The sequence below is a fragment of the Anoplopoma fimbria genome, chromosome 1 (assembly GCF_027596085.1).
Source record: "Anoplopoma fimbria isolate UVic2021 breed Golden Eagle Sablefish chromosome 1, Afim_UVic_2022, whole genome shotgun sequence".
In the NCBI taxonomy this organism is placed as follows: domain Eukaryota; kingdom Metazoa; phylum Chordata; class Actinopteri; order Perciformes; family Anoplopomatidae; genus Anoplopoma; species Anoplopoma fimbria.
Window position 1 is genome coordinate 8,138,588 of NC_072449.1, and position 245,887 is coordinate 8,384,474.

At 39.7% G+C, this 245,887-nt stretch overlaps 15 protein-coding genes across 35 annotated transcripts in view; 8 read left to right on the forward strand and 7 right to left on the reverse strand.

Annotated features, from left to right (window-relative positions):
* The window catches only part of cfap45 (cilia and flagella associated protein 45), a 4,450-nt gene extending 591 nt beyond the window's left edge, over window positions 1–3,859 (reverse strand). The window contains exons 1-10 of the mRNA XM_054616473.1: window positions 3,747–3,859; window positions 3,534–3,644; window positions 2,354–2,463; window positions 1,926–2,070; window positions 1,651–1,821; window positions 1,263–1,441; window positions 899–1,028; window positions 588–734; window positions 271–384; window positions 1–102 (exon numbers count right to left, since the gene is read on the reverse strand). The exon at window positions 1–102 is cut by the window's left edge and continues 92 nt beyond it. Of these exons, the coding sequence (XP_054472448.1) occupies window positions 1–102; window positions 271–384; window positions 588–734; window positions 899–1,028; window positions 1,263–1,441; window positions 1,651–1,821; window positions 1,926–2,070; window positions 2,354–2,463; window positions 3,534–3,644; window positions 3,747–3,749 (1,212 nt within the window). The 5' untranslated portion in view covers window positions 3,750–3,859. The remainder of the gene's footprint in view (window positions 103–270; window positions 385–587; window positions 735–898; window positions 1,029–1,262; window positions 1,442–1,650; window positions 1,822–1,925; window positions 2,071–2,353; window positions 2,464–3,533; window positions 3,645–3,746) is intronic.
* Window positions 3,860–4,592: 733 nt separating this feature from the next.
* On the forward strand, window positions 4,593–9,924 carry slc37a4a (solute carrier family 37 member 4a). 2 transcript variants are annotated; one of them, XM_054618472.1, is made up of 9 exons: window positions 4,593–4,609; window positions 5,110–5,781; window positions 6,156–6,388; window positions 7,238–7,481; window positions 7,843–8,001; window positions 8,115–8,200; window positions 8,776–8,889; window positions 8,997–9,135; window positions 9,343–9,924. In XM_054618472.1, the coding sequence occupies exons 2-9, from the start codon at window positions 5,634–5,636 to the stop codon at window positions 9,507–9,509; spliced, it is 1,290 nt and encodes a 429-aa protein (XP_054474447.1). In that variant the 5' UTR covers window positions 4,593–4,609; window positions 5,110–5,633; the 3' UTR covers window positions 9,510–9,924. The 2 variants fall into 2 exon arrangements, with proteins under 2 accessions (XP_054474447.1, XP_054474364.1); XM_054618389.1 differs by lacking the exon at window positions 4,593–4,609 and adding an exon at window positions 4,870–4,946.
* Window position 9,925: 1 nt separating this feature from the next.
* Window positions 9,926–13,189, reverse strand: trappc4 (trafficking protein particle complex subunit 4). Its single transcript, XM_054618593.1, has 6 exons — window positions 13,051–13,189; window positions 12,937–13,010; window positions 11,728–11,902; window positions 10,864–10,967; window positions 10,493–10,619; window positions 9,926–10,324 (listed from the first exon to the last, which is right to left on the reverse strand). Exons 1-6 carry the CDS (start codon window positions 13,164–13,166, stop codon window positions 10,246–10,248), a joined length of 675 nt encoding a protein of 224 aa, XP_054474568.1. The 5' UTR covers window positions 13,167–13,189; the 3' UTR covers window positions 9,926–10,245.
* Window positions 13,190–13,578: 389 nt separating this feature from the next.
* On the forward strand, window positions 13,579–16,637 carry rps25 (ribosomal protein S25). Its single transcript, XM_054600887.1, has 5 exons — window positions 13,579–13,668; window positions 14,429–14,518; window positions 14,638–14,821; window positions 16,358–16,474; window positions 16,569–16,637. The coding sequence occupies exons 1-4, from the start codon at window positions 13,666–13,668 to the stop codon at window positions 16,468–16,470; spliced, it is 390 nt and encodes a 129-aa protein (XP_054456862.1). The 5' UTR covers window positions 13,579–13,665; the 3' UTR covers window positions 16,471–16,474; window positions 16,569–16,637.
* Window positions 16,638–21,217: 4,580 nt separating this feature from the next.
* On the forward strand, window positions 21,218–33,131 carry sgcg (sarcoglycan, gamma). The gene is made up of 8 exons (XM_054602145.1): window positions 21,218–21,301; window positions 25,646–25,847; window positions 26,837–26,941; window positions 28,227–28,314; window positions 29,160–29,279; window positions 30,455–30,527; window positions 30,828–30,951; window positions 31,998–33,131. Exons 2-8 carry the CDS (start codon window positions 25,653–25,655, stop codon window positions 32,163–32,165), a joined length of 873 nt encoding a protein of 290 aa, XP_054458120.1. The 5' UTR covers window positions 21,218–21,301; window positions 25,646–25,652; the 3' UTR covers window positions 32,166–33,131.
* Window positions 33,132–34,759: 1,628 nt separating this feature from the next.
* sacs (sacsin molecular chaperone) lies at window positions 34,760–56,411 on the reverse strand. Its single transcript, XM_054601118.1, is given in 10 exon segments — window positions 34,760–36,116; window positions 36,119–46,792; window positions 48,257–48,348; window positions 48,692–50,177; window positions 51,185–51,331; window positions 51,574–51,685; window positions 52,135–52,220; window positions 52,299–52,389; window positions 55,142–55,292; window positions 56,389–56,411. Coding segments are annotated over 10 exon segments (13,734 nt in total). The 3' UTR covers window positions 34,760–35,244.
* A 6,529-nt stretch (window positions 56,412–62,940) lies between these two features.
* On the forward strand, window positions 62,941–80,529 carry LOC129094217 (tumor necrosis factor receptor superfamily member 19-like). The gene is made up of 10 exons (XM_054602304.1): window positions 62,941–63,038; window positions 64,207–64,298; window positions 64,959–65,072; window positions 70,337–70,515; window positions 70,656–70,741; window positions 75,981–76,145; window positions 77,810–77,938; window positions 78,134–78,236; window positions 78,845–79,131; window positions 79,758–80,529. The coding sequence occupies exons 2-10, from the start codon at window positions 64,233–64,235 to the stop codon at window positions 79,760–79,762; spliced, it is 1,134 nt and encodes a 377-aa protein (XP_054458279.1). The 5' UTR covers window positions 62,941–63,038; window positions 64,207–64,232; the 3' UTR covers window positions 79,763–80,529.
* Window positions 80,530–91,387: 10,858 nt separating this feature from the next.
* Window positions 91,388–119,106, reverse strand: LOC129089707 (mitochondrial intermediate peptidase-like). 2 transcript variants are annotated; one of them, XM_054597051.1, is made up of 20 exons: window positions 118,907–119,106; window positions 118,569–118,773; window positions 118,217–118,390; window positions 117,758–117,846; window positions 117,454–117,540; window positions 117,255–117,318; window positions 116,950–117,132; window positions 116,122–116,278; window positions 115,854–115,902; window positions 114,124–114,184; window positions 113,860–113,912; window positions 111,813–111,966; window positions 111,517–111,594; window positions 110,769–110,976; window positions 109,673–109,782; window positions 109,338–109,412; window positions 108,666–108,782; window positions 104,501–104,622; window positions 103,420–103,493; window positions 91,388–92,045 (listed from the first exon to the last, which is right to left on the reverse strand). In XM_054597051.1, the coding sequence occupies exons 2-20, from the start codon at window positions 118,713–118,715 to the stop codon at window positions 91,945–91,947; spliced, it is 2,103 nt and encodes a 700-aa protein (XP_054453026.1). In that variant the 5' UTR covers window positions 118,716–118,773; window positions 118,907–119,106; the 3' UTR covers window positions 91,388–91,944. The 2 variants fall into 2 exon arrangements, with proteins under 2 accessions (XP_054453026.1, XP_054453019.1); XM_054597044.1 differs by having other exon boundaries at window positions 118,569–119,106.
* Window positions 119,107–119,876: 770 nt separating this feature from the next.
* brwd1 (bromodomain and WD repeat domain containing 1) lies at window positions 119,877–145,660 on the reverse strand. 2 transcript variants are annotated; one of them, XM_054607374.1, is made up of 44 exons: window positions 145,451–145,660; window positions 145,283–145,341; window positions 145,080–145,109; window positions 144,874–144,933; window positions 143,763–143,913; window positions 143,559–143,657; window positions 142,587–142,747; window positions 142,042–142,263; window positions 141,351–141,451; window positions 140,357–140,427; window positions 140,081–140,181; window positions 139,899–139,939; window positions 139,676–139,777; window positions 137,927–138,080; window positions 137,683–137,817; window positions 137,092–137,220; window positions 136,616–136,764; window positions 136,296–136,372; window positions 135,829–136,059; window positions 135,546–135,729; window positions 135,172–135,262; window positions 134,757–134,867; window positions 134,581–134,648; window positions 134,050–134,281; window positions 133,748–133,864; window positions 133,403–133,510; window positions 133,058–133,182; window positions 132,038–132,120; window positions 131,750–131,861; window positions 130,814–130,875; window positions 130,533–130,688; window positions 130,256–130,376; window positions 129,957–130,082; window positions 129,747–129,813; window positions 129,463–129,513; window positions 129,165–129,290; window positions 128,913–129,065; window positions 128,583–128,743; window positions 128,237–128,409; window positions 123,620–123,745; window positions 123,354–123,521; window positions 122,933–123,256; window positions 122,602–122,763; window positions 119,877–122,485 (listed from the first exon to the last, which is right to left on the reverse strand). In XM_054607374.1, exons 1-44 carry the CDS (start codon window positions 145,485–145,487, stop codon window positions 121,038–121,040), a joined length of 6,765 nt encoding a protein of 2,254 aa, XP_054463349.1. In that variant the 5' UTR covers window positions 145,488–145,660; the 3' UTR covers window positions 119,877–121,037. The 2 variants fall into 2 exon arrangements, with proteins under 2 accessions (XP_054463349.1, XP_054463282.1); XM_054607307.1 differs by having other exon boundaries at window positions 129,147–129,290.
* Window positions 145,661–147,556: 1,896 nt separating this feature from the next.
* Window positions 147,557–156,422, forward strand: get1 (guided entry of tail-anchored proteins factor 1). Its single transcript, XM_054605063.1, has 6 exons — window positions 147,557–147,601; window positions 152,596–152,730; window positions 153,664–153,829; window positions 154,968–155,035; window positions 155,282–155,396; window positions 155,672–156,422. Exons 1-6 carry the CDS (start codon window positions 147,575–147,577, stop codon window positions 155,743–155,745), a joined length of 585 nt encoding a protein of 194 aa, XP_054461038.1. The 5' UTR covers window positions 147,557–147,574; the 3' UTR covers window positions 155,746–156,422.
* Window positions 148,425–151,886, reverse strand: hmgn1a (high mobility group nucleosome binding domain 1a). 2 transcript variants are annotated; one of them, XM_054605083.1, is made up of 6 exons: window positions 151,687–151,886; window positions 150,503–150,532; window positions 149,838–149,867; window positions 149,684–149,719; window positions 149,433–149,558; window positions 148,425–149,331 (listed from the first exon to the last, which is right to left on the reverse strand). In XM_054605083.1, the coding sequence occupies exons 1-6, from the start codon at window positions 151,702–151,704 to the stop codon at window positions 149,242–149,244; spliced, it is 330 nt and encodes a 109-aa protein (XP_054461058.1). In that variant the 5' UTR covers window positions 151,705–151,886; the 3' UTR covers window positions 148,425–149,241. The 2 variants fall into 2 exon arrangements, with proteins under 2 accessions (XP_054461058.1, XP_054461050.1); XM_054605075.1 differs by having other exon boundaries at window positions 149,684–149,722; window positions 151,687–151,885.
* LOC129091827 (lebercilin-like protein) lies at window positions 156,366–160,374 on the reverse strand. The gene is given in 9 exon segments (XM_054599527.1): window positions 156,366–156,410; window positions 156,413–156,774; window positions 156,934–157,045; window positions 158,158–158,285; window positions 158,381–158,450; window positions 158,910–159,047; window positions 159,258–159,500; window positions 159,769–160,040; window positions 160,152–160,374. Coding segments are annotated over 9 exon segments (1,593 nt in total).
* Window positions 160,375–161,632: 1,258 nt separating this feature from the next.
* sh3bgr (SH3 domain binding glutamate-rich protein) lies at window positions 161,633–172,867 on the forward strand. 16 transcript variants are annotated; one of them, XM_054604929.1, is made up of 11 exons: window positions 161,633–161,773; window positions 162,864–163,049; window positions 163,189–163,269; window positions 164,237–164,323; window positions 165,964–166,161; window positions 166,775–166,804; window positions 167,650–167,673; window positions 168,067–168,093; window positions 170,616–170,654; window positions 171,204–171,265; window positions 172,191–172,861. In XM_054604929.1, exons 1-10 carry the CDS (start codon window positions 161,729–161,731, stop codon window positions 171,219–171,221), a joined length of 735 nt encoding a protein of 244 aa, XP_054460904.1. In that variant the 5' UTR covers window positions 161,633–161,728; the 3' UTR covers window positions 171,222–171,265; window positions 172,191–172,861. The 16 variants fall into 16 exon arrangements, with proteins under 16 accessions (XP_054460904.1, XP_054460912.1, XP_054460928.1 ...); XM_054604937.1 differs by having other exon boundaries at window positions 166,778–166,804; XM_054604953.1 differs by lacking the exon at window positions 168,067–168,093.
* A 1,168-nt stretch (window positions 172,868–174,035) lies between these two features.
* igsf5b (immunoglobulin superfamily, member 5b) lies at window positions 174,036–189,775 on the forward strand. Of its 2 annotated transcripts, XM_054603202.1 has the most exons (10): window positions 174,036–174,122; window positions 175,752–175,838; window positions 177,589–177,906; window positions 181,041–181,168; window positions 182,046–182,211; window positions 182,744–182,878; window positions 186,167–186,191; window positions 186,855–186,943; window positions 187,965–188,017; window positions 189,086–189,775. In XM_054603202.1, the coding sequence occupies exons 2-10, from the start codon at window positions 175,790–175,792 to the stop codon at window positions 189,194–189,196; spliced, it is 1,074 nt and encodes a 357-aa protein (XP_054459177.1). In that variant the 5' UTR covers window positions 174,036–174,122; window positions 175,752–175,789; the 3' UTR covers window positions 189,197–189,775. The 2 variants fall into 2 exon arrangements, with proteins under 2 accessions (XP_054459177.1, XP_054459184.1); XM_054603209.1 differs by lacking the exon at window positions 187,965–188,017 and having other exon boundaries at window positions 189,086–189,179.
* Window positions 189,776–209,162: 19,387 nt separating this feature from the next.
* On the forward strand, window positions 209,163–243,591 carry pcp4b (Purkinje cell protein 4b). Its single transcript, XM_054597896.1, has 3 exons — window positions 209,163–209,409; window positions 232,143–232,194; window positions 242,864–243,591. The coding sequence occupies exons 1-3, from the start codon at window positions 209,401–209,403 to the stop codon at window positions 242,992–242,994; spliced, it is 192 nt and encodes a 63-aa protein (XP_054453871.1). The 5' UTR covers window positions 209,163–209,400; the 3' UTR covers window positions 242,995–243,591.
* Window positions 243,592–245,887: the final 2,296 nt, after the last annotated feature.

Sequence of the window (245,887 nt, forward strand, 5' to 3'; positions counted from 1 at the left end):
CAGCATGGCTTTCTCCTGCGCTTTCTTTGCAAGGAGCTCCTTCTCTTTCCTCCTCCACTCTCTGTCTGTGGCTTCTTGGTTCCTTTTTGCACGGAGCTCATCCTTCCAAATGCACGGAGACAAAAATGTTGACATACAGAGAGCGCTTTAATCCCAATGAATCTATATGGAAGGTAAGTGCCTTTTTAAAAAAACAAAAACGTGATTAATTATTATGTTCAGCGGGTACCACATTTATAGAAGCGGTCAGCTGGTTGTTTTATTCCTGACCTGCTCTGACTTGTAGTCTTTTGCTTTTTCTTGCCGGGCCCTCAGCCTGGCAATCTCCAACTCCTTCTCCTTCTTGATACGCCTCTGCTCTACCTCGTATTCCGCATCTCGCCCCTGCAGAGGTCATACAAAGTCAATATGTGAAAAAGACAAAAACGCTTTATATTTTCATATTTTAAAGACAGAATAAATCAAAGATTAACTTAATGGGTATAAAATGCCCCTCTATAACTGTTTGTCTTTTTGTATTTTCAGCTTGTCGCTGGAGATTAGCAATAATCTTTGGTCTGTCTGAAAATGATAATTTGTCTTCTAACCATTTTGTTTCGCATGTATTCCATATTTCTCATGTCAGCCAGCTTCTCCTCCTCTCTCCTCTGCTCCTTGGCCTTCATGGTCTCAGTGTTGATGCGCATGATCTCCTCCTGCAGACGCTGCTGCTCCTCCTTCTTCTTCTCAATGACCTGGAAGGAAGACAAACCAGTCAGGGAACAAAAACAGACTCCATTGCAAGTGTACTGTCCAGATGGTTACACATCACCCCCGAGCATGTATTTGACTGTGAACGCTCTCTTTTCTTCTAGTGCTTTGTGTTTAGTGTTGTCTCTGCATGGGCGTGTGGCTGCACCTTGAGGTCTTCCAGGTTCATTTTCTCCAGTTTCTCTCGTGTCTGCTCTTTCTCCTGCTCTTTCATCACTTCTTGCATTTGCTTTTGATTTAGATGTCGCCGGATCTGGTCGCAAATGTTCTGCATTCCCCTGGAATATAACACAGGCACAACAAACACATGATGATTACACTAAAGCCCTTTGAATTTGCTGCTGATTACAAAGAGAATCTTATTAAAAGAATGTGGTTGGATTGCGTTGGTCAAGAGAATTAAAAGCAAACATTTGTGCTTCACTACAGTGTGGTAAACAGGGTCAATTTTTTTATCAATATATTATACAATGTATGATTTTGTCTGTGTTTCAGAGTAGAGTTCTCCCCACCCGATCCTCTTCTGTTTGCGCTCCTCATCAATCTGCTCCCCCGTCTCCAAGGCCTTGCGGCGCTCCACCTCCATCATGGCATCCAGACGCTTCTCCTCCTCTGACAGCTCCGCCTGGATCTGTTTCTTCTCATCGATCTGGGCGTCACGTGTGGCTTGACACTGAGCAGCCAGAATCAGCTGAGGGTATCACACGCACGCACGCACACACACACACACACACACACACACACACACACACACACACACACACACACACACACACACACACACACACACACACACACACACACACACACACAGAAGTATTGTTGACATTAATACGAATAATCAGCAGTTTATTGACAATGATTGACGGTACCACTTTCATGTCTACAGCTGCTTCCTACCTTGTTGAGCTTTTTGATCTCGTCCTCTTCCTCCATCCTTAAGGCGTTGGCCCGCTCCACCAAGCGCTGCGCTCGGTCCCGGGCCTCTAGCTCCAGCTCCGTCAGTGCCGGATTCTCCTTTCGTGAGAGATCTGCCTCATAGATTTGATTCTTCCTTTCCTCTGCAGCTTTCTGGATGAGAGATATATTTAAAAAAATATATATATAGTGAAGGGCTTAATGTGAATCTTGCAAGTTAAAAAACAATATTGATTGGAGTTTTTCATGTTTCCTACAATTTCCTCATCTTTCTTTTTCTGATAAGCCTGCCTCAGGGCCTCCCTACCCTCCTTGGTGAGGGCTTGAGACGTTGAGGTGATCCGCTTAAACTCGGCTGAAGGCAGAATGGTGGAATCCCCTGAAGGATCCTTTAATGGGATCCTGGAATAAGGACAGGCGGTGGTTTGTTATATGTGCTTTTTGGGTTTCATAATCACTGAAATGTAAGCACCTTTACCATATTGTGACATTCATCTTTTATCTGTATGACATAAAATAGCTCTGAATTATAGGGATTTATTAGAAAGTACTTGCTCAGCATAGTGCCCATCTTTTTACATTTTCTTGATATTATTTTTGATATGAGCTTTCATTCAGGTACTGGTTTCATACCGCCACAGGCGAACTGAGAAAGTGATGGGTTTATCAGTGAGTGTGAGCCTACCTGAGATTGCGAATGAGGTCTTTGGTGACTATTTGAACAGTCTCGCCTTGGGTCTTCCTGGACTGATTCTTTGGGTTTGGGTTTCCATGTTTGTCTTTCTCTGGTGATTTCTGGAAAGATTTAGTTTTAGCATCATCTCTCAAACCCAATCTTAACTTCTGATATCTCCACCCTTGCAACCAGGGAATGAAATTAGCACCTGACACCTGCCAATATAGTCAGGGATTGAGGTTACATGATTTCTTCCATATTTCCAATATGACTTTATAATTCCACAGCCTTCTACATAGATTTCAGAAGAGCAGACAAAAACTCGAATGGCCTGTAGAAATGTCCATTGACCTGCCACAGTGGCAGGTGAGGGGGACCCTGCTTGCAACACCTTACACTCATTATCAGGTGTTTAAAACATTACATTACATTACAGTCATTTAGTAGACGCTTTTATCCAAAGCGACTTACAATAAGTGTATTCAACATAGGTATTCAAGAGAACTACTAGTCACCAGAAGTCATAAGTGCATCTCCTTTCTTAAACAAGCATCTAAAAGCATAAACCAGAGCAAAAGTATAGTGCAGAAACAAACTAATACAAACTAATACGAATACAATAAGTGCAACAAACTAATACGAATACAGTAAGTGCTAAGTGGAAGGCTCAGGGTAGTACTTCTTGAAGAGGTGAGTTTTCAGCCTGCGCCGAAAGGCTCCAAATAACAAACTACAACAGGATCAGACTTTCATAGTTAAGTCTGGTTTATTTCATGACTTTTAAACAAATCTGTCCATAGAAGTGAAAGAAACTGACCGTCGTTAATACAAGCATTTAGAGAATGTTTTTTCCCCACTGAATGTACGACTTAGTTTTGTAAAAGTGAAACTGTGTAAGGTACCTCATGCAGGTAGCATCCCACATGATTACATTACTTGGATTTTGTCATTATCTGTCTGATGCTGCCATCGAGTACTAATGCACATACCAATAGTCATACCATATAATCAAACACTGATTGATAATAAACATGTCATGAGTAGTTAAACAGAAAACTGACTCTTTATATTGAATGATTTGGTATGTTAGATACATTGTACTGGTATCACACCATGGCCATGCACTGGTGGTCTCTTGCAGCAATGTCATTGTGCATGGTGGGCTGCAAAATGTACCATTCTCACTCACATGTTTTGGGCTCCCAAACAGGGTTTCATCCACCTGGGAGGTCGGGGCCAGGGTGCGGTATCCGCGGGTATAAGAGCTGCTCCTGGACCTGGTGGAGCTGGATCCCCGTTTCTACCAGAATAAACATTACCACATGTGTGAATGCATACCTGTGCACTATTATTGCACTATTAAATGAACACGCATTGCTTCTTATTTTAACCTTAAACTTACCATGGTGCTCGGTTACTTGTGTCCTCCGTTTGTTCACAAATGTCAAAGACTGGCAATAGGAGCTTAAGCTTATTGTGTTGTTATAAAGCTGCATTCAGTTGACATGCAGTGCGTGTTTGTTGTCTGTTCCCATGGGGACCGGGCGAATATTATCCAAACCACATAAATTAAATAATTTATATTCCATTTAACATGTGTGCTATGCAAGAACATTATTATAAATGAATAAAAATAGCTATATTAAAAATAGTTTAAATGCGCAGTATTAATAATTGCACTTTTAATGCTGGAGTAAACCAGAAATATTTTTCACATTTTAATTATTGCATTACATTATGTAACGTTTAGTCAGTATTTTACAGTTGAAGGTATAAATAAATGTTATTGCTGCTAATAGGGGTCAAAAATAATATGCATTTTAATAAATATACACCACTGTACCGTTTTTCTTGACTAGACAAGGGTATATTTGATCCTAAAACAATGTAATCCAACTATATGTTTACGTCTGTGTGACAATATCAAATGTATATATTGGTTTCAGCAGTCTACGAATTAATTTAACAAAATAATAATAATTTAAAAAAAGGCTACGTGTCGTCGCACGGAACCATTTGTACGGAGCGTGTTCCCTGACGAACAGAGAACGAGGTTGCACCTGGTCAACACTGGTGGGGACCACTGTGTTGACCCGCTGTTGGTGGGTTTTATGACTCACTGCCACTCCCTGTTAAATGGTTTGGGATGGCATTTTATATACAGAGGGCCTTCAGTGAGAAGATGCGACACACAAACGGAGTGGAAGTGCGCAGGGAGCGGTGTTACGGGGCCCAGGAGCACTTTAAAGGGCGCTGAGTGATGACGTATGTGTCTAAGCCATCTCACCTAACACCCGGAAGTGAATTTTTTTTATTTTTAGTATTATTTATTTTTTAGTATTTTTCAGTTTTTTGGATTATTGCAACAAAAAAAAAACTTTTTGGCAACTACAATTTTACAATACTTAATTTTTTTTTCATCTTTATGGATGAACATCACTTTTATTCAAAACCGAGGCAATGTGCATTGATAGTGTACTCAGTGTCCCTACACAGTAAAGAGGAGGGCTCATGCAGAGGGGAGGGTTGTTTGCTTCCACTAAAGACTGTTTTGATAGATTGCACATACCTCACATTTCACACACTTCCTACCTGCAGTAAAGTAAGGACCGTTATGTAGTTTTAGCTTTACTTAAACTTTTTATTCATGTTTACAGTTATATTTCATGTTTTATTCACATTGACTTGCCTGCAAACCACAATGACTTTGTATCTCTGTTATGCAACATTCTAACAATTTTGAACCCACTTTTTCTGTCGGATAGCTATATTGCTGTTGAGGATCACCACAGTTCACACACCTTCTGACTCGCCAAGGAGCCTCCCCTTTTGTCTGCTGTGGCTATTGGACTCCACATTAAATCATTAACCACATCGATATGAGGACTCCATCCATAACATCCTCAGATTGAGAAACAGCACAATAAACACCAGGGTTGTTGTTCAAGTAGAAGGACCCTTTCTTTTTTTATATAAATAGGCGCCTCAAGAAAACAACCGATCACAAACTGATTGATTTCTTTCTCCAATCCCTCTGGCTGGCCTGCTGCAGACTGTTACAACCGAGATTCAATCAGCTCCGGGTCAGAAAAGTTGACCATTAACCTCTCTTACTGATTGCGAGCACAACTCCAATTGTAAGCAGCTGAGTCCATGCAGTGGATCCTGTAGCAAAGTTCACTATCACTGACAAGAAGTTTGTAAAACGACAGGAGCTTGCTTCTTTTTCTCTGGACTGGTCTTCTATTATTTCAGTTTTTGCCATTTTTATAGGACTAAATCTGCAGCCATGGCTACAGCAAGTTATGGATACTACCGAGGGACTATATTTCTGGCCATGTTCATCGGCTATACGCTGTACTACTTTAACAGAAAGACTTTCTCATTTGTGATGCCGTCAATCATGCAAGAAATTAAGCTGGATAAGGATGACCTGGGTATGAGACTCTTTATTTATCATCAACTTTTACTTTTACGCTTGTTTTGCACATTGTCTACATACGAAAGAATATAAATCACAATTAATGTTGTCCATGAAACTTTTTTTAAACATTTGCATTGTAACAAAATATCTAAAGATGGATGAATTGTTTACACCCAAAATGCCAACATAATAAGCAACCCTGACTAACTTACGTACATGCTGTTGCACTGACATTTCTTGACACACAATATTTAATATATGTTTCTTGGTAGACTCTGAGAATACAGAGAAATGTTTGTCCAAAATATTTAGTTCCAGACAATCTGACTTTTTAAGTTTTTAATTGCATTGTGTAAACTTCTCTCCTACTGCCCTTCCATTGTTTAGGCATGATCACCAGTAGTCAGTCTCTGGCCTACGCTATCAGTAAGTTCATCAGTGGCGTGCTTTCGGACCAGATCAGCGCCCGCTGGCTCTTCTCAATTGGCCTGTGCATGGTGGGAGGCATCAACGTTGTCTTCTCCTGGTCCTCCACCGTCGCTGCCTTCTCTGCCCTGTGGTTTCTCAACGGCCTGGGCCAGGGCCTCGGCTGGCCTCCCTGTGGCAGGGTTCTGCGCAAGGTACCTCAGCATCAAGCCAGTATATCAGTGCCGCAATATACTGACGTCAGATTCAAGATGGTTCTTTTCCTCTCCTGTGTTATAAAAAAAAAAATAGGCACCATAATACACCTAAAAATGAACTGTACTGGGCTCAGTTATAGGTAGGTTATTGCCTAAAGCTTACTGTTGGTTTTGTTGCCTAAACCTAACTGTTGGTTTTGTTGCCTAAAGCTTACTGTTGGTTTTGTTGCCTAAAGCTTACTGTTGGTTTTGTTGCCTTAACCTAACTGTTTGTTTTATTGCCTAAACCTAACCATTCTAAATCAGATACAAGTACTACACAAAGATAAGAAGTCTAATCAGGTCTGTTGGGGTGTGGTAAAACAACCCCATCACTGTCAACCCATTTAAATTAAATGTTGATGAATCCTGATTGGATTTGGCATAAAACTGTGTGTTCATGTAGGACCCTGTTGCTCATGGTAAGACACCAACCGAGAAAATGTGTTTTTAGGAGCTTTTCTATCTTCGTTATGAAACAATAATTAGCTTTTCAGTGTACCTCAATATTCACCAGTCGATGTTTGCAATGCATGTAAGCCTAGGAAAAACGTATGTTTTAATGTACACACAGTACAGAATGAGTGAAAAGCTCCTCCTTCCCATGTTTGACCTCCATAATTTGTTTGCCATCATGCAATATGGCACCTGTCAAATGATCGTCATACATTTATAACCTGCTGTCAATTCAGAAGATTTCACTTGTTCAATTATTTCTTCCCTCCTGTATATCAAATGCAAGATAATGACACTTCCTAACACCTCTGTCATGATTTCACATCATTATTTCCTCTCCTCTGCTCTCAGTGGTTTGAGCCTTCTCAGTTCGGCACATGGTGGGCAATTCTCTCCTGCAGCATGAACCTGGCTGGCAGCTTGGGCCCCATCATTGCCACAGTGCTGACCCAGAGTTACAGCTGGAGGTCGATACTGTTCGTATCCGGAATGATTTGTGTGGTGGCCTCCTTTTTCTGCCTGCTGTTCATCAAGAATGAGCCTAAGGAGGTGGGGCTGCCCAACATAGAGGCAGCAGCCAAGAAAAGCAAAGGAGGTGAGATGTTACTGAATTTATAATAACTTTTTTTGCCACTACATCACTCTGACCGGGACTGAATAAAGCAGAGTATATTTATTTTAACAAAGGCAATTCTTATTCTTTATTGTAGCTGTTCTTTGTCCAGATGTGTGCGTGTGTGTTTTCGAACAGCATGTACCTTGTATGTTGTGACTAAAGGTCGGTGACTCTGTGGACTCTGTACCCAGTGTGCCCCTCTCATGCCATGTGTGTGAGCTGTGTCTAGCTCACACACAGGCAGTGTGAGAAAGAGGCAATGTTTCATGCATTAATCTGATAAGAAGCAGAGATATTTCACTGTAATAATACTTGTGTCTTCTGCCTGCTTCCTGTTTAGGATCCTCCAGTGATGAGAGCACCCTGTCCGAGTTCCTGCTGTCACCCTACCTGTGGCTGCTGTCTGTGTCCTACCTGGTGGTGTTCGGGGTGAAGACAGCCTGCACTGACTGGTGCCAGCTATTTCTCATTCAGGATAAGGGCCAGTCTACACTCATGGGTATGGAAGAGAGTGTAAAGTAAACACCTCTAATTTATGTTGGGAAATATTTTGAGAATTCTGTTTTGTCAGATTATATTATTACTCGTGAATCACTATATCCTTCTTCATAGGTAGCTCATACATGAGTGCGCTGGAGGTTGGAGGCCTGTTTGGCAGTCTCGCAGCAGGTTACCTTTCTGACAAGGCGGTGGCCAAGGTGAGTTTGCATATAGTACACATATTAACACTTTTATAAAAACACTTTTTGTTATAGGCGAATAGTATTGATTATAATCCAACAATATGGCGCTGTTTGTTTTACATTTGGGAAATTAAGTGGTTATTCTATTAGTACACTTACTGCCCGAAAGGGTTTATTAAGGTATATTCATCACTACTAAATTTACCCTTTGGCCAATGTATTCCCTGCAAAGAAAGACAATGGTGATAATGGTGAAGGTGGTGGTATTGTTGTCACCAGAACTTCCATGGAGTAAGTGCTCACGTCAGCAACGTTTTTTGAAAGACGCCAGTTAGGCATCCGCTCTTCTGAGTTACACCTGAGCCTACACAATAAACCATAATGTCATATATGTGTGTTACTGATTAGCACAGAGTGGGACTGCGTCCGTGAAAAGGGTTGACTGTCTGTCAGAACGCAGAGGGAAAAAATAGATGCTCTGTAAATTACAATTAATTGTCTCTGCTTTTCGGCCTCCATTTCATGATTGATTGTAATTTAGCAACAAAAGGAACCAGTATAACCATTATTTATTTCCTTATTTTGTACAGCAAGGCATGAGACTCTATGGCAATCCTCGTCATTTCATCCTGATCTGCATGATGGCTGGAATGTCTGTGTCCATGTTCCTGTTCAGAGTCACAGTGACTCCTGACAGCTCAAAGGTATTTATTATTCTAACGCTGACATCCCGTTCAACAAAAGTTAAAAGCTGAGAGAACTCTTAAACGCGTGTTAACATCATGACCGTTCCTCTCATTCCTACGTTCAGGTGTGGATTCTCAGCTTGGGTGCTGCTTTCGGTTTCTCGTCTTATGGACCAATAGCATTATTTGGAGTTATAGCCAATGAGAGCGCCCCATCCAACTACTGTGGGACATCACATGCCATTGTGGCCCTGATGGCTAACAGTAAGTTTTGTGGTTTTCATTTCAGAATCAATACATTGAGCATCAACTGCACATATGGAGCCTTACATACAGCTGTTACTAACTGCCAAATGCCTTAACACCAGTAATACAATACAAATAGTTTCAGTTAACTTGTTTTAGATAATATATTGTAAGATATACTTTTTATTTTCTCTAATCCTTGGAGTAAACTTGTCTTCCCCTCAGTTGGCGGCTTCCTTTCTGGACTACCATTCAGCACCATTGCCAAGCACCACGGCTGGGAAACGGCCTTCTGGGTAGGAGAGGTCACCTGTGGCATCACCACAGTTGGATTCTTCCTACTGCGCAACATCCGCACTAAGATGGGTCACGTGTCCAAGAAGGCCGACTAATAACAACATTACACCTCATCCTTTGCACCCAGATGACAGCTGGATATTTTGAGCCATTTTTCTTACTTGATTTTTTTTTTAAACCGTAGTACTTTCTGTCTTACAGGACATGGACATAAATTAAGCCCTGAGACGTTAAGTGCCTTTTGTTGGAAAAAAAGGTAGTTTAAAGGTGCTTTTCTACAGTATTTACACTCTGTAAACAAGGTATCAATAACATAATTTAAATGACTGCACATTATGTTTGCCATATAATGGAATGTGGCAAAAGTTTCCTCTCTATAAGATACTAATGTATTTCAATCATAGGAACAAAGAACTGCCAAAAGGTTTAAACTGGTATATTATGCAATATATGTGTCTAAAAAAACGACTTTGTAATATTGAATCATGAATAAAACAACAAGACTTAAAACATCTTTTTTTTTATAGAAAGCAAAATGTGTGGTCTTCAGTGGCTTGAGTTGTTGTTAGGTTTCCTAGTTCATGCTTAATGTCCAGGATACTACAGTTAAATCACTCATTTAGTCAATACATATTCAGCCATCTTCAAGTATTTACAAAACAATGTATTTACAATGTGTTAACTTACAGTCTGATACCAAATTGGAAAAAGAAACAAAGAAAATCCACTTGGTTTTTTTCCCCTTAACTGAACATTTAACCACCTTCATAAGAAGTCAGTGAATCTATTGTGGTAAGAAATCATAGCACATTATATTTAGTCTTCACTGGTTCAAGATCCAGCTCCAAAGTTTCCAGCTTTCTCTGCGATCTCCAGTGCACCCTTCAGGTTCTGGTCAAATAGTTCACACCTGAAAATAAAACATTTACAGTGACATCAGAGGACACAAGCAATCGGATGTGTGAGTGTTAGACATTGGACACTTGATATGTAATCTGAAATGTAACAAAGTACCAAATACTAGTTATAAAACCTAACAGAATGGAAAGCAACATCATCCCAATTCTCTCGTATTTACCTGATTGGCATCTCCAGAGAATAAAATGGGTTCTTGAGTGCAAAATCTGAATAGATCTCATAAATCTTCCTCAATAGCGCATCAATGCCAGATTGTCGAGGGTCCGCCAGCACGATGAACTTTATTCCTGAAAGAGCAGTGGTGGAACAAGCAATGAGCAAGACAGCAGTTAAAAAGAACTACTGTCAAACATACAATAAGTAATTGGGTCTTGTTAAGGGGTGGCTTTATAAGGAGGATACTGAGTGGGTCAGTTTTTAAAATCGGACTTAATATCACCGTCTGCTTTTTTTCCCCTGATAGTTGCTCATGACTGACGACAAAATAATTGCCCGGGTCTTTGTTTCACCTACAATGACACACTAACTGACCTGTGAGAGTCTGGAAGCAGTGGAGTTTGAAGACATCCGTTTCTAGCATCTCAATCCCTGAACTTCCAACCTCAGGAGACAGCTGTGAACCGATAGCAAACAACCTGGGGAAAGCACAAAGATATGATATTTAACACTTGAGAGAGGGATCCTCAGATACCGATTGTTGCCAAAAATGATCTTTAGTATGCGACTCCAATATGACCGATCCACGTGATCCAGGCTAATGCATCACAATGAATGGTAGGCATTTACTGTGAATCCAGTAGTTTTAAGCATGGAGCCAACCAGAGGTGTCGTGGTTTGTTGAAGAGATGCAGAAGCATGCAAGTTAAATAAGTGGGGCCTTTTTCCTTAATTTAAATTTGCACAAGACGAGAATGGATGTTGGTGTATGCATGTCTGCACTTATAAATATGAGCTGTAGTTACAGCCTCCTGTTACTGTAGACATAGAGGAATGATCTTAATCTTTTAGGAAAAAATAGCACTAATTTTTGATTGGTACTCTGCATTTGCAGAATAAATTAAGATAAAATAAGATAATCCTTGATTAGTCTCACAGCAGGGGAAATTTGCAGGATAACAGCAGCATAGTGGATAGTGCAAACGAACAAATAAGAAACATAAGTAGAAAGGAAGATAAAAAAACAAGTACAATAAATAAGTAATCACACAGTAAAGTATAATAAATAGTTGATTGTTAATATTGCACAGATTATCTATATTGCACGGTGGATATATTGGATAGTCAGTTTTTTGGTATGTGTGTTGGTATCAGAGTAGAATAAGATGGATTAATAGGTATCCCTAGTTAGAAACACATCAGACCCAGAGCTCTCTGTTAAACATGGGTATGACTTACGAGTGGAACATGGATGCCAGCATCAGCTTCTCGTTGGAGCTCAGTCGTGCTCGACCAAAGCGAATGGACACTGGATAATTTGCAGGATCCTTTAAATATTCAAGGGTGTCCTTTCCATCTGCTGTGTTCTTGCCCAGCACGTCCACTCCATTGATGGACAGCACTGCATGGCCCACTGCAGAACGACAACACAGGCACTTCAGTTTCATTAACTACTGTGAAAGGATGAGCTAAACAAAATGCTGATTGATTCATACAGACAGACAAACTGCAGAGTAGGAACATTTTTTGCTTGTCATATACAGTACCAGTCAAAAGTTTGGACCTTCTCATTCAACTACTTTGAAGAATCTAAAATATAAAACATATTCTGGTTTGTTGAGCATTTGTTTGTTTACCACATAATTCCATATGTGTTCCTTCATAGTTTGGATGTCTTCAATATTAATCTACAATGTAGAAAAAATAAAGAAAAACCATTGAATGAGAAGGTGTGTCCAAACTTTTGACTGGTACTGTATAAATACACGATTAACAATGATCTAATGGTATAACACTGACAATAGCCACTCTGCATTATGATTATTTATTACTTTTGATAGGCTACTTTTACTAAAATTTGTAGCAAATACTTCTGATATTATTTTTTAATCTGGAATGCAGGACTTTTACTTACAATTTTTAATATATATATATATATAAAAATAAAAAATAAAAATATAATATATAAAAATATAAATATATATATATATAAAAAATATATATATATATATATATATATATATATATATATATATATATATATATATATATATATATATATATATATATACATACAGTACCAGTCAAAAGTTTGGACACACCTTCTCATTCAACTACTTTGAAGAATCTAAAATATAAAACATATTCTGGTTTGTTGAGCATTTGTTTGTTTACCACATAATTCCATATGTGTTCCTTCATAGTTTGGATGTCTTCAATATTAATCTACAATGTAGAAAAAAATAAAAATAAAGAAAAACCATTGAATGAGAAGGTGTGTCCAAACTTTTGACTGGTACTGTATGATTCGTCCATTTATTTGTACATTTACTGGGTTTGTTCAGGTGTTGAGTAACATTAAACACTTGCTGCTGGCTAACGTAAAGGAGCTAACGTGACGTAAAGGAGCTAACGTAAAGGAGCTAACGTAACGCTACACTACGTTACCTCTGATTCCGTCCCGCTGTCCAAACGACACGATGACCTTTTCATCGTGGTGTTTAAGCACTAGATCCAGAGGGCTTGCTCAGTTTGGCTGGGCGGCCATCAGTTTAATTAAACACAGCTGGAAATTCTCCAATGAATGTTTTCTCGGCCTCCGCTCTCGGGACGTAGTTGTCGTATTGGTAAATTAAACCTCCAGCCTTGTTCACCACATACACACTGAAGATCACCATCTTTACGACGCCCCGCCTCAGCTGACGCGTGTCACGTGATCCTGAATTGTGAAAGGACAGCAGAAAAATAAATAATTGCCATACTTTTTTATTTTTTTATTATATTATTTTTGTATTAAACTAAAACCTTCCATTATAGTTTATGTTTAAAGCTGAGTTTTTTTTTTGAGCCGATATTAATAAAAAATAATAAAACACGGTAGAACTCAATTTCCCAGAATCCCCTATTCCATTTCCGCATATACGGGTTAAAAAAAATAAATTGCCACACTTTTTATTTTATTTTATTAATTTTATTTTTGTATTAAAGTAATACCTTCCAGTATAGTGTATGTGTAAAGCTGAAAAAATGTTTTGGAGCCAATATCAATAAAAAATAATAAAACACGGTAGAACTCAATTTCCCAGAACCCCCTATTCCATTTCCGCATATACGGGTTGCATTAGGGGCGCTTGCACGGGCGGACTTCCTTTCGCTCCGACATCTTGACGAGGAAACATGGTGAGGACATTTATGACACGTTTTTGTCGAAACAAATACAAAATGTTCCACCTCTCCGTCACTAATGTGGAGTTGTAGTTATTCGGATAATCTGGCGGCTGCAATGTGCGTGAAAGAAAGATTACCGTGTTGTATTTTAACTCATTTAGCGGCGTGCTAGGTGGCTAGCTAGCGTGCTAGCTCCTCCATGCCCTCATGTTACAGTGATTCACAAAAACGAGCCCCACAGAGGTCTCACTGATAATCCCACTGCAATGATTATATGTGAATGTAATGCACCCATTGGTTGCCATTAATTAATGATTGCAATGTGGCTTATTATAGCAATTATATTAATAAATTGAGAGTATCCTGAAATGGTTGACAAGGCCACCCCATGCTGCTGACCCCTTGTCTATCAGATGAGCACTTTTAACCTCATAAGCATACATATTTAACAACAGGGCTGTTAAATCCTATGCTCACAAGGCCCACGTGTAATGGTAGCTGCAGTGTGGAGGGTTATATGCTCCCAGTAGACCACATGACACTAAAAACCTCTGCAATATAATAGTTTCTGTCTGTATTTATAATATTTCAGTTATTGTGGATGTTTTTTTTATTGCTCATTTGCTTATTTATAATACTTATTTATTATACTTGTTTTTTTTACTATGTCTCTTGTTTGCACTATCCTCTATGCTGCTGTAATCCTGTAAATTTCCCCACTGCGGGACTAATAAAGGATTATTATATCTAACTTGTTGTCCTCTTGTTTTAGCCTCCCAAGCAGGATAAGAAGAAGGACGCTGGGAAGTCCAAAAAGGACAAAGACCCAGTCAACAAGTCCGGAGGCAAAGCCAAGAAGAAGGTATGCAACGATTAATCATCCAGAGATGTTGCTTTACATGTGATGTGGTGTCTGAATACATTTCTGATCAGGCATACTGCAGGGCTTACCTAATCAAACAATATTTGTGATTTGAGCAGAAGTGGTCCAAGGGAAAAGTGAGGGACAAGCTCAACAACTTGGTACTCTTCGACAAGGCAACCTACGAAAAGTTGTACAAAGAGGTCCCCAACTACAAGCTCATCACCCCAGCTGTTGTTTCTGAGAGGCTGAAGATCCGTGGCTCCCTGGCCAGGAACGCTCTCCAGGAGCTGCTCGCTAAAGGTGAACTTTTCTGTCCCATAGCCCCCAGTGGTTCACACTGGTTTAGACTCAAGTACCTGGTTCCAAATAATATAAATATTAGGATTTAACACATTTAGAGATAGCCTTGATGTGCTATACAAGTTATGAGTGTTTAAGGTGTTTGAACTGTACTATACACATTTTCTGGATGTGTTTATACTCCAGTTTGGTTAAGGTAAAATTTGAGACGTTTCAATTGTTACACTTTAAGTGTAGTTGTTGGTCAAGCAAGTTTATTTTGGTAAATAACTTATTTTATTCAAAGGAGCAGAACAATTAAACGTCTGCATATGTTTACAATATCATAGACAATGAAAAAGTAAACTAGAAGTTAAACGTTAGAGCTGAGCTTAATGCTTAAACCTCTTGAGTACTTTCATCTGCCAAAGCATACGTCTTATGATTTAAATACAGAGGTGCAGATGATTTGAAAAGAAACGATAAAAAAAATTTCATCTATAATATTGTGATGCAACATTAAGCTCATGTCAAAAAATATGCCTAAATCATCAGCACTGCTCGTTGGCCCGGTCTTAACATTTATAAATGCTCTCAAGCTACATATCTATACTAAAGGGGTTTTGTGGCAATTCCATCATTTGTTTCTAAATGACAGTGATTTGCCTGGGTGATATGCAGCGTGACTACTGCCAACATCACTTATCATGGCCGCAACAATGTTTTTGTCATTTCTTTGAAATCCTTCAATCTTCTCTTTGAAAGATCTAAAATTATAAATTGCAAGGGGCACAAAAGTGAAGGTTGTTTCAAAACATTTTAGTAACGCAGAACGTTCCTGCTTCCCACCAGATATCAAGCAATCCGTTTGGATAACAAATGGTGCACTTGGTTCAGTGTGTTTTCTATTTAAAACCTAAAACCAAAGAAGTTCCCACTGTGTTGGAATTAAAAAAAAAAAAAAAAAAAAAAAGCATTGCAAAATGCATTGAGGAAAAACTTTGAATGCATTGGGTTACCCATTGTGTTTTAGTGATATGGTCTGACAGGCACCTGAATATACGCAGCTTAAAAGCTGTATTACCATACAGAGTTGAACTGCATTCATTCAAGTGAAGGATTAAAAAATTTTCACTGCAGCTTTGTCCTCATAAATGAATGCGTATTAGTTGTCCCACACACGGCAACATCATTTTCAGGTAAGCTACAGTAATATTTGAAACATTCTCTGTAAGGTGTCTTAAACTGCAGGAGTTCTTTTTCAGTCATAGCTAAAGGCTGTGGTCCTACTGGTTTGGGAGATGTAATGGCTACATCACCTGTGTAGCTGAAACGTATATATCACTTGTTACTCTTATAAATGGTCAAATGGCACAAAATACTAGTCTGTCAACTCCATTAGACTAAAGCCTTTTGATACTTATGAACAAATTGACTGGTGGACTGAGTTGCCGTGCAGGGTAACTAAAATAAATGAACATAAGAAATGCTTATGGTTGTGTGGATTAAAAAAAAAAATAATATACTTACATACCATGGTATTGTTTTGTCTTCCAGGCATGATCAAGCTGGTGTCCAAACACAGAGCACAGCTGATTTACACACGTAACACCAAGGGTGGAGATGAGGAGGCAGCAGCAGCAACACCAGCAGTACCAGAGAAGGCATAACCAGGTACAACAGACACAACAGATCTCTATGAGCTTTGTCTTCTATTTATTTCCTTTTTCTTGCATCCACTGACCTCCAGTTTTTTATTGTCTTGCAGGTTGTCCTGTGTTTCCTCTGATGAGCTGTTTGTAATAAAAGATGAATAAAAACTGTAAAGACAAAATCACATCTGTGCAATTGTTTACTGTTTTTGTCACAATTAATTCCAATTGTTGTATGTAGACTGTTGTGTTTCAGCTAGGAAAATGACCCAATCTAGACCAAAATAACACTTGGAAGAGTTATTTAAAAAAAGCTACGATCCATATGGATTTCCTGTTGGTACTCTTATCCTTCCAGCTGGAAAGCTGTATGTTTGATATTAATAAGGTCATATTGCATGTATTTGAACTGGACCAAGATACTGGTCTTAGAACTGGAGCTGGTCCCTGGTCAAATGATGCAATGTCTGCAAGTTGGGGTGAGTTAAAGGCAAACAAATGTCCTGATGGGCGATAATAATCTATCTTCCATGTACAAAACTTATCTTGAAACTCACATTAAACCCAAAGTTTCAAAATATTTCGTAAAAGAACGAAGGCTTGCTATAACACATAGCAGGTGCTCCTGAAATATGTGCAGTTGAACACAGTTCAAGATAGAGAAGGGGTTTCTCTAAAAATAAAGGCACATGGCTTCAATAATGTAAAAAAGTAAAAAGAGCTTACTTATTGTGGATAAATAACATGTTTTAAAAAACGTAGCTATGATAAAACTTAACCTATGTACCTCAACAAAGTGCTGTTATTTCCGTGGCTAGGAATTCATCTCTATTCTTGTGGACACTGAAAATAGTTTTTCTTAACTGTTTGATATATTTTGAAAAATTCAAAGCTGTCAAGTCAACAACCTGCTCAAAACAGCACACTGGGGATTGGTGTACAAGAGTGAATGCATTCACAGCTCATTAAGCGTGTGTTTTGCTTTCAGTTACTATCAGCGTTATTTGTAATGGATGTCTCCAATTCTGCATGTACGCCATGTGCCTAGTGTTTGTCATCCAATAAATTCAAGGGGACATCTTCACTGAGTTGAACTTGATTTCAGTGTAAGAGGGATATTTTCTTTCTTGATGCAGGAGATCTATCATTCATGTCTTCCATTTGTCTGTTAAAAGCCACAGGCGGTGAAAGGTTATGAGATATTGATAAGAAATGGTATGAAATCCCCACTGTCAGATGTTTGCTCGGGGGGCACGAGAGACAAGGGAGTTTTTTGATTGATTCAGTTAGACGTCCCTTTGTCACTGCTCAGCACTACCTCGAGCAGCTACAGCAAAACAAACTGCAGGATGCATGCTACTGACTGATGCACCACCCAACAGCTCCTCCAGCATCCGCCTGTGAGAACACAAACATTACTGTCTGTTTTTCATTGGAGGTGACTTGTCACGTTAAACTTAGCTCGTGTCTTTTTTTTTTTTTTTTTTTTTTTTTTTTTTTTTAAACGGGCCAATTGTCACAAATAACTGCATGGAGGTGTCTGTGGCACATAGAAGGGAAGAACTAATCTGTTAGTGGTGGTTGATTTATTAAGACAATAAATTAGGCTTGCAGAAAAACAGTTTTGCTAAATATATTCTCATTAATGTAATGGAACAGTTGGGAAATACTGCTCTATGTTTAACCCTTTAAACTGTGTTGAAGGGGCCTGTGTGGCTCAGAAAAAAACCATCTGTACATGGAACAGGAAGCAAATGTTAACTTCGCCCCTTCACTTGCATAGAATGGAAGTGAACAGGAGGTGAATATGAGCCAATGTTAATTTCTTGCATGTATGACCGTGCCCTAAAACCTTCAGTTTAATGAAGCTGAAGGTGTATTTTGATCAACCCTAAAAGGTGCACCAAAGCTAACAGCTGTCAACCAAGCTCAGTACAGTCTATCTAAATCCTGAGAAGGTGTCCAATCAGACAAAAGAATTAAAATCACCTGTGCTGGTCACTTTGGGTGTGCAGGGCTTTAGCAACAAATTAGATAAATGGCTGAATTTAATTTAGTTGTTTTATATGCTGCATTGCTGTGACACTCATGGTATACATGGACATTTTAATAGAGCAGAGTCCCTCATGGATGTTATCAGTAACACCTGTGATTTTCTTATACAGTATGAAAAGTCAAAATACATCTTTTTTTTCCACAGCAGACCATTTGACCTGTTATGGAAGGAAAAGCTCCGGTGTGATTGATATTGAAACGACGACTGTGTTTCATTACAGAGCCATCGTTAGCGACATTTGTTCAAGGCACACTGCTTTCCAATACCTTTGCTGCCATACTATTTAGTGTGCCCCAGGTCCCAATACATAGTGTGCCAGATGCGTTCGGTTGCAGCATGGTTTTCTAACTATTCTGACCCACAATGCGGTGTAGAACAGATATAAGCAAGAGGGTCAAAGTTCACGGTACATTGTTATGATAAAGTAGTATTGAAAAACAATTGAATGCACATTGCATGCAACAGTATGTTGTAAAAAAAATCATTAATCATGCATAACTTTAAGCCTTAATAAAATTTAAACAGGTGAGTTGTACAAAAAATCATCCACCCTACAGTTATCATAAACGGGAAAATAAGCTATAGAGACAAAACGTTTTTTTGTACGAGGCTGTAAACACATTTATTTTTACTGTAAAGTGTGTCATTTTAACGGGTTTGTATATGGATTGACTCGCTTTCGGAACCAGCCTCAGGTGGCCATTTGAGGAACTTGCACGTTTGCTTAATTCTTCCAACACCGAAGGTTGACCCCTTGACTAAAAGTAAAAAGACAAGGAATGTGATTTGGAATACAGGGACAATTTCTGCTGCAGAAATGTCTGTCTGATCAGCTAATTACTGAAAACACCCATGTAGATGCACTGCCTTTTAATGGAAAAAGGTAAAAAATAAAAAGTTGTATCTCCAAATATGTAGGAATCATTTTTTTTTTTACAGCTTCTGTTTTCTAGCTTATGGGGTTAAGATGCATTTTCTTTCAGCTATGTCTTTTTTTAGTTTGCAATATAATTATGTAGCTTCAGGACTCTTTAACCTGTCACCAGCAATAAATGTCGACCAAGTCATCATCGACGGGAGGATCATCGTATGAAGCATCTATCCCTGGGGGCGGGTAGGCGTCCTCTTAATCCTTACCTTATAAAAAAAACTCTCATAGAGACACTTTAACATAACACTTAAACATTTGAGAAGTTCGTCAGTTATGTGAGAGTAAATTCAAACTATGTATATGCTTATATTTGATAACAAAACGAGTTTGGGAATTATTTGAAAATACAAAATAATTGTAATTTTACACAAGGTGTTTAACCTCATTTCCCTTTTGACTATACTCCTCATTGTCCTGTATTCTTCACTTGTGTGTTTTTGCAAAACCATCTGCACTTGATGGTTTGTGCTGTTATTATAGCTGTTATTATACTATGGATCTTAATTAGGAAAGCTCCATCCACTAGTTCTGTCATGTGATGATTTACTTGCCAATTCACTTGCCTCTGTTTTTTCAAGCTGATAATCACCCTTAAATTGCTCCTGTGGATCAGCGGTTGCTGGATTGGGGGATCAGATCTGGTAATATGGATATTGGTGGTATTTGGTTACTATCCATATGGGAATTTGTCTGTCATAGCCATCCTTGTGTAATGGGAACTAAATATTTATATTTAGAATGTAAGAAAAGTGTATTTTTACTTTTGTTTTTGCTTCAGATGTCAAGGTGGAGCCTTGTTTTGCTCAACTTCAGCAATCAATTATCTGACATTGGAGGGTTGTCAGCTGATCAGACTCACTTCGGCCCTTGAGCTCTGAAAGCTGGTCCATGTGCTCACTCTCTCCCGTCCTACAGTTGACGTCCACTCTGCATCGTATTAGTTTTGCACCTTCACAGCACACATGCAAAACACTTCCTTTCACTGCTGATCCACTCATTCCATTGATTGTGTTAATATTAATGTAATTAATTGTTCGAAGTTAATGTCTTGCCTCTGTTCCCTCCTCACACATCCCCTGAGCTAGTTTGTGTCTATTAACTTCCTATTCAAACTTTTTTTTTTTTTCACACATTGAAGGATGACCTTGAATCATTGATTTGTTTACCTGAAATACAGATAGAAAGTTCTAAAAAATACGCTTTATTTTGCACCTGAAGTAATTTAAAACCTTGACTCAAACAGTTCCCATTTCAACAACTGCAACCTTCACCCCCTTCCTGTCTATTAATACTCTGTGTTTGCCGCCTGTCTCTTCTGCCATCCGGCTGCCTGTCACCCAGCGGAGCTATCTGAAAGAACAGCTTTACTTTATGTTGAGAGCCACGACTGAAGTCTCAAATTAGACTGGACTGCAAGCGAGGGTTGGGTTGGGCAGCAGAAAAGTGACTCAGTGGTATGCATGAGAAAAAACTGCCACTGTTCATCACGGATGGTTTCAGTGTGAGAGAGAGATTGAACCTTCTCCACTGATGGGTTAATTCTCCTCACCCCCTCCTCTGTTTCTCTCTCTCTCTCTCTCTCTCTCTCTCTCTCTCTCTCTCTCTCTCATATACACTCTGATCATAATGAAATGTCTGCAGGAAGGCTGAACAGGCAGAGGGAGTCGTGGTGGGAGCGCCGTCTCGTGGTCATTAGCCAGGGCGCTTCCAGAGCTGGATTTATGGCACGCAGCTGTTGAGTGGCTGACAGACAGACACAGTGAGTGGCTCAAGCACTGCTGCTTCTACAGCTGCTCTTAACCCGCTCGAGCTCTGCTTACCGTTTCGTAGGAAAGAGGAGTGCTGAGCCTGAACACACAACGGTGAGTTCTCTGCCTATTCTTTCACCAATTATGTCATTTTGTTTCCTCTAGAACTTCCTCTGTAGATAATGTTTATGAAGGCAACCCTTCCACCTACTGTACAATGTCTCCTAATGTTTTTCTTTGTGTCCCACAATGGGCTTTGGCTACTTTGTAGTCCTTACTGAAGTAGTTTGGAAAAAGTGTTTTAGTCTACCAGCTGTCGGCAGTTTTACCATACATGGCCAGAAATATTGTAATACAAAAATAACTTTAACAAAAGAGCAAATCACTAATGTTTTTGGTGTGTTATGAGCAAGATCTAATCAGTTTCCATTAGTTATACCCATGTAAAGTGTGTGTGTGTGTGTGTGTGTGCGTCTTGTGCTGCCTTTTTAAATTTAGTTCACAATGCTGTGTCCTATATATAGAAGTTAAGGCATCAGAGTGGAGACGTGACGCCGGCTACTCACTAGACAGAAACAAACTTCAGCCCTGTGCTCAGCTTTCGATAGTATTCCTCTTGGAACGTTCTCCACAATTTGAGCTTTCCCAAACTCCATGAAACTTTTGGCATTTGGTCTCTGCGCTCTGAGGGAAGCCTGGATTCTAAATTACAACCGGACTCTGTGGAGTTAAGACAAGCAGCTTGCCCGCCTGCCCTTTGCCCTCATCTAGAGGTCAGGGACAGAGACCGAACCAAGCAAGGAGCCTCACTTGTTTAAGGTTAATAGAGAGGGCGTCCCAGGATAAATTGCCTGTGTTTGAGGTCTACAGTGCCTTTTGAATCTTGCACTTTAGTTGTCTCTCATGGTGTAGGATCCATATTTGTTTCAGATTGAGAACCTCATTTGAAATAACCAGTTTATCAACAGGAGGCTTAAAAAGGAATACGGTCTCCGATGAAAACGATTTTTCCTCTAGAAGGTCAGACCGTATTTCCGATCAAAGTCCATAAATTGAGCATTCCTGGCACATCAGCAGTGAGACTGTTCGGGGGAGTGTTTTTATTTGGGTTGCTATGGAAGGAGCAGTTTGTGGCTGAGGGGCTGGTGGTTACACTGAAACTGGAGCTGGAAGACGCCTATAAAGGTCCAGCTTCAAAAACTGCTTTTTCTTCCCACTGTTGCTGAAGCACAGAGTCCACTTAATGACTTCATTTAAAGTCATTAGACTGGGTAAGATCAAATCCATTAACGCCATAATGAACAAACCCAGAGCTCTTCCACCCTCACCACTCATTTGCCCAAAGTGCAGAGTGGGCTGATCAACATGTTAACACACAAATGATCTGTGGTTGGTAATGGGTATAGTGCAGGGATATTGGAATCGGTCAATTTAACAGGCACTAATTAATCTTAGCCCTCTTTTGAGCATCAATGGAGAACTCTGAATGCACTTTACTTTACTGTTTCTCTGCTATTTTACTGAGATTCAATTTGTCATCATGACTCATTCTCAAGTACGCTTGATAAATATAAATGAGGCGTAATGCAGAGGGAAAAAAATGTCCATTTCACATAACTTACTACTCATCAACCTTCGATCTCCTTTCAGCTGTGGAAAAGGCACTAAGTAATTTTTTCCCCCCTCCTTTTTTAGAGAAAATTCAATTGTATGGTTGTGAACTAAGGGCTATTCATCACAGCTGGGCTTTCAGGCCATCCTGTGGAGAGGCGGGTTCGGTCATAGAAAATACACTCAGCCTTTTTATGCAAACACATCTCCTCCCTGTGTTTACTGCAAACAGCGAGAAACATCTGTGGAGACTATAGGCCTTTTTTTATTATCGTCTCTCTAAAATATCTCCTGGACCTCAGTGAGCTCAGACACCAGCAGAGAGCATGTTTGCTTTTTATTCACCACCACTTGCTGAGAGGGAGGAATATTTACCTCATTATTTACAGACAACTCATTTGAGGTTGTTCATACTGTATGCAGAGTGTGTCAGCCCTTGTGGCCCCTCACATGGGAGTCACAGTGCGATGATGTGCCCAGCTGAACATCTGTTTATGTCAATGAGGAAATAGATTTGGTTTGAAAAGTGGCTCCTTAACATGATTGAAACCGCCTTTTATTGTAGCAGTAAGATGCAACATCTGTCCCGTATGTAAATCAGCCTGGCTACTGGATAAACACTGCTGAGACAGCCTAGATACAGCTTTGTTCAAATAACTTTTCCTATTAAGTTTTAAAGTTTTCTGTGGCAGATAGAAAGTATTGAGTATTTGGAGCTGTTTGTTGCTTGCAAAAGCTGCGGTCTGTCTTTGTTTTTGCCGGTCCGGGGGGGGTTTATTAACTCATAATAATCTACAACGGACAGCATTTTTCTCCATGCCTTGCCCTCGGCGAAAGCAGCTTTCTCTGCAACTTGTGTCTGGTTATTAATGCAGATTATTCAAAGGAGTGACACCGCTCCCCTTCTGCAGCCTTGTGTGGTATTTGGCTCCGCTGTGCTCAAACACACACCAACAGTGTTGTTGTGAAATCTGTCCCTGAGGTTCTCTGTTGTCACATTGTCAGATGGTCTAAATGTGCTGACTGGGGGGCTTGCTTGCAGGTCTTGCACTCCTGCAGTTGGAGCTCCGCTTGGCCTCACGTGAGCTGAATACACAAAACTACTGTTAGTTGTACTTCTTGCTGTGGTTTGAAATATGCCGACATTTATCTCCTTGGTTTTTGTCACTGATATTCTGCTGCGTAGCCAGAAAGTACTGCCTCTGTAATAAGTGGTATTTTCCTTTTTGACTTTTTAAAAAAAACTGATGGAAGTTCTGTCAAGTTTTTCATCTGCGTAAAGAGCCAGATATCCTCTGGGTCTGTGCATGAGCTCTGGGCTCATGATTGATATACTGGGGAGTGTATGAACAAAGCATTGTATGGAGGTTCAGTTAGGCAGTGTGCATGTTTACAACTAAAAGTAAAGGCTCTAACTGAACATATATGCATTCGGATTTTACAGAATGTGCAAAAGCTGCCGGTCAGAGATTTAAATCATCCTCATGACTTGAAATCCACCTCACATCATAATCATCGGAAATATCCGTTGCTTACCTTTTTTTAGATTCTAATATTTGTACTGATTTCAGATATTGATACCTCAGTGTCTGAGTACATGCTCAAAACCTTTTTAAAACTTGAGTTCATGGCTATGTAGAAGGCTATAAATCTCTTCTCTCTCATCTCTTCTTGAACTGGCAACATGTGTGTCCAGGAAATAAAAGTGCAACTATAGAAAGGTGCACTAAGTCGAGTGCAGATCTCTAGCAGGTTTGTTTGCAACATTTAGAGCTGTAAAGTGATTGAATAAATACAACCCACACAGCGTCATAAAACACACTTCTTTCAACTCAAAAACAAGCAGCAATGAATGCTGTCAATCGGCTAGAAGTCGTGTTATAAGACATGTCATACGATCTTAAACTCAAAATTAAACTCACCTAACTGTTTGCCCTCTTAGTGGTGAGGATTTATTTGGCAGTGTGTGTGCTGGTAGTTCTGTCACCACGGCCCACCGGCTGGGGGCTGGTTAAGAGTAGTGAGGGAAGAGTCTGCAGACATACGATGGCAGGATTGTCCTTGAGCATGCAGCCATAACTGGCCACGAAAAATATTTTGCAGTTTGGGCCCAATGAGCGATAAGCCATGGACAGACACAGAGGTGCACACATACACCCAACCGATTGCATAATCCTCCTATGAATATAGTATAAATATGTTACTTGTCACTATGACTGCACAATAGAATATCCTTAATAATCAGTGTTTTTATAGCAACAGTGAAATTTCACTTGTAGTGACAAACACACCCACAATTGCAGATCTCCTCTGTTCTAAAGACATGGCTACTTTCAGCTAAAATTCTTATTTTTTTTGCGACCAGTAATGTTACCATTTAAGTTCACTCTCAACAGACACAATTGGCTACTACCTGGTGAACATAGTGCAGCATTTAGAGGCTTTGATATTTCCCTCTAGAGTTGGTGGAGAGCTGAAGGAGAATATTGGAAACGTGATTTCAGATAGATTCTAATGTTCCGTAACTGCTGGATGTGTGAAAATAGCAGCTGTTTACACATAAAGGTGATAATGTTGGTGTTCTGTTTCCCGAGGTGGCCACTAAAAGTGATTGCAGATTAGAATAATATAGATGTAATAATGTAATAATTCTGTCAAGCCAGATGAGCTACATATATTACACATTAATAGTTACTGGGGCTGTTTTCTCTGACCCCTTGACAAACAACACCAACTCTTTGGCACGATGTGTCCAATATGCCTGAACAGCTTGAAGATAAAATGTTTCTTTTCTTTAACATCTGTCTCTATTGCCCGTGTACCTGCCTTCATGTGATGTCTTCCCAGCCAGCAGATGGTGCGGGAGCAGTATGTCACCACCACCCAGGGCAGCAGCTCGCCCAGGTCGGTGCCCGACAGTGTCTACAAGATCGGCATCTACGGCTGGAGGAAGCGCTGCCTCTACCTGTTTGTCCTGCTGCTCATCATCATCTTGGTGGTCAACTTCGCCCTCACCATCTGGATCCTCAGGGTGATGTGGTTCAACACGGTACGCATGACTCACCTTGGCGGTTTGTTTTTTCAGCTGGGATAGTTTTCATTCCTTTCCTTCCTTCTTTTTATTCTGGGGCTGGGCGACATGGACATTTTTTATATCCCAATGTTTTTGACCAAATAGCTTTATCTATATACTTGACATTGTAGGGTTGACTATTGATTTCATAAAATGCACACAGTGAGATTTTTGATAATCAGTAATGTGTGTATATTTAAAGACAAAACAGGTAAAAGCAAATAAGACAAGATAAGATAATATAAAATAAGATAATCCTTTATTAGTCCCGCAGCGGGGACATTTGCAGGATTAGGAAATATTAGAACAGTCTGTGAGGTTCAGTAAATTACATCACTTTTACGTTAATTCAGCTTGTAAAACCAGGAAAAGACAAAAAACACCAGAATTAGGACGATCTGGTTTTATATCACGATATCGATATATATTGCACAGACCTACTTTCTTCCATCCATGCTTCTCTGTATATCTTCAGTGTTTTTATGTCACTTTCTAATATTTTTTTGTGTTTGGATTGTGTATCCAGCACATTGACCCAATTATCCTCCTTATTATAGACAGTATATTATTGGCAGTAAAAGCGTTAGTATTATCTATTATTAACTGATACTTGGCTGTCTAAACAGGATAGTTTGTGTTGTACTATTTCATGCAGTCGTGTTTGCTTCTCAAGTCCAGGTGGCAACTATGGATTCATGCAGAAAATGGGACTCAACAAACTTCTGCACACACTGGGATACATACAGTTTTGAAATAAATCTACTCTCTGGTTTAGTCCATGCTAAGTGTTTAACGTTTGGAAACCTATGAAGTTGTTGGATGACAAAATATCCTAACCTGCCATATTTGTCATTCTTATCTTGCAGATAAAGCTGTTTAGCTGATTTACAGTCATTACTTCTGCTTTGCTTGCTCATTAATGATTTCCCTGTTTTTTTAAACCATCTTTACCGTTTTGGTTGTAGGAAGGGATGGGACACCTACAAGTAAACACAGAAGGGGTCAAGCTGGAGGACGGAGAGTCGGAGTTCCTTTTCCCTCTCTACGCTCAGGAGATCCACTCCAGAGAGGTATGATAACCAGAAACACACACTTCACTTGCTGTTCTTCCAAGATTCTTCTTTACTCTGCTATCCCTCTTTTTCTCACATTCTACCTTCTGCTTTAATCCTCCTATCTTTTTCCAAGCTCATTCTCATACTTTTGTTTGTTCAGTTAAGTGTCCAGACAGCATTTCCATTATTGCATCTCACTGTTTACCAAATTTAAACCTGATTGTGCGCTGGATCTGTGCAGAGCTAAATCTAATCCTTGCAGACAATCGAGGAATCTTTATCCAGCTGTAGTGAGTGAAATGCATATTTCTGACACTTTTTTGGGGGGAGATGTGTCAGAACAAACTGGATTTGGCAGTCCCACACAGAGCACGTGGTGTGCAGAGAGCTTCCCATTAACCTCAGGGATATTTGTGGTGGAAAGTAGTTTATGGCCTGCCTGCCTGCTAGCAGCAGATGGGAACACTTTGCTGCAGTTGTTTACATGTAATGTCTTTACTTGCTCATAGCAGCAATTTTTAAGCATTTTTTCTTCTTTATGGGCCTCATTAAAAAGGTAATGTATTCCTCATTTATGGACTGACACTTTCTCTAATGTTGTCTATGGGTGTCTAATGAGATTGCGGATTTAGCCACCGCCTGGCCTTCCACATGAAAAGTTGGCTTCTTTGCAAACGGAGCTCTCTTACAGCTGCAAATGACAGTGGGGATTTATTGTTAGGCTACCTCATTTTAAACATTTCACAAAAGCTTACCGTTTGTCATGTTTGTTTAAAAGGAAAAAAAAAAACACATACCACTGTTTAGTAAGGCCTCATTTATAAAAGATGTACAAGCTGTAACTATTGGCTTTGTTACTAAAATCACTTTCTAAAGCTTCATATGTCTGTTTATAAGCCTTTAATAAGAACTCAAATGTTTTATAGATATCATAATTAATATCTTTTGGTTTGCCAGGTTAGGTTGAAGTTATGGTCAATGAATGTATAAAGTGTTATCAGAAAAGGAATGTTCATTCATTGCTTGCAGCTCTGTGAGGCTGTACTTGGTCACAGTGGTGCCTTGAGCTAAATGCTAACATGTTAAGCGGGTGTTATGTTTTCAAGCTTAGTTAAGCTTCATCGCATGCTAATATTTTATAATTTGTACTAAAAAAAGTACAGCTACATGATGCGGTTTGTTTTGCTGTGACAGATTTATATCATGTGTGATTATCATATCTTCCTTTAAGATCAAAAAGGGAAAAAAATATCAGTTGGATATAAACAGCATTGTAAAATGGCTTTTTCTTTTTTTTCAGGACCATTCACTTCTTGTGCACTCAATGGAAAATGTTTCGCTTAATGCCCGCAATGAAAATGGTGATGTCACGGGGAGGATATCTGTGGGTAAGAGCCTCAAAGAGGATACATGTACACACAGGGACACATGGAGCACTCATGCATGACAAAGCATCCCATTGACGTATGAGGGCAATAGTAAAGTCATTCATGCACTTGTCCTGCAGCGATTCCTCATCCAACATTAACAGTGACAAGAATCCGTCTTTCCATTTATAATCTCTTCGATTTCCATTTAAAATCCATTAAATGCACCATTCTTCTCTCTCTTCCGTGGCTTCTGGGTCATTCTATATTACACACAGGGTCCCAAGGCCTGTGGAGGATCATATTTGTGTCTTTTATGGCTCACCGGCGGCGTTGGGGTGTTCTGTCATAATTAAAAGGCCAACAAATGACCCAGCTAATTGCGGCGTTCCACAGTGCCGTTATGTGTCCTTGATCATTAAGCCATAAAAAAAGCATAGCCTGCATCATCTCGGCCCTCTGTGAATAAAAGTGAACTGCTTGTTAGGGAAGAGAACATGCTGGCACACAGTTATAGGTGCTGAAGTGGGTAAAATATCTCGCTGACTGATCTACATGCGTAAGATTTGTCTCTCAGAGGGAACGTTAATGTGTGCGAGGTTATTTGACTTAACCCTTCACTTTGTCACATATCGGTTTGAGCAGTATCGTGGTTTCTTGATTGTACACATTTCTTTCAGAACGTGGTTGTTTACTCACTTTTTTTTACGAGGAGTTTGAGATTTTCATGTAGCGCTCCATGAATGTGCTTCATTATATTCTCTAAGCGCTGCAGATTTGATACGTGTATGGAGGAGAGAGATTTGATTTCGACTGTAATACTTCCAAACCCCTTCAGGTATTCTTGCTTGTTTTTGTTGTTGCAGGTCCAACAGAGGCTCAGGGACACACTCGAAATCTGCTCATTAACTCCCACAATGACAACATGCTGTTCATGGCAGATGGCGACCAGGCTGTGATTGGACCAGACAAACTACGAATCACAGGTATACAAATGGCTGCCACCTGCTGCTTCCTCGGAAATATCCCACACCTCTCAGCGGAAATGTTTTTCAGATTTGAAAAAAAAACCAAAACCAATATTGACGACAGATGTGAACACAACAGGAGCAATTTAATTTGATGGGGGGGTATCTGTACGACAATCCAGCAACCAAGGACAAAGACATATGCAGTCATTTTCACAATCATTCATGTCATACTGTTGAGTGCGTGGATATCTCTAGATATACTCTAAAGCACACTTGCATATAAATAAACTGTCAGGAGCTCAGTTATCTACACCTGAGCATGCATCAATGCCATGTAGGTGATATCCATCACATTAAGATTCTAATCAAACATTTTTTTCTTTGTTCTTTGTGAGCCAACAAAAGACATCTCACACCTCAGTACCACACAATATGTTGTCATAGTACACAACAAAGGGTTGAAGGGTAAAGAATGACCGGCTCTAATCAGGCTGAGGCATCCAGATGATATTTTCTGTCCTCCTCCCTCTTTCTGTCTTAATGTCCAGTGTGTGTGTATTGATTATGTTGTGGGTCACTGACCACACTCTGTGTGGCTGATTAATGTTGAAGGGAGTGTCAGCTGATCGCTAAATTATACCCGAGGTCGTTGTGATCAACGGAGAGCAGCCCACTCTTACTTTAAAAAAAACACAGCTTCAAAAATTGAAGTCTACAGCTTTGCTAGCAGCTCTGTTTGACTCTACTTACGCACAGCGGGGCTTTGAGCTAAATGGCAATGCTAACATGCTGATTTGAATCAAGTATACTCTTCACAATGTTTACCCTCTAAGTCAAATACATTAAGCAATTAGCACTAATCACAAAGTACATCAAATATTCAAGTGTTGATATTTCACAAAAAGCCAAAAATGTGACTTGCTGGTAGCAATATAACTAAAACCAGGGGATCACTTAAGTTAGTATCCATCCTCTTGGGACCATGAATTGATAGTAGTTCAGATATTTCAGTATGGACCAAAGCGTTGGACGGACAGACCAACTTCCCCAGGGCCATCTTGCTATCATGACCAAAAAACACGTTAATGTTGTGCTCAAACGCTGCATATTCTAATGGCTCATTAGATGCTCAATTTAAGTAGTAGCTAAATGACAGAAAACGTGCATGTCTATCTCTTTCTCTCAATCAGGGCCTGAAGGAGCCCTGTTCCAGCATTCAGTGGAGGTGCCCCTGCTGAAATCTGAACTTTTGAAAGACCTGAGGTGAGCATTTTGGATAATTAATTTAGACAACAAGTCGGTGAAGTGTAAGGAAGATATTTAGAACAGCATCAAGTCCTTGCAGTAAACAAATTGTACATGACATCCACTGAAGCATTACAAAATCTTGCAAAGGTCACAACACACGCTAGCCTTTAATTTCACCTTTTTCAGCATGTCTTTACTGAGGTGCATACTATGTCAAATGAAACTCCAGAGGATCTGCTTTTTTTTATAAAAAATATAAGGACAGATAAACCTGGATGGAGTCTGTATTTATAATACTGAGCTGTTTTGCTTTAGGTTGGAGTCTCCTACTCGCTCTCTCAGTTTCGAAGCACCAAAAGGAGTCCATTTCAAAGCGCTGGCCGGCAACATTGAAGTTGCTTCTAACATGGACATCATACTGCAGTCTAGTATAGGACTGGTAAGAAAAACAGTTTTCACTTCTGAAAGTATTCAACACATCAACTTCAGGTCTTTTTCTTCTTTTGATTACAAAGGGAATATATACTGTATGCTTTTGCAGCTACATGCTGCTTCACGCTTCTGTAATCTCTCACAGTCACACCTGGGAGCTTTTCATCCAAGTGAGGCTCAAGTGCAATTTGACAGTAGCTCTGTTTTTTTCCATTTGTTGGAGAAAAAAAAAAAAATAGATTAGACCGTTCTACTTTAGTTTGTTGTAAAAAAAACTTGTATCCAACGCGCTGACATTATACTTAACTGTATCTTTGGACATTTAATAAATATTATTTGTGTGCAAGAGGAGCTCTTAATAATGCAAAAAAGAGCACTGAGATCCTTGTCTAAACTGTATTGAGTTCATTACCGTTTGAGTTCTGTAGGTCTGTTGAGGTGTAGTGATTTGCAGTTTCCATGTTTAGAGTGAGTCTTGGTGATTGTGGCTAAATACAGCTTTTGTATCACAGGTGCTGGATTGACCTCTTTGACTGCATTCTCTCAGTAAAGCAGTGCATTTATATGACAACGTAGTTGCAGGGTATAACACATGCTCATCTCTATTTTCTTGCTGGAGGGAAGAAAACTGGGTGCCAATCTGCATTGAACTTGTCCTGGATAATTTATGTGAATGTTCACATTCCCTGGTTGTCAGTGCTCATTTGTTTTCCTGCCACAGCAAAGTGGACTTTAATCACACTCCTAAATTCCTTATGGATCAGTGCACTGGTTACATCTCCCAGCATTCTCTGTCATTATGTGTGTGTGTGTGTGTGTGTGTGTGTGTGTGTGTGTGTGTGTGTGTGTGTGTGTGTGTGTGTGTGTGTGTGTGTGTGTGTGTGTGTGTGTGTGTGTGTGTGTGTGTGTGTGTGTGTGTGTGTGTGTGTGTGCACATATGCACTTGGCCCTAAGTTGAAAGAATGAAGCTGACTGATATTTCTTTGCTAATTCAATATAACTCTTTGGTCTCTCCTTGTATTGTCCTTGCTCTCCACGATGTCTGCTGTGCAGCTGGTGCTGGATGCTGAGACGGTGCGCATGCCGAGCTTGCCCCTGAGCGAGGGAGGGGCTCCTGGAAATGCTCAGGGTCTCTATGAGGTCTGCGTTTGTTCCAGCGGCAAGCTCTTTCTGTCCAAGGCTGGGGTCACATCCACTTGCAGCGAGAATCAGGAGTGCTAGAAAGACTCTGACAAAGGTAATCGATTTTCCATCTCTCAGTAGATGCATCTTCTGGGAGGCAACAAGCACAACTGTTTATATTTGGCCAGGATTATTTTTTTTCTTTTGTTTTTTAAAAATCTTTATACCACAGTGGGTCTCTGATGATCTCAGAGCTAAGATCCCACTGGCACATCGAGGCCTGTAAAAATACAAATGCCTGCTGGCGTACATGTAGGAGATGTCATGAAATGCATCCTTTTAGTTGCATTTATGATCCTCTAACCATTCAGCCGAAACACGTCGTTCCAAATGTATCAGCATCAGAGCTTTGTGAAGATTTTTTACACACACAGTATCGTGGCTGGGCAATGAGGCGCTGGCAACAGCTTACATCCTATGCAATATTATCTTGTGGTGCAATAAATAAATTGACACACATCAAGGGCTTGGAATAATAAATAAAAAAAACTCTCAAATGCAGACAGAATGTTATTTTGGTTTACATATGCCCTTCTGGGTCCAAGCCCTTGGTATGTATTTTTTTGTCTTGGTGTTCAGCATGTTTTTATTTAACTGGGAGGGAAATTTGATGAAATGCTGGTAAATATTTTGTTATTGTAACTTCAGAGATTGATTTTTTTTTTTTTACTCTATTTAGATAAAACACTAGGCATCAAAAAGTTGTTTTGTTTAAACTCCTTTTTAAAGGGTTGACATTACAATACCATGTCCTTATGGTACCATAAAGTGTGATTAGTGTGGTATCATGTAATTGTGGTTTTTTTTTTTTTTTTTTTTTAGTGAATACAATTATGTATGTTTTGCCTGTGTATTTTTAAGCCCCACATAAGCATGCAATAATGCATTAGCTACAAGACAGTTTTTCTTGCAAGTAAGCTGGTCAGTTGGTCTGGAAAACAATGGTATCATTTCAGTTTTGCTTTGAGTCAAATATGCCTTAATTTTTTGCAGTTCTCACACATATTCTGGCACATTTTGATAGTGTGTAATGTGTATTTATTTTTGTATGTTGAATAAACTTTGTGCTATTCTATGATGCGTCTGTCAGAACTATTCATTCTCATACTTGTTTTTCTGCAGACTTGTCTCAGCTTTTGTGTTTAATCTTATGATCAAAGCGGCACCCAGCGACTGGCTGGCTCTAAATGTATTTCATAATTTTCATAATGTCCACTAGTGGGTTCTTCTGTGCACTAAAGCTATAATGTGGTGATGGAAACAGTTTTGATCCTTCCCTAACATATTTATTGGCTCTCTGATGCACTCTAGTGGAAAAGCTCTGCAGTACCACCAGGATGCACTAAACAGACGGAGCAAACTCCACCGACACCAGCAAGCAAAGAGAGCCATGTGTCTGATCTTATTCAGTATGTCCTAGTTTTGCAGCACAGGTTTGTGACATTTGTTTCAGTTTATGATCTGGCTCTGAATACAAATGTTTTCAAATCCAATGTGTTCTCAAATCGTTCAGACTTAAAGCAACACAATTTCACAATTAAACTGTATCTCGAAAATAAAACTCCTGCCAGCTGTGACATTCCCAAGTCAATTACAATAATCTGAGTATATTGAATTCATATTCCTCCACTTCAGGAATAAATGTTTAATGGTGTTTCGCTTGCAAACTTGAGACAACATATGAAATGTTTAAGGGATGCAATACAGAATATCCTAATTTAAAAGTGCCAAAATTGCTTAAATCATAGACATAGTAGTAAAATTATTGTCAATGCACTCTACTATAAACCCTGGAAAAAATGGCTGACGCAATTTATTTAAGGGGAATTTATTTTGCCTTTCTATGGCACAGCGTACATCACCATGTGTGATCCACGTGGTTCTCCACTGTTTATTCAAGGAGACACCCTCAACTGACACATCTCAAGCTTAAAATGTAATTGGACAAGAGATACCAAGAAGCACATTTTAAATTTTGTTTGCAATTGACATTTACAATATGTTGTCTGTGTGTAGTCCTTCAAATACAAAGGTAAAATCAGGCAAATGATGCAGTTAAACACACAAGCGTCACAGTTACTGCTGCTCTGTTCTTTAAACTGGAAAAGTTAAAATTACCCAAAATGTATGAACATGGTTTCATGCTTGCGAGAGTTAACTTAAATATATGGCTCTGTATTTTATCACTGTTCTACTGAGTATTCTCTGTAAAAAGAGCAACTTTCGGATGACTTACTAAAGCTGAGCTGCAGTCATCACTGCCCTATCCAAAATGTTGGTAATAAATGCAGATTGTTAGTACACATTGTTCATATGAACAGGTAATGATGCACAACAGTATAAAGCACAACAGACATTTAACATAGCTATAACAAAATGAGACATATCTCCAAAGAAAAAAACAATTGCATTAAAAGAGTTTTTCATTCACAGTTGGATTCTCCCGAGTCGCTGGGCTGACATCAGGGCTCTACAATTGCAAGTGCGAGTAAATGAGCTTAAAAAAAGTTCTTTGTCCATAAACTGACTGGCTATGTCACAGAAAATGTACAACTTTTCACAGAAATGATATGAAATCAACCATAATAATACAAAATAAAATATTTACAAGTGTGATTTCATTCCCTTGATGACATTTTGCAAATAGGACCCATTGCATGTAGTATACAGTATTTGACATTTCATTTCATTATAAGCACATCCTTTCAGTTCATTCAACTGGTTTTCTGTGGCAAGAAAATATATATTTATATATTTTTTATTTATAAAAGAAAGTTTAAAAAAAAGCAGCCTATGTATTATTCTAACTCAGAGCAAATTTAGTCAATGTTGGGCCTTTGGTTAACAAAATGTATTTGTATGTACAGCAAATGCAGCTTTCTTTTTACACAAATTACAACAAATGTATGTTTAGACAGTCTGAAAGGTTGTGAGAGCTTTACATTTATTTACTGTGAATGGGCCACGGCACCACCATCACAGGTAGAAACTGTATATGTACCATAAGCTGCCAGCTAGATACTTCAATTTTATTCAAATTGCACACAGCCATGGTCGCACCCTATTCAGTAGAGGATCAATGCAAACTGTAGTTTCATTGTCTTCTCTAACAACAGTGTTATATTTTTTGCTGCACAAAGGTTTCAAGCTTTATTATAATCCGTGCGGTACATTCCATCACTCTCATTGCCACTTCAGATGTGAATCTGTCGTTGGGAATCTGAGGAAACGGCAGGAGATCCGGATAGCGGGTTCTCAGGCTGTCCACACCATATCCTTCCAGGATCTGAACATCATTTGAAAGTCCTTTTAACTGGGGGTTGTACTCCTCCACTTTTTGAGCCAGAGCAGTCGGCTTCACATCTTTGTCAGACTTTCCTCTGACTGCATAGTCGGCAGCTATCAGTGCAAGTTTTGTGGCTAGGTAGCATTTGAAACAAACCCACTCATTAGCATTTTTATGTAGGTCATTCCGAGCAGCAGAGTAGTTTGCTCTTGCTTGTCTCAGCCATCTGCGGGCTTCCACCGGGTTTCCAACTGTCTTGAAAGTCGGGGGCACAAAGAAACGGTGGGAATGTGATGAACCTGCATAGCTTGGGTAATGTTCCCTGAAATGTTGCCGTTCTGACTTGTGATTTGTTGCTTCTTGGTTCCATGATGAATAAAACCTTTGATATGAGAACTTCTCTGACTGGAAGCGGGATGAAGTTGTGGAGAAGGATCTCCTGGAAGCTCTCTCTGTATTTTGCTGATCAGCCAGAGCCTGTTTCTCCATCCTGTTGATCTCGTTCTGTAAGTGCTTGAAGACTTCAGTGGCAATGTCCAAATTCTCTGCATTTTTGTCTGGATGCCACTTAAGATACAATCGGCGGATTATCTTCTTTCTCTCTGTCTCGGGAAGCTTCCAAGCTTGTTCAACTACTACGGTCAGTTCTTTCAGAATCTCAGGCAATGCATTAAGCTTGATCTTTTTTGGAGACTGTTTCTGAGAGGGGGTCGGAGGTTTTCCTTACCGGAAAAAGCAGGAGGGACCATTCGTGGGCCAGATGAACGACTGTTTGGGCTTGTAGGAGTTGATGGGGCACTGGTGTCTCGTGCATGGTTGCTTTCATCTTGTCTTGAGAATTTGTACAAGTCAAGGGAACTCACTATTTTGTACTCACTGTAACCAATGTCAATCTGGAAGCATTTTCCAAGGAAACTTGTGTCCACCTCATCTCTTTCTACTTCTTGAACAATGATGGCATATGTGTAGGTAGGCTGGTAGGACCCGTATATGTCTCCACCCTCAGAGTCGACAAGGTAGCCCACATACTCTCCTGGATAAAACACATTCATGGGATCCATGAGGAGTGTGTGATGTATCTCAGCTGGTATGGGCGTTCCAGGGAGCGGTAGCTCAAGTTTCGAAGGCTCTGTTGAGTCATACTTAACCCCAAGGTTGTCCAGCTTTTCTGTGATTCTGTAGATGTCATTGCAACCCAGCATGGCAATCAGATAGGATGTGTCAGATATCAAATTGTCTGTAGCAGACTTCAATGTCATTGCCAGTGCTAAGAGAAAATTGATGTCTTTGCTGTCTGAATGCTGGATGTAGAGGTGAATCACAGCTGTCCCATACCTTTTGAGGAAGGCGAGTGTTTCGCTGCGACTGTGTGGGATGGGGCTCGATCCTTTCACTCTTAATGTTGTTTGGAGTTTCTCAAAACAAGAAACCTTTAATCCTTCGCAAAGTGCTTTGCAGAGGCGTATGGCTTTGTCTTCATTCACAAGGAATGCATTGTCATTCTCATGTTTCATTATTCTGATCAGTCCTGTGATGAACTGCTCTGATGACAGCAACAGCTGAAGGCGGCCTTGAAGTGAGCAAAGAGCTCCAAACTGGCACATTCTTGGAGAATCCTCATCAAGTTGCTCTTCAAGAATGCTACTCAACAGTCTAGGCCTTAATTTTTGTGGAAGTAGCATGATCAGCTTTGTGTGGAAGGCGTGATCTTTGCCCAGATAGCACTGGCTCATGTCCACAAGCATCTGAACTCCAACATTACCCTGAATTCTGCTCTTGTAGTGTGGGGCATCATCAAACACCAAGCTATTGGATTTTGCTAATCGACCGTCATGACTTGGCATATAAAAAATCAAATCTTTGAGACTCTCGAGATCTTTGCGAATTTCCACGGGATCATTTTGGAGGGACTTGAACAATCCTGAAACAACTCTTTTCACTGTTCTCATTTCATTTGGATCAAGCTGTTTGCCCTCTGAACTTCTGTAAATCCGCGAAAGTACTTCAACATACTGTTTGATTGACACCACGTCTTCTGTACCAAGAAGTTTGAACAGTTGATGAAAGGTACCAAGTTCAAGAGGCAATTTGTACAAGTAGGGTTTGAAGTCAGATTCATTGTCCAAATTAATAACAACCTCTTCAGGTTTCAGCAATTTCCAGCCATCTTCAACCATGACAACAGCCACACCATATAGATGGTAACGGAAATCCCTTTTGTCTGCATTGAGAAACTCGTAGGTGGACCTTAAAACTTTGTTCCTTGTTTTCACCATTTCATCATCCGGATTGGATATGTTGCAGATGTTTTTGCAGTTACTTATGACTTTCTCCAATGGTGGATCCAAGTTGACGCCTAACAGGCTCAGCACATGGTCAAGTTGTTCCTGTCCAGTGAGAGTGTTACCTTCCTGGTCCTTTATGCTTGATGGTGTAGCTTTCTCTGGTAGAATTGGGCAAGATGTCCAAAGCAAGTGAATGATATCTGTTTGCTTGAATTTTGGATTTACCTGAGATCCACTGAAACGAATCAGAGGAATTGTACCACTCATCTCTTGGTACTGCGAATGAAGCTTGATGAGTTCTTTGGGGGCTCTCTCAGGACACAGGAATGGTATCATTGAGAGCTCCTTTAGAAAAGTACCCTGGAACAGGTCTGTCCTCTCTTTGAACATGTGGTTCAAGAGTACATCGACAATGGTTTGCACTTTGTCTTTGGACCAGCTCTCTGTTTGCGCTTTGATGCTGACCTCTTTTGCAAACTGAAGAACTTGCTGCTGTGACACTTGGTGCTTGAGACCAATATTTCTCAGAAAGGTTATCCATGAGGTGAGCAACAATGTCCCATTCTTGGGTTTTGACACTTGCTCAACTTTCTTAAAAAAGTCTCTTGGTATGAATGACTTTGCAGGTAACATAACTTCAAACACCTTTTCTGTCTCATCATAGAAAAACTTGGCTGGCCTGAGTCTGTTTGAGTAGTCATAGATGAACATCAGTCCCTCCAATTTCTCATAGAGCTGATTCTTCATCTCACATGATTCTTCCATTGACATAAGTCTCTCCTTCAAGTAGACAATGTGTTGAACTTTGGCATCATAGGAGAGACTCTCAAACTTTGGCAGGAGATGTTGAAGGTAGATTTCTAAGTCATCAATTGGCATGCAGCCAAGGAAGGTGTACAGGTCTTTCAGCTGCTGATTGTCAGCAAGAAAGGCAAAGGAGGCTGTATGAGCCCATTTGTCTATGTCCGCAGTGGGAATGCTTTTTGCAAGAACATAGTTTGTCCCATGGTTTGCAATGCTGATGTATCTCCCACTGACTGATTTAAAACATGGGAGGAGTTTTATGGTCTGTGCATCCTGTTGTGTGAGGTTAGCTAGGTTGCAGTTGAAATACAACAGAAGAGCCTCAAAGTCCTTGTCAGTCAGGTTTGCTGCTTTGAATGCAGATGTCTGGATAATGTACTCCACAGCCTTCAGAACACTTGATGGATTTTCAATGTTTGCTGTGTGTTGTGCCAGAAAAGGCATGATGGGATTCTCTTTGACACAGATTTTGTTCACTGCAAGCTGAATGCACCCTGCTTTCATTAGGGTGTGAAAGACTTTGTCATTTTGGCCATGTGGAAATATGGCTATGTTCATCAAACTCAGAGGTAAAAGCACATCATGTTCAGGAACAACAATCTTTTCTCTTGCCATGAATTTGATCCCAGGTAGCAAAGCCCAGTCTTTAAGAATGTCCAGCACTGTATCAAAACTGGGTTTGATGTCCACCTGATCCTCCTTTACAGCGATATTCTCACTGATGAAGTTCCACACACTCTTCAGCCAAGATTCACTTCCAAAGGTGTCTCTCCATTTAACAGGGATCTTTGTTCGATACTCTCTTGGAAGAACAGACCCCAGTAGGTCACCAAAGCAGCTGATGTCAAAGATCTTTGCAACTCCTGCCTTCAAAAGTATGTTGCTGTACCTGGTGTACAGTGTGTTCATGAACATCTCTTTCCTTGATGAGATTAGTTCATGATGTGTTGTCAGGAACTTTGGTCTCTTGGGGTCAAACACCTGAAGCATAGTGTCCATTGTTATCAACAGAGGCAAACCCTCAATTATGACTTCATCCACTTCTCTATCTTTGAAGCAGTAGTCAACTAGAAGCTTCAAGTTATGAACTAGCTTGTAGTTTGACTGTTGGAGACGACAGGGGAGTTTTCCAACATGGCAAGATGTGTCTGGTGATGAGAAAGTGTGAAGAAAGTTGCGGACATCCTCTGGGGTCACATAACTGACTGGTATCCCTGCATCTTCCAAACAGAAGTAGAGATTTGCTGTCTCATCGCAACTGTGAACCAGGTTGAAACCAATGTCCAGAAGCAAGGTTTTCAGCCTGTAAACATTTTCAGCCACAGATTTCCTTGAGGTGATGTTGTACTCTGTGTTTTTCAAGTGCTGAAGTTCATCTTGAAGCAGATTATCAAAAAAGGCTCTGCCTTTGTTTCCAGTGGATGTATTCACCCATGAAATGTAAATGGCAGAGTGCATGTCCGAGTTGTCCGCGTGTGCAGCTCTGACTACAGGCAGCAGACGCTTCATGTCAGAATGGATACAGCTGTACACTGCTTTAACCAGGCAGTACCAATCTGGCTGTATATCAAGTCTATTGACTGGGAAGAAGAACAGATATTTCCGCAATGTGTCTTTAACAACATGAAGCGGTGTTCCTTGTAGTACCGTCATGGTGGGATCAGGACCTGGGAAGTATCGGCGCTTTAGCTGAATCAGCAGCTCCACACAGGCAGGGGCTATCAGTGATGTCATCAAACTGTTATTCCAGTCACTCCTTACCCCCACTCCATTGTCATCTCTCCACAGGTTTCTTCTAGCAGAGTCCAGGGCAAAATGCCCATTGACATGAAAAGGCAAGCCAGTCTCCAGTGAAAGGGGAAGAAAGCAGAAAGCTCGGTGGGGTTTTTTGTAGTTGTGGCTTACACATGCAGCTACCCCTCCACGTGGAAATAGAGTTATGTCTTCATTTTTGTGAGCTGAGATCACACTTTTTGAGACATTTTCAATGTTAGGGAAGCCAGATCGGTTGCAGATCATCCATGTGGTCAAATTCCCATCATTATCCTCTATGTCCATTGTGTAGGTAATCTGTTGGACTGGGATAGCAGTGAGCTGCTTCTTTTTGGTCACACTATCAATGACTGAAGAATGAAACTGTTTGCGTTTCAGCCGATCACCATCTGTTATTTTGGCTGTCACAGAATAGAGCACTTTTAGTGCTCCAGATGCATGATCAATTTCACAGATGGATATTTTCTCCATGTGGTTGAGAAACATCAGAAGCTCTGCACCGTCAGTTTTTAGCTTATCCAGAAGGTTTTGCACCATTCTGTCTGACGCAGGGATAGAATTGATCTCTGATGTCTTTGCCATCTCCTTAGAGCGGATGGGGAACCTGAACATTGTGCTGCGTTCTAACTTAAAATGGACTCCCAAGTAAAGACTTAGAACATCTGAAAACTGAGATCTGAAGTCAGAGTCCAAGTCCCTGAACATTCTTCCAGGACTAATGGATGTAGCCCCAGGTGCATACTGTGCATGTGGATCAAAGATGCACAGAATGTCATTGTTTGAGATGAAGGATGGGCAGTCAGTGATGTGATAGACAGAGTTGAACCCTATGCCGTATTGACCGGTTTTGCCTGGATTGGCCTCTTTTGTTCCTCGTCCAAGGTTCTGTATACCTCTGACATCATCCTCTGTGAAAGGCTGGTTGTTATATACACAGAGGGCAGGGCCTTGCATTGGGATCCATTTATCATCAAAGATTCTGTCTGTGGGGTGTATCCTTGGATCAAAAACAAAGTAAATTTCCGTGGCTTTGGCATCATCTGCATTTTGGAGCAGCTCTTTAAGCATTTCTTTTTCTGATGGATAAGCATTGAGAATGCTTTTAATTCTGCTTGTGAGTTTTTCTTTCTGTCCAAACTCACTCCCAAGTGGACTGAAGCAGACATTTGAGGCATACCTCTCCAAAGCTTTGTGGCGTTTTGGGACTGCTCCTAATTTCACAGCAACCTCTCTTGGAATATCACCGTGACAGTACTTCACAGAAGAGTCTCTGACTTTGATCCAAGGGCAGTCATTGTAGCATAGGGATTTAGATGGCTGCAATGTCAGATTGGAGTCGGGTAATAGAATCCCACCAAAATTTGCTTGGCAGTATTCTTGGTTCTTGTCTCGTATCAAGCTCCATATTCCCTCACTTATAATTCTGCGACTCAACTGGAAGTTCTCCTCGGTGAGTACCATTCTCCCACATTCTTCCTTCACAGTTTCAAGAACAGTCAAGAAATCGTCAACTGTGAAGCTGGGCTGTACCCCAACATTTTCAAAGAGCTCGCGGCAGCTGTTTCTGTATTTGTTTGGGAGCTGATAAAGATGTGGAGATGCATCAAAGTTCAGGTGGAATGCAACTTTGAAGGGATTGACATATGTGTTCTCCACCAGGATGGAATTGAACCCTTTCAGTTCCTCAGTTATTTGTTCTTTGGCCTTCTCATCCTGAAGCATTTCCTCATGAAGGAACTTGTAACAGGCATTTGTTATGTTCTCCTGATACAATGTGACACCATCAAATGATTGAGACAGTTTCTTGAGTTGACTGATGACCAGTCCAACTGAGGGCTTCCTTATCAGACCAAGGCAGTCTTTCACAGCCAATGACATTGCACCGCAACCTTTGAAAGATGGAGAACTCTCATTCAAGATTGGCTTCATCAGACAAACTGTTTCCTGGTGTTCAGTTGTGAATAGTTCTCTAGCAGAGAACATTGTTGTTGGGGAAAATTTGTTCCCATGCCATGGCAGTGAAAAGCCTGCAGGTCTTGTCAGGAATGGAAGGAACTTGGTGTCGTGTAGCTTTTCCAAGAGCTCAGCTGCTCCAGGATCGCTCATCTTCAGTTTCTCATCGATGAGACTCAACACTATACTGCTACGAAAGCATGCAGCTGTGTGATCAGTTTCATTGAGATCGATAACAGATTGAGCACGTTCAATCAGGTCCTCCCATGACAGATCATCTTTGACCATGCCTAACTGCACTAGCTTCACTAAACACACAGGGTTTAGGTAGTCTTTAGAAGTGCCTTCAGGAAATCTTCCATCATCAGTGTTGTAGAGCTTAGCAACTCTTCCCTCAGGGTGAATAAGTCTGGAAGGTACAACTAGTTCCTTCTTGGGGCCACAGCATGGGATACAAGGAGTTTCCCTCAGGATTAATGCAAAATCTTCAAGTTTTTCATTCAAGACATAATGCACCAGGGGATCTCGAAGCTCTTTATCGATTTCCTGGATGTGAGGGAAAAAAACATCTGAAAAGAATTGCTTCTCTGTCACGGTGTTTTCCATCAACTTTCCTCTACATCCAGCATCATCAAATCCCTCCTTCACCCAGTCAGGTAGCTCAACAGCACAGAGGTTTTGTGAGCCACTCTTCTTCAGGTATTTCAAGAATATCTGGAAAGCAGCAGGACCAATGTCTGGCCTACAGAGTAAGGCATCATCAAGAAATCTGACGTATTTAATTGACACCCAGGTTTTGCCGTCTGAGAAAACCTTTGCATGCTCACCGTCACCTCCTTTGGCTATTTCTTGGTAGACACCCTGGCTGACAAGTGTGAAGTCATCATGCACCTGACTTGGATCTGGCCATGCTGCATAATAGCTGTAGTCGAGCAGTTCTTCATTTTCAGCCATTGAACGTAGCATTGTGAGGGCTGATAAATAAGCCTGGACAATTACATGTCTCATGAACACAGAGTTCCACTGTCCTTTGGTGTCTGTCTTCCAGATCTCTTTGCGGTTGGAAGTCACAGCAAAGCAGCCGTTAATGTGAACTGGTAAGCCTGTTTTGATTTTGAGAGGTAAGTAACAAAATACTTCTCCAATTGATGTGGTATTTGTCTTTACTGTCCATTTGCGATTCTCTTCTTCTGAGAGAAGAACAGCCACTCCGCCACAAGGTACTAGTCCAAGTCTTTTTCCACTATCACTGAGGGCAAACTTGAGTGCCTCAGTTACATCCATGCATGAGCAAATGAGCCAGTTGGTGACCTCGACTGCCTTTGCGGGCATTTCATCTGTGAGTCTTCTTGTCTGGATTCCTTTAGCAGCCATCTCAAAGTACTGGTTAGGATCTTCCTCTGGACCTCTGAACAGTGGCGAATGGAGATCGACAATGCGTTTGAACACGTTGTGAAACTCCTCCACCAAAACACGTATGATACAGCCAGACTTGGGAACATCAGAAGGTACCCTGTTGGTACTTGCAACTTTCTTCATAACCTTTGCTGCAGATTTTAAGATGCTCAGAGGGCCGTATGAGGATTTGGAAGACCACACACTTTTGTTGATGGTGACGACATCTTGTGCTCCTGCTGGATTTGGTTCCTCATATTTCAAATATTTCAAGACCATACTTCCGACATGCTGAGTAAACAGAATGAACCGATGGCCACATATGCTGAACTCATCAACCAGGGAATAGATGTCTGTGATGTTGTAGTATAGACTACTGATTTCACTTACTGAGGCTTCCTGCTCTGTTCTGAATGGGAGTCTGAACAGTGTACCGTTGTACTTGTATGGGGAGTCCTGAGCTAGAGGAAGCTGGCAATTGAAGACATTGATGAAAGGTTTGAACTGGTTGGGAAATTTTCTCAGCCTTTTCTGTTGTTTGCTCCAGTTGATTTTAATCCCCGGATTAGAACTGTCTCTGATGTGCTTGCTGATGTGATTGATGTTTGGATCAAACATGATCATGAACTCTCTGCTCATTATGATGGGGATATCAGTGATGTGATAAACTGAGTTGAAGCCCAGGCCAAACTTGCCAACTTTGTCTGCTTCACATCTCTTCACAGATCCACCTAACCTTGTGATGTTCAGAAAGTCAGCGTCTGAGAACACAGAGTTGTTGAAGGACCACAAGGAGGGCCCGTGGCAAACAATCATGCCAGGATCAAGGAGATTCTCTCGAATGTCAGGGTTTTTTCTCATGTCAATGAGGAAACTGCACTCTGTTGCACTTGCATCATCAGCATTCTGGAGTAGCTCTTTAAAAATGTCAGCTACTGATGGATATTCCTCCAAGATGTTCTTTATTCTCACTGTTAGAGGTTCTCGTTGGCCTGATTGTTCAAAGCCAAGGTTCTCTGGGTTTATCAACCTTGTGCTCAAACATGGCACCTTCAACCACTCTGCAGTTTTCATGGGGATGTCATCATGGACTAATATAATAGGCTCTGATGCATCCTCAAGTAAGTCATTCAAATCATCAACCTTGATGTCACAGTAGGTGCATTCATGAATGGGCTTCAATGCTAATTTGCTTGGGTCTTTGTAACAAAGAATCGGCACATGCATGTTAGTATCCACAGCTATCTGATTGCTGTTCAGCCATCTCAGGATGTTGACTAAAAGTAGAATATCATGTTTGCTTTCCTCCTTGGTAATCTCTCCTTTACATCTTTGTTGGATGGTGCTGATGACTTCAAACACATGGCTTGGCACGACTTCTTCAACTGAACCACAAAACTTGAACAGCTTGTGAAACTTTCTTATTGTCTTTGGCAGGGAGTACAGGTAAGGCTGCAAGTCCAGATCAGGGAGGGGCTTTAGGACTGTCTGGCCAGGTGATGAGAATGTCTTCCCCGTCCACACCCAATCAAAGAGAAGTGATTTCATTGCTTCTCTTGCGTCCTCAAGATGAGCCTGCATGAAACCGTATATCTCAAACAAGATCTGCTGGAATTGATACCAATCCTCTGTGGTGAATGCTTGAGATTTATGCCAATCATTCACTGCTTTTAGGTGCTGTAATACTTGATCCACCTGTGGCTCAAAGTTTAGTTTCAGTGCCTTCTTCATACCTGCCGATGTTTGTTCAACCAGTGCTACTGAAGATCCCACAAGCACTGCATGGGATATGTCACACATCTCTGACAAAGAGCAGATATTGAGATTGTCTCCAACCCAAGCAAGGGATTTTGGATAAGTTAGAGGTCTTTCCTTGCAGACAGGGACCCATTTCAGTTTTAGCAATGATGTCTGAGCATCAGCTGATTTAACCAGCTTGGTTTGTCTGTTAAGTATTTGCAGCAGTGTTTTGGCCTTCTTTATTATGAATTCCCAATCAGGCCCCTTGCTGCTTTGCAACTCCTCTATTTTCTTTGCCACTTTCAGTACATCTTTTTCACTGAGCTGTACTTCATTTCTTAGTCCCAGTTGTCTGAGTGAATGAAGAATATCAGGGGAAGACGTGAATGTACTTGTGGGAAACCTGGTTTTCTCTTCCATGTAGAACAGATTCTGTAGAATCTCCAGCTCAGGATCAAAAAGATCTGATGCTTTGACTGACTTTCCACAAGGCAACTGAATAAATGAAAGAGCAGAAAGCCATCGAATCACAGTTGAGTTTTCATTTTTTAGAAATGCCAGATGTTTAAGTGCCCAAAGCATGATCTGGGTTATCTCATCTGTTGTGTAGAACCCCAGCTCAATATCTTGAATAATCATCTTCAAACATTCAGTTGTTTTCACTTGTTGTACATTCAGCATCTTGATGAGGCGGATTGATTCTTCGTCACTACAATCCACAAGATTGACAGATAATTTCACATCTGGTGGATACTTGGCTCTGTGATGTAAAGCTCTAGCTCCTCTCAGTGATGTAAATGTTGAGGAACCTTCAGAGAAGGTCCCCACTTTCTCGAAGATGGAAAGCTCCAGCAGGGTATGCCTTTCCCTCTCTGTAATGTCAGACAGTCCTGCAAGAAAGTTTCTGAGCGCAATCTTCTCTTTGACTGAGAAAGAAGAGACTAAGCCGGATAATCGTTGTGTTGGTATTCTATCCATAATTTGCAGAAGCAAACCAGGAGAGGAAGAATGGATGAAATTCTTCAGCAGAGGGTGCTGCAAACATGAATCCAGCTTTTTTATCACTACTCCTCCGAGCTTTTCCATGATGTCAAGAAGGTTTTCAGAGAGCGGCGCCTCTTCCTCATCCACAAGAATTATGGGTGATGGAGTTTTGAGACGTAGAAGTTTAACTACGTCCATGCTTTCCTCAAGTGGCACAAGTGGGATTAAAGGCAGGTCTTCAAAGGTACTTAGGTCCTCAGCAAAATGTATATAGAGATGCTTCCAAATCATCTTCAGCCAGGAAACCATAGGATGTTTCAACGCTCTGTTTCCAGGTTCCCATTGGACAATGAAGTCTCTAGATAGCCAGGCTGTAGATAGGATCTCCTTGATGAGTCGAGCTGATCGTTCAGGGTTCAGCATTTGTAGCTGAGTGCAGGGTCTTCCTGTTCAAAGAACAAGGGAAAAAATGATATTAGCCTCAGCTATTATTTTACAAGTAAATGTTAGCTATCAAAACTGACGTCAGGTTTGTGGTTGTGCTTGCACAATGCAGCAGTCTGAAGATGAAAGTTCAAGTGTCAAAATTGTCTTAACAATCCACTAAATCAGTTTCTAGACATATTGGAGAGCACATTGCACAAACAAATTAACTTTTCATTTTAGTTTGTTAAAAACGACAATTAATTATTTATATACTCATACTCAAAATTCAAGACTTATATTGCAGCACACATTGGTGATGCAAACATGCTTGTACAAACCATGTTCTTTATACCCATACACACAGTTCAATGTTGAATGTATACTAAAATCTTGTCAATCTTGAATGCATTTATATCATTTCAGTTAAGGGGAAACCATTTCTCAAAGACATACATACCTAGAAAAAACACAGCAAGTCATAACGTGCTGTAAATCTGGGAGTTTTTCTGATCGCAGTAACCGTCATGCTTATTTACAGTCATGCATTAGTTTAAGGTATTGTTATTATTATTATTATTAGGTTATATTTCACACACTTCAAAAACATACCTGAACAGCCCCAAAGATATTGTTGTACTGTAATTGAAATGGCACAGTTTTTAGAGTTCTAGTTTCTCTGTCTTATGTGAATTTAAAAATATATATAATGATGTCTTTCAGCATCAGCATAGAATGATTAATTGTTTTAGCCTGTCTGAAGCTAATTTACAGTTTGGGGAAAAAGTTGTTGCAGAGAGTGAGACATGAGTGGAGAGGGGGAGGTCAGAGGATCTGAGTCCAAAGTGGTACTTTAACATCATCAACAGGGGTGAGCAGCAGAGTAAGATTTCTGTACACACCATTAATAACTGTACAAAAATGGAGTTGCAATACTACACTTCTTAAGAAATTTAGAGTCCACATTACTATAGTTAAATGTTAAATTACAAAAGGTTCTGTCTTTCATCTTGGGAAAGGACAAAGCTGTTACTCAGCATATTTCCTCTGCCTGGCTCACTGCCTTTTTGAGTGTGAGTGGACTCAGGATCTGATCCTGTTGGTCGTGTGGAATGTCTGTGTAGCACAAAAACAACTCTTCCATGAATCCGCATGCTCACTCCCTAGTTCCCTCTCTGCCTCTCACTCCTAAATGATCTATTAGCAGTGACTATAAAGGCCTGCTGGCACTGCAAGAGAGTAAAGTGACCAAGCGTTGCTACAACATGGCTGAACCCAGATAACCCACAAAGTCATCACAAGTACATTTTATATTTAACCATAAATTATATGTGGTTCAGTGCCCCTAAATGCTGTCAAATTAATCACAGCTTTACTGACAGATAGTCATTTTAAGATTACAAATAAATTGGTCAAAGTATTTTACAATATACAATATCACTGTTTGGGACCAAGGTTATTTATGTTGAAAAGATATGTTAAATTACCTCTGCTTTTGGCTGCTTTCATCAAAGTGTCCATTACTAAAGGTTTAATGCTCTCCAATAGGAACCGACCTTCAAGTCCTGGATACAGAGAACTTAGGACAAAGCAAAAGGAAAAAAAGGTTAGAATATTTTACAAACTCAATTCTAAGTACGTGTTTTAATGTTGAACCCTTTCCATATACAACAGTTGATGCTGTCATCGATCTTGTCAGAATCAGTATATCTGGATCTAGTTGGTTTAAAAGAGCCAAATGTACTGTTTGTGCACAAAAAGGACACTCAGATAGAACTACTATTTTGTATTGATTCCACCTTTTACAATAATTTTGAAGTCAAGGTAAATGCACATTAAGAGGAGACTTAAGTATTGAGGTAATTTAGACACAAATTGCAACAACTTGGTAGTGAAAATACAATATTTTACTTTAAATCTACCTGGGGTATTCTTCAGATGCAATGTAAATGGAATCTTTTTCACCGACAGAAGACGAAAACGTTGTAAATGTCTCATCTTGCAGCGGCAGGAGCTCCAGTCCTATGAGGTCACTGTAATTGCCGTCACTAAGCGCATACTCCAGCAGCAGCAACTTCTGCTGCGAGGGACCTTTGTGTTTGTACTTCCTGATCACCTGCCGCAACAGAGATGGAGTCACTTTCTTTACTTCAGTGGACTCAATCATGCAGGCAGCCAAGACAAAGTCCGCGGCAGCAGGCAACTTTGCCACCTGCGTTCCTGAGCTTTGGAGGTAGTTGATCACAGTCTCGGAAATGTCCTCGTCTGTGTTTAGCTCTGAGAACACAGCCTGGTCCGCCCGGATCCAGCTCTCACTGAGGGAATAGATGACCTGCTGTTTTAGCAAGTCGTGAAACAGCGGCTGGAGGATGGGTTTCCAGCGGGACTTGACCCGCTTAGGATCTGGCCAGGCCCCATAGGTCCCTGTAGGTGATAATGGAAAGTCTTGGTCCTTTTTTGTCTGTACCCTTTTGATAGCCTCAGTGATGAGCATGAAGTAAGCCTTAGGGATGACAGTGATTATAAGCAGCTCATTCCACAAGGCCGCTGGATCCCTCCACTGGTCCACTTCCCGCCACTTGATACTCCTACGGTTGTCTGTGAGGCCAAAGAAGCCACTGACATGCACTGGAAGACCTGTCTCACTCTCCTCGCCAGGGGGAAGAGGAAGGAAGCAAAAAGCTCGTCCTGAGAAGCCTGATGTGGCACCTTGGTCTTCTTTATTGATCACAGTAAGAGGCAGAGCTATTCCAATGGTGGGCATGAACTTCAAATCATCTGCCAGAGAGTCCAACTCAGCACACATTCCTCTGCCCCCAACTCCATTACAAACCAGCCACGTCATTCTCTGAGCCTCTTTTGCTGTTTCATCCTGAGTCTCTATGTTGACCTGGTAAGTGACGCACATGATGGTAGAGCTGGGAACCCCATTGCTGTAGCTGTCTATAGCCTGACCCAGTTCCTTCAGTGCGTTTGGTCTTTCTAACTTATCATCAGTATTCTCTGTTGCTGTGACCTGAAACAACATGCGCTCAGTACCATCAGACTCGCGCACATGCAAGGAGATCTTCTGAACACTCTTGAGGAAGAGGAGGACTGTGTCTGCATCTGCTTTGAAAGACTCAAAGAGCTCCAAAACCTTTTCTTTGTTGTAAATGTTGCCGCTGAGCTGGGAGGGTTTCAGGCGAAGCGGGAAGCGGAATAATGTTCCAGGAAAGCTGCCATCCTTAATGGTTTCCTCAGAGCTCCCAAATATCCCACGGTAGGGAGTAAACTGGTCAGCAAGTTCTGTGATCTCCTTAATGTCGGTCTTCAAGTTCCAACACTGCCCGGACTCATGCACACCAAACAGGGTCTGGTGAGGGTCCAGCATGGCAATCTGGTCTCCACTAAATATACTGGGAGCATCTAAGAAGTAAGAAAAAAAACCAAAAAAACATCAATATAACAAATATCAATCAAGTACTATTTATAACACTCTAGAATTAAGAACACATTTAGTGTTCTTAATTCTAAAGTGTAATAAATAGTACTTTAATTTAGAGCTGCAACAATTGACAGTGTCATTTCAGGTAATTCTTTAAGCAAAATGAAAAGATTTTCCCCGCTCCAGCTTTTCCAATGTCAGGATTCGCTGCTTTTTTGTGTGTTCTATATCATTTTAACACTATTTCTGGGGGGGAAAAACACGACATTTGAAGATGACACCCTGGAATCTTGAAAATTGTGATGGGCCGTTTTTTTTTCAAATGTTGTCATGTTTCCAAATATTAAAGTTGCATCCCTACTTTATTTTACCATTAAAAATAAGAACAGCTTTCTTTTAAAAAGTTGTTTGCTTTTGAATATCTTTAAGTATTTATATACCAGGATTTAAATGTGCTAAACTCAAAATTCAGAGCATTAATACAGCTGCAAGTAAATATTTGCTATGTAAAGATATAGTGGAATAATTGCATCCTGAGCAAAGAAGGAAGAAATACTCCCTCTTTGTGTTGCTGGTTGAACCTCTGTGTGCTTTGTTTACGTAGCTAGTCCGGCTATGTTAGTGCATGTGAGACCCAGTGTGAACGTCAAAATGGCTAGCTAATAACCGCCGCACTGGTCTCATATGGCGGCTAGCTCTGAAAACCCTGTAACATTGTTAACTGTCAGCACCGTTGCCTTTGTTTGCCCTTAATGCTGTCAGCATTGTTAGCTGTGAGCTGCCGGCTCAGCCGTCCACATCTAGAGAGCCGTGTCAATAACAGATATGCTCTGAATTTGGAATATATTTGGAATTGTTGCACAACTTGGAAACTTTGATAATGTTTTAATTAGAACTGTCTTTTCTATCTGAAAAATGTATGGATATTCATATTAGTAATATACAATGCATTTTGGTAGTCATTTTGCCTAACTGGCACAGTACTGGCCTGTAATATGGTACACAGAATTGAAGCCAATCCCAAATCGCCCGACTTTCAAAGGATCCTCTCTCTTCCTGCTCCTCGCAATTTCCTGAATCCCGTTCCAGTCTTCCTCTGTGAACACAGCATCATTGTAGACATACAATGCCGTCCCTGTAATACAATGAGTGAAAACCAGGTCAGCATCAAGTTCATATGACAATCATAAATACATATACAGTAAAGGTACAGTTTATAATGTATTTCAATAATCCCTGTCATGAATATGTTTGTGTTTTCCATTTTCTTTGTTAACAGGGAAGTCGGAGCAGAGGATCCGCTACCGAGCACCTGCTTAAGGATACTCACGGTTAGCAGGACAGATTCATACAAACACAAGAACTTTAACAACCAACCTTGATGCTGAGCAATGTCAGGTGACCAGAGGGACTCCACTCCGTACTCCGTCTCATCGTACATGAACTTGACTTCTGTGGCTCCGGCATCCTCTGCATTTTGAATCAACTCCTACAAAATAGAACACAGCAAATATATGCATTTTATTGAGGTTTTAGGAAATGTAATGTGCACAATGAGGTCAGATTATAAAACCTTAGAGTAAAATTAACACATTATTAGAGAGGACAGCCCCAGCGGGACCTCAGCCCTTCATCCTGGCAGTATTTTTACTATGTACATTAATAGCTAACGCCAGCAAGTAAAGCCAAAGAAAACAACTATGCCTTTTATTTTGAGCAAGCTTGACGTATTTTCTCAACCACATGACATCAGCCTTTGCTTAAGGTAAAACCTCAACCACAGCCTATTAACACAACAACTAAAAGAGAGCAATTGTACGAAGAATAAAAACTCTAATGTTTTTGAGTTTATTGCTTCAGGCTAACATCCACAAAATGATGCTAAATGTAATTGATTTCTGTGTAAAAAGGAATATAATAATGTTGCATGACACTTACTTTTAGAATCTGTCCACCTTCAGGGTACCTCCTCAGAATATCTTTCAAAAATTCGACTAGCGGTGGTGTAGTCTGTCCAAACCTCCCTGTAAAAAACAAGCTGTGTCAGCCTCACTGTTGTAAAAAGATGTCATTTTGCAGAGATGTTGTGGTTTTAATCCTACCTCCCCCTTTAAGGCCTCTTCCCTCGAGTGTGACTGATACTTCTGGGCTTCCAGGAGGCACCAAGGTCCCGATCTGCACGCTGTCATCCAGCTAGGAAGGTAGGATGTGGAGACAACTCATAATTTAACATACCACTAAAAAAATGTATTGAGGAAAACATTTCAACTGTCTGGTCTATTATATTGAGAAAATGTAACAACAAATCAGGTACTGACTCAACAAAAACAAAATGCAAAGCTCTGCAATTTATCAATGTTATTGCTTTCGGAGACTGTGACTAACTGCCCTTCACTTTGTGTCTGAAAGATTTAATGAATGATGAACAAATTACTTCTGCCATAAACTATTTTATTACTCAATGCCCTCAAGAAACAGTCTGAAAACCAACTGGAACTGACTCATATTTATGACAACTATTAACAGACTTGAAGTTGTCCTCTCTTAAAAATGAATGCATCATCATCAGTCTCTCACTCCAGCAAACAGTCATTATTGCACGCGTTAGTGTGATAGACAATCTTTGCCTGGTGCATCATTCAGAATCAATGCAGCAGGGAGCCAGAGCTGGCACGAGGCCTAACACTGCTGCTCCAGCCTTTTCAGGCTTTTCAAGGTGACATTGTGACCTCACTGCACTCAGCAATCTTTGTACATCTGCATGCAGTCTGGCAAACTGAGCTCCGGATAAGCAAATCTCTCGGTCATCATCCTCATCATGGTCACTGCACCGTGCCACGATCATTTGTACAATTCAGGAGAAAGGATTTTAAGTCTTAAATGTCATATTAATATTTAATTTGGGAAACGTAGAGCTAGAAGACGAGCTGTATTCTTGTCTGAACTTGTCAAAGACGTGTGAGAAACACATTGATATTGGTGGAAATGTGTGCACACAGAACTTACTTAGACTTAGAATCAGCATTATAATTGAATATCAAAATGAGCATGTTTTGTGCATTCAACAATCATCTAGAGAGCAGGGTGCTTTGGTTGTACATCTCTCTCTCTATCTTAACAAAGATATATAGTGTATAGTGTCATTTATGGTAGTGTATTACCTCATTTGGCAACTGGACCTAATGTTTTATTTCCTTTGAGAGAAGCGGAAGACAGACATTTAGATTGAAGAATGCTTTCGTAGACAGATAATAAGCTAAACTTGCATTTATGTTTCTCCTAAAAGGCATACCACTCCTCTGCTAAGTACAGTGTCTGGCAAAGGGCCTCCTCGATCAGACCTCTGAACATTTGTGTTGCATTAGGCAAAACAGGAAGGCCACTTGATATTTAAGCAATGGAAATCTTTTTCATATATTTTTTTTTTCTAGGAAACAGTTCACATTATATAATACTTACAGTACTTACAAGATTTAAATTCCTTTTATTTAAAAAGTCTTAGCTCTATTGAAGGACCTACCCCTGTGGTGTATGTGGTATTAGTGTGTAGGTGTGGCTTGCAGCTAATTTCTGCATATGAGATCGGGGGGGCAGTAGAGCACTGACCACCACCTGGTGCTTTCAATCAGCTGCTAAACCCCAAAACAGGGGATCAACTCAAGTTATGTTAGGCCATACTATGACACACAATACATGTATCTGCCACAAAAGTAACAAACTAATCATATTAACACCATCTGTTTGATCCAAAATAAGACTTTTATTGTAACAAAGACCTTCATTTATAAAACAGTATAAATAATTGACATATATATGTTTATTGTATCTTTAAAAGTATACCATTTCAGGGTAGAAGTAATAAAAATAAATTTCAAATGTTGAGAATTATTTTTGAGATGTACATTAGCTTTTGTTTGTACTTGAATTATTTTGTTTCTATGCTAATAAGGCAGTTATTAAACTGTTTTATTTTGTTATATACACTGTGACGATGAGGTGCCTAGTCATGTTGCCTACAGTATGAGTCAGATCATTTGACTGCAGTCATTTGAGCTGATTATGCGTTCAGTACAACTGCATTACTCTGTAGGAATCGAACACAAACCCGCAGTTAAGATAAGATAAGAAAAGATAGATAGATAGATAATTATGACCATCACTGAGCTCAAATCAGTCATACGATGAATAACAACACCAAAAGGATTAAATTAATTTTTCACAACAACAACAAATTAAACCAGTGGGGGAAATTTGGCTCACAGCAACTAAACAATGACGGCACTGTTACTGGTTTAGGTCAATATCCTGCAGTAATGGCAAGGGGCCATTAAAATAGATGTTTTCTGCTGCTCGTGATTATCTACCATCAGAGAAAGAATCCTCAGTTACTCCTTTTCTCTGTGTGTGTTATCGGTAAAATGTGACAGAACCACAGAACAGCAAGTAAACCAAATAGCCAATAAGAATTCAAATTATGTTACATTTACAATCCACAAACTGGATAAAGGCAAAATTATACACTTTTATAAAATTTCTTGCAACAAAGAATGACAACAATGTAAAACATTTACCCAACTCTGACTGGGAGAGGATCCCGACGTATCTACAGACTTAATTATGGTCAATTTCAAAACCTAGATTTCTATGATTTGTCTTTGGTTTGGACTTAAAGGCAACGCTACTTTCCAATGTTTTTCTTTGATCTACCATCATGTACTTTTTGTGACTTAAAACAGTTCAGCAAAGCCTTCCAGTACATACCCAAACAATGACCAAGCAGCCCAAAATAATTATCAACTAATAACCATTCTACTAGATAATTTGGATCTGTTTGTGTTGTGATGAATTGGCTATACCATTCCTACCTGAAGAAAATTATCAGTGGCACATTTTGGCATGTGCAAGTATTATATTTACTCTGTTGTTATAGGTTAAAAAAACATACCAGTTTCCCATTGTGAGTAAGCCGTTGCTCTTTGACAGGCAGGTCAGTCTCCTCGTAGAGCAACTGTTTGACATCTTCAACAGATGTCGAGGGAGAGACCTGGTAGGACCTCTGGCCAATGTACTCATGACGAACTGTCACCCGCGGCAACCTAAAAAATAGAGCCAGAAATTAGTAACAAAAATTGTTCATTTGATCTTGACAGTAGAGACACACATAAGAAACTTAGGGAGAAATAGGGGTATGTAATGCAACAGAGGATGATGCAGTTATATGATATGTGTCTTGACCACTAAGCTACCGGGACCCCATAATGATTGAATGCTTTTGCACTTCTGTAGATGCAGTCATCCGTGCATGAAAATATATTTATAAATCTTTTTGTCAAAATTGAAATGGACCACTTGAATGAAATCCTTGATTTTTTTTCTGTTGTTTAGAGCGCTCCGTTATGCATGGATTGACTACGTAGTCACTGTAGTTTAATAGCAGAGAAAGGGGGGTCAAAGATCAAATTTGATCTAAACTCTTTAGGACCAGAGAGTCTTGCTTACAGTCATTATTGATCAAGGTTCAGGTTATGAAGAAACATGAGAATTTAAACCTCACCAGCTCCATCTGTCAATGGTCCATTAGTGCCATTCAGGCATCTGTATTAGGCTCTAGATTTTGTTTCTAGAACATTAACTAGTATACCTTCACCTACACCCTGCAGCTTTACTGCACTGAAGTACTAGAGGGTGAAGTAAATCCTTTAAGAAAATTGATTGATACCCTTAAGAGAGCTGTACTGTTTCCCATCAGTGACCCATACTTGGGCTACCTCCGCCTCTAGAATGGACCGTGATGCTATTTAAGGTGACAACACGGGTGTTTTACTTATGTAAGGGAAACGCACAAGTTAGCCTGTCCACACATTAACAGCAATAAAGCAAAAAATATTCTTGCTTATTCAGCAGCAGGGCACTGGACCCACGCAGCCAAGTCCACAGTGGTGCATTCACTGGAGCTGAAGTGGGTGTGGCAGCACAGGATGTTCGAAAAGCAGCCCATAATAAACAATACTGGACCAGTAATACAGATTTATGGTGTGATGATGGATACAGACTGACACAATGCAGCAGTGAGCCTGGAAAGATGTTGTTATTGTCTTTTTTGTCAGATCAGCTGTGGATGAACCTGAACAGTGTTTAACATGAATCATGCTTGTAATGTTATCAGCTTTATTTAAAAGGTTAAAAACATACCATGGGTCTGGACAGTTGGTCATCTCGTTGCCTCTGTGTGTCCCAGCACATGCACAAACATCGGACTATCTTCTGCACCGGGCGCAGGAATACTCCACCCGGTAAACGACTGTCGCAAAACAAGAACCCTGTTATTTTCCCCTAAAAACACCTGCTTGGCTCTTTTAAACCTTGTGATAAATACATAGCATCCCTTTTTTTAATGATGCATACGACACAAAAGGACACATTGAATCATTATGTTGCTGTGACTGAGGCTAAGAGGCTTTCTTTTCAGCCTCTTTATGGTGCGTAAACCCAATAAACCCCACTCACTTGAGTCCGTCCAGTGCGCACCGTTATCGGTCCTCTCCAAAAGCTGATTCATTTCCCGACAGGCTGTGTTCCTGGAAACAACAACAACAACAATAGCCAGTGACATGGCCAATTAACCCCCCAACAACATACTGACTCCTTCAAAGGAGATGTTCTAATAATAATGAATTACAGTGCGTGTGAGAGAGCAAAGGACGGAGCGAGAGCGTTCACTCCCGGTTACTTCCGAGTTGTCGTAAATCCCGACAGGCGCACTGGTTCTGCTCTTAAACTTCCTCTTGCCTTCACGTTTGGAGTCCACAAATGTTTATCAATGAAACTACTTAATATGTTTTTCTTTTTAGATGTTTATTTCGTATTTTACAAGCATCTGGTACCTCTGGAATGGAATGGAGACTGGTGAGAGACAACATTTTGTTTCGCGCATGCGTGGTAATTTACTGGTGTATCACTCTTGTTTATTCAAAACCATTCTTGTAAGTATTAACTGCTGCATACTTTATCTTTTAGTTTTAGATACCCTACTAACTATGTCAGTACAGTAGCGTATACATGGTGCGAGTTCATCTTTAGCTCAGTTAATGGCACAAGTCTGCAGAGACTGTGAAGAATCAAAGAGCTCTCCATCTGTCCCATTCAACCAGCCCAGTGGTCCGGAAGTTAAACTATTGATAAGTGAGTTAGTTGGAGTACATCCAAGGTTTGGGTGGGCTGGAACCATCCGTTAAAACAAAGAGCATCTGTGATGAGAGGGTCAGCTTGATTAATTCAATTGAAAGCTGCATGAATTCCAGCCACTTGAGGGCAGAATAATTTGCAGGCTATTGAATATATATAGGATTATAATTTACTAAATGTTGGTCAACATGTTGGCAAGCAGCAGTTGTCCATTTACACATCCAGAGGACATATGTAGCATTTTTTTCTTACTGCCTTCTTCCACCTCTGTTCACCACCAGCTCTTAAGGGAAAAATGAATTTTGTAAATTGTTCTTGGAACAATCAGCACTCCTGTTGCTGGACATTTATAATCAAAGTGATCACAAAATAGAAATTGTAAAGTAAAGCAGAATAGAATTGAATTGTGAAGATGGAACATAACAGGCAGATGCATGTCTACGTAAATAGTTTTTAAAAAGTAAAGTTTAAAGGCTTTTAAGTTATTGTTTAAATTCCTTTTCAAATACTTTATTTAATAATTCCTATTAATGAAAACAATTCCTATTATTTCCTCAATAAAATTGCTGTATTATTGTTTTTTTAAATCTGTGGTTTAATGCTTCAATTAATTGAATTTATTTTATTCATTAATTGATCAGCTTACATTTATTTATTTATTTTGATTGATTACAAGTAAACCTGGTGGCACACTCCAGATTCTGATCCTGTTTCATTAATACGGATCATGGGGCCCCATTGTATTTTACTGTATGCTAATTTCAGGATGATCAGTCTGCACATACTGCTATTCATAGCAACACATGATATGCTGTTGATGTATGTATCATCACTGCAGGTTGGAAAAAACATAAAGCATATCCCCACCAGTGACTGCTTGCAGCTGCATTAACTTTGACACCTAAGTGATCAGACGCCAGCACACTGCAGTCCAAGATGCGCATATCAACTTCTTCCAACAAACAACATCCCATTAAAGCTGATCAGACACATTTTGTAATGCCCAGGTTGTATCAGATTAAAACCATTTACTCTGCATTAGACAATCAATTAAACAATAGCACTATCCATCTCTGGTTGCTTTGGATGCTGACTATTCAGAGGATGTTCTGACATTGCATAGGCTATCTGATGCACAGACCATACAACATATCTCTTATGTTTTGATAACATCGTTCAGTATGGTGTAATGTTTTTGTTTTTTTATGAATCATTACTAGAAAAGTGACATCATCACCTCAAAGTCAAAGACTCCCAGTACCTTAAAATATAAACTGCTCTTAAAAGCAAAATGGGTTCCCTGAATCTACGCACTCCATCAACTGGAGACCGTCCTTTGCAAAAAAAACCAAACATAAATCAGTCCAGTAGGCTTCTGTTCAGAACACAATACAATAAGACCCAATGCATAAATAGGCTACGTCAAACTTACCAGAGTATAGGCTGGTGCGATTTCAGCCATGCAAGTCTCTTAATTTCCAATGAAGAAAAGTATTCATTGTTTTATTACCTTAAAATATAATTATTGCAAAAAAAAAAAAAAAAAAAAAAAAAAAAAAAAAATACATTCCCACTGGTCCATCACCCCAGAATCTCAATCTCAATGCCGCATTGGAGAGAGAGAGAGAGAGAGAGAGAGAGGGATACTTACATGAGGAAAGCAGCAGGCTGGCAGCAGAATCAGCGCAGCATCTCTGTCCTGTCCTCAGCACCGCAGAGGATGTCCTTTAAATGACAGCACATATTGCACTATACCCGACCTTAACAGCGCAGAGATGGTAGTTTGAGTGGATAACGCCTTATGATGCGATAGTTAACAGTCGTGAAACACCTATGGACAGTTTCATACTGCAGGTTTTAACGCACAGATTTCTTAAAGCGACAGCTGCGGTAGAAAGCTCCGATGGGACACACCAGCAAATATGGGATGGGCCAGAAGTATAGAAAATAATTCTAGTTCCCATAAAACATTATAGTTGTTCAAGGGCACACAGATTTTATCATAGGAAACTTTATAATATATTAAAGTACAGTACAGTCCACCACTATAAATAGAATATAGAGTCAAAAAGTGTGATGTTTATTGTTGTGTCCACTATTTACTCATTCCCCTCTGCCTTTGTAATAGATAATCAATATACTGAGTTTTTGGACACTTAATTGTCATTGTCAAGTGTTGAGACGCACGCCGAAAACTTTCACATCTAACATATGTGACGCATTGCATTGTGGGATTGCTTGCAGAAAGCGGTGAAGGCTTTCATGCACATGCTTTCTACTTTTTGTTGTTCCTTTATAGAAAAATTGTTGTATAGGAACAATATGTTGTATAGTAAATATAGTGTAGTCAACCGGGAGTGATTGAGGACACAGAATACTGTAGTCTACAGTGTGTTTATAGAATAGAGTAGAGTAGACCTGAATAATGCTGCAGCATTAATATAGTATATGCTGTGCAGTCTATAAAGTAGAATTATAGACTGTACAGTATGATTGTGAGAAAATATAATATAATGCTTTTTAATAGAATATTATCCCAATGAGTAAGCTGTAAAGTTTAGGAATAGTAAAGAATATAAAACAATAGAATATAAAAAAAATGAATTGAATTCCACTTTTTTTTTTATTATTAGAGAAATTTGATTATAATCTCTATTGAGAGTGCAAGAAATATGAAATAATGCTAAAGAACTCGGATAGAATCAAAGAGAAAGGAATAGTAGAGTTACTTTATTGTCATTGCTGAAAGTACAACAAAATTGGGTAGCAATTTTGACTATGCATACAGGCGTATCAAACAGTAATACAAATAAAGAAGAATTAAAATATATTATATAATTGGGGGAATATGTATTAACTGTGACCTATAAAAACAGTAAGATGTTGCACTTCTGTATATTGCACATTTGCTGAATGATATTGGCTCTATATACAAGTAATAGATAAACAGGGGAATAAGTATGTACAAAGGAAAAATCTAAGGTGCAATCTGAATGTAAAACATCTGTGCAAATAATTTTCAGCAGCAGTGAAGATGAACTAATAAACAATGACACCAACGTCCCAGCAGATGGAGACAACAGCAAAGCTTGAGTCTCCTGCTGAGGGAGAAACTGTGACTGCAGTACAATGCTCTCTTAGCTAGATGACTCATGTCACCGTGCCATGCAGATCACTAGTCTACAGATTTAACCATAAACCAGAAGAAATGAAAACATACAGTATAAACAATAAAAGAAGAAATTACAATATTCTTATGTGACTGCAAGTGTTCAACTATTGTTCTATAAAATGAACAAAACAAACAGAGAAGCTAAAAGAATTATGACACAGACTTTTAACTCAGCCTTGTGAAATAATATCAGATTTCTTTCATCGTGCGTAGGACAAATTAAGCATTTGATAAATTGATATTTCATAATAGGCAAGAAAGTAATACCTAATTACATTTGCAAAGCAGACACTGATTTACTGGAATTGATACACAAAACATGTCCAGACATGTACTGTAATTGGCCACTTTTGCTGCAGTGCTGAACTTTTGTCCTCTGTGTCTTTGCCTTAATGCATGCACACATCCAGTTTGCACACTGCACACTTTCGTTTTGTCAGAGTTGGATATGGTCATGTACATTTTGTGTCAACATGGCCTTTGTCAAATAAGTTATAGTTGCAGCTCATGTTGCCACAATCTTCACAAATGAAAATAACAGCAAAAGGTTTATTGGAAAATTAAGACAATGTTAGAATTGTCAGAAACTTAAATGTTTGTAAAAAAGACTTAAGGTAGTTCAATATTTTAATGTAGGCCAAATATTTGTTGCATTTTCTTGTACATTTAGATTAAAAGTATTTTTGCAAAAACAAGTTAATCTTTACTGAATTCTTCATAATAAATACATTTATAAAAAGTTATTTTTACTCACTGGGATTTAGTTTACTTCCAATGAAGTGTTTTGTTTAAAAAAGAATCTAATTTGCATAAAAAATGTTTACATGTTGATGTACGTGACCCAGCATTAGACAAAATAAGTCCCATTACGCATGAATGATTTGTATCCATGAATCTAGTATCTTCTTTCCAGCGTGCGCCCAACGTGCAGATAAAATCAGTAACTTGACATTGAACCCTGCTCTTCACCAGCAGATGGGTTAACAAGTCAGCCGAGGTTCAGCCAATCCCGGATCAGCCCACTGATGTCATGACATCTGCAGCTCACAGAGATGAAAGCTTCCCAAATAATTTAATGTCGACAACCCTCCAAATAGACAGTCAAATTAGACTACAAACCAGCATCACATGTCAAGAGGAGTCACGTTTCAAAAAGACAAAGTTTGCATCTCTATACAGTACCAGTCAAAAGTTTGGACACACCTTCTCATTCAATGGTTTTTCTTTCTTTCTTTTTTTTTTTAAATTCTACATTTTAGATTAATATTGAAGACATCCAAACTATGAAGGAACACATATGGAATTATGTGGTAAACAAACAAATGCTCAACAAACCAGAATATGTTTTATATTTTAGATTCTTCAAAGTAGTTGAATGAGAAGGTGTGTCCAAACTTTTGACTGGTACTGTATATATATTAAAAATTGCAAGTAAAAGTCCTGCATTCCAGATTTAAAAATAATATCAGAAGTATTTGCTACAAATCTTAGTAAAAGTAGCCTATCAAAAGTAATAAATAATCATAATGCAGAGTGGCTATTGTCAGTGTTATACCATTGGATCATTGTTAATCGTGTATTTATACAGTACCAGTCAAAAGTTTGGACACACCTTCTCATTCAATGGTTTTTCTTTATTTTTTTCTACATTGTAGATTAATATTGAAGACATCCAAACTATGAAGGAACACATATGGAATTATGTGGTAAACAAACAAATGCTCAACAAACCAGAATATGTTTTATATTTTAGATTCTTCAAAGTAGTTGAATGAGAAGGTGTGTCCACACTTTTGACTGGTACTGTACACTTTTACACATTTGTTATGTGAAGTTATTGGTCCAGTCACTTAAAGGAGCCTAAATATGAAGTTGAACCTCATAAGTGGGGACCCGCAGGGACACTGAAGGACCATCAGAGGTCCCCAGACCACAGTTTGAGAGTCGTCTGGCTGCTGCTCAAACTTCAAAAGACTGACTGCACTGAAACACCCATTAAATAAACCACACACACCCTGTGGAGAGAGAGAAAGTCGTCTCCTTCCGATTGGACATTAGTTTAGTCCAACCTACTTCATCATTTCCATCGACTCATAATAATAAGACTATAGCTCCAAAGGAAAAAATAATTAAAAATGCAGTTATCGATCACACTTTAACTGAGTTCAGCCAGCGTTGTGCAGGTTTGGCTCGGCTGGGATCGGGTCTTTGATGTTGGCAGGCTGATCACAGATCAGATACACGCGCTTCAGATCCATAAAGCCACCCCCCTCTCTCTCTCTCTCTCTCTCTCTCTCTCTCTCTCTCTCCCTCTCTCTCCCCCTCCCTCTCTCTCTCCCCCGCCTTTGATCTGCTCGCTGTAGTCCTCGAGCTGCCTCCTCCGCCGCTGCAGCTCCGCGTTGTTCTGGGCTCGAGCTGCAGCAGCGCTGACATGGTGAGCGGACCGGTGCGGGACAGACACCAGCACACCTCTCACCTCTCCCCGGTAAGCTCTGGACCTCCAACAGCCAATACCTTCATCAACAGGGGCAGGGTTTTTTGGGGGGGTGCAGGAAAGAAGAGCTTTTTTTATTATTAGTTTTGGCAGACTTACATAGAACGATATGGAAACAAGCCTTTGGTTCATTTCAGAATAAAGTTACAAGGCATACATACACATATCTATAACTTTATATTACATGGATCGTTTTATTATAGCGACCATAAGAGAAACGCACGATGATGTCGCTTTAAAGTAAACTTCAGATGGTCAACTCTCAGTTGTTTTAAGGGAAATACTATTGTATGGACATTTTTAATGGATTTTGGGCACATGGTGACAAATATTATAGTTTTTTTTTTAGTTTTTTTTTTTTACTTTTAGACATTTTTATGTTATGATCCTATGATAAAGTTTCCCCCATGTAAAGCTATGGGAGATGTGACTTTAATTCAAACAGCATCAGTTTGCTGCAACACTGCTACGATATGCACGTGCGTTGGGTTAATTTTTTTAATTGAGTGGTGTACAGCCCATGCATGCTTTATTGTAGAAACATGTTTTTTTTTTTATGTGTTTAACCTCCCACAACTCCCATTTCCACCCTTTTAATAGCCCTTAACTACAGTAGCCTTGATGTTGGGGATTTCACCTTATTCCACACAGTATGACAGAATACCTATGATGTGTAAATATTGTTTTTATAGTTCTTCCTCCAAGCTGTATTTATGTTTACAGTTAGTGGAATAGCATAACCCATGACTCAATGTTTTGATGACATCGAAATGGAAATATTTTGATTACATTTGAAATGTGTTGTGAATCATTTAAAACACATTTTCCTAAACTTCAGGCTGACATGTTTGACTTCTTTGGAAACTTTGTAGTGCACTCGGATATGAAATACATTTCTGTGGGTTTGAATAAAGATTAGCTGCACAGCAAGATTGTATTGACTGAGCCACCAGTCAGTGAGGTTTAAGAGGTTAAACAAACGTGAACTTGCCTGTATTGGTTTTAATAATCGAAACAAACAAAATTGTTTTACCTCAAACATTTGACCCAACCAAATATATTTTTCTTGTTGATGAGTTATTAAGTGTCTATTATGGAGAGGAGATTATATAATATTATACTTAATCTCAGTCTTCTATTGTTGTGTCCTTTTTTTCAGCTGCAGGCAACAAGTGGCTCATCAAAATGGTCTGGATTCTTCACCATACCTTCTCACTTCTACTCACTGTGCATGTCATATATTCAACTCTGGTAAGCAAGTACATTATCTGCTTTTTACTCTGTTCTACTTTGTTTTAGTGTAAATGTTTATTTTTGACCAATAGGAAATAGTGGGTCTCAAGTTTCACTTACTATTTTTTCCCAAAGCTTTCACCCGCATTTCATGCATTCTCCATGAAAACTGAGCTAACCCCAACTTCTGGGGAAAACTAAAAAAAATCTCCAAAAGTGAGCTGCAGATGCTACAAACACGTTTTTTGCACAAACGTTTTTTGATCCCTGTGGGATCTTTAAAGTCTTTACTGGTGACACTCTGACAATGCTGAGTATCATTTTACTTTTGTCCACGGCTCTGTCCTGATTTTATTCACTATCTATGTTCTCATCTCTGGTTTTATTCACTATCTATGTTCTCATCTCTGGTTTTGGCAATCTCGGTATTGTTGCTTTGGACTTAGATTCTGCTTCTGCAACTGTGGTGTTTTCCCCACAGGGCTCATTAAAATTTCATCTTATCTCATCCCAATAGTATCAGACTTGTTTTCAAGAAGAGTTCAAGGCAGGGGTCTATCCCCTTCAACAATATGAAGAGAGTTTGTGACGCATCGCTGTCTGCTTTTTCTGTGATAGATGAAAGTGGTGATGATATACAAGAATCTCTAACTTTCGCTAAATGACCGCCCTTCTCAGATTCCTGTGGGGGCCGAGGAGGAGACCAGAGAATGCAGAGAACAGGAGTACAAGGACCGCTTTGGGAACTGTAAACCCTGCAAGCAGTGTGATGCGGGGCAGGAGCTATCAAAGGTTGGAACAAAATTGTCTTGGACTTATTATGATTTTATCACAAAAAAACAAAAAAAGAGAAGATCTGTCTGAAGTTCTGTGCTCACTGAGGAGCATTTTCTTTAAAGCCACTCTAAGAAAAAAAGTATTGTTGATTTGTTTATTTATTATATTTTTATTTATACACATTTTTTTAATATTTCTAAAATAACTTGTGTTACTACACTCTCATATTTAGAAAAAGGAAAGTTTAGTAAAACAAGGGATCCATAACAGGTCTGTTGAAGCAACTTCCTAGAACTGAAAAGAAGTGGAATGGATTATTCCTGTGGTAACAAAAAACTCACTGTTTAGAAAAGCATATCTGATCCAGGGAACCAACATTATTTATTACTTCCTCTCTTTCATGCAAAGAACAGCCAAGCCGTTATTAGCTTTTGTAAAACACCGACCCCTCTTCAATCAGCCACACCCATACTTTTGACCTTCTACAGTTGAATGGCTTCCATTGTTTTTCCCCATTGCACCCTGTCCAACTTATTGTCTTCACTGTTTGAAGCAAGCCATGCCTAAGCTTGCTGCTCTTTCGACTGGGAATACAGTTTTTTCCACCACCTTAGCCACAGGTTTTTGTGTGCTTTGTACAAACAGGCCTCTATAGTGTACGCTCAGGCTTTCCTCTCTGGCAGGCAGCAGCTATGCAACTACTTTTGCAAGTGTAGGCAGTGATGTACAGGTGAACAAAGTATAATAACTGATTCAGTTTGTGGCAAGCAAACATATTAAGAAACCCATTCACTTTTTTGATTGATTTGAGCTTTGCAAAATGTTATTACATTAATAATAAGATACTTCTACCTTTGCAGTTTACCTTGTTTCAATATTTGAAAGGTTAGTACAAAAGTTTAAAGTTGAGGACCCAGCAGCCTGATTGCCTCTGCAGTATCAAAAAGACGTGATAGCATAACATTTTTAACACATGTAAAATTATATTGGCGGTAAGTTGAACAGTAACAACCAAATTGGGAGATTTATTCTCTTATTTTAAAGTTTAAAGAAACACACACAAACGCACAAAAAGTAGTTACAGCCACCCATCACCAAAATGTAAAACTTCTGATTGTAACCTGGTGTTACTCCCAAAGGAATTGACAGGTCTTTTGATACTTTTTAAGTAATACACAGAGTAACGACCACTATAACAACCCATTTATTTTGAAAATGGTCGACTAAGTATTTGAGACACATCTCAGTATAATGCAATACAGTTCAACAGCCCACAAAACGACCATGAAGCTGAATAAAAACAGTTTAAAGAATTCTGAACATTGTGAGATTTATGCAGGGCTGTTGTTTCAGACTAGCTAGGTTAGCCTAATAAACTAACAACTGAATGCAAATAAGGATTTAATTGCTTTTTATATAGTCAAAGATATTGATGGGCCTAAGAAAACAAGAAAAGACTGCAAGCTACTTGGCTTTGTAGGAGATTTTGATAACTTAGTTTCAGTAAAGCATATGTTTACGTTAATAAAATGGCAGCTTTAGAGTATTCTGTAAATAAAATGGCTTGTAAACTGACTTTAGTTGGGTTTTCACTCCCCTACATCTTTTAGTACTGGTGAAAAAAACTCTGTTTCACCCTTGACATCTGTTGCACACATGCATTTAAGTCCAGTTGCCTTTAATCTCAGTGCACACAGACATGCACTCTGTGGTTGCTAATACGCTTCAGTAGTCCTCGTGTTCCTCTGCCAGCTCAGAAGGCTTGAATGCTGCTAGCCACCCTGGGGTCCTGGTTAATAATTGGCTGCCTCATTCTTTCTCTGAAGGTAGTGGGATGCCGGCTCACAGTGGCGACCTAGGCCTGCACTCAGAGAAAGTTTCCCAGAGAAACAACTTCTGATCTGAGTTCTGCGTAACCAAGACAATCTGTGCATATTCTGAAAGGTACGGCTGGCTGTTGGGAGGGAAGCAGACTTTTGGAGTCACTCTGTGCAGCTGCCATAGAGATCCCAGAGGAATGTGCCCCAGTTTGCTCTGGAAGTTTGCCTCTGGAAGCCGCTGTTAGGCGAGCTGACAAACATCAATTAGCCCCTTCACACTAACTGTAGCTAAAAGAACCACCCACACAGAGGGAATGTCCATTAAAACCACTTATTCTTTTTCAGACATATTTCATTCTAGGTTTCATTCATAGTAAGTTGCCTAGTCTGTTGTTTTGTCAAGCATGACGGAGAAGGGGTGAATTGCTTTCCAGTACAAGCTGGAAAACTGCCAATGGCAAAAAAAAAAAAAGGCAGGAACACAACTTTGATGTGTCAACAACTTGTAGTATGTAGCAAGGGTGTAACTTTTCCTTCAGCCACACTCCCAAGGCAAAGGGCTTATGGATGGTACGGTCTAAAGAGAGAGACAAAGGAGTGCATAAGCAACAGAGGGGTCAAAATCAGAGTTGCCAGACATCAGCTGTTGTGTCTAAAGAATCCAGGCAGTAAAAAAAGAGTTATAGAGAGAGGAAAACATAAAGAGCAAGAGTGCGTTGGGTCCCAGACAGAACACAGCTTTAACTAACGTGCATTGTTTTCAGCGTTGTTTCATTACCAGATCAGATGACTGGCCGGCCCCCTCTTGTGATTCCCTCCTAATCTCAGAAATATCTCTGCGTCTGAACATGCTTCAGCTCCCAGCCAGCTCTCCCTTTTCTCGCGCCGCTCCTCTCCCCTCCACGCTGCTGTTATGCTTGGCAGTCTCACCCAAACCAGATCAGGAGATAGGGCAGGGAAATGGGATGTTAAGCATCTGCCCTTTTATGGATGGCTTTGACGTGAGTTCAACTTAAAGTACAAGGAGAGATCGGCACTCTTGAATGTTGATTTACTTTACTTACTTTTATTTTTTAGTTATATATATTTTTGGACAACATCCCTTGTGGTTTTCTCCCCCCGAATGTTTAGTCGTTTACCTGTAGAGGAACATAAAAAAAAATGTATGTATAGAGCCAACTTCCCTGTATGTGTTTGGGTGTATTTTTGTAATAATTGTATCCTCTACACACCCTGAAAATATTGTCTTTCAGGGAGGTTTAACGTACTGACTGAATATATTTTCTTTGGTTGATATTGGTTGATGATTTATTGTAGTTATATTTGAAAAGGCTTATACATTGTGCTCTCACCTTTTCATATAGTATTCGCATAAAAATCACAGATTACCAAAGAGTATTGTCTTTCTTTCAGCTGCTAAAGTAGACTCAGTCAGGGCAGGATGTCAGCTCTGTTCAGCTTTGTAAGCAGGGATAAAAGAACAAAGAGATCCCTCCTTGATGATCTGTGCTGCCTGGATCAAAGAGGCAGAAGTTGGCTCCATTTTGCTTTTGTTTCAGTGCTCTGACCTGCTCGTGTCTACGTGGCATCAGCCCCCCCATCTTACCATGTGGTGCCCCACAGGCAGAGCTTGTGCCAGTGTTGGGCTTAGACGATACGAATCATCGCCCGGCCCTTTACTTCATGTGGAAGTGGGTCACAGAACTTCTGTGAGGTAGCCTGCCGTGGCTGGGCCTACAGCCCTTTCTTAAGGACTAGCATTGGGGTTGAGTGCTGTGGTCGTTGTCCAGCCTCCCCTGGCTCAGTCTGAGCTTCATTCCCCTTCAGACAGGCGAGACTATGGCCCGCACCAGTGGGCGGCCGAGTCTTCTTTATTCCGCCTTTCCCCCTTTTTATCACTCATCAGCCACCCCCTCTCTGTTTCTCACTCTTTCTCCGTCCCCCGTCCCCCCCCCCACACCCCACACCTCCACTGTTCCCTGCACTGCAGGAGAGCAAGGCCTTTTATGGAGAGTTCATAACAACAGCTGCAATAGTCCAGCCCTAGCTGGTCCACCTCGGGCCAGGCCTGATCCGAGGGTTCAATGTCAGGCTCACATGTGCTTGGTTGGTGGGACTGAAATCCTCATCTTCTGTCCCACCGACTCCACGGTGCCATCACACGATCGCATCTTCGCCTTTTCCTTTTTATTTCTTGCCAGCCTGCTTCCCCAAACCCAACCCCCATATCAGACTCTTGTGCCCACATTCCAGCAGTACTGCATGCCCGGGCAGTGAAATGGGACACGGGCGATGAGAGAAGAGAAGAGAGAAGCCCTGTTTGGAGCTGGCCTTCACTTTAATGATATATGAGCACCCCCCATCCCCCCTGTCTATCCTTCTGGCTTTGGATTGCAGTGTGGCAACGCTGGACAACAGGAGGGCAGCTGCTATGGAGCTGATAATGAATGATCAATGTATGATGTCATCCCTGCAGGGACTTTTCACTCAGTGCGGTGTACAGTAATATCAGCTGTCTTGTAAATGTCAGTTTGTCATTGAGGTCACCAGTCTTTCAACATGACTTTTTAGGGATGTGACAGAACCGATTAGTAAAGAGACAAAACAAAGACTAACATTGGCAATACATAATTACATTATGAATACATTTGATGTTAATTTAGTGTTGATTTTTGGTTCCTCTCAGCATAAATTATGCTTCTATAACAACAGGCGTCTGCCACATTGCCAGTTGCTGTATATAACAGGAAAACCATGTTAAATCGGAAAAATAGTTAATAGCTAAAATACCTATAACTCATACAAACAAACACAATACATATTTGATCTTCTATCCAGACTATATACTTCAGTCAAAGAAAACAATAAAAAGTGTTGTTTTTTTAAAACTATCATAGATTTTTGCTCGTTTCAGGTGAACAAATGATCAAAAGATGGCTCAGCATTAGATCAGTCACACGGTAGAAGGAAGCTGTGCTTTTTAAGTGCACTTTTCAATTGTTGACAAAAAGAGTATTCATCTTACTTTCTCCATATACCTCTCCATAATCCTTGCCCCCTCACTGAAGCCTTTCCTTTGCTTGCCAGCCTCTCAATCAACGGGACTCTCACAGAGTCTGCTTGAAGAGGGAGACACACAGAAACGCAGCAATAAACTTGCAATAATACAACAGTGGGTGTCCCCCACGGCCTTTATCATTCAAATGCCTGGCCTTTCTGGGTCTTGCAGCGGAAGGCCGCTCATTCAAACTAAGAGAGTCAGGGAGATTATTGCCAGTGTAAGATGGACTCTCAAAAGAGGCAGGCCATTGTTCTCTTTTGATCCCGCGAACCAAGATCATTCTTTAATTCCAGACCCCCGGTAGTCCACATTCAAGCCCTCTTTTCACCAGCTGCACATCTCTCCAAACCACCGACCCCACCTTTTAACCGGTGTATTTCTCCTGTTAATCCCCCCAGGAATGTGGCTTTGGTTATGGAGAGGATGCCCGGTGCGTGCCCTGCCGGAGCAGTCGCTTCAAGGAAGACCGGAGCCTGCAGAAGTGCAAGCCCTGCCTGGACTGTGGACTCATCAACCGCTTCCAGAAGGGCAACTGTTCCACCACCAGCAACGCTGTGTGTGGCGACTGTCTGCCGGGGTGAGAGGACAGATAACAATTATTTACTTTTTACAATAATAGTCGGACAAAGAAGGGAAACATCTGAGTTCGTGCATGTTTGCTGCTCTTTTGTTCATGAGATTTGAACGTTAAAACATGTCATTTTGTGTCCTCAACAGATATTACAGGAAGACAAAATTAAGTGGTTTTCAAGACATGGAGTGTATACCCTGTGGGGACCCTCCGCCTCCTTATGAGCCTCACTGTAAGCACCTTTCCTTTCTTTTACCTCTTCTAACAGTTGGCCTAACATCAATGGGACATTCTTTTAAATGTTCCCATGAATGAAGGCTATTCATCCCAGCCCAGAATAGGTGATGTTTTAAGATGAAACAAGAGGGATACAATAGTCTAAAAGCAAACATCACCAGCTACAGCACACTATTAAACTCCTTGCCACATGCTACCAGAACCAAAAGCCTGGTTGCAGTGCCACAACAAAGCCTTTGCACGCACACACACAAACACACACACACACACACACACACACACACACACACACACACACACACACACACACACACACACACACACATGCACACACACACACACACACACATAAACATGCCAGCACAAGGTCTTTGGTGTAACCAGAACTACAGACTTTAAAGGGTGGAGCAAGCCATAGTTCATTCACTAAGTCTCACGGAGCCAAGCCGAAACGATATATGTGCAAATAAATGCTTGGATTTACAAGCTGAGCAGTTGAAAAGCTGAAATGGATACAACTAACAGAATACTAGATATGCCAACACTGGATTATGATGGCTCAGAATGTCACTCATTTTCAGCACTCAGTTTGGATTACTAAATCCAACTTCCTTTAACAATACCTCTATTGATTTTTCTTGTTAAAAATGGTCTCAATAGTATTAAAAGAAACCTGACGGCACTTTTACATGTTTTTGGGAGTAGTGCTGGTTCAAGCAGGATAATTGATTTCCTTTTAGCATATTATCCATTAAGCAAAAAGGAGAGGGGAGGTGTGTTACAGTATTTTTCACAAAGCAGGACTCACATTCCAGTAGGCTACAGATCCAATTAACGCTCCTCTTCCGGCCATTAGAAGTGGTTAAGTACAACCTTATGATTTCAGGTTTCCATATAAAACCAACAGTCGAGTGAACTTGTACCTTTGGTAATTGAGTGTGACTTCCTGCTGGTAGAGGAGGCTGCAGCTGTTTCTGAGGAGGCTTTTTTGGCAGCATAAGCATCAGAGCAGTCCCAGCCCGGGTTAGCACCCCTGTGTTAAATAAATGGAGACAGCTCCGGGATATCAGACAACTCAAACAATGTGTTCGCTCACAAGCCCCAAATGTAAAGAATCTGATTAGCTGTTAGTTTGTGTCTTTTTCAGTCTAGATTCTTTTTTTGTATATTGTTGCAGTGTTGTGTGATTAACGCCGGCCTTGAGACAACTGGCCTCCCTCAGTCTGCTCATTGGTCCATCTGTGCAGCTTCCAGTTTTGATACTAGAGGAGGCCTGCGAAACAAAATGGCCATTGTGTCTGAGAACATAGCTGGCAGTTAGGTCCTACAGGGACTCTCAGTGGAGCATTTCCAAATGCTTGAAAGTCCTGCTCCCTTCCTCCAGTGTTATCTTGAGGAGGGTGGTGAAAGCTGGAAGGGCAGATCATTCTAATAGGCCACACTGGCCCAGGGCAACGGTGCATCTCAGCAGGGGAGGCAGTCGCCGTCTGGGGGGGGGGCTGTAAATTTCAAACCCCACCCCCCCTTTCCTCTCCTCCCTTTCCCCCAGTGGCTTTTTGGAGCCGAGTGAAAAACGAGATTGTGTTTTATGGATTCCTTCAGCCTCTTTAATGTGTTTCATCTGCTGGAGTTCTTCAGTGTCACGGTAGATCTAGGGGAGCCGACTAGACCACGCTATCACACACAGGCATGCAGACAGATGTCGCTTGTGGTGACGAAACCAGAGAAAAGTATCACCTGACTCTGCAGTTTCACTCAGCTTTAATGTTTTGGTTCACTTTCTCTGTTAAAGAGAGAGACACACACAGGCATGCAGAGAGATATATGCACGTACACATGTAGCTTATCCCTGTATTGTCTTTATTACTATTTTTACAGCTGGATCCACACACACAGTAGATTGGCATTTTATCTTTCTTTGTTCAGTTAAAAGAGAAACAGTGGTGTGGGAAAGGAAATATTTTCAATAAATTCAGTTATTTGCTGCTTATCCTTTTTACACGCAAACTAAAAGAGATCAGGAATCTAATCTCATAAACCTTGGTCCCTCCTGATAACCTCAACTCTCCCGTAACATGAAGAAAACATAATCTGTATTCACGCTTGCAGCTTGTTCACTGACTTCAAAGGTTAATGTAATCAGTTCTCACCACAGATGGCCAAAAACTGGCAAGGTAAAGGAAACATTCCTTACTACATTTGCCTGCCAGCGATTCAAACTATAGCCTTTCAATTTTCTCATACTCAGATGTCAGCAGCTGGAATTATGATCTTATTGCAGATCAGGTTATCTTCACTGCTGTCTTAATGGAAATAACATGCAATATCAAACCACAACCTCACAGCAATAATTATGTTTGGTGTTGTCACATTATAAGAAGTGATGAATAGAAAATGTTTTTCCACAAACACAACACATTGGGAGTCATGCTTTTGGACATTATAAATCGTTCCAGCAGACATATCCGGATTCACTTTAAAATGGTGATTTAATATGTTGTCTGTTATACCGCCTTTAACAACACTGCCAGAAATGCACTTAGCGTTAGTATAGAAATATATTTGCAACTAGAGAAGCCAATCTAAAACAGACTTCCATGTGAACACTTTTTAACTCGTAAAAGAAACTGAATCATTGACCAAACATTTAAGGGAATAACAGATCTTTTTGAAATGGCATCAAATCAATCAAAGCTGTTACATTTCCAAATCTCTGAATTACAATTATAACTTATATTTTTATATTCACTGACTTACATTTTTGAATATTTTCAAGTTACTGTAGAGCTGCCTAGAGACACCGAATCTTAAGAGACACTTTAAGCTACTAAATAGCACTTTAGCCTCTTAATGTATAGTAATGAATACTGTTTCAGATAAATGCCTTCATTGTTGCTCATATAACGATTGAGTCAAATGGACCAATTTAGGGTCTAAATGGGTATAAATTCAGGTTTGAACCATTTTAAATGTCCTAACATTAAATAGCTCTTATAGCTCTCTTAACAGAGGACTTCAGTCAGAAAAATATATATTTTCCTATTTCTGGTATCCGGAGTTCTGCGTAAAGCAGCTATGAGTTCTTCTAAAGAACCTCTTAAAAGAGTTTGTACTGACAAAAGTCAAAGAAGGTGTAAAGAAGTGCTCCTTTTATTTGGAGTATGTGGCATCCCATAAAGTAAACAGGCAGGGAGTGTATGAAAGGCTGTGGTTTATTGGTCGGGTCTGTGTGGAGATAATATCAGCAGGTGAGGTCTCTTCAATGGACCAGTGTTTATCTGTGTTTGCTGCAGCTGCGGGGCCTCTGATAACAGTCTGCCTTTGTGTTTTGGGCCAGATGATGCTCACCTTCGATGAGTTGAATTTGACCTTGACAATGAAGACCAAATGTGAACACAATGGTTTGATGTTATTTAAAGACCAATACAATGCAGTGTCTTTGTATATGACAATTATTATGGTAATCCCTGCTGTGACAATTCATTATGAGTCTTAAACTTGAAGTTAAATATGGAGTAATTACTCTGTGTCATTATGAGAAGTGGAACTGTTTGTAGTAATACATTTATTTTTTATATACAGTATATTATTTTTGATAGTGAGATAGTGCCTCTGCGTCTCTACTGTGGTTAATGTTTAACAGCTGATACTTTGTCGTTCAGTGTGATCAGTAGGATGTACCTAAGAAATGAACAGCAATACAAATGCTTTTATGTTAACTGCAAATTATTGAGAGCAGTTGCAGTGATTTTAGATGCTGTAACAGTTTTTAGGACTTGTTGTACTTATTTTAAAATTCCCCTTTATTTTTCAAACTAAGCTTCGAAGTGCCGTTTTGAGTTTTTGTTTTGTTTTGTTTTTGTTTTCTTAGAAGGAATGTTAAAATACCCTTATCCCCTATCTGGCTGAATGAAAACACTGCCCAAAGCTAAAGTAATGTTTACAGTGCATAACAAAGAGCTATTGGATGTGAAAAGGTGGAAACCAGTTCCCTTTATGATTAATGTACTGAAAAGCAAACATCAGGGCTCACTGAAAAAAAGATTTTCTCAAACAAAAAGTAATTCATTGTATTTGCCATATTCATCAACAATCCCTCACAAGTTCTTTTTTTCCCCCACATGGTGTTAACTGGTTTGTCTGTTTCACAATATGAGACCAGCATACATTTAATGTTTGCTCTGCAATAACCCTCACCCTCCCTATCATACAGACATTGATCAGGAAAATTGTATTTGATCGGTGATAATAATCAGACACAATTATGTTAAACTACATGGTTTTAAAGAGAAATGTCACTCAACTTGAGAATTCAGGTGTGCCGCTGTTCTTCTCCAATTCCCTCTTTAAGCTACAAACCAGAGAGCAGAGTGCGTCATGGGGCATACACGACTCACATGCTGATGTAACAGTCCTCCCTGGTATTTCAGTTGTCACACAGGATGTCTGTATTAAGTAATGCAGCTTTAAACAGTATCAGAAAATGCAAATAATTCAGGATGTGTTCATCCCTTTAAAAGAACATAATATTCAGTTTGTGAATGGTTGAAAGTTTCATTTGTTTTTAATTTTGCTTCTCATTTGGATCTCATATTGTGCTTTAATCTCTGATGAGTGCTTGGAAAGGATAATTACCTCCAGCAGATGTCAGTTCATCTGTCTTTCGTCGAGAAAACTCACCACAACAAACACAATGACACATAGAATCGTGAAAAAACCCACCTACACACTAATATCTGACCTATTTCAGAAGCCTGAACAGCATGTCTGCCTCTTGATTTCAGGGCTGTGTGACTAGCATGTGAGGGAGCCCTGGGGTGGGGGTGGGGAGGGGGTGGGGGTAGAAATGTCTGTAAATCATCTTCTGAGGGGAACAAGACAGAGGCAGATAAAGGGTGAACCCACCACAGGCGTTTTCTCTTTGAAATTCCTCTGCGTATTTTATTAGGCTTAAGCAAAGAGGTACCTGGCTCGAGGCGCAAAGGAATAATTTGTCTCACGTTACCCGTTTCTGATTGGCTGAGGAGCGTTCGGATAGTATGAAGTAGCTGCTCCTCGTCATGGTGTTATCCAATAACTGCTATTTTGAGAGATTGGGTGTTTGTGTGTTTACTCAGGTCTGATATTAAAACCACTCATCACTTTGAAATAAGATGCATACGCTGTCATGTGGTCAATCAAAGAATCATCGCCCTGCTGTATTTCACATTCATCTCCCTCCATCTTCTTCACAGGTAGCGGGCGTGTGAACCTGGTGCCGCTGCCCTCGGTGGTGACCAGCCCGCGGGACATGGCCCTGGCCGCGGTCATCTGCAGCGCCTTGGCCACCGTTCTGCTGGCCCTGCTGGTCCTCTGTGTTATCTACTGCAAGAGACAGCTGCTGGAGAAGAAGCCCAGTGGTGAGTCACAACATCTGCACACACTTTGTTTTCCGAATAAGTGTATTGCTGAAAACGTTTTGTTCAGAATCAGGACCTTGTGTTTTATAGATGCCAGTAAGAGCAGGAGCTTTAGGGGATTCTTTAAAACAATTAACTAATGATTGGTGCTTTGAAAATTGGATGCAGTCTTTAGACCAATGCAGAGGCCTTAAGTAAGATTCACATTTTAATGCTATCAAGACTTTTTATGCACCACTGCAACTGCTCTCTGTGGATGCAGTGCATTTTTCAAAGGCCAGGGTTGCATGTGGTTCTATGCAGCCAGCATTGACCTTTGACCCCAACCCCCCACCTTCCTCTCCAGGTGCTGTTAATTCAATGCACAGCCAATGAATCTCTAGTACAATTTGTTCTCTAGTCAAGATTACCAAGAAATGTATTTTAGAATATATTCAGTTCTAAGAAAGACCAAACAAAAAAGATACACATAGTGATAACAAGTTAAAATGTGTTATTCGTTGTGTGCTTTGAGATGTACTGAGCAGGCAGTTGTGTGGAAGTTGGAGCTGGAAGCAATATCTTTTTTTCTTTTCTTATTATTGCACTGCAGGGATCAGAGTTGTGCAAGAGCTACATATATTCATGTTAAAATACGAGTGACACTTATAGAGCCCTTAATAAGGTAAATAAAGACTAGTATTTTTAGCAGGATGAGCATGATAGCGCTCTTTTGTTAACGACACAAACAGAGTTGCAGTTCATCTGTCAGCTGTGATCATATTGTTAACCCTTAAAAAAAACCTGATGTTGCATATTTGTGGGAACTTGTATAATTGTATAGCATTCCGTAGTCCAAAAGCGTTTGAGTATGTGAAACGTCCCGGGGCAAAGAATTAATGACATCATGTTCACCATCAGCTTGCGCGAAACAAAGAGTGAGGTAGAAGTTACTAAGGCGTTTACCAGTTGTGTGTTTTTTCTCACTCCAACAGTGTAAGGTGAATGCACAAGTTAAATGTTTTTCAATTAGTCTAAAAAAATGTACCCCACCCTTCACCAAAACGCTAACACAGTTGCTTTTTAAATTATAGAAAAGAATTTTAATCGGTCTCATGGACCCGAGGGTAGTCAGGCATTTCCCAACACATGAGAGAGAATGTAAGTTCTCTAGTAGTTAGATAAACATCACAACTGTAGCTAGGAGGACTTCACCTGACAGCAGCAATTGCAAAAACATGAAAATCTAGGCTGGTTTCAGTTGTTATTATTAATAATAGTGAAGCATTTCTTTTATAAAAGTAAAAGACTTTTATCAAGGCATGTTTTATAAAGGGCAAAATTTACGTTTTGGTCGGTTTTGGTCGTGAAAAACTTATTTGACTGTTCTTGTCCCTAACGCTCGGTAATAAAGCAGTTATAAATGCTCTTAAGCCATTATTAAATACTTAAATATTGGTCGAATGTCAGTCCAGACAGTCAGGGGAAATTTTCCACAACCTGGCAACCCAAAATGTATTTTTTTCACTGGCTTGTAACTGTTCTATTAAGCATTAGTAAACAATTTAATAACCATTAATAAAGCAATTAAAAAGCTTTCATAAAGGATACAATATTATTATTTGAGTGGTAATAGTAGAAGATCCCTGCTGTGCTGAGACATGGGTTGTTGTATGTTTCCTCAGCTGCCTCTCTGAGGTCCCAGGACTGTCCCTACGGTGGAGCAGAGCTGTCCTGCCTGGACCCACGCTGGCTCCAAGACTTTCCCCAGAGACCGTGCTGCCAGTGTCACCTTGGCCCCGAACAAACCTGTGGTAGGTTGTGGTTCAGACTGATGACATTTTATACAACAGCTGTAGCCGATCAAACAACTGATGAGTATAAGGAAAGCATTGTATTCTAACTTCAGTGGTAAACTGTATAGTGGCCTCATTGTGCTTTTAGACTAGGAGGTGATGGCAGGTGGGTGATTTATTTTGTAAAGTTGTACATGTGTGTTCGATTTTCAGGTCCAGTCCACCTGATCCCGTCTCTGTGCTGTGATGAGAGCTGCAGTCTGGGCCACAGCCTGGAAAACAGTCCCTTCCAGTCCCAGATGAGCCTCAGCAATGGGTGAGGAAAATGTGTATGGTCATTAAGATTAAAACCAATGACTGAAATTTTGAAGAAGAGTGGGTGGTGAGAAAGAAGGAAGACAAAGAGCATAATCATCATCTCAGACTGAACAGCTGCAGTTGATAAACTCCACATTACATGCACTACATTCCTACTGAACATAACACAGTGTTTGGTGAACACCTATATCTAAACTACCTGGCAACAACATGACTGCCCGGAGGAAAATTACAAAACAAAAAACTGCAATGTTTGCACCACCCTGTACTGACTGTTGGAACCTTTACAGCTGGCTAGTAGGCACAGTCAACATTAACCACCTAAATTGCACATAAAGTAAGAAGCATACTTAAATAAAATAAGGTTCACACAATGTAATTTCCCATCAGCTAGGGTTTGCTACGCCTACAGCAAACCTGGTAACAGCGTTCTCATTACTTTTGCTATTTAAGTTGCTGTAAACATAATTTAATTGGGTTAATTAGATTCTTTGAAGTGTTGAGAACAAACCGAGGGCACGGTGCATAAAAGCGAATCACCACTGGGTGTGGCTGTGAACAGAGATTCATTGTGATAACCACAGCTTTCTTTATTATGCTCCCCAGAAATACACATCATGATGAGGAGAGCATCCCGATGCAGCTGGGAGAACCTCCTGAGTCTCACTGCAAAGAGGCTGATGGGATGAGAGGGAGTTTAGAGCCTACAGAGTGTTTCAGGCGGCCTCAGTGCAACGCTGGACCTGCAGGGAGACTTGAGATGGAAGAAGATGATGGCGATGAAGAGGAGGGGTGCAAGTCAAAGGAGAATTCGCCTGAGACGACCAAAAAGAGCTACAGTGAAGCTGTGACAGATGCACTTCTTCCCAAACAGCAAGCATCAAGTCAGGAAGGTAAGGTGTCAAAAAAATGATTAGATGTTAATGAAGCATGATTTATTTTTACCAAATGGCACATACGTGTACTGAGTTTGCTCATAACTTCACTGGATATGAATCATTTTTCCTGATGAATGTAACGCTAAGTGTGTTAAGTCAATCCCTTGGCACTTCAAATAAGTTGCCTCAAAGCGAACTGATAAATGATCCTCGTATTATTTAGAGTGTCAAACAAGGGTATATGAGAGCAAACTGCAGAGAAGAAAAGATGGCCACTCCAACCCCAGAAAATACAGAAAATGTATGAAATATATTTGATAGAATGACTTAATGACATCCTTGTGATTTTTTATGTCATACTATACTATTACTATACTATTACTTTTTTATGTCATACTCATTTTTGTCATTTTCATGGTATGCTATACTATGATTTTTTATGATATATATAGATATACTTTTTTATGACTTTTTTTACATACTTTATACTATAGCTTTAAGAACAGCTGGTCATTAACAAGAGATACCACAACTTCTTTGATGTAAACGAGACTGTATCCTGCTTTAGGTCTGCCCAGGCTCTAGATATATGTGTTACTAATCACTGTGTGTCTGTGATCCTCTTCCTGCTCTCTTTCCAGGATGACATGGATTTCTTTGGCTCATGTTCCACCCTTGAACCACCCTGGACTCAACAACAGCCGCGGCCCGATCCCGGATGAGATTACTCTCTAGTCCCCCCCAGACAGATGAGCAACAGCCCCTCTCAAGTGTGGTCACACTGCCTCTTTGAAATGCCGCTGACCTCAGCGTCCCTCGTCAAGGGGTCAAAATAGAATATGTACATAGATGCAAACAAAAGCACTGCTGAGGAAAAGCAAAGCATGAGGGCAAAGGGATAGAGATACACACACATGCGCTCACACACAAACACACAGAATGTGAACTCACTGGCCCAGAAGGTGAAATCGAATGAAGTTCAAACATCAAGGAGTATTGACTTCTTACAGTCGAGCAAAGTGAATCAAACTGAGCCTCTGCTCTGCCTTAAGAATGTCTTGCATATTTACATGTAGGAGAACATAAACTGTACCACTGACCGAGCAGGTGGTGTTATGAAGCTTTTGTGTGTAAAGGTTACAAATTTGAGGTGTGAAGAAAAAAGTGTCAAAGGTGATTATGTTGCACATTGAAGACAATCTTGATAATATGGAGCAAGTTATAACAAGGAATGTCAAAGTGATAGATTTGTTGTAGATACTGTAAAATATTAAATAGGTACATATTTTTGTAACATAGACATGACTGACAATATGTTTGATTTACTTCCCACAGTTACCGTGTTGTTGGATGTGATTGGTCACTTCCTTATATTGTTTTTGTAATTAAACCACTTGAACAAGTTTATATACCAAGGCATTTATTTTCTCAGTTCTTTGATGAATTCTTTAAATCAAGCAGTTCAGCACTGCAATTCAATAGAGTTGGGGGATTCATCACACAATTAATGCCCTAAAGGCTGAAATATCCTTGTTTTATTTCTCTAGTTTACGTTTTGTTCCAAAAACACTTACCATGATGCAACTCTAGAGCTGAAACAATAAATGGATAAACAGAACATTTTGAAATGTTTATGAAAATATTAGAAGTGCAGCCCTGCAACTCAACTGTGTCTTTTTGTTAGAACTTTCAAATTGATGTTTAGTCAAAAATCTGTTTCTGTCTCTCATGAAAAAGTCAAACCGTAAAACTTTACAGAAGCTCCTCCAGAGCCAAAGAAGACAACTATCTTGGTATGTTGAAGCATGTCGAAAAAAGTCATAGTATAGCCTGTCGAAAAAAGTCATAGATAAAAAAAGTCATAGTATAGCCTGTCGAAAAAATATTATAGCCTGTTGAAAAAAGTCATAGTATAGCATGTCGAAAAAAGTCATAGTATAGCATGTCGAAAAAAGTCATAGTATAGCCTGTCGAAAAAAGTCATAATAGCCTGTCGAAAAACATCATAGTATAGCATGTCGAAAAAGTCATAGTAAAAAAAAAGTCATAGTATAGCATGTCGAAAAAAGTCAAAAAAGTCATAGTATAGCCTGTCGAAAAAAGTCATAGTATAGCATGTCGAAAAAAGTCATAGTATAGCATGTCGAAAAAAGTCATAGTATAGCATGTCGAAAAAAGTCATAGTATAGCATGTCGACAAAAAAAGTCATAGTATAAAAAAAGTCATAGTATAGCATGTCGAAAAAAGTCATAGTATAGCATGTCGAAAAAAGTCATAGTATAGCATGTCATGAAAAAGTCATAGTATAGCCTGTCAAAAAAAGTCATGAAAAAGTCATAGTATAGCATGTCAAAAAAAGTCATGAAAAAGTCATAGCATAGCATGTCGAAAAAAGTCATGAAAAAGTCATAGTATAGCATGTCAAAAAAAATCATAGTATAGCATGTCAAAAAGTCATAGTATAGCATGTCAAAAAAAGTCATAGTATAGCATGTTGAAAAAAGTCATAGTATAGCCTGTTGAAAAAAGTCACAGTATAGCAAGTTGAAAAAAGTCATGGAAAAGTCACTTTGACGACCCCTCCCTTCCACTAGGGGTCTGTTTCCTGTTTGCTGGCTTCTGCTTGTCTTTCAGGTTTTTGAATGCTGCTGATGAACCACACTTGAGCATCGTGGAGTTCCAGCCATAAAGACTCAAAGCCTGAACAGGGAACCCGGCTCTGTCCCCACCTCTGTCTTCCTTGGCTGATACAGCTGCTGATTTGATTTGTTTGTCCGACATTTCCAAACATTCATACATGCAGACATTATTGATTACTGACTCTCCAAGTTTGCTAAGTTAAGTTTATGTATTCTTTAAATAAATATGCTTTACAACTTTCAACTCGTCTTGCCTCCCATTCATGTTGCAGCCTTTGAGTCAGGTTGTAACACATAGAATAGAATGTCAGAAAGTCCGAAAAAAGTCATAGTATAGCATGTTTAAAAAAGGTCATGAGAAAGTCAGATTTCTGCATGTCGAAAAACGTCATAGTATAGCCTGTCATGAAAAAGTCATAGTATAGCATGCCGAAAAAAGTCATAGTATAGCCGGTCATGAAAAAGGTCATAGTATATCATGTCGAAAAAAGTCATAGTATAGCATGTCGAAAAAAGTCATAGTATAGCCTGTTGTCAAAAAAGTCATAGTAAAAAAAAAGTCATAGTATAGCATGTCGAAAAAAGTCATAGTATAGCATGTCGAAAAAAGTCATGAAAAAGTCATAGTATAGCATGTCGAAAAAAGGCATGAATAAGTCATAGTATAGCCTGTCGAAAAAAGTCATAGTATAGCATGTTGAAAAAAGTCATAGTATAGCATGTCGAAAAAAGTCATAGTATAGCATGTCGAAAAAAGTCATGAAAAAGTCATAGTATAGCATGTCGAAAAAAGTCATAGTATAGCATGTCGAAAAAAGTCATAGTATAGCATGTCGAAAAAAGTCATGAAAAAGTCATAGTATAGCATGTCGAAAAAAGTCATGAAAAAGTCATAGTATAGCATGTCGAAAAAATAAAAGTCATAGTATAGCATGTCGAAATAAGTCATAGTATAGCATGTCGAAAAAAATCATGAAAAAGTCATAGTATAGCATGTCGAAAAAAGTCATAGTATAGCCTGTTGAAAAAAGTCATAGTATAGCATGTCGAAAAAAGTCATGAAAAAGTCATAGTATAGCATGTTTAAAAAAGTCAAAAAAGTCATAGTATAGCATGTCGAAAAAAGTCATAGTATAGCATGTCGAAAAAAGTCATAGTATAGCATGTCGAAAAAAGTCATAGTATAAGTCATAGCATAGCCTGTCGAAAAAAGTCATAGTATAGCCTGTTTAAAAAAGTCATAGTATAGCATGTCGAAAAAAGTCATAGTATAGCATGTCGAAAAAAGTCATAGTATAGCATGTCGAAAAAAGTCATAGTATAGCATGTCATGAAAAAGTCATAGTATAGCATGTCGAAAAAGTCATAGTATAGCATGTCGAAAAAAGTCATGTCATAGTATAGCATGTCGAAAAAAGTCATGAAAAAGTCATAGTATAGCATGTCGAAAAAAGTCATAGTATAGTATGTCGAAAAAAGTCATAGTATAGCATGTCGAAAAAAGTCATAAAAAGTATAGCATGTCGAAAAAGTCATAGTATAGCCTGTCATGAAAAAGTCATAGTATAGCATGTCGAAAAAAGTCATAGTATAGCATGTCGAAAAAAGTCATGAAAAAGTCATAGTATAGCATGTCGAAAAAAGTCATGAAAAAGTCATAGTATAGCATGTCGAAAAAGTCATAGTATAGCATGTCGAAAAAAGTCATAGTATAGTCATGTCGAAAAAAGTCATAGTATAGCATGTCGAAAAAAGTCATAGTATAGCATGTCGAAAAAAGTCATGAAAAAGTCATAGTATAGCATGTTGAAAAAAGTCATGAAAAAGTCATAGTATAGCATGTCGAAAAAAGTCATGAAAAAGTCATAGTATAGCCTGTCAAAAAAGTCATAGTATAGCATGTCGAAAAAAGTCATAGTATAGCATGTCGATAGTATAGCAAAAAAAGTCATGAAAAAGTCATAGTATAGCATGTCGAAAAAGTCATAGTATAGTATAGCATGTCGAAAAAAGTCATGAAAAAGTCATAGTATAGCCTGTCAAAAAAAGTCATAGTATAGCATGTCGAAAAAAGTCATAGTATAGCATGTCGAAAAAAGTCATGAAAAAGTCATAGTATAGCCTGTCGAAAAAAGTCATAGTATATCATGTCGACAAAAGTCATAGTTTTGCCTGTTTAAAAAAGTCATTGTATAATAGCATGTCGGAAAAAGTCATCGTAAAGCCTGTTGAAAAAAATCATGAAAAAGTCATAGTATAGCATGTCGAAAAAAGTCATGAAAAAGTCATAGTATAGCATGTCGAAAAAAAAAAGTCATAGTATAAAAAAAGTCATAGTATAGCATGTCGAAAAAAGTCAAAAAAGTCATAGTATAGCATGTCGAAAAAAGTCATGAAAAAGTCATAGTATAGCATGTCGAAAAAAGTCATGAAAAAGTCATAGTATAGCATGTCGAAAAAGTCATAGTATAGCATGTCAAAAAAAGTCATAGTATATCATGTCGACAAAAGTCATAGTATAGCATGTCGAAAAAAGTCATAGTATAGCCTGTTGAAAAAAATCATGAAAAAGTCATAGTATAGCATGTCGAAAAAAGTCATAGTATAGCATGTAGAAAAATGTCATGAAAAAGTCATAGTATAGCATGTCGAAAAAAGTCATGAAAAAGTCATAGTATAGCATGTCGAAAAAAGTCATGAAAAAGTCATAGTATAGCATGTCGAAAAAAAAAGTCATAGTATAGCATGTCGAAAAAAGTCATGAAAAAGTCATAGTATAGCATGTCGAAAAAAGTCATAGTATAGCCTGTCGAAAAAAGTCATAGTATAGCATGTCGAAAAAAAAAAGTCATAGTATAGCATGTCGAAAAAAGTCATGAAAAAGTCATAGTATAGCCTGTCGAAAAAGTCATAGTATAGCATGTCGACAAAAGTCATAGTATAGCCTGTCGAAAAAAGTCATGAAAAAGTCATAGTATAGCCTGTCAAAAAAAGTCATAGTATATCATGTCGACAAAAGTCATAGTATAGCATGTCGAAAAAAGTCATAGTATAGCATGTCGAAAAAAGTCATGAAAAAGTCATAGTATAGCATGTCGAAAAAAGTCATAGTATAGCATGTCGAAAAAATGAAAAAGTCATAGCATGAAAAAGTCATAGTATAGCATGTCGAAAAAAGTCAAAAAGTCATAGTATAGCATGTCGAAAAAAGTCATGAAAAAGTCATAGTATAGCATGTCGAAAAAAGTCATAGTATAGCCTGTCGAAAAAGTCATAGTATAGCATGTCGAAAAAAGTCATAGTATAGCCTGTCGAAAAAAGTCATAGTATAGCATGTCGAAAAAAGTCATGAAAAAGTCATAGTATAGCATGTCAAAAAAAGTCATAGTATAGCATGTCGAAAAAAGTCATAGTATAGCATGTCGAAAAAAGTCATGAAAAAGTCATAGTATAGCATGTCGAAAAAGTCATGAAAAAGTCATAGTATAGCATGAAAAAAGTCATGAAAAAGTCATAGTAAAGTCATAGTATAGCATGTCGAAAAAAGTCATAGTATAGCATGTCGAAAAAAGTCATAGTATAGCATGTCGAAAAAAGTCATAGTATAGCATGAAAAAGTCATAGTATAGCATGTCGAAAAAAGTCATAGTATAGCATGTCGAAAAAAGTCATGAAAAAGTCATAGTATAGCATGTCGAAAAAAGTCATAGTATAGCATGTCGAAAAAGTCATAGTATAGCATGTTGAAAAAAGTCATAGTATAGCATGTCGAAAAAAGTCATAGTATAGCATGTGTCGAAAAAGTCATAGTATAGCATGTCGAAAAAAGTCATAGTATAGCATGTCGAAAAAAGTCATAGTATAGCATGTCGAAAAAAGTCATGAAAAAGTCATAGTATAGCATGTCGAAAAAAGTCATGAAAAAGTCATAGTATAAAAGCATGAAAAAAAGTCATAGTATAGCATGTCATGAAAAAGTCATAGTATAGCATGTCGAAAAAAGTCATGAAAAAGTCATAGTATAGCATGTCGAAAAAAGTCATGTAAAAGTCATAGTATAGCATGTCGAAAAAAGTCATGAAAAAGTCATAGTATAGCATGTCGAAAAAAGTCATAGTATAGCATGTCGAAAAAAGTCATAGTATAGCATGTCGAAAAAAGTCATGAAAAAGTCATAGTATAGCATGTCGAAAAAAGTCATAGTATAGCATGTCGAAAAAGTCATAAAAAAGTCATAGTATATCATGTCGAAAAAAGTCATAGTCATAGTATAGTGTCGAAAAAATAGTCATGTCGAAAAAGTCATAGTATAGCATGTCGAAAAAATAGTATATGTCGTCAAAAAAAAAGTCATAGTATAGCCTGTTGAAAAATGAAAAAGTCATAGTATAGCATGTCGAAAAAATGAAAAAGTCATAGTATAGCATGTCGAAAAAAGTCATGAAAAAGTCATAGTATAGCATGTCGAAAAAAGTCATAGTATAGCCTGTCGAAAAAAGTCATAGTATAGCATGTCGAAAAAAGTCATAGTATAGCATGTCGAAAAAAGTCATGAAAAAGTCATAGTATAGCATGTCGAAAAAAGTCATAGTATAGCATGTCGAAAAAAGTCCCAGAAAAGTCATAGTATAGCATGTCGAAAAAAGTCATAGTATAGCATGTCGAAAAAAGTCATAGTATAGCCTGTCGAAAAAAGTCATGAAAAAGTCATAGTATAGCATGTCGAAAAAAGTCATAGTATAGCATGTAAAAAGTCAAAAAAGTCATAGTATAGCATGTCGAAAAAATAGTATAGCATGAAAAAGTCATAGTATAGCATGTCGAAAAAAGTCATGAAAAAGTCATAGTATAGCATGTCGAAAAAAGTCATGAAAAAGTCATAGTATAGCATGTCGAAAAAAGTCATAGTATAGCATGTCGAAAAAGTCATAGTATAGCCTGTCGAAAAAAGTCATAGTATAGCCTGTTGAAAAAAGTCATGAAAAAGTCATAGTATAGCATGTCGAAAAAGTTGAAAAAGTCATAGTATAGCATGTCGAAAAAAGTCATAGTATAGCATGTCGAAAAAAGTCATGAAAAAGTCATAGTATAGCATGTCGAAAAAAGTCATAGTATAGCATGTCGAAAAAAGTCATGAAAAAGTCATAGTATAGCATGTCGAAAAAAGTCATAGTATAGCATGTCGAAAAAGTCATGAAAAAGTCATAGTATAGCATGTCGAAAAAAGTCATAGTATAGCATGTCGAAAAAAGTCATGAAAAAGTCATAGTATAGCATGTCGAAAAATGAAAAAGTCATAGTATAGCCTGTCGAAAAAGTCATAGTATAGCATGTTGAAAAAAGTCATGAAAAAGTCATAGTATAGCATGTCGAAAAAAGTCATAGTATAGCATGTCGAAAAAAGTCATGAAAAAGTCATAGTATAGCATGTCGAAAAAGTCATAGTATAGCATGTCGAAAAAAGTCATAGTATAGCATGTCGAAAAAAGTCATAGTATAGCATGTCGAAAAAGTCATAGTATAGCCTGTCGAAAAAATAGTATAGCATGTCGAAAAAGTCATAGTATAGCATGTCGAAAAAAGTCATGAAAAAGTCATAGTATAGCATGTCGAAAAAAGTCATGAAAAAGTCATAGTATAGCATGTCGAAAAAAGTCATAGTATAGCATGTCGAAAAAAAGTCATAGTATAGCATGTCGAAAAAAGTCATGAAAAAGTCATAGTATAGCATGTCGAAAAAAGTCATAGTATAGCATGTCGAAAAAAGTCATGTCATAAAAAAAAGTCATAGTATATCATGTCGAAAAAGTCATAGTATAGCATGTCGAAAAAAAGTCATGAAAAAGTCATAGTATAGCATGTCGAAAAAGTCATAGTATAGCCTGTCGAAAAAAGTCATAGTATAATAGCCTGTTGAAAAAAGTCATAGTATAGCCTGTCGAAAAAAGTCATAGTATAGCATGTCGAAAAAAGTCATGAAAAAGTCATAGTATAGCATGTCGACAAAAGTCATAGTATAGCCTGTTTAAAAAAGTCATAGTATATCATGTCGAAAAAAGTCATAGTATAGCCTGTCGAAAAAAGTCATGAAAAAGTCATAGTATAGCATGTCGAAAAAATGAAAAAGTCATAGTATAGCATGTCGAAAAAAGTCATGAAAAAGTCATAGTATAGCATGTCGAAAAAATGTCATAGTATAGCATGTCGAAAAAGTCATAGTATAGCATGTCGAAAAAAGTCATGAAAAAGTCATAGTATAGCATGTCATAAAAAAGTCATAGTATAGCATGTCATGAAAAAGTCATAGTATAGCATGTCGAAAAAAGTCATGAAAAAGTCATAGTATAGCATGTCGAAAAAAGTCATAGTATAGCATGTCGAAAAAAGTCATGAAAAAGTCATAGTATAGCATGTCGAAAAAAGTCATGAAAAAGTCATAGTATAGCATGTCGAAAAAAGTCATAGTATAGCATGTTGAAAAAAAGTCATGAAAAAGTCATAGTATAGCATGTCGAAAAAAAGTCATAGTATAGCATGTCGAAAAAGTCATAGTATAGCATGTCGAAAAAAAAAAGTCATAGTATAGCATGTCGAAAAAGTCATAGTATAGCCTGTCGAAAAAAGTCATGAAAAAGTCATAGTATAGCATGTCAAAAAAGTCATAGTATAGCATGTCGAAAAAAGTCATTGAAAAATCATAAAGTATAGCATGTCGAAAAATGTCATAAAAAGCATGTATAAAAAGTCATAGTATAGCCTGTCGAAAAAAGTCATAGTATAGCATGTCGAAAAAAGTCATAGTATAGCCTGTTGAAAAAAGTCATGAAAAAGTCATAGTATAGCATGTCGAAAAAAGTCATAGTATAGCATGTCGAAAAAAGTCATGAAAAAGTCATAGTATAGCATGTCGAAAAAAGTCATAGTATAGCATGTCGAAAAAAGTCATAGTATAGCATGTCGAAAAAAGTCATAGTATAGCCTGTCGAAAAAGTCATAGTATAGCATGTCGAAAAAAGTCATAGTATAGCATGTCGAAAAAAGTCATGAAAAAGTCATAGTATAGCATGTCGAAAAAAGTCATAAAAAGTATAGTATAGCATGTCGAAAAAAGTCATAGTATAGTCATGTAAAATGTCGAAAAAGTCATAGAAAAAAAAAGTCATAGTATAGCATGTCGAAAAAAGTCATGAAAAAGTCATAGTATAGCATGTCGAAAAAAGTCATAGTATAGCATGTCGAAAAAAGTCATAGTATAGCCTGTCGAAAAAAGTCATAGTATAGCATGTCGAAAAAAAAAGTCATAGTATAGCCTGTCGAAAAAAAAGTCATGAAAAAAAAAGTCATAGTATAGCATGTCGAAAAAAGTCATAGTTTTGTATGTCGAAAAATGTATTGATAAAATCCAATTAAAGGAGGAATAGTGTGTTGAAAAATGTAATAAAAAAACTCAGTATAGAAAGTCATATTATTTTAATGTAAAATAAGATGTATGATATTGATTGTCATAAAATTTGAAAAGTAGAAAAAAAGTCATAAAAAGTCATTGTATAGCATGTCGAAAAAAGTAATGAAAAACTCACATTATGTCTAAAAAAGTCATAAAGATACACAGTATATCAAAAAAGTCTTAGTATAGCATGGAAAAAAGGCATAGGATGTCACAAAAAATGTCCTAAAAAAATCACAGTATAGTACATTGAAAAAAGTCATAATACAGCATGTCGCAAAAAGTCATGATAAAGCAGGTTATAAAAAAGTCAAAGAATAAAGACTCTTAAAAACTCTTAAAAAATGTCATGGCATATGTCCAAAAAATATCAAAAATAAGTCAGAGTGTCAAATAAAGTCATATGATAGAATGTCAAACATTTTTAATAAATCATGAAAAAGTTAGTGTCATATCATGAATATAGTTTTTAAAACTCATGGTATATAATGTCAAGTTACAATGTATGTAATAAAGTCAAGAACAAAATAATATGACGATAAAAGTAAAAAATTATCATAGCACAGTATGTCAAAAAGTCAGTTCTGTATATCAAAAAAGTCTTAATATAATATGTTGAAAATAGTTATAGGATAGTATGTCAATAAAAGCCATGAGAAAATCCTAGTATGGTATGACATAAAAAGTCATGGTAAAGAATGTCGAAAAAAGAAATGCAAAACAAAAAGCTGCACTATTGTATTTAAAAAAAGAAATCACATTTTGACATCTTTTTAAAAGATTTTAATATATACTATACTTTGAGTTGGTTTTGACTTTTTTATGACTTTGTTTATGACATACTAAGACATTTTTTATTACTTTGTGAGAAATGTTCATGGGATACTATACTATCAGTTTTTATGGAATACTTAACTATGACTTCTATAAAGAATTTTTTTCGTCATACTATACCTTTACATTTTTGTCATACTATATACTCTGGCTTTAGGAGCAGCTGGTCAAAGAACCAAGAGATGCCATAACTTCTTTGATGTAGACGAGACTATCCTGCTTTGAGTCTGCCCCTGGCAGGCTCTAGATATATGTGTTACTAATCACCGTGTGTCTGTGATCCTCTTCCTGCTCTCTTTCCAGGATGACATGGATTTCTTTGGCTCATGTTCCACCCTTGAACCACCCTGGACTCAAAAAAGCCGCGGCCCGATCCCGGATGAGATTACTCTCTAGTCCCCCCCCCACAGATGAGCAGCAGCCCCTCTCAAGTGTGGTCGCAAGGCCTCTTTGAAATGCCGCTGACCTCAGCGTCCCTCGTCAAGGGGTCAAAATAGAATATGTGCATAGATGCAAACAAAAGCACTTCTGAGGAAAAAGCAAAGCATGAGGGATACAGTCCAAATTAAAAATCCTGCAATACAAGTGAGGTGTAGATTCAACTTCACGGCCATTTTAGAGGATTAAGTTAAGGTTAAAAAAAAATCTAAAATGACAATAAAAGTCAAACTGCTGCGTTGCATCATCCGTGTGGTTAGATCTCGCTCAGTCTCTCTATGATGGCGTGTTCACATCTTTAATAATCTTGCCAAGCTGCTCCTCGCCACCAGCCTCGTGTCTCATATCTGAGCAAGGATATTGTTCTCAGTTCAGCTAATATTTACTGGCTCAATCTGTTGAAACACATGCGAAAAGGGTTCATTCTGGAGCATTTTTGTAAATGTGGACCAACACCTTCATAAACCTTGCTACAGGAGGCCCTGCTTTAAAGTGATGTTTGAGCAGCTTTAACACAGTGAGAAATTAAAAATACTTTCTACGCTATGTTGCAAAAGCTGCAAAAATTACAGATGTGAATTGACAACAACTTTCCAATTTCTGACTGGAAATTCAAAAAACAAAAGGGCTGAATTTCTCTCTCTGACTTTAAAAGCACCACGTACTCATTTTCCTCTTCTTCCTCCTCAAAACTCCTGACAGACAAAACAGATGGAGCTGTATTGATGTAAAGTCTAAACAATGACCACATGACAGGAAGAACAGATTCAGTATTCCTCCTCACGCTGATTTAATCAGGAAATAACAATACTCTGCTAGAATGGAAGCTGAAAATGGCTAATTAATGACAGGATGCTTGTCATGGAATTAATAAGATAAAGGCAGATAAATGATGACCACAAAATTAGGGAACTTAGAGAAATTTATGATGGTTTGTTACATTACAGAGCATTTTTTTTCCTGTTCATTTCTAACAACGCTCAGTGCTACTAAAAGATTGAAAAAAAAACATATTTACAAATTCAAGATTGTTTTATGATATTAACCAAACAGTATCTGACCTGGCACAAGTTACTGTTGAATCTGTTGAAAAAACATTAAGGGAGACACAAGGGAGTCCAGAGCATTGGGAAAGTGTCTGTGATTGGGACACAGTTCATAATAATCTACAATAATATTCAAAGATGATCAGAATTTCTTGAGGGTTTAAATTCTTACCACATTATCTCATATTGACAGCAGAATTAACAGAAATATATCAAAACAAGTCAATGTGACTTCAAGCGAGACCAGCAATATATAAAATGTTGATTAATTTACAGACAGAGTAAAGATGATTAGTAAGAATGCACGTGCACCCTGCTGCCACATCTTTCACCTCTTGGCCCGGCGTCTGTGTGCATCATTAGTGTATCATGCCTTTGCCTTGTAAAGGTTCAAGTCCGTTTCCATGGCGCCAGAGGCATCTTTCAGCTTTGAGAGTCCATGATGAAGGTTTCAAAGTTGGGGTTGAGCTCAGACACCAGTGCATCCACAAAGTCCTCCATGGTGGGCTGTCTCTGCAGCATCCCTGTCACACAAACACATAAAGCAGCAGGTTTTAAGGTGTGTGTGTGTGTGTGTGTGTGTGTGTGTGTGTGTGTGTGTGTGTGTGTGTGTGTGTGTGTGTGTGTGTGTGTGTGTGTGTGTGTGTGTGTGTCAAATGCACATCTGTCTCTGGGAAGGAAAGAACTGGCGGGGCACTGGGATGAACTGGTTTTCCTATTTCCAATCATCTCACCTCATTCTGACAGGAAGAGTGCAGCTTTCTGAAGCATTTAAGCTGAAGTCACTGCAGTGGTTTTACTAAATAGAGCACTCTGAGGTAAAAAAAAAGGCTAATGGGAGCATTTTCAAGAAATCCTTTGAAGCAAGGACTATTTTTTCCCCAAATTAAGCTTAAATCTAATTAAGTTCACAGATACAAGCTGCTGCTCCTGAAAAACTTTTGCCCTAATTCCAGTTCTTCAACGTCATCAGCACAAGCATGACGTATTTTCATGATGGCTTTATTCTTATGTGGATCTCGTTATGTGATGTGCAATAAGTGCAGAGTATACTTTTATACCTAATCATTTTTGTTTTTTTCCTCGATACATTCTCCCTATACTGAGAAGAAGTTTTAACAGGCACAGAACCTCAAAAGGTTTCCACAAAGCTTGCTTCTCTAACAGGCCTCAGATGGTGATTTGATCCAACAGACTGCATGTAGTAAAACACAGCTATGACGTTCTCAACATCTTCAATTTCACCCTTGAACAAAACCAAAAAAAGTTATGCTGTACATTTCATGGTGCTTCATAGGGGCGACACACACACACACACACACACACACACACACACACACACACACACACACACACACACACACACACACACACACACACACACACACACACACACACACACACACACACACACACACACACACACACACACACACCAGACTATGACTAGTGCTGCAGAGCAAATATGACTGTGCAGCCTGTGAACGAGCCCTGGGAATGTCTGTCTGTGTTTTGAGAGCCTGTCTGCCAGCTCATGCGTGGAGGACTCCCTCGCTTGCTTTACAATTCAGCTACACGCCGGCTTTGAAGTCAGTTCATTTCCCCTTGTGTAGCTGCCAATGTAAATAGGCCCTCACCCCCCTCCTTCCTGCATGGGTCAACTCCAACGCACACACACTCTCCCTCTCTCTCTCTCTCTCTCTCTCAAACACAAGCATTTCTGCACAGGCATGCATGAATGGATACGCGAAAGAGTTTTACACGGCGATGCCTTATCACATGGTCACACAGCAAGACATGGACAGTCAAACACACACACACATACATACACACACTGAGAGGTCTACGCTGCTGCAATCCTGAAACTGGCTCAGCAGGTAGAAACTGAGTGCAAGTTTGGCCCGGCGTGCAGAGAATCGCCTTGCAAAAGAGCACCAGAGAAGGGATTATCATCTCCTCTTACCCACCGGTCGCTCCCTACCCCTTGGCTACAAGATGATACCAGCACACAGGGGTACCTAATGCACCACAACCTCAAGGACCCTGGATCCCTGGGAGCAAGGCAGCCACATGAAAGCGATGATTTTCAACCATAAATGACTGTCTTAATAAAAGGGCTGCAGGAAGTTTTGCTGTATCCACTGCACCTCTTCAAAGTAAAGTAAGCAACAAAAAAAATGACATGAAAAATGTACGTTATAGAAAAAGGTCTTAGCATATAGTATGTCAGACAAAAAGTCATAGTATAGTATATCATAAAAAAAATAAAAAATGGCATAGTATAGCATGTCATAACAATTACAGCCTTGTGGTGCCTCCGCCAACTGGTTTCAGTTTACATCCATGTCTGTCCAAAATGTCATCAATTCACCATTTTATCCTATAAGACATTTGTGTGAAAATGTCACAATTAGCATCTCAATATTTGAGTTATGGCCCAAAATATGTTTTGTGAGGTCAGAGTGAACTTCGGCCACCAAATTCTAATCAGTTCATCCTTGTGTCCAGGTGGACGTTTGTGCCAAATTAGAAGAAATTCCCTCCAGGCATTCACATGAAAGGGCAGGATGGACTGACAACCCGAAGACATAATGCATCCAGACACAGCCGTTTCATAGTATGCCAAATGTAAAAAATAAAAATATATATATCTAGTATAATGTGCCATAGAAACGTCAAATAAAATGTATTATATAGCATACCATAAAAAGTCATAGTATAGTATGTCATAAATATGTAAAATAAAAGTCAAAGTATGTCATCAAAACTGCATATAAAAAGTCATTATAGTCATTAAATTAATGTCAGTATAAAAAGTCATAATATATTACGGCATAAAAATATTAATTGCCATTCAAAAAAAGAAATGCAATAAAAATGTCATCGTATGGCATGGAATGACAGTCATAAATATTTGTGTAGAATGTAATTCTACCCAATAATTGGGGGATGGTATTGTATTTTTACATAGTATGTCTTAAAATTTTTATTACAAGTTAAAGTATAGCACATCATGAAAATATAAATATAAAGTATAGTATGCCATAAAAAATGCTCAAATAAATAGCCACAATGCGATATCATCAGCATGTCGCTTGAAGTTAACTTGTGTGCAATAAAAATGACAAAATGAAAGATGATTAAATTCACATAACAGTTATTTGACACAAAAAGAAAAAAAATGATAGTGCAGCTTTAATCTAAAAGATTTTGTGATCAGGTTTATGGTTGGTCAAGATTGAGAGAATAATTACATTTTGATGAGTTATTTTACTAATTCTTGCATGAATATCCCCGTTAAAAGTTGCTAAACCTGACACAAAGGTCCGAGTTCAGTCACAGAACACATCTTTGAAGCTCAAAGGGAAGCGTAAGAGTTAAATAGTACTCCTCTCCCATGTCATTACACCAGTGTGCAGCACAAAAACAACAATTAAACAACTACACCCATGTTCTGACATAACACTTGTTTACTTGGTTGATTTTTACAGCGTGTGAACAGACAGAGCTGTGGGCTGAGCTATTAATCTGAACTCTGCCCGTACACGGTCTGCAGCATCACCAACACTTTCTCTAATAGATGTAATTTCCTGACTGAGTGTCCACAGGGGGGATCTAATGTCTGGAACCTCGCCTGCTCCAGGTTACTGTGTTTAACAAGCAGAGTTAACATGACAGGAGTGATGAGAGAGGCAGAGAGAGGTGGAGGGGAAGAAGAAGAAGAGAGAGAGGGAGAGAAAGTTAGAGATGCGAAGGGAGGCGTGATCGTAAAAAGAGGTTAGTCAGGTAAACAATAGCGCCCTCGTCGGCTTCTCATCACCAACAGCTCGGGGTGTCAGCACCCGGGCCTCACACGGTGACCGACAGTAGATGAAGAGAGGCACAACAATGAGCGGTGAGGAGTGAGTCTGTTCTCAGCCCACATCCCTGGGAGAGTTGGAGAGGAATGCACAGATAACCTCAAAGTCATAACAACACTGTGGAGGAGTATCTGACGTGAGGAGCTGCGTTTATAGATACACACAAGGAGGCGGGGCTGAGTCAGACATAACTGATCGGCAGAGAGCCATCAGCACACTGTTAAAAAAAAAAAAAAAAAAAAAAAAAAAAGGTGAGCAATAAAGTAAATGGATGCAGCATAGAGGTCAATGGTGGAGCTGTGCAGTCTGCAGAGGGGAAACTACAGCAGGATTTATCAACCTTTTGTAATTTAAGGCTCACTTTTGTTTGTTAAAACAAAAAATAAATGAGAAAAAAACATAACAAGAAGTGAAAAGTATAAAAAAATATACTGGGCTGTAATTAAGTTGTATTCCTCTGTAATGACCATAATAAATATGATGTTTACCCTAACCATCACTGCCTGCTGTTATGAATCCATTTTTAATGTATTCAGGGTCATATTTCCTCAACACAGGATTTGTAGCTTTTGCTAGCACAGGTTTGTCTCTTTTAATAAAAATAAAAAAAACTGCATCAGAGGGAAAAGTTAGCTAGCTACCAGTAGCAAAACCTGTTTGTCTCAACCTGATGATGCATCGTGATTGGCGTGGGTATTTTCAAAAGCAACTGGTTATTACATTTATGGATTTAAATTTGACTTTTTCCTTCTTTTTTTTTTTTTAATTAATGAGAATTGATGAGCATGTTTAGATATTTAAATAACTAGCTTTGTAAATTACTCAAAAATATTATTTAACCGTTTAGTACCTCCGCGGCGCTCTAAATGGAGCTCTGAGGCCCACCAGTGGTTGAGAAAAGCTGAACTACAGTATGAATGACAGCGACTTGTTATAAAAAACAGTGGACTGTATTACACACTTTTTTCATTTGCATTTTAAAAAGGTCCCAAATGTCATTGATATTCATCCAAAGAAATGGTTTGTTTTATTTTTCCAGGTTTTGTCTTTCAGCCTAAACCCCAACACATACAATGTGAATAGAATTCTCTCGCCGTGCTCATAGCTTTGAAAAATTAAATTAAATAATTCAACAGCAATGTGTTTTTTCCAGAAATATTATCTACAGTCCTCACTGGAACTACTTTGGAGAGAAGTAGTTCCAGTCACTTAAAGTTTACAACGGCCCTACCTACGTACAGATACTGTAAAGTTGACAGCGTTACAGCAGGCTGACCTATACACTCGCTCTTGGCAACGCACCGAGGAAACACAGAGCCAAACCAAACATAGGCTGTGCTTTGTGTCCATTGTTAGGAGAGCCTTAGGACAGAGGCTTTGCCTTGTGAGTCATCTCCTATTTAAGAGTTTCCATTTCCATTCATAATGGCACCTACGCGTCCATTGAGGAGCCAGGCTTCTCCCCATTACAGTCAACTCAGGGCCGAGAGCGTCAGCCAACTTGGGCAGGTGTGAAAAGACAGACAACAAATAAAGTATTTAAAAAAAAAACAGTGGCTCTTTCTTAACAACTCTATCCCTGCTTTGCAGTTTATCCACTGAACGGCTGCCAACTGGAGCTGTTGGCAGTTGAGTACCTTGCTCAAGAGTACTTGTTGGGAAGTTCTCATTCTCTGTTCCTGCCCAATCTTTCCAAGCTGGTGTGGGAACGTTAAAATCACAGACCCCTTTTTCTTTGGCTCGACCTTCACGGCCTCTTCTAGTCTGAAATAGTTATTCTCTCAATACAGATGAGAGGGATTCTTTCCACTGAGAAATGGAAACTCATTTTATACCAGAGGTGTACTTAAACACAGCTCTTGACTTTTACACCAATGCCAACTGCTTTTATAACAAAATGACTTAACATGGAAATCTTCTAATATTTAAACCTGTTACCGTTTCCTCCCTCTGATCCTCATAAGAGGCAACAAGTTGCTCTTATATTTTACTTTTACACTAACATTTAAAAGTTATATAACTATAATCTTGCCAGTAAACAGAGCTTTATCTCTCACAGGAGAACATACACAGCAAGCACAGAATAATAAATATATTAACTCAAAGGGTGGCGGGCGATGGGAATCAGTCAAATGACGACCTATGTGGCTGACTAACAGCTCTGAGCCTCCGTAATGACAGCTCTGGGGAGAAGAATTCAGTAGAAGTGTTTCAAAATTGTTGCCCAGCCTGCAGCTACTGCTGGTTGAAATTATCAAACATCTGAGTTACCGCCCAGTTTTTCTGAAAATAGGGGTAAAGTGTCTGCAGACCTACATTCTTCTGAGAAGAGTTTCCCAAAACATTTACCAATTTTTTGGGGGAAGAATTTTAACATGGGTTGAAGGTTTGGATCATTGGTCAAATATGCATTTTCAGAGTACACAACAACATCTGGAGAAGTGCAGCTTTTCTACAAAAAAAAAAAAAAACATACATTTCTTTCTTGGCTTCCTGAAATACGTGTAGCAAGCCCCTTCACACTTTTAGTGCTCCAAGAGCAGAAGACAGCTGTTCTGCTATAAGAGCACTAATCAGCATTGTTAGAAAGTGTCTTTAACCAATCAGAGGGCTCAGCTGAAACTAGATGTTTTATAAGAGCCATTGATCCCAGTCTCTTGGGTTCGGCTGTGTTCAGTTCTTTCATGATTTAATTGGTTGCTTTTATAGGCTTGCCAGGGAACAGCAGAACACCCCATTTGTGCATTTAAAATGGGAACAAACTGCAGTGTGCAGTAACTTGAGCCTCTGTGGGGTCACATTCCCTGTATGTGTATGAAAAAATACTTATACGCCGACTAGCACACAGAGCTTTAAGTCACTTAAGAGTTGACGATCACATATTTCAGAACATGTTGCTGGCTGCCTCAGAAGCCGTTCAGCTGCTGCTTGTAACCATTTGAAACATGTCGAGGTGTGAAAAGCAGTTACTTGGTTCAAACCTGGAGGCAAACTTTGGCTCACTGGCTCTGTAATTACTCCTTTGAAGTTCAGGAAGCTTTTTCTACAAACAGCACTTAAAGACAGGCCCAGAAAGTAAGCGAGACAAGGGTGATGACAAACAGTGCACAGGGAGGCTCTTTGTTGACTAAGTGCCTTCACAAAAGAAAAACGTGCAACGTTGTTGAAGATAAACCGTACAAAACTGAGAACACAAACCATTTAGTGTGAGAAAATGTTTCCCACCTAAACATGCAGACAATGTATCAGATTATTGCAACTGAGAAACACATTTTTCTTTCTTAGATTCTTTTTTATGTTTATGCAACCATGATTTTTAGCTAAGCAAGAAGTGTGACTAGTGGCCTCTTTATTCCTACCTTAAATATTTCCATTGAATTTTGACATTCATGTTCCCCAGAAGATGAATCCTACGGACTTTAGCGTTGCCTTTAAATTTCCTCTACTCCCACCAAGAGGTTCACATTTGTGGTTTTAAGTTACATATTTAAACAACTTTTGGATTCAAGGATTGCCATGAAGAATCGGTTCAGATATTCATGTTCATATCATCAGTTCAAAACTGAAATCTGTCCAATACTTTAATTTTCGACTAAATACCTGCAGCACTTAGGGCATTATTTAGGCAAATGTTAGCATGCTAACACGCTTAACTAAATAAACATGGTAAATATCATACCTGCTAAACATCAGCTTGTTTGCATTGCAATTGTGAGCATGTTAGCATTTAGCTCAAAGAGCTCTATATTGCTGCTAAAGCTAAAACTATTTCTGCAACTGTCGGATTTATTTTTAAAATAATCCTTTCGGTTTAATCCTTGTGATTTCCATCACACAAGAGCTACAACAAAAAAACTCATTATTTTTCTCATACTTTCTGTCTGAATAAACCTGTATCCACCCTCTGTATGAAAAGCTCAGTTTTAGCGCCAGCCTCTTTAAGACTCCCTCCTGAAAAAGCCCAGCCTGCTCAGATTGGCACGCGAGAAAAATATGGTGCATCACTGCGAAGGTAGTTCTCAAGCCGTGGGCTGTTTATTCTAATGAGCCTGCATGTGACAGAGGGAGGAGAGCCTAATGTGAAGGCCCTGTTGAATGTTTTCTAGTGAAGGCAGCCCACAAAACTGACTGGGTTGTCTTATTTCACAGTTTGTGGGTTGGAAAGCAGCCATTCATGATTTGTCCCCTTTAAAACTTAAGGACTTGCATTAGTATTTCTGGAATCATCAAAATGCAAACTCATGATCAGTAAATCAAAGATGAGACACTTCCCTCTGAACCTGCGCTGTGTGAAGCACTGAGGATAATTATCATCACAAATCATGTCTGCTTTTAAGTAAGGGCCATAAATTAAGTTTTCTGCAGCTTCACATCTGAGCTGTGAAGTTTCTCTCCTCTAGTTTCCGACCGAACTATTCATCATTGTCACAAAAGTGCTGTGGGGACTGTGCAGACCACCATGCTCTTGGGGTTTATTAGCGACTATGCAAGCGGTCATATGAACTATTCAGCCACGCTGCCCTCAGACAAAGGAGCTCAGCTACCGAGCCGTAGTAGATCCATTTTCTGAGCTCGGCGGTCGGGGGCTATGGGAACAGTCTGGGCCATGAAAGCCCTCTCTGTGGCGGGAGCCGAGGTTCAGTTCAGTCAGTCGATCACCTTTCACTCTCTCTTTCCCTTTCTCGCCTTGTTCTTCCCTCTTACTCTCGCTTTTTCTCTGACTCATTTCATTCAGATTCTTATGCTGCTGCTTTGGATCCTACATTTCAACACCGTCTGTCCTGGGAAACATCCAGTAGTGGGGAGGGAACCCAGCAGATAAAGACTGGCCTCTGATTAGCCTTTGCCTGGTCTGCTCCGGTTCCCTGTGTGCCCTCGTGCCCCGTCCACCACCTCGCCAAAGGGGGAATTGCAGCGAAACATTACACACCTCCATTTAAAAAGGGGTCTTTGTTAGAAATAATCATGTGTACTGGGTTTGATCTGGAGGCTGTGTGCTTCCTCTAGTCTTTTGCTCTCTTCTGGCCTAAATGCTGCATTTTGATATAAAAAAGGGCGGTTCTTATTCAAAACCATTTTCCATTCCCCAAAAGGAATTCAAGATGGTTGTTATGAACCCCTCAACCCCACAGTGAAAAGTAGTGAAAAGCTAAATGTTTCAGCACATGCACTGATGTCCTTTTATAACTCTTGACTGCTGCTTTCATGGTCTTAAAAGGTAAATTATGAGGACAAATGTAGCCATCAAAATGGCGATGCGGCTGAATGAGTCTCTTTTTAAAATATGAGGACGTTTTATTTTTGTTTGAATGTTTCTCCAGGCATGGAATAGGTTTTATTATGATAAATGCATGCATGATGATTATCACAAATGCAGGTAAACAAAGTGGACTGAAAGTGTGTATTATGGAAAACTGCCAAAAACTATTAATAGCATCCTACAATTTCAAGGCTATTAATTTGATTTATTATCTGTTGAAAAATGAAATCATTCTTTGGGTAAGTATTATTCCCCCCAAGCAGACATTTCTACAAAAGGCTTGTACAATGAGTTATGGCTTGGAATGACAGCCGGAGGGATCAATATGACCCTGATAACTATTCTGCACACAGGGCCTTGGCCTATAATTAGAGGAGCATTCGCTTCAAAGGGAGCCATAAAAGTGAATATTGTCAGTTCAACAACAGTTAATTGGACAGTAGATCTAATAACACGGATCTGATCTGTTGGTGGTTGTAATTTCAGAAGCTGGGTGCAGCCCTGGTTGGAGCTGTCAAAGGGACAATCTGAAGGAGGAGCGAGGAGGTGACCCTGAGGGAGAGATTTACAGTACACTCCCAAATGTCACCTGATATTACTAATCCCTCTCCTCTCTCCCTTCTCCTCTGTTGTCCTGTCCAGACATGCCAGAGTGACTGCTTAAGTAAGGGAGACGGAAGTTATGGAAGGATGAAGGGAAGAGACATTTTAGGAAGTAGTTTGTTTTGCCCGTCATGTCTATTTGAAGAAACTACAGCTTCTGCTAAAATAACATAATCTGATTAACTTCAGATTGATGGTTACAAACAAGATTCTACAGCCATGCTAGAGGCTCTTTGGGGCTGTACACTAAATGATCACATGAGCATGCTAACATGTTTGGCTACACACAATGACACAATGATAACATGCTGATTTGTAGCAAGTATATTGTTCACCATCTTAGTTTAGCGTGTTAGCATGCTACAGTTGCTACTAAGCGCTAAAAAAGTACTGCCGAGACTGATAAGATGCCATTAGCTCTGCAGGTATTTGATGATCGTAAACCAATTTATTTGACATTTAACAGAAATTTTGAGCTGCTGACGGTGCAAGTTCAGTGATGCTCATCTTGCTGCCAGATAAAAATGGTCTTATTTACAATAAAAATAAATAGTTTCAGAATGGAATTTTTTGTACTTTAAATGTAAAGTGCATAAAAGCAGTAATAAAATCAGAAGTAAGTGGCAGGGCCAGGCTAAGCCCTTAATGTCTGTTATGTGTTTATTAACTGGCCCCCAGAGTAAAGCAGGTATCACTACACTGGTTGAAAAGCTAGAGAACCACCGGAGTTATTAAAATCCATGGAGGGACATTTAAAATCTCACGGCAATCCATCCAATAGTTGAGAAGTTTCAGTCAGCACCACATGGTAGAACAACTGACTGACAACGCCGTCTCTAGAGCAACGCTGCTTGCATGGCTGAAAAATGTTGGTTAAACGCAGAGCTGAATGTCACAGTCTGAGTTTTAAACCTGCAGAGTCAGCAGTTTTTCTGCTTCAAACCCATAAACTTCCATGTCTGTATTTCCTGCCTTCTGGATTTTGTCTGTGCTAAAAAAAAAAAAAGAGCATAATGTCTTTTGAGTTATGATTTTTTTTCTTTTTTTTTTTAAAGCAGATCATATATCTTAACCTCAGGGTTGGAAGAGCATGAATATGGTTGCCAGAGACTTATACCACAGCAGCACTGGCTGTGTCTCTGGGTTGCTCTTGTAAACAAAAGATAAGAAACATTGGGAGTTGAGTCAAATCGGTAAATAGATGCCAGTGTGGTAGCTCAAGCACAGAGCGAGCCAAACCACAACAGCAGCAGCTGAGAACACCTGAAAGAAAAAAACTACAACCTGACTAATGGACTCACAGCTGCTTCTGTCGAATGATGAACTCAAGCTATAATCCCCCTCAGCTGATGTTCAATATGATCTTTACTGGTGAGATTAAAGGACTTTAATGGACACATAATAACCTTGTAAATCTTACTTAATATATTAATATCTTTTACCCCAAGTTCATGCTATAGATTGATAATTCTCCCTGGGAAAAATTGGGTTCAGTGTTTACTTTTTTCATGTATCGTATTTCATTTATTTATCCATTTATCGTGTCATTTCTTTATTTCTTCTTCCTCTGTATTATTTTCCAACACTTTAACATATTTAAAAAAAGTTCTGCTAAACAAAAAAAAATTGCTACTTTTATTATCTAACTTTTAATGCGTTTCCCACTAGCACATATTTTAATTAGTAATCAGTATGTAATCAGAATGTATTTCTGTCTCACATGAGGCAAGACTGCTGAAAAAACCCCAACCATTTTAAGAGCAGTTGACCCTCCAGGCTGTGAAAAAACAATTTAACAGCAAAATGCTACAGTAATTATGCAAAACCCATCTTTAAGTGGTGGTGCTGGAAGCTAGTTGATTGACACTTTAATTGCTAAACTGAAGGAAACCTGGAGATGAACTCTTAAAACGTTTTAAAGATGGTACAAAACAGCTAAATCTGCCTGGAGAAGAGAAGGTGGGACGACTGTTACCTGATAGCTATGGGGTCAAAGGTGAGCTCACAGCCCAAAAGTAGTAGAGGGAGAACTGAGGCCTAAAAGTGCAATTCCTAACCCAAAGATGTTCAGATAAACTGCTACCAAAATAATGAGCTTTGTTGAATTGTATGGGTAAATACAAAAAGATTCTTTAAACATTTTGGGCAAATATTTTGGGGAAAATGATAAGTTACCTTCCACCATCTGCATGGGCTCCTTGGCTCCTCCATGGGCCAGCATCTGCCGACGGTAACGCTCACCCATGTCCCTAATAAAAGAGAGAGAGAGCAAAGGAAATATAAACACAGACGAGAAAGAGATAAGGTTACAGACACCTGACATCTGCCGTCAACAACTCCACCACGGCCACTCTGAGCCCAGGGCCAAGTCTCTTCAGCTGCCTGTTCACAACACACAGGTGACAGGAAACAGAGATCTGACCACGACAGGTGGAACTAAAACACATCTCAGAGGTAAAAGGGACGACAGGAAGACAGAGAGACGGCAAAGGAAAAGACAAGAGAGGCTGTAGGGGGAGAACGCTGCAGGTCTCCCCTCGATGGAGATACGATAGAGGCTTCGTTATTCAAACAAAGCATTTGGGGCAAACACCTGCGATCAGGGAGGATCTGTGAATTACATCAGAAACCTGCCAAGTCGGCGTGAGTTTCATATTCATGTCATGTTCAATATCAGATGCCAGAGACTTTAACAGTATACAGAAGAAGACGGCCTGTCAGGGGCATTTGTCTCAGTGCTCTATATGCAATACTGGATTATGCTGTGCTTTTAAATCATTTGTGTGCCTCTCTTAACTTGAACACAAGGTTACGAGTGACTCAAAAGAGAGTGAAGATTAGGGGTTAATCAAAAACATGCCTGTGTAGAAACTGAAGTAGAGGAGCTGAACTGTAAAAGACACCTCACTGACCTCAGTGATTCTATTGTTGGACATTTGACTTGCAAAGGTATAATTCATTTGTATTTTCCATCGCAGTGATGCATGGCAAATTATTACAATCAATTCCATAATGATAAATCTAAAAAATGTGACAATAGCTTGTTATATTTCCTTGCCTTCCTTCATACTGAACCAGTTTCCACTTGTTGAAATATGTTTGGATAGCAAAACCCCATTTGAGCTCCTCTAATGTAAGAAGTTAAGGATATTAGCACATTTTTCTTAGAGGGAAGTTGAAAATTTTTCCTCTCATTTCTGCATGCTCAATTTTATATTTTGTTATTGAATGTTTTAACCTTGAGCAGCTGTCTCACCTGTTTAAAGGATCCTGAATGAAGCACTGTTTCCACACCATTGAGGCCACTGCGCGGGACATGAGGTAGGAGTAGTACTTGGCCCCGTAGCCAATCAGGTGGCTGAATCTCAGCTGCCACGCCTATTGAGGTAATAAAAAAAAAAATACAATGAAACCACAACTTTATCACTTTTAAAGACAGGGCATCTTAAAATAATCTGGATGTCAATACAGACAACAAACTCACTGAGGAGTGAAGTGATAGCAGACCTTAACGTATGATCAGTGTGTGTGGTGAGGCAGCAGTGTGGCAGAGGACGACATCACAGCCTTAAAAGGCCCGAAATGTTTCTGCTCGTAAAAAACTGTTGAGAGAAGCTGTTCCATGACCGCAGCAAACTATTCCAGTAAAACTACAACTGGGGATAAAAACATCTCCTTACACGGAAATTATAAAACTAAACTAAACTAAACAAAAAAAAGGCCTTACATTTGTGAATGTCAACTTTCTGTCAGTTTTAGTTTTATATAAACTATAATAAATCCTACAACCATTAAATGTCTGCTGACAAATGTGTCAAACACTTTGTACACCTTTTAAGCCGCCTATGTTGTCTTTATGATGCCATTATATTGTTGGAATAAATACACCTTTTCCTCCAATAAGCCTCTATGACAAAACATTAAATCACAACCTGACAGCTCCTTCTTTAAAGGACAAAACACGGAAATTCCTGAATGGTAGAAAGCCCCCTTTCCCTCTCTTCTGATCTCGCTGCAGTAGCCTGAGGCCCCCCCCCCACCCCCCCCCATATCTATAAAGACGAGCCCTTTTATGATCTCTGCAAACGGGGACTCTGGGGGGAATTCAGCTGGCAAACACTCAGACATTCAGCCATTTATAAAAGACAGCAGCTGCCATAGTTAACAAAATCATAACAGACTGCAGACGCCTCCTTCCATCTCCACTTTAAACATGTTTATGATTTATACTCAAACGGCAAGTGAAGTAATTGTCTAATGCGAAGGATGTAGACAACCTAGGTACTGAATTTTTACACAAATTACCTAACCAGAGAAAAAAAATGGTAGATTTTATTGTCTTTGGTAATACAAGTGACTATAGTGACTGCAGCACAAAACTAAACCTTTAATTGATGAGAATGCCTTGAGGCCAATTCATAATTCTGCACAAAACTCTGTAAAGGTGGAATTAAATTATATGATTCTTCAGTCTTTTCACTAAACCTTTAATTGATGAGAATGCCTTGAAGCCAATTCATAATTCTGCACAAAACTCTGTAAAGGTGGAATTAAATTATATGATTCTTCAGTCTTTTCACTAAACCTTTAATTGAAGAGAATGCCTTGAGGCCAATTCATAATTCTGCACAAAACTCTGTAAAGGTGGAATTAAATTATATGATTCTTCAGTCACACAGCTGACCGTGCAGACTGTGTGGACTGTAAGCATAGCGAGCGTGCCAACTGCGCATCATCCCGCACTCTAGAACAGTTGGTTTTGAAAAGAGTGTGAATTTGTCTTTAAGGGAATACAAAGAGAACCAAACGGCGTTGAGCTCATGGCAAAAAACTTTACGGTTACATTACTATTATCAACTGGAATGAAATGTGGATTGGGAAATCCAAGCAAGATGCCAACTCTTAATAGTATTACCAGAACCATGTGTTTCCATCCGCTAAAAGTCTGCGTATGTCTGAGGATTTATTCAGCTGAATTTTGTATTTCCTGTTATCCTGTGTGTAAACTGATTTTTTAGCCACTTGGGGGCAGCAGAAACAAACTGTTAACACAAAATGTACATATTATCAATTAGTTGTTAGGGCGAACTTGGTATTTAATGGTTGCTAATTAACAAATCCAGTAGATTTTAATTATCATTAGCATGTATTTGGAGTCGTGTTTGTCGAATATTTAGTCTGCAATTATAAATAACCTCCATTTAATCTCCAGAGGCAAATATCTGGCACTTTAGCTGCTAAATGCTCCAAAACAGTAATGTTGCTGGCCATAAAACCAAAACACTGAACAAACAAAAGCCAAAATTCAAAAGAGCTGAGGGGTCAGTTATAATTACGAGCAAATCCTTTCAACTTATATTACTTACACTTTCATGTTACATAAATACCTTCAAAGTTACGTTACTGGATTTGAAAGTGTAATAAACTTTAAAAACAGTCGGGCTATCTAACAGCGTTAAAAATGTTAAGCTTGAAAGTGTCGACTTGACGAGCTGCTCCTGGCTGCGGTGACTTTAATAAGAGTTAAAAGCTCTCCTGAGGGCTGTTTTGGCTCAGAAAAACCACGGGCTAGCTAAAGTTGAAGGAGTTTGCTTTGTCAGCTGAACGCAGCAGTGATGCAGTGCCTTCGGTCATTCAGATTAGAAGCCTGTTTTAGCTGCTTGAAGTTAATTCACACACTGACAAAAAGTGTGCATACATAATTCTGATCCATAAAAACAAAATTCAAGTTGGAATTTTTGTTGCTCAAGTTATAAATTTATGGTAGAGGCGGCCTTTTCATTTGAAGACTCTTTGACTTCACTGTTATTCCTCTGGTTTGTGGCCAATCATATTCTGGAAACAAATAAAAAGCTTTTGAAAAAAAGTTTGGTGTGCTTTGACAAGACGCTTTAAACACTTCTTCAAAATGTGCCACATAAATGACTCAGACATCCACGCTCTTTTCTGTTTCCAACCCCTTTGCCTCACATCAAATTATTAATTTAACATTTGTGTGAGAGCGCGAGTGGACGACATGTCATCAAGATGTCCCTTTGATCCCAAAGTCAGCACAGGCTTTTAACTTCATCTTGTAAGTGAGATAAAAGATACGTTTTGTTCTGTTTAAACTCAACTTGTGGTGTTTAGATCATAGTTCATTCACATTTTTTACTGGAAAGTGTGGATTATATGTGCTTGACTGTGCGTTGAAAACACTGCTTATTAAAAGAAAGAGGAGATCATGAAGCATTGAAGCCAAGAATCACAGATTAAAAGAAATGTCAACACAGCGGGCAGAACATCTTGCTTTTCTGCCATTTATTTCCAAATATTATCTTCGGCTCAAGGGTGAGCATGTGGTCCGTGTTACTTACAGCTGATCTTCTCTCTCTCTCTCTCTCTCTGCACACAGTGGGAAATGATAGCCCTGCTCTATAAACTATACACATGTCAGCATCACCCTAATGTTTATAATCTGCGGCTCTCCGTAACCTATTAGCCACTCAAATGTTCACTTTGCTGTGGAAACTTTTTACTGAGCTGTGTTTCCATGAGGACCAGTCAAGAGAAAGAGAAACAAGAGGGGAAAGTAAAAAAAAAAAGGGTCTAAACAAATCTGTTTTCACTCGCTCTGATCCAATGATGATCCAATTCAAGAACTATAAAGCGCTGCAATCATCCTCAGTTTCTGCGGGGTTCAAATGAGGAAAACGATCCTGCTGTGGTTAGCTGTGCACACGGAGGCGGAGGGTCTGTTAGATCTTTCAGTGTGGTTTGAAAAGTTGAAGAGACTATATGACACGAAACCACAATCTCTGGAGAGGGAGCTACAAAGAAGGACACAAGCAGAAGAGTGGGAGGACTCCTGTGAGGAGAAACGCTGGCCTGGACTCTGACGTTTGGGAGAATATACAGCGGTTCTGTAATCTCTATTCCTGATGGCACCCCACATAATTATAGCCCACAGTAAAGGCCTTATGAAAGCCATTCCTGGCTAAATTATGACTTATCCCTGCCTTGCCTCACCCACAGCTGCAAAAGTGGGGGAAATAGAGAGTGTTTTTCATTAAAGGACCGGGTGGAAGAGTTTCAATATTTCCCCCAGGGGGAGCTCATTCAAAGTGTACCTTGGCTTTGTTATTTTAGCAGGGCTTCAAAAAAAACGCTGCTGTGCCTGGGTAAAAGATATAAAACCAGAGAGAAAGGAAAGAGAAGGAGACAGAGTAGAAAGCTAAAAGGACTCCAAGCCCAAGTTTGTGCTGTTTCTGTGCTGAGATCAGTACTGAGCAGTAAGAGGAGAGTCTTTAGGGAACCGAAGCACAGAACTTTCCCCAAATTATCAAACCTCAAAGACTGTTATCAATCTAAAGACACAGTATTGAAGAGACAAGCTACTCATAAGAAGCCAAAGACAGTGAGTTAAACAGCTTTGGATGTACCGTATTGGGCGTATAAGGCAAGCCGTAGAATTTCTGCTGCATCTCCTTCAGGATTTCTGTGGTGGAGCGGTTCTGAGGTTGACTGTGGTAGATCTGGTCCAAGACAGCATAGAAAATCTGACAAGGAAAAGAAAAGACAAATTCAGTTCCTACTAAATCGGTCCTGCATGTACAAACCAAATATATTAATCGAAAATAAATACAGTTTTCCATGGAACTGGGGCAAACAAATAGGTCTTTTTTAAATGCTCTATACCATCAATTACAAAGTTAAAGTAGTTTAAGTGTAATCCCTGTTCTTTAAAACAGCTAAAAGACAGATAAGTCCCAAGTCAACAAGGAAAACTAAGGTAATAAGGTTTAAGAATTAACAATCTCTTAACAAACTCTGTATCGGTTTAATGCTACAAAGTCGAAATAACAAGCCTGTGCAGCCCTTTCATCCACGGGATGCTGTTACATGTTTATGATAAGCCACATTAAAAACGGACCGCAGGCTTTTGTACTTGACGGATTGTCGATCACACAGTGTGCAGCCTTTCTGCAGTTGTGTGTACTTGTAAAAGTGAAACATACTTTAAGGTATAATTAAAAGTGATGTGTGTGTGTGTGTGTGTGTGTGTGTGTGTGTGTGTGTGTGTGTGTGTGTGTGTGTGTGGTGGGTCATTATACCTGCAGCTGGGTGTCTGCGGCTCCGCACACCTTCTTTGACTCACACAGGCGAGCAACCATGCTCTGAGGGAGAGCCTGAGTAGACAACGACACAGACAGAAGAAACCAGACAGTAAGACATCATCTCATCTCATCCAAGTCCATCCTTTTAGTCATGTTTAAGGTCGGCATTATAACTGTCTGATGTGACTTAATCTTTAGAATTAATGTCACAGTTAAAAGAGGAAAAATGATGGTGTACTATAATCCTGATGTATTGGAAGATATCTCTCTACAACTATTGAGTAATATGTCAGTGGTTCAAGATGATCTGTATTCTGAGGGTTTAGGCGTACCTGTCCGGTTTCATAATGGCGTGCAAACTGGCTGATGACTCTATAGTCAGTGGCAAAGTACTCCATGAGGATGGACGGGACTTCAGCGAAGTCAGTCGCACATCTGGTTCCTGGAGGAGAGGAAGTCAGAGGAACAAAAAAATTAAAACAAAGGAAGGTCTGGCCAAATGACTCCAAAATTTGACCTGCCATGCAAATGCAATGTGCTCAGTACTGTACGTCATTTTAACCATCAACAGACGTTTGAATGTAATATCTGATACGAAAAGAGATTTAGCGAGGTAAAAAAGATTTAAGTTACAGTTGTTACACAATTGTAATTAAAGCAGCATGTCTAAACAGCTGTAAACATGGTTTCCAATAAAACAGCCTCAAGTTGGGTTAATGGATACTGTTATTAGTGTAAAATGAATAGTTTTGGGATCTTGAATTACTGGAGAAGATATCCATCAGCTTTATCTGAAGAGTGAAACAGTATTGAATGACAGCTTTGCTAGCCAAGTATAATCTAAAGCTCTCCTCTGGGCTCACGCTATCAGATTTATCCTCTATTTTCAATTCTCCACACTTTTATGAAAAACATATGGCTCCATATCTTACAACACAATTCTTCCTTTTGACAATCGGGAGCTGCATAACCATCATTTTAAGATTCACAGCTCATAAAAATGTCAGACATTGGCCAAATCCTCTGCCAGTTAAACAGTTTGAATAACACCTACTGAATAATACATGTACAATACCAGTCAAAAGTTTGGACACACCTTCTCATTCAATGGTTTTTCTTTATTTTTATTTTTTTCTACATTGATAGATTAATATTGAAGACATCCAAACTATGAAGGAACACATATGGAATTATGTGGTAAACAAACAAATGCTCAACAAACCAGAATATGTTTTATATTTTAGATTCTTCAAAGTAGTTGAATGAAGAGGTGTGTCCAAACTTTTGACTGGTACAGTATACAATCCTTATATATATCTATATCTTTATCTTACTTGATCATTGAAAGTTTTAATGTAGATGTAGATTTGAGAAAATATTTGTAAGTTGCACATGGTTACGGTATCCGATCTGTGGTCTGCAGCTCACCTGTCACGTGCTGGTAGCGAGTGCGTCCCAGCATGGAGTGCATGGCGTGTCCCATCTCGTGGAAGAGGTTCTCCATCATGCCGGGGGTGAGCAGGGTGGGGGCGCTCTTGGTCGGTTGGGGCAGACTCAACATCAGCACCACAACTGGGAGCTGGTACTGATCCGTTTCCTGGCAATGGCGGCCACCACGGATGGTGAAGTGACAGTCCTGTGAGGAAGAGGAGGAGGAGGAGGAGGAGGAAGGGGTGGTGGTGGAGGACAGGGAGGGTGAGATTGGTCCCAAAAAAATATATCATGTAGTTGCTTATTTTATCACTGATTTAATTAAAGAAATAAAACACTGAATTGCAACTGTGCCTTTTCTTTTCTGCCGTCTAATGTTCATTACTTCACGGCATATTGTATTACACCATTTAATGGCTTGTAGTGTACGAAGAAGGGTGAGAAGAGATAAAAAAAAATGTAAATCTTTTTTTTATATCAACTGATTGGAGATTAACACTCCATAACACTAAAACTATCAATATTAGTCAATATTATGTATTAATGTATTCACTTATATTCTTGTCTGATAACCTTTTATTACATTTTGTCAGTTTTAAACTCTTAAACTTTATTCTGTTATGCCGATAAAAAAATATTTGATCTGAAAGCTGAATTGAAAAGTAAAATAAAATGAAAACAAGATCTTAAAATACTGAGAGGCTAACATGAAGCTGTAGAACACTGTAGATATATGTATGCGCACCTGATGAGGTTTATCCTGCCGGTGAAAAAAGTCACAGTAGATGTATCCCATTAATCCCTCCGTCTCATGCACCACAGCCTGGGAACACACACACACACACACAAACAAACAAAGACACATTTAACACATAGTATTGAAACACTTTGATCTTTGAAATATAAACCTTTGCAACCACACGGTCGAAAGCAGTCTTTGTTTTGACATGATGCATATAACAGACTTCAAACAACAACATTTTAGAAAGAGGCACTGATCAAACACAATACCAGACATTTTGCTCCATTAGTAGGATTTACCAGTTTGCGGACATCCTCGCTCCAGACCTCTCCAGCATTAGGGTGCTCAGACATCAGGGACACGCCGTACAGCTGAGAGAAGAGGTTGTTCAAACCCTCCATACAGGCGCCCAGAGACAAATATGGACTGTACAGACTGGGCTCTATGTTGTACCTGAAATGAGCAAAACAAACCAGAACAAACTGATTTTTAGTCAAAAAAGACTCAAGTTTACTCTGTGTATGGAAGTATACCGAGTGTCAAACTATTTAAAAACGCAACAAGACAGAGTATAAATGTCCCAAACGGCCACTCAAATTATTTAAAAGGACAAGATAGATAAAATAATGACTGTGATCATCCTATTCAAATTGAGCACATAATTTATGTAGATGTTTTCTTACAGGCTGAGTAAGTCTGAGCGCGAGGAGAGAGAGGAGGCCCACCCATGTTTAAAATGGATGCATTCATGCTGCTGTGAGGCAGTTTAGGTAGAGACCACCAAACCAAAACGCTTGTTTAGCTTGAACGCCACATTTAGTGTATTATCAGTGATGAATAACAGACTGCGGCTGCTGAGCACGGCTCTGTTTATCTCTCACACACACACACACACACACACACACACACACACACACACTCTCTCTCTCTGAACCTCATTTGAATACGGTTTGAACACTTTCCAGTTTAAATGGTTACAGATGGACAAGCAAAGATAAAGAGAAAATGATTGAGTGAGTGATTGAGAGTAAAAGCATGAGAGACTGAGATGTGTGAGAGCTTAGCAGCTTTTGGGTCTGTGTGTGTGTGTGTGTGTGTGTGTGTGTGTGTGTGTGTGTGTGTGTGTGTGTGTGTGTGTGTGTGTGTGTGTGTGTGTGTGTGTGTGTGTGCTTGTCTAAATGTATGTATAGCAGAAAACAGAAGCAGCTCAGAGGGGAAACCGCCTTTTAATGCAATCCTGAATTTATTTAGGAATGTTCTGCTAACTAGCAGAGCCAAAAAAAGACCAATAGGAGACGATTAGAAATGTATGGCAGCATGACAGAGAGGAGGACAAGCGATCAGATCCACTCCTCCTCAGAAGCCCTGGGAACGGTCACCAACACATGGTTACGCACAAGATTTATGTGGCCGCTTAAATCTAAAGGACACATGAGGGATCCATAATGTCTGCAATAAAGATTCATTTAAAACTTCCCCAGGAACGTTTGGCCTGTCATGTTATTCGTCTCTGGAGACAGTGCTGGGAGGGAAATGTGCAGTTCATCAAGAACAGAGATATCTGGTAAAGTTGGACACACACAATGGTGATATGGCATCTTGGATTTCTAAGAGTGAGTTGCTGAACGCCAAAGATGATCACAGTTTAAATGAGAAACGAGTTTAAGCAACAGGTCGCACTCTGATTATATCTTTTTTAAATTGTTTAGTTTGGCACATTAATATGCCACCATTATCGAGAAAAACAATCACACAACATATACATGTTTTAAGGCCGAAGAAATACGTGCTATTTCTATTTACTAATTACTATTACTGTAACTTCTACATTGAACAAGATTCTGCAAATTCAGAGGGAAAAAGCTCAATTTCACAATAATCATATTTGGTGCATAAATTGTCATCAAAGTCGAATTAGGTAAATCTTAAGAATAACATCATAACAACACACGACAACCAGAAAAATAGATGTGTAGGAAAAATGTGTCGGAGCAACAATTTGCACCACAATAATGTAGCCGTGTGTCTAATGTAATGCTGAGACATAAATTGCCCCAAAATGCTTCAGATACAAACACTAAAAACAGAGGCTAAAGCAGGAGATTATACCAGATCATATTGCCCTGGATTAGAAAGGAGTCTGAGAGAACAAACAACTCCCATACTTCTCTCCTAACACCTTTTGTAACATGTGACACCTGAGGATGAGCTGTGACCCAATAACAGCTCACACCTCGTGGTGATATGGAATTACAAATATCTAAAAAGTATGACAAAGATACTGATCAAGGTGACTTTATCAAATGACAACAGGCTGAAAAATAACATTCATAAGATACTACTCACCTTTCAGCACGCAAGACACCGCTGAGGTACGGATGATCCCATGGCATGAGCTCCTATAAAACAACAACAGGAGTATTTTATTTACATGTGATGTCAAAAAATACACTAAGAATAGACTACACAGAATCATAGTGAAGCGAAAATAGAAGAAAATGTATATTACCATAGCATAGCTTTAAACTATTGGGCAAATAATACTGATTAGGGGAAATGTGTAATATTTGCAAGAAAATATCCTCCTATGTGCAGAAAGAAATCACTCACAGCATTTCGAGGGTTGAGTTTTTTCTTCATGTTCCTCATCATCTTGAAGTCTTTGGCTGTTCTGTGAGATAAAAAAAATGTGAAACAGTTGTGAGTTTATTGCCTTGAGGCATTCATTCCAATCTTTACCCATGTATCTCTACTCAGGGTCAAAGGGTGGGGGGAGGAGGAAACCTATCCCAGCATGCATTTGGCTGAAGGCAGGGAAACACCCTGGACCGGCTGCAGAGCCAACGGGCTCACATTCGTACTTGTTTTTAGAGTCTCAGGTGCACCTGACTTGTATATTTTTGGGCTGTTGAGGAATCCCGATGACGGCTCAGGAGATGTGACATAGAGGGAGTCCACGCAAGATTATTTTTTAAAAAACAATCTATTAAACTAAGAGGGTGTGAGCAGGTAGACGGGCAATGATCCCAAAACTGGTGGTTAATGGTGCTGTGTTTTCGGGGGAAGACACAGTTTCTTAACTGATCTCGATCATAAAACAGTAGAACCTTTATACTGCAGTTGTTTTTTTGCAGGAAAACAGGAAAGTGAGAAACATAAGACAGTGCAGGAAATGCTCATCAGAAAGTTGATCTCAGAATGAGCACCAAAGCTATACCACAAGTGCCCGACATCGCACGGCCTGCAGCGAGACAAAGTATACTCCAAGATGCTCTCATTTGATTTCTAGCTACCAAATGCACAAAGCTGGAATTTACCTTTCAGCTTTGTGCATTTCTCTAAATCAGAAGCTCACTAGCCACTAATCATCCCAAGACGCACATACAAAGAGGAAACCTAGCTACAGCAACAAAGCTCACAGAAACAAAAAATAAACAAAGCGTGAGCTGTAGCCCTTAGTACAAATGTTGCCTGACCAAGCTGCCAACTTGCAGATACAATAACATCAAAGGTAACAACTTCCATACTACCAATATTCTGGTGCCTCGACTTTCAAACCACATTCTACCACAAAACTCTGCATCTTCAGACAGGCTCAAAACAAGTTAACATACAAGACCAGACTGATTTATTTTACAGTCCTAGCTAATGTTCATTATGTTAAAGGTTACAAACCCACAAAAGACACAAATACATGAGCTGGGACATGTGCAGTGAAGATGCAGAGAGCCACAACAGAGCCCAAGCTGCCCAGCTGTATCTCAGAAAATCCAACCAAGTGGGAAGGGGAAATTTAGCATGAGATCAGTGTCTGGATGTGTGGAGATGTTGAAGCTGCAAAACCAAAAGACTTGAGCTGCCCACTCTTACTCAACCAGTCAGTCGTTATGATCTTAGACGACTATGATTTATATAATCGATTAGTCTTTTTTTTTTTTTTTCAATAGATGACAACTTTAGGAGAGTTGAGAGACAGACAGAGAGACGGCCTCCAAGACGGTGGGAGGGGCATCTCATTGAGCACACAGAATAATAATATAACAGGAAGAGGGTGCAAACAGTAATCAAAGCCTGAGGCCTTCTGAAGGTGAGTGCACTGTGGGAACGTGAGGAGAACTAATCAAATCGCTCATCTGTGGTTCACTCATTTCACGTAATATGGACTCTTGGGCGTCACGCACCAACTTATAATTAACTATAAAGGGAAGCTTTGATTAAACAGTTCTTAATGACAATGTAAAAAACAAATATCAGGTCATAATAAAAACCATTTAACAGAATATTGATCTTTACATTTTTTCACATCTTTGACAAAAAAAACTTTTAAGAGTAGACTGTACCTGTCTGACAGCTTGTCTGTCAACAACTGAAGGAAGCTCATCACCGTCTCTACAAACGGAAATCAAAATTAAGTTGCAGGATGTTAAACTGTATGAAACTTGTTGCCAAAAGCACAACAAAAAAGTTTCTCATAAACCTTAATAAACATTATCTGGTTTTATTATGACCAATTACTGTATAACGAATACTGAAATAGGAATTACAACCCTACAGTTACAGCATTGATCAATCATAATCTATGATGATGAAGCAGAGAGACATATTGACCTGGTGTCTTGGCCATCGTTCCCTTTAGGGCTCTGTGTCCGTAGGATTCGTAGCCCACCAGTTTGGCCAGTTTGTATCTGCATTTCAGCAGCTCTTCCAGACAATCCATCAAATCTGCATTTGGATAAAGGTAAATCATGTAGGCAATTTCTCTCACCTACAAGTGGAAGAGAATAAAGAGGAAAAATACATGATACAACATAATATTAAGCAACAGATCAACAAATGTGTAGAAGAAGACGAATACAATCTGCAGATCAAGAGTTACAGTCAAGAGATGCTTGGATGGTCCATGTAGACAATAATTAGGATTTCATCTTTACCTGTAGTGTGAGATTGTTGTGTTTATATAACTTAGACTGTGTTCAGACTTGATATATTTATGTATCATATTGCTCTCTACTTTCATTTGTATCTGGATTCTGCTTTTAGCCTCCTTCATGAGAGACATTAGGATTACTATGATGCCATTAAGATTGAAGAAAAAACTGTTAACATAAATAAAGATTATCCTTTTAACTGGATAACACAAAAATATTAAAGTAATATAAATATCGAAATCTTTAATATTAAAGTTAGTAATTTTAAGAGAAATGTGCACAATTTTATAGCTACCTTCGGCAAATGCTGTGGGAGTCAATATTTCATTAAAAAATGCTTTCAAACTCTTCTTTGTGTTTCGAAAGCTTTCATTTTTATCATTAATCAGGAAAGTATTTGCTACTATAATTTTCAAAATTACCTTAATCTAATTTATGGCAACAGCGCCACCTGCTGAGCAAAAGGGAGACATTTTCTCCAATAACCCAGACCAAATAAAGCACATACCAAGTCATCTGGGGAATCTGCATGTAATCCCCCAACTTGGATGAAGCTTCCTTCATCTGCAAAGTGCAGGTGTAGATGTTCAGGAATTGCCGACCTCGCGATTCTGTTCGGCAGGTGAGAGCCGACCAGAAACTCGTTGTTTAGATCCAACAGCTTTACGTGAAGGGCCACTGCCTCTTTCCTCTGCAGGGAAAAAAGGAGCAAGTTCAGTGAATTACACTGCGTTGGGGAGGGGTATAATAAATTTTTTTGTCTTTAAATATTATTGATAACTTGTTCTTTACCAAATATTATGACCATCTCACCAGTTTGTCATCCAGATGAATTCCACTGATCTCAAAGTCGAACATGAACAGCTCTGCCACTCGTCTAGAAGAGGCAGAAATAAATCAATTACATATCATCATACAACAAGATATTATCATTAGACATTGATGTTATCATGGAAAGAGATAAACAATAAATCCTATATCCATTTACTAAATAAGATGACGGTCAAATTACCTCGAATCAGGGTCCAGCTGAGCCACAATGTCCGGGTTTTCCAGCAATATTTTAAGGCTCTGGCATAGCTCAACATTGGTGTTCAACCTGAAACACACAACCAGCAATTATGAACATCATCGATTGAAGATCTATCGAGTGCTACTGAAGATCTGTCTCAACTGAAGCCTGCATAAAAATATCTTTTCACGACCAGCATTATCTTAATGTACACGTTTTCTTTTAGATCATAAGCTAGATGTGCTAAGGTGTTTATTTGACATGTGACATGCTTTTGAAAGATATTCGTTAAGGTGCCACTTACTTCTCCACAACTGTGCCTATCTCCATGCAGGCCTTCTCTGCAGCCTCGCGAAACGCTGGATCTGGATGTGCTACTTTAACAAAGTCTGCCTGTAATAGGAAGAAAAATGACAGTTGGCTTACAACTCTTCAGATATCACAATAAACTACAAATACACTGTGCAATACAATAGTTATAATAGTTTCTGTCTGTATATATAATATTTCAGTTACTGTGGATTCTTGACTGTTTTTTTTATTGCTCATTTGCTTATTTATAATACTTATTTTTGATCTTGTTTTTTTACTTTGTCTCTTGTTTGCACTATCCTCTATGCTGCTGTAATCCTGTAAATTTCTCCGCTGCGGGACTAATAAAGGATTATCTTATTTTATAAGCAGTTAAGCAGATGAGTCGTAGGTAGCAGTAGTTTAGGAAGTGTTCAGAAATGCACAGTCACATTTGGGGTGTTGAACTCACCAGATCAGCCACTTTACACAAACCATCTGAGAGCTGGTCAAAAGACTCCACTGTCTCAACTCCTGGAGAACAAGAGCAAGCTCTCTCCACCAGACGCTCTGTGTTCTTCAGAGCTGTTGCTGTGGCTGCCTGGAAGCCTGCAGGACAGCTCAGCTCTGGCACCCCAAACAAACCCTGCAACCAGAGGTCAAACACACACACACACACACACACACAGAGACACAGACTGGGAATGTCAGGACATCTTTACCAAGAACTCATGCAGTCTTTCTTTACATTGTACTCATTAAAGCTGTATGCACTCATGCAGCAGTGTTGAAACTTAGCAGACATATTTAAGACAAATACAAACCACGTTTTTCTCGAACAGGTTCACTCTTTTCTGATGTTTGGCGTTGAAGGCGGCTCCGACGGGAGACCATGTTGTGACATTTCTCCGAACATGCGTCCATAAGCTTCGGTGCTTCACAAAGTAAAGCAGCCTTTTGCACGCAGACATTTTGTACTGAATCTGCTGTCCTGATGAAGTCTACTGGAGCTCGTAGTGCTGACAGTGGCTGACAGAGGACATACTAAATTTAACCCTGTTTTCAAAAGCTGTAAATGTAAACAATGAATGTAATTAAAGTGAATATGTTCTAATCGTGTCTCTTTAATTGAAGTTGAACTGAATTGTTATGTGAGGTGTACCTGTCAAGCCTACAGAACAACTGCTCACATGTTAGCTCAATGACCATCTAACTAAGTAAATCTAAGTGACTGAAGCAGGTGGTATTTTCGTTAAAAAAATTATTATAAATAAATATTCATAAAAGCTCTTCATACCAAATTGACTACAACGACACGGTGTGCATTGTCCGTAAAAGTGTTTAATTTTTCTATTGTGGCTGAGTAACAATAATAAAAAACCTAAAAGTCACATATGTCGAAAGTGCGACCTGCTACTGTAAACCATTACGCGATGACGTCACACAGACGCGACGGTGGGTACTTGTTTTTGAAGCCCCTACACAATAAAAGCATCAAAACACTAAAAAGACATTAAATCTCAGCTTAACCTGATTAATTATACGCTGTATGAACGTTATATTTAACTACACAATATATTCGGATGACAAAAATGCAAATAACACTGATACACCATAAAAAAAAGGATAATAAATAAAGAAAAGGATGTGCTAATCATTTTTTATTTCATCTGGAAGCTGATAAATTGTTTGACATTTTAATGGAGGTTTGCCGTGAAGCATTCAGAGATTGAGTGCCAAAACTACTTGAATCATGATTGTCTATATTCAATTAAATTTATTACCATCTATATAAATTTAAGTCGTAGTGGATGTCATAAACATATAGGGAACTAGCTTTTTTCCCCTGTAAGCATATTTCTCAAAATAGTGAACTATTGCTTTAATTTTTTTAGATAAACTCCTCGGAGGCAGAAATACAATATTTTCGTCCTGAACTTAGATTATAATGTGTCGAAATTGAATTACATCTCAACCAGCAGGGGTTTTCACAAATAATACCTGATCTGTTATTGCATTTCTAACTATCTGTTAAATGAATACCTGCAATAAACAAACTGAGCAAGACAGATGCAATTTCATTACTGACTATTCATTATGTCAATGGTTAAGATTAAGTCAAACACAGAATGCACCTTGAAATGATGTCTTTATTTATATGAGGAATAACTCATTCATTGCACTCCACAACCACATTGCATTAACAGTTTTCCTTTGAAACCGATTTATTAAAGGTGTAGTATGAAAAACATTAAGCAAAATGTCATAAAGCGACTGTATTTAGAAACCTCCCCATAAACAAAACTAAACCATGTGACTGGCAAAATGTCTTAAGTCATCTCTGAAAATCAATTTAATACTGAAAGTAGATAACACAGGACAACAATAAAAAGGTCTTCCCAATATGAGAAATCACAGTATTTTGCAGTACTTTTGTTTCCATGTACTTGGCAAAAAGGTACCAATTTGTGACATATGGCAAGACAATGTAAAAAATAAAAAAAAAGACAGAAAGAAAGAAAAATAAAAAAGCTCAAATTTAAATAAATGTTTTGCTACTGACTGATCAACAAACCTTTCAGACGATTCATTCTCAATCAACTATTTACATCTATTCACTAGAAAACAACACAAAACTAATTAATAAAAAATAAAAAAAATGAAATGGTATGGGGGAAAGAATACATATTCGTTCATTTGGCTCATATCAACTCATAATACAGTCGAGCATTAAGTGTGTGGATTTACAAAGGAGTGCTGTAGTCTAAAGTCTGAACATGAATTCGTTTTGTCCCAGTGAGTGTGCTTGGACATCTGCCAACCTGGAATTGTTTCTTGTCCTTACTTTAGCTCAAAAAAACAACTGCATGTCTGAGACTACAGTAAACTTATTTGACCCCTGAGTTTCTAATGCAAAACTAGTGTATGAAATACCTCATTACAGTGTATCTTAGTGCAAGCCATTAAACAGAGGTATATTAGATAGCACCCAAGCTGACAGGATTCCCCAGAATGGTTACTCTGCTGGCCCAATCACAACAAGCAGTATGGGAGGTGGTGTTTTGCTCTGTATCCTTGTGGAAAAACCAGCTTTTCAAATGCTTGAATTTGTATTACATCTATAAACATGTTTTTCATAGAAAATATAAATATCCCTGAATGAAACAGATTCACAGCATTTTCTCTCGAGGACTCCAGTGCTACTACCATAACGTGGCCATCAAGTGTCTTTAAAGGTCTCCAGTTAATGTCCGTCTCCGTCTTTCCTCCACCGTTCGAGCTGCTACGTCGTTTCACTCGCTGTCGTGATAACTTACTGTCCGCTTGCCCCGGTTACGAGTGTTCACGCGCGTCTTTCGCTTCGTTTTGATGGACAACTCGTCGCTGCACTCCTCCTCTGAAGCGGACTGGTGGCGGCGCTGCCTTAGCTGGCGGCTTGCAGTTCTTTCAACGACCCCAGACCGTCTGTGACTTCTCCTCTTTGGACTGCTGCGGGACCCTGAGCTGGCCAACGGGTTTTCAGAGGCTGAAGACGAATGCTTGCTTTCCGAGTCAGAACTGTGATTGCTGCTGCTGTAGCTTTCCTTTCGTTTGTGTTTTGGCCGCCTGGCATTCTTCTTTCTCCTTGAACGATCAACATCTTTTTCCTCAGCCTCCTCGCTGGAATCTGCTTGGGAAGAGGCTTCTTCCTCGTTGCTCTTGGCATCCTTTTGTTTGGATTCCATTTTGGGACGCTTTGAGGAGCCTGACTTGCTGTTTTTATTGTTCTTGGACACTGGCTCCTTCTTTCCATCCGCCTCCTCATCTTCAGAATCTGAGGTGTAAATACGTTTTTTAGTGGAAGACAGCGGATTCCTGGCTTCATTCGGTGAGGTTCTGTTCGACTCTCTCGTATTATACCTGTCTTCCCTCGATGCTGTGGCTGTTTTCTTACCGTTTCCCTGTTTTTGCTGGCTTACAGATGCAGAGTCTTCCTCAGAGAGAGAGTTGTCACTTATGTATTTCTTTTTTGGTAGGGCTCGGAGATTCCGCCTTCGATTTGATGTATTTTCTGAATAATTTGACTCTTCGTCTGATGAGCCAGTGGAGCATTTCCTCCTCGACTTCCTCTTGGGTTTGTATTCCTGCTCAGAACTCTCTGAAGCGGAGCCACGAGGCCTTTTAGATTTTGTCTTGTTTCTTGTTGGCCTCGTTGACTTTGTTTCAACCTCCGATTCCTCACTAGAGGGATTGCTTTCTACTTTGCGTTCTTTATCTTTCAGTTTTTTCTTGCGTGGGCTGGACCTCTTTGGAGAACCACCGAGTTCCTCTGATTCAGCACCATCCAGTTTATTAGTTGAGGCAGACTTTTGTTTATCTTGGCTTTTTGACAGTGAAACTTTACACTTTTTCTTAGAGTCCTTGTGGATTGCTTCTTCCACATTTCTTCCATTTTGGTGTGGGTGTTTCTGAGAACTGTTGAATTTCTCCTCTTCATCTGAGCTGACGGGAAGTTTGTGTCGTGTGGTCCTGCGTTCAGAGTCCTCCTCCTCCTCCTCCTCCTCCTCTTCTTCTTCTTCTTCTTCTTCCTCACTTGTAATCCTTTTTTTCCTGGCTTGAGTGGTTGCTGTGCTTCTGGAGGGTTTCTGAGACACAGAAACTTCAGCTTCTCCAGAACTCTCCTCTGCAGCTTCCTCTTGCTCAGAGTTGCTGTCAGACTTGTGATGTTTTGCACCGTGTCCATTCACATGGGACAAAGTATCTGCAGAGGACAAGAGGGAAAAAAAATCCAACTATTAGAGAAACTTTCATCGTAATTCCAAGCAAGCGGCAACTAAAAATCAAAATCTAATCATGATCGATGAGGACATTTCTTACCATTTCCCTTATTCTTAGCAGCTTGTCTTGATGTCCTCTGTTTTTTGGATCTCGAGTCTCCGTTCTGCAGATTCTTGGAGGACGATGAAGCATCACTGTCATTGTCATCCTCCTCCTCCTCCTCCTTGGATTCACCACCTGATTCCTTTGTTGTCCGAGAAGCTAGAAAAAGAAACAAGGACAGTATTTAGAAAATATATCCTGTAAGCTGCCTAAAACATAAAATGCAAATATTTTCAACACATATTTAGGGGACTGTTTTTGAATTTAAATGTCATGGTTAAAGTTTTGAATTTGTATGATAAAAGTACAAAGAAGAGCATTTGCATACCCCGTCTTGATGGCTCTTCATCAGAATCTGAGCTGCTCTGGATCACTGCGTTGCGCTTGCTGGTCCGGACTGTGTGGCGAAGGCGGCTGCTGCTCCTCCTCGGTTTTTCCTCCTCATCCTGCTCCTCAAAGTCCTCGTCGGATGCTTCAAGAAGTTTCATCTTATTCACAGCCGCCCTCGCCGTCTTTCTCGTGAGTGACCTGCGAACCGTGATCCCCTCTTCCCTGTCAGAGCCCTGGGATGTGGCTCTGACAGAGTCTCGGTGGCGATGTCTCTCCCTGCGAGACGATCTGCTGCTGTGACCGTTCATCTCTGATCTGCTCTCTGAAAACAAGCCATACGGAGGGAAGTTTAACATAATGGCAAGTGATGTTTGTAGTTCGCCTAGAGTTAGGCTTAAGACAGTTTCCCTAGTGTTTACCTGTGCGCTTCTTGTCTGCACCAGCACTGTTTCTGGTCAGCCGTGTGCTCCTGCTGTTCTTACTCCTGCTCGGGTAGCGGCGACGTGAAGACATCTGTCCATCCTCACCTTCGCTTTCCTCCTCCGCTTCTTCTTCTTCCCCCTCTTCTTCACTATCGCTCTCTGCAACTGGCAACAACAACCATCCACATATACGATTTAAGAATGTTCGAGTAAAATGTGGCATGATTGAAAAACGGTATTTTAACAGGAATACGCAAGCTGACCTTTTTTCCTCTGCTTAGCACGGTTACTTCTAGTAACTCTTGCTTTCGGTCTCCGTTGATGGTGCCTTGACGAACCAGGACGTTTCTCCACCTCCGACTCACTCAGCTCGCTCTCACTGTCAGACTCTGAAATACATTTAAAAAAATACATTTGATACAATAATTTGGCAGATGCCTTTGTCCAAGGGGACCTACAATAAATGAAGGAACCAGAGACAGATAATAGGAAGTGCAACCCTCATAAATAAACTGCTAAAAGCTTGTTAGAGAACTAAAGATTTAGTGATAAATGTACTGGGACTTTGCTCTTGACTTCACTTTAGAGTTCATTCCACCGCTGTCGGGCCAAAACAGAGACAAGCATGTGCACTGGAGCTTTCAAGAGTCAAATTGATTCCCTCAATGAAACTACAGGCTCTATTTATCGCAACACATTTCAGTTTAAAGTCATTAAAGTAAAAAAAAACGGAACTGGAAAACATCTAACAAGGGGAAGTTAATGTATTGTGAAAGTTTAAAATGAACATCTTAACAGCAAGTTTTTAACCCCTTCCATAATAGTATAAGAGTTAAATTGTGTGATGTAAACATATTAACGTAAACACAGGTTTAGACATAGTAGTGCATGTGCAAACGTAAGTTTTGTATGTTATTGAATTGCCATCTACCTTCTTGTTTAAACACATTTAGTGTCTACAGTAATGTTTAGTTGATGATCTGGTAGCAGATATCACCACTAGTCTGTCCAGTGTATTTGACTTCTGGAGGGATACTGAACTACTTGATTCTGCTAGAATAGACTAAGTATATTGTTCTTGCTCTTATAATTTGCTCTTAACTGTACCAAGCCTGCTTAAGTTTTAGTGTTTGTTGCTGATTCTGTTGTCTGTGCTGTTGCTGTAATCAGGAACTGCTTTGAGAGGTGTGGTTTAGTTTCAATAGGTCAATTGTCCTCTTAAGTGCTAGGGGGAGTGGCTTCCACTCCTGGCAGACAATGAGCAATCAGTAGGTAGGTCCTTAACCACTGCTGGTGGCTGGAAGCGTCGGGCGAACGAAGGCAACAGGGCGACTTTTTCAAGCATGACTTCTCGAGCGTGTACTTGCGGGTCAGTAATTTGTTTTTATTGACTACCATGTGTTTGCATCCTATTTCTGTCTGTTCCTCTGTCCGGTGGTCACGTAGACAGTGGGTCACTCCCAGGTGCCGTGACTCCACTAATCTCATCTATCCCACTCTCTCAGCCCATGGTGAGCGGGTGGTGTCGGGGGGGCTTTGGAATTGCCAGTCGGCAGTGCCGAAAGCTGAGTTCATCTCAGGCTACGCATCCTTGCTCTCCCTCAACTTTCTTGCTCTAACTGAGACCTGGATCACACCAGAAAACACCACCACACCCGCAGCTCTGTCAGATGTGCACTCCTTCTCTCACACTCCCAGAGCTGCGAGGCGAGGTGGTGGCACTGGCCTGCTAATTTCCTCAAAATGGAAATACTCTCTTGTCTCTGTTCCACAGTTCTCCCCTTCCTCTTTCGAATTTCATGCTGTTACTGTCACTTATCCAGTCAAGCTCACCATTGCTGTTGTGTACCGCCCACCAGGCCCTCTTGGTGAGTTCCTGGAGGAGCTTGACACACTAGTCTCGCACTTCCATGACGATGGCGCCGCACTCATCATGCTCGGCGACTTCAACATCCAGACTGATAAGTTAGAACCTCTGCTTTCCTTCCTCTCCTCCTTTGACCTCTACCACTCCTCTTCTCCTCCTACCCACAAGGCCGGCAACCAGCTGGATCTTATCTTCACTAGACACTGTTCTACTGCTAACCTCTCTGTCACTCCCCTCCAGCTCTCGGACCACTACTCCCTCTCCCTCTCCCCCTTTACTTCCCCCACCTACCCACATGGTTTCTACCCGTAGTCATCTCCGCTCCCTCTCCCCCGCTGATCTTTCCTCTTCCGTTACCTCTGCCCTCCCTGACCCTGAATCCTTCTCTCTCCTATCCCCCGATACTGCTACTGATCTTCTCCTCTCCACCCTTTCCTCCTCTATGGACAACCTCTGTCCCTTCACCTCCAGGCCTGCACGGCCAACTCCTCCTGCCCCATGGCTGTGGGACTCAGTGCGTACTGATAGACGGAGCTCAAGAGCGGCTGAGCGTAAATAGGAGAACAGGCAAACTCCCGGAGGACCTTCTTAACTTCCAATCTCTCCTTTCCACTTTTTCCTCCTCTATCTACTGCTAAAGCGGCTTTTTTTCGCTCTAAAATCCTAACCTCTGCTTCCAATCCTAAAAAAAAAAAAAAAAAAAAAAAAACTCTTTGAAACTTTCTCTTCACTCCTCCAACCCCCACCCCCTCCTCCTACTTCCTCCCTTCTCCCTGATGATTTCGCCAACTTCTTTGACAAGAAGGTAAACGATATCAGATCCTCCTTCTCTCAGCGCCCCTCTCCCTGTCCACCCTCCCCCTCTCTACCCTCTCCAGCTCTTCCCCCTCAGCTCCCCCTTAACGAGGTCCTCGACCTTGTTACATCTAACCGCCCCACCACGTGCTCCCTTGACCCGATCCCCTCCCCTCTTCTTCAGTCTATTGCGACTGAACTCCTTCCTTTCCTCACCCACCTCATCAACACATCTCTTGTATCGGGATGCTTTCCCTCGGCTTTCAAGACTGCCAGAGTCACCCCCCTTCTGAAGAAACCATCACTTGACCCCTCTGATGTCAAGCACTTCAGACCGGATTCTCTTCTACCCTTTCTATCTAAAACACTTGAACGCGCTGTCTCTAAACAACTGTCTTCCTACCTCCACCAGAACAACCTCTTGGACCCCCACCAGTCCGGGTTGAAGGTGGGTCACTCGACAGAGACAGCCCTCCTTGCGGTGACAGAGTCGCTTCACGCCGCGAGAATGAACTCTCTCTCCTCTGTCCTGATTCTCCTGGACCCGTCAGCGGCGTTTGACACGGTGAACCACCAGATCCTCTTCTCCACCCTCGAGGGGATGGGCGTCTCAGGCTCTGCACTCTCCCTGTTTGCATCCTACCTGACAGGTCGATCCTACCAGGTGACATGGAGGGGGCCGTGTCGGAACCACGCATGCTGACTACGGGGGTTCCACAAGGTTCAGTTCTGGGCCCCCTTCTCTTCTCGCTCTACACAACATCTCTGGGTTCTGTTATTCGCTCGCATGACTTCTCTTACCATTGTTATGCCGATGACACCCAGCTGGTCTTGTCATTTCCCCCCGGTGACACCCAAGTGGAGGCACGCATTGCTGCGTGCTTGGATGGCGACACACCACCTGAAGCTCAACCTGGACAAAACCGAGCTACTGTTCCTCCCGGGGAAGGGTTGCCCGCACCGAGACCTGTCCATCACCATTGATGATGCCGTGGTGACGCCAACTCAGACTGTGAGGAATCTGGGTGTGAACCCTGGACGACCAACTGTCGTGCTCAGCAAACATTGCATCGGTCACACGCTCCTGCAGATTCCTGCTCTACAACATCAGGAGGATTCGCCCCTTCCTCACTGACGAGACGGCGCAGGTGCTCATCCAGGCTCTGGTCATCTCCCGCCTGGACTACTGCAACTCACTACTTGCCGGAGCCCCGGCGTCGGCCATCAGACCTCTGGAGCTTGTCCAGAAAGCTGCAGCTCGTCTGGTGTTCAATTCTCCCACACAACTTCCCTTCTCCGTTCACTACACTGGCTCCCTGTAAGAGCTCGCATCCAGTTTAAGACTCTGGTGCTAGCCTACAGGGCAGTGAAAGGAACAGCTCCTTCCTATCTCCAGGCCATGGTCAAGCCCTACACCCCCGCCCGACCACTTCGCTCTGCTGCCTCGGGGCGACTGGTTGCCCCGTCGCTCAGAGGTCCCTGCGGCCGATCGACCCGGTCACAGCTTTTTTCTGTCCTGGCCCCTCAGTGGTGGAATGAACTCCCCACTGACGTCAGGACAGCAGACTCGCTGCCCATCTTTCGGCACAGGCTGAAAACTCACCTCTTCAAGAAGTACTACCCTGAGCCTTCCTCTTAGCACTTATTGTATTCGTATTAGTTTATTGCACTTATTCTATTCGTATTAGTTTGTTGCACTTATTGTATTCGTATTAGTTTGTTGCAATTATTGTTTTCGTAGTAATTTGCTTCTGCACTATACTTTTGCTCTGGTTTATGCTTTTAGATGCTTGTTCAAGAAAGGAGATGCACTTATGACTCCTGGTGACAAGTAGTTCTCTTGAACACCTATGTTGAATACACTTATTGTAAGTCGCTTTGGATAAAAGCGTCTGCTAAATGACTGTAATGTAATGTAATGTCTGCGCTGTTCAGGCAGCTGGATGTTATAGGGTGAAGAAAGGGAAAGGAAAGAAAGAGGGAGAGCGAGGAGAAGTTGGTTTGGGCTCGTCTGGTTCAGTGTTGGGCCTTCTCTAAAGTTAGAAGGACAACCCAGAATGTGTTGGAGTGAATTATTCCTCAACATACACCCATGTTGCTTACTATATTTGAGATAAGTTTACATCTTAACCATTAATATGCCATGGGACTGCTGTAGGCAAAGAAACAATGAGAGTACTGTTGAAGAACCTACTATGAGGCAAAGTTTATTTTGTACCTGGTGTTGATGAAGCAGCTTTGGAGCCGGAGTCATCGTCTGAGGAGCTGTGACGTGATCTGCTTCTTCGACTCCTCCTGGCTCTTTCAGGAACAGACACTTTGGCTGAGGTAGATTTGGTCACTGATGTCGACTCCACTTTTTCCTGAGTTTTTACAGCAGCTTTCTTTTGACTTGAGAAAAAAAAGAAAAGAGAATGCAACTTTTCAGACATGGAACATGAACAGGAAACACTAAATGTCGTGTACTGCTCTCGAACTTTTTCCTATCAGATTATTGTAAGCATTTAAAAAAGAAAAAAAAAAAAAAAAAAAAAAAAAAAAAAAAAAAAAAAACTCAAACAGACCTAGATGTGGCGTTGGACTGATCCTGCTGCTGCATTTTCTTGCGGAACCTCTGACTGCGGCGGAGCCTATCGCTGCTTTTGATGGCAGTTTTGTACTCTGATATGATTGTTCTGATTTGCTCCTCGAAGAAGGCAGAGAGCCTCAAGGTCATGCTGTAAATCTAGAATAGAACAGAAAAGGTGACTAAAATAGGCTCAAACAAAAAAATATATTCATCAAATCAATCAAAAGAATTTCATTAAATTAACTCTAAACATTACATTTATGATTATATATGTCCTGCATTAAAGAGCATTCATCGTGACATTTCTTTGATCACCCCGACTTACCTTGGAGCGTTTATTGGGTGTGTAGGCTTTAGCGTTTGCAAATATAAGCCGTGTGTCTTTGCAAAGCTCTACTGGGTTTTCATAGCGGTCTTCAAACAAGGTCCTTTTCACTGTGTCAAAGTCCATTGGTGTATCAATGATGTCATGGTAGTCCTGTACAAGCAAACAAACACAATTTAGGCTTCATCAAATCACTGAAACACAAAATCTATCATGTTGAACACCTGTCCTTACTTTGTTTTGTTTACTCACTGGATAGTTCTGAGGATCCACAGGCTGTCTGAACGGTTCGGAGTCCTCACAGTCAAATATGTAGGTGAGCAGATACTTGCACTGCTCCTTCCAGGCGTCTCTGTCAGGCACCACCTCTACAGAGCGCTGCAATATCGAGGAGAAAGAGAGGAAATCATCATGACATGTAATGCATGACATCTGCTGCTCATGAATCATTAACCCGGAATCCCATACAAAATAATCATACGTATTTGGGTTGTTTTTATAGAAGGTCAAAGTCCTTTGTTATCAGTTCTATCGCAACCCATCTATTTACCTGACGCAGTCTGTGTCCAGAGGATGTTCCTGGTGCTTCTGTATCCTCTATCTGTAGGTAGTAAAACACATTTGGATTATTTGAGTCTGATTATTAACCAGATTACTTTTTGACCATGGTTGAATTACTAAAAATGGGGGGAAAAAAAGATCTTCCTAACAATCAATTGTAACCATTTATGGGCAATTTAGGTTTACTGAAAATAACATAGTAATTCCACAGCAGTGCATGATAGAGCAAACAAATATAATACGAAGGACTCAAGCTGATTTAATCAGACTTACCTCATCATCATCATCCATTTCCTCAACAGCATTGTAAATCTCCATGATATCTGTGCAGCTGGGATTACTGGGAAAGTAGGAAGAATGTGTCAATTTAGTGTGCAAGACAACTTATTTGAATGGCACTGTGCCTGTTATTTTGGCATCATCACATGAACAAGATTCTCACAAAAAAAGTACGAGTCCAAACAAATAACAAGTAAGACGTACTTGACAAACTTCTGGAGGACATTTGTGATGATCTTTGCAGAGTGGGCAATCTTGCTCCTTGGCTCATTGAAAGTGCGGGCGTTATGTGCAATATACCTGGCATCCCAAATTAATGCTGAGAGGTGCCTGTGGAACACCAGAGAAGAGTAAATACACAGTGTCTTCATAAAACAAAACAAAAACGTCAATTAATTGATTTTCAACAGCCGAAGACATTTCAAGGTCAGAGTGGGGTGCAAACATTCCGTAGCCTTTGCTTTGGTGGTAAAGAGGAAGGAGGAAAGACTGGTGGGACTGACCTGTAGAATCTGTTCCTGAGTCGCAGTCTGATGGTGCCCAGGTCAGTGGGATAGGCGATTACAGTGCAGTAGGTGGGATACTGGACTAAGTCCACAGGACCAGAGAAGGGAGCTGCAATCTCTATAGCAGAAACACATTGGAAGGTGGGTAAGTAAGAATGGGAAGAAATTATTATAAATTAGTATTATTACCTAAATATACGGCAATGTGATTGAGATGTGAAAGTAGGTGTGTTATTGAGCGCAAACATTAGAGAGCTTGTTCATGCATACACACCAACGGTGATGAGCTGGTCGATGCCGGCGACGATGCGCTCACACTCAGCGTCTCTGCTCCTCTCCCCCCACTCCCCAGGCAGAGGCTTGTACATCAACTCAATCATCTCATCTGCAGTCACAGGGATACCACCTCCTTCTGTCTCGGGCTGCTGAGCTGCATGGCAGACACAAACTTATTCAATATGCATTAACCCCATTAACCCCACTTTGTGAACAGACATCAGTTGTGTTTTAATGTGTGGATGTGGCAGAAATTAGCAAGTAAAAAGTCTTAATTACCATTATCAGGAATAGGTTCGACATCCCAAGGACTCAGTTTCTCTTCTTCCCCATTGTCCCATCTGGTGAAAACACAAAAAACAATTGTTGCCAAAGTCAACCATCCCGCTTCCAACAACATTGAGTGTTACCTTTTTTGGGGGGTTTAATTCAGAATAAAGGTCTAACTGCACTCCCCGGTCTGAGTCTTAGTCCACACACTTATCCACACCTTCTTACGCATGACGAAAGGCTCAACGCAGAGTCGACAAATATGAAGGCCAGAGCTGATGGCAGCTAGCAGCAGTGGCTTGGAGATAGCAATAAGGCATGTGGCACTGAATCTAATCGATCCACTGTTAATCAGACCACAAATGATACAAGAGATACAGCTAGGGTACTCATTTGCCAAACCATTAAATTAACTGTGCTGTGATTGATCAAAACGATAGAATTGCCCAGAGAGGCGAGGAGGGGTTAACATTTTATTTCATGGGGTACATTAGTCCTAAACGGTCTACTGTATGCCCAGAATTTGCCTTTTTAAGTTGGGGCTGACTTAAAACAGCAGATGGCGTTTTTAGACATTTTCAACCATGAACTGCAGATTGATTGATGCGTTTTATCAAAGTACAGTCAGGTCATTGAGTTTCTAGTTTAAAAAGCATGTTTGAGTGTGCAATTACTTTTTTTATATAATGCGGTCACGAAAAAGTTGATTTTGGTTTTTTTCAATTTAAAAACTATAATGGATTTGTTTCCGTCATTACAAGAACAGTGGGATGGACATGACACTCATGTCTCTTAATAACCAATAGCGGACAGACAGACGAGTCCTAGACTGACAATATCAAAAGCAGTGTGTCATAGAAACTAGCTAATATTCTGAATTGATGGTGACACCACAACCACCATATCTCCAGCTACCCGGTCATGATAACATGTGTGTTTTCCCACCTGACTTTGAAGCACTGGAAGAGACTGTCGGGGTATTCAGGCTGGTAGGGCTCCTGACAGACGATGCTTCCAAACCACCAGGCATCGTCTATCACTGAGCGAAACCGGTCATCTGCACAGGGGAAGATGGTAACCAATTTAGAAGCAGGAAGAAAAATCCACATTATCTATATCTACAAAGAAATTCAGAATTATCCTCCCAGTGGAATAATGCTCCACACCACAGTAGTTATTAGTTTGAAATGGAGACAAAGTTATAAAATTGACTACTTGGGAGCACAAACTTACTTGGTTGCCAGTTTCTACGAAGCGCCTCGTCATAACTTTGCCTCAACACGAGGAAATCGATCACATCTGGCATGTCATGATACCTGTGGGAGAAATATATATGTCACTTTAATGCGGAAGTACAATAAACCAGAAGTTCTCTATTTTTTCCCCAGGCAAGGATCCCTAACAAGACAGTGAAATAACCGAGGCCCCCAATGTATGTCCTTTAGAATCATTTTACACAGCCTATTTTTTACACTTCTACAGTCTTTACCCCTATTCACACAGGACTACAATAACCTGTGGACCTCTAGTAATTTTTTATAATTTCGAATGTTGTCTTTTATCTTAATCCTGTGCAACTCTGCCATGTCCGTCATTTGTTAAATACCTACCATTATTTTTGGATTAGGTTTGGATTGGCTTTTATGGATGTTACATTGAGCCTTGATATCATATCTGAATGAGAATGTCAGTAATTTCAGGTAAAATACAAACTTTGCTTATCCCGTGCAAAGATGCTGTATGAAACACAGACGTGGTGGATCATTTCTAATCACATGAGGTCTCCCGGTAATACTTTTATACATATTTGCAGATTCTAATAGATAGATTCTAGACGTGATAGATAGATGTAAAAATGCCCTCATAATTTAAATGAATGAATCTGAAAACGTTTCACGTATCCCCAGGCAGAGTGCCCTGACCCCACTTTGAGAACACTGCAATAACCTTTGAAGATTTTGGCTTTGTGAAACTGATACTGAATTATACTGATAGATAATCACAAATTACAGTACCAGAAATGCAGCATACATGTCAAGCTAAAAACAATTTTTTTTCCAACAAAAATGTTGTCCTGATCATAACATTAACCCACAACCAAAAGGTAGGCTTTCACTAGAAAACATTTTAGAATCATACCCTCCATATCATGTACATTCGGTTTAAATGCCACCTTCATGTTGGGTTACTAATGGGAGTAAGAAATGCAACAATATATGATTTGTTTCTCAATAGAAAAACTGAGCAGCTTACTTGACAGAAAAAGACTTGTCTGATATTTTGCCAGTGCCGTGGTCAATAAGAGTCAGCTTGAGACAGCAAAGTGTTGGAGGGCAGACTTCGTATTTGATCCCAGTGATCTTCACAAACTCTTGGTCCTAGAACAAAAAAAAACAAACACAACATAAGGGGTACATATTGGATGGGGTAAATGTGGTTAAAAACAAAAACAAAGAAAAAACAGTATTTCTGTATCTAATAGTTCTTTTTTAATTCCTTCAGGGAACATTTTGTAAATTATGTTCTAGAGAATTCTTTCTGTTCTTCCAAGCTCTTCAAACAACATTTTTATTTTCTTCTCATTTCTCTTAGTCTTACCCGTAGCTCCATTTTCTTCCAGGGCTGTTTGTCTAAGTTGATGGGGTACAGTTCATTTCGGTTCACTGCCTCAACGTAGGCCTCGTGTCCCTGCCGAAAATAGATCACCTGAGAAGAGAAGAGACTCAGAGCTTAGACAGTAACTTTTCTACAAGATGAGAAACAGGCTGGTTATCATGTCGTCGTCTTAAACCACCAAATATCTATACAGTTGCTGTACATTTAAGATCAATCTCATCTTTCAATATTTCTAACATTCTAATAAATTATTCCCCAATATTCCCAAATTTGCAGATTTTTTTTCTCATGCTCTTGTAAAGTGCCTCTCTTCAGTAAAGTACATACCTCATCGCCCATTTGGGGAACAAAAGGAGACTTCCTGGGAATGACATCAGTGATCCATAGTGAGGGTCTGAACTCATTGGACACTTCTCTGTTGATGGATGGTCTGACCTTTGGACGCTGAAGATGTAAAACGTTGAAGGTAAATATGAGCCCGTTTTAAAATATTTCTTTCTAAAGTCATCTTTTATTTCCTCCCCGAGAGAAGCAGAGTCTGGGAAATGATCGACCAGTTAGGAGACAGCATGGCATCAGGATTAGGTTGTCTACTGCGTTTACTGTACGCACTGCGTTCAATAACTCACCCTGGGTGACTTGTACTTTGCTTTCTTGGATTTCTCTTTGCTCTTCTTGCCAGGTTTTTCCTCCTCATCACTCTGCTGCTGCTGCTTCTCCTCCTCTTCCTCATTCTCTTCCTCCTCCTCTTCAGAGCTGCTGAGTCTGCGATGCACTCGTTTACGTGACGACAAGGGGGTGGAGGGCTGCAGGTTGATACCAGCGTCTGCCGTCCAGTCCGAGTACTCGCTGGACGTGTGGCTGTTTAATCAGAAGCAGTTGCGATTACAATTTTGAAGTAACATATATGAAAGCAGGCAGAAAAACGTAGTTAAATTATTTGTTTTAACCTGCTTGGGGTACCAGATGGGTGGGGATTGCCACCTAAGACAACACAAAGGAGTAATTCAACATTTTAACAAGAAAGACAAAACTTTTCTGTCTATATAATATTTTTTTGGTTTCAGGAAATCCCTTTTATCTGGCACTCTAAACAAGTTAAAACAAATTCTAAAGGATCACTCCAAAATAGTACAGTGTTAGTCTATAAAACGTTATACCTTGAGCTGTCACTATTCCACTCTTCCTCATTGGAGGAATCCATTTCACTGCCATCCAATTCATTGTCCTGAACAGATAAAAAATAAAAAACAGGAAGTTGCTTAAAATCCCTAAAAAAAAAAGGCCGAAGGCGCTTGTAAATGGACAGCAGAGAATGTGATACCTCAGTGTTTACCTCTGAACTTGCAGTCTCCTCTCCTTCTTCGCATGACAAGTCCATGAATTCAAGGGCGTCACTGCGGCCGTGTGCTCGCTTCGCAGTGTGAGGCTCATCATCTGAATCATCCTGAGGGGACAGATGGGGCTGACTCAAAACCAGTGCAAAGATTTGTACCAAAGTAGTTGTGAACAGAGAAAAAAAAATGCTGATATTTATTTCAATCTTTGATTATACATAAATAAATGAAACCTACAGAGGCAAACTTAAGATACATTTTATCTACACAGTATACATATTATTTTTATTATCTTTAATGGATATGCTGTTCCCTGCAAATTACAGTCCATACTGTCTGATGATTATTCACAAAGTACGAGTACTCAAGCCAATTTTCAAATTGCCATTGAAGACTTCCTATATTGAAACCTACACGACAAATGCTGTAGATAATGCGTCTCTTCTTTGCATTATACAGAAGCACCTCCTCCTCTCCTCTGGCTGCCCGAACGTCCTCCTGGACCCTAAAAAACAAAATCCATGATGTGTGAAATTTAAGTGGAACAGCCACAAAATGTCGAGTTAAAATCAATGCTGTAAAAATCCCGTTAGGTATTTAAACCGCTCTCTATATTGTATGAATGGTACGTTTAAGAATCATATTTTAATGGGAGAAGAATCCATTTCCACTTAGCAACATGAACATAAACTAATAAAAAAACACCACAACAGTACATACATTGCCAGTCACGCACATGCCACGTCTTCACCTGTGTATGCTAAAGCGAATATTAATATCTCTGGTACCTGTAGCTGCTGGTTGTCACCTCAGGCACCACCACCCTGTGTCTCCAGGCCTGCAGGTCTCTCTCTGTGGCCATCTGGCTGCGAGGAGCATTTTGGTGCATCTGCCGGACACCCTCCACCTGTCCGCTGCGGCGCAGACCCACATTAGGGGGTGACTGCACGTCTGCTCGATCATTCACAGACACTGCAATGAAGGATCACAAACCTAGCATCCAACAGCTCACTGGCTCAATATGCTAAAAAAATCCAATAAAGCATGTATTGGGTTGAGGTGTATTGATACCTCTACGTGGCGTGCTGGGTGCTGGTGCCAAGGCGTGGCCCTGTGCCTCAGCCTGCCCTTCTGGTCCTTCTTCAGGCACCGGCGCTAACTCTGTCCCAACCTGGCTGTGCCGGTCTTGTTGTTGCTGGAGATTTCGGATAGCCTCGTCCAAAAGGCTGCTGCGTCTTATCGCAACTTCATCGTGCTCTGCAGTCTGCTGGCTGATCACCTGCTCCACAACCTCGCCATCACCTGAAGACGCCATCAAACAGGGATACCAAGAGCATGAGTGGGATGGTAGCAGAGGTAAACACTGGTCAAACACTTACTGTGGCTTCTAAAGACATAAAAAAATGGTTCAGATGTTCCTAATTCTAGTTGTAGTTATCCGACAAAGCAGTGAAAATGGATTTGTCATTAATATATCAAAAAGTACACTTTTTTTCTATAGACTAACTGACTATAGTCAATTTAAGCTGGTTGCTTACTGGTGGCTACGTATCCCAGCTGAGGAACCAGGTGTTCAGCAGCAATGTTCTCCCGGCCTGGGACTAGACGCTGGTACCTGGAAAAAAATGTTAGCTGTTAAAAATATTGAATATAGAATATAGAACATAGCTGTCAGATAGTTACTTGTATTAAGACAAACCAACATATTGAACTTCACAACCCTACTTAGTAATTCCTTTCATAATGGCGTAGGACATGGAGAATTTGCATGGAACAAACATTCAAACAGCTAAGCTCGAAGGTAATGACTGAAGACTAAAAGGCTGGTGTATAACTGATAGAAGGTCATCATGTCTACCTTGGTGGATGGGGATTTCCATCCACATCTACCAAGAAGGGTGGGGGCATGAGATGGGGTGCCTGCTGTGTCTGTTCATCCAGCACGAAGCCGTTAGTGTCCCTGATAAGCGGCCGGTAGTCTGTGTGGAAGAACACCTGGTCTGGAAGCTGTGTGGAGACCAGGAGAAAGAGGAAGTTTAAGGTATGGCTTCAACCTGCAGCTTTTGTTACGTTCACGTTTTGTGGAATTATTAAGACACAAACACACATGCACACACACACACTTATTTTGAGATGTCCAATGTTAGATTATTTTTTACTTTACAGTAAGATTTGAAGGTGTTTGAATTCAAGGGCTATAACAATTTCTTAATCTGGAAAATGCTATGCGGTGTATTTATCAAGTGAAAACAAGTATCCCCCAAAACGGCATTACAATAGATTTCATCTGGCTACAATTATTTGTGCAAAGATTCAAACGAGATGGATCCTTGCCTTCTCATATGGCTTGGAACTGCCGAAGCCAAAGATGAGCAGATGGCCATGAGAGTCTGTGCAAGCAAAACGATGGCCATCAGGGGTGAATTTGCAGTCGAAAACGGCTCCATGACCCTGGCCCTCAATCTGGATGAGAAACAAACAACAAAAAAATCAACCCAGGTACAGAAACTTGTAAACTAGGGAAACAAACTTTCTTGTATGCTGTTTTTCTTTTAAGATCCTGCAGGACTTTAATTTTTATTTATTTTTTAAAACACACAAAAATAAGGCAGAAAACTCATTGAACAGCAAAGAAATAGATAGAAGGTTAAAAAAACAGGACTGTTGGTCTGAAGTTGCAGATTCAGGATAAATGAGAGTCGGTTACAGGATGAAAAACACTTGAAGAAAAAAGACAAGGTAAACTGATGACAAATAAATACTGAACTAAGTCTGTTCTGTTACTGTGTTACGTATCGCTGTCTTTGTCATGTTGTGTATTATGGTGGGTCTCAGAAGGAGTATTGTTTGTTCTTCGTGTTGCAGAACTGTTGTGTTTACCACCATGTACATGCCATGTTCTGATAATACTCAGTGTTGGCGTACCATGTTGAAGTAGTGCTGTGTGTTTGTCCCTCGCAGCAGATCCCATATAAAGACATTCCCATCGTGGCCTGCAGACAGGATGATCCTGGGGTCAAAAGGGTGCGGCTCCAGGACGAACACCTCAGCCTCATGGCCCTGAAAACAACGTTCAAGTTAGTCTAGTTTTATAACTAGTACATTTTTGGAGGTTAAATAAGGCGGTATATATTTTTACTACAAGACACACAACAATGTGCACAATTACTTTAAGGATATGTAGCAGCTGTCCTGTGTGGGAGTTCCACACTTTGAGGAGATGGTTGTTAACAGCCGTGATGACTGTGATATCATGGCGATCCCACGCTACCATGGTGACTTTGGGTTTGAAGTAGCTTTCCTCTTCGCTCATTGGTTCCACACTGATAGAGAAAAAACCCCCATCAAATTAGATATTACACACACACACTACGTGATGCATACCATCTTATAGTGACGCAGTATTAATTACTGAATACAAATGACAATATAATTAGTTGCTTGTGACTGATGCTATATTTAAAAAAAAAAATAAGTTCCATTAATTTCCCCTTCGTTTCCTGCTGCAATATGCATGTTGCTACCTGTTCCCCTAACACAACATTCTTCTATGTACTTTCACTTCCACAAAATCTAAATTTCTAACACTGAACAGTCCTTCTCTCCCTCTCCCTGAAGTGTGATCTCTGCTCTGCTATATAAACAAATAAACCTATGTGATGTTAACGTAACACACAGTACCAAATTGAATACATGTTCGGATAATTGTGAGAAAACAGACCTATGAAAAACATTTTATTTTTGGCCATAACATTTGAAAGGGAGTGAAAATGCTTTCAGCAGACGAGCCAATTGTTGAAACTGCCAGCGAGGCTCCTTTATAGTTCCTCTCCTCTCATGGCAGACAGATAAGCTCTGGGTGGTAAACACTATTCTGTCGACTTGCATTCCAGAAAACAGTGAAAGTAGCTGAAAGTATTGTTGGATTGATATCTATATTTCATCGATGTGCTGTATTCGCACAGATACATTACGAATTCTGTATGACCGACATCAGTCATTCCAAGTAAGACACTGAACAAAGTGTCCAGAAAAAAATACTTTGCTAGAAAGATACAATATAGAGGACCCAAAATCAGCCAGCATGTGATTTTGTCCATAAAGCATGACAACAAAATGTCGAACCTTTTTCTTTTGTTACTCCCCCCAGTATTTTCACCCTCCTCAGATTAAATATATTTAGTTAGTTTCATGTTTTAGCAGGCAGATCGCACCGCCTTCATTAACCTACAATTCAGCAACAAGGTCAAAAAAGGTCTACACATCTTGTCAGACCAAACAAATATATAGCCATGGCACTTAATTCCAACCATACATTTAGAAGTAAATTAGGATGTGGGGTAAATGTATTCGTAAAAACCACGGCAAATTGGTCAAAAAATTAAGTATTTTACAAAAAATATTTATATATCAGCAGGCAAATCCAGAAATAATGATGTTGCACGTAAAAATCACAACGTCTTTCAGTCCACAGCGGGAAGAAATCTGTTAACAACTGCTTCACAAACAGGCGATAAGGCTGTGCTAAGACTCATACAATCTGACAACTGAATAAATTAAACATTCAGTAAATTAATTCCTCAGTTTACATTTGCACCTGGTTTACTTGTACAAGCGCCAACAGCTCTTGGAGGCGGCCAACGGAGCAAATGATTGTGCCTAATAAAACAAATCTTCCAAATACTTTTCTACAGAGAATCTTGTTCTTGCATATCCTGATTACATTACATTACATTACAGTCATTTAGCAGACGCTTTTATCCAAAGCGACTTACAGGAAGTGTATTCAACATAGGTATTCAAACCTGATGCTTATAATGTGTACATCCTTGTCTCACTATGTCTTCTAGAGAAACACAAATATCGAGGAAACATCAAAGGAATCCACACTGGTGTACGAAAGCAAAGTGCTCCTTACCCTGGAAGAGTAGCAGACATGTTGAGCAGGATGCATCTCCACTGCTGACGCAGATGGAGCTTCCAGATCCGTGCTGTTCCATCTCGGCTCCCACTCACAAACCTGAAACAGGACAGCACCAAACCTTGAACCATCACTTCATACACTGTTAAGTTAAATTCAGTTTATCTACTATAAAAAAAAGAAAAACAATGGTGAGTAAAGTACAAAGATTATACTGTACCTTTCACCTGAGTGGCAAAATTGGATGCTGTCAACTTTGTCCTGAACAGAGAGCAGAAATATGGAGAGCAATCATTAGTAATAACTTAAACAAGATAATGCAGCTGAAGGTTTAGGTCAATATGTTTTCTGTATATGAAACATGCTGCACAGCAAGAGTTTGGCTTCTGAGAGGGTCCTCACCGTGTGCTCATGGAGCTCCGATACCTTTTCTGGACTTCCGCCTCCCAAGTAATATATTCGGATGACGTCATCGGTACTTCCTGTTGCCAAGAACATACCACCTGGAAAAAAAGTTTACGTTAGTCTGTTATAAATATATGCTAGCTCAATGATAATTCTGTGTACTGTATGCTGTAACACATGAAGTGGCGTAGATTCAGATTAATTAAACATAAACATTCAATATAACACAGCATTTATATTCAACATAACAGTCTACCTAAAATGACTTATTACCTGGACTGAATGACGAGCACACGGTCTGAACTCCTGGTCTCGGCCGCTCTATGAATTTGTGTGGCCGATCACTTGAAAGATATAAAAAAAATGTTACTGATTTTATTCAGAAAAGGACAAGTGACTATATTTTACTGGCAGAAAAAGTGCATTGAACTTAAAAACTAAAGTGCTGTGTAAAGTACACAATATTTGGTTGCAGGGGGACTTTTCAAAAAGGATTTAAAGAATTGTCTTAACTTTTTGCCCATATGATTTGCCTACACATGTCCATTAGCATTTAGCAGTTAAATTCATTTACAGCACTAGCACCAGTCATAATCTTTACATAACTTACATTTTAAGTTTCATCCAATCTAACCGGCATTTCAACTTCAGATTGACTGTTATGTCAGGTAAGGTGCTGGTCTGACATTCCTTTGTCAGGTGAAACTCATCAACACACTTTGAGGGAAGTAAAGATCACTCAAAACCCATTTAGTTTAAGTCAATATATTCTATTTGTTTTTATACTTTTACCTGGTTGCTTGCTATACAACTAGATGCCTTAAAGCCAAAGTAAAGCAGGCTCTTTGAATGTAGGTATTTTCCCAATATAGTAGCCAGTGTTGGGACAGAAAAAGACTGTCAACCCAGTTTGACGGGTCTTCCAGCGTTTGCTGTTGGTCTACTGCTGATTTCCATGGAATAAACTGCCAGATCCAACTAACATTTACATAACAGTTTACAGTTGACCATGTTAAACTGTTTACTCAGCAATGTCAATGATTCTTTAGATCCGTAATACACCATTGTCAATCTTTGCTGCTTTAAAAGAACAAAACATTTTTAAATAAAAAAAAAAAAAAAATTGTTGACCATATGGAAGTCATATTTATTCATGCTAATGTGTATGTTTCTCACATTAGTATTATTACAGGTTGGAATCTCTTAATTACTACAACTGAATATTTGTGACTGTCACCATTACAATCACATTTAAGGCAGCACTCACCTAAAGTTGATATTGTTGACGTCCCACTGCCAGAAGCAGACAGTGGCATCAGTTCCAGTGGAAAGCATGTAACGTTTTGAGCCCTTGGCAAACGGTGAGAACTGAGAACACAAGACATTCACAGATCAGCCATCTGACGTGGATTCTACATGGAGGGTTGAATATTAAGACAACAGCAAGTATGTTTCCATCCACCCAGCAGCATGTGCATATTGCAGTAAACATTTTACACTTGGCTGAGGGAAGTTGTCATAGCGATAAAGAGAAGATGGCATGAAACATATTTCTAGTATAAAACAAGACTTTGCCAGTCCTTCTACCACCTCCTCTTGTTTTATTTTAGGCATGGTCAATGCAGCAAAAACATATACTGCCACCCAATCTTTTAAGTGCTTTATAAAAGTATGGTCTTTGTCATTATTTTTTAAATATAATAAACTAGTTTCATCATAGGTGGAAGCAGAACGAGATGCACAATGTAACAAAGTTATAGACACTATTATCTTATTGGCCCTTTTAAAAATATTCACTCAAATATGAGAGCTGGTGTGGCTAGTATTCAAAACCTAATTCAAATGATGATAAATTACTTTTGTAAAGAAAAAGGAATCTTCCCTAATTTGTCTTTTAAAACATAGGACTGCCTCATTCTTAAAATGCCAGTATATTATCATGACAGAGATCCATTTACCTGTAGGGAGGTAATGGATCCACTGTGCCCCTGCAGCACAGCCACAGGGGCACAGGTACGAAGGCACCACACACGGATGGTCTTGTCACAGCTTCCCGCAGCAATTAGCGTGTTCTCATAATTAACCGCCAAGTCTGTGATCTCTGCAGAGTGTCCTCGCAACGTCGAATGAAGCCTTCCATCAAACGAAGACCAAATCTTCACCAAACAGTCATCTGAGCCCTGACAAAGAAAAATACCAACTTCTACTTTAATATTCTACTTGAGGATATATTAGAAGACATTAGAAGAGAATGGCTAGCACTCGAGGATCCTCCTATGACATAAGCAACTTATATATAATCATAACAACATCAAGTATGTCCAGTGACAGTCAGCCGAGTGTCACATTTATAAATGTGCAGGATTAACAATTCTGCTTTTACCCCTTGTGATAATCAGTCTTTCAGAAGTGCAAAGGCAAAATGAAAGTCATTGTTATCACCACACATTCAGGAAGGGGTTTATTTCTTAATAATGCGATATGTTGACAAGTTCCATCTTACTGTGAAGATCCTGAGACCGGTGCGGTCAAAAGCGATACAGTATACTGCAGACAGATGCCCCAGGATCCGCCTATGCAGCCGCATGCGCTCATAGTTGCTGATAGGATTGATGGAGCTGAAGCGCTGCGCCCCCGTCAGCTCTCTCCCTCGATGGACCTTCACTGTTGATGAAAAGATGCCAATCATCAGAAAATATAGTGATGAAATCACAGAGCTGTAACAAGACTGGGATCAACACAATATGTGGGCATGGGATACAGTTAGTCTAATGTGATCAAGAGTGGAGGTGCATAATCATCACAGGATGAAATTAAATATATGGAAAAATAAAAATGTTTTATTCTTGAGCTTTATCAAGCATGTAAATGCATCGTCTTTCATTAAACCTTTTTAAGATCTGTTAAGTTTTTTGTACTTATTGTGTTGGTTAAATCATTTTTAAAAGACTGTTTATATGGCTTTTATTGCCTCTTAAGAGCAGCTGGAGAACATTAGAAGATAGGGAGAGAGACAGCTGGTATGACACGCAGTAAAAGGGTCATGGATCGGAATCAAACTCGGGTACTGCATGAAACAAAACGGCCATCCACATCTCTAAAAAAAAAAATAACAATAGCACTGCTGAAGTCTGATGCATCTGGTTTCTATAAGTTGCTATGGGAAACGACAAAATATCAAAGAAACACACCATGAGAACAATGTTTTCATCTGTTTTTAGTTCTCATTGCCTCAATATGAAGTTGTTTTAAGCATTTCACAAGGCCTTTTTGTAAAGCATGTCCTCTTAAAGCTGGTTTAATAAATAGTTGAGTAACTTAAACAGCATTTAATGAAAATGAACAAATAATCCAACATGCAGGGCTAGTTGGGAGATCGGAGCAATTACATGTACCAGTTTCCAGCATATCCATTTGTCCATTTAATATATTTTTTTAAACACAACAGAGGAATATTGAGGGAGGCAAGACTCACCTAGGTGTGGAGGTTTCTTGCAGTTGAAAGGCCTCTCTGGTGGTCTGCCCCGGTGAAGGGCTGCATATGATGAAGCATTAAACTTTACACTGTCGCAGTCTGAAAAACAAAACAAGCAGTTTATCAGTGTAAGAGGCATGTAGAATTACCAATACATGGAGGGTATGGGGAAAATAGCTTAGAGGCGCCTTGAAGATTATGTACCTTTTGCAGTCCGAAGCATTGACTGCTTCCCAGACCCCAGGAGTGAGTGTACACCTGGGACACATGATGGCACGTCTTTGTCAAGAATTGGTCCAATCTGCTTACATATCTGTAGCAAATGGTCTGGTGCAATATGTCTGTTTGCTGCAACCTGACAGGTCAAAGAAACAGTAGAGTAATGACATGACACTGAATAAAACTATTGTTCGAATAACACATTTTTTTATAATCAATTAGTTTACTATAATGCCAAACAACTTAAAACTTAAAAAGGATTTGCCGCTCTCTAAGTAATTTTGAAGATGTCCCCTTGGGCTGTCAGAACTAGTGATGCTTTCTGATATTTTTCTTTACAAACTGATTAATCAATAATGAGTTGTTAGTTTCCCCTACTTTTTATTGTAGAATTTTATGTAATGTGGGTCAGTCTGGTTTAGTTTGCTTCACATGAAAACAAGCAACTGAGAAATATTTATCTTGATTTGAGACTTTTGTAGGTAGCTAAATTTTCCTATATGTATGCCATTGTGTGGCCTTTAGCTGCATGTAATATCCCACTGACTGTCTAAACAGATTTGTCAGAATAAATACTGGACAGGCTGGTCGGTGCTTTCATGTGCTTCTAGACTCCCATTCTGAGGGGGCGTGGCTTATTATGCAAATATATCCTTTTTTTGACGGACCAATCACAGCGCAGGTCACGAGCTGAGTAACGCAGCGACAGCGAATCTCGGCCTCTGATTGGTCCGCGGAGCCGTCGCGACGTATTAAAGGAGCCGAACAAACCCACCCTTCCTGCAGTACAACAGAGTCGGGGGGGCTTAAACCACATTAAACACCTCCGTCCGCTCACAAAACACAGCGTACAGAGCGGCCGCACGGTGCTCTCTGACGGGGTCGAGTCAGCGGCGAGACCCGCTCCAATTTAAGATAATCCAACTGTAGTCCATAGCGTGTGTGTGTGTAGGAGAACAAAGAGCGTAAACAAGAACAGCGCATGGACACCAACCCCCCCCCCCCTTAACAACCCCCCTCCTCCTCCCTCCCCTGTCACGAGACAAAAACAACCGACAATGAGCTCAATAACATAACTATGAAGTTTAAAACTCACCACGTCTTCATACGTCCTCGGGTGCTCGTTCCCCAGCCAGTCCAACCTCCCGGGTAAGAGCTGCGGAGAACAAGGGGGTTATTGGGTAAATGTATGTACGTACACACACACACACACACAGAGAGAGAAAGTAGTTGACGAACAACATTCGTGTGAGACGGAAATGCGCGAAGGTTAGCCGTTAACGTTTGGAACGGAACACACACCTGATATTCCTCGAGTTCGCTGGCGAGGACCTGCAGTTGGACACACACACACACACACACACAGAGAAGAGAAAAAATAGTCGATTCAGATTAAACTCTTTTTTTATTAAAAAATCAGTTATAAACTAGTTTGGAAACAACCACACACACTAAGCTTTAAGTATATATTAAAAAAAAAAAAGCCCCCGAAAAACAGCTCTCACCTCCGCCGCTCTCCGACACGGACCCGTTGTTAGGAAACGAGTTATCAAGTAATAGAGCTCTGCAACGGAAACACATCAACGGTCAGAAAACAACAGTTAGGGCATCAATTAGCGAGAGCGATATGGCTGTAAACGAGCCGAGCAGTTGGGTCTACTTTAGCGGCTTACCCGACTCAAGGAGCGAAATGTTCCGATTTTTGGCCATTGAATCGGCCGTGATTTAGAGAGGCGAAACAATATATATATATTTTAAAGAGCTAACTTTGTGGCTTACAGAGAATAGGATATATTTATTTAATTTCGGTTACACAGCTCTGACCCCCCTCCACGGTTGCTCCCGCTTTCTATTCAGCCTGTTTGCAGTCGCCATTGGAAGGATGAGGCCCTGAGCGATACGACTTACTTCCGCCACAGCGGAGTAACACAGGAAAAAGGGGGTGGGGAGGAGCGGCCAACAAAAGACGAGCACGAAAAAAATAAAAGAAATAAAAAAAGTCTACGTTAAAAGCAACGTTAGCGTTATTTTTTTTTATAAAAGTCTAAAAGTATTGATACGAATTACACATCCACGCATACAAATGTATTTTAATTAAATATATATATTTAAATTACACTCAAAACGAACGGCCGCCCCCTTTTTTTTTTTACACCAGGATCGTGAGTTCTGCACATGACGTCATACGCAATGGTTGCCAATTTTCTCTACCAATTTATTATATTATATTATATTATATTATATTATATTATATTATATTACATTATATTATATTATATTATATTATATTATATTATATTATATTATTATATTACATTATATTATATTACATTATATTATATTATATTATATTACATTATATTACATTATATTACATTATATTATATTATATTATATTATATTACATTATATTACATTATATTATATTACATTATATTACATTATAGTACATTATATTACATTATATTATATTATAACATTATATTACATTATATTATATTACATTATATTATATTACATTATTATATTATATGATATTATATTACATTATATTATATTACATTATATTATATTACATTATATTACATTATATTACATTATATTACATTACATTATGACATTATTACATTACATTATATTACATTATATTATATTACATTATATTACATTATATTACATTACATTATATTACATTACATTATATTACATTATATTACATTACATTATATTACATTACATTATATTACATTACATTATATTATATTATATTACATTACATTATATTACATTACATTACATTACATTATATTATATTATATTATATTATATTATATTATATTACATTACATTATATTACATTATATTATATTATATTACAGTCATTTAGCAGATGCTTTTATCCAAAGCGACTTACAATAAGTGTCTTCAACATAGGTATTCAAGAGAACTACTAGTCACCAGAAGTCATAAGTGCATCTCCTTTCTTAAACAAGCATCTAAGAGCAAAAGTTATTGATTGGTTAATTAGCTTTTATTAATTTTGTGAAATCAAACTAGTCCCAAAAGGAGTGACTTCATTTCCTCGTAGTGCTAAGATGTGAGCTTATAGTGCCTAAATCTTACTATTTTGGCAATGGTGTAATGTAACTAAAAACCCAAATAATGTAAAAGTACAACATTTGGGTATAGCACCTTACTTGAGTACCATTTGATGCTACTTTATAGTTCTACTCCACTACATTACATTACATTACATTCCAGTCATTTAGCAGACGCTTTTATCCAGAGCGACTTACAATAAGTGTATTCAACATAGGTGTTCAAGAGAACTACTAGTCACCAGAAGTCATAAGTGCATCTCCTTTCTTAAACAATCATCTAAGAACATAAAGCAGAGCAAAAGTACAGTGCAAAAACAAACTAATACGAATACATCTATTTAATCACTTTTGTAGGTACTTTGTAGATTCAGATTAATAAAATAAAACAAAACAAAATGTAAGACAACACAGAAATTCTGTTTTTGGTTTTTTTACATTGAGCTACCTGGCAGTATATAAACAAATTAAAATCAACCCCAACTTTACCTGATGTAATATTTAAGTGATATACCCTACATATTGATGCATCAATAAACATAATCCAGTAATATAAAATGCGTTATTCTGTAATGGGCTATACTGCATAATGAGTACTTATAATAGAGTATTTTTTTACGTTGCGGTTTTGCTTTTTCTTTTCCAGATATCCTGTAAGTCAGGGCAGCGTTTCCCAAGCTTGGAGGTCAACCAGGTGAAATGGGAATCTGCCCCAGGGCATCAAAGGTCCTAAATTCACCTTATGTTATTTACTTACATGATTCATACTCATAAATTAAGTGATTTTAAATGCATTTTATCAAATTACCATACCAAACAAACCCAGGACCAGATAGCATTTTAATATGGATAGCGGAAGGTTCAGTTGGGACTATGCCGCACATCTTAGTAACAAGGTTTTATGCAACATACTTTCCCCTAAATTCCGTCTTTAATGACGCTAATGGTTTTTCTTTTTTAAACCAACATTCAGAATTGTGTATATTGTTTAATATAACTGCATTATAATATGCATTTAACACCTTATTTAAGTCACATCAGTAAAACCCCATAGTATATGTTAGGGACCATAAACTTTTAACTTTACCTACCAGTGAGATTTTAAATTATGATATAAATATTTTCCAATTGGGCATTTAGTAAATTGGACCACCTATCGAGTTTATGTTTTTGTATCTACATATATTTACCTAATACACAGCCATCTCCAGTAGTTCTTATTAAAAAAATACTGCAAAATGGGTCTGGAAATGAAACATTCCACCATGGCCAAAATAAGATTTAAGGCAATATAAACTCTGCTCCAAATACTACTAGGTGGTTAAGTAAATTACTATATTATTGTGCCTTTTTAGCATATTCGCATTTCCCCCTTTCGAGACTTGAAAGTTGGGGAAAGAAAACTGAATGCTAACGACAATGGTCCCAAAGCTGGAATTGAACCCAAACCGTTGCAGAAATGTGGCATGCGTTGTGACCACCAGGTTTAACATTTTCTGCCAATTATCATTTCTCCCATCAGGTATAAAAAAAAGTAAGAGTAACACACTTCAGAGGAATTCCCACTTTAATTGGCATTTTATATTCATAACAAACAACTTTTTTTCTTGTTTTTTTTCTTTTTTTAAAAACCGAGGAAACTGTACATTGGAAGATAAATCCCAAAACCGCAATGTATGTATCCACAAACATGTGGGATACATTTTGTAGACTGAGGTGAAAATACAGTAATCCAAAAAAATACGAAAGGATAAACCATGACAAGAGCGATAAACTCTGTAATGCATTTTGTTTTTAGCACAGAGAGTATGGAATAGTCTGACCATCCTCAAATGTACCATCACTGACAGCATATAAGTAATAACAAAAAAGTCCAGTACTAGTGAACATGATTAAGGTAAACATTGTGACCAAGACCATTAGCGTGGATCACAATAATCCAACTTTCAATCATACTATTCCCTATCAAACACTTAGTATTACGATGTATTAAATTCCAAAACAGTACAGGTTACAAAATCCCTCAAGACTTCTCGGGAATGTCTCAGGTAAACTCCCCGAAGTTGAACATTTAATTCCTGATATAGGCACAACCTCATGTCATGCAGAAAACTACAACCTAAAGGGCAAAATAGAAAAAAAAGCCAGATACAAGGAAATAAAAGGAAAAAAATAAAAAAAGAATGACCGAGAAGCCATGAAACTGAATGGAATTTGTGGTATATTTTTTTTTTAAAAATGCATTACTGCAACCAGATGCCTAAAAACATTACTGTCTTATGAAAATAGTAGATAAAAATATTCTCTGCATTGTACAAGAAACGAGGTACAGGGAGCCCTGGCAAGGGAGTCTCAGGTTGTCACAGCTACTCGGCGTCTTTATCGTCGTCCTCAGCTTTGCTGTCTGCGTCCTCTGCATCGTCTCCCTCATCGGCCTCCTCTGCTGGTGCAGCCTTCTGAGGGATTGATAAAAACATGCTTTGTCATTATGGTGCCCTTTAAATATTGCTACAGTCCACATGGCAAGAGTCGTGAAGAATCAAAAAGCCTGTAATACCTCCTCGGCTTTCTCATCTCCGTTTTCTGCGGGGACCTCTTCCTTCTCTACCTCGGGCTCCTCTTTTTTCTCCTCAGCCTTGACCTTTGCTGCTGGTTTGGCTGCTTTTTTGGACTTGACAGGTGCCTAACATGCCCCAAAAAGAATCGTGAAAATCACAGTCAAATGCTTGCAATGGAGATTTAGACAATTTTAAATGGACAGTGCTCTTTTCCCCATTGCTGACCAAAAAAATAATAATCTCTACATACCTTTTTCTTTTCCGGCACAGGTTCTGGCTGTGTCTTCTGCTACACACAAACACACCATACAATTACTTGTCTATCACGCCAACAAAACAAAAAAAAAGGCATACCAATAGTAGAATATGCACCGATCTTAATAAAACCTCTTTGCAGAACTTACCCCTAACAACCGTGAAGACTTTCTTTTTGGCTGCAGAAGAAAATACAACCGGTTAGATCAGTCAGTCACATGATACAGAATCACCAAATACATTTTCCCTCTCAAAAAAAAAGTTTGATAAAACTAATGGTGATCTACGTGTACAGGATTGGATGGTAATTTTTTTAATGACAAATAAAAAATAATAAAGTTTATTTATCAGTTGTAAAAGTATAACAATCCCTCCTACTCCTTCAAATACATGTTTCTAAATGCTAAATTACTGTATGGGGCAAAGGATAAACATTGGACTCTCACACAGGAGCATTTAAATGTAACATCTGGGGGCACATAGGAGATCAGATGGAGGCCCCATAATGCCCAGCGCCCCCTAGAGGCTGGGCAGCTCCTTGAACCCAATGGACCGACCAGGGTTTGGAATATAACATGTACATTTAAACCAACTTATTGATGTTGTCGTCCTTAGAGCCTCAGTTTCTTACACGCAAGATTGAAGACGTGCAGCACTAAGTCACATCAAAAGACGCCCTGTGTCAACAAAGATTTTCTCTTTGTCTTGACAGAAATTAGAACAAAATGTTCATTTGGGTGCAAGTTGATGGGAGGAGGAGGAGGAGGAGGAGGGGGGACACACGACCAGTGTGAGTTAATACTCGGATACTAACCTCTGAAGTGGCTGAATCGGAGTTGTCAGTCTGAAAGAAAGAGAGAGGAGAAAGAAAATTAAAAGCCATGAACAACAGCCATTCATGAGCGAGCTGATGTGGGCGTGTAAGGCATGGGGGGGGGGATGGGCACCTCTCCCTCCCCCTACAGTCACAAAGAAATTATGCAACCTTAAAGTGTGGAGAGGGAGGGAGGGGGGGAGCAATAACACGTTTTCTTAAGTTTAACATTTAACCTCGTCTAGTTTCTTCCCGCCAAGCACCGCAACATCCACAAGAAGGACATGTTGTTTTGTTGAGGATGCATGTTGCAGGGGGAGGGGGGGAGACTTTATTATTAGATAAGAGGAGCGGGAACGAGCCCCCTCTTCCACGCATATATTCAATCAATCTGCTTTTGTGTTGCAAACACGACTTAAAACAAAACAAAAACAAAAAAACATACTTTGTTCAATAATATAAAATAAAAACTTCCCCGACACGACGATGCATGCATTCAGTTTAAGACGACCAGATGTGTCGCTGTCTTTTTCTGCAGCCATGACACACACACACACGATATCTACAATCAACAGCGTGGGTTGAAAACACGCAGAAAACGTCTTTGCATGAACTGCACGTGTGCAAAAACAGCCTTAATAGTAGCTCATGCAACCGTTTTTTTTTCTATTTATATAAGTTACATCCAAGAGCAACTACTGGGAGACATTTTTCTTGAAATGGCAACCTGTTCATCGACGGTGGTTACACCCCTTTGTTTGATGTCAGCACGCACACAGTGAAGACACACACACACACACATATAATTAAACCACTGCCAGATTATTGGTGCTTGATTTTTATTTTTTTGGTTTTTTTTGCAAAAATCAAGCACCAAGTAGATGCATTTAGAGGACACGGTGCAAACGTGTGCAATGAATACAATGGGGGGAAAAGCCCATTGCACTGCACTAAGTAAAAAGGCGCCACTTCCCTGTATCAACAGGGTCGACACGACAGACGGACCTCATGCATGCACATGGATACATTGTTGCAAAAACTACCAACGCTACATTGACGCGCATGCAGAGTGAGGGAGAAAAAGATACATTTTTTGCAACACAAATAAAAAAGTGATTAAATAAAACGCATATATATATATATATAAATCACATTTCTCATAATGTACACGTTTTTAAACTTACTTTACTTCTCCTTCCCATTGTTGCTGGTGTTGTAGGACAGATATAAGGGAATGAAGCAGCCTTTCACTGGTTGTGCAACTAAATGAAATGTGGGTCAGCTGTACACCTCAGCCTACACCTTCAGAGTCGTCTGTAACTTAACATCAGTTCGTCGGACCAGTAATAGAACTGGCTCAAACCGGATTGGATCACTGGTCTCTGTATATTTTATCCCTTATCCTACCAACCCAGCAGGGAGAGTGATCCCCCGCCCATTGCTTCCAGTGATTGGCTTCCAGACCGAGGCAGCACATTTTTGAACCACAACATGTTACCTGTGTGGGCAGGATTGTGTGCCAATCAGTCAGATAGAGCCAGATCTTTTTTTATTTTTTTTATTTATATAAATCACACTGTTCCCAGGGTGTGTGCAAGATTTTGGAAAATGTTATGAGATATTAAATAAGAATGTGCAGACACAAGCAAAACACCTACAGACTCGTGTGTGATGCATGTTCTTGTTTTTGTGTTAAATCTCCATGCATTTTGATATATTTAAGCTGCACATAAACCCTGATCCTCACCAAAATCACGTTTTACTACAACTTCCTTTTGAATGATCATCTCTAATGACAAACAAACATAATAAATAAGAATGTGCAGACACAAACAAAACACCTACAGACTCATGTGTGTGTGCATGCTTGTTTTTGTGTTAAATCTCCATGCATTTTGATATATTTAAGCTGCACATAAACCCTAATCCTCACCAAAATCACGTTTTACTACAACTTCTTTTTTTTTTTTAATTAAACAAACATATTAAATAAATGCTTTAATTTGCTGTTGTGAAGACGACGGGCTTTTTAAAAAACCGCCATTACCAGAATAACCAGAGAGGCCTGATTGTTATGCAACTTCACTGTGCAGCCTCGTCCTGCAGCTCCACAGCTGCAACGAGGAGGAGGAACAAACATGGCGGCCGGCTACGCGTGGTTCCTTGTGCTGGGGTCGGTTTTTCTGTGCAATCTCATGAAATCCCTCCTGCCAACCATCTCCTCTTTCGTAAGTAGGATTCTTGCACATATGAAGCGTGTGCTTTGGATGCACATGCTGTAAAGCTGTAAAGCTACAGCCAATATAATGAGTTTGAGTGTGGTGCTAAGTCGAATAGCTTCGCTTTACAGTCAGCATTGACTAGCTGTGTGCTAAAGAGGGTGGGGTTTAATCCGGATCCCTGTTTAGTTGCTTCACACAAGTGGGGGAACATTGTGTGCTGCATAATTGTTCAAATGTCAGAAGCAGTTAAGAAAATGTATTATTATTATTATTATATTCCTTTATTGATCCCCATGGGGGAAATTCAAGTGTTGCAGCAGCTCAACTACACAGACACAGACAATAAATACACATACTATACAACTACACAGACAATAAATACACATACACAACTACTAAATACAACTACAACTACACAAACAATAAATACACATACTATACAACTACACAGACAATAAATACACATACTATACAACTACACAGACAATAAATACACATACTATACAACTACACAGACAATAAATACACATACTATACAACTACACAGACACAGACAATAAATACACATACTATACAACTACACAGACAATAAATACACATACTATACAACTACACAGACAATAAATACACATACTATACAACTACACAGACAATAAATACACATACTATACAACTACACAGACACAGACAATAAATACACATACTATACAACAGAATAAAGATAGATATCATTAACTGCTATAAAAAGATAGCTTACAAAAAATGAAAAAGCTGTGTGCTTGTCTCTAAACATTGGTAATAATAAACAGCTTTTATTGTCCAGCAGGGCAATTGAAGAACTGTGTGACTCAGCCTCTGCACCCATTGATAAAATAAAACCCTACACTGCAGTTAAACTACGTAGCTCTGTTTACTCAGTCTTGTTCCCTCTTTTTCTAGCTCACAAAGATGGTGCAGAAAGATGCTGAGCAGGAGAGCGAGATGAGGACCGAAGTCCACGAGATGAAGAAGGAGCAGGCCTCGATCAGCATGATGGATGAGTTTGCTAGATATGCCAGGCTGGAGCGCAAAATCAACAAGATGACAGACAAGCTGAAAACACATGGTGAGAGATGAAAGTCACAAAACAATCCGTAAGATCTACATACAGCAACACTGCAAATTCTAAGCTCATAATAAATCCACATCTCTGTGACAGTCTCAACAAGAATAGAGCATTAGTGTTAATTGCAGGGCCATTTGTTTTGTATTGGTGTTCCTGTTATTTAGTCCACCCAAATAAAGGCTAACAGATCACCCAAAACTACCAACCGCTGGAGGTGTAGGATGACACCCACTGAGTGTTCAGAAGCAACAGCTGCTGCCTGTTACTGTCCTTTACATATTCCTGTGCACATTATCTTGTGCACAGGAAGTGGCTTTTATCAGAATTTCAATATGATACACATGGTCGGCAGAGCAACGGCTGTTCCAGAAAGTTTTTGATTTTAATGCTTTTATTTTCCCATTGACAGTTTGAAATCTCACATAACCAAGCTATACATTCCATGTTGTACTTTATGTGACTTCACTGAATACCAACAATCACTATTTCCTACTAGTCTTACTCTGATTATGGCTCCCAAAACAGTAGTAGACTTTTGAGGCAATGTCCAAAATTAAACAAAATATTTAATATACAGTACCAGTCAAAAGTTTGGACACACCTTCTCATTCAACTACTTTGAAGAATCTAAAATATAAAACATATTCTGGTTTGTTGAGCATTTGTTTGTTTACCACATAATTCCATATGTGTTCCTTCATAGTTTGGATGTCTTCAATATTAATCTACAATGTAGAAAAAAATGAAAAATAAAGAAAAACCATTGAATGAGAAGGTGTGTCCAAACTTTTGACTGGTATCATTGTATTTTACATAAAAGAAGGCAATAAAAAAAAAAATCGACAAACAAACATAATCTAAACGATTACAATGAAGAAAATTTTGATTGAAACGCACATATACAAATAAAAGAGGGGGAAAACATCCCTATTAGCAGTCAGATCAGTTTGTTATTCTATTCATCCATCATTTTGTGTGTTATTATGCTCCAGGAAATTGTATTTTCCTTCACACTTTCACCGAGCTCAGCACCTCTCCAACACTGGTGTTCGTTCCTCCTCTCTAATGAAGAAGGATGCATCATTACAATAACACGTGTTTTGAGTCTAACATTCTGTGTACCTCCTCTCTTTTGCAGTGAAATCAAGAACAGCCCAACAGGCCAAAATGAAATGGGTTGTGAACATCGTCTTTTATATACTGCAGGTAGGTGGGAATTGTAAGAAGAAGCACAAATGCCTTTAGTTGTAGATTCTATTCTAACTGTGAGAGACACAAAGAGCTACTTTAGTACCAAGCATGGACCATCTATATGATACAAAACCTCCAGTTAAGGTTATTTACTGCAAGTACTTAATTCTGACAGTTTTAGAAGTGGAATGTAAAGTTTGACAAGCTAACAAAATAGCCTTTAGGTATTTACGCTTACATTTTGTTTCTTTTATTTGTCAGGCTGCTGTGATGATCTCCTTGATATGGAAGTATTACTCTGACCCAGTGACAGTGGTCCCTAGTAAATGGATTGCCCCAGTGGAGCGCCTTGTGGCCTTCCCAACAGGAGTTGCAGGTAATCAATTAGTTTTTCATATTTGATGGAATAAAAGAACCATACACGCACAACAACTCATCTATAACTATATAATACAGACAGAACATTTGTTTCTTTTGTAATACAACGGAAATCGGGTAAAGATTGATAATAAAATCCCTTTCCTTTTAGTGTAGATGTAGATTTTTTTCTACTGGTTCAAACACAATACTGAAGGGTGTGTATAAAGGTTGTAGTATACTGTACTTTCCCTACTCTATTAATTCACTGACGGAGCCGTTCTTTCCCTTCAGGTGGAGTGGGAATCACGTGCTGGCTGGTGGTTTGCAACAAAGTGGTAACGCTGGGTCTCCATGCCGTCAGCTAGAGATGGCAGCCGAGTTAAACACACTGCTTCTCTAACGCATTGCTCAACTTTCACTTGATGAAAGCCTTATTTATGTTATTTTTTATTTTCAGCTGCTTCAGGTCAACACGAAAAAAATGCAGTGCATTTTAGCATTGGCTGTTTTTTGTATTGATGTTTGATTTTGTTCTTCTTGTTATTATGATTTTAAGTTAATTGTGATTTATGTTTTGACCAAATTGTACCTGAACAATGGTTTTTGAAATGTTGAACTGCCTTTTTATCAAAATAAAACATCAAGAAAAGATTGTAATGTTATAATTTGGGAATTCACAAACAAAATCAAGTTGGGTTGTTGTCCTTCAAGTAAAATTGTAAAGGATAAACACAAAGTAGATGGATCACAATGGAGCGTGTGTAGCTTTTGGTCAAACAACAATTTATTCAGAGACACTTGAATATTAGAAAAATCTTCTGCCAATATAGATAAGCTTTCTTCATCCCCTTTTCCTCTGTGTGTAGCAGCTGGGGAGTATGGGTGTATCTGATATTTTTTTGACCTCAGTTCTGATGTTTAGTCACCAAGTCAGGGACTTTACTTGGACCAAACAGCTCTTCATCAGCCTGCTCTCTCTGTTTTTTTACTCACCCTGAGCGCTTCCTACTTCACCTTTCCTTGATTTTTCCCAGCTGTAGGACAAAGTTCTTGAATCCCACTGCTGATGAGCTCCGCTGTGATTGGGCTCTTGTCGCTTCGACGGGGACTCGATTCCCCTCTGCTGTAGGCAGGCCTTCCACTGTGCATGTTCTCAGTGGATTGTTTGAAGGTGTAATTGAGTCTGTTTTTGGGGACCTTTGATCCTTTTTTCTTGGGTTCAGTCAAATTCGGCGACTGTTCCGAAATGAATGACGTCTCGCTCTCATGTTCCTCTGTTTTCTGCCCTTCTTCCAACACCTGTGGGGCCGTTGGCGCCTCTTTTACTTCGGCACACTCTTCCTCTGTTTGATATTCTGGGCTGTCTTCTGAACAATTCCTCTGCTCACTGGTGTCTGAAAACAAATGTGAAAAAAAGTTTGTCGTCTTGTGTGAGACAGTTGTTGGTGGATTAGTTCCATGATTGTATTTTGTTTTCCAACAACTTTGTATGTGTGCTTTTCTTGTAGTGTAGTTTTTTTTTTAATTAAACTGTAGCATTAATAAGTGCTGACCTGCACACGTCCCAGTTTCCTCTTCGTGATTCTCTTCTAATGAGACATTTGCAGAATCCTCTTTCTCTGGATTTTCTGTTACCAAATACTCCTGCACTGGATTGTAACAACACTGAAAAGATATACAGGCTTTATTAATATGAGAGCTACTTTGATAATAAAACAAATTCATAAATGACAAAAATGTAGATTTGAAACACTCAAGAAGTAAGAAAATGTCTTCAAATGTCCTGTTGCTACATTTACATTCATCACAAATATTTATGTTTTATTTATATAGAACTTTTCAAGGTTAAGCAAGTGCTTTCCAAATTAAAATATTTACTGAATAGCCCCCCTGTATTACATGATAAGAGCACATATATCAAGCAGCACTGAGCCCATAACAGATGGGGGTGCTAGTGTAAAATAAAATAAAAAAGTCCATATTTAAATTTGTATCATATAAGAGCATTCAAATACAAGCACAAATTCTTCAAAACAACATATATGGAAGTTTATATAAAAAAAACTAAAACAAGCCCAATTTAAACATGCAAAGACAATTAAGTTCAAATTAAACACCATAAAATAGTAGTGTAAAGAGGAAATATGAAGGGATGCAATAATGGAAAAACAAAACACTGTTAAGTTTAGGCTATCTTGTAAATGTAAGTTTTAAGATGAAGTAATGTCTGCCGATTTCACTGAGAAAAAAGGCCTTAACCAAAAACACATAGTAACCCTCGGTTTTCAGTTCGATCGGTGGAATAACTTAAAGGTTTGGACAGCTGATCTTGGGGGCCTGGCTGGGCGGCAAGGAGTTAAAAGTTCTTGAATATAATCTGGTGCCAGAACTAGATGTCCTTGTAGATAATTACTACAAGGTTTAATCATTTTCTAAACTTAGTGAGCAGACAATGAAGTGAAATCATAGCAATATGACACAACCTCCTAGTTTCAGTTAATAATCTGGCTGCTGAGTTCTTGATAAATTTCAATTGTGAGACTGAGTGGGAGTTAAAACAAGCAAGAAGAGAGTTACAGTAATTCAGATGTCATAATATCTAATATCTTTTTTTTTCTTCAGTTTTGTTAAAATTGAACATGTTTTATCTTTGAGATGTTTCTTAATTGATGAAACAAGCTTTGCCAGCAATTAAACTCTGGTCAATGTGGGCAAACTAGTAATATGGTATCATGTAAAAAACCCTGAAAATACACAACACAATATTTAAATCATACCCAGTTCACAGAGCTCTCCTTCTCTTCCCGTTTCTCCTCAGTCTCCGTATGTTCCAACGCCAAAACACTCACAGCCGCAGTGGGGAGAAGGACTATTCCATCAGTTTGAACCATCTTGCTTTTACTGACTGTAAATCAGAAAAAAATCTCTCTATCAAAGCTGAGACACAACAAATATGATATGGCCAAAACTAAGTTAGAGTAGCTTTTAGTGTTTGTATACCTTTTTTGGAAGGTCCTTTTAAGTACCTGTGGGAGTAAATATTGTGTGTTTCCAATTCTCTCTCTCTATCCTGTAAAGAGGGAAACAAAAGATACTCTGTAAATATAGTTTGTTATTCAATATCTATCTTACATATGCAGCTAATGCAACCGTGTGACAGTTTGGAATATCATTAAGATATTTTGAAAGCCTGGAAAATTTGTTTTTCTCATTGTCATTGTAGACCACCAAGCAGAGATTACACCGTCAAACATGAGCATCAAGCCCTCAGTATGGTTCACTAATGGGCAAACTTCTGTGGAAAATATTGATCCAGACATCTTAACCAATTATTTTCAACAAATGCTTGTTTCATACGTCAAATGGAATATGCAAAACATTGTCATTATGGGATGCAAACCCATGCAGAACTGCTACTATCACGGAGGACAGGAGCTTGCACAATAAACAATACTGTAGATTAACAAAGACTAGGGTATCTCTATTGCTGTGAAGAATATCACCTTGGAAACGGCTACTTTAAACTTACTTGAATTTCCTTGTTTAGCTGATATATTTGCTCTTGCAGGTAGCAGGATATCTTTCTTGCCTCGGTGATCTTTCTTTGTTCAGTGACTATTTGACGATTGAATGAGGCTTGGCACAATTCAAGATTCTTCTCCAAGTCCTTAAAGATGAAACAAAGTGAATAAAATCATAAAACATTCCCGTTCCCCTTTTATATGCCCTGTGTATTGGTGTTGAAATCTAATCTATATTTCTAAACTGTGACTATAAGGGATGCTAGAAGAGCTGGAGTCTCCCTGGACTACCCCACACATATCTAACTCTGCACCAGTATCACCCACCACTATCCCACCCTCCTGCTCCTCCATACCAGTATCCTCTTGTCCTTGTCCTCCAGCTCTGCAGAGGCCCTGGTCAGCCTGAAGGTGAGTTCTTCTCTCTCAAGCAGGCTGTGATCCTGACTGAGCAGCTGGAGGCGCTGGAGACTGGACTTTGTGCTTAGCAACTTGTTTTCTGTGGTTTGGAGCTGCCTTGCCAGATTGTCACGGCAGGCGCGGGTCTCCCGGAGCAACCCCTGCAGGACTCGGGCCTCGTTGCTGTGGTTTGTGAGGATCTGGGAATAGGGATGGCGTCAAAAGGAATGATTAGAATATAGAAATATACAAACATTAATTGAAAATACGGGGAAAAAAACACATTTTCTGACTTGAGAGAGGAGCCAATGAGCAGCTTTTTTAGGGATCTTAAATGGGAGTAGATGTAGGATGAATGGTTCACACTGATGAAATAATTCTAGTTAATTAAGTACCCACCAAAAGCCAATGTTTTTGTGGCAATGACTCAATCAGAGCAGCTACACCAAACAGACAAAAGCAACCAACCGTGGAGAGGCTGCCCTCAGAGTCTTGGAAGTGCTGCAGTGCCACCGTGTGGCGATGCTGGAGCCTCTTCAGCAGCTTGTTCTCAGTCCTGGCTTCACTCAGCTGCTGCTGCAGATCCCACACCTGGCTCTTCAGCTCCCTGATGCAGTTCAAGTCGGTAGACAGGACTCCCGGATTTGAAACTTGCAGGGGCTTGATTGGAGGCAACTTCGGGAAATGGCTGTTTGCAGTGTATTTTGTCTTTTGCTTGTTGGGCCCTTGTGCTTTTTTACCTGAAGAAGAGAAAACTCTTAACAATAGTGTGAATTGCATCCAATATCTTTTTTACATATAGACAACAAAAGTTATATTACAGAGGTAGTGAATCATGTTAAATAAAATGCCTTTTTTTCTTCCGCATGTGTTTGATCCCGGCCACTTTTCTGATATCATGACTTCCGGGGCCTTGTCCATAACCGTGTCATCCTGATCTCCAAAGTCAGATGTGTAGTATGATCTACTGGAGTCACATCGCAGTCTGGGGGGAGTGGACCACCTGGAGGTGTCAGTGCTGGATCTCACAGCATCACCGCCAAACTCCTTCTTGTGAGCGAAGGCCTGCTGCATCAGGCTCTGCATCATTTCTTTATAGGCTTCTCCACCCTGAGAAAACACAAACAATTAAAGTAAATCAGCAAATTTACACAAAGAAATGAGATAATTTACCTGTTCAAACAACAAACAAAGCTTGATGGGGGGAAAACATCAAGTTTAATTGTTTTTCTGAGTTCAATTAAAAAGTATCATACCTGTTTAGTGTATAATTCCTGTGAAGAGTTTGATAAGATTTTTTTTTCCTCCACCACAAACTTTTAATTGCTGTCACCTGAGATAATAATAATAATAATAATAATAATAATAATAATAATAATAATAATAATAATAATAATAATAATAATATCACACCTTTCCTTGCAAATAATCTTGCTCTTTTCTCTCCTGGTTCACGCCTCTGATAGGTAGAGGTTGCTAGGGGCCCTTTTTGAAATGACTAAAGAATGTCACAGTTGTTATGGTAACCAGCAAAAATAATGTACAAAGTTTTTGAAAAGAAAGAGGGGAAACACATATTGAAAAAGTTGCAATATACAATGACACTTAAAGTGTAATAAAATAAATAAAAAGTCCTCGTAGCACTTATTGCATTCGTATTAGTTGTTGCACTTACTGTATTCGTATTTGTTTACTGCACTTATCCTATTCGTAGTAGTTTGTAGCACTTATTATATTCGTATTAGTCTGTTGCAATTATTGTTTTCGTAGTAATCTGCCTCTGCACTATACTTTTGCTCTGGTTTATGCTTTAAGATGCTTGTTTAAGAAAGGAGATGCACTTATGACTTCTGGTGACTAGTAGTTCTCTTGAATACCTATGTTGAATACACTTCCTGTAAGTCGCTTTGGATAAAAGCGTCTGCTAAATGACTGTAATGTAATGTAATGTAATAAAAAAAAATAAAAAATTGTTAACACTTTGTTTGTCCCCCATTTAGGGGCCCCGAGTTCCCTGGGTTAGGACACCAAAGCCTGGGCCTATAGTGCTGGTCAGTGCTATTTCTGTCCATATATGCACTCAGTAAGGAGCTGAGGACTCACTCCACTGTCCCTCTGCTCAGGACGGACAGCTGAGGTTGCCAATCAGTCTGTGCGGTGCTGCGCCCCTAGGGGCCAACCCACCAATCCAGCATTATTGGAGCCATGGGGGGGGACAAAAATAGCCCCTGCAATGTGTGTGTGTGTGTGTGTGTGTGTGTGTGTGTGTGTGTGTGTGTGTGTGTGTGTGTGTGTGTGTGTGTGTGTGTGTTAATGTGTGTGTGATGTCTCCGTCCTGGGTGAGCTCTAATAATAGAGGAGGCCGCCTGCTCCTTTAAGAGCCTACTTGTTGAATAGCTCTCTCCACAAAACACATATTGCATTAAACATGGTGATCAAAGTATTCCTCGCCTCCTCATCGGGATCCACTGCGGTAAGTATTCACGCCGCTCTTATCTGCGCAACACTTTCCAGGTTTTTGGATACTTTTAAAGAGCGATCAGGGCTGATTGAAGAGCGCAAAAAACCCCTCGATATGAATGTCACTTGCCTGGGATTTCGCACAAGTTCATTTCGCACACGTTAAAAAAACAATTGGCATGTAAAGGGAAAGTGCGTCTTATCCTTAATTATCCCGTCGATGTGATTCACGGTGCAGAGTTTTTCTAGAACAAGGGACTCCAAAAAGTTTTTGCATGTCACGATAAAGAGACTCTTGAGCCCACGTAGCCGGTGTTGGTGCAGATTTTTGACCCTTCCAAACTTTTTTGTAGTATTTGTGATCAGACATACATTGAAATAACTGTTTAAAACACTAGGTGGGGTGATTACAACATCAGGGAGGGGGTGAGTTTATCTCCTAGATCTACTTTTGGCAAAAGCTAAATAAGCAGTTTGAAACCAGCACAGGGGTTGAATGGTGGCCCAGCTGGCTGCCAGTGTTGTCTCACAGCAGTAAAAGTTGTGTGTTTGTCCCCTGAGTAGTTTTGTTTGTATGAGTGTCTGTCTTCCATCCAGTGTTTACTGGGACAGATGCAAGGTTTCCATACTGTGCTTAGAAATGATGCGGTGTAAATGAGTGAATCTATTGAATCTAGTATACTTTGTATCCTTCAAAATTCAGATCCCACCAAATTAGTAGATTAATTGTTAGTTTAATTATTTTTTTGTTAGAAAATTGTGAAAAAATACACTTTATCCCAGAACCCAAAATATCTTTATATAACATTTTGTGGCAAACTAACTGTCTAAAATCCAAATATGACCAATTTGCAACGATGTATTTGGCATTTGTTAAAAAATTTTAAATAAATAACTTTAAAATAATGAGTAATTGTTCAAGTCCTAATTTATATGTTTGGTAGGAAACAGGAACAGGAAAGGTGGTGCAAACTTATTCAACACAAAAACACCACAATTTTCCATCTTTGAAGTGAAATATTATATATAGCCCTTTCCCCACATGTTGTGCAATCATTGTTGATTTTCTTAACCCTTATGTTATCCGTTCTTCTGCCTCCCAGATCAAGAAGAAGCAGCAGGATGTGGTCGGCTTCCTGGAGGCCCTTAAAGTGGACTACGCTCCGCTGGACATCGCCTGCAACGAGGAGAACCGCATGTGGATGAGGCAGAACGTCCCCGAGGAGAAGAAGCCCGCCAACGGCATCCCGCTGCCCCCTCAGATCTTCAATGAGGAGGGGTACTGTGGGGTTCGTACACTCTTTTGATTTACTCTATATGTAACTACTACACTGCACAGAGCTGCTCGATTAAGTGCACATTATAAGTAAGTAAGAATAGAAAATGTAAGTGAATTGTTAGAGAACGTTCTCTTTTGTTTTCATGCAGGATTATGAAACATTCTTTGATGCCAAGGAGGACAACATGGTGTATTCCTTCCTGGGGCTGCCTCCTCCTCCTGGGTCAAAGGTTGGTACTATTTTCTGTTTTTGCTTTTACTTTTAAACAAAATAATCGTATTTCATTCACTTCTATGCCGGTATGTAAATCTGCTGTATTGGGACAGCAGCGACAGTTTTTCTTTTTTAACCAAAGAGCTTATATATTGGGTTTTTTTGGCAGGTTTAGATTGAGTGGAACAAAAATTAGCTTTGTGAAATCCATCATATCCTTAGCTGTTTCTAATAAATATTATGTCGGATCTCTCAGAGAAAGATATTTTAATACAGTTACAATTTAGGCAATTTGGCAAAAATCTCACTAGAACCATTAAACTTGTGCATTCGACAGAGTTAATCAAGCCAGCATCAGGGTATTATTCAAAAAGTTTAAACTAATTTGTTAAAAATATTGTGAAAAATAGCCCGTCACTATATCCCAGAGCCCAAAATGATGCCTTCACATTACATTTCCTGTCAAACTTACAGTCCAAGACAGAAATATATTGAATCTGCAGTGATATATTTGGCATTTCTGCTTGATAAGTCACTCAAACAATATATCAAATATCAAAATTGTTTCTTATTAAACAACTTTAAAGCCTGCACAGGGTTTGAAATGAACATCAAATGCAACTTAATACTTTTTTTTATTACTGTCATGCATACCTCCCGCATACAGCCCACAGGGGCTTACAAGACAGCAAAACTAATCAAAGTCAGATCCAGAATGCTGCACAAGCATTTTCAAGCAAAACTATAGTCCAAAATACCATAAAGAATAATGTAACGTACATAATCATGTTGTCAGATCTTGAAGCCTATGACAAAATTCATACTGTAGTTGATTAAACGTATATTAGTATCCTTAAACATGTTGAATATGATAGATAGACTTTTATTTTCTTAACAGAGAGGGCATATTGGCTGGTGATCTAAACAGAGCCCTGATTCTTTATGATATACTTTTGTTAAACCTGATCATTTCATTGACACAGGAAGCAGAACAGTCCGACAAGCCACTCATTGTGAACGGGAACCATGCTGAGGAAACTAATGCAGAGGAGATCCTTGATGAATCAATAGTAATGCCGTCGATACTTTCATTTTTTCCTCATCGTGTTTCTTTTCACCGTGTCTGAACTTGTCCCATTCCACCCAGCTTAACGTCTCTCCATACCTGTCCGCTTGAACGTACTCTTAATTTCATTCTCTTCCACTCTGTCCCATCATCACAGCTGACTAATCTCATAAGAGTTCTGCATGAGAGAGAATTTCTATTTCTCAATAACACACTGTACTGAGTTGTCATATCACTCATTGAGTGTCATTGTGTCACTGTGTCCGGACTGCCACAGAGGTGTGAAGCATCATGTTCCTACAATCCTGTCTACAATGAGTACTTAACAGAGTGGAGTTTTTGATTTGCATTTTATTATGTGATGTTTTGTTTCATTATTGTGGTTTTGTTTAATGTGTACTGTGAAAAAAAGCATGTTGTGTTTTTTTATACTACAGTCACTTTCTAACAATTTTCCTCCCAAATGAAAATCCCTGCTGGTCCTCTGTTTCACCACAGTGTCTGCACTATATTTTTGCCGAGTCACAGCTCTAATTCAAGATATGTGTCATTAAATATTGACTTCTCAGAACCTCATTTTAGATATCTTTAATTACATTTCGACATGTAAGATTAAAACTACTTTTGCCATTTATGGGTATGGGGTTTCTCATTACAGATATTTACTATTCAGTTGCAGATATCTTCAATGTGATTGATTAATTGATATCTGTAACTGAATTATGACTAGTTGTATTTCCAGTTTCAGATGTCTAAAATCTATTTTTGACACTTAAGCACAGATCTGAAGATACCAAAGAACATACGTAATCCCCTATCTATATTTATATCTAAAATGTCCTTAAAAGCAAGATTTTACCCCAATAATGTTCTACTTTGTGATTTAAAGTAACTAAAGAAGGTTTATCTTGAAGTATTCTTTGCATGGTTAGCTAAAAACATAACTGAAGAGTTTTGCTTAGATGAACCTGTGATCTTTCTTTTGTTATCCCACAGGGTACAAGGCAGTTAGCAGGCCCACATCATTTTAGGTGCATTTTCTTTCCAGCAGTAGTGCAGTTGGCTCTGTGCTTTTACTGGTCAACATTTTGGCAAATGCATTTATTTCCTGAGAGATAGCCGAGTAAAAATATGGCCCACTCTCATGTCTGTAAGGTAAATGTTAAGCTATAGCCATCAGCCGGTTAGCTTAGCTTAGCACAAAGACTGGAAACAGGTGGAAACAGCTAGCCGGGCTTTGTCCGAAGACCCCCAAAAACCCCTCTCTGATTAACTTGTTATATCGTTAGTTTATTCTGTCTGGCACATAAACTGTTGTCTAACTATTCCTTTAAGGCAATGACATATTCTCCCCTGTGACATAAAGGCTGTCTTCAGTTCATGATGCATCATTGCAAACTTTTTGTTTTCTGTAAAGGAAGTACTGACACGCCAGTCTCCACCTTTTTAACTTCTTCCACTTCTACTACTACTTTATTCCCAGGATTGACTAACACCTCCCCCATTCGAGTTTTTGAACCTCTCCAACTGATGATCTGACCGTCTTTGTGCTGTGGAACCATTCCCTGAACAACTATGCCATTAATACTCCCAAGTCATTTGTTTTTCCTTGATCACCCGTTGTTGTTTTCACCTCACAATAAGGCGGTCCCAGTGGAGGAGCGAAATGGGAATGCACACACAGAAGAGGAGGAGGAGTTGGAGGCAGTTGAGGGTGACGAGGAGGAGGTAGCAGAAGGAGAGACTGCAAATGATGAAGTCACGGAAGCAGACGAGGCCCCCGCAGACAAGGAGGAGGAGGAGGAGGCAATGGAGGAAACGGACGAGGTCACAGAAGACACAGTAATGCCACTCGACTACAATCCAACCTCCCGTAGTTTTGCCTCTCCCTCCATCCCTTGAATGTTTTGAATTAAATGTCTTCTCCTCCAACTTCCCATCATTCCTGGAATGCTCTGTTTTTTTCCTTCCCTCAGCGTCTCTACTGTCCCTTTTAATGTCCTTTTCTTCCATATTAAGGGTTTGCCTCCTTTTTTGAGTGCCTGTCGTCCTTCGTTCTGCATCTCCTCATCAAGTTCCTCTCCATCGTTCCTGTTCATCGTTCTTGTTCACCAACACCAACATTTAACCTTTTCACTGTTGTTATTGCTGCATCTTTTTGTCCATTTTTCTTTTTATTTACCTCCATATGTCTTTGTATTTTGCTGATGACATTGTTACCAGTTGTCTTCCATCCCGCATTTCACTGCATATATCCGGTCCCTTTTAACTGTCCTGGTCCAGGTCTGTTTGTAGGGTCCCATAGAAACAACCCACGTTTCTGGTTCTATAAGCCTGCTCTGTGGATGCTGTTGTGTTTCGGTGTGACTTTACAGCGTGTGTTATATGTGTGGGGATAAATCCGTACTGTACGCATAGTCTGACATCTCTAATACTGTTTTATCTCTTCTGTTAGCAGGCCCAAGCAGAGGAGGAAGAAGAACAGGTAGGTTTATCGAAAGCTTACAAACACACCGATGCCTGCTTCTGGTGATCTGAAAATCTTGTCTGAAATATTGATTACTAACATGAGCTGAACTTGTTGGGTGTTTAATAGTGTGAGCTAGTCTCAGTTGATCCAATTGCAAACCTCTAATGTAAGTTAATTAGAACATAGTCAGCCATGTTCAGAGGTTCAAACCCACTGTGACTGTAAATGACTGTATAACACTCAGGTTTTAGTGTAACCCCTCCCATTCTCTGTCCAAGAGAAGGTTTTTTTGGGGGGTTTTTTTACGCACCCCTTTGATTTTGCACAAGCATTTGAATGCCTGAAACTTTTTTTGTAGCCACTAAAATAAATATCTCGTATTGAGAATTCATGTCGTGATCATCAAACTAATTTTAAAGACTCACACCACTGAGAAAAAATTGTAAAGAACACATTTTTGCAGCGATAGTTCCTTTAACTCAACATTTACCTACTATTATGCGGCATGTCCGCATTTTAAAAAAATGCTACACTCCACTTTAACTTAACAGCTTGGGGCCTAGGTTTTTACTGTTACACATTTATATGCCCTGGTAATGATGGGTTTATTGAGTTCTTATTGCCAATTTGAATTAAGGATACACACAGTCTCCACCTTCTTCTTCAGGTCGCTGCATGTAAGAATTGGCACGTCTCTTCAGTTTGTGTTCCAGTCCATTGAAATCAACTGAATCAAAACACTCACTTAGATGCATCAGTTTAGGAGGTCGTGTTGCAGTCTTGTTCCTCATGCACGCACCGTACGCCATTTGACCCCCTTCTTTTGCCCTTTTGTCCATCTCTTGGTTTGCTCCCTCCAGGAGGAAGAGGATTTGCAGTCAGAGGTAACTGTTCGTCGGTGATCGCCTCTCTCTCTGCGGCTCCTCCTTATAGTCATCAGCAGTGAGGGTTTGATGGTGCAGAGATCAGGGACTGCTGCTCTGGTTGGGGGTGGGAGGGGCTGGGTCTGCTGTTTCCACTCATCTGTAAACTCTCTAACGCTCTCTTCACCTTTCATTTCCCCTTTCCATCTTCTCTCTCTTCAGCCCTCTACTCCGTTTGTTTCCCTCTCATTCCGCTAACATCCCGTTCCTCATTTCTTCCCAGTTTCTGTAGCTGCCTCCTGACAACCTCAACCATCCCCATGTAGTTTCCTTTTTTTAAATCAGTGCATTTTTGTGATGCTCTATTGCTCCCCACACAGCCTGCTGACCTGCTTATCTGTCATTTACTTCTAGGAGGAAGAAGAGCTTCGACAGCTTGAGGTAGATTCACGTGATGTTTCTTTAAACTGCCCCAAAACCTTCCCCAGTTTCCTTTTCTTGCTTTCTTCATCACTTCCAAGACTATCAAGCATTCCTTCAAAATTTCTCTTTCACTAGATTACTAGTAGACTTTATCCCATCAAGGAGTCAGAATAAGATTAAGGACAACACTGGTGGCCATACCCAGAGGTTTTGCTCGCAACCTCAAGTGTGTGTGTTGTCTTTATCCACTCACAAATGCAGTGATGATTGAACGTATGACCTCCAGTGCTTGCCATAAGAACATTGTCAATATAAGAAAACATTTTAAAAAGTTAAAAAAGCAATATAGTGACTAATTTTAAGTCCCTTTACTTACAAATTGTTGTTTTATAGTGCATTTTAGTATGTGTGCAATGAATTTACAGTATGTTCTCAAAGGTTTTCCCATCTTTTGCATCCCTGTTTGCATTCACACCAGCTCAAACACATCACACATCTGAGCTCAAACACGTACACACATCTGAGCATGCACTTACACACGGGGATGTCATCTCTTCTTGGGGCTGGTGGAAACATGTCTCTCATCCTTTTTAAAGTTGTTTTTACAGTTAACGTTTTTGATCGAGTCACTCAAATCTCTCTTAACAGTGTCCTCACAGCAATAAGCTTTAGAAGCAGCAGTGAGTGCTTTGAGGACTTTTTTTTTGCACATATAGCAAGACCCTCGGCTTCACACTCCTGAAACCAAACACACTCCTGAAACCAAACACACTCCTGAAACCAAACACACTCCTGAAACCAAACCTACAAACTGCCTGCCCTCAGCGATGTTTCTCACAGTATTTCTTTAACTCTGGGTTAACTTCACTTAACCAGATCCCAGGATAAAAAAACAAACAGAAGTCCAGATCTTAAAATGTCCCTGTTCGACGTGCTGTGTGAGAAGAGCTCCGCTTCTTTGAGACATTCCAACCTTCAGCCTGATCTTCTGTCACGTATGCTTCGCTGCTTTGCTTCGCTTCCTTTCCTCTCTACCTTTCCATCTATTTTGTTGTTGTCCCACTTCTCTTACAGGAGCAACATAAACGAGGAAGTGAGCTTGTTTCCGTGGTTTGTGTCGTCCTGTTTTGTTTTTTTTAGGTTGTATAAAATTTAGGGTGTAAACTGTCCTTCCTCTTTATTTTGTCTCTCTCTGTGTGGTGCATGGATTTGTCGGTTATTTTCCATGGAGATGCCTGATGGTGTGCAGCATGAGAAATATGACAAACTTGAACTTAAACCGTAGGTGGATTTAGTGTGGTAACGGACCGCGTGTTCCGAATTACGTTGATCTTCTTTCCTTCTGTGTGACATTTAATTACTGAACACCACATGCTTTCATATTCCATAGGAAGAAGAAGAGGCTGATGTACAAGAGGTATATATTCTGTTTTGCATCGCCTGAATCATATTGGGATTTTTATGCATGATCTGACTGCATAAAAAGAAAATACAGGTGTATGCAAACATTTCTACTGTCTCCATTCAAGGCAGATGTGTGTCATGAAGTCAAGTGCACATTGTGGGAATGTGACTCAGCTGGGATTTTCACAGAGGAGCATTACTTCAAGATGACATCTGACCACACAATAGTTGTTGTTAGTTCAGTGTTGCATTAAGGAACATTTATTGGGGCATTTTCTCTGAGTCTGCCTAGACTTCTTTACTAGTTTTTGTTTTGATGCCTTGAGAACAGGTGGAAAGTTTTGATGTGTTGTTCAACTCTGCCTGTTTGCACACAAGCATAACTTGGACATATTTGGTTACGTTGCAAGGAGAGGGGACACTCTGACCTGACAGGGGGACACATCCTATTTTCTCTCTTTTTTTGAAAAAGAAGAAGTCATACCTTTTTTTTTGCCAAGAGAGCTTTGAAACAAAGTGGATGCGACAAGTTCCAAAGAGGATGGATGAGATGGAGCATTTCTTGTTGTTTTGCAGCACTAGGAGGAAAAAAAAGAAAAATATTTAGTTAACTCAGATGACCAACTGGGTTATGAACTGCTGCCTAATTTGTTTCCAGGTCACATATATCTGTTTGTGTGATAGTGTTTGGCACTCGTTAAACTTAATACATACGACAGGTTGAAATCAGGTGATTGAGGCATTTAATTATAGAAAATGCAAGTCAACACACTTTGTCCCTCAGTGTGTGTGTTGTTTACTTCAAGAAGACAGTCATAAGCGTTTTTTTGCGACTTTAGCTGCAAGATTAGACTTAAACAAAACATCATCCTTATGGTGCACCATCTTAAGCACCACTCTTGTCTCACCAAGGGCACCTCAGGATAAACAGAACTCTGATGGTCAGTAGCTACCTTTCTCTCCACCCTGCTGTCGTTGCAACCAACCACACCTCTCTCGGGTTTCTTCTTCTCCATTTTTAACCCCCCTTTCCACAAACACTAACACGTGAAGTCATCTCACCTTGCTGTCATATGCAGACAGTGGACTCACACAACCCCCTGTCTTCTCTCTCTCATTTTGTAAACACATCAAAGGAAGAAGAAGTAGAAGAAGAAGACCTGGAAGAAACAAAGGTATATTACAGCAACAAGTAAAATCTATTTTGTCACATCTGGGCCGCTGCCTGTGCTCGACGTGCCTGCAGAAACATCCGGTTTCGTGATTATTAAGAGGAGGGATCTGTATGGGACACAAATACACTTTAATAGGGCATCTTGATAAATTAGATCAAATAATCACTGATGTTATGAGACCAATGGGGGAAAACGAAAGCTTTTGGCTTTTTTTTATACCATCTGTCGGAGGAATCATCGTTGCTTTTATATGTGCAACAAACTAAGCAGATCCAAATGTAATCTTTTTTTCTTAAATCCACTAAGCTTAAAACCCCCACTCACTCAACAAATCTGACCCGGGACACTGAGACGAAAAGCTGAGACAACAAGCAACATAGACTGCACCAATTTGAACTGAATTATATTATTTTTCAAAAACGTCAGATGCTTTAATTACATAACAATTCTACAGAAAGCAATTTTAACACATTCTTGAGAATTTCCTACCTCTGTCATCTTTAATTTTTTACTATTTGTTATTCATACATGGTTTCTTTCTTTTAACAGGAGGAAGAGGCTGAGTAGTTAAAGCCAGGTGACCTTGTTGATGCTGACTTGCTTCAATCCAGGTAAAACGCTACATTTTCTCCACTGCTTTCTGTCAGTTCTTTCGCTCTACCACTGGAGGGCAGTAACACATTATGTGAATTGGACACAAACAATACACCACGTATAGGTCCCCCTTGGTGTTGCATTTCTATTTGGCATTTCTATAACCAGATTAATTAAACTGTGATTTGCTTTTGTGTGCCTCTTTGACCCGGCTATCAAATCAAAGGCCGGCGGATAATAACAGACGATTACTCAAACCCTCTCGGCTTTATCACATTCACTGTGATGTAATGTTCTCTCCTTTACACATAAGATGCATTAATCTCATACTAACGCTGACGTTCTCCTTGCTTCACCTTGGTGTTTGCATTGTGTTGTCTTTTGTTTTTCCGTTGACTTGCACTTTGAGGTGTTCCAGTCAGAGGAAAAACAAAATAATTCAGCAGCCTATTTACAAGGGACTGCCACTACTGGCTCCATCTGCAGCTTCAGTGAGCACACAGAATGCCTGGGGATCATCTGGAGCCATAACCAAAACATCCCACAATTCCATTTTTTTCTTTTTTTGTTGTTCCTCTGAGGCAGTGGCAGTGATGATGATGGCGATGATGATAATAATAATAATCCTAATCTTCAAAGCATGTCTTTTTAGTCCCTCTCTGCATGTCATGCATCTTATGACCCGCTGCATTAAGAGTCACATAGCAGGCTTTGAAGGAATGGCGGTGCTCGTCTCCCTCCTCCCTCGGCTGTCTCCCAAGCCCTGCGAGCCCCTGTCACCCCTTGTTAGAGGAAGCTGCTAAGTGAGCTTCAGATGTGCCTCCGGAGAAGCGGGCACGCTGGGTGGCACAGGCGTAGTGGTGGTGGTGGCTGTCTCAGCTACCACAGACTGTCTACTGGGAAATGTGTGACCTCCTTTTTCCTGTTCGCCTTGTGTTTCAGCCTGACGGAGCCTCCCGTTACGTCTCTCCCTGACCCCTTGATGCTCGAACCCCATCCACCTCTTTCCCCAAGGCCACACTGGACCCCACTGGGAAACTGACGGCCATGTGCTTGAAGGCGCCATCCAAAATGAAAAGTCCTAACCCGCATTTGCCCCCACCCTCTTCCCTTTTGACTGCAATGTTGACTTAATTTTTATATTTTGCATTTAGAGACTGTAATGCGCAGCGTAGCCTAGTGGTGTCAGTTTGTTTTTAGCTTTTGTAAAATGCAAAACGGTTATTTTGTTAGACTCAAACATAGTTCTCATGTTTTACTTTTAGAAATTCTAGTTTTCTAACACAAACAGACAGTGACCTTTTCAAAACATATTACCTTGGCATACCATAGCTTGTGGCCTGCTTCAGATTCAAAGGTTTAAACCTGCTCTCTAGTGTGTTCTTCAGTTTTAACCAATGTCGTGCCTTGTTGACTCCATCCACCAAGTGAATGTATAAATGCAAACCCAGACTTCTAATGGCCACATGAGAAAAGAATGCGCACATACCGCAAACTACTCCTCCAACACTACAATTACTTCTCCGATACTGCTGTCTAATCAATGCACTTTGTTGAATGAAGAGTGAAACATGTGACTAAGTCTTGGATGCAATGGAAAATGCAATAAAGTAGACTGGTATAAAAATAAACCACAGTGGTCCGATTTGTTTTGTGATTATAAAGTCTTTTGTTGACATATTTATATATTTATAGATCAGTGGACCATTGTGCACTGTGAGCGGCGCAGGGGTAAAGAGGAAAATACAGCAAATGCCTTGTCCAAAGATATCCCGTGAAAGGAAGAGGGGGAAATACGCTACCATAGAAATATATATTTGGTACTTTTCAGTACAATGTAAGAGTTGTCAACAGGAAACAATAGGCTGTCATCTAACTACGACTGTACGTAACAAAGAATATAAAGGAATTTACTTTGCTTATTTAAAGACAGAAAAAAAAAAAGTGACAAGCAGCTCACTAGTGTTGACAAATCTGTGTTCATTATAAAAAGCCTTACCAGCCCAAAAATTCTTAAAACAAGACAAAGAGTCTACAGCCATGTTTAAACTGCAGCATGCTAACGCTAACATGCTGATGTGTGGCAGGTATAATGTTTACCATGTTCACCATCTTATTTCAGTGTGTTAGAATGCTAACATTTACTAGTTAGCACTAACAACATAGTAGTTGAGGCTTAAAGGGGATATATCATTAAAAAAACCTCACTTTTCAGGTCTTGTGCACATTTATTTGGGTATTTGGAGTGCCTTCCAACCCCATAAACTGTGAAAAAAAAAAAGACAACCTAGTGAGATTTTTTCTGGGCTGCTTAGATGAGAAAACATGGGATTAAACAAGCCGTTCAGATGTCACATTCAGGCTCATTAGGATATTTCACTAAATGCCAAAAAAGTCAACCAGTAGTTGCATTAGATGTAATAAAGTCATTAGGATTCATCTCCTGGAGAACATGAATGTTGTTGAGATGTTTCAGTCTGAACCAAAGGCTGACAAACTGACAGATAGACATTTCCATCCAGCTAGCATGGCTAAGAGTTCTCAAAGCATACTGAGAACTTCATACTGTACATATGGTATGTTTAACATGCCGACACATCATCCAGTGTGTCCAAAGCCATCCATCTGATGAGGGCGGAGGTCTAAGGGCCCCCTGGGACCTGGGGACTTACAAGGGGTATTGTTTGCAGTGTGAGTCACTCTGTATGTACATCAGTGTGTAGCACGGGGCAAAGTTCGCACTGAGTTTGGTAATATTTAACAGGACAGTTTTGGGTAACATGGCTGAGCACCAGGAGTGTTGAAGGTGCAGCATTGTTGACATGTTTCCACGGCGTGTGACACGGCGTTGATCCACAGAGACGCCAAACTGAGGTGAGTCAGATAAACACAGTGGTGTTGATGGTTATTTACTGCTCAAACAATTAGAACTTTACTCAGGAGGTATTGCTTCATGCTGAGTGTGAAAGAAATGGTTGAGACAGGTGCACAAGTTATTTATATACAAGATCTGAGGGATCTTACTGGGTAACTTTGGGTCTCTAAACGAGTAATCCTACTCTGACCTGAATTCAAATTTAGCTGAAACTCTTTCACTTTTACTACAATATGATTTGTTGTAAAATTATCAGCTGGATATCTCAAATTGTTCTCCAGCTGAATAAAAACAAATCTTAAATCATTCTTTTTCATCCTCCAAAGTTTATCCTAATTTTACTAAAGTATCTTTGCTCCCTGTCTACAAATGGCAAACAGTGACAGTGACTTTTCATTTGAAAACAAGGCAATAATTTGTGTTTGTATCATTTGGGAAGCATCTCAACAACTCTTTACTCTTTTGACCTGATCTTGAGAAGGTAATTAATGCTTTAATGTCATCTTGGTTGATTTCAGGGTATAGCCAAAAAACTATGTCTCACCTTCAGCTAGTGCAAAATACAGCTGCTCCGATTTGAACTAATATAGAAGACAAGACCACATTAGCCCAATCCCGAAATGTTTGAATCCTGACTCAACCATGTAAAGCACTGGATAAATAAAGTTCATTATGATGATTATTATTATCACCAGTGGATTTGAAACAAGGAAATAGTAAACAGATGATCGTTTTGCATATAAAAACTGTATTAATGTTTTATAACTCTTAATAGTTTCAGTTAACTTCACTTCTTGAGTTTTAAATATGGAAAAATATATACAATTCATAAATGTGTTGTGCAAACAGTAGAAGAAAAGAAAATATCAACATATTAATGGCATATTAATGGCATGCACTTTTTATCGCAAAGATTTCACGGCAGGACATTCCCATAACAAATCAATAGACTACCTCAATTCTGTTACATTTAGTGTAACTAACACAGGTTGGTTATATTTTATTGCATTGCTTAATTTTGGTGTCAGCGAATAAATAGAGTTTTATGACGTTTGTAATACCATGAATGCACAAGAATGAGTTAAGCATATAATTAAAAAAATAATAACTAATTTGAAATCTAACAAAAATAAAGGATTCATGAAGATTTTATTAAAAGGTAAACTCAAATATTAGATTTCTATGGAAATGTCATCTTGGGTTTTATAGAAGATTTATGAATAGGACATTCATATTTTATAGGCTTTTTTAAAAACAAGACTACAGCCATGCTAGCAGCTCTGAGATACCTTACTTAGTCACATTGGTGCTATGAGCTAAATGCTAACATCTGCATGCTAACATGCTCATATTGACATTGTTAACATGCAGATCTTTATCAGGTTTAGTGTTTACCAAGTTTTTACATCTTAGTGAGCATGTTACCAACATTTTTAGCCCTCAACACAGGTTTATGGATATGTGACCACATTTCAAGGCAATCAATCCAGAAGTTCAGATATTTCAGTCAGGACCAAAGTTGTGGACTAACAGAAAGACATTTCTAGTTAAAGCACTGTTGCTAGCACGGCTGAAGATTTAAGATTATGATAATAAATTCAATTCTGTTTTGTTTCTTGACAATTCAGCATTGAACAATGGATTGACTGGATCGACTGTTTTAACCATGGACATCTTTTATCTGTTCGTGCTCCTACTTTCATGCAGGATTCAAGGTGAGAGTTCAGTTCAGCACCAAACAAACAGCTCTTTTGGTTACAGATGCATCACAGAGGACAGTGATGTGCTTGTTCTAACGGCCCCATTCAGGGCCGTGGTGTACTTATTTGTGGCACCACTCAGATTAAACCCACAATCTAATCAGAGGGCTTAATGACCTATCTGCTCCTTATAGTACATTCTCTTCAGAATAGCTTAGTTTAGTTTATTTGATATGGCCATCACAGTAGCATTAGCATTGTAACCTACATTTATGCCACAAGACCAGATGCACTGCGTTTAGTGTTTGTAAGGATAAGCTTATTTACAACACCTGTCCACATCTGCCTATCTAGTTAACAGTGAGATGAAGCCAGTGGTCAGTGGGCTTCAGAGTTATTGGGTCATGGTCCCAATAGGAGCATGCACAAATTATGCTTATGATATTTCTCAGGCCTAGTTTCCTAAACAGATGCTCAATTTATGATTCTGCATGCTCCATGGCTTTATCAAACTCTGCAGGTTACCGTTTAAATGTTTACCCTGCAGAATGATGCATTGGCCTTTTGCCAACAGATTCAGATGAATTTACACTCTACCTACTTTTGTTAGTAATTCATCCCTAAATCCTACTTACCCTCATTCGTGCATCCGTCCGAACCACCAATCTCCATCTGGACAGCCAGAGTAAGAAGCAGTTTAAAGGAGTCGTTTCATTCTCTTTCTTTGTCTCTTTATCCATCAAAGGCTTTCTTTCTTTTCTCTCTTTCTTCCTAACTCGCTCTATCCATGTCTTAAATGTCCTAGGGAAATGACCAAAACAAATGCTCCTGAATTGTTTAGTTTTCTTTGAGCTCACTTAATGTATGCCTCTATTTACTGGTCATTGATTCTCCACCATATTTATGGGTTTCATTTACTGCACCAATTTTAATTCATCCCTCGACAATAAAATGCAAAGTCTCTTCTCAAACAATCTGTGACACCTCCATAATGTATCAGTAATTACCTCGGTATAAATGTGATCTTACTGCATATCCATATTGCATTAATTGTATGTGGTTTGAGAGCATATTTGAAGGAATCAGTTTGCATTGTAAAAGTTATGTTAAATGACCTTATATCCTGTTAAATTTGCATACACAGGCTTCTGTCACTCTAGAAAACTGAAGCATTTTTAATGTTGTTAAACAGTTTGTATTCAGAATATAGATCAGTACAAGTGATTTTCTGATAAGGTTAATAGTGAGTTTGCAAAGCCAGCTTCTTAATTCTAATTGGCCTATCATTACTTTTTAATACTACTGGTCTTATTAGGGCATTTTTGGAAATACAGAATCCCCGCTGGTTGCCTGGCAAACTCACAACAACGGTAGGACTCCAGGAAGCATTCATACATAAAATACTCAAGCACATAACCCCCAGTTTTAGTTTTTGGATTAAACAAACCTAATGCATTAATTAGTGAGCTTCAGATTTGATCTCTTTTGGAGAGTTTCCCTCATTTTCCAGTCTTTGTGCTAAGCTAAGCTAACTGGCTGCTGGCTCTATAGCTACACACTTAGTGTGCAGACATGAAAGTGGTATCCATCTTTTCCTCCAACTCTCGACAAGAAAGCAAGTAAGCTCTTTTCCCAACACGCCAAACTATTTCTTTGAAGTACGTGCAGTGTTAGTAAGTGTTGCTCTGGGAATTTGTATTGTTTCAGTCTCAGTTCAACATGGAAGGACTGATGTGTTTGATGTCTGTCTCCGGCTGCTTTTTAGTAGTCAGAGGTCGGTTGAAGCTGTCCCCTGAAACACTAACCGTCCTGCGAGGAGGAGAGGCCCGGTTCACCTGCAGTACCTCATACAACCCGTGGACCGTTATGGTGTGGCTGCTGAACGGCGAAGCGGTTCTCACCATCTCCAAGGATTCTGGAGTCCTGCCCGCCATCTACCCTAATGTGACGGCCGAAACCAGCACCGTCTCACAGGGAGACAGCTGGGTGTTTGTCCTGAAGAGCACAGAGAGGCACAACCAGGGACAAGTGACCTGTGACCTCCAGGGCATTGATAGGAAAACATCAAGCCTGTTTGTACAAGGTCTGTATGTCCATATGTGTGAGGAGGTACTATGTGCATGTGTCTGTGTATGTATGCATGTGTGTGATTCATTGTAGCAGGAAGGCAGCAAGGAACTGTTTATTTCTGCTGCAGAGAATTTCAAAGGCTTTTTGTGCGGAAAGCTCCACTCAGGGATACTCACATTCTCTTGTATGCACACACACGCAAAGCAGTGAAGGAAACGGAGCAGATGGCAAGTCTCAACTACAACTATTGCAGCGTGAGAGAGAGCAGGAACACCCTGAATTTAACCTTGACGAGGCAAAAAGCACCACGTAAAAAAGAAAAAGAGTTAAATGCAGGGACTACACTAAAGCTGTGTTGATTCCGCCCACCCACACATTGTTGTCTCTACTCAAAAAAAAAAAGTACAAAAGAGTCAGAGACAAAAATGTTGTATCTTGCCTCAACATTCAAGGCGCTCCTACTAATTAAGTGCTGCTGTTTTAATTTTTTCTTGAAATGGCGATTTAAGGATGAAAGTTTTCTGTAAAAGCAGCTGAACAAGTGCCTCAGTGATCCATCACTGTGTATATCAAGGGAGGGGGGTAATCATCTGGGCCTGTGTAGGGGGGGTACAGTTGCCCAGGCAATGTTTGATGGTCTCTGTGACATTGTTGATGACAGTGTGGATGGTGTCAGCGACGGGAATTGATTGGCCCTTCAGATATAAATAGCAGGCGGAAAAGTGCTGGACTCCATGCCAGTCAGAGCCGGCAGCGGAGCAGGATTTACAGGCCGATCTCCTCTCGTCTCCTAAGAGTCAGGACTTTATAAGAAGCAGTAGTTCACTGCAGTTCTGATGATGTCGATATCTCAAGCGCACTGCAGCATTTTGACAAATTGGACTTCCCTGATTGTAATAACAAAAGAAAAAAATGTCTAAACGAGCAAGTTAGAGCAAATTCACTTAAACTGGTCAAACCATTTTCATTTCCACACAAATTAGGGACAGTAAAAAAAAAATTAGGATTGGTGGGGGAGGTCGGAAAAAGGTTAAGCAATTTTTCCCTCTTTACTGAAGGGAGGATAGCAGGGTTTCTTTTTTTTTGGGAGATCATAGAAGGATATTTCAATTTTTACACTTAATTAAAAAGAAGGATCAAAGTTTTAACCGCCCTGTCAAGTTCAAAGACCGCTTGATGAAAAAACGCCACACTTTAAAAGATAATTGACACATGCATCTCTGGGAATATATCTCAAACTAGACAGCAATTTATTACGCCAAAGCTTCAAGACTTGCTGGGACCTGTGCGTCTCTTGACCTTATCATTCAGCTTTGTTCGTATCTGCAAAGTGAACTGAGAACTCAGCTAAAAAAAAACAAAAAAAAAAACTGCGCCGAAACATCCTCTCTGCAAAAAGCGAGAGGATACAAAACCAATGACCCATCGCCTCCAATATATATTACGGAGAGAGCCTCCATTGCTGCCAGTGCCACAAATCCCCTCTGACACATGCGGCCATTAACAGCAATGCATGGTGAATCAGGCCCTCCGGTGTGGATGCAGAGGATCACTATGGCCTGACACAGCTACTGAATTAATTGTGCATCCTGGCACGCCCGGTTAACAGTCAGCAACTCTGCCTGTGATTTGTGTACTGCAGCTTCAAATATACGGTTGGAACAGAGCCACAAATCCGCCGCGGGCCGGGGTGACTCTGTATGCTATCATCCGCACACTTTAATTGTCCAATATGAAGATGATGTGAATATGACAACACAGTCCTGCTTCCTCTTGCTGCTCCTTCTCTGCTTATTTCTCACACACATATACAGCACACACACACACACACACACACACACACACACACACACACACACACACACACACACACACACACACACACACACACACACACACACACACACACACACACACACACACACACACACACACACACACACACACACAGGCCTCCGTTTGAGCAAATCAATACGGTTGCATGCACTGTTGAGTACGAGAGGTTCTGCAGTGAAGGCTGGAGCTGCAGAAAAGTCTTCTATATAAATCAGAGAAGAGTGAACAGTAGAAGAGTAGCAGCACAGCGAGGTCCTCGTTGGAATAAACTCACACCCACACACACACAGTGCATGTGTTATATGCTTTTCATGCAAGACCAACTTTATGCGCATACACAGCAATCCTGCAGACAGACGTGTAAAAGTGTTTAAATGCTGCCCTCAGTAATTTCCCCTCTGAGGACCCCTGCTGAAGAATCAGTGGAATTAGAGTTAGCTGAGGGCTCTCTGCCTCACACAGTCTGCCAGAGCAGCCAAAAGTCTTCAGAGTTTTCCTACTGTGATTAACCAACCTTGTGAAACCTTATTTCAGGGATCACTTAAACGGGAGCTTTGGGAGAGAGTGCTGATGTCGTTCCTTTCACTATTCAAATCTATCAATCTGCCATGATCGCCCGGAGTCCCTCATCAGTCAGTGCAAATGAGGCTGCTGGTTCTCCGCCAACCTTCATTCAATGGTGCAGAGGAGCAGCCAGAGTCCACTCTTTTAGAAATGGAATGGTACGATGTTTATGACACCAAATCAGGCATCAAATAAAAGTCCCAGGGGGAAATAGGGAAAGCCAATAAAGAGTACAAAACAGCTGAGGATTTGAACCTAAATCAACACAACGACACGTCATTGGCTTAGACAAAGCACCGAAGCTTCTGTAATTATCTTTCTGTCTGTAGCAATTGTCTGTTGCATCCACCGCCTTTCATTCTGCCCCAGACAATGGACTTCACATATGAGATACTGTATCTCCCAGGGGCCTTAAGTGGTTTATTTGGCTGGCAGGGAAGGCGATGAAGGGGGAAAGAGGAGAGGGATTCGTCAGGCAATTGAGACTTTGAGACACGCCATCAATCGCCCGGGACGAATGAAATCCGTCTTTAGTAAGAGAGCAGGCGGATTGGAGAGGTGATGCTCACCTTTGGGTGCAGATGTGTTGGATGCAACAACATGCATTTTAAACGGAAATTCATGGAGTCCTACCCGATGTTGATATTCATAAACTTACTCACACTCATGCATCTACAGGAATATACACAAGTACATATACATGCATGCATGCATATTAATAAGCAACGTTTGTGATTGTGGTTGCAGAAAAGGGCAGCGTGAAAATCACTGGGGACGACAAGTTGGCTTTTAAGGGTCAGCCGGTCCGGTTTGAATGCCAAGCAGCAGGATGGTTTCCTTCACCCACTCTGCAATGGCAGGTGAATGACAAAAAGGTGAGTGCATACATCCTTCTCACTACGTCATTTTTAGAGCTTAGGAAAGGATTTTATATGATTAAACACTCATTAAGTTCAAGGTGTAGTGTTGAAACTCTACATTTAGACACACACATAGAGGAATGAAGTGACCAGGCACTCAAAACACAAGAAAAACTGTTTTATCAGCTGTTATCCAAATACAGTCAGTACAATGCACTCAATTGCATTTGGTTTGTGACAATACAATAGGCAGAGAAGGGATTTTTTTGTTTCTGACCAAATTCACAGACCTCATTGTGATCATTTCAGCTCAAAACCACTTTCTTTTCAAGTATCCCTGAAAAAATGGTAGAGTCTCTAATGTAGTGCCTGTGCAGAGAAGGTGCATTTGCAGGTGAATTATTCTTTTAGGCTTTCTGATGGGAGAAAGTGGCCTAAAAACTCTTCCGTCAGATTGTCACGGTGAGAAATGGACTGCTTTAACAAATGTCCAAACAAAGTCTAGCGATTATCATGTCATTATATCTGGAACGATTGTTGCTGTGGAATTTTCTCAAGTTCAATGTTTTGATGCTAAGTACCATAAACCAAATGGTATGAGCTTTATAATACTGGTGTGAATGTGAACTACAGCCACACTGATCATCTGCTGAATTAAGTGTTTTAATCGGCTGAACAAATCCAAAACAGATCTGTCATCTCCAAAAAATTATAACAATAATAATATATTTTTTTTAACTCAGGAATTTAAAAACAAACATGGTCACAGCATCGACTGTATTACAAGAAGAACAAAAATACTGTTTCTTTAAATACAGCTCTGCTTTGAGTATTTACAGAATAACTGCACAACTAATTATCACTCTCTCTCTCTCTGGGGATTGGAATGGAGGCGAGCCGGGGCGAATACAACATCAGCACTGAAGAGTCGGGGAAGAGCCTCTTCACCGTAACCAGCAACCTCAGCGTCACGGCAACGAGGAGCTCTCGTGTGGCCTGTCTGGCCTCTGTGTCTGCCCTCCCCACACCACTGCAGAGCAGCATCCATCTGACAGTGGGTGAGAGGAAGCCGCCGGCGTGTTTTGCATTAACTAACATACACGCACAGTGCGTCTTTGTTCTGTCCTAGTTTAGTTTTCTGTATTTACATTCATTCTCTCTCTTTAAATGTTCTCTCTTATGTGTTTCACTTTTTTCCTTTCTTTTTTTCCCTGTCCCTTTCTCTCTTTTGGGAAGCCTGTGAATCATCACTGAGCATTAATATTGAAGAGGAGAGGGGAACAGAAAAGAGCTGCCAGATGCAACACTGCATTAGTTTGCATCACAAGAGCAAACCTCTCTAAGGCCCCTAAATACAAACACTACATTATTATCTTAGTACTGTTCCATTTTGTAGTTGTAACATCCGCTCGGAGCAGCTTCCCCATCAGCGAACGCCCCTCATGCATACTTCAGCATATTAAAACGGGAGATTGAACACAGCTTTCTTTACACTGTGTCTGCAAATCTGTAATTGAATTGCAAGGTAACCACACTGCTTCAGCGCTTCTTTACCGTCACACTGATGTGACCTTTTTTTTTTCTCCTCAGTTGCAGAGGTGGTGCAGGATGGAGACGACTGCACGCTCCTTCTGGCAGTAACGGGCTCCCTCGCTGCTCTTCTGCTGCTGCTCCTCCTGCTCTGCATCTGCATCGTCCTCTGGCACAGACAAAAGAGACAAGCAAGTATGCACTTTTCTCCTACTTCAATTGCTTTAGGTGAAGAAAAAAATAAAAAACGTCACCTCCCCCTCCAGTCCAGAAGCTGTGATTAAAGTATAATGAAGAAGAGGGGCGGTTACACGCTGTGACTCAGCGCTGCCCCATGCTGGCCTTCACCAAGGACACGCTATATATTTTCTGACAAAGGCAGAACATTAGTTGTCAGCACAGAGCTTCTTCTTCTCAGGAGACGGCAATAGCACAAAGGTTAGATAAGTATTTGGACTGTATGACTGCAGGGGTTGGGGGTTTGAATCCCAGACAAAACTGGGACAAATCGTCAGGAGGAAGGACTATTAATGCTCACCCTGAATAATTACTGCAGAGGTGAACCTGAGCGAGACAATTCACCAGTTAAACAGCAATTAAAGTAACTTTAGTGAGTAGCTTTAACTGAAATGAATTAGCATGTTTCTTTCTGCTTACAACATACATATCTGTCTTGTTCTCGTCTTTGAGGATAAAAATAGAATTTCCGCCTCGCTATTGTTTGCTCAAGTTGCACTTTACTTCAGTGTCTGTCCAACATCTCATCACTTCATTTTATCCTATACGCCATTGTGTGAAATTTTCATAATTGGCATATGAATTCTTGAATGATGGAAGAAAAGGAGTTTTATGTGGTAACAGTGGCCTTTGACCTCCAAATTCTAATGTCTGTCAGAAGTAAAGTAACAACTTCCCTCAACGCGTTTTGGAGATATCGAATTTTTATTGGCTTTGTCTAACAGATACCCAAACCCAAAGCCAAAAACATAATGCCTCTGGCCAAGGCTGTCACAGGCAAGGAGGAATGATAATCATCAAGTTTGAACTTTGTGCTATTGTACTTTTTAATGATGTCTTCTATCAAATACCAGCCAGGAAACAGTGCTTCCACTTTAATGGACTGGTGGTCTTTACTCTACTGGTGCATGATTTAATGAAGATGTTACAGGATGTTGAAGGATGATAGGTAAAAAAAAAAACTGAATTGAGTGTCATTTGGATATAAAAAGTGACCATGTTCCAGTCCTTGGTTTGTATCATAACCCCGTCAGTTGGCCTGATGAAGGCCGATGAGACATGCAGATGAGTTGACAGTAGTTTAGTGGGAATGTGGCGACCTTGGACAAGCTATCAACCTGTGTGTGGAAAGGATTACAGCTGTTGGTACAATGGCAGAAAATTAACCTTGGGGAACATTAACGTCCTGACTCACACCTGGTTTCTGCCAGATGAGTCAGTATGTTTGACTATTACACAGTTTACACATCAAGCATTTGGACAAAAATTGTTCTGTAGATTAAAATATAAAACTAGTGAGGGGATAGTTCAAAACATGGCTTTTGAGAAAGGGACTGAATGTTTGGCCTGTGGTTTTGCTGCTCTCTGGTTTAGATTAATTCTAATGAATGTGTGGTTTAAATAGTTAATAGTTAATAGTTTTACTTCTGGAAAAAGGTTTCAGCCACTTCTTCTACCACGGCCAAAACCAACATTGCTAGTAAGAGAAAGAATGAACAGTGAAGCAAGACAGCGTTTTCTTGGGCCCCGAAATAAATACGCCCTTGAAAAACACCAAAGTCGCAGTTATTCACGGTCAGAAACATCGGTGACATACACTTGGACGTAGATGGACGGAATTTGTGGCTGAGATGACAAAGAGTCGCAGAACTTACCCACAGAGGCGACAAGCTTAGCGCCGGAAAAGGAGGTGAAAATTAGTTTATCCTACCAGGAGTCTCATTTCCATCACTGTGGATCAGAGCGAGAGCGAGAATGTGATTACTGCAGAGTCCTCTGTCCCAGGAATGAATACAGATTGTGACCTTTTCCACTAAAGACAAAAGCCAGATGTTAATAGGTGTTAGTGGGTTTTTTGTTCAGTGGGAAAGGGGTTTAGAATACTCCAAAACTCACTATTTAACATATTGTATCCAATTTGTCTTTTTTATGCCCAGGTTTTGTACCGATTAAACAATAAATGTTAGTCAATAAGCTTAAAGAGAGTTAGTAGGTGTATTTTGTTTCCTTTAGACAGAGACAGGCTAACTGCTAAGCTAAGCTAAATAATTGCTAGCTGTAGTTTACATTACTCTTCTCATTTAACTCTCTGCAAAAAAAGCCACCGAACATAATTTCCAAAATGTTGAACCACTCCTTTAAGACATACATGTTGAATTTTTTGGTTTTTTTAAGTCTAAAGGTGACTAAAGCAGTACTGAAATGCATTGCTCAGGAAATTCTACAAAGCCAATCACAGTTCTAAGGGTTTAAAACCACCACAGAGTGAGACAGTTTTACTGCAACTCTATTAGATCTCATAACCCGACCTAGAATATGTGTCACCTCAACAAAACAGAGAGGTCGATGCCTTGGTTAAAAAGTCTGGCCAGGAATGAGGGCTGTTGCAGAGATGTTTCTGGAGTACCATCACCGAGGGGAATCGTTCTATAGCTTGCGGAGCCGGAGGAGGCCTGTTTGTGCGCGATAACAAAAAAGTGGCCCTAAATCACTAATTTAGAAGTCAGCGTAATCCCCCTGACTGATTCTGGACTATTGCAAATCACGGCTATGGTTTAGAGCTGAGGGATTATCACGAAGCAGGTGTGACCTTTCTCCTGCGGCAGCTCATTCTGTACCTGAAACGTATGATACCTTCGTCACCGTCGTCTTTGCAGCTTTTATGCAGCAAAAGAGTTGAGTTTACTTCATGAGGGTTTTTTCACGTGTTAGAGGATGTGGCATGCCTCCAAGCCACTAAGCTCCTCTTTGAGTAATCCACCTCAATGGGGAGTAATGTATGCTTTGTAATTTTCGGGTAAAATAGAAAGGGATCTAACTTTGTCTCCCTCAAAGACTTTGGCCAGCATGACAGCAGGGATTTAAAATATAATGACGAAGGCAATTTCTTTCCCTTTAAAAAGGAGCGGTTTATATGTCTCCTGAGGCAAGCGCCATCTGCACCATTGTTAAATCGCTGTGTTTTTTCGCAGCAGCCAGGAGGACCTTTGGCAAAGACAACCATGAAGCAGAGTTACAAAACTCATTAACACTCAGCTCCAGCTTTCACCGTTACATTACAAACTGACTGGAGGCTATGATATCAGTGCAGGATCCAGAGATAATAAACGGGCGGGACATTTAGGGCTTTCATACTGTTGTAGTGAGCAAGCACAATGGTTCTGTGGTCAATGCTGTGAGAATAATAAAGTTAGCGGCTGACAGCTCATAATAATTCTGTGAACCTAATGCCTCATTTTCTTTCAGAACCGAGCCCAAAGGAGGCAATATGGTAAGATTAAAGAGCTCTTTTTTTCTGGACACCTTTATGCTTCATGAGGCTATTTTCAAACAATACAAACTTTGGATTTTCTCCACTTTCCAAATGAACAAAAATAACTTTAAGATCATGGGAAAGTGACAGACTTGAGGGGAAAGTAGCTGCCAATAATCTGTGAAAAAGGCAGAGAGAGCTCAATTTATACTTTTCATAAGCGAATATAAAGACTCATCCAATCTTTAGTAATACGGGGATTTTTTTTCCTAGAATGAAAGGGCTTTTATTGTTTCTCATTAAAAGAGAAAATCGAAGAATCACAGGCATTAAATAGTCATTAAATTTCGTAACAACTTAATTAAGAATCAAACTGTTGTTAGCTCATTGAAGAAGCAGATATATTACGCATTACTGTTGTCAGCATTTTTTCATGCAGCTGAAACACATGTTATATCTTTCCCAATGAGCACATTGAAGTGAGAGTCTGATAAAAATTGCACGGCAAAATGATGATGTTCATTTTTTATCTGTCAAAGCATTTTATGATGAAAACAATGCAGAGGGCCCCTGATATACTGCAGCTTATTGAGAAAAGAAAATTGTCTGTTCACCACAGCACAGCCTCTCTCAGCTAAAGGTTATCTTTTCCATTGGACTGTTCATTTTGGGTATTTGCAGGTTCGACCAATCAGTGAACGGGAGAAGCTTGGTTGCTGAGGCGACAGGAGGGAAGGTCAACCTGGGATATTCTAGTGAGGGCCACACAGGTGAGAGAGAGACGCATGGTTCAACATGATAATTGTACATCTCAGCTACAACTGTTTAACAACACCGGTGTTGACAGAAGAATATCTGAGTGTACTGACGAATAGTTCACTTTGTTTTGACAAACTGGGGCATTACTATAACTTTACTTACTGCACAGGTAAACACTAAATGAACACTGTTGGGGCTTTTTTTTTACTATTGCCTTTCGAAAATTTCAGCCTAATATAACAGTTTGCACTTTCAAAAATATCTGATAGATGTCAATACATGTTATAAATTATACAATATCGCTTCAGTCATGTGTTAGTTTTATCTTTACATTTTTGCCAACCATTTTTGAATGCATGACACACATTGTTTTGATTTTTTGAAGTGTTTTTAAACACGGTCTTAAAAGTTGCACGAGTTGTGTAATTCATCACATTTAACTTAAAGTATGTATTAATTATTTTGTCAAAGTTAGATTATGATTGCCCTGTAATGAAGTTTTATTGCAGAATGATTCTCCATAACAATAATGTTACTTTATAAAAAGTTACGCTTGATGTTCACTGTGATGGATTGCACAACTTAAGCACGATTCAAGAGTCTGTTTATGAATATTCATGTTGTATGGAAATGTTAGGAAGCCAATGGATGTCTGGAGTAGTAGAAATAAATCAACTGAACTGATTTGTCAAACCCTTCAGCCTGGTTTGCAAAATGGTTAGCTGTAATATTAAGTATACATGGAAGACAAACCTGTTAAGTCATAGCTGGCTGTTGTAACTGTTGAGCAGCCAAGAACCAGATAATATGGGGTTTTAAAATCAAGATCTTTTCTAATTCAGACATAAAAGAAATATAGATTTAAACTCAGGATGCTGTATTTATTTGGTAAACATATATGACACCAGAGCCACTAAATCACCTGATCCCTCTTATTTTTGCCGAGGTCAGCTTTCAGTACAAAGTGGGCTGTAGCTGGTCAGAGGGACTGTGAGGTTAGATCAGGCTAAATTGCTGTTTTTCACCCTGCAGGTGAGCTAAGCATGGAAACTCGTAGGCAGGAGGACTTTGTCAGCTTTCACAAGGTAAGATAGAGAAGGTGGGATGGCAGAGAGAGAGAGAGAGAGAGAGAGAGAGAGAGGGAGAGAGACTGTAGCTGAATAATGCACCCATTCATTCTGAGGTCTCCCATGGGAACAACAACAAACTGCACTGCCATACTGTTGCACCTCTCTACTCTTCTCCCAATCAGACAGTTTGATGAGGAATAACATGCTTTCTGGCACGGCGCCACAAAATGCCATCAGCACTATTTTTTTAAGCTTACACAGGGCACTAAAGTGGCGCCATCATCATCATCATCATCGACTTCATCATCTAAATAACGAGAAGATCTCAAGGTGTACATGCTGGCATGGACTTAACTGAGACAAACATTGAGAAAATGTTCTGCCTGTAAATATTGCCATTGCTCTGATATGATTCTTGCCTTGGTAGTCAATGGTTACGGAGCATTTTTCGGCCTTGGGACCTTTGTTGCAAGTCATACCCCCCCCCCACACCTATACAAAAAATAAAGGCAAAAATGATCTCACCTGATTATGGCCTGCCAATATGGATGAGGCAATCGTGTCACAGGGGGTTTTCTCTACCTTTCCTGTAATCGAGGAATAGATTGTTATATTGCTATGAATATATACTGGATTGATATCTTGATATCTTGTCCTGGTATCTAATAATGAATAATAACGGAGGAGGGACATGTGTTTCCTTCTGTACTGGTGTATGTTGCCTCTTTTCCCAATTACGTCTGATGTAGAGCAGCTCTGTCCTGAGGTCACAAGTTCAGTTCTGATTCGCTGTATTTGGAAGTAATGAGTTTGAGTTTGGTAATAGGATTGCCTTATCTGCAGGGACTAAAGGTGGAGGAGAGTTTGAGGATTTTAAAGCAGTAGTTGTCCTCCAGTCGTCCTCAGATATGTCTCTGTGTGATTGTGCACTGGACTGTTTGGCAACTACGATGCATAAAAAGCCTCCACAGCGTCACTGCTGCTGTAGGAGAAAAGTTTCAGGACAGGAATCTCTGTGTTTGTCGTCACTCTACAGTGCTGGTGTATTGTCACTAAAAACCTAAATTTGACGTTGTGCCACAGGTCCCTGATGTCGTGTCCTCCAGCAGCCTGTCTCTACACAGTGAGAACCCGGCCCAGGTGTGTCCATCAGAGGACGGCTCAAGGAATATCAGGAGAATGACCACAGTTTGAATATGTGTCTTATGATATTTGATATAAAAAAATGTGGTGTTAATGAGGTACACTATTGTACAGTGCATTATTTACCGGTGGGCCCCTCACCAGTGTTTGTACGGTATATTTTTTTCATGTTTTTGTAAAGCTAGAAGCTAATGTTATGTGAACTTTGGCTACATGTGTGCAGCACATTATTTCGAAAATATATTGTGATGCCTTTTACCTTTAATGTATCCATAAAAAATGTAAACTGTTTTGAGAATATACACACAAAAAAGTATTGTTTTTTACATTTTCAATAAATTTTTCTGCTCCTTATGTTCTTGGCTTACATCAGTATATTTTGAACAGCCAGAGTCATTAAGACCAAACAGGATATAGACTACAGTATGTACTTTCATTCAAAAGAAATTACAGCTTATTACAACTTGGATCTCATTTTTTACAGCTTGGGCCATCATTTGGTTTAGATAACATATTACCCACTAAGTTAACAAGATAAAAGCTGGAATAAACCAGAATTATCTTTTAATGCGTTGCCATGTCTTCTCAATGATTATTGTTGGAGAAATAAACATGATTTTAAGAATCAAAGTGACTCTGAGCTGTTGATTGTAATCCATATTCTTACTAGTGTCACAAAAATGTGAAGCATCATTTAAGTCTAATCCTTTTTTCAAGAAAATCCATGCAAGATATGCTTCTTTTTCTGTTTCAAATGTGGTCGCATGTCAAACTCAATAAATTTCCCGGTCATAAAAAGAAAATGGTTTTAAAATACAGTATAAATGGGAAAGGCTGGGGTGTAAATTAACACTATGTGACTGGTGCTGCAGTGAGAACGATGGCTCTCTGCAGTAATGCTTCCAATAACAGATTTATCTCTGTGTGAAGTGGGTGACATAACATTTGCATTTTATAATAGTAAAGGATGGAGGGGAGCAGAATGGTGGAGATGGAGGTATATGTATTGCTGACATTAAAGGAGTTTGCATGCATTAAATAGATGACATGCCTATTGCTGGTGTCTGGGAAAAAATATGTATTTTTTTTAAGAACTGCTGCAGTTTCCTTATCATACCCTTGCAATGTGTTTTACATCCAAGAGAGTGAATGAGCTGGTTCCATGCAAGTTTATTAAATTATTCACAACGTGGGGTTATTAGCATTGTTTGATTATGTCACAATATCTGACAAAAAATAGCTTTTTCTGGAGGGTGATGTGATTCTTTTAGAATTTTTGTATTGTTTCTCACCTCCCACAACGGCTGTAAAAGAAATTACAAATCATGCAACCTGCAGCTTATGTTTTGTTGAATGGGAAATGCACTTTCATTTCACTGAAAGCCAATGCACATTCTGATTCGACCTTTCAGCTTTAGATGTGATATATCTCTGCTGCGGGCAACCTTGATTAGCTGAATATGACTCCAAGCCCAGTGGCTTAAATCTCTGCAAATACAAACACTGCTGAAAACAAATGCAGTCATCTGCAGTGGACTCAATTGTGAAGTTGTATATTTTCATATAATAAGGAATCAGGTGGAGGCCATTGTCAGACTCATCATGGCGGAAAAAATACAAGAACTTTCAAGGACAACTGAGAACAAAGAAGATTAATGAATCGTGGCCCTATTTGACACCCCAGGTCTACTGCCATGCTAGCAGTTCTGCAAGGCTGTTTAGACGCAACAGTAATTTAAGCCAAATGCTAACATTAGTATGCTCACATACTCACATGACAATTTAAAAATGCTATAATTTCAACCATCTTAGTACAGCGTCATACTGTGCTAATATTTGGCAATCAGGGCTAAACACAGAGTCCAGTTGAGACTGTTGGAATGTCAGTAGTTTACCAGGTATTCAGTGATAATCTAAAAAATGTATCTAAATTGAAATTCATCCTAAAGGGACATAAATCAGTATCAAATTTCATGAAAGTTGATCCAATAGTTGTTGAAAGATGTCACTCAAAATCTCACATGAGAACCTCGTGGTGGGGCTAGAGGAAAAGATCTGTACATAATTTAATGGCAATCCATCCAATAGTAGATTGATAGATGCAGTAGAGTCGCGCTGCGAGCCAGACTGAAACCTGATGTGCCAAAAGGCACATTTGTTCGCCACAAACCTTCACACTAGTGCCACTGTTCACAGGGATTTAACGCTGAATACTTACCACAGCACCCTTCAAATGTGCCGCTCTGTTTTGTTCTGACATTGTGTTGAAGCCAGTTCTATCTTGGCTTTCCAGCAAAAGAAACAGATTTATAGGAACTGAACAGAAAGCAAAATAGAATACGCAAAAAAGTCGACGTTTCACAGAAATCTTCCCTTGAATTGTCAGTTTTGTGGTGACAGCATGTACGCTTGCATTATTGAAAAATAGCACGCTGACATGGTTTCCTGCTATTCTCTATCACCAGATGGCTGACACAGATCTTCACTTTGGAAATCACATCTCGCCAGCGAATGTGAGGAAAGTGTTTGTCCTCTCTCTCTGTCTCTCTCTCTTTCTCTATGCTTTCATCGTTGCTGCCTTCTGTTTTTCGTGCACCAAACGCCTGGCATTGAAGCAGCGGGCTATTAAATAAATTAGGTTTCCTCCAGTGGGCCCGACAAAGACAGGCGCAAAATGAGAGGCCTATTACATGACCTGCTTTAGTGTTTTGTTTTCCAGCTTAACCATACCCTTCCCTGGGGCTTACTTAGGGCACTCCATGGGTGTCAGTTACGCTCCACAAAATGGTGCGTTCGTATCGTCTGGAGGCATCTAAAGCTCAGAGAGCCAGCCAGGACCGGTCAGTTTTTTTAGCCTTTCCAACACTGAGGCCTTAACAAGCTCCCATCACTTTCAAAACTTCACAACTGTAGCCATCTTCTGGAGTCGCTGTCACTCAGTCGCCGTCTTTCTCTGCTCCTCCCGCCTGTCACCAGCCGATGTCCTCCTCACGTCATCGTGCGACACTACAGTTACACTGCACATGCACATTCTCGAGTGCCACTCAGGATCTCTTACGTCAACGTACGAACTTCTTCGGTCTGCAAGGGACCAGCTGTCAGTACAGCGGGTATCTCCTACCTCCCTGCATGCATCGCAGAAAATTACCGAGTGGAACGCAACCGTCGGGGACAACGAGGAGAGTCTGCTGCTTGGGTGCAGCTCCCCAGCTTCCTTTTTGTCTGCAATTAGCAAGAAGCCACTGCACTCTTTTTTTTGGTGGATAAATAAATGGAAACTTTGGCTAATGGCCCTCCGGAGAACAGCATTATGTCTCCAGTGGCTTGTTATATTCTGCCTTCCACTTCCTGTTCGTTAGGGTCCATTAGCAGTCCAGTCACTGAACTGCTGGGAAGAGAGGAGCAGAGAAAAGGACATTAAAAACACACATTCAGAAATGTGTTAATATGGCCACCTCTTTGTGATTCATTCTTTGACAGACAATTTTAAAGTAAAAGGCTGGCAATATTCAATATTTTTCTTATTGTCAAAAAACACCATGAAAAGACCAAAACATCTTTCAATACGTCCTTACTTTGTCTGTTGCTAATAGCTACAAACCCATTAGTTCTGTGATGGGTGACGACAAACAAGGCCTCCTTTGCTAGTTTATAGATTTAAGGTGCTCAATACGGACTTCCTAGCATATCTATTGCCTCCATGCAGCTCTCAGCATGGAGACAGCTGAGCCAATGGACCACAGCTAACAGTGCTAACAATGCTAACAGCGTTGACTTGAGGCTGAGCACTAAGCCTCTGAGACAAAGACGTGGGTTGAGGTGCTCTCATGTAACCACCTTATGAGTGCAGTGCTTAACGGTGGCCATTGGCTCGCCAGTGGGGCACAACAGAGACCCTCACATGCACTAACATGCACTAACATGCACTAACATGCACTCACAGCTGGCCCGGCTTTGTAAACAAAGCACAGAGAAACTGGGATTACAACACACAGAGGGAGAGCGACTTCATTCTCTTCTCAGGTAGACATTACTCCATTATATCTCGATATCGTAAATTTTTGATTCTATATCAATGCTCCAAATCAAACATTCAAGATTCATCACCTCAAGTGAGTCGACACAAAGGTGGCAACACAATCGGCCCTTATCATTAACTTCTGAATACATGGGGCCACAAGGACTTTGCAGTTCCTCCTCCAACATGAACACGATAATTGAACATAAGAGAGCACTTGATCATCAGCTTTATAAATATGTATTAATGCACAACAGACCCCGGCGACACATAAAAGCTCAGCTGCGTTGATTGACTTGAATTGAATGGCCCCCTCTTGGCTCGGGTCAGGGCAAATTACGAGGGCCGGGCTTTGTTTCCTCTCATTATTGAAAGCCGATGCTTTCAAGAGCATCGTTCCACGGTGCTCCTACTTTATTAACGGCCTTCAAAAGTAACTGTGTGCCACTGTATTATGTGTAGAGGGCCATTACAAGCAATAGAGGCTAAAACCCTTGACATGACCTTGTTAGCATTGGGTGATCTTTATTAGCTGTTTATTGCAACTTAGCAAGGTATTTTGCAGATTAATCACCAGAGTTAAGAGCTAAGGAAAATGGAAAATAATTGAGTTACTCTTCTTCTGCATGGGGTCACTGTGGCTGGTCGACTGGCCTTGGTGGACAGTGCAGCGGGTGGCAGTGGTGGCCGCAGACTGCAGCCTGGCTGAGTAGAGCTATCAGAGGTATTTCTAATCCCATCCGGTCTCTCTACTCTGTGAGTCTGATCTCATTTAGCCTTTCATATATGCAACAAAAAATCTTGTGTTTTAGTTTGCTGACCCGTAACAGATTTCATTTAATTGTTAATAATTGATATTTGGTGCAACTTGTGCAGGTTGAACTGGCATGTCTCAACCGTTTCATTGCATTTGCAGAGCCATGTGCATGCCAAGAGTTACTGTGTTGGTGTTTCTCACTATGTGACGATGTTTGCCCTATTTGACTTGCTGACAAACCGTTATTTTCTATATCAGCACACCTTAAAGTGCCTTAGTATGGCTACTTACCACAGGTAAAAGAAGAACCCTGTGCTCAAATAGTCATCCATTTTTAAAAGTGCGTTTGTTGTCATTTCAACCCTCGGTTAAGTCGATTACAAGAGTAACAATTAGCTTATCTCAAACCTGCAGTTTGATATACCCAATTTAGAACAATGCTTAAACTGTTAACTGAGTGGTGCTAAATAACTTATGTGTCTAGCAAGGTGGCAAGGTGAACTGATACTAGTCATGATGGGTCCAGATCAAGCTCATACTCCTAATGAACACAGAGTCCTTGAGTGTCTCCCAAAGGGACATCGACTGCTGAAACTCTTCTGGCACTTTTTTTTTTCCCCCCGTGTGTCCCGACCTGCCCATCTGTCATGGCCGGGCTCGGATGGCAACAACGTTGGCAGAGAAGGGCTAGCAGTTCAGCATGTCAGCGCTTCTGCAAGACCACATCCCCCTGATAGTGCTGTCCTGATAAATGATATCCAGCTGTCATTGAATGGGCACCCAAAAAGACTTACGCACCAACTCTCTCGCAACAGAAAGCACTCCTCGTAAAATCCAGTACTGACTCGTTGCTCAATCTGACAACCTGTACAGCTGGCTGGTAAAGCAATTATCACAGAAACACGGGGGTATCTTCTCTGCCGTGTACAGGGCATCCCTGGCACAATCAGCCGACTTGTGAAAAAACTGCTAAATAATATAATACCGTTAATTATTCAGAGATGAAAACAGATGGAAACAGCGTTACTTGCCTGCAACACACTCTAGAGCATTACGACTAAATTAAAGGGCTTCCTAAATATTCAAAGGACTTCTTCCAAAGGGCCATTAGATACATCTTCCTTCTTGTATTAAAGCGTCCTACATGTCTTTCTCTGTCTATCTACCTATCCATCTATATTTGTCTCTCAAATTTTGTTTTATCTTTATGTTCGTAGTTAGTTTTGGTAGTTTCGATTACTTGGCGAGGTCTTAGGGAGGGCAGGGGAAGATGAAGGAGTTTTACTACTCTGTATGAGAGAAGCTCACCTCAGGCGCAGGGAGGAAAGCCACCCACACTTCATCTGCCTTACACCCAAAATAGTAGAAGGAAAAATAAATAAAATCAATGGTGTCTGTCTCTCTCTCTCACACACACACACACACACACACACACACACACACACACACACACACACACACACACACACACACACACACACACACACACACACACACACACACACACACACACACACACACACACACACACACTAAAGGCCAATTTTCCTTGCAGACATTCTGCATAGCAACATGATGATGTATGTAACTGATCAGTGGCCAGTGGACAAGAACATGCCACCTTGCAAGAAGTTTGTGTATGTGTTGAATTCGGAAAGAGGTTTTTAGGGTTATCGTTTATATCACTATGCCATAAATTTAGGAATAATTCATATAAGTGTTTTGACAAATGAGATGCAATTAGCTTCATATGAACATATTAACAGTGTGCAGATGGAGCTGAACTTTATTGCACAAATGGGTTGTACGTTTGGCTCCTGAGCGGATGTGTCAGGTGGAAAAGGGCAAGTGGAGAATGTAGTTGGTCCCCTAAGAGGCTTTCAGTTCATCACAACATGCAAGTGCAGCTTAGTCCACTGCAGCATTTTATCAAATGGCACAGCTGTCATTTTTTGGATGATCCCCTTGTACGCCCTCTGCATGGACACCACGTCCTGAAATTCAATGTTTCCGGAAAAAAGTTTGAACCGTTTCTAAACACCCACAGACTTGTAGTTCTGGAGTGCTTGGGGTGCTTTGCATGAATGCCTGTATTTTCTACTGTTTGAGGACTGGAACCTATCGTAAGACATAAAAATGAGATTGTCATTCAAGATGTGTTAGACATATAATGTGATGTGAAAAGCAATTTAACAGAATTTCATTACATTTGATAATAGTTTCATTTATTTTATTCTCACTTTTTGACATACTCATTTTCTTCTAGCAGGCAAATCTTGTTTTTATACCAAAGAAGTGAAAAAATCCCATTTAGTTTTGGACTGTTTTTATCTAATAATACTGACCATCAGTGCCTGATGAATGGACATATTTTCTTCTTTTTATAGAAATCAATGTGACATTTTTCTTTTCCTCCTTTCTTCTCTGCATTAATTTGGTATTCTTGTTTTTTCTCTTAAATGATCAAATCAAACTGTGCATTGACCACCAGGTCAGCTTTTAGGAGGCAATTGAGCGGTTCCTCTATTTAACTGAAAAACACCGATCAATGGCAGCAACATGACAAATGTATTCACTGCATAACTGATGGCTTTTTGGATATCGCAGTGGCAGCCGTATTTGTTTAAAGTTGGCTCATTTTTCACTCCAACAGCTTTTGACATGCATCTTGCGCTTGTTTGACAAACTCAATGAAATCTGGAAAGCATTTGCTCAAGGGCGAGCTCCATTCTTTCATTAATAAACTGTTTTCATTGGATATTGTATTTTAGGTTTATGCATTCACTGGCACCAGTTTTATTAAGTTTCCTCTTTACATGCAGACCAAACTTTATTTCCTTAACAATAAAGGTATAATGATATTTACCAACTCATATGTTAATATTGTTAATGACACTGCATAGAAATGAATGATGGTGCAATATTTCAAACCATATTTAATGCATCAGAACACCAGAAATAAGAAATATGACCTTAACAACACCTTAGAGTATATATTATCTAGAATATATTCCAGTTATTAAAATGTAAAATAAAAAGCAGCAAAAATTGATAACCATCAAATTTCTTTCAAAACTAAGAATCATCAAATCAAAAATCTGCAGGACTTTGCCATCATTATTTTTTCACCATCCTTAACATTTTTTGAAAGTTCAACCAGGAACGTCCTTTGTTATGTAAGAAAGACAATTTGTGTCCAAAATCATATCCCATTTACTATTAAGTGTAGGCTGTTTCATTTGAGTGTCCAAATGCGACATGTGAAACGAATTGTATGTGCCCATAGCATGTTCACTATTTTCTGCCCACAATGCAATGCACCACATTTTACAGATGTGAATATGAACAATCATGCGACTTGCTGATATGTCAGTGATGATGCAAAATTACAATAATTTACAAGTGTCCAAAATCTTGTCACTGCTCGTTATAGAGTAAAGTACTGGGTGTTTATTATATAGGGAGTTGTGAATGAGTGAAAGAGCAATATTATCCATACAGTGTAATACTGAAGCCCAATTTTTGGGGTTATAAACACCAAGTTTTCCGGCTTAATTCAACAGTATCATGTGAGATTTAGTTTCAGTCCCCCTGTGGGCCATGGTCTAGTTATGCACCCAGAGATCTGGTGACACTAAACCATGAAAGCTGCGGATAAATCAGAGACCTGGACAAACATCAAGAATCTGGTGATAAAAATGGACCATATGAGGTTTCTGGGCAAAACAATTGGCAACCTCAGCAATGGTAAGTTTACCTGAAAATTTATGGAAATGACAAACTCATGGCATTCTAGTTCAAACATCTAAAACAAACAAATGAGAGACCTGGGAAATCTATTCTGCTAGAGACTCATGCCTTCTTCTCTCTTGTATAGTTGGACTTGTATATCATATTCTGCAGTTTTGCTTTGAAATACATCTCTCTATATTCTTTACAAGACTATAAAGACACCAGCACTCATTAGCACTACTTTACCACACAGGCAGTGATGTGTTTTGGGGTTTCTTTACACTAATTGCATCTTTGCTGCAGAAGAAACCAATAAAATCTTGTTGTTTATATTTGGGTTTCATACCATTTAACATAACCCTTTGTCATTGGGAGGTTAGAGTTTTTCGAGTGTTAAAAAGGTCCCTGCATCCCACATGGATCCGCCTTGATCTCTCTCAGTGTGTCTCCGTCTCTCTGTTGGGTGAATGAGGAATGATGAATAGGTTTCCAAGCTAATGGGTATTGATAGGCCATCAGTAATGTACCCTCACGCTCTGCCAGAGCCTTTTGTGCTACTGTCCACGAGGTCTTCTGCTTCGTTCAGCAATTTCATGTCTCATAAAATACTGCTTGGAGTAATCTTCAGAACCAGTTTCCAATAATGTCATTGGGAAGTTGGAGGAAACCAAGGTCTTCTGGCTGTGTAGTAATTAAGCGCTGACTCATCAGGGCTGCCGAGTTGACTGGGTCTCTCTCTCTCTCTCTCTCTGCTCTTTGGCTAAAATACATCGTTATTTACGTTAATGAGAGAACAGCTTCTCTGTCTTTCCCACAGCTGATCCGAGGACAGTGTGAAACAATGTAATTGCACACCTCCTCCAGAGTGGGTTTTTTTCTTTTGTGCATGCTTGATTTTACACTCTCTGTAGAGGAAATGAGAGTAAACAGAAAATCACCCTTTATCCAAGGAACACTGAGCTAGTTTTTCTCTGTCCTCTCAAGCGGCGTAAAAAGCTGCACTAAACCAAACAGAGTATTTGTTTACCTCCAAATGAAACTCACTGATGTGTCACTGTACTTTCTGATTCAAACTGACATTTCCAGACTCAGCGTTGAGTTTTTTCTTATCATGTTAGTTATTCCAGTATTCAGCTTGTCTTTCCGTTTCTGGTTGTTTTTGGTTTTAAAGAGTTGCAGTTTTGTGTGCAGCCTGACAAGGCGATAAAAACACATTCGCATAATGGAACAGCTGCTTTTAACAGCTCTATAAATGTGGTAATGTAAAAGGCGTATAAACGTTCCTGGCATTAAAGTGCTCCACGAAATTATTTTGTAGAAAATTCACATTTTTACTGCTCTATATTGTGACACAAATCTCTCTTTGATATCTTTATGTAATTCATGTACAGGATGGTGGCGTAAATAACCTTCAAGCTTCTCTTGTCTCTTTTAATAGCCACCAGCCTCTTCTCCCATCTGACTTTGTGCAAACAACTCAACTACACTGGGATTATAATGATGTAAATATTATATATTCAACAGCCACGAAGAGCCAAAACTGAGAATGGCGACACACATACAAAATAGACAGTTTTAGGTCTTTATTAGGTGGTTGTTTGAAATATTTAACATAATTCTTAATTGTGTATTTGTGGTACATTTACATGCTGCAGATCCAGTCAGCCAGTCATATCAATTAATATATTAAGGAACATTTAAAAACAGAAAATGTTGACCAAATCTTGCTTTCAGAAAAACTACTATTAAGGTGACAAAAAATAGGTGAATAACTGTAACAGACATATTTAAAGCATTCAAGTAGCCATATTAATAACTGAGCAGGATCAAACGCAGTTATAAATAATGATAAGACCAATGGAAATTGCTTTAATAATGAAATGAATATAGATTCATAAAATCGTTTCTTACTACTGTAACAAAGTTCTTCAATGAAAAAAAAGTCGCCAAAAGACTGAACCGATTCCAACCAATTGCGATAAAACATTTAACATTATAACAACGGATAATTGGAGAAATAGTTTGACATTTTGAGATTATTTTATACCATAAAATGGTTAGCTTAGCATAAGGACTGGAAACAGGGGAGTCCCTGGCTATGTTCAAAGCTAAACAGCCAACACGCACCTCTAAAGCTCAATTATTACCACATTATATCTTAAAAAAGAAATTACTGGAGCCACTCAACTGCCTGGACCTTTTGCTTTAAGTAGCTGAGTTTTTGCATTGTAATGAGCTTCTATGCTTTGTTTATTTCATTTTCATAGTCCTTAACATGCAGCTTCTTAATGTGTTTCTCCTTAATATGAATTAAAAGCGGTAATGCCAATATGCCCAGACCGATCCATCTTTGTGCAGGAGCTGACATTGCACTTTGCTTTCGCCCCGCTGTCCTTGTAATACAGTTGGTATTGATCAGCAGCACAGACGAGGCAAGACAAATTGAATCCAGACCTCAGTAGTACGCAAAACAACGCTAAATTCACTCTTAGGACATCGAGTCAGTGGGTTCCAGTTCATTCACTGTCTCTCTCAGTCAGGCAGACATTCAACTGGAGCCTGACATGAAGACAGCCTATCATCACTTTCATTTGACTGGCAACAGTCCTAGTAATTAGGCACTAATAACTGCAGTGTGCCGAGCGGAGACATGAAATGAACTGTCTGTGCTCTGCTGGAGATCCCCAATGGGCATGGCAGCTGGAGAGCTGCACAGTCGGGGAAAAAGCATGTGTAGAGGGTGAGGAAGGTGCAGCCCTCTGTGTGTAGAAGGGAGGAAAATGCTGTTTTTTCATATTCACATGACTTTGGTTGAGCATCCACATTGTAGGATCAGATAAGAATAGACTGTCATAAAAAGGATGTGCCTGAACGCATCATTATGACGTAAATGTTAACTGCACAATGTAATAGCTATTGAATAATCTCATTTATGTTTGGATTGTTCCCTATAAGCCTCGCTTTCACTGTGCATTTCTGTCTGCCACCAGGTTCAATCTATTGGAAAATGAAGGCTCCAGTTACGGCACAAAGGAACCATTGCACAACCAAAACAGTGTGAGGGTATTAATCCCCAGTAGCTATCTGTAGCTATCCCCAGTTAACAAAGAGTATCAATGTAAGTTCTATGCAGTAACTAATCCCAAGTAGCGGAAATGGCAGATGTACGATCAACTTAAGTAAATGTGGAAAACATAACGCAGTGTGTCCTGTGTTGTTGGTAGTTGCTAGGCTCTGAAGGAAAATGGCAATCTTAGCGGCTAAGGAGTTGAAAAATTACCATTATGTCTCCACTGGTTGCCTGGCAACTTCACAGTGATGACAGGACTTCAGGAAGCTACTGTGTCGGGCCAAGAAATAGTCCAGCACGTACTAACCCCATATTTTTTTTATGTATTAAACAAACACCTTATATAGCATTAATTAGTGCGCTTTGGATTTTGTCACTTTTAGACAGTTCCCTGGTTTTCCAGTGTTTATGCTAAGCTAAGCTAATGTAGCTTCATATTCACTGTACAAACATGAGATCCAGCTCTTTTCTTTTCTTCTGCTTTTAACGGTCAGATATAACCCAATAGTCACTTTCTTTCAGTCTGATCTTGAAAATACAGCATAAAATAATGATGTGGTCTACTGTAACGATAACTCTTTGGTCCCTGATGTCTTCCAGCACTGATCTAGTGTATACGTGTTCTCCTCTCAGAAATAAACACAGTATGCATCTCATTAGCTCTACCCTAGTTTGTCTTCAGTGAGCTGTGTGTCTGGAGGCTGATTGGCTACGTGGCTTTCACTGCCCAGCAGCTAGCACTTATTATAAAAATGGCTCGGCAAACTCTGATGAGGAGCAGCGTTTCCGGGGCCCGGCCTCAGCGGACGACCCTAGGCCGAGACGGGGAGATTCACAGGAAGGTAAAATGACGAAGGAGTGTGACAGCAGTTGGGAGCCCAGTAAAGAAGGGATTATAAAGCAAGGACATAAAGGGGAAGACAAAGTAGGAGTGAGGAGGGAAGGATAGAGAGACAATAGCTGTAGATCATGAAGAAGAGGATCCCAGGGAGGCGGAGCTGTCAGGTGTTCCCTGTGTGAGATTTCATCATGTCGCTGTCTCTGGCTCTCCAGAGGTGGCCCTGCTCACAGGATTAGATTAAGATGCCAAGCACAGCTATGAGAAACAAGGAAAATTTACACAATGTCTGTTTAGAGAGCTTGAGGTGCCCAAACAAACAGACAAATCAGTGATGGAAAGCAACATTTAGCGCGTAGTAATGCTCAAATGTACAGAGGAGGCAGCCGAAAAGGCAAATGGTTAACTTCCTGTCTGGATGTCGAAGTGACCTTAAGCAAGACACTGAACCCAAAATTGCATAGCAGCTCTGTCATCAACAGTGCCTGAATGGGTAAACTTTAAAGGACTGTAGGTAGATATATAAATGCATCCCATTTACCATTTAACACTGCTTTACAGTAGCTTCATCTTTATAAAACATCCTTTATATCAGCCTGTGTCACAAATAAGACTCCCTCATAGAACATCCCTCAATTACTGACAAACATAAAACTGCACATTCGCCCATTTGGAATTCCATTGCTGCATACATGTTGTTGTCCCTTTATTTAAATTAAAAGATCATGGACAAGCAATGTGTGCTACGCTCCTTGATGATAGAGACGGCATACTAAGGACTGACGCCTTGACTAATCTGTATATTAATTTAATGTGAGACATGTAAGTCCCTTTGTGCGTTTCCTGCAAACAAAGCTCAATTTTAACATTTCACTCACAGCATCCCTGACCAGAATTATAAGAGCTGCACTTGGAATGAGGTCGGTCGTGTGGTTGTACTTTTAATTAAACTTAATCAAATGGCTTCGAGGCTTACAAACAGAACAACCTCATACAAGAGGAATGAGGCGGCCTCTCTTTTGTAGCTTCTAGCTCAGTAGTGGCCCCTGGCCCCCAGACAAACTAACAGACTGAAAGTTAAAAAAGGAGTAATTTATCACTCCAATCCAAAATATAACAGTTTTGAAATGAAATGCTGATGGGAAACTGTAGGTGGAAAAACAACGGCTTAACTGTTGAATTCTTTAGGATTCACATCTAGATATATGGTACCAGTATATTAGCAGATACATATTTAGCTTAGAATTTGGACAGAAAACATAGTTGCATTTTTCAATTTCATAGAAAGGGATGATTTAAACTCTGAGTACTTAAATTATGAGAGAATACATTGTGGAACAAACGCTAAAGAAACAGAACCTGAAAGTGGGATCTGGACTTTGACTCTCTACAAACTAACTACTGATGACAATTCTTCAGAACCCCAGATTTTGTTCAATGAGAACAATCTTTACGTTCAATACAAATGAAAGGTTTGTATTAGGCAAATTATACACCCGGGCAAGGTTAGGGAAAGTTTGTGGTTACGATTAATAATAAAAACATGAACATCGATCTCCACGCCTTTACTTTTAACTGCACTACTTATAGGACTCTCTACTACCAACATGGGAACTAAATGTGTGCACAGAAAATTGCTTAAAATGTATGTCATTCGTTGAGATTCTGGGTTGGAATATATCCTAAAACTTACAACCACCATCACTGTTGCTCTTTGCCTTCAGCTTCAGAAGAAAATATGTTTTTTGGAGTCCAAAGAACCATGATTCCAAAGCAAAATGATCAGCTGAGGCAGCGAACCTGAGCGTGATCTTCTCACAACTCTTTCCTATTCTCTTTGTTCACCTCTATAACTCTCCTCTCCAACTCCTCCTCATCCTCCTCAGATAGCTCCGTCCCGCAGCTCTCACAGCATCACATTCATTTTCAATCAGCTCGCTCTTCTTCTCAGTTTGACCAAGATCTATTCATGCATCTTTGCACAATACTCCCATTTTTTTATAGCCTGGCCTCTGTAGTTCTCATATTCACTTTCTTCTTCTGTCCCTCTTTTTTTGTATGATCTATAGTTCACTATCTCTTTTCCCTCACCAGCTGTCCTGGTCTACCTGGACATCTTTTCACTCAAAGGCACCTTTGATCCTCTCACTCTTCTTCTTCTTTTTCTTCTTCTTCCTGGCAGCTCTGATCTGGTTGTTCTCCTCCAGAGCGCTGAGACTTTTTCCTGGAGGAAGCTGGTTTTCTTTATATCTCACTGCATTCTGTGCCATCTTGTTTGCACCATATGTTCTCTTCTTTTTGCTTTCCTTCTTCTTAATGTTTTTATAAACATGATGCCACTATACTGCACTGAGTTGAATGTCTGTCGCTCCTCAACGTCTTTTGCAGATTTCTTTATTTTATTTATTCATAATTGAATTAACTGTACAAATGAAACCATTGTGACACCAGGCTGAATAGTATCTCATTCTCTCAAGATCATATCTGGCTAATTCCAATCCCAAAGGCCACATTTACAAAGATGTGTTGGAGAGAACGTCCAGCACATATAGAGCTAAGGTGGAAGGATATTATTTATTGTTGCCAGTCAAAGCAACCAATATCATCTGTGTGTAATTGAAAGCCAAGAGCATGTTCCTCTTCTTCATGTGATACATATCTGGGGTCAGGTTAACTGCAGGCAGCAGGCTGCAATTGCTGCCCAGCTTCCTTCTGCAGAGTCTGAAATAACACAATGCTAGAGATAAATCACTTCCCTCTGCAGATACAATCAAACTGTATGGAACACTGCCTGAGAACACATAGTGCTAAATAATCCTGCAGGGTGGAAGTGTTTGTGTCGACTGTTTGGTGCCGAGTGCTCGACAGTGCATCACATATCTGTCCCTTGGAGTGCTCAGTGAGTGTGAATTATACTGTACACTTAGCTCTTGTTGTTCAAACTGTGTGTGCCGGGAGCCTCAGTGAGCTGTTGCCGAGCCTGCACCAGTGTCACCAAGACAAATGTTGGTGCGTCTATTGTACTCAGCGATTCAAGGGACGCTCAATCCGACTGTATGTGATGTAATTAATCCAAAAAAGAGGTTCTGAAACTTTCCCAGTAAACTATTTTAAGAAATCTGGACTAATCTAGTGAAAACAAAAGCAGTGCTGCAGTGAATTTCTGTTAGTATAGTCACTATTTTATAGTCTAGCTACATGAGCGGACCAACTCAGTCGGCTCTAGCTTGAAATCATACTTGATCATATAATACTATTATTAATTCAATAGTTAATTACAATTTAATTGATTCATACACAAATATATACTGTATACACATCAGGATAAATAAAATAGTCAGATATTATATGTCAAACCCAATGTTCATGCTGTAAAATTGCAATTAAAATACATTTCTATAACGTTCAAAGTTAAAAACTGCATCCGTGTTGTATTTACTGCAAGATATATTGACATCCTATACAGGTTTGATAGTTATGACACACTCTTTATGATTGTGATTGTTTTTTTACTATTTTAAAACGCTAAGCTACAGTATCGACTACTTTATTGACCCCAAATTTTTACACAATGCATGTAAAATGATGTTCATTATAAAAGTGATAATGATAGCAATCTAAATTTGTATTATTCTGGATATCTATATTGTTCATTCTTGTACAGTTTCAACTGGTTCAGTGAAGGCTGTTATTTAAGTGCACTGGGGTCACTCTCTGTGTTCATGCGAAATCAACCTGCCGGAGAGAGATGAAAGGAAAAACTGTCTATGGTTGAAATGCTCTCTGGTTCTGCTTTCATAAAAATACTATATCAAGGAGATATGGAAGAGTAATGTTGCTGAACACACACCAGGTGTGTTAACTTTCATGCTTTTGGCCATAACCAAACACACATTTTGTCTCACATCTCCTCTCGTGTTATTACCATAGACTGTATATAAGAAGTGAAGTCAGTCACAGTGAAGTCACCCTTTGGTTTGTGGACTGCGGGTTTGAAGCCTCGAGTTCGGCAAAATGCTCTTCGTCATCTTTGATTTTGGCTGTCGCCATCTTGTTTTTTTTGGAAAAAGACGGAAGTCATCATAGTTGGACTGCAGAAAAGTGACGTAGAGACCCTGTATACGGCCCGGCCTGAAGCATACTCTGCTTTATGGTCTTGTTAATCTGAATGGGGCCATCATTTACGAAATTATCATCATGCTATATTGAAGATGACTTTAAACTATAGTGATTGAGAACATAAAATCATGTTTACAATGTTTACAGAGGTAATAAATCAAGTGAGAAGTAGGGTTATTTTCTCATTGACTTCCATACAATCAGACTTCTTTTTTAACCAGAGGCATTGCCCCCTGATGGCCAGTACAGAGAATGTAGGTTTAAGGCACTTCACTTGTTTTTTCAGGTGGAAGAAATTAGGTTGAATCATAATTATTGAGCATAAAAATGCCAGAATTTTTATGATCAGCAGCACCACTTTTGTACTTTGTACATTCTATTCAGTGCAGTTTGAAATTTTGGGACCCCCTTGAAAACAAGGTGGTACATATCAAAGAGTTTATGCTAATATAACATATAAATATATATATAAAAAACAAAACAAAGCTCAGGCTTCAGGCGTTAGTTGAGCCAAAAAGACATCACATATGGCGCCTGGCAAACTATGGATATTTTTACAGTGACATTTAAAATTAAAGAGAGCATAGACTCACTCTGTGTCCTTGGAGCTTCCAAACGGAACAGCTAAATAATTTCATCTGGAAAAAAATTCTACTCAAATGTCTCCAAAAGGCCTAGTTAACATACATTTACATATATGTGTGCAACCTGTCAACAAAAACACACACTGAAGATGCTGTGCAACTCTCTGAGGGAGGAGCATCTTCAACTCAAGTCACACAACAAAGCAGAATGAAAGTGTTGCTCCACAATAATTTATGAGTCAAAACCCTGATGGAAACATAACAAAACGGCACCACAAACCTAGACGGTGGAATGTGATATAACAGACAGAAAAGCCCTCACAAAGAGGTCAAAGGAGCAGAGAACAATGTGATATAATCAACTTTCCTTCACTATGCATTAACACAGTGTGGACTGCAGTTTGGCTGTAACATCACATACAGATAACAAGCACCCTACAGGAAAAGTCCACTGCAGATTTTGCAAAACCTTCATCCGTCATTATATGTAAAATAAAATAAGTGCAACATTTACCATAAGAGAGACTGCAAAGTAACAATCCACTAAGGCCTCGGCAAATCAATTCAGGTCCCACATGAATGATGGGCGAACCTGACATGAGTGACTGCAGAGTTGTTTATCAAACCTGGATCCAGAGCCCTTCTGGTTTACATTACGGTCCTTTCATCTAGAATACATGCACTGATGCATGAACACTGCCAGCATACATTTCCCTTTACGTGACCCCTCTATGACAATGTGCAACCATTTGTTCTTATGACTTAAACATCATGTCTTGCCTTCAGGTGGCAAACTCTATGTTCTGTGGGATTACCAGCTGTTTCCCAAAATGTCCTACGAGCTGGCTGACAATGTGCCTGCTTGAAATGTTTCACTGCTGTCAACCTCGTAGACAAAACCAGTCGTGATCTTTTTCATCTGCTCATCTCTGATCAATTGGTTAAGTCACCAAGCACATTGTGTCAAGATGGACTTGATTAACGTCCTGAAGCTACAACTTTATGAAGGTCGGTCTGACTCCATCTGAGTCCATCCTTCTGAGATTTCTCCTGAGGATAACCCTAACCCTTACCCCTTCTCCTGAGGATGGACACATCTATTCTTTAGTGCACAATATCGCTCAAATAAAGAAGTTTCCAAATCCATAGATGTCTCCATACGCTGTCCAAATGTCAGAACTTGTGCAATGAGACTTCTGCAAAAATAGACGTAAACATCTCTATACTCAAAATTTTGCAAGAATGACTCGCCAAACCCCCATGCACCCTTGTTTATGTGCAGCCACACATTACCATATTACTGAGGCACTGAAGCCATTTCAAGCCACTTCCTCACGTGTGATTTGACCCGCGTCTCTAACTTCTCTGCGGTTCATGTGCTGCAGGTGTCCTGTACGCTGTGACGGACAACATGAGCCCCGGCTACACTGCAGGAATAAAATACTGTGCAGAATCTACCTCAGCAGGGTCTGCATAACAACACGACTTCCTTCCCTCAAACTATCCTAAGCAGAGCGAACTGAGGACTATTTTTGCAGAACAAGGAGCCCCGAAGCTATTTTTTCAGTGCAGATCCGCTGGAGCTTGTCAGGCGCATTGACAGTCACCCAGAGACAAGCAGGTCAGGTCAGAGCAGCAGAGATGTTAGGCTGCATTTGTAAATCGGGTTCCTCTTCTCCGATCCATCAGGACTCCATTGGGACTTCACGGACCCTCCAGTGGCGGTCCGTAAGGAAGCTGAACGGCCCCCATGTTACATCCACATCAGAGCTCTGTGAATATCCGTGCTGTTTGTCTTTGTCTGAAAGCATTTCCATTTAGGTGTGCAGGAAACAGATGGAGGTTACTCCGGCTTGAGCGAAGTCGCCGTTTGATATTTGAAAGCTCTATTTGACAAACACCGCCTGTATTGAATTTTTACAAATGGATGTATGGATTTAGGACAAATGATAATTAGCTAGCACAATTTGTGAAATTGAAGCGGATGAAAAGGAGGGAATGGATAGAGATGGATGTAGTTAGATTGAAGCAAAAGGATTGTACAAGGCTGCTGGAAATAGGCACTATTCTTTCAAGCAAGAAATTTAATAAAGGTAAAACCCAACGCTCGGTCTCTTTGATGCAATAAATTTAACATGCTGTTGTTAGGGAACTCACCAGAGGAAATCTAATTAGCTTATTACACCACTGCAAATCTTTACTGGATATAATTAATCCTGCAATGAATGTGAGGGGAGCGCCTTGCAAACATCGCAGCTCATTTCATGAAATAAAACAACAATAAAATATACATAGGGACATTATATAAACATTAAAGTTCATTAAAAGAAGCCCATAATGTTACAGTAAAGCAAGTGCGGCTGTGGCGTAGTGGAGAGCAAGGTAGTTCTCCAATCAGAGGGTCGGTGGTTCGATACCCGGCTTCGGCAGTCGATGTGTCCTTGGGCAAGACACTTAACCCCAAGTTGCTCCTGAAGGCTTGCCATCGGTGTGGACTGGATGTTGCATGAATGTTAGTTAGAGTCTGATGGTGGCACCTTGATGGTAGCCTGTCATCAGTGTGTGAATGGGTGAATGATATGTAATATACTACTGACTGTAAGTCGCTTTGGAGAAAAGCGTCTGCTAAATGACTGTAATGTAATGTGAATCCCTGTTTTTGAAATAAAAGATTCAAAGGCAGAACATCATTTTTTACTTTAGAGCTTTTTGTTATGAAGCCCACACCCCACGCACCAGTGCACACACACACTCAGGTGGGAGTCACAGTGGTACATTTTTGTGAAATAACAATCTCTATTGGTGACATGATGACTGGTGCACGGAATGCCTCCCAACGCTCCCATCAACAGGAGGAGAAGACAAAGCTCCGTTTGGCTGATTCCGATGAAAAGGGCTTACACAGCGGATGGATATCTGACAGAGTTGGGTGGTGACTCGGGGAGACACGCTTGCCCACGGCACTCCTATTGGTTTATGTGTGACGCGATGACACGGAGGAGTCGGGCTTAACACTTTATAAAAGCCTCTCCGTCCGCGGCCAGCCACTCTTTAAACACCACTGTTGCTGAAACTTCTCACTCCGCAACTCACGTACTGGAAGCAGCCGAGGAAACACCTCCACATAACCGTCCATCATGAGCGAGGTAGGACTATTTTGATGTTTATTTAAAAAGCCAAAAGAAACAACGTGGAGGGATTAACCCCAATTACGCACCGATGCCTGTGCGTAAAAGCGCAGAGGGGAGCGTCGTTTAGGAGAGGTTTAACGAGCAGATAAGCTGCTGTTGACGGCGGATTTTCTGTTAACTGATGAGATTTTCTGATCCGACATTTACTGTTGCACATCTCGGATATAAATCATTACAGAGTGTCAGAGTGCTGCACAGCTGCTCTGCCAAAGTGTAGGAAACCCCAGGGCGCACCAACTACAGTGGACTCACCAGATAGATAGATAGATGATAGATAGATAGATAGATGATAGATAGATAGATAGATAGATAGATAGATAGATAGATAGATAGATAGATAGATAGATAGATAGATAGATAGATAGATAGATAGATAGATAGAACTGTATTTCTTTTTCTCTACCATGTTACAGACCTACTTCCCGTTTTAATCATGATTTGTCATCGTGGTTTGACAACAACTATGTGCCGAAAATGTGAGCAGGTTTAGAAGCCCATTGTGACAGAAAGTCATAAAACATGCAGTGCTTTAAAGTCTCATATGTTGTAGGGGATTCAGTGAACCTGTTTGTGGATGATAGTGGATGTAGGGTTTATTTTTTTTTCAGAATAATTAGATGGAATAGGAGATCTAAGACCACAGTGGGGGGGTTTCAGCTTGCAATGGAAAAGGCTGTTAGGTGTTCCCACAGCTCTCTCACAGTCACAGATGTTACAGCTCCATGCATTTGAAAGTTGAGGGAGAAGGACATTAATAGCTCGTTTTAATGGATGGTTTAAAGTTTTATGCCCTGTTAAAATCACTAGTTTTTTTTTGGGGGGAGGATAGTTGGGTACACATTTAGGAAATATCATGCATGTTATAAAACGACTGTAGAGGGTATATTGTTTTAAAAAAATAGCACGACCTGACATGGGTGCCCAAAGAGATGTTTAATAAATAGCTGATGCTCTGATGAGTTTTTTTCTCATTAGACGTTGAGACATTTGATTGTCAGTTGAGTGACACTGTCAAAAGACTTCTGCTTTTTTTGCATCCGAGTGACAACTAGTTGTCAGTTTTTTTTAAAAATATTTGCGACGTGTCAGCTGTTTGTTGGACATCATCAGTTAATGGGAGTGAATTCAAATTCAGTTCACATCCAATCTCAATTATTACCTTGATAGTATAAATGAAACCAATACCAAACGGTATACTTCCAGCAAATGTTATCTATGTTTGAAAAATGCTAAATTGAGCTTTTTTTTTTTTTACTGCTGTGGCTCCTAATTGTGACACTTGAAAAGAGGTGAGATTGAACGTGAATGACTTTGCCTTTAAATTCTGCTTTGACACTTTATCAAACAAGCAGTTCCTTGTGTATTCTGCTGCACGTTAGAACAGTAGGATGCAGTTAAATGCAGTTGCAGCTGTCGGAGTATTTTGTTTGTGCACATATTTACGAGGGTATATATTTGCTTTTTAAAAGTATGTGTTTACATGCACATTTGTGTTTGTGTTTGTGTTTGCCTTTGCGTGTTTTAAAGTAGGGAAGACAAAGGCGTGAATGTATGCACAAATTTAGCTCCACAGAGTGTGTGACAGCAGCGGTAAACCTCCTCAGACATTGCACTTCAAACTCAAGTACCCAGGTAAAAAAAGTGCCTTAAGAAGGCAGAGTTATTTCAGTTCAATCCCGCAGTCTGGTGGGTATGCGGTCTGTCATTCCCTCAAATGGATAGGTGGTAGACATCAGCGTACTTCCCTGTGAGCTGTTTGTAACAAGTCATTCACCGGCTGCCTCAATAAAAGATGAAGTGAGGGTGCACACACACAACAGGAGCTATAACAGCTTTTGAATAATTGAATCCCTTGCTGGCAGCAAAATCACCTGAGCCATTTTATTTGGTAATAATGTGCAAAGTAAAGATAAGCAGCCCGACCCCTGTTGATTAAAAGTGGTGTAATTTAAAGGAGAACATGGCCCCGGTGCAAATGTGAGGAGGAGGAGGAGGCAGTGTAAGGGATGTGGAATTAGTTTTCTGCTTAGTTTATGTTGTGTAAGGTATTTTGCAGAGTGGAGGGATTCTCAATCAAAGAATTCGGGCGCCAAACTTGAGTCGAAGCCAGTTACCGAAGCAGAGCAGCTCAGCGTGTTCTGGATGGATGAATCTCGCAGTGGTCAGCACTGCAGCGCTCCCTCGCTCTCATCCACCCCACACTCGGCCCTTGTTCTCTCCTCCTCCCTCTTTCTCCCCCCTCATCTACACAAGCCTGCTCAGAACAAGTGCAACACTCTTAGGTAATACTGTTACACAGTTTTACCCCTTCTTCTTAAGATTTTTTTTACCTTTTTTCTGCTTCTCTATCCGTCTCTTGGCGATCAAACTGAACAATCAAAGTCCCTAAAGCTTCTGATTTCTGTCAGTGTGTTCATGTCAAGGAGGAATGAACAAGCGCACAAGAGAGACTGAAAAACTACCAGGTGCTCCAGATGGTGGAAAATGGCTGACTCAGACACTGTATAATCGTCATGACAGTCAGCCTGAAACTGTTTGAGGTTTTATACATCCCTGTTTGTCTTTTCTCCTCTTTGGTGTTGTGTTCACATTTTGACATGTTTTTGATTCTCTAAGATTACAGAGCAACAAAAACATCCTCCCAGAAAAGGCCTTTTCACAGCAGTTTGACTTTGTCTTATCAAGGAGAGCACAGGTGCTACTAATACCAATAATGCTGCATTTACACAATGCCAACAGAATGGGAAGAGCATCCAGAAACCCCTGAGGTTCCAAGATGGTTACCCCCACTCTTAGTCTTGTGACTAAATCAGCCACTTTTGCGGGGTTACTTATTTTTGGCATTTTGTCAATATGTGAAACCAGATACAAATTGTGTATTCCCTAATTCTCAAAATGTATTTCCATTCATACAAATGCATTTTTTCAAATGCATTTGGAATAATTCTTCCAGTTTACGCCTAGTAGCGCTGCAAGCAATTAATATTTAGGGACATTCAGCAGCTACACTGCAGTAATTGGACAGTTGTACAGATCCAAATTGCTCAGCCATTGGTAACTTTTTAAAATGGCCTCTCTCTGTCACACAATATAAAAACAGTTTTTCTAAAAGCTTAGAAAAAATGTTTGGCAAGTAAAGGATGATTAAGCTGACAGAGCTCAGCAAAGTACTCTTACTTCCGTAAGATTACAAAATGATGCAATGCCGAAGCGCTCCTAGTTGAGGTAAAGATTTCTCCTTTTACACAAACACCAGTGACTGTGGCTCTTTAGACATTTTGCTATTCGTTTGTTGACCCTTGTTCTTTTCACCAAGTGGGAGTGGCTGTCGTCTCTGGTCTCGATATCTTGATTCTAGCTCAGAGGCCGATATGACCGTTCCCTCTGACTCAGATGCTCATAATTACAGTCTAAACGAGATGACATGAACGCAGCATGAGCCAGACCAGTGAGCCAGCCACAGACATGGCACACACCTGAATGTAATGCAGCCATGATTAATGACATTGATTACACCTGTGCCTCTATTACTGTGACATGTCAAAACGACTGCTGTTATAAAGGCCCATGGGGCTCAGAAAAAAATCTATTTAAATTGCAATCAGGCAAAATTCTGTGATTATTTCAAAACACTAAGGATGAATTCATGGATTACATTTTCCAGTTAACAAGAAGACAATCAAAATTCATCTGAAGTTTTCCCAGTTGTCTGTAGGTGGCCAGTGTGTTTCTAAAGGTTAGGTAACTTTGCACTTAGAAAGCCACTGTCAAGAGTTACTGCACATTTCCTGGGACATTTTCCAAGGGTGCTTGAACTCCTGTGGACTCACAGGTAATTTGGGACTACAAAATTGCACCCGGCCGTTATTTTCCTGCAGTCACTGACTCATAACTAAGCTGCCTTTCTGGCCAAAAAAGCTCATTCGACAGCAGCAGATGTTGAGTTTCTGAAGTTTTATGTACGAATGAGTTTTCTGTCACTGTCACATCAGCTCCGTCATTCTTGCTGAGCGGGAGAAGAAGCAGTTCAGACTTTGCAGCCGGCCTCCAAATTAAGTCAAAGATATTCTGAGACATTATTGATCTTAGCTCGACAACTTCCACCCATATTCTGCTCTGTGCTAATTAACATCAAAGCAGCATTGTTACGTAATGCTGTCACTTAATGCAGCAACACATATGTGGTTGGTGTGTTTTAAGGAAGTTGAATGTACGCGTATGTGCATTTGAGAACTGATGGGAGTTCTTTTCACACCATTAATTTTTATGACCTTCAATATTTAGAACAAGTTTCCCCAGCTGGGAATTGACAGGAATGCTAATTAGCTTAATTAAAAAATATGGTCTGCCAGATCATAACTACAAGTACTAGCCTCTTTGGATACTTTTTAATGATAATATATATATAAAAAAGCCACTGACTGCAGTGAGAAATCCAACGCAGTATTCAAGCCACTCTGAATAAGTCCCGTCTTACTTTGAAAATCAACAGCCCAGGGACAGGAAACATACATTTGACAGAAAAAGCTGTTAATCCACTTTAAAGCAGAGATTGAAATTTCTCCAAGCACTTACACTGAAATAACCCCCGACCAGGGATGTGATGATGACATCAACACATTTACAGTCAGCACAAATCAGGTAATTCTGAACAGCTTCGAAGGGCTTTTGCTTACTTAGCAAAGTGTAATTTCACTCAGTTCCTGAACTCGTTAACAGTATCTCGCCCTTTGGGTTTATTGTCCTTGAACAAATCATTTTTCCTTAAAACAGGACTTTCAACAAATACCATCAGATGTTTTGAGGCAGTGACCATCTGTGCTCCAAGTGTCTACTTTATGCTGCTCTGACATCTTCACACATCGTTACCCTCCCAGTCCTCACAATGGATTGTTTTATGCTACTCAACACTAAGCTTTGGGTAGAACTGCTTTAGTCGCCTTTCCATCCGGCATTCTCATACTCTTCTGCTTGCCATTGTGCAATAAGGGTACTGTCGCTGCATCCTGTGCTTAGCGCCGCCCAAGACGATTGTGAGTGCTTTAAAGAAACACAAACAAGCAAGAGCATTTTTTCCCCCTATAGAGCCAGACCTTTCTTTGGCTATATGAGACAATGTAGGAACTGAATGAGGAGTTGTAGTAAATGTACTATACTAACGTCGTAAAGTTGTATGCATCCGCCACTGCAGCTGGATGCATCATGTTTAATAAAGCAGTGGGCATCCATTTTTATTTGGAGTCATTATTTGGGGTAGATGTGAGAATCTACTTTAGAGAGTGTGTTTTCCCTCTCTCTTTGTGCTCTGCACAGTTTTTTCTCCATACCATTTAAAAGCTGACTTCAGCAGGTTTTACCACAAGCAGCATAAGATGCTCAATCCCTGAAATGTACGTTGTGTCTGAGGGTAGAAATCAGCATTTATGCTGCATAAGCCAATTCACAAGTATGTTCTTGTCTCTACAGATTGTAAACCTACAACAGGAAGTGGTTTGTCCCTACATTCAAATTAAACATTAAGCAGCTTTAGAGCATGTACTGCTGGATTAGGGGACTTTTGTGGATTGTGTTGATCTGCTGTGTCGCAGCCTCCAATGTTGTTGGCCAGATTCTTGTTAGCTTTCCAACAGGCAGATGGACCTCACTCTGAGGGATTGTTTTTCATCCTAATGGTACACAGGGTTAAATTGGCTTAGCTTTGTAAATGGACTTAAACTTGAAAAAATACTCACCCAGTTGCGATTTATTTCTGTCAGTCTGTCACTACTGTTGTAATGAAATGTCTGAACTAGCAATAATGTCATTTTGATGGAATTATGCATCTACAGATGTTTGTTCTGCAAAAGTAATTTTATTGTGAAGGACAGTTACATCTGTTTGGATGGTCCTCCATTTTAGGCCAGACTAAGATATATCCATAACTGTTGGATGAACTGCCATGAAACTTTGTACAGTTATTCAAGTTTTTGTGTATAGCCCAATATCAAAAATTACAACTTTGCCTCTGAGGGCTTTACAACAAAATCTTTAATGGTGCCAGGAGGATGCATCCTACTGACATTTCATCTAGCGCCAACATGAGGTTGATATTTCCATATGGCCATTCCCACCGCCATCAGCTGTACTTTGTGAATGTTAGCATGCTAGTACGTGCTAAACTTGTGAACATAATACCTGCAGATGTCAGCATTCAAATAACCTGTAGACTCTTAGTCTTGTTAAGAAGAAAATTGAATAAAAAGCTTTCAGAGAAAGCAAAGAGAAAGTAATCAGAAGCACTCCCTCATGATGTCATGCTCTCTTCGTCTAAATAATGCCGTGGCAACACCTCACCATTTTGTCACCATTGAAAGGTCATTAGCATAGCAGTCACTCAGCAAATTAGGTGTTTTTAATATATTGTTTTCAAATTAAAAGCAACCTAAATCAGTTAAATTTTATTATTTCATTTACTAAACAATCACATCAATAATAATACTTTAAGCGTGTTTATTATCTTCTTGTTGATTCATATCAGGTTTCCCTTGTGAGTCTAATCAACAAACAGTCCATCAACCAACACGATCTTTATCAACAGCAGAGAAGATATGAATGGCAATTTACTCAACCGCAGCCTCATAAATCACTTGGATCGGTGCCGAACGCACAGTCAAACACACACCGGGTGGTTAAGTGACTGGGATGAAAACAGTTTTTGTACTGCATGTGTGGTTGTCTGATTATTATGCAGCCATAAATTCACACCCTATGTACACAAGGGTGACAGGTGCCTGTTCCTCAGTTTCACGGATAGCAATGTAAAGTGAATCAATTAAAGAAATTGACATCTTTATTGAACATGTTTCTTTAGTGAAGTCCTTTGGAAGGTGTTTGCCAAGCTCTTTCCGTCCTGTGGCTGATGGATCATTTGCTATCAGATTAAATTACGTCTATGCAAAAAAAGAAAAATACCTCTTTAAAGTTCTTTTTCGGCTTTTCGTGTGCAAAAAAAATTCCGCAATTCATACCGCAAAAAAAAGAAAAATGTTCAAACATTATGTGTTAATGTTGAACATTAATATTCTACATCCGCATCCAAATTATAACACAACAGATTGTGATGTGACAGTACAGTTTGACAACCATAAAATGTGTTAATATGTGATAGAAGGCATCGTCTCTGTGTAAAACACATCTTCTCATCGTTGCTCGGTGCGTGCATCACAGTCATGAAAATCATGCACTTCAGCAAAGTCCGCAGCGTGCTTGCCAGCGTTAACGTTTCAGTCATTTACCTTACGAGCTGAGTGTGTGGGGAAGGGCTGAATTAGCAGAGCGACATTACTGCTGCACGCTGCAAATTTGCCTCCCACAAAATCATTACAGCATCACACAGTCAAACTGATTTGAGGCTGAAAATAGCACTTCGGGGACTGCAGGGGTCTGCAAGCCAATTTATTAGGTAAGGAGGTTACAGGAATAGGTTTGTGACTGCAGGTTCCCCAGTTAGGATATCTGCACCAATGGGAAAAAATGAATGTGCAATCTGTTTTATTCCATCAATCCTCACTATCAATGTGAAACCTCAGTTATAATGTGTAACTTTGCCCTCCCTATCCACTCCCTCAGGCTCTAAATTTGAATGTGTTGTTATTGTTAATTTGCTTGGGTTAAATTGGATCTTACAAATGGTATAGACAGAATAAGATGTTGCCATGGTAGTGATTAAGATAGCGTGATGTGAGCCAGTATATGTGTTTTCCTTTTTTTATATCGTTATCTTTCAGCTGCTTTTATATCTTGTAAAACCCTATTTGACAAATTAAGTTTTTTTTAAATATTTTGGCCAATAATTAGACTGTAATCAGAGTCTGAGATGGTAGAGGACGTCAGAATAAGAAATTAAATGAGAGTGATTTTTTGTGTATATTATCCAACTGTGAATCACAATGCCAGGTAGTGTTCATTCTTAGATTCTTAGAAGTGTTCGAAAGGAAAACTGTTTTCTTTTTGTCTCTGGAGACTTATTAAGACAGCAGAGCGGTAGAGCCTAATAGCAACATTTTCTGGTAATGTTGAGGCTTGCTCTTCAGTTTTTGGGACGAGCTGACAATCACAGACACATACTGTTTAATACCTAAAAATGGGTCATGAATAGTTTGTTTTTGTGGTGGAAGCCCGTTTCTTACTGTAAAGAGTAAAGAGACTCTACCTAAGTAGAGGTTAGACATGAGGTTGTAATATACTGTTTGATTAAATCAAGACAAATCATGTCCTTTCTATTAGCTTATTAACTTGTGATTGAGTAGCTAATTATAAAATCGTTACCTCAAGCTGTTTTTTTTAAATGTAAAACAACATATGCTGTCAGTTGTATTGTAACCTTGGTAATGTTGGATTTGCAGGTTAATAAGCTTCTATATTCTCCATTTTACACCTGTTCCAGTCGACTTCAATCTTCAGCGGGGCTGTTGTGTCAAATCAGCAAATTGCATTTGACTCCACAGAACATTTTGAACGTTCCTCCTGGCAGATTTTTGTGCCATATGTCTCGTGTCTTTATTCAGTAAGTGATTATTATGAGCTTCGGAGCACACATTATAAGTAGCTGCAATAGGAAGAAGATGAAGTTCACTGATTTGTATTATTGTGTCTCCATTTTGAGTAGGTAGTGTAAACACTTTCATAATTTGTAGCACTAATAAATGTTTTTTAAATAAATGTCTAAACATGCCATCAGCTCTTTGAGAATACGATTGCATTATTGATTTTAGTATTAGTATGTTTCTCTCAGCAGGTAGGGGGTCTGTATCTCATTATATGGCCACTTACAGAGAAGGTCAGCACAGTTGCATCAGCTTTCTGCAGCACTGTGCCGGACTGGTTAGGATAAAAAGCCGTAGTTTTATTGATGGTATTCTGTGCTCTCCCTATTATGGACTAAATGGAGCCTAACATCTGTGCTCAATTCTGAAAGAGCTCATGTGGAAAAAAATAAACCCTGCTGCTCAAAGTTAACATTGTGTCTCTCTGGATGTTCCAGTAAGGGCCAAAGACGAGACAAACTGACAACGCAGACGGAGATTTGTGGCGATTGGCGCGGAGGGGAAACATGGATTTACTTGACAAGGGGATATAAATCACGAGCTGACAGCGGACGTATATCATCGCATCTCGATTAATTTCGGATTGACCTGCCACCTGAGTGCACAGCAGATCCATATATGCTGTTGTTTATGATGAAATATAAAAAAACGCCTCTGGGTCCCAGTTCTAATAAACACTAAGACACAAACGAAGAAACTTAAAATCAGTTAATTGCTAGTTCAACTTTAACAGTGTATTTGGACAGATGTTGAGCTAATATCGAACATATTCGTTTTCGCTCAGAGTAAGTATCAGCAAAACTCGGATAAATCCTGCAGCACCCTCGTGTCCAACGGGTCTTTTCCATCACCGTATTTCCTCACAGCAACTCTGTCACAAACCGCCCTCGTCTGAGCAGGCACACGCTGGAAGCCAACACATGCCCTCTGCAGATGTCACTTGAAATTCACAGCAGCTTTTGAGGAATGGTTTCATAAGGCGGCGCCTCAGAACTGCATTTAAACATGAGAGGAGGCGTTATAGGGAAAATTGTGTTGGATGGTTTTGGTAAGTTGGCTTTATTAGTTTACTTTATTAGGAGTGGGGTTTGGAGCAGTCGGTCTGATGGTTTCCTGCAGCTTTTAGTGAACCCCTGATGTTCTGTTCATGATCCTGAGCTGGTAGGGGTGCAACAGATCACAAAACTCACAGTTCAATTGTGTTGGATGGTTTTGGTAAGTTGGCTTTATTAGTTTACTTTATTAGGAGTGGGGTTTGGAGCAGTCGGTCTGATGGTTTCCTGCAGCTTTTAGTGAACCCCTGATGTTCTGTTCATGATCCTGAGCTGGTAGGGGTGCAACAGATCACAAAACTCACAGTTCATACCGCATCACGATTTTGAATCACAGGAAAAAAAGCAAATATAACTTTTCGGGATACCAATCATGTTTTTTTTTGCCGCCAATATAAGATAAGATAAGATAAGATAAGATAATCCTTTATTAGTCCCGCAGCGGGGAAATTTGCAGGCTTACAGCAGCAGAGAGTTAAAGTGCACACAAGAGACATAGTAAAGAAAGACAAGATAAAAATAAAAATAAAAATGAAAAATAAAAAATAAAAATAAAAAACAAGTATTATAAATAAGCAATAAAAACAGTAGAAAAACACAATAACTGAAATATAATATTTACAGACAGAAAAAAAAACTATATTAACTATTATATATTGATATCGATAAACAATTTAACCATATTTGCTGTTACAAATAAATTATTTCCGTAGCCCCAAAAGTCCAAAATTCTAAATGTTATCCTTTTACTTTATTTTAGTCATCTTTATTTAGAAATAAAATACTGTACATTTATTGCTAAAAAAATCTTGGCATTTGTAGTTTTAATTATGTATTAAAGGCTGCCTAAAGCAAGTGTTAGGAAGTCAAACACAACATAATTCCCTCTCTTATATCTATATACTACTGTGAAACAATCTCCTTCAAACAGCTTTATTAAATCTAGTTTCTCAACAGAAACTCATTTAAACACATCATGATAACATATAATTTACCTTTGCCCAATATTTATCTTTACTGAATACGGCATGAATACAACATGAATGCATGAATGATGAGAGCATGAATGCATCAGAATGGAACAGAATGGAAGCTCCTGTAGCTCTTAGCTTCGGTGCTGCCAACGTTACTAGCTCTTCTTCTGCCGATATCAACATATCAATGTAGCATTAACTGCATTAATGCTGATCTCCCATTCGCATATTTTTACTGAACATTTGCCTATAACGGTCTGCAGTGAAACTTTATTTAACAATTAAACTGAGTAATTCAAGGTTCACATGCATACCGAGCCGTGGGTGGGTGGGGTCCGTTACACATCTATGAGCTGGTGTTTTAGACCAGCGACTCGTTTGTCTTTGCCCTCATTTGAAGAACAGAAAGAGGAAGAGGCAGTTTGGCCTTATGTTCTTTCTGCTTCAGTTATCCGTGGCCTACTTCTGCTTTTTTAAATTCTTAATGTCCATTGAGTGTGTCAGGGAACTCTCGGACTCTGCAAGCTGCCAAGTCTTAAAATAACCCCAGAAACGAATGAATAGTCTTATTAAATTACTTCCCCAATTCCGATTCCTCACATTAGTATCATATCAAATGCCCGGCTCTTTTCTTTCCTGGAAAGTTGTTCAATGAGACGTTTCTACTCTACGGTCTCTGGTGGGACAGCACAGGCAGGTTCAGATTTGTCATTTCTCATAATTAGGGTCTTAATTTGAACACCTTGCTTTTTTTTCCCAGTTCATTTGCAAAGCTAGTCTCCTGCTGCTTGGCCCACAAAAGCCGACTGGAGCGTTATCTGGGTCGCCCTGGTTACGTATAGCGAATGCTCTCTATGTCACGTGGAACCCCCCCCTCGCGGCTGATGGGCGCTTGGCATTGAATCGGAGTGACGGAGTCGTCCGCCAACAATCTGGCCTTCCTCTAAGCAAACAAGTCTCTCTGGGTCTTAGCTCTGAAGCTCAAAACGGTCAGTGTCGCTGAGCCAGATGAAGCCAAAACATCAATCATCGCATTATGCCAGCCATGCTTATGAATCAGCTATTACAGATTAACAAAGTAAGGAGCTTTCAGGATACACAATATTGATTTTCTCATTCTCATTTGCCACAAATAGTGAGAGGCTTCAATGTCCCATGCAACAGTTGAGCCAAGACAGGAAAAGACAGGAAACCGCCAACAAAGTTATGACCTGCAACAATGGTTGGGCTTCAATCAGATCCAGGATGCAACGATGTGATGCACCAGAGTCTTACTGGACTAAATCAATGCCTTTGGACACTACCAGGCTAGCTGTTTTCCTCTTTGTTCCAGTGTTTTCAACCAAAACTAAGTGATGTTTACTGGCTGTCTCTCATTTGCCTCTCAGCAAAATGTCTGACTGTTCGTTTAAATCAATTGAAAGCTTGACTTCTGTTGAGTCCAACTCATTTCTTTAGGTCCTTTTGACATTTCGTTAAAAGTCCCGCCCCTCGATCGCAGTCTGGCCAATCATAGCGTAGCGTCTACCAGCTCAGACCAGGCTCAGACAACTATGCGGAGGCTCTGCTCCATAGACTCTCATGCAAAGGTTTCAGATTATTCTCATTTACGGGGCTGGTTTTGTGGATTTCCAGCTAGACATCATTAATAATTCTCTTCCTCTTCATCAGTAGCTTCACTTTTACACTGTGATCTCTAGGCTTTAGCTCCTATCTTGATCTTTTCAACCTGTTTTCACTGCTGAATCAGTTTGACGTCCTGGATTTATCATTCAAACGCATGTTGTTGACCGTTCTGTCTGCTTTTCTCTGAAATCGCAATTGGATGAGGTCTTAGCGAAGGGTCAATTGGGACTTGCTGTGAAAACAAGTGTTGCTATCTCAACCCATTGGCTTGATTGTTTTTATTGTGATTTAATTGAAAAACAGATTCTGGCTCTCACCACATGATTAAGCGTGTTGCAGAGAGAAGCACTTTAACCCACAGCACAGCTTGTGTAAATCAGCTGGCTGATTGAACCAGAACCCCGGCTGATCACAGGGAACTCCCTCATCTATTTACTGGCTTGCTGGTTAGTTTGTTGCTCCTTTTCATCACTGCAACGCGCTCCGTGGTAGCGCGCTTTACAATCCCCAAAATGAGGAAACCAATCCCCAGAGATTGGCGACACCCACACTAATGAAAGGAACGGCAAAAAATGTAATCTCGCCAATTTCAAGGCTCATTAAGTTGCGTAACAGACGGGGAGTTTGAAGAAATAATTTGAAGAGGAGCTGTAATGTGTTTCTTCCCCCTTCCATCCTCTTTCTCCTCCCCTCAGTGCTTTTCTCAGTGGAAATTGCTGTGAATCAAAGTATTTTTAGACAAAAAAACAAATGTTTATATTTTTTATTTTATTCAAGAGGTCCTTGTAGGCTTTTCTAGGGCAGGAAGGCATTAGTACGTCTTGGCTTGGTGTCGACTGCATTATGTGAGCCGAGAGTTTTACTGCCGCATTGCAAAAATCCCTCCAAATAAAATGTTAGATTAAAAAAGAAAAAAAAAAAAAAAAAAAAAAAGTATAGAAGTTTGTGATTCAGTGTGAGTGGTTTGATCACAGCTTTTCTGGGGACAGCTTCTTGGTTACATGACAGCTGGCCTGCTTTCTTAGACTCATAATTTCCCCAAAAGCCCTCCTTAGCCTGAACCTCAGAGGAATACAAAGGGAAGCAAATTTAACTGAATGCGTGTCTCGCACACTGACAGGCGTGCGCATTGTGTGGAGGTGGCTTGACAACGGCTGCAGAAAGAGAACAATGGCGTAACTGCAACTGCTTTGCAGCAATACGGTTAATATGAAAACTGAAGTGTATCATCCTCAACGTCAAGGCCTGACAACTGTTCACCTCAGGACGCCACGGAGGAAACGGGAAGTGTGCAGCGCGAGTTTATGGTTTCGACAGCCAAGACCGTGTCAAGGTGCAGCGTGGCCAGTCACAGTCTGATGTTTATGACAAGCAAATCAGCTGCTCTTCCTCTTACCTCGCTGATTCGCTCCACTTATCCCCAAGGCTCAGCTGAGGAGAAGAAAACATTATTGCACTTGACTTGGAGAGAGTAAAAGACACCAAACCAGTTTCATATCAGTGTCATTCCCACACGTACTCTCTGTTTAAGGGGTTAACAGAGGCCCTTTTGCATAAAAATTCCATTATTTCTGTAATATACTACTGATTGTAAGTTAATATACTACTGATTGTAAGTCGCTTTGGATAAAAGCGTCTGCTAAATGACTGTAATGTAATGTAATGTAAAACCCACAGTAGGTTTATTCCCGCAATGGAATGTGGAAAGGCACAAGAGCCTTTAAGCATGATTTAATAATAACAATTCAACTTTGTATATGGTGTAATCTTTAAATAGCATATAAATTCCCCAGTGCCAGAGGTTGTAGAGATGGATTTTGGCAAAAGAAGGAGAGGCATCTTTGGACTGAGAGTTTAGTTTAGATTTCAACCTTAATTTCTGCTTCTATTTGCCTTTCAAATGACTTTCTCTATGTTCTAATTACTGTGGTCGAACTACTGTCTGTCTTGTCAGTGAAAAAAGTCAGTAATTATGTTTCATGGTAATTACTGACCTGCACCGCAACAGTAAGAACAGTCTCTCTCTTTCTTTTTTTACCCAGACATGTACTGGCTACCCAACAAACGAAAGAAAAGCCAAAAAATCTGCAGCAGGGAGTTATTGACCCAGCACTGATTTGGCAGTGTTTCAGTATGCCCTGTAGCCTTTATGACAGTATGGTTTATGTAACTGCCAATGGAGCTCATACAGATGAGTGGTCTGTAGCGCACACACACACACACACACACACAAAAATACTCATAGTAAAGAGCACCAACAGACACATACACACTCACACTGCCTGCACGGTGAGGAGGAGCAGGCTGGGTTCTGAAGAGCTGAAGAGGCAGCAGGAGAGCGAGGTTAGAGGATCAAAAGAGGAAACCGTGTTTTACTGTGCAGGTTTTCTACAGAGCAGCATCCACCATGAGCTGAATGTCGCCTCATAGGCAGCAGAGGCACACACTGTCATAATGATACCAACATGTCGCGGTTATAGAAACAAGGCGTATTTTCCTCCACATGATGTATCCCTCCATATCAGTGAAACAAAAGTCCTGAAATGTTGCTACAGTATGCAGCAGTCAAACAAAGACATTTAAACAACATGTTAACTTTAATTGTGAGGATCGCTCACAGGATCAATGTTTAACATAGGGCTCACTAAATATTGCACTTTCTTTGTTTTAGCTAAGCATAAAGATTGCCAGCGGGGGGTGGGGGGTGTAATATAGTGCGCCTTCCAGCACCTCTTAAGATCAGACATTAAAACATTATATCACGTCTGTAAATCTGTCACGAACCAAAGTGTAAAAACGATTTATATGGTTGATTTATATGGTTGAACCAACAATAAATAGTCCAGCACAAAACCTACCAAATACCATAACTTGTCATTTTTACAGTTTGATTTCTTTATGGATTGAAAATGTAGTTATAATGTCTTAATACTTGGGCTTAAGAAGTGCTGGTAGGTAGACTTTTTTAATCTTTCAACAGATCCCTGCTAGTTTCCTAAGCTAAGTTAACTGGCTTCACCTTCATATTTACCAAAGTCATGAGGGTGATATCAATCTTTTCATCCCAAAATGATTAACTATTCCTTTTCATTTTTTCTTAATTTAAACATTAACTCTTCATATTGTTTGTTAATTGCAGGATAACACTAGTATACCTCGTTGAATCAACAGACTAGCATCTGAATCGGAAACTGTTCTAATGCATGTCGGTTTGCACATAGAAGGAATTTGTCATGTATGCAAAAGAGACATAATATAAAATAGAAAAAACATAAAAGACATACGTAAATATGTATCTGTATTTAAAATGGAAGAGCAGCATAAGGCTCCATGTCTGTGCGGATCTCCTTCATTAAGGAGTAACCACATCAAGATTTAATATGAGAGTGCAGGCTTGATATTTGGCCGTGAGCTCATTATTTTTGATATTCATTGATACAGAAATAATCTGAACACTGAAGTTTAATCAACGTCGCTTTCACTCATATTTACAGCACACAAAGTAAAAAACGCCAGCCTCCAGCATCCTATTCTGCAGGGCACAATAAAGACTCGCTCTGAGCAGAAGGAAAAGGAGGAGGATGTTTTTAAGATTCTCTCTGAAAACCTCCTCACTCGCTCTCCTCTTCGTCTTCCCATGAACGCACCCAATCAGAGATAAAACATATTTACACTCCTCTGATTTGCAATGTGCTCACAGTCTATGCTCCTCTGTTATTCCGCATCACTATGTCTGTGAGTGTGTGTGCCTATATGTCTGCATACATATATGTGTGTGTGTGTGTGTGTGTGTTTATTTTTCTCCTTGAAGTATCCTAATTGAAAGCCTGGAGGCACAAAAAAACTGTGATGCAGCCACTATGGAGTTTGCTGTGATCTACTGTAGCTCAGCTGTTTGTGTGTGTGTATTTCACCTAAAGGCACACACAAAAACACACACACATAAAAACATTGTTTATTGACCTTGTGTATCTCTGAGTCCGTTTATGATTAATGAGCGGCACAATATATACGTCTCTGCTCCCTATCTCCCTTGTTAACGTCATATAATTACAGTTTTTATTTCTGCTTGATTGGTTTCTCATCTCCGTGCACTTGATGTGTCCACAGGTGTGCGGATATGTTCGCCTGCGTTCGTGTTTTCATGTTTATCTGCAGAGCGAGGATAGCCCCTCTCTCCCTTCGGTAATCTCTCTCATCGAGCTGCTGTTATTGCAGTTTACATTTTGGCCCGGCCCCAGAGCCGCTCAGCCGTAATGGTTCCTCCTCTCACCTGCTGCCCTCGGGAGTGTTATGGTTTCTCATCACCTCTGCACTGAGCCGAGCTCTCTCACGCCGTAAACGAAATGACCTCAAGTCGCGTCTTGTATTTAAGCCAAGTTAAACCCCTGCAGGGCCAGTTCTGAGGGTAACATCGTGATAATCATGCCCGAGCAGCACCCACATCGACAGAGTTGTTATCCCGTAGGAGAGATTTCTCATAGTGCCGCCTTGTTAGAAACTCTAATTCTAACAAAACTCGAATTTTGTTGGTCATAGCTTGTTTTTCTACTATGGATGGATATAGCTTTACAACCATCGGTTTCATGAAAACATGCCAAATCGTTAGCATCGATGGCTGAATTAATGATGTAAGCTTTTTGCATCCTAACTCCCTCGTTAACTAAAATCACGTTTGTCAACTCATTATATCTAATGTGTTACTTCCTGGTTAAATGCTTACTGACAGACAGAAATGAAGACAGATGGTCCTTAAGCTCTGTACGTTATAGATAGAGCCTTTATAGGTCTATTTCTTTTAACTGGCCTTAGTATAAAAGCTCTAAGGAGCAATCAGAGCTGTAATGATAAGTCACTTACAACCAACCAATCAACAGATTGGTTATATGATTATAATCAATTAACTCACTGATCATCATCATCATCAGCAAATGGTTATGTCCACCTCTATGCACATTATGGTATAAACTAGGAGGAACTGTTTAGTTCATACATTTTTAGGGGAAAAAGAGATTTCACTAAAATAGTAGTATAAGTATAACCTTGTATTTAACAACAAAACTAAAATGAGAGGAAGGTTATTTAGGTATGATTGTATTGTTTGTTATAGACAAAACATCCAATGGAATGTAAGAATAACAAAATGAAAGAACATTGTTCTATGAGGCTACATTGACACTGCAAGTCTTAGACTGCAAATCCGATTTGTTTGTTTTTTGTTTGGCTGTGCACGTTATTTTATTTTTTATGTGACCAAAATCATATTCAAGTGTGAATTGTCGTGTTCTGTACTGACCTGCTTGCTATAAAGGACAATAACACACACGTCACGCACAGGACGCTGTTGTACTGAAGGTAACATGGAGGCAAATTTGTGAGCAGAAGTAAACAAGAACTAGGATAAAGAGAAAGACTGCCACATTATGAATTTATGGCTTTTCGTGGAGCAAAGGCTGCTTCTTCTGTACTGAGGTCGTGTATGTTAGTATCCTTTGGTAATATGACAGATATTTGTGTTAAGAGAAGACAGGTAGCTGATGAATATCTTGTAAGAAGGCTATTACGAAGAGATGGTACAAGGCGGAACCAGCATCACAAGATGGATGGCTGTGAATTGTGAATTAAATATAGGATATAGAACCGTTAACTCACAGGATAAGATCTCACGAGGAGCGATGTCGTGAGTTGGATCTTAAGTCCATTAAGTGGGAGAAATGGATGAAAAAGTTTACATTTCAACGATAGGACAGGATAAGAACCCCTGAATATGTCTCAGGATTTATCATGCTTTTGAGGGGACGGAGCATTTTTGTTTTTCCCCATTTTGTATTAATGTGTTCTGTCTATGATGAAAAGGCAACAAAAATAAAGGAAAAAAAGGAAAATAAGGATCCAAATCAATGAAAAAAACAACAAAACAGAGTAACATATGAACAAAACGTCTGATTTCGGCCACTTTTGCCAGCTCGGTGAACATAGCCTGAGATATGGACCAAGCTGGTTCTTCATGCCTTTGAATCTCCTTATAGGCCTGTGGGAACGTTTAAATGATGCAGAAGCCAATACAACCTCTGAAGCTGGCCTCTGTGTTTAATACAATATTAATCTTTTAGCAGCAGTGTTGCAAATTCTACATCAACATTATATCTCCCGAAGCAAACACAAGTAACTGAACCAGCTGAGCTTGAGGTCAGTTTATTTTGCTGATGCAGTGCAGTGTGGACGGACTGGTTTCCCTTCTCTAACCCAGCCACAGAAGCTCCAACGCAGGCACCGGTTCATTTCATGGCCATTACAAGGCGCTGATGGAGAGACTCAGCTCTTCTCTTTGAACTGGGATTAGTAACAGGGGAGAACAAAACTGTGCTCTTATCTGGCTCTGATATTTGTTTGGAGCTGCAGGGGAGCCGGAAGGCAGCTCAGCCGTGTGACTGTAATGTGAAAAAAACCCACAAAGCAATTTGATAAGTCGTTTCACTTTATACATTTTTTTTTCTTCCTGACAGACAAAATGAAAAGAGGGAACAGGTATCATCCAGATTAGCTCGACAGGTAAACATAAACTGTAGCGTAGTATGCCTGTATCTCACACACACTCAAGTTTTTTTTTCATATATACAAAATTCAGAATTTCATCAAAGACCATGCTCAAATTAGGCATTTCTTCCCAAAAGGCACGGGTGTGTTGTGTTCTGAGCTCGCAAGGATGCTTGAAACCCCCCCCCCAGCATCAAAGCACAGCACACGGCGTTTGAATTTCATTGAAAGCATTGGATTAATAATGCAGAAAGAGAAGCTCAGAAAAAGATGATGCCTTCTCGACTCTTCAGCTATTAAAGCATGGAAACCCTTCTGACACGACCAAATTGGGAAAACCTTTGAACGAACTACGGAATAGCTGCGAGAAAAAAAAAAGGTTGTATTGGAAAGTAGCTGGAGCTAAATCTCCCAGGAGGCAGCCAGATACACACTACCTAAATGAAACCATTTCCTTTGCTCTGTTTTGTTACCATGCCAACTCTCCAGTGCTTTACCTCCAAATTTGTTCAAGATGGAATACAAAAAGAAAATGTTTGATTAAAATACAAGCAGTTTTCTCTCTCAGATTTTACAAAATGCTATTCATAAAAGAAAAAGCTTTAACAAGACAATTGAATTATGAATACTATAGTAAATATTAGACGAGGTCCCAATTCCAGAGAGGAAATATATCAAATAAAACACATTTTATCTCTATTCTATCCAGTTGTTTCCTCATAAAAGGAATAAGTCAACATTTTAGGAATAACGACTATTTGTAAAAGTGATCAAACACGTTTCCAAAATGTGAAACTATTCTAAAAAGGCATGTAAAGGTTTGGTTCTTTTAGCAGGCTCTAGAAACTACCAGAAGCCTATCTGCTGCAGTCCTAACTCCCTCTCTCCCCCTATTTTCTGTTTTTTTTCTTTTTTATCTTCCCTCGGTCAGAGAGTTGATTCTGGTCATTTATCTTCCCAATGCCAATGTTTGTATAAGTACGTGTTAACTGCAGAGGGAGGTATTGATCCTGCTCTCCTCTCTTCATCCTCCGTTTCTTCTTCACTACACAAGAAAAAAAAAAAAAAATCCCATCACCAAACCTCCCACCCAGGCTGTGCATACAAAAAAAAAAAAAAACACAAGCTGACAACCTGCCTCCCAGCTGGCAATAAACGGTGCACGTTGATGATACTGGGAGTGACACTGTAATTCCTGTAATGATTTCAATTTCTCCTGCACGAACACAGCCAGGTTCAAAGTGACACACATTGATGATATGAGCACTCTCAAGCCCTCAACCTCATCTGACAATGTGCTTTCAGACGGAAATCATAAACATGACATGAAAAAACATTATTAGGACATCAATTTTAACTCGCTATTAGGTTTGGACAGATTCTAGGAGCTTTCATAAGGGAGCGTTTCCTTCACGGTGTCCAATACTGAATGTTTTTTTGTGAGTTCTGTTTGTGGCAGTGACAGAGTGTTGGAGTTTGGAGTTTTTGCTCTTCTTCTCTCTTTGGTTGTGGCTGTGAAGATAAATGGGCCACCAATGCGGTCCCAATCAGCGGCCTAGGGACATCAATTATAAGAAGATCTAATGCTGAATTAATTAGCAATGGGCCGATATGGAGGAGCAGCAAACAAACAAGAGAGGATCATTTACTGCCATCGGGTTTTTAGTTGCATTAGCACTGAGCACTAAGGTGAACGATCTGCAGCATATATATTACATATTTACCTCTAAATAGTTAATTTAATTGTTTGCCATGAGTTTTCCAGGAAACCCGTCTATTCACTCACGAGTAGAATCGATCTTTCAACTTTTAGCGAGAGGAAAAGTGTAACTCCCAAAATGTAAATTTCAGACATAAATTACAGACAAAAACAAATACGCAAGATGAAATAAAAAAAAGTTTGAATTATTGGACGCTGGTAATTGTAAGAAAGCCTTTTATAGCCATGCTCAGTGTTAGAGGGTTTACATTCATTGAATTATAGATGTTTTTCTACTAAAAGAAAATCATGCACATTGAACTGTAAACTGATTAAATGCTTTTCAGTGCCACCTTAAAACTGTGTGATTAATAAGACACTAATGATCGAACTCCTCTTCCTCAATCCATTCCTGCTCCTTCACTTTTCCATACTTCCTCTGGCTCCTTTATCATTCCCCGTGATATTTCTTCCCCCTCTTGCTCTGCTGCATGTTTAAAGCCGGACTATAGTACGGTTCTAAGAATAGCTTTCCTTAATCTGCTCATTGTGATGGAGTGTCACTCCTGTTCTCCTCTCTAACACGATATGTGCTTTACCCTTTTCACACCTCTAATGCGGTCTGCTCCATCCCTGAACCCTGCAGAACTCTGCGTAGAAGAAGAGGGATTTTATTTCAAACATGTTATATATGCCTTTTTTTATTATGTCAATTTTAATTTCTCTCTAAATATTTAAAACAAATGTTAACATTCATGTTAGGAGAGTCAGACTGTGTGGAAATCTCATTATGAGGTGAAACTCTTTTAGCTGCCTTGGGTTAAATCTCTTTATAGGTGAACATTGACAAACTCACGTATCACGTCAGTAGACATGGAGGGAGACATACATTATCACAGCCACTCCGGGTTATTTCTCTAGAGATCAGCGCCTATTTGCAGGTTAATATGAGGAAAGCAAGTGTTTGGAATACAGAACGAGGCGGCAGGAAAATAAATGGCTGCAGGATAATGAAAGTTGACATTTAGATAAATGTTGCGGCATTAGTATGTAAGAGTGTAATGATTGTGTTATGTCGGCTAAGTGTGGCTACGAACAGTTATGCATCGTCACATCTGAAAAGCCATTTGTTGAGAAAGAGAGTGTACAATTTACTTCTGAGACTTTATAGAGGGGACGTTTGCTTCTTTTCGCGTCTACAGTAGGTGGTTTTCTCATTTTTTACACTTGTGTATCTTGTGATGCGGAGTGAATTTAAATGAGAGTGAATGTGATTATTACCATATGGAAGAGAAGAACCAACACTATCTGTTTGAATCTGAAGAGTCTCTAACTCTAAAATGCCTATGGGCTGTTTCTGAATGAAACCCTTCATATATGCAGAATGTGTTATATCAATTATATCAATGTGTAATGTATATTTTGGTACTTTGGCAGTATGTATATTGATGAAAGTAGGTACGTTGTTTCAGGGTGTTATTTATTTAAGATGTTTACACTTAGACTTTTATTTTATTGTGAAAAATCCTAATCTTGTTGAATTTTTAAGCCTTTATTCAAAGCTTAAGTTTATCCTGCAGTATGCATGGTTTAAAAGAGCCATAAAGCTGTAAATATAAACTATTTTCTGAAAAAAATAAGCTTACTTTTTCTATGAAAACACTCATGATGCATTTGACAGCTAAAACAACTCTGTGGCTTTGGAGCTTCCCCACTTTCTTCTACTTTACAGAAGGAACTAGGTCATTTTCTTTGTTCTAAGTTGATATTTTTCTGACCTCTGTAGTGTCACTGTGCCATACTGTAGTAAAACGCAACACCTCTGGCCTCGTTTCACTGCTGGTCATACCGTACAGTATTTTTTACTGTCACAGGGCCCTCAGCCTGCAGGGTCTCATCCATCGAGCTCATGTGGTCATAACAAGGGGACCCCACTGGCTACAATACTCCAGAGTGGAGGCTTATGAGAGCGTGCTAGCAGATTAGGTGGCAGTTTAGCCCCCAGTAAGATGTCAGAACAATCATGAGGACAAGGCTTAATTAGTAAAGGGCAAAGAGCAGTGGCGCGTATTCAGTTAATTTGGATATGATGACAGGATAGTGGGAAATCTTCTATTATTCTGCTGAAGTCTGGTGGATTTCAGTTGGAAAAGAAAAAGTACTTTGAAAAGAAATGTCCATCTCATTCATGTTTTTCTGTTTCTTTTGTTTGCAGAGACAAGGATCTGGAGCAGCTGCTGGCAACAACAAGACATCTGCAGCACAAGGTAAAAAAAAGTATACTATCATACACAATTTATGTCATATATTATTTCGTTTATTATTACGTTTATTCTCAAAACATATATACTTGCATCAGCAGCTGCGTCATTTTCTATACACATTTTATCAGACTCTAAAATAAGCTTTTCAAACTTGCAATTTTGCACCATTTACTTAAATAAAAACAACGACCGGGCGCCTTACAGTGAGCTAGTGGTGACAGAGAAAGAGACAGAGAGTGATTGAAGCACAGACAGGATGCGAGCGAGGGAGGGAAAGTGGGCCACAGTTTACAGTACATGTGGGCTCATGTACGCAAGACCAGCTTTAAAAGGCAATGTCACATGATTGACAGTAACGGAGTCTGAAGGACAGCTACCATCAGAGTCCACACACACACACACACACACACACACACACACACACACACACACACACACACACACACACACACACACACACACACACACACACACACACACACACACACACACACACACACACACCTCAGGGCTTTCTGTCAGATCTCATGATCTGAGGAGAGATCAAGGTGCCATGTCATCGTTTACATGACATGGAGAACATTTCATAACGGGCATCTGAATTAGTTGATTTATCATCAATTTATTAATCATTTTTCAGAGTTATATTTAATGCCCTCCAGACATGACAGCATGAGCTCTAAAACGGTGACATTTATTCTAAATTGCACATGATTGCTCATCAGTAATGACTCACATTCAAAACAAAAATATAGAACAATGCAATGTAGGATTCTATCAGCATGCGTCATGCCTTTTAGCAAATCCACTTTTCTGATGGTTTGGTGTTTCGCAGAGGTTAGATACTGCACCACTTCACAGTTTTTTTCTTATAAATCTATTGACGAAGCAGCTGATCGCTCTCAGCTTCGACATCCTGACTCAGCTGGTGTAAAATAATACGGACACCAGGAGACAGAACTGAGATGACCATCAGCTTCTGTAAATCTAACTCTCCGGTTGCCTCCCTGAGCAGAGATAGAGCGCCTGCATCAGTTCTGTCCTGGGGGAAATAAAGATCAGCGCCGTGCACCGGGTGCATTACAAATCATGTTTATCGTTGAGCTTTCTGTCATTAAACCATCATCACGAATCAAATGAAGGCTTCAACGAGAGAAAACTAATATCTCCCCTGCTTTCCCCTCCGCTAAATCAAGTCTGTGATTTGGTGTGTCGCGCTGACTCAGCACCACTTCGCAGTTTGAGAATGAGCTATTTAGATTTTTATAAAATAGTGTGCTCTGTGATTTACTCAACAAATGAATACTTAACGTATTTATGGATAAAGGGAAAATGGTCAGTGGAGTATAGTGTTAGAATTAAATTGAGTCCTCTACAAACGGACAGATTTTTTTACAAGTGTTTCATTGTCTGAAGATCAGAAATCTTATCTGACATAGAAATACTGTTTGAAAAGATTGTTTTGGAATTATTATTGCAATGACTTCAACCGTGAGGGTCAGTCTGGTATTTTGAGATTCAAAGTATTATACAGCTAATGATGCATATATCACAAAAGTCAATACGTAGTTATAAGAAGTATGCAACCTTGAACAGGCGAGTGAACAACCTGCATTAATGCCATCCTGACTTATTGAATCCCGCGTTCAGCCTCAGGGGATCAGTGGGAAACTCCTCAGACTCTCAATCTCAAAGAAGCCCAAAAAGGTTACTTTGTCACTCCTGTTGCCCAAAAATGTAATATAGAAGGTAACAAAGAAAGAGCTTTACGAAAGAATTAGAGAGATTTCTAATCATCTTGTTGTCCATTTAAAAAAATAAGAAATAAACCTCTATATGTATGCAGTCCAACTGAGATGTATGTCTTTAACAGCCAGTAACCTGCCTTTAAAGAAGGTTAGAAATAAATAAATAGAGAATAAAATAGAATAAAGAAAAAATAACACATTATTTATGATTTAACGAAGCTTTAAGCCAGGCTCACGCAGCCACTGCAGCTGGCTGAGTTGAAAGACAGAGCTGCAGAAACTAATTTTTCACTGCCTTTAGGATTCAGGTCCACCTTTCTATTCACTTAATAAAACGAGAGAAGGAAGGTACACCGCCTGCAACACACACACACACACACACACACACACACACACACACACACACACACACACACACACACACACACACACACACACACACACACACACACACACACACACACACACACACACACACACACACAAGCTTTCCTTTGTTGTCTGACCTTGACAATTAATTTGATGCCTGGAAAAACTGCTTTCCCAGCGTGTCTGAAGTGTGCCTCTCAATGCAGAGAGAGATTGGGGGAGAGAGAGAGAGAGCTCTTAGAGTGGGCGAGTAAAGGGAGTACCGCTGCTATTGACTCTCGCCCACTCTGCATACCCCCAGCACACATGTCTGTAGAGACAACCTCTCGCAAGCTCAAGGACAGCCACGCACAGATGTATTCATCTTCACTGAAACACATTTTGAACCTGGTAAGTGCAAGTACATGCAACCGTGACGCACCTCAGAAACGCAGCAGAGGCTGTTTACGGGGGTAAATAAGATAAGGGGTCTAAGAGACAAGCCGGAGGATGGAGGGGTTTATTGCAAAGATAACGGCTCAAGATTGAATGTTTATCAAGCGGATACAATTGAAGCAACCTTTTTCCGCTTTGCTGCATCGTGCCAAACATTCAGAGTCGGAAGACGTTCAGTGTTGTTGCTGATTCTTATTTTTCATTTTTAAAAGTTGGAGTGTTCAGATCATTTACTTTAGTAAAAGCAAAAAGCAATACTGGAGCGTAAAAATACACAAGTATGTTCATTTAAGAAAATACAGGAAGAAATGAAAAGCTTAATATACCAAAATGAAATAAAAATAATAAAAATAATAAGGTACTCATAATGCATAATGGCTTATTTTACTGTGTTATATTATTCTATGTATTAGATTATTGAATTATTATAACTGATGGGTTGAGGTTTAAGGGGCAGTATTCATGTTGTAGCTGAGGTGGACTTAACATTACTACTTTAGTGTACATTCTTAATTATTCTGCGCAGAGACAACTAGGCCTTTATTTTAATCTGGTCTGGTCTGTGCGGCCTTTGTCAAGGTTGAAAGGATTAATAAAGTTTGCCGTCTAGCCGGACAAAGCCTCCTTAATTGTTGTACGCTATTTTGTATGTTTAAATTTGATGTCTGCTCCGCACATCATTAAAGGTTGATGCCTTTATTAGCAGTGTGTGAAAGCGCAGGAAATTCTCCATTGCTCCCCCCAAAAAATGTGGTATATATTTAGTTTCTCTGTGAAAGTACTCATGAGAAAAAAAACAGTTTGGACAAATAATAATGACGTGCAAATAAATCCCAAGAAAAAATACGTCTTCATAAATTCAGTATGTGCAGCAAGTTTTGAAGCATAAATCCAATCGGCAGGAGTAAAAGCTAATGTCATGCTATAAAAAAACTACACCACAGTTACACGAGTGTGAGTACACAGCGAGGCTGCAAAGGCAGAGTGATGATGTTTTGTAGTCTAAATGAACCACTTGTTAGCAGCAGACTGTTTTTAAGACAGGTAAAAGCTTCAACAGGCACGAGAGTGATGTTTGCTGATGAACTTTATAACATAGAACAAAAACGTTAAAATCTCTTGTGTGTGTTAACCACATTCGAAAAACTTGAAGACGAGGGAACTGGAAATGCTAAAATCCTAAATCATTTCTTGGTTTTAGGGCTCATTCCTGCACCGCTTTATGTGCGTCTGGTCCTTTAATTGTTTGTGCTGTGTGAGGTTATTTGAGAGCAAAAAGAAAACACTCAAGAAAAGCACACAGTAGAGTCCTTACATGCTACCCGAGTTTGTGTACTTGGTTACCTTCCAACACTGATTCCAACTCCCTAACCGGCTCGGTCCTTTGCCCGTTAAACTTGTCTTCTGTGACATTGCTTGGACACCGTTGGAGTCCAGATGTCTGTGTATTCGGAGCCATACGCTCCATATGTGCGCTGACCTTATGAGTCCAAGCACAACACAGACTGTCCCTGTCACCGCAACAGCTGGGGCCGCACTGATTTACTACAGCTTTACATCATACTGTACAAACACACCACACTGACAGCAACATTACAGGACAGCACGCGGTAATATGTCGCTATGATGCTATCGTATGTGAAATAATCCTCTGCATTTCACGGACGAAAAAAGGGCTCCATTTCTTTATGTAAATGTTAAGCTAGCGGAGAATTGTTCAAGAACAATGTGGAAACGGTAACACCATCAGCACCTCCCCCACCCTTGTTTCAAACAGCCACGGGAGTAATTTCAAATGGGCTCACCTTAGAGATCAAAGTCATCCTTTTATAATTAGCTTGCGGCGAGCTCTCAAAAGTCAAGATGACCCAATTTCTGCACACGTTTAAATTAGCTTTACCGTACTCAATTATAGTCATATATTGAATTTGTCTTATTCTGTTAGAAAGTGTTAGTAAAAGCACACTACATCGCTGTTTTTAGGATATTTTCAGTGCTAGAAAGAGCTGAACACGTTTCCTCTGCAGGTCTTTGAACATCCCATTTTTTTTTTCCTATGCGTGACCACATCCAGGTAGGTAACACAGAAGGTTCCTCGCCGAAGCAAAATAAAAGTTGACACAGAGTGAAAAAAAAAAAGCACACAGTACTAATCAATACAGAGCCAGTCCTTCATGTGTATTTGCGTATTGATCGCTGTGGTCTCTCTCACGCTTCGCTGCCCCTCAGATGTTTCAGGGCCTGAGGGGTCGCTGATATTTTCCTTTCACACGCTGACTTTCAAACGCTGGCAAGCACATTATGCGCACACACACTCAAGCACACTCCTACACACGTTTATATACACACACACACATACACACACACAAATGCTGTTCTTTTTCTTTTGAAAACACGTCTCTGTATCAAGAGCTTCCAGCGTTGACTGGTGGAGGTCTTACTCTTACGTGTTATGGCCACCGGAAACAAAGCACGGCCTCACTCCTGACAAGTATGCCTTAGGTTGCTTTTTCAGAAGTAAATTGGATGAATGGGTATTCAAATAAAATAAAAAGCCAAGGTTCTTAAAACTGGTGAGTAATTTGGCAACCAATGAGTCCTAACCACAGATTGCAAATTGCAAATAAAATTGCAAATTCCAAATTCCAAATAAATAAATAAAATCAGGCTATCTAAACTTCTTAAGGGGTTTCCAAAAAGTTAAAGTAATATGCGCAATTTAAATCATCTCCATATAATTGAAAAGCAATTGGGGCTGCAGCTAATAACTCATAATCATAATTATATAATAGTAACAGTTTCCATAATGATCATAGCTTTCTTTGGATTAAACGTTTGTTGTTCAGTAAATTAAATGTGAAAACAAATTTGAGAAGCTGTTACCAACAAATTGAGTAAGTTGAGCTTCTTACTTGATAAAGAACTGAAAAGATTCCTTCATAAATCAAGATGGTCATCAACAATGTTTATGTTAATTTATGACTTACTTCTACAAACTGCTAATATAATTGCTTTCTGGGAAAAAGACCAAGAGCATAGAGTACTAAATATTACCTTGATTGACTTTTTCCTTACTTGTAGCCAAGGGGGAAAATGATTCTTAGAACTTTTTTTTTTAATTGGTGCTAAATATGGTGCTGACGTTGGCTCTCCATATGCACTTGTGTAAAGTAGCACTTTAGCAAGGGACATCTTAGTGACAAATACACCGAGCAGCTCTGCAGTATTATTAAGCCCAGAGAGATGTCCACACATACTGTGTAATACCCTTTAATACCGAGTCTCCCTTTACTCTCCACAATCTGTCTTTCTTGTCTCAAGGTCTAAAAGTCCTTCTTTAATGCCTCTCCTTCTCCGCTTCCACAAATCCCTCTCATGGCTCAACTGGTTTTAAGCAGGGAAATCAATAAGACGTCCCAGCTTCCACTGGGCTTCAGAGCAGCTTTTAGAAGACATTTTGAAAGACAGCCAACCAAGGATGGTGTTATCATGTCACTGTTGAACCCATTCCATCTGAACTATAGATAAAGTTAGCAACGTGCACTAAAGTCATGTCTGAAGGAAGTAAATCCATTGAGCCTCAGTATGCAGTATGCAGGCTTCTCTTCCAGCAGTTACCACACAGCAACACATAAATAAATACATCTTCTCCTCTGAAAGCGCAGTCAAGATGATCCAGACTGGCACTCTGACAGCAGATATAACACTCCCATTAGGTGGAGACAGGGACACAGAAAGTCCTGCCGAAGGTAATAGGTTTGTAATCCGTTGTGTGTGTGTGTGTGTGTGTGTGTGTGTGTGTGTGTGTGTGTGTGTGTGTGTGTGTGTGTGTGTGTGTGTATGTGTGTGTGTCGATGAGGAGATGAATCCTGAAACTGAGGAGAATGATCCGTCACTGTCACATTCAGCCGCTGCCTCCTGTCTTGTAAAAATTGATGAAAATCTGCCCTCAGGGCTCTAAGTCTTTCATCGAGATGATGACATGATACTTTTAGATGAATGATTCCTCTGAAATATTAAACCGGACTTGATTAGTAAAGGAAATGCTGCTTTAAAGTGATCACCTTCAAAAGTTGTCAATATGACTGATGAATACTAGATGGATGCCAAAGTAATAAGCATCTTCATTGACTTATGTTTCCTTTAGAAATCATGAGTTACTATGTGCTGAATTGTCAGATTGAAAAATGAAATTTATGTCAGAATACTTTGAAAATAAGTCAAATAAAGTTTTACAAATAAACACGTTTTACATCAGTGCTGATTACACATAATCTTTCCCTCCAGACATTCACTCATAAACAGTACCATGAGTTTAGACGGAGCACTGAAGTCACGCTTGCATTAGCTGATTACCTATCATGTTTCACAATCACTTGTTCCTTCACAGCTGCGTGGCCACCAGCGGACAAGTAAGGCTGGTGTACAGCGTGACCATATATAACATTTCTTATTATTACTCTGCTGATACGCTGAGGCAAACGCTGACGCAGATGCCTCTACAACTGCATTTTTTGTTAGTGTTGATTCAATAAAATATATTGTTCATTTACTTTTGTCACGTCCTTACAGCAGAATTCTTTGTTGCTGATTGGATTCTTTAAGAGCTCTCTCAAAGTTTGGACCCTTTTTCATCAGAGTCTAAAATTCTATTCTCAAACCAAACTAGTTTTTACGATGTGAAGTTCGACCATGTTAAAAGGAAAACTTTTTCAGACGATGCTTGAAGCGATTTGACAAGCAGTTTGGTTGAAGCATACTGAACCCTCCATTTGCTATAAATGGTCAGAAATTTATCTGACTAGAAAAAACTAAAACTTGACTTTGCTTTGAAATGTGTATCTGTCTCTAGATATGATGTAACATGATACATGTTACATCATACATCATCATTGAGATCCAATCGCTCTGTCCAGCTCAAACAACCAAATATCACTTCCTCCTCTCATTTGCAAAGGTAAACAAAATAAAGGAAAAGATGGCTGCCATCCGTGAATCACTATCGGCTAATGCCACCGGCTGTTTCCTCGCTGGTTTGGAACGCAAGTCATTTTGTATTGACGCCTACATAATTGTTGTATGTGGATTGAAAACGCAATTACATTTATGTTCAATGTGGTCACATCCCTGAACACCTCTGTTAGTGGTTTAGTCGATTGGATCGCATTCCGTCGTCAATGCGTTTTGGATGCATTTACAACTGTACTTTCATGTGGTCAACATGCATTTTAATGCAATTTTTCATTACTCTGTCAAGCTGTTACAATTACAATATTCATTCCAGCACATAAAAGGCAGCACCGGATCACATCCGGCGTGTGCCTCCACATTAACAATCTCATCATATTTAAAAAAAAAAAAAAAAAAAAAAAGAAAATGTCAGAAGCTTGTATTACAAAGATTATGAGCATGTCTGGTGTTGACACGGCGGACAGTACAGCTCAATAGCTAATGCTGCTGGGACGAGAGCAGAAGGCATTAGAGCGTCGGAAAATTCAATATCAATTAATGAGGGATTCAAAGCTCGGCTTGACACAGCAGTTAGTGTTTCCTCCTTGAACGGGCGAGGGAGAGAGAGCGGTACTGTAGCTCAGCCCCAAGGGAACCCGAGGATTAGCTGCACAGTCGATACAGGAGTCGCCCCTCTGCTTTCCTGCCTTCGGTCCTCCTCTCTATCTCGCCGCCTGTCATGTGTGTTTATCTACGGTAGGCTCTGCTGATCAAACTCGAGCGGGTCAATCCTTTGCAGGGGTGTTGCAAGGCAGAGAAATGAAATGGCTCCCCCGCTGTACTTTGTAGAGAAACAATTAGCAACTCTGGAAAATTAAAAAAGGTTAAAACATCTAACTGATGATAAGGTTTCATCTCAGTGTGAGAGTCAGGGCAGAATGGTAAATGGTAAAAAAGGACCGATGCAAAGAATCTTACATTAGCTTCAGTACATATAAACAACGCAAGTCTAACATATTAATCTGATAACTCAGATTCTAGCCAGAGGGAAACCTGCTTGGGTAAATGTTAGCTTGTTTCGGCCTTTCAATGTCCTGAATATCCCTGCGTTCTTGTGATACAGCAAAGAATTACACCTCTTTCGTCAATAAATGTCACAATATAATCACAGTGTGTCCAAGCAGAGAGATGAAACGTAAATTTCCTTAGAAAAGACAATTTAGCCATGAACTGACCGAACAGGTTCAGTATTCATCTGTACTTGTATTGCCAGGTTTTTTAGGACTTCATTGACCAGGAGATTAAAAACACTTCTTTCACCATGCTTGCTGAAACCAGCAGTTTTTACTGGGATTACAGTCGTGTCTTCTTGGTCAGCGTTGGCTGAGCTCCAGAGGGGGGATTAAGAACTGAAGATCAGTTCATGCTTTGGCCTTTGACCAGGGGGACTACTGCTCCACTGTTGTAATGAGGCACGGGGTTAAGAAGTGTTGGTTACTGTTACATATCACTACATCATGATACTGCTCTCATTTTCTGAGAATAACAGCAGAGTACCAGAGTGTTCAAAAATGTTACAAACCTTATACGGAACAATATTGTGCAAATCCCTGTTTGATAATATTTCCACTCTAGCACAGCACATATACAGTTAACAATGAAACTGATGGACAATAAGAATTTATAGTTATTTTCAAACTGTTATTTGATTTCCAATTTGAGAAGTAAACAAAAGGCTTTCCAACTGACTGACGTCCATTTTGTCAATAATTAAGCTAACCTTAACTGCACAAATTAGTTGAAAATGCCATTTCTGGTTAACTTTTCAATATTCTCAGCTGACTCTTTTTAACATTTATGCAATATATAGCTACAAACATGATGTCTAATGTGCTAAAGGACTTCATGTAAAAGCTGCATGTTTCCAGCAAAAAGTCACCGGCCTCACCAACTGATGATCTGTGTTGTTTTGTTCCAACATCACCCTGTCTGTCACATACAGCTTCCAGTTTAGATATACATGCATTAGATGTCAGCTCTGAAGTTGACAAAATTGTATTTGCATATATAAAACTAAAATCATAATAACACACTTACTGGATTATTTATACAAAAGTCTGTATATGAATTATTCAAAAAGAAATATATTTTTGTCCTCACTCAGAAATAGAAGGCTAATTAGTCGACCACATTCTGTTTAAACCCAGAATTCCTGCACAGTTGCAGATAAAGGGGTGGCTCCTCTTTTTTTTTTAGATAATGAAAAAGGTTTGGGAACCAAAAGGTGGTGTATATAACTATTTTTTTGCGAAGATCATTGATGATCCACATTGGCGGATACAGATCCATTCGTTGTTTGATTATAGCAGCTAGTCTACAAGGCTCCAGACTAATCTTTCTTGGCAACGTCCCAAAAACCATTTCAACCGCTCTGGACTGTTATAATATTTTATAGTTTTTTTCTTTATAAAAACACACAATTCAAATGCTAACACTACAGTTTTCGAGATTACATTTGAACACATCATAACGTTATAATTTACCTCCAGTCAAGACTAATTTTCACTACAGAGCCTGAACGCATCTAATGTAACAGCCGTTATCAACGATGCCATCTTCCTATCAATTTAAACATGCATTGGTTGTTTACAATGTAACATAATCAGAGATCGGCCACTTGAAATGCCGATGTCCTGATCACATTTTTTTACTGAATATTGGAGGATAAGGATAATCAGTTAAACTTTATTTCACACTGTGATAAAGTTAATGTTAAACTGTGTAATTAATCCGTGGTTCACATGCTTGCCAAACCATGAAGGGGATCCCTACGGATCACGGCTCGACAATGGTCCGTTACACCACTAGAATCACTGCACAGGAGCACACAAACACATGATTGTATTCATTTCTTAATATTTGTAAAGACTAAAAAAGACTATCCTCCTAACTCTTTGTAAACTATGTATTTAGTATCAATCTAGAGTCCAATGTGCACCACTTCAGAATTTGGAGTAATCCAAGAATCGACAGGCCTGCCGTGCTTTGTTACAGTTGCTTAGCTATGATTGGGCAATGCTGTCTAAGGAAGGGGACTTGACCACGTGACCTGATCTGTGATCTGTGTACAGTACCATGAGTGACACCCATCGTTTCCTTTTTCCTTCCAGATGAGTCCAAGACGGACGTCCCGGAGGACTTTGACATCGACATGGAGAACCCGGAGACTGAGAAGGCGGCTGTCGCCATTCAGTCCCAGTTTAGGAAGTTCCAGAAGAAGAAGCGTGTCGAGAAGTCCTAGTGAGCGCCACACTGCTCTGCCAGCGTGTGCACAGATGGCAGGTGGAGGAGGCGGCACAGTGAAGATGGTGTGACATTTGCATGTAAACAAATTCATACCTGTTGGAACTCCAGGGGTTGTGATTGGGTTGGGGAGGGGGGCGAGAATGCAATAGCCTGTTTATCATATAACATGTCTGTGAATTATCATTATCCTATTATTATAATTACTATCATTTATTTATTTAACTGCTGTACCGATAAATGAGTAACAGAAACAGTTAGGAAGAATTTTTGGTTTCTGTCCTGTCCCGTGTATCATGAAGTCTAGCTGGTGTTTGTGTTAGAATATGTTTTTGTACTTATCCCAGCCTCAATAGTTACTCTTGCAACATCTCTCTCTGTAAGGCTTAGAACTACGTTTCCCAAAAACACCTGAATATGTGTGCGTAGATGGAGCAAAAGCTGATGTTGGATTGAAGGTTGTTTTTTTAGGAAACTTAGCCTGGAGCTTTCCATATCTGAACAGAATATTTCACCCAGAGGCATTTTTTCTTACCCGCATGGTACTATCAAGGTGTGTATCAATGTACATTGAATAAATACAAAATGTGTGAAACTGGCGTTTAAGAGTCTACGTATATTCAGAAATCTGACAAACACCTCGAGCTACATATCAGAAGTGGATGCTGATGTATGTCATATATATTGCTTTTGACACACACTCTGCAGGGATAGCTGTGGGACTTGCATGTTGATGACAAACTATGAATAGCAACCTCTTCAGAATGAGCTGGGCTGAATCTATTCCCTTCTCAGCTTGATGACCTTCTCCATGTGGAGCCAGGCTAACTGATTGACTGATTCCCACAGAGCTGCTCTCAGTTTAGGGCATTTCAAAACCACCAACCAGCAACAAATAACTGCAACAAATCTGTATATTTGGACTAAAGGTTCATATTTCATTATGGAGGTACATCAATTATTTAATCTGTCTTGATTTTTTGATAGAAGATTGATTAAAAAAGAACCCCAAAAAAAATCGAGGGAGCATTGGCATTTCATTCTTGTCTTAGTTGCCCAGCTTCTGCTCAATACTTTTTTTTTTTTTTTTAACTTTCCTTCTGCTCTCTGTAATTAACTGGATGGCAATGATTTTGGCTCTGAGGCAGCTGTCACAAACAAGCCCGACTCCTTTCAAAGTTTATCACAGAACAGCAGACAGCTTCCATCGTTATACAGCGTACTGCTCCGGCACATTATGTGGTCTCACTCATTAGCCCGCATGAGGAGAAATGAGAAAGAACACAAACACGGCCAGAAAATACTGTGTATACTACAGCCTGAAGGTATAGTCCTGAATTTCAAAGGAACGGCATGGTTCTTATGTCACATAGAAACACAGAATATTCTAGTTTTCTAGCGAGATATTGATCTATATTTCATTAACAATTTTTGAAAAGTAGAGTACATTTGCTTGTGGCGTGGCTTTATGGATGCCAATGTCTGTCTGTGGGCCCACCACTTTGGTCCAGATTTAAAATGTCTCAACAACTATTTGATGGATTAGAATTTTGTACAGATAATCATGGTACCCAGAGGATGAATCTGTTTGTCTCTGGTGATCCTCTGACTTTTTTAATCTACTGTAGCATTACCAGCAGGTCAAAATTCATTGGCAGAAAATATTGCAGAGATATTCATGAATCCCTGACGATGAAGCCTAATGACATCGGTGGCCAACAATGGGATGTATCCCCATGAAATTTGGTTGAGGACATTCCACCCCGATTTACGGTTGCACCGGCAAGAGGGGGCCCCGTCCCAACCATCAGGGAGGGAGGGAACAACGAGCTACCTTCGCCCCGGGCCTTTCCAATCAACTTCGTCGAGTCGGTTGCAACGCACTGCCCTGGAGAAAAAATGCGCTGGTGAGATGTCCCACAAGGGGGTCCTCCCAAACTGAACGGCTATCCCTAACCCGCCGACTTGAAACCCTCGGGCAGACTGCACGGACCCCGGCAGTTGAGAAATGTAAAAATGTATGTAGGATGTATGTAGGTTCTTCATTAAATGGCCAGCTCTTTAGTAGGTATCACCCTCAGTCCAAAGTCCAGTACTTCTGCACCAAAGATTGACAATCCTGCCGTGCCTTGTTACAGTTGCAAAGCTATTATTGGACAATGCTTTTCATGAGACATTTATGGTGGAAATAAAGTAATTTCTGCACCATCATCTGGTCAAAATTCCATTCATCCAATACATTGGTTTATGATCAAATACCTGCAAAACGTATGGCATCCCCACCAGCCTGAGCTGTACTTTGAATTTAGTGCTATTTTAAAAAACTTAGCATGCTAACATGCTGAACTTGGAAGATGTAAAACGTGGTATATAACATCACCGCGGAACCTATAAGGGGCTCCTTTGCGTTACAAGTTTAACTGTGATGGGACCTTTCTGATAACAAAGAGTTAAGTCAGGTTCGTGCACAGGATACATGAGATTGCTGCTCCAATAGAGACTATAACCATTCTGTAAAAAAGGTGGTTTTACATGTTACAGAGACAGGAATTTAAACTGTCAAAGGTTGAGAAAAGATGCACTGATTTCCTTACAATCACGATCCTGACACTGCACAAGGGTGAGTTACTGGACTGTATTATATCAGGGTCAGTGATGGCCTTTGCACCCCAGGGAATTGATCCTCACAGCAGATCAGCTTTGTAAGCCTGGGAGGATTAAACTGCTACGACAAGTTCACTGGATTCTTTGATATCCACAGCCAGATGGTTTCCAGTGTAAACCAGTCAAATAAAATGCATCCATTACATTTTATATACTCTAAATAGATAATAAAACTAAATTTGCAGTAACAATATTGTGCGATGCTTCAGCAATAGCAGCAGGTTTGT

Excerpts from the sequence above, each read along its gene's own strand:
- slc37a4a (XM_054618472.1), top strand. The coding sequence starts at position 5,634 with ATGGCTACAGCAAGTTATGGATACTACCGAGGGACTATATTTCTGGCC. Across the intron at positions 8,002-8,114 it reads GGGCCAGTCTACACTCATGG|GTAGCTCATACATGAGTGCG; the intron begins GTATGGAAGAGA and ends CCTTCTTCATAG. Across the intron at positions 8,890-8,996 it reads TGACTCCTGACAGCTCAAAG|GTGTGGATTCTCAGCTTGGG; the intron begins GTATTTATTATT and ends TCCTACGTTCAG.
- trappc4 (XM_054618593.1), bottom strand. The coding sequence starts at position 13,166 with ATGGTGATCTTCAGTGTGTATGTGGTGAACAAGGCTGGAGGTTTAATT. Across the intron at positions 11,903-12,936 it reads ACAGCGGGACGGAATCAGAG|TGGGCCATGCAGTGCTGTCC; the intron begins GTAACGTAGTGT and ends GTCGTTCTGCAG. Across the intron at positions 10,325-10,492 it reads TCTCTGGAGATGCCAATCAG|GTGTGAACTATTTGACCAGA; the intron begins GTAAATACGAGA and ends TTTTATTTTCAG.
- rps25 (XM_054600887.1), top strand. Across the intron at positions 14,519-14,637 it reads GAGGCAAAGCCAAGAAGAAG|AAGTGGTCCAAGGGAAAAGT; the intron begins GTATGCAACGAT and ends TGATTTGAGCAG. Across the intron at positions 14,822-16,357 it reads CCAGGAGCTGCTCGCTAAAG|GCATGATCAAGCTGGTGTCC; the intron begins GTGAACTTTTCT and ends TTTGTCTTCCAG.
- sgcg (XM_054602145.1), top strand. The coding sequence starts at position 25,653 with ATGGTGCGGGAGCAGTATGTCACCACCACCCAGGGCAGCAGCTCGCCC. Across the intron at positions 30,528-30,827 it reads GAACTTTTGAAAGACCTGAG|GTTGGAGTCTCCTACTCGCT; the intron begins GTGAGCATTTTG and ends GTTTTGCTTTAG. Across the intron at positions 30,952-31,997 it reads TGCAGTCTAGTATAGGACTG|CTGGTGCTGGATGCTGAGAC; the intron begins GTAAGAAAAACA and ends TCTGCTGTGCAG.
- LOC129094217 (XM_054602304.1), top strand. The coding sequence starts at position 64,233 with ATGGTCTGGATTCTTCACCATACCTTCTCACTTCTACTCACTGTGCAT. Across the intron at positions 64,299-64,958 it reads ATGTCATATATTCAACTCTG|ATTCCTGTGGGGGCCGAGGA; the intron begins GTAAGCAAGTAC and ends CGCCCTTCTCAG. Across the intron at positions 70,516-70,655 it reads TGTGGCGACTGTCTGCCGGG|ATATTACAGGAAGACAAAAT; the intron begins GTGAGAGGACAG and ends TGTCCTCAACAG.
- LOC129089707 (XM_054597051.1), bottom strand. The coding sequence starts at position 118,715 with ATGTCTGCGTGCAAAAGGCTGCTTTACTTTGTGAAGCACCGAAGCTTA. Across the intron at positions 111,595-111,812 it reads GCGAGGATGTCCGCAAACTG|GCTGTGGTGCATGAGACGGA; the intron begins GTAAATCCTACT and ends GTGTGTTCCCAG. Across the intron at positions 109,413-109,672 it reads GCCATTATGAAACCGGACAG|GCTCTCCCTCAGAGCATGGT; the intron begins GTACGCCTAAAC and ends TTGTCTACTCAG.
- brwd1 (XM_054607307.1), bottom strand. The coding sequence starts at position 145,487 with ATGGCCAAAAATCGGAACATTTCGCTCCTTGAGTCGG. Across the intron at positions 134,649-134,756 it reads AGGAGACTGCAAGTTCAGAG|GACAATGAATTGGATGGCAG; the intron begins GTAAACACTGAG and ends TTATCTGTTCAG. Across the intron at positions 122,764-122,932 it reads TGAAGAGCCATCAAGACGGG|CTTCTCGGACAACAAAGGAA; the intron begins GTATGCAAATGC and ends TTCTTTTTCTAG.
- get1 (XM_054605063.1), top strand. The coding sequence starts at position 147,575 with ATGGGAATCTGCCCCAGGGCATCAAAG. Across the intron at positions 153,830-154,967 it reads AGACAAGCTGAAAACACATG|TGAAATCAAGAACAGCCCAA; the intron begins GTGAGAGATGAA and ends TCTCTTTTGCAG. Across the intron at positions 155,036-155,281 it reads TCGTCTTTTATATACTGCAG|GCTGCTGTGATGATCTCCTT; the intron begins GTAGGTGGGAAT and ends TTTATTTGTCAG.
- hmgn1a (XM_054605075.1), bottom strand. Across the intron at positions 149,868-150,502 it reads CCGATTCAGCCACTTCAGAG|CCAAAAAGAAAGTCTTCACG; the intron begins GTTAGTATCCGA and ends TTTCTTCTGCAG. Across the intron at positions 149,332-149,432 it reads GAGATGAGAAAGCCGAGGAG|AAGGCTGCACCAGCAGAGGA; the intron begins GTATTACAGGCT and ends TCAATCCCTCAG.
- sh3bgr (XM_054604929.1), top strand. The coding sequence starts at position 161,729 with ATGGTGATCAAAGTATTCCTCGCCTCCTCATCGGGATCCACTGCG. Across the intron at positions 163,050-163,188 it reads ATGAGGAGGGGTACTGTGGG|GATTATGAAACATTCTTTGA; the intron begins GTTCGTACACTC and ends GTTTTCATGCAG. Across the intron at positions 164,324-165,963 it reads AGATCCTTGATGAATCAATA|GCGGTCCCAGTGGAGGAGCG; the intron begins GTAATGCCGTCG and ends CCTCACAATAAG.
- igsf5b (XM_054603202.1), top strand. The coding sequence starts at position 175,790 with ATGGACATCTTTTATCTGTTCGTGCTCCTACTTTCATGCAGGATTCAA. Across the intron at positions 182,879-186,166 it reads CAGACAAAAGAGACAAGCAA|AACCGAGCCCAAAGGAGGCA; the intron begins GTATGCACTTTT and ends ATTTTCTTTCAG. Across the intron at positions 186,192-186,854 it reads AGCCCAAAGGAGGCAATATG|GTTCGACCAATCAGTGAACG; the intron begins GTAAGATTAAAG and ends GGGTATTTGCAG.
- pcp4b (XM_054597896.1), top strand. Across the intron at positions 232,195-242,863 it reads CAAGACATCTGCAGCACAAG|ATGAGTCCAAGACGGACGTC; the intron begins GTAAAAAAAAGT and ends TTTTCCTTCCAG.